This window comes from Ambystoma mexicanum, chromosome 2p (genome assembly GCF_040938575.1).
Source record: "Ambystoma mexicanum isolate Mex_15411 chromosome 2p, UKY_AmexF1_1, whole genome shotgun sequence".
NCBI classification, from domain to species: Eukaryota; Metazoa; Chordata; class Amphibia; order Caudata; family Ambystomatidae; genus Ambystoma; species Ambystoma mexicanum.
Genome location: NC_090923.1, coordinates 1040352542 through 1040640899, shown reverse-complemented (window position 1 = coordinate 1040640899; position 288358 = coordinate 1040352542). Strand labels below are relative to the sequence as shown.

At 45.0% G+C, this 288358-nt stretch overlaps 3 long non-coding RNA genes across 5 annotated transcripts; 2 read left to right on the top strand and 1 right to left on the bottom strand.

The window, feature by feature from the left end:
- The first annotated feature begins 67138 nt into the window (after positions 1 to 67138).
- On the top strand, positions 67139 to 245903 carry LOC138567069 (uncharacterized). 3 transcript variants are annotated; one of them, XR_011302094.1, is made up of 3 exons: positions 67139 to 67245; positions 122363 to 122494; positions 245510 to 245903. It is a non-coding gene; the product is annotated as an uncharacterized lncRNA (long non-coding RNA). The 3 variants fall into 3 exon arrangements; XR_011302096.1 differs by lacking the exon at positions 67139 to 67245 and adding an exon at positions 94758 to 94906; XR_011302095.1 differs by lacking the exon at positions 67139 to 67245 and adding an exon at positions 101218 to 101275.
- On the bottom strand, positions 106006 to 106930 carry LOC138565991 (uncharacterized). The gene is made up of 2 exons (XR_011301763.1): positions 106403 to 106930; positions 106006 to 106315 (listed from the first exon to the last, which is right to left on the bottom strand). It is a non-coding gene; the product is annotated as an uncharacterized lncRNA (long non-coding RNA).
- Positions 111735 to 112250, top strand: LOC138565990 (uncharacterized). The gene is made up of 3 exons (XR_011301761.1): positions 111735 to 111885; positions 111988 to 112062; positions 112150 to 112250. It is a non-coding gene; the product is annotated as an uncharacterized lncRNA (long non-coding RNA).
- Positions 245904 to 288358: the final 42455 nt, after the last annotated feature.

Below are 288358 nucleotides of genomic sequence, written 5' to 3'. Positions count from 1 at the left end.
GATGTGGAAGAGGAGGTAAGTTTGGATATTCTCAGCCTAATTTGCTCTTCGTCAGTCATCACGTTCCACTGTGTGTTATTAGTTGGCTGCTCATCTTTATTGATTACATCTGTGCTCCCAAAAACCTTAGAGTAGCGTTGCACCCAAGCCGTTTCTGAGACTCCACACAGCAACGGACTTTTGCTGGTTAAGAGTTTAATTGTTAATAATTGTCCACAAATCCCTCGTATTTGTTTTAGAGAGCACTCGTAACATTAGTTCTCCTTGCTCTTTATCTCTCATTGTTTTAAACGCAATCAGCCAATTTTTATAATGTTGTTTTTCCTTTTTAATTGATTGGTTTTTGTAGTCGGGATGTCCATTCCGTTTAATTTGTTTTATTTATAGTCTCACACATTTTTTCTTGGCCACTACTTCTATGCTATATTGGTGTTTGCGAGCCAAGAGTGGAGGTTTCAGCCCTGTCTTTTTGTGTTCATAAATCTTCAATAGCGGAGTATACGAGATATTGCTCTTATCACGAGTGTCTTGGTTGTTAAATTCGTCAAGCAGGTCTTGGATGTCACTTTTTCTCAGTTATAGGCGATTGCCTCCTTGATTGATTTCAACTTTATCTAGGAGACAATCTGCAATTTCTACTTTAAGAACTTGCCGCCATGTTAATCTCAGGATATTGTGATCACTACTTGATTTAGTATTTCAAAGTGGTCAACTTTTCCTAGATTATTTATTTGTATCCACATGCAATCAATCGTCGACTTTAGGGCACCATTAGACCACGTGTGTCTACTCAGCATATCTCCTTCCACCTGTCCATTTAACATAATCATGTTGAAGTTTGCCATCAATTGAAGCCATCCGGCTGTATCAATGTCACCCCTAATTTTTGTGTCGATGTTCAACATGCCATTTTCGTTGATACACTTTATGTTCAGATCCCCAACTATTACAACATTCAAGAGGGGATCTTGTTCCAGTTCATTCGTTATGGTCTTTGCTAACTTTTGTGTCAGGTTTGCTGTCCTTTCTTTGGAATGATTCTAATAGATATTTATTATCATTCTTCTCAAATTATCGCTTGGTTCTTAGTGAGTCTTTTCGGTTATTACCCATTGTCCAAATGCATTCATATTGCCTTTTTTAATAATCTGTGTACTCTTGCTTTGTTTTACTATCATTAGAAGACCACCATAAGGCCTTCAATGTTTCCCTTTTTGTGCTGGATTCATCAGTACCTCATGGTTTGGACAGGCCAGCAGTTCTTGTAGCCATGTCTCTTGTAGACAAATTATTGTGGCACTTTGCAAAATGTTCTTTGTTTTATTAAAGAGTTGTCTGAAGCCTCTAGTATTCCATGATAGTACAGAGTCCTTCGCGTCAGTAGATTCCTTTTTTTGCTAATCATGTTTTGAGATGGATAGTAATCTTGGTATCTTGGAAGGTGGCTTTCTGGTGTTTTTTAGGTTTTTTGTTGAATGGTGCCATTAAGCTCCACCTTGTTGTTCTCAAATGTAAGTTTTATATTCTGTCTCTGTCTGAGATCATTGTTGTTTGATGGCTTCTGTGAATTGGTACTTCTCGTTTTCTCACTCCTAGTATCTTCCTGTTGCACTGCTACAAGGTCCGAGGTGTTCTCACAACAATCCTCAATGTCATATCCAAACCTTAATAAGCTTGATTCTGCTTGTAGCAGAATATTTTTTAACTTTGTTTGAATTAAGATGGAGAATCACTACTCTTTTCTCGTCAATGTATTCAACCACAGCAATATCCTCCATGCATATACTTCTTAGCAAGTGTACCCTATGCAGGAGTTGTAGCACATTCTTCCGATTCAGATTTGTCGAGTTTTGTTCTTTCAAGCTTTCATAAATTTCACTATGGTTTAAAAGTTTGGCTTGACCTCACAATATTAGCATCTTTTTTTTCGTGTTGCAAATTTCTCACGGAATCCTGCAGGTTTTTTGGGATTCCAATTCATCGCAATAGGACCTTCTCGATCCTCTTCTCTTTCTGCCACTGTCTGTCTGTTTCTTTTTTTAGTTTTTTTCCATTTGTCTTCCATGGTTAGAAAGGGTGTCTCAGTCGATCTTAGGTTCTCAACAATATCATTGTTCAATGAGGCTGTGTCTGTAGTTGTGTTTAGACTGGTGTTGTTTGATATATCTGTTTCGTGTTCTATTTCTAATAACTCTTTACCTTCATATATCAGCTCCTGTTCATTTTCTTCAATATAAAATTATGCATCATCAATTATATCATGTGACTCTTCCAGTTTGTCTATGGAGTTGTCCTTTTCTTGTTCGTCTTCCGATGAGGTTAGTATTGTTACGCTATTCCTTTCTATAAACGTACTTGACTTTTGCGACACAGGATGGTTCATGGGTTTCGGGCGTGGTGTAGTTTGAATATTCCTTAGAAATGACCTTGACCCTGTCGCTTTCTTCTTGTGCCCTGTTTTAATATTTTTTGTTTTCATCTCCGCCAGTTGCGCACTCTCCACTGGCTTTTTATTATCTTTTTGTGGCACTTCTACTTTTTTTCTACTTTCTTTTTCGCATCCAACACACTGGACTTCTTGTGGAACACTGCATAAGTACTGTCATGTCCCCCAGGTTTATTTGATATTTCTACTTGATTTATTTGAGTCATAGCCCTCTTGGCTATTTTTTTCTTAGTTGGTAGTAGCCCTCAAGGTTGCGTCGTCAGGGTTTGCAGAGTATCTGGTCTTCTCATGTCATTTGTTTTTTCCTCGGCTTGAGTAGTTGGACACTTTAATGGATTTTTACTTTTCATAGTCTCTAACATGGGGGGACCTGTCATTTTGTCTTGTTGATTTGAGTGCCTTGCCAATACTCGGGCCTTTGTTCCTATGGGTTCCTTGCAGGAAAGCTCCTATTTATTTGCCCATTTTTTGAAGTCGATTCCACTTCTTCAATTTGATTGGCCCTCTCTGTCTGCACTCAATGTATTTGTTCAATTGCCAGCTCCGTATTTCTCAGGTAATCTCTCTCATTTCTTTCAACCAATATCCGCATCCATGTGATTGACTCTAATAGGGCGCGGGATGTTGCGCTGCTTCGTCTTGGTTGCCAATCGCTAGGTCACATCTTTGCCATGTGGCTGAGGCTTCCGCTTCATAATTTAGGCGTTCCTCTACTTTTTATGTGAAGTTTTCAAGATAAACAAGCTTTTAATGCAGAAGAACAGCCATTGTGGTATTGTCGTTCACGTTGTCATTTATTGTTTCATACAGCTTAGTATATGGTGCAAGCGAAATTGCTAATGCTGCCATTACATTGTTATGTATCTGCATTACTGCCGCTATAGACAAGTTGTTTTTCTCCACTGCCTGCTCCAGGTTATCTCTACCTTTATTATTGGTACTTCCTTGGGGCAAATTTCGTGAACCTGGTTTTGTTGCCTCCACCACGTCATCATCACCCAATATATTGTTTGATTCTAGAGTTATCTGAGCTGCCCTCCTTGGCATATTTGTTATTGATAGAGGTAGCCCTCTATCTTGCCTTTCTTCTACACCTTCAGAATCCTCCACATAAGAGACTTGTCTCTCTCTCTCTTTTGTTTGTCTTTTGGAGGTCACAGGGTTCTGTCCATCTGGCCTCGCACTTCCGACCCTGGTCTTCACTCCATTTATGTTCTTGTCTGCCCATACACTTTCTTGATCAAGTTTTTCCATAAGCCTTGCTACACCAAATTGATCATTTTTTTTGCGTTTGCGAGCCTCTGAAACCGTCTGGCTTTCGTTTTTTTTTTTAAAATGCCTGTCGCCATTCTAATTCACGTATTTCCTCCGCTATAGAAGTTTTGTGTAGACTTAGGCTAAGTTTATTAGTCTTCTTGCCTATCAGGGGAGTTGACATATGGTTTTTCTATTATGTTTATCGGAGTTGATCCCCAGTGAGAATAAATATAATTGAGGGGCGGTCGTCTTTGACTTTATCGAGGACTGATTTTTGTGAGATTGGTTTAATTGTCCTCTTTCTACAATCCACATGTCTTCCTCCTCCTCTTTTAATGCATTCTCGTCCATCTCATCCTGCATCTGTCGCTGGTCTGTGTCATTTACTTTTCGTTTCTCTTGTCTGTCGTTTGCACCATTGGTTTCTACTTGTGCATTTAAACCTAATTGATCTCCATTCACGACGTCATCATTTTTAAATGCCTTGCTGGCTGCAGCGACTTTTGGCAAGCTTGTTTGTGCTCTTTGAAAACGCTGTTCTGAGGTAATTTCCTCATTGGTAAAAAATGGGTACAATAACATTTTCTGTACCGCTTGATGAATGCAGGGACAGGCCTTCTGAGATATTTAGATCCCTTGCCCTGGCTTGGTGCTCTTGTTGTGATTCAGTTGCTTCCTCGCCCCTGTCATCCGCCGCGTCAGCCGATTTGTCCTTCATCGTTTTTCCCATGTTTGGACTGGGATTGGGGCTCTGGTTCTGTCTACAGTCCAACTTTACTTTCAATAAAATAGCTATGTCATGTGGCATGCTAGGTGCTTGATCCTGGTAATCTTGATTGCTTGTTAGCGTGTGAGCAACTTCATTCAGAGAGGGCCTTTCCAATCGTATATAATTTATGCTTGTTCCATCTGCTGTATCATTAGCCACATTTTGCATCGTATTTGTGGGGTACTTTTGCTCTGTTTTCTTCCCCAAAAGATCACAAGTCAGTTGCTTTATGTGATCTAAAAGCTCACGTGTCTCACTCATTTCACTCGCTCCCCCCAAAGCTGTTAATGTATCAGTATTAGTCAGTAATTCTTTCACGGGCGGGGTATGTTTAACATTTTCTCCTCTTCCTTGCTTGGCTTCCAACTCAAGTCCTCGCCGCGTCAGCCTCAGCCTGGAGTCAGTGATGGAGCCAATTTGAAACAACTCGGCATCCATCATATCCAGGCTGTCTTAGGTACGAGCTACGCGACGGGCATTATCCACATTTCCCACATGAGTTTCACGTCTTTCCTGTACGATCTCACTCGCCATACAGCACTCGCTTGTGTCTTTTAAAGCAGTCTGTGAATTAATTGTAGAGGTACATACCAATCGCCATAGCGTGAGTTTCTCCTTATCTCGCAGTGCAGCATGTGGCAAGGGGAGAAACAAAGCCTTCTTCCATTGCTCGCGTGGGCTTCCCTTTCTTACCTGAGCACAGGTATTTGGTCTCCAGGCACCTTTCAAGTCTGTTTCACCCGACATTATCCCAGAGTCAGACTGATGTGTGACTGGACTCCAACCCGGACTCACACGCGGCACTACGCGCCTGGGCTGAGTTTTTATAGGAGCAGTCTATTTGCTTAAAGAGGCAGTTCTCTCCAAAAACGACGACGAAACGAAGCACGGTCCAATGTTTAGCAGTCTGCTCCTGCTGCTGACTGGAGTGTGACTGGACTCCAACCCGGACTCATGCGCCATACTATACTGTAATGTCGCTCTGATCATGTCAATCCACAGCGTGCAAATTAGGGTTCTGCATATCTTTTGCTGAATAGTTCCGGAATACAAATTAGAAAATGACAGTGGCCCTCATTACGACCCAGGCGGTAAGTTACCGCCTGGGTCGTACCCTTACCACCATGGCGTTACCGCCCCATTCCAAGGTGAGTGGGGCGGTAAATCCCCATTTCCCATTTTACCCTTCCCCATTCCCATTTTCTCCCCATAGGGCATAATGGGAATGGGGAAAGGCGATAATTACGGCACCGTAAATTACGGTGCCGTAATTATCGCCAAGGTCCCTTTGCGGCATGGATTTCAACGGCTGCAAAAAGCAGCCGTTAAAAGCCATCCCGCAAAGGGAACCTTGTAATCAGGCGTTAAGGGTCGGCGCCGTTTACGGCGCCGTAAACCCCTTAACGCCTGAGTCAGAATGAGGGCTAGTGCCTTGTATGCCTAAGAGTGCCACAGTGTTGTGATTGTGTTGCTCTGTGTAGGTGTTCAAGAGCCTCAGGGAGTGGGTGGGGGGGCAAGTAGCTACCCATATTTTGTCTACTACACAGCAACATATTTCTTACTTTCATGGCATTAAATGTGCTTTTGTGTCTTCTGTGCATGCTACAGGCTGCCTTTTGCCGGCTGCTGCCACCTTAACTGAAGGTGTTAAATGTGCGCTTTGCAGCAGGTTACAGACTTGCTTTTGATAGCACCCAACATCCAGTAGTGTTACCAGCTCTTTTGCTCTGGCTTCATCTGCTTTAGTGCCTTGCTGACAGAGCAATTACTAACTTTTTTTAGTGGCAGTTTTGTGTTTGAGCTCCACTCAGGTTGCCTGCCCCTTCAGATTTATTTATTTGATTCATTCTGCATTTGTAAGGCGATCAAAGAGCGACCAAAGAGTATTCATATTTAAGGAGTCCAATGGTGCCATAGAGTGTGTCCACCCCCCTAACTGTAAGCAAGGGGGGGCATTCATATTGAAATGGGCCCCCATGAGCCATGCCAAATGTTAAGCTGGGCCCTGTGAGCGAGCACTTAAGACTGGTCTTTGTTATTCCACTTCACCTGACGGTCGGCAAGGAGGGATGAGGGCTTGTGTGTTGTAGCTGGTATAAAGAGATATTGAAGGTGTCACCAGGCCAAGGCAGGGTCAGCTCGTTTTTTGTTAGTCAAACAAGTGCTAAATCTACCTTTGGCCTGTGGCCCCTCTGTCCAGCCTGCTCAGTGCTGTACCTCTAGGATGGATTTTGCTACCAAGTTGGGAAGCCCATTGTCCATTGATTCCTCCTTGAACTTCATGGTGCAGAATCGGGCTAGGTGTTATGGTTTCGAACAAGTGTAACACTTGAACAGTTCTAGAAGAGGAGGGGTTCTGGTCTATTGCCCGCTGCTGGATCAGCGGTCCTTATCTTAGAGTCGATGCTTGGATAGATTGGGCTACGCCACCTCACAGTGGAGTTTTCCTCTCATCCCTCGTGACCCTGGTTTGGTCTCAGTGGGTTTCTTGGCTCCACTGATGGCTTCTCGGGAACACATTGTTCTCTGATGAGTGTTAATGGTTTGGATTGCCTCCTCGAGTAATGGTTAATATAATTGCCAAACCTCTCTCTGTAAGGACATGGTTTCATAGGAGACTACTCTGTTAACCCCATTCCTGTCCCGTACTGCTTCCCTCAAGGCTCCTACATCTCCCCAGCACTGTGCAACACCTACACCAAACCCCTCTTTGATAACTTTGATGCCTTGGGGATCCCATACAGAACACTTTGCAGATAACACGCATGTCCTCCTGCCGATCTCTGCAAATTACGCCCAGGAGGTCGAAGTGATCAACCAGACATATAGGGCCTCATTACAACTGAGGCGGAACGGGTTAACGGGTTCCGCTAAAGGAGGCGGACCCGTTAAACCCATTCCGCCTCATTACAAGCTTCCCTCGTGGGACCCGGTAAGGAATGCCTGGTCAAACCAGGCGTCCTTACCGGGTCCCGCGAGGGGAAGAGGGAGCAAACAATGGGCAGCTCGTAATCGGCCCGTTGTTTGCTCCCTCTCCCATTCCCATTGAGCCCTATGGGGGCTCAAATGGGAATGGGGAAGGTCCCGGCCCGGGTTCCTGGAGGGAGGAATTACCGGGCCCTCCGAACTCGGAAAGGCCCGGTAATTCCCCATTCAGGGAACCCGGACCCGATTTTGGCTGCATCCATGCCATCAATAGCGGCATGGCTACCGCCAAAGTCGTAATGAGGCCCATAGTGTATTACAGAATTGGATGGCAACCCACAACTTCTGTCTCAATGACGAGAAGACTGAGCTACTCATTGTGGGCTCCCCTCACCTTCTAAGTCCCTCGACCCATTTTACTCCTCCTTCCTCATCAATGGGACCACCATCCAGGTATCCAAGCATGTCAAGACACTGGTCGTTTACCTTAATGCAGAACTAAACATGTCCTGCCACATAAATGCGTTGGCCTCCTCCGACAGCCTACATGGCAAGCTCATATCCTTGAGCAGGAAATCCATCTCACATGCCAACTGCCTCACCCTCCCCCGGGATATCATTGGCAGCAAGTTCGACTACTTCAAAGTGTTGTTTTCTGGCACTTCCTCCAAGAACTTGGTGAAACTTCAACTCCTATAAAATATGGTACTAAAAGCAGCACTAGGCCTTAATCTCTCCGACCAGTTCACAGCAGTAAGAAGGGAAGTACACTGGATGCCCGTTAAAGCACACATTGGGCCTAATTACGAGAAATATGGTAAGGGGTTAACGGCGCCAGTAAAGGTGCCGGAGCTGTTAACCCCTTACCACCTCATTACGGGGTCCACGAGCAGACCAGGATGCTCGGGCCCGTTGTTAGCATCATCCCCATTCCCATTGAGCCCTATGGGGGCTCGAATGGTAATGTGGATGTACAGGGTCCGGGTTCCTTGAATGAGGAATTACCGGGCACTCCAAGCTCGGAATGGCCCAGTAATTCCTCATTCAAGGAACCCGACCCGGTACTCGGTATGGGGGTAGCCATGCCACTAAAAGTGACATGGATACCTCCATCCTCATAATGAGGCCTATTGACTTTAAAACACTTGTCCTTGCGCACTGATGTCTTCACCAGAACACCCCTCCTACCTCATCCCCCGCATTGTGACAAAACCAGTGATCTGATGCCTCCAGTCCTCATCCAGCCGCTCATTACTCAACCCCAGATTCAAACACAAGCAAGCAGGGGGGGGCAACTTTTGCGCGACCGCCTCCACACTCTGGAACACTCTTCCAGACCACATCAGAAACAAACATTTGCTTTTGACATTTAAAAAACTCCTAAAAACCTGGCTTTTTAATAGATATATATATAGCTAACCTAAATGATATCCACTTTTCGTATTTTCACTGTTATTTACTGGTTTTGACTTCCTGCTCTCACGTTTCCTGTACAAGTGCCATGATACCTCTTGGTCTGGGTGCTATGCAAGTGAAAACATAAATAAAATGATAAAAGATAATAATAAATAATAATCATAATACAATTAAGTACTGGGGCAGTAAGTTGCCAAACATCTCCAGGACTAGTTCCCTTCACCTCATCGAATGTTTTATTAGCCGCCCACTTGTTCAACAAGTCTCTTACTCTGTAAGACATCTGGCATGGTTTTTATCCCTGTCTCAATTGTAGATGTCTTAGACGTATGCAATAGTTTTCACGGTCTTGGCCTAGTCGTTCTATTATGCCCTGTTTCACTTCTTCACATGACATCCTCTCACCTGGGTTGAGGGCTTGGAAGGCTTGTTGGGCCATTTACCTGACCCATCTTTCCCTATGTCATCTCACAGATTCTGCCACCCTTTAAAAGTTTATGAAGAAGGCAGCCAGGTCCTCCCCACTACCCAATTACTGTAAAATGGCCGTCTCCCTTTGTTCCATTGTCGCTCTAGAAAAAATGGACACCTCTCACGATTGACGGCAAATGTATTTTGGTGGCCGAAGACCAACCGTCTCATGTACATAACGATAGAAATACAGGTTTCCGAGTTTGACCAATGGGCGGCCATTTTGATGTAACAGGGATCGCCATTTTGTTCTCTAACGATTGCTCATTGCTTTCTGTTCAAACTGCTTCGCAGCACATTTTTGCTTACTCTGCTCTACTGTTAACATTGTTGTCTGAACGTGAAATGACAAGGCCGCAAGGCCGCAAGGCTAATAAGGAGTTCGTTGAAACACAAAGTAGGGAGCTCCGGAGAGCAATGCCCAGCTCCCTCCCGAATGTAGCCTTGAAGGAGAGCTGCAGGGCATTTCATCATTTCACAGCTGCCAGCCAGTCTCGTTATATGGTAGAAAATTTTAGAATAAAGCCGCTAAAGGCTTGAATTATGCTCTTCTTACGGCCCCTCTTTCCCAAGCCCTGTAGAGCGTGTCAGCTCCCAGGACACGAATAGCACCTCAAAGATAGCAAGGTCTGGAATGTGACTTTTCCCCCGTATGTAGCTCGCTTACAAGAACAGAAGCACTGTGTTCTGTTCAACAAAGAAAAAATGTCTCTACACTTGCAAGGTTGCATTTTGTTGCTAGAATAGATATTTGAAGGTGGCATATTCATCGAAATTGTCCATCATCAAACCGAGTTCAAAGAAACACAATAAAGGGCGGTGTTAAACATGTCACAGCTGATTGTATGATATGCATTTTGTATATATGTAACTGATGTACGTAATTCGCTCTCTTGCGTCCCTCAAGGTCTAGAGATACACGTCACGGGGCGTGAGACCGAGTTGGTCAACTGAGACTATTTGCTTTGCAATAAACCCTAGCTTTTGGGAATACAACCTTGTGTCTGGCATATCTATTGTGTGTGGTGACTTGCCTTGTTTCCATAACGCGAGGGACACCTAGGGGCCCCTTTCCCCATAACGCCCCCTGTACAGTTCTCATCGTCTCCTAATGTAGGCAGCTAATGGCCAGTTGGCCTTCCACCAGTGCTCTTAGCAAGTCTTCCATGGTCTGGGTGTTGCTTCTGCTGCCTTGGGACAGATTTCTTCTCCAAATGGATAAGCTTGGACTCCTCTTCTTCCTCAGTGGATCTTGTAGGCTTCCTCCGAGACTGGAAAATAGGGCTCCTGAAAAAGTTTAATAGCCTGCTGCTTCTGAGTTGGGCTAGCTTCCACTGACTGGTTATCTTTCTCGCTTGCCTGATCAGGTCTACAGTGTTTTTGTGGTGCTTCTGTCAGGGTGCTCAGTTCTCCTGAGGGACTGATTAGATATGGATTGGTATTGGCAGCTACTGATTCTCCAGAGCCTTCAGACTACTTACATAGGGACGTTCCAGGCTTAGGAATTACAATTCTACTCTGATTTCCCAAACTGTCAAATGAGAAATTATATCGTGCCTCCTATCGCAATAAATATATGTATATTGGCCTACGCCCAGCTGCTTCTAAGTCGCTTGCGAAGAAATCCGTGTTGCAAGGTCCTGACCTTAAAATCAATGTAAGCCGCCATTTTAGGTTAATCCGCCATTTTGGGTTTGTTTTGTAATGTCACCCTCTGAGTTAAAATGGTGGACGATGTCATTCCAAAATATAACATGGCCGTCTTGACCTCTGTATGTAGCTAATATGTAACTTGCCTCCAGGCCACTATGTGAGATTGTGAACTGAGACCTTGTCCTTCGTTGACCTGTGTGTAAAGGATTACTCGTGCAATGAAACTAATCCGCGAGCTTACGTAAAGAACAATGGGCCTCATTAGGACCCAGGCGGTAAGGGGTTTACGCCGGCGTAAACCATGGTGCCCCTTACCGCCTGAGTACGAGTTCCCTTAGCGCCATGGTGATTTTAACGCCTGCTTTTAGCAGGCGTTAAAATCCATGGCGCTAAGGGACCTTGTTGTTAATTACGCCACCGTAATTTACGGTGGCGTAATTAACGGCTTCCCCACTCCCATTATGCCCTATGGGGCCAGAAATGGGAATGGGGAAGGGTAAATGGGGATTGGGGACTTACCGCCCCGCCAACCTCGGAATGGGGCGGTAAGTCCGCCAACCCCCATGGCGGAGTTGGCAGCTTAGCGCCATGGACCATGGTGCTAATAGCGCCATGGTCCTCCGCCAAGGTCCTAATGAGGGCCAATGTATTCAAATACTGAACGTAGAACACTTGTTTAACTACATTGTATTAATGTTTGAGAAGACCTGCATGGACAATCCCAGAATACACAGTTGCCGAATAGGCTTGTTGTTATATGTATTAAAAGCAAACCAGTTATATGCGGATGTGCAAGACTTGGCAGGAACCCTAGATCGGTGATGTATTAGTGGAATATTAACCCGAAGTGGGGCTGGACATCGTGCTCACAAAGATTATAAAAATCAATGGATTCTAATGTACAGCATCTCTCACTGAACACACTGAACCACGCTGGAGTTTGTTGTGTTGCACTGGGGGCCGATAGCTATCTGATTTTGCTCTGTTCTTAGTAACCGGATTCAGTATAAAATAAAGTACTTTGTATGTTCCTTTGTAACCTGTGTTCGGTGTATTTCCTTTTGGGATACTCAGCCTCGATATTTTGATTTTGTTTTCACAGTTGGCACCCGAATAGAGACCCTCAAGATTGATGCCAGATTATTGAAGGTTGACGCAGGCTATCGGACCGGGATCGGACGGTGTAACAAAAGGGGGCCCCACTGAACGAGACGCTACACCTCAGCAGCGCTGCACAACCCGAACACTGGACGATTAGCTTGTGGTCCGAGACGGCATCTTGACGAGGGTCCACTTATCGAGGCGGGCAGATTTGTCGAAATCACCATACACGAGGTAAGATTAGTTAGGTAAGATTCTTTGAAATCCGATCAGACCTCCTTAGGTTTGTTCAGGTGAGTCGTGACCCGACTCTTAATTCAACCCTGATCATTTGAATTTGGCGCATTTTGTATCTGCAGACACAATTATTGACCAGGTAACACCAATAATTTGATATGCCTGGGAATTTGTCCACCTGCATCAGGGCTTTGTTCCGCAGCGATAGACAATCTTTGGAATTTAGCCATCCCGCACCACAGGAGGGGTCGCCGGCATGTACTATGTACTGTAAGCATGGCATTGGAAGTATAGTATTTAATGACATTTGGCACAGACAAACCAGACATGCCTCCGAACTTCAGTGGCCAATCAATGGCAGTTTTGAAATGCCTCGTATTGAGTATTTAGAGTCAATTCTATTAAAGAAAAAGGCTAGACCTGCATCATTTGATGTTTTGCAGAATTGGAAAAAAAAAGCGTTGCAGCAACTTAAAAGTAGAGAAAAACATGCGCGCCGTCATAAGACGAACGCTGAAAAAGCATTATTGTATGAACAAGATAAACATTCTGAATCGACTAGGAATATGCATAGGGCTTTCTCACTTGGAATTCAAAAAATCTATCCTTCCAAAGACCTCCATGCTTCCGATAATTTATAGACAAATTGTTAAATGAACGAAGGCCTGGTGCCTCTGCGCCACCTCTGTATGTTCCTCTTCCTGCTGCTTTGCCTCTTGCTCCTGCTATTCCTGTTCTACCTGCTGTTGTTCCCGTTGTTCCTGCTCCTCCTAATGTTCCCCTTCCACCGGCTCCTCAAACCTCTTCTTATTGCACCAGTTACATTACTTCCATTGAATTTGCCTTCTCCCTCTCTTCCAAGTGGTCTTGAGCCGCTTGTAGTCGATCGAGGTGCAGGGTCGAAGATTGTCACTCGCAATACTGTACCACCAGAGAAGAAACGTGATTTGATTGCATGGGCTAAGCATTGTATGGAGAGGGATGATCAAGCAAATGTTTTTGCCACACTTTGTAAAATGGATAATTTTCCTGAGAAAAGTGTTTTTATTGAAGGTTTAGGGATTCATTTATGTGTAATGTGGGGAAAATTAAATAATACAGATCTCCCGCAAGGGTTAAGGGATCTAAATACTTTAGCGTTTTCTAGAGACACTGTGGAGAAAGTAAATGAACATGTCGAGAGGTTATTTGGGTATAGAAAGGAGTTAGAAAAGTTGCAGAATGAGGATGACGAGGGGGAAAGTATGTATGTACAGAAACGGTTCCTTCCTTGTCGTAAATCGATATCTGAGGAAGCACGAATTTGTATGAAGGACGCACTTAGATGGATTTCGGATATGTCAATAACTCCAGTTGAAGTATATGACACATATAGTCAGTATATGCCAGAAATGCAGAGGAAAGTGATACAGGTAATGATAGAGTACCTACAGGATGATTGTGTAAAAAGAAAGATTAGTTGTCCCACAGAGTTATTGAGTATTTATAAGAGAGCTTTTTCACTTGACACTTCTTCGACTGCTTTAGCGCTCGACTTGGCTCTGTTGCTTAGTAAGCGTTCGGAGTCACCTACTTCTCAGTTGCCTATGAGAGAGGTTCCTCTGACATTTGTCCCGAAGGTTGAGATTGCGGCCGATGCTGCACGGGGTATAGTCGCTGTGGACATTCCTGCACATTATATATCACAGTTCATTCACGTCCCGTTCTCAAGACAGGAAGTGAATACTATTAGGCAATCTATTCCTGATATTAGGAAAAATCCGACAGGATTCTATAAAGAAATAGAGTCCGTCTTGCAATCCTCAGTGTTCACCTTAGGCGATATCGATTTGTTATTCTCTGTACTCCTGCCCGTAGATTTGTGGAAACAAGTTAGAACTATAGACGATGTACTAGGTCTAGGAGATACATGGGTGAATATAACTAGACTCGATGGAGAAAGGCCAGCTGGTGAAAGACCACCTCATGTGATATTAACTTTGCCTGATAGAATCATTGCAAAATTGAAAACCATAATTCCAGAGAAAAGAATAATTTGGGACAAACTTACGGCCTGTGTCCAAGGAAAGTCTGAGGGTGCTACCAAGTTCTTTAATCGGTTCGAACAGGTATTCTCAGATTTCAGTGGACAAGTCCTAGGCACAGAGTCTGGTAAAAGGTTACTTGTGGACAAATTTGTGCATGGATTGCTGTCTGACATCCAGTCACAAATTATGTCTTCTGAGAGCGCTTGGTAGGCGAAATCGCAATCAGAAGTACTGCACATGGCTCAGTACTACGAGAACCGTGTCAATAATGAAAAAGATAGAGTTGAAAAACGAAAAGGTGATTTGAAGACTAAAGTGCTATTACAGCAAATTGTTAGAGGCCCCAGAGGGGATACTTCTCAGATTAGAGGTCAGTATGTCCAGCAGGGGAATGTGCCCTTGGGTCCTGTGAACATTAACCAGTGCGCCTATTGTCGTCAAGAGGGTCATTGGCGTGCACAATGCCCCGTCCTTCGACAAAGGTCGAATAACACATTTGGAAATATGGGTAGACGATCCAGAGGTCACCCGGTTGTAGGGGGCCCTGGTAGAGGTCAGTTTACACAGGACCCTCAGCAACCTTTTTCACAGGATAATCAGATTTCGAGTGTGGACACCAGGAACATATTTGATCATCCTTCCGCTGCATATTTATCTGAAGAGCTTCCTTTTGATGACATTTTGTTTCGTTAGGATTGCCCAAAGCAGGGTTTAGAACCTACACCTATTCCCGTCAATCAGAAAGGTCCCTTTGTTGAAATTGTGGTGGGAAATAGGAAACATCAGATTTTGATAGACACTGGAGCACAGAAGTGTCCCATTAATCATTCACGGGTTCCAAATATTCCACTGTCAGGGCAAACAAATGTTTTTGTAGGGTTTTCTGGCACACCAGTTGTCTGTCCGGTTTCTTTGCCGGTACCCATTTCTCTGGGTCCCTTTACGGACCACTGTCCATTTCTGTTGACTTCGAATTGTGGAGAGAACTTGCTGGGGTTGAATCTGTTAAAAGAATTAAATGCAGTGATTTATTGTTCTCCTGATGGAGTGCGCTTGACGATTTCACCACAGCAATTTTCTGTCTCGCAATTCTTGACTAGACCTTTGCCGCCAGAATTCATTAATGTCCAGAGAGCTTATGGGCTGTTGACGACAATGATGTCTGTGTTTTACAGATTGAACCTGTTAAGATAGTTTTGAAACCTGGAATTGAGCTGCCACGCATTCCCCAGTATAAGATTTCAGTTGAAGGCGAGCGGGCTTTGAAATGCATTGTTTCCGATTTTGTGCATCGCGGGGTGATTGAAGAAATTTGAGGACGTTTGTGTAATAGTCCGAATTTACCCGTGTACAAGAAAGGTGATAATGCAATTCCATTCCGTTTCATAATTGATTTACGTGCCATTAATAAAGTCGTCGCTCCACAATTTCCAATTGTGCCTGATGTGACGACTTTATCTTAACCATGATTCCAGCTACAGCTACTTACTTCAGTGTGGTGGATCTAAAGACTGCTTAGTATTCCTCTACACAAGGATAGTAGATACTTGTTCGTGTTCACCTTAGGGGGACGCTCGTTCACATTTACTTGTGCACCTCAAGGGTACACAGAGAGTCCTAGCATCTATAGTAGGGCTTTGAAAGAACAGCTTGATACCCTTGAATTGCCCTCTACTTGTACATTGCTTCAATATGTTGATGACTTGCTTTTGGCTGCTGACTCTGAGAGCGCCTGTAATGAGGGCACTGTGTTATTGCTTATCCATCTAGCTAAGCATGGTCACAAAGCTTCAGTTAAAAAATGTCAATATTGTTGCCAGGAGGTCGCCTATGTAGGCTATCTCCTGTCAAAGGAGAGAAGAAGATTGACACCTGAAAGAATAAAACACATTTCTAGCATGTCTGTCCCAAATACACAGAAGGAAGTTAGAGCCTTTATAGGTATGGCTTCTTACTGTAGGTTGCGGATCCCAAATTTCTCACTAGTGATCAAACTGTTGGCTTTGACAAAGAAGGGCATTTCTTCGCCATTGCCGTGGAATGCGGAACACCAGCAATCGTTTGACTTGCTTAAGACTGCATTATGCTCTGCACCAGTTTTGGGCACACCAAACTATGAAAAGGCCTTTGTGTTGTTTGTGCATGAATGTGATGGATGTGCTTTGGCTGTATTAACACAGGAACATGGAGGGAAGAATAGGCCGTGCAGTTACTTTTCTTCCGCCCTTGATCCTGTAGCATGCGCTTTGTCAAGATGTTTGCGAGCTGTCGCTGCTCCTCACATTCAAATTAAGAGGTGTTGTGTTCTTAATCCGGCTGAACTCCTACCTTTCCTGCAAGATACTACTTGCGGCGATGAAGAGTCACATGATTGTCTGTATACTACCGAACAAGAAGCAGAGGGTAGAATTGAATTCAAAGACACTCTTTTGGATAATCCGCAAGGAGAGCTGTTTTGTGATGGCTCCTACTTTAAACTTCCGGATGGTACATCCACAGCTGCTTATGCAATCACCACATTAAGCACGGTCATGGAAACCAAGAGAATCACGCATAATTCTGCGCAGGCCGCAGAGATTATAGCATTGACCCGAGCTTGTGAACTTTCCGAAGGGCTTGCAGTAAATATATATACTGATAGTCAGTATGCTTTTTGGGTGGTTCACAACTTTGGGAGACTTTGGTCAGAGAGAGGGTTCCTAACTTCACACGGCACTAAAATCCAACATGGCTCCCTAATAGTACAACTACTCTCAGCGCTTATGCTCCCTACTCAGTTAGCAGTTATGAAGTGTGCAGCACATCGAAAGATTACAGATGACATAGGGAAAGGGAATGCTTTTGCTGATCAGCTAGCTAGACAAACTGCTACCGATCCCCTTACGGAGATGTATGTTTCAAGGGAGACTGTAAATGCTTATGCAATGGATGAGGGTGTTGGGTCTGTACGGGATATCCAAGCTGATGCCACGTTAGAAGAATCCAAGAGGTGGGCTGAAGGCTTTGGGAAACTTGATGGTGACGGGTGTTGGGTGGACATAGTTGAAGGGAAATGGCTACTCCCTGATGCGTATATAATGATGATGGTCACCATGGCCCATGGTCCTACGCATGTATGTGCCCAGAAGATGACAAAAATGTTAGAGAAAGTTTGGGCAAATGACAAAATTTCGAAAATTGCCCAGCGCTACGTCCAGGATTGCATGATTTGCCTACAACACAATGTGGGAAAGGGGACAGTAACTCCAAAGGGAAGTTTTGGGCCACCCTCTGTCCCCTTTGAAGTTATCCACTTTGACTTTATTGAAATGGAATGATGTGACAATAAAAAATATGTGGTGGTGGTCATCTGTGCTTTTAGTAAATGGGTTGAGGCTTTCCCAGTTAAGGATGCTACAGCCATGACTACTGCAAAAACCATGTTAAGGGAATATTTCCCGCGGTTCGGGCGAGCAAGAGTTATCTGGTCGGACAATGGTCCACATTTTGTCACTGCTGTAATTCTGCAGATATGTGCGGCATTACAAATTGACAAACGGTTCCATTCGGCCAGACATGCTCAGAGTGCCGGACTAGTAGAAAGACACAACGGTATCATCAAGAACAAGCTTGCTAAGACGTGTGCCGGCACCAAACTAAAATGGCCGGACGCCTTACCGATTGTGTTATTATCTAGGCGTACAACCCCTCAAACCAAGACTGTGCTCTCTCCATTTGAGGTGGTAATGGGGAGACCTGCCAATATTTGGAACCTTCCTAAATGCAATTCATTGAGAAATGTTGAAAATGTATAACTTTCAGATTATTGCATCCAGTTGACTAAAAACCTGTATTTGATTTATCACCAGGTACGAGAAGCTTTACCTGTGCGATACGCGGGCCCGGGCCACAGTATACGGCCAGGGAGTTGGGTGCTCATCAAGGCATTTGAGCGCTCTTCCTGCCTTGAGCCTCGCTGGCGTGGGCCGTTCCAGGTCCTGTTGGTCCCCCAAACAGCGGTGCAGGTCTCTGGAAGGAAGAACTGGATCCACGCCTCCCACATCAAGAAACTTCCTCACCCAGTGCCACACATTACAGAAAAAACAGAACCCCTCGCTAATGCTGCAACCAACGATCCCAAAGCAGTAAATAGCGCTGAGAGTGTGTCGGAGAATTTCTCTGAGCCCGTGAGGCTTGGGGAAACCGCCATTTTGTCTCCACACGCTCCAAACGTTTTGCATCCGGAAACTGCTGTTCCAAATTTGGCATCTTCACTTGTCTCTGATACGTTGCTTCCAACGGGAAGTGAAGACATATTGTTTCCGGATCAATCAGTACCGGGAAAAGCAAGGTACAATCCGCGTCCAAGAAGATAGACTTACGGCACGGTTTTGCTGTGCATCTGATAGACTTACGGCACGGTTCGGCTGTGCATTCGAAGAAGAAAAGGATCATCGAGGGCTTGTTTTTGCCCAAATTTGAGAAAGGGGATTCTGTTGGCTAGGGTTGTGGAAGGACTAAGAAGTCGTGCAGCCGGGAGGTCGCCAGCAACAAACATTGGGGTATCCGTTTGAAGACTACAATGCCTGCCACCGCTTCCGCTTGTATTGGACTTGTAAATGAGGGGGTGACCAACCGGGACAATGGACAAAATGCCTGTGCCCCGAAAACGTATTGCTGTGTTTTTATAATGATATTTGGGTTTTTAATAGTCGCTGCCTTAGGGTTGTGGTACCTTGAGGAAACTCATTCTTTAGAATTTTTGTTACCTACTGAAAGTATACCAACTGTTCCTACTCCCTTTGTACATTTGCATACTCTGTCTCCTAGGGACTCTCAGCATAGACAAAGGTACCACAATAATACTCTACTACTTATCATGAATGCTACGCATGCCATTTTTAATAAGTCTAACTGTTGGGTCTGCTCACATCTACCGCAACACGGGGATAAGGGGCTAGGTTGGTATATTCATCCTTTACCTTTGACAACTGCTTGCTATGCTTCTCTTCTTTGGCCGTTGGAATGATAGCATCTCAGGGAACTGTGATGGCACCAATTTGAAAAGTTTTGAGAAACGTGTTTTGACTCCTCTGGGATGCTCGCTTTTCGCAAATAGGAGTAAACCTAACGTTGCTTCTATTAGGCCTTCTGATAGACTTTTTCATCCTTTCCAATCTTTGATTTCCTTTAAGATGTCTCCGATAGGCAATAAGGATGCCATGCCTCCTTCTTACACTGTTAATCATAGCCCGATTCAGTTTCTTTTTGAATACAGAGGAATGGAACTCAGTCAATGGGAGATTTTCTAGGTTGTGCCAACCTTGCAAATTTGACTGGGGAAAACAGACCTTTGTATGTAGGCGAACCTGTCTACTTTGTCTGCGGTAATGTAGCATTCCCATAGTTGCCCAGGGATTGGCAGGGAACCTGTTATTTAGGGATCCTGTTACCTGGTGTGTTTATAGCTAGTACAAAAGAAGTTTCAACGGCTCGTCCACGGCGGGACGAGAATGGTGACACCCCAGCACAAATCTTGGGAGATATAGCAAAATCAGTTGTGCCATTTTGGGGGCAGATAGCGAATTGTGAGGATATCAGAAGACTAGCGAGAGTACTGGAGAGAACCATTAACAGGACCACGGACATACTCTATAATATGACATTAGAACAGAAGGCGATAAGACTAGTAGCATTTCAAAACCGGATGGCATTAGATGTCATTCTGGCTGAATGTGGTGGAGTGTGTAAATTAGTGGTGTCCGCTTGCTGTGTTTTTGTACCAGATTCCTCCCCAACCATTTAAAAGGCAATACAGAATCTGCACATCCTTAGTTCAGAAGCGCAGGTTCCGGAGGGAAACTGGGATCTTATCGCTTGGTTCTGGGACTTCTTGCGATCTTGGGGTTGGAAAGTCCTTTCGGTCTTGCTGATTATTTTGGGAATCCTGTTGTTTCTTTGTTGCTGTATTCAGAGTCTACCTAGTATATGTTCGATGCTAGGGGGATGTTGCGCACAAGCGATAGGTATGATAGGACATAAAGTGTATGCCCCAGATAAAACTTCCAAAGAATATGTGTTGAAAGAAATTTTAGCGAATGACCTAATGGCAATAGATATTTCCGACAGCGATTCAGGGTGCATGGACGATGATGCATGGAGTTATTTTCAAGGAGATCCAAAGTCGTTTTAGCACTTGGCATAGGCCAAAAGGAGGGTTTGTCAAATGAGAAATTATATTGTGCCTCCTATCGCAATAAATATATGTATATTGGCCTACGCCAAGCTGCTTATAAGTCGCTTGCGAAGAAATCCGTGTTGCAAGGTCCTGACCTTAAAATCAATGTAAGCCGCCATTTTAGGTTAATCAGCCATTTTAGGTTCGCTTTGTAAAGTCACCCTGTGAGTTAAAATGGTGGACGATGTCATTCCAAAATACAACATGGCCGTCTTGACCTCTGTATGTAGCTAATATGTAACTTGCCTCCAGGCTACTTGTTGAGGTCGTCAACTGAGACCTTGTCCTTCGTTGACCTGTGTGTAAAGGATTACTCGTGCAATGAAACTAATCCATGAGCATACGTAAAGAACAATGTATTCAAATACTGAACGTAGAACACTTGTTTAACTACATTGTATGAATGTTTGAGAAGACCTGCATGGAAAATCCCAGAATACACAGTTGCCTTATAGGCTTGTTGATATATGTATTAAAAGCAAATCAGTTATATGCGGATATGCGAGACTTGCCATGAACCCTAGATCGGTGATGTATTAGTGGAATATTAACCCGAAGTGGGGCTGGACATCGTGCTCACAAAGAGTATAAAAACCAATGCATTCTAATGTACAGCGTCTCTCACTGAACACACTGAACCACGCTGGAGTTCGTTGTGTTGCACTGAGGGCCGATAGCTATCTGATTTTGCTCTGTTCTTAGTAACTGGATTCAGTATAAAATAAAGCACTTCATATGTTCCTTTGTAACCCCTGTTCGGTGTATTTCCTTTTGGGGTACTCAGCCTCGATATTTTGATTTTGTTTTCACAAAACCTCTCGGTGTAGGTGCTCAGGGCTTAAAGTTACCCAGGAGTCTCTTATCCATGATTTCTCGTCTATGGTGCTTCTTCCATGTGCAACCCCTGCACCAGGGCTTGATGGATCACATAATGTTATCACGCATCACAGATGGTCGTAATAACAAACCAACTCCCAAAGAAAGTTTAAGGGGTTTTATTAAGGTTTTTGAAAGGGTATCCAAGGCTGTTCCCCTATCTCTCTCTCTCTCTCTCTCTCTCTCTCTCTCTCTTGTGTCCCTAACCAAGTTGTCCCTACTACCCAGGTTAGTTTCTATTGATTGTTTACTCCAACTGTCTAGTTGCTGCCTTGCTATTTATGTGGGCCTAAAGGCAACCACATTATCAATCTAACCTCCCTCTGAGACTAAGTTAGTTCCAAGACGCTGTGGGGGCGGTGCCTTCCAGACACTCATGCCCCATTTTGTCTTCTTCCTTTTACACCCTGATTTTCTTCTCCCTGAGTCTCTCTATTACTTTGCCTTCTTCCCACTTCACTCCTCTCTCCAACACCACACATCTTCTCTCCTTGTGGTATCTCTCTCGCTCTCTGTACAACCTACCCGCATCCGCGATGTTGCTCGTTCCTACTTCATCCTCAGCTACTCTCCACTGCATTACTACTCTCCCCTCTCCACTCCACTACTCCCCTCCCCTCTGTACCGCACTTCTACCCCCTTGACTCACTACTACTCAACCCCTCCTTCATTCCATCCTTTCAGTCTCCCTTTTTTCATTGCTTCAGTCACTTTCCTCTCAGTCCCTACTCTCCACCACTATTCTCACACACCTTTCACACACACTCACAACACAGTACCTCATTCCCCTCACCAACGAATAACTTCTCTGAAAATGGCCTTGACACTCCTGTCCACCAGCCTTGATCCTTCTGGTCTCTTGGTGTGTCACATCCTCCTTCTCTAACCTCACCCGAACAACCCACACATTCCTGTTTCCTGTCCCCAGCTTTATCCTTCCCCTCCTTCTCTCATTGATCCTCTCCCCAGAGCCAATCTCAACCTGCCTTACCCACCCGGGAGATGTTACAGACATCAGCATACTTAAAAAGGCATTTAAGTACTGCCCCTTTTTGCTTTGCCAGTCCTCTGTGCTGGACGAACGGCGGGCCACGGTGGAAAGTTTTCCCGTTTGTGTCAGGGAGCCAAAGGAAAGTGGTAGAGTGCCTCCTGATTTGCTTTCGGGGAGTAACGCTGCAGCTAGGTTGAAAACATCTGTGTTAGGGAGCCGCGCAACGGCACCTTGATTGCAGTGTCAGCTGGTGGCACATAGCGTTCCTTGCAGCTGTGTATGGTCGGTGCTGCTCTGCATAGAGGTTTTCTCTCTCTGCCTGGTGTCTGGGAAGATCTGGTGACTGGAGGTGTCTGTCTGGTGGCTCTGGTGGGTGGTCATGTTGTGGGCAGAAAGTTATGGCTTCCAATGAAAAGAAAGAAACTCACCAGCAATGTCATGAAGACGTTTGGGGTGACAGTAGTTCTGCCCAAGCACATGTAGACACGTAGGGAGGGGAGAAGAACTGGGGCCTTACCCAAAGCCACCTTCCCCCTCTTATGTAGGAATGGCTATGCCTTCCACCCTGGTAGGTCTCTCATCATAGGCTGAGAGGGGTCCCCATCCCTTCTTTACAAAGTCAGTCTACTGATCTTGTTACAGACCTCCACATTTTCTCCCAACCCCCTTCTCGCCCCTAGGTCTCTTAGCTGTCACACCAGCCCTATGGAAGGGCATTTTTATACTTCTCTGCGATACAGATCACATACTTGAAAATCCATCCACAATACAACTTATTTGGGGAGTCTGATCATTACTATCATTAAGATTGTCACTTCTTCATGAAGCACTTTGATAATAATCACGGCCTGTTTAAATGTATCATGACACAGGTGATTTGGGACATGATGCCCGAATGTAACTTTTCGCACAAGACCATATCTGATCGGATGGCAGTTTTTTTGCTCCCTGAGTTAATTAGACGATTGGCGCGGAGACCCTGAACCATGATGGGGCGGTGAAACCTCTAGTCACTTTTGCCCTTCATATGCACTGTCCACTGTTCTAGTTCCACTCCATCCGCCTCTGCGGGAAACAAGTCAGAAAGATATTCGGGCTCATGTGGTTCCTCCCTCCAGCCTGCATGGTCCTACTCTTCTAGGACTGGCGTTACTACCTTCACATCATCAAAAGCTTTATTAGCTATTAACAGGTCGCTTACTTGGTAAGACATCTGGTGTGGTGTTTCTCCTTGTCTCAAGCTTAGATGTCTCATACCCATGCGATAGTGTTCCCAGTCTTGACCTAGTCATTGTTATCTTCCCTGTTTTAGTTCCCATTTAGGTTGAGGGCTTGGAAGGCTTGTTGGGCTTCCTCAGTGAATAATGGGGCGATGTACCTGCCCCATGGATTCCTATGTCAGCCCACAGTTTCTGCCATCCTTTCGAATTATGCAAAGACGGCAGCTGGGTCCTCCCTGTTTCCCAATTTCTGCAAGATGGCCGACGGCACAGTGGGTTGCTCCCTTCATTTAGTAATGGCCCCCTCTAGGGGGAGTAGGGTCTCCTGATGTTGGTGGCTGGTGGCCAGTTGGCCTTCCACCTGAGTCCTTAACAAGTCTTCCATGATTCTGGGCCATAGGGAGGCCCTTTTACCCTTGAAGAGCCCCCACCCCAGACTGAAAGAGATCTCTATCCCTTTTATACAAGGTCATTCTGCTTACTTAATCACAATATTCACTCAGAGGCCTGGGTTTAAAGTGTCCCTGGCACTTCTTTTTTGTCTCCAGTTTCCATTCGTTCGTTCATCTTCTACTTGTTGTCGATGTCCCAGGAAGTCTGTCCCAGAGATCTCCAGGCCCAGGTGTGTCTGCCAGATAGGCTTTATAAGAGACGGAAACAGGGTCTCAGTGAGTACTGGCAAGACCGCAGAGCTTCCAGCAGGGAGTGAGTAACCTGCTTTCTCTCCTGTTTCTTGCTCTCGTTCTCCATGTTCAAGGGGCCTAACTGCGTTCCTCGAAACCCATGACCTCATTTTTCTTCTCAACAATTCACAATGGTATTGTTCCTAATGAAGCCTCTCTCTCTGTTCTCTGCTTCACTATCTCCTCTCTCCTGTCCCTCTGGTTACATCTTCAATCTCTGAGATGTCTTTTCCCTTCCTTCCTTCCTCCATCTCCTCTGTGCTCGTCTTCATTTGTTTCCACTACCTGCCTCACAACTTCTGCCGACCCCCTCCAATTAAGTTCTGCCAACCTCCTCCTCATAGCTTCTACTAACTTCCTACTCACCCTTCTTCCCAATATTTCCTCCTGCTTCTTGCCCCTCACTCTAGCAATCCCTCTGCCGCCAGAGTCCTTCCACATCTGGTCTCCTTTAAACCACAGAGTTCTCTCCACCACATCCTTTGTGATATCCTCCTCAACTCCTAACACCACAATCAAAGCGATGTGTTGCTCTGGGCAACGCTTCACCTGAACGGGTACATCTGAGGACAGTAAGAGGCTTGGGTTGTGATTCGGTCACTAGAGTGGCTCGGTTATGTTCTCCTCAAAAAAGCATGGCGCCACTGGGTATACAGCGCAGTTCGAGTGCTTCTGGACTGCCAGACCTCATAGATCACTCCACTGCCAGACTAATGATGCGTGCGTTCTGTCCCGCGTTCTCCCAAACAGGATTCAGACTTTCCCACAGCTGCAGTGAGTTTTGCTTCCTTCAATTTCTCCTCCAGCCTATCAGAGTATGCAGTGTTAACACATCGGGTATCATAGCAGAGCTGGAAGTGTATAGCGGGGCATCCCTGAAAGGGCCAGGGTCAGCATGGGCATGCTTGATGTGACAATCCTCCGCCACAGATCTGGGTTATGGTGTGGTCGTCAAGGGCGTCCCCATTCTCCAGCGTCTGGGCAGAGCATTGTACCGTGGGTGGTGGTTCCAGGCTCCTGAGACCACACCATCCAGTACCCCAAGAGACAGGGAGAAGGCAACCCTCGACTGTTCTTGCCAGCGCCCTCCCTCTCTCTTCACCTGCCCACCTTCTCAGTACACTCCTCTGATCCATATGTACTCCTTTTGTTAGTGATGTACATATGTATGCACACTGAGAATCCTTGCTGCATCAAGTTAATGGTATCCAGTGATTTTGACGAAGTCATTTTCAGAGACGGGTGTTTTAACGAAACAATAATAACGGAAAAACACTGATTTATTTTGTTTTTTATGTATGGGGTTTGAGGTGAGGGGTTAAAACGGGTGGGGAGGGGCTTGGGGTGTGCTTAAAATCATGGGGGAACAGAGGGTTTTGGGAGGGGATGCCCCAAATAGAAATAAAAAATATTCAGTGATTCTTTTCAGTGTTCTTGTTTTCGGTGAAACATCCTTCTCTGAAATGTTTTCGATAAAATCACATAGAACCCAACATAAAACAAAATGAAAACTGTGTTCGTGGTCGCCTATGCCGTGGGGGGTGGGGGGAGGGGGGGTCAGACATGTGGGAAAAAAAAATAAAGTGGCCTGTCCGCCTCCAAAACAGCCGTTTGGTGTCATGGGTCTCTTGTTCATTGCAGGATGAGGGGGCATTTAATAACTGCCTGAAGACAACATAATGTTTATGATATATTATCACTAGTATTTGTATTTTTCCTCCATGTGTTTCTCTACATAGAATCAAATGATGGCGCATTCCACTCTTCCAACTTGCCCAGGAATCGTTCCGCATCCCACCTGTTACACCTCCCGCTTGATATCACCGCCCTTGACGGTCGGGTAAAATATTGCCTAGCCAAAATCCTGATGCGCTCCCTGCCACTTCCCACTCCCCCAAAATGTCTGTAACCCACGGTGAGAATGCCATGTTCAGAAACAGGCTCAGATATTCATTGCTGTCCCACTCTGTTCATTGGCCACTGGCGGGGGATAGAGGCTAACCGCATGTGCACGCATACGCATTATTCAATTAACGCTGCAGATTCATGAAACATGTATTCAAACACATACAGAGAGCTCCAGGGATTAGATGAAGACATTAGTTCAAATTAATTAGTAACCGAGCATGAAGGGAGATCTCCATGCTACCCCTGGCTGTCTTTTACCACAGGCAAATGAGCGGGCAGCAGTCAAAGCCACCACTAGCCGTTGTGCCTCTCAACCAAGCATGCTTTCAAGGGCTGGATGATGCGTGCACTAGCAGGCGGACAGCTTCTATTGTAATTGGTTATTTATAACACGCTTAATACTGAAGAGAGAGAGGACGCGGGATTCGAACCTGTGTTGCTCTGCATCATCTTGCTTCCAAGGCGAGCTTGTTGCCCAGGAGCTTTCCTCCAGGTCTATACAGCGAACATTGCATGGCTATAAGCCCGCTCCCCTAACCAGCCCCGCCGACCCCCAAAAAGAGATGCTTTGCCTCCAAAATGAGAACGACCTATTCCATTCAAAGGCCACACTGGTAGTGCATTTTCAACATGGCAATTCTCCTGCAGCAAACACAAGTACCTCAAACTAAAGCTTTGTGATGGCATCCATTTGCTCAGCCTCGTTCATGGGGTTATAACCCCACTACCAATACCTCTGGCAGTTCACCCAGACCATTTGAATAGGATTCAAGCCTTGGTCAGAGTGGGCGGACGGGAGCAGTGTTCCTCTACTTTTTTAAATTAAGTTTGACTGTTCCTATACTTTTATTTTAGAAAGAAACCATTTTGCAATCGTTTTGTTTTAAAATAAAAGTTCAGGAAGGAGTTGAAACTTGCACTTTCAGTGCACTGCATTGAACGGTCCCTTAAACAACAGGCGCATGTGTTTGGGGGTTTGTATTGTGTGTGGGATGGGGCCTGGCGATGGGGTTTGGTTGTTTGTTTTATTTGCTTATGTAGTGGACTGAACCCAAGGGTATCTGGGTGCTTTAGTTTGGTACATAGTTACAATAATATACAGTTACAATAATATACAGAGTCACGAAAATGATACAGGACGAAAATGCAATATAAATACACACAGAATGTACAGAAATATACAGAATAGCTTAAAATGTACAGAGAGTTGCAGGTTCAAGACATAGTTTAGGTAGCAAGATGTGATAAGTTGCGGAGACCTATAGTTGAAGCAAGTCTAGAGTATGGGTGCGGTCGGAGAGGTTGCAGGGTCATGGTCAAAATATTGTGTTGTGGTCCTAGTTCGACTGCAGGAATAACCCGGTTTTCACTTTGTTTCGGAATGGGAGGAACAAAGGTTTGGACCTTAAAGACGGGGGTATCTTGTTCCAAGTCTTAGATGCAAGCACCGGAAAGCTAGAACCCCCTACTTTGATTAGATTAAATTTCAGGATGTTGAGGCAGTGAGCATGGTTGGATCTAGTAGGTTTGGTGGGTTCCTTTCTAGAGAATCTGTTCATCAAATATTTCGGGGCTGCGTTGTTGAGGCACGTAAGGGTGATAATGAGTGTTCTGAAGGGGATCCTGTCTTGGATACGGAGCCAGTTAGTATTTCGTTGGTTTTGTGAAATGTGGCTAGAGCGGGGGATATTGAGAGAAGATCTAAGGGCGTTGTTTTGCAAGACTTGTAACTTGCAGAGGTCTTTCTGACTTGTGCCCAAGTAGAGAGTGTTACAATAATCCAGTTTGCACAATATGAGAGCTCTTGCAAGAGTGATACAGCTAACAGAGGTCAGGAAAGGCCTGAAGGCGTTTATACATTTTGATGTATAGGTTGTTGAGGAAGCAGTAGCATTAATTCGTCTTTGGAGTGTTAAAGCGGAGTCGAGATAGAATCCTAAGGTTTTCGCTTCCTTGTCAAACTTGATAAGGTTGCCGTCAATATTGAAGGAGGCATATTTAGGGCTTAGCTTGTTGAGTCTTAACTTGGATCCGATGAGAAGAAGCTCAGTTTTGTTGTCGTTAAGACAAAGGCCGTGTTTGGCCATCCAAGCTTTTGGGGAGCAGAAGTAGGCCATTAGGGAACATAGTTTCACTAGTCCTTTTCGTACACTGCCACACAGCGCCGGCTCAAGGTGCACTTAGGGGGTGAGGCTGTACAAGGGCTCCCCTCCCCAGGCGCACCAAATAAAGGCGCCTTGCCTCCAGCTTAGTGTCATGGCAATTTAACTTAAGTTTAAATGACACTGAGCAGGAGGTTACTTAAGTATCGGTCTGGCCCAGCGCCTACTAAAGAATCACACTGCACTGGGTGCGGCCTTTAAACACGCTTTACAAGAACAGCAGGTGGCTCAGTTCAGCTGAACAACACAACCGAGTCCCCTGCTGTTCTGCATTTGTGGTGGGATATGGGTTCAGCTGAGCACCACATGTATTTTCATGTGTAGCGGATAACGGGCTGCAATTTGCAGAGAAGAAGGGGTCTGCTGTTAGAGTCAGGCAAATAAATAAAGCAGTGCTCGCTGCCATCCACAGCCCGTACAGAATAGGGCACTGGCAGATTGGGGGCAGCACTGCTTCGACCACTGGATTCATGACCAGGGACTCAAAAGGACTCCAGGCCCAATCAAGGCCCTGGCTCTTAATCTGTGTTGTCAGGTGTCTGGTGCATAGTATGTATTCAGGTGTGCTACTAGGGCCTCAAAGATAGTGTGCTCCTTGACGAAATGTGTTCATTTCCCCTTACAAAATAACTATCAGGTCTGGACCATACTTGGAGATGTTCCCCAAACATGTGCTTTCCCCAGATGCTTGTACTGGGGTTCACGAGAAAGGTGCCCCCTCTTCTGAAAGGCCATCCTAGTGAACCATTAGAACATATAGATGACTTGTCTGTGAACAGCATTCCTTCAAAGTCCTTACTTGTCTCGGGGCACTGTTTTACATGCATCACTCACTCCTCACTGTTCACGCCACGGGTCATATGTAACACTAGAATGTAACAATTTCACAACGTTACTGTGCTGTAATAGTCATATGCACACTTCACAAAAAGTAATGTTGCCTCCTTAGGTTGCCGCCCAAATAGAGTCCACTCCCTGAGTGCACCAGGACCCTAGAACCTACAAAATGTCTACTGAGCTGTACATAAACATCTCACATAAACACAACACTGAACCAAGGATAGGTTTCCGCACGCCCCCGAGTGGCCAGGATAGCTGCAAAGTCTGCCTCATGCAGCAGTCTGCCAATTCCAACCCAGAGCTTGTGCAGCATGTGTGAAAGAAATCCCCGGAAGAGAGGAACGCAGAGAGTTGAGCTGGGAATCAATTCTTGTGGCAACTTCTATGGGCAGGGAACCAGTGATTTCACACAGGTGCCTAAAAGTAAAGCCAAGAAAGGGAGTGCACCTGCAGGGTTCAGCGGCACGCAATAGAATAGACATGGTGGTGTTGGAATTCCCACCCTACACAAGTGCAGTGCACAATACAGGGCTCCACCTTATACAGTGAAGCGTTCAACATGCCACAGCTCTTGCTTACCATGTTGCGTAATTATCCACAGTGGGTGTGCCTTTCCTTGGGAAGGCAGCAGGGAGCTGAGGGAACTTCTGAGAGTTGCGCGCCATATTTGGATTTTTGCAATGGCAGACCCAACAGCAGAACTCTCAGCTAACCTGGCGTGTATCTCTAGGCCGATGAGTTTAGGTGTCCGCAGTACCAGGAAAGTGGACGATACAGCAGGTGAAGTTGTCAGGGGAACAGCCATCATCAAAAACCTTTTCTTTTCTTTTTTTTAAAGGGTTAGTATGAGGAGGAGGGTTCTTGAGGGGCTTAACATTCTATTCTAGAGTTCCACTGTTTCACAGAATAACATGTTGAGTGCAGCCTTTAGTGTTGTGCTGCCTTATTCAGGGCCCATTGGCCTTTGCATCCTGGGTGGGCAGAAGTCACCCATCTACAGGGGCGGTACTTGGCATTCTGCAGCAGTTTAACACATGATTCCATATCAGTGGGGTGCCCTCCTCTGTATCACATTAACATACGGATCCAGTGGGCCAAGAGTGGAACACCCAAAGGCTCCAAAGGCAGCTCCTTAAGATGAATGCAGGCTGGAAAGACACCAGTGTATGTCATGCAAATATTGCAGTTCTTTTCGTATCTGAAATATGCCTTCTGGGACGTATTGTCCTAAATAAATCAAATGGTAGAGATTTTAAAAGATCAACACAAATAATAGAGCACATTTCAATAAAGCAGTGGCATGTTTTTAATTGTAGTAACTAAAAAAAGTGTGCTATGGTTTGTAGAGGGAAACCTTGGTATTAGTCATCAACGGGTTCCGGACAGCCATAAGGAAAGATGAATTCAATGCCAGGACGGATCACCTGATGCTCCCAAGAGCATAAACATGTCCTCTTGGCTGCCAGACAGTCAGGCTAGCTGTTTCCCTTCAATGATGGCTAAAATAATGCTCCAACTCTTGGAGAAGGTGCAAGGTTTTTCTATTGATTTCTTTGGTAAGGTGCTATTGCCGCCCCTCTCTCTCATGTCCCGAAATAGCATTTTTCACACGAATCCAGGTGTCCCTAGGCCCTGGTTTAGTGTATAGAGAATATGGAGCCCTATTGTATATTCTCTAGTTTGCTAGTTATGGGAACCTAAAGGCAATTACCCTCTCAATCTAGACTCCCCGTGAGACTTTCTAAACGAGCCATTCACTACCGATGTTGTTAGTAACTAAAAGGTTAGGGAATGTGCCTATCCAACGCGGTTTCCTTCTTCTCACGCCCTGATGTTCCTCCACCTGCCTCGGACTGTTACTCTCCCCTCTCTATTCTCCTGCGTTGAACTCCACCCACATTCTTTCCATCTTTTCCCTAGGTCTCCCCCTCTGTCCCTTCCATGTCTCCCACTCCTTCTACTACCGTCTCCACATTTTGACATTATAACTCCCTCCTCACACTGCTTCTCCCTCCTCCACCCCACTACTGCTCCACCCCACCTTCTACTCAGACAACCTTCTTTCACTCTCACATCCACGTCCCACTCATGCTCTACACTCGTTTAACACTCTCACTCTATCACCTTACATCCACACTCACCAAACAGTATCTCCTGCTCTCACCAACCCATACCTCACCTGTTCTTCAATGTGCCTAACACTCCTGGCCACCGTCCTTCCTCCTGCAGGTCTCTTTGTCTGCCACCTCCTCCTCCCCGGAACTCACCCATACAACCCACAACTTCCTGTTGCCCCTCTTCTCCTCTCCCTCCTTCTCCCATTGGACCAATGGGCCTGACAAGGGTGACCCTGTCATCCCCATCCAGGAGGTGTTACAAATACTGAAGGTTACAAATAGCGGTCTAAGCCCCACCCCGTTCTGCTGCACGAGGCTACCATGTTTCAACAATGGGGGTGTAGAGTGTACAGTCTGTGTTAGGAGGCTGCAGAGTGGTGATCACAAAAGTAAGGGGAAGTTGCCTGCGTGAACCCTGCTCTGGGTAAAGTCCTTGATGTATTATGGTTTGCGCCGCTGCTTGGTTATAGTGCGTGCCGGAGCAGGGGGGCGTAGTGCAGCATGCCAGGCTGCTGCATAGGCTCTCCTTTACTTTGGCTGCTGGTTATCTCTCTCCCTGCTTGTTCTTGTCCTCACACGATTGCAGGCAGATTTCATGGGGCAATGATGATTTGAATTCTCTCAGGTAGTCTCTCCAGGTTGCTGCTACATGCGTTTTGGTTCTAGAAAAGAAAGAGAAAACTTGCCTAGCATCTCTCTCAGGTGGCTCGGGGTGATTATAATTGCAATTGTTTATTTGTAAAGCACTTATACACTTGTGAAGTGCTTCAAAACGCTTTAAGGCGGGAACGGAACAAGGGAATACAGTCATTCTTAGCCCTTGAAGTTTCCGAATGATCTACCAAAAAAGACTAACAAACTAAGGCTGACGTCATAACTACTAGTGCCAGTGCATGACAAGAAGGGAGGCGAAAAAGGGGAGAGGAGAGGGAGAGGGGCATACAATCCTTAAACGACCGTGCTAGGCCAACGCCATTTCAGACAGTGCAAGTGCATGACAGAGAGTGAGGTGATAAGGGGGTGAAGGAGAAGAACATACAGGTGATAAGGGGGAAGGGGAAGACCTACGGAAACAAAAAACTACAGTACTAGGCCTGGCGAACTAGGCCTAATACATTCTAAGGTAATGTAAGTGCGCAGACAGGAAGTGGGAGGAAGGGGGAGGGCACAAGGGCAACCAGTCTGGCAGGCCCCTGGGTTCAGTGCAGAGAGGTTACCCTTCTCGTGGAATGAATTCCAGAAGTGCAGTATTGGTGAGCAGAGTGCAGAGGCCTGGGGCAAGTGCGAGGACCAGTGGGGGAGCCTGAGACCTCTGTGGCTCTGGAGGTGCATCAGGCGAACAGTCAGCGAACAAAGCAGTGTTAGGGAGAGAGGTAGGTGGGAAGTAGGCAAGACTAGAGAGGAGGTTAACAAGGTTGAGGAAGAGAGAAAGAGGAAGAGAAGAGGAAGGTCCTGAGGAGTTTCCGGAACTTAAGGAGATCACTTTCAAGGCAGAGGGAGGCAGGGATGTTGTTCCAGGGGGAGGCACCTGCAGAGGATAAAGATCAACCTTCAAATCTCTGTTTTGAAAATCGGCTCATCCGCAGAGAGTTGAAAGAGGATGAGCGGAGGGCTCTAAAAAGAGATTATTTAGGGAGAGAGAGTTGTAGATAGTGCGGGCCCCGGCCCCAGAAAGCCTTGTGGACTATGCAGAGGTTCTTGAACTTGATCCTTGCAGCCATGGGGAGCCAGTGGAGGAATTTCAGCGGGATGTGGTCCCTGGGCTTGAGGCCAAGGATATGTCTTGCAGTTTTGTTCTGGATGAGTTGTAGAGGTCGGAGAGTATAAGTAGGAAGATTGAGAAAGAGACTGTTGCGGTAGTCGAGTCTAGAAATCGCCAGGGCTCTGGAGACAGTGAGCCTCTGGGGGAAAGTGAGAAAAGGCAGAATACCTCTGAAGAGATGCAGATGGTAGTGGAACCTTTTAGAAATGCCTGAGATGTGAGAGCAGAAGGAGAGAGTGGAGTCGAAATTGACCCCTAGATTCTTTGCCTCACTAGTGGGTGAGGGTGCAGGGCCATGGGAGGCCGGTCAGAGTGAAAGTGGGAAAGCTGGAGCAGGGGTCCCAAAGAGGTTGATCTCTGTCTTGCTGGCATTGAGGCAGAGATCACTCACAGCACACCAGGACTGAATTGCCGACAGACAGTCAGGAATGAGCACGAAGGTGAAGGCCGAGTGTAGCCTGAAAGAGAGCTGTGTGTCATCTGCATAACACTGAAAGTTAGAGGTGAAGGCAGAGATCCTGCAGGCCAGTGGGGCTATGTAGACATTGAAGAACCAGGGGGATAGGTTAGATCCCTGGGGGACACCACAAGTAGAGAGAGTGATAGCAGAGAGAAAAGACTCAAGTTCCACCTGGGAAGGACGGTCAGAGAGAAAGGAGGCAAGCCACGCCAGGGCCTGATCTGTGATCTCCAGGGTGTCACAGAAACGGGAGATCAGGATGTTGTGGTTTACTGTGTCAAAAGCAGAAGAGAGGTCAAGAAGAATGAGGACAGAGGGAGAGTAAGAGTCAAGATTTGAGAGCAGGTCTTCACAGGTGTTCAGAAGAGCAGTTTCCATGCCTCTGGTTGCTATAAAGCCAGACTGATGGTGATGGAGACAACCAACAGATTCAGTGTGGAGGGTAAACTGAGAGATATCCAACTTCTGCAGGAGTTTCCCAGGAAGGGAGTGATAGAGATCGGGCAGTAGTTTGCCGGAATGGAAGGGTCAGCAGAGGGCTTTTTGAGCGGAGGGTGCACAAGAAAGTGCTTGAGAGAAGTGGGGAAAACTCCATGGGTGAAGGAGAGGTTACAGAGGTCTGCCAAGGCTGGAGCAAGAGTTTCAATGTTGTCCTTGATGGTTTTGAAAGGGCAGGGGCCACCTGTTTGGAAGAGATTTTCATAGACCGGACTTGTCTAGAGTCCTCCATAGGTGTGACAGGGGAGAGGGAGGAGAGGAGAGAAGGGAGGGAGAGTTAGAGGGGGGCCCAAGAGATGTTGGTGCATGAGCAGTTGGAGTGGCAAGAGAGATCAGGATATCCTATGTTTTGGTGGTGAAGGATGCAGCCAGGGCCAAGCAAAGGGCCTGTATGGGTGCAGTAGAGGATGACGCTGCAGTAGGGTTGGCCAGTTCCTTGCAGTGATACAAGTTAGTACTGCACATATATAATCAGGCATTTGCCCTGGGTACAGGAATTGGGGCCCTTTAAACTGCCATCATCCCCCTCCAGCTTCCGCCCTGGTAGGCCTCCTAATGCGTACTGAGAGGAGTTCCTAGACACTCATGACAAGGTCAGATTTTCTTTTTTTTAACTTTATTTAACAAAACCTTGACAGCTAGACTACATGACAATGATGCAGAATGGTATATGCAATACATAACATAACAAAAAGTGGCTGAGCCTGAGCCCACGGTGATAACCATCAATATTCAAAGTCCGCCCTTGTATCGAGGGGGCACAATAGCCATCCTCTCTACCCACTGTTACTGAGTGGTGTCTGAATTCCCAGTTCGAGCAAGATATAGGCGCAGCAGGCCATGATATTCTTGGGCCCACAGGTTGAAGTTATTGTGGTTATACAAGTCTCCTCCCTCTCATTGGTGTATACCAAGTCCTGCAGCCATTCGAGCCAGTTTAGATTTCCAATGACGAAGGATACATTTTTTAGCAACCATGCAAGCCAAATTGCAAAACCTTCTGGTGACTATAGACACTTTACCAATATCTCCTAGCAAGTATTTTCTGGGGGACATAGTAGGAGGAACATCCAAAATAGCATCTAACGTCTCAGCAATTGCCTGCCCATATCGGGTGATGGGGGAACATTCCCAAAACATATTTCAAGCATACATTCTCAGACCCCAGGGAGAATTTAGCAATCTTTGCAGGGGTATAGTGTAATTGATTGAGCACTTTAAACTGAATTAACTGAAACCCATCTTCATCGACACTTCCTTGGTGAGGAGGCAACACTTTCTCCACTGCACATCAGAGAATTCACAATTCAAATCAGGCTCCCGCTTCAAATGCGCTGTGTTTTTGTTGTTATGGATAGTCTGAATTACACTATACAGTTTCGACAACATCCGCCCACTATCCCCGCCATCCACTATTGTGGTGATACACTCATGCATTTCAGGCTCCAGTGGTAAGGAGGGCCATAGCTGTCGGGCGACTACCCTGATATGGTAAAACTGTAGAGTCTTTGTGAAATTGCCCCCCATTTTAGCCTTTAACTCCACTAAAGACACAAACCCACCCTCAAGATGTAAATCTCACAGCAACAACTGCACGTCACTACACATTGCCCTTTCAATTTCTGCATCTTTTGGAAAATCCTAACCACGCATTCACCGTGGTATGGACCGGGTCAAATGAGCAGGAACCGACATACTTTTCACTGACCAAGACATATTTTATGTCTATGGGGCCACTCCATATTTCTCGAGTACCAATACCCTGCAAAGTGTGCCTGTGCTTCCAAGAAGTAGTGCTCGAAGTCAGGCGCCGACAGTCCAACCAGCTCATAAGATTCTGTCAGCTGTTCCAAACTGATTTTAGCAGGCCCAGTCCCCCATAAAAAGACCACTGCCAAAGACCTCAGTTGCGACAATAACCTCTCTCCCTGGCAAGATGGGGACATTGCAGAACTAGTGCAATAGTTTGGGGAGCACAATCATTTTTAATAAGGAAACCCGCCCATAAAGTGAGATAGGGAGACCAGCCCACACCTGCAATTTAGCACTAAGCTGTTTCAAGTTGCCGGTGTACAGCGATTTCTGCGATCTTGAAAACATAGGGCCTCATTACGAGTCCGGCGGTAACCGAGGTGGTAAAACCGCCTGGTTACCGCCGGACTCGTATTACCATTCCGCCTCCGTGATTCCCGGAATTACCGGGGCATTACAACCCCGGTTTTCCGGGAATCACGGAGGCGGAATGGTGTTAATCCCCATTCCCATTGATTCCTATGGGACTCAATGGGAATGGGGATCATGGAAATACTGGCAGCATCTCGTAATGCTGGCGGTGTTTCCTCGTCTGCCTGCAGGCGGGCGGTGTTAAACCCGCCAGGTCAGACCTGGCGGGAACATCACCTCCCGCCTGCAGGAGTTGTGATAGCCTGGCATGGAAACAACAGTGGCGGCGGGTTTACCGCCACCGTTGTTTCCATACCGGGCGATTTGTAATGAGGCCCATAATATCCAGGTACCAGAAATGCAAGGGGACCCATTTGAAACCGATTATCTCAGTCAACTGAACAGTGAAACCAGTAAGCAGGAATAGTTCAGATTCAGATCGATTCAACCTATACCCAGAGTATCTGGAGAACTCATACACTGTATCTATCATTGGCCCCAAATTAATTACAGGGTCCCGCACATATAGGAGCGTATCGTCCGTGTACAGTGAAATCACCTGTGGTGGCCCCAGTATACAAATACCCCTATGCCCATGCAGCACCCGGATCTGTGCCGCAAGTGGCTCTATGGTAAGCACAAACGCAGAGTGGAGAGCGGGCACCCCTGCCACGTTCTATCTTATATTGTTATATTCTGTACTTGCACGTTCTGAATGCTCACAAGGCCTAATAGGGCCGCCTCTATCTTATATTGTTATATTGATTTTCATTCCCATGTTCCCTCCCTGTTGCCCTGTGGGCACTTTTAAACACAAGTTACTTGATGTATAACCGCCTTACACATGCACAATAAAATAAAATAAATTAATACCCAGCCTCAATGCCTGTGACACCTGAAGATTAGTACGGACACTAGCTGTGGGATGGGAGTACAGCAGCCATACACAATTAGTGAAATAGCACCCAAACTGAAACCGCCTTAAAACTTGAAACAAGTACAGCCACAAGACCGAATCAAAGGCCTTCTCGGCATCTAATGAGGCGGAAACTGCCTTGGCCTCTGGGTTAAGTTGAGAAATAATGTAGAACAATCACCTGAGATTCAGCGCTGTTAATATGCTTTGCATAAATCCTGATTGGTCCGGGTGGACCAGCTCGGCCACATATGGCAGCAGACGTGTAGCCAACACCTTGGTGAACTCCTTAGCAACAACATTTATTAAAGGCTACGGCCTATAAGAGGAGACCTCTGCAGGGGGCTTATTGGGCTTTAACAATACAGTGAAATAGCCTCTCTAAGGGAGGCTGGCAGTACCCCTAATTCCAATGACTCCTCCTATATCTGTAGCAGTCTGGGGGCAGGCATGACCCTAAACTGCTTGTATAATTCAACCCCAAGGCCGTGCGACCCTGGCGCCTTGACAAACGCCAAGCCCACTATTGCATCACACACCTCCTCCACCGATACCGGAAGATCCAGAGCATGTCTGGACTCCATGGGAAGTGCAGCAAGGGCAATGTCTGCCAAATATTCCTCCAACCTCACCTTCGACACAGATCGGCGTGCGCATATAAAGTAGCGTAGTAATCCTGAAACACTGCATTAATGCCTTCCTTAGTGACAACCACCTCACCAAAGGGTCCCAGGATACTAGTAATGGGCTGTGCGTGGCTCTCCGACCTGGCCAACCTAGCCAGCCATCTACCCGCATGTCTGTCTCCCTTTATCTCTGAGCCTGCATCAGTTTTACCATGTGCATCACCTCCCTGTCTGCAAGTTCCTGGAACTTCAACACATTCCCTTTGATCACTCCTACAAAGCTCCATCCTTCGTCCTGCCATATTTGTTTTCCAGCCCACATATCCGCACTTCCACCTCGTCCAATTCATCCCTAATAGATTTAAGAACCCTCACTAATGTCGACACGAGTACCTCCCGTATTTATTCCTTAAACGCCTTCCATGTAGTGGAATGCGAGGACACAGACCCAGTGTTAATTGTGAAAAGTCATCTATTTTGTCCTGACCGGTAGTGACCAGCTTAGGGTCAAGAAACATTGACAGTGCCATCCTCCACAAGGGGCAGAGTCATGGCAGTTGGTCCAATACAATGGACAATACACCTGGAGAATGGTAGGACAGCGTACTGTATAGGTATGCCAGAGAGGACCAAGCTTCACACTACAAGCTCACCGATCAGGGTACCCAGGGCCCAATGAACCCTCCCCCAGCATACAAACGGAGGACTCAGCCAAGGGCAAGTTAGAGCTGTCATGTATTACACAAACAGACAGAGATCATACAGGACATTGAAAATCTCCCGATATCACAGCTCCTGAGCCTGTGTCGGTCAATTTTGTTCAGTTACTGTGTCACAACATAGGGCTCTTCTCCAAAAACCTATGAGAGTACATGATTGTATAGTTGGGGTGGTAGTGCATAAAGACGGCACCTATAGATGTTACTCTATTGACCCTCGCATGTCAGGTGGCTTGCCTGACCCCTTCCTCAAAAAAGATCTATTACATTGTTGCAGGGTCGCAGGATTACCATTGGCCCTTGCCCTCTGTCATCCACTGTCATCCACCCTTGGATTTGTGTTCCCTGATTAGCTCGAGCTGATCTCCCCAGGCCTGGGACCCAGCTCTGTTCTCAGCGCTCACTGCACCTTCTCAAAGGATGAGAAAGACTATGGAGGTCATTACTACACTGGTGGTAAGGGGTTAACGGTGCCAGTAAAGGTGCCAGAGCCATCAACCCCTTACCGCCCCATTACGAGTCTGCTCGCTGGAACCTGCTAAGGGTTTACCAGGCGCCCTTAGCGGGTCCCGCAAGCAGACCAGGGTGCTAACAACGGGCCCGTTATTAACGGGCCCGTTGTTAGCACCCTCCCCATTCCCATTGAGCCCTATGGGGGCTCGAATGGGAATGAGGATGGGTTTCTTGAATGAGGAATTACCGGGCCCTCCAAGGTCGGAATGGCCCGGTAATTCCTCATTCAAGGAAACCGGACCCGGTACCCGGTAAGGGGGTAGCCATGCCGCTAATAGCGGCATGGTTACCTCCTACCTCGTAATGACCCCCTATGTGTTCCCAGTGTAGATGTTAGTATTACCACTGTGCCTTTGAGAGTGCCCACAGGGTTGCAGAGTTGTTAAAGAATCCATGTTTCATTTCATGTCTGTGTCATGGGAACTGCTAATTTTCCCACTGCGGGTGAATGACCATTGTCTGGCTCTGCCAAACCATGTGGTCCATATGGGTAGTTGCAAAAAGCTACTGCAAGCTTACTCTGCATCTCTTCCTTGCCTTGCATTACACGTTTCTGCATTTGGCTAATGAGGAAAATAATAAAAGCTTTCAACAGTATGTATATGTATCTGTCCTCTATCTACAGAACTACTGTGTAAGCATGTTCTGCGTGTGTGCATGTGTGTGTCCATGTAACTTCTTGCGTGGATACAAGTGTGCTCATGGCTAGCGTTACTATGTTGTGGTGTTTCTAATGACGTCAGCAACGCAGGATGTTTGTCATTTAGTCATTCATGTCCATCGGGGCAGTTGGATCTACAATCAGTGTTGGGGCACCTGTATCCATGATGATGTTAGCAGGATAGGGTTTGAAGGGTTGTCTGAGAGAATATCTGTTCGCATATGTATTTGTCACTTGCCCCCTGGGGGCTGTCCAAATAGGGACTCGCTTCTTGCATCTCTGACTCTTTGGGCTGTAATGCTTATGGGGACAAGAAGGGCATTCCAGGGACCCTCTCTTCAGTACGTGAAATATCTCACATCGCGGCACTACGGCTACCAACGCAGAGGAGAAGAGCCAGTAATCTATTCTAGACATAGATTGTGTTGGTGGCAGGGTGGGTGTCAACCCTCAGATTTCTGACCTTGTCACATTCTAGAAATGAATAAACAATAAACAAAAGCCCACACTTTCACACACACATACACACGCACATACAAAAACACATGCAGACAACACAAGTAACACACACATACACACATCATTTATTTTTTATTTAACTGTTGACTGCCTCCCCCACTCAGCCCAGCCTTTCTTTCCTGCCATATGTCTCCAGCTGCATATCGTATGCCCGCCATCACCAGGAAACAGGAAGCATTAAGAATTTAAGGCTCTAGAGCCCCGGGCATGCAGACATTACGCTTGTAAAACATAACACCTTCAAACTTAAAATGGACGGTGCTATGAGGCGATGACATAGGGGCACTCTCCCTCTATAGGAACCCATCTAGCATGCCCAATGGTTCATGCATGGCTGTGGGAGCACCCATCAAACATTGGGCATGGGTGGCAGCTCGGAATCCTACAGGGAGAGAGGGTGCTCCTGTGATCTTCTCTCTACCTGCTTCTCTTTTGTGGTTTTACTAACATAATAGGAGGATGGGTAGCCCCCATTTTGAACAGGTTATCCCTACAGCCAGGCCACTAGTGATCACAATCAGTTAAAGAGACAGTGAGTGACCATACATGCAGTCACATAGTCACTACCACCAAAATGCAGTTGCTCTGGGCGTTCAACGATCTTGCTGCATGCTAGGTGGGGAATAGCAGCAACGTGTTCTTAGTAATCATAAGCAATTACATGTTAGTACTTAAAAGGTAGTAGGCGCCCCTCTCTAGAAAGAACATGACATGATAACATGTTCTGTGGTTTTTGAGAGTCCGCAGCCATCGCTTTTTGCTCACTGTACTTTTAATAAAGGAGGAAATACCATTGGCATATCAGTCTTTGTCCCGCCCACAAGGGCAGTCCAGCACTAAAATGCCAGGCAAACCTCCTTTGAACAAGAGCACCAACAGCAAGCCCAGTCACTTGTTTCAGCCTTGTTGGGCCTCATCAGTGAGGTGGAGCTGTGCCTCTCTGAGCAGAGTGAGTGAGGGGTCCACGTCTGGGTTCCCCCAGGTAATTTAGGGTGACCAACTCCAAGTTCCTTGCAAAATACAAAAAAGGTAGCAGGTACCCCTCTCTAGAAAGAATATGGCATGATAACCTGTTCTATGTTTTCTTCCCCATTTTGAGAGTCAGCAGCCATCACATTTTGCTCACTGTACACTGTACTTTTCACAAAGTAGGAAATACTATTTGCATATCAGTCATTGTCCTGCCCACAAGGGCAGACCAGCACCGAAATGCCAGGCAAACCTCCTTTGAACAAGAGTACCAACAGCAACCCCAGGCACGTGTTTCAGTCTTGTTGGGCTTCATCAGTGAGGTGGAGCTGTGCCTCTCTGAGCACAGTGAGCAAGGGGTCCACGTCTGGTTTCCCCCGGGTAACTTAGGGTGACCAGCCCCAAGTTCCTTGCAAAAATACAAAAAAGGTAGAAGGTGCACCTCTCTAGAAATAACATGCCATGATAACCTGTTGTGTGTTTTTTTTACCATTTTGAGAGTCCGCAGCCATCACCTTTTTCTCACTGTAATTTTCACAAAGGAGGAAATTACATTTGCATATCAGTCTTTGTCCCGCCTGTTAGACAGAATCACATGCAGTACCCTTTGGAAACACTACACACAATTAAGACTACAGGTGTAACCACAATTTCACCTTTGGTACAAGCCTTTACTACACAGTTATGTGGTAGCAGTGGCTGAGCAGCCAGACTTATCTCAAGAAGGAAGTGAGCAGTACAAGATGTTACACAAAGGACTTGCAATTACAGTGGTTCAAACACACACTTACTCAAGGTTTCTTGGTAAAAGAATATACAATTATTTACACAGTCAGTTGACATTCCACTAGTAAGAAGCAGCTCAATATCACACATTAGTACCCGGTGCGCGCTGTACACAGGGAATACTACTTGTGGATTGGCTCTTTTCTGAGCCATACCATACGGTATTCTCGTGTACATTAGTGCGTCCCGCGTGTGCCGGGTACTCTGTTCCCGGCGAGGGGCATGGCAGCGCCTTAGCCAATGAGGAGGCTCAAAACGGGGCAATCCCCGCTCCGAGCCTCCCCATGGCTGGAGGTTGCCTTCATCCCCCGCCGGGGACTCAGCACATTTTTTTTTCCTCCACCCCGCTCCCCTGCAAACTATATCCTCCCCACCCACCCAACCCCACCCCACTTACCTTCTTTTTTCTTCTTTTCTTGGGAGCGAACGTGCTGGAAACACTTCTGTTCCCAGCACGTCCGCTCCCGATGGCCGCCATGGAAAGGGAAAACGGACTACATTTTCCCTTTCCCGGCAGCCATTTTGTTCACTTTTTTGCTTTTTTGTCTGTTTCGAAATGCGGCAGCGTTTCAAAACAGATAAAAATGCCATTTGTAGCCCGGTCTAACGGGCCAGGGTACTAATGGCTGTAAGACCCTTAGCGGCGGGCCAATACCCCCCACGGTAATGCCCCCGGGGCTTCGTTAAGGCCCTCGCTTTGCTCCGGCATGTAACTATGGCGCTGGGGGAATTACCTGGGGCGGTATTGGCCCACCGCCTCAGATCTTATTGCCACAATAATACACTACAATGCTAAACCAATAAGTTTCTAAACATGTTAGGCTCCCCTGAAGTGGGAGCAAAATGGCACTTCAGTAACTTTCAAGAGCGGTAGAAAGACAAAGGTTATAAGAATCAAAGCAAAATTACTTTCATAGGCAGGGCAAACAGTTTCAGTTCACTACAACAGGCAATTCAATTCAATAGGCCTGGGCAAAAGTCAATGGTTCAGTGTCTTGGATAGGATAGCACGGTTCTGGTAGTAAACGGTTAAGTCTTTGCTAATGTTCTTAGAAGTAGTTTGCCAGAATAAAAGTTATATGTCGGTTTAGGGGAGAACAAGTCTCCAAAGTTCGAGAAAGGATTTCTTTACCGCACTTGCACAGTACCTTAGAATGAAGAAAAGCTGTAGCTGAGGCAGTTGTTCCTGGAAGTTCCTGCAGATCCCGCTGTTCCTGAGCTTCTGTCCTGGGGACAAGAAGGAGGACGTCGGGAGGTTCCTGCACTGCCCAGGGAAGAGGCCACAAGCTTGGCAAAACATAGGTTTAGTGTGTGAGTGCCTTAAAGTCCACAAACTGGTATCCTTCTCACTGGCTATCCGGTTTTCAACAGCACTCTGAAGAAAATTCGACCAGTATAGAGACGGTGTCCAGGTGGCTTGCGAGTTGGTTGTTCCCACCAGCTCAAGGGAAGAAGTCATCCTTGAATGGCTTCGCTGTCGAGGGAGTTTCGAGCAAGTCGGACCTGCAGCAGGGCTTCACTCGTGAACCATGAGTTGCAGCAGTCGTCTTCCTTCAGCTCATCTTCGGTTCTTTTCGTTCCATTGGTCGACTCTGCTTTCCAAGACCCAGAGACCTGCCTTTAAACAGTTTTCTCCCATTCATTCCCATTCATTACAGCCTAGCTGTCACTCACCCAGCAGGGTGGCTGTCCTTGCCAGACAGTCAGCCTGGCAATCACGCCAGAGTGCATTCAGGTCTCCGAGGAGACTAAGTACAGGGAGTTTCGGCACCTCCCTCACATCCTGTCCAACCCAGACACTCAGGCACCAGAGGAGGGCTTCAGCACTGAACCCCGTCAAAGGCCAATGAACAAAGGGACCAAACCGGTTTTGGCGCGCAGAGACAAACACTAGAAGGACCTTTCCTAAAAGAAACAGCGAAAAAAGTTGACCGTAGTCTGTTTTTACAGATAGGACTTGGTCGCCATATTGGAAAACATGGCTGACCCGATTTTTAGCTACTGGTGTTCGTGGTCGGGAAAAATCATGGTAGCTCATTCTAAAACCACTGCCACCAGCCATTTCAAGAGATAAGGGTAACATTTGACTGTTACATGAGTGTTTAGGCACAGGGGTTGCATAACAGGATGAGGTAGGGGCTGTTTTATAGCAGAATGACAACGTGCCCTAGACATTCTAGACCGTGCAGATGGAGGACTCGTAACATATTATGGAATCCTAACAACCATGTATGTTTAGATCGTTTCTTGTATTGCTTACATGTCTTTACTGATGATTTGTTGGTGTTAATCATCTGGTCAGTTGCAAGTATATACGTTTCCATTATATGTACAGATTGATTTTAGCCAATAGGTGTCCGGTCAAAGGTCATGATATCATTAGCAAATACCAGTAGACCCCCTTGTAGCCACCAGATTCTGGGGGGGTGTCTGTGTGCAGTAAATTGTTCAAATAACTAGGCCAGGTATACAATAAAAAGACAGAACGGGAGGACACAACCCTTCCTTAAGCCTGCCATAGTACTAATCTCTTTAGTTATAGCACCAGCCATGTTATTGTGCATGTGGACACTGGTATCAGTGTGTAACAAAATTAGGGCACGTATCAAGCCCCCTGGAATATCCCACCTAGGCAAATGTATTCCATCACAGGGCCCTATCGATATTTGTATTTTGTGTTTTATTGAGAATTCTATAGCGCTTTCGCCAAAGTGCTGAACAATCAGATTACACAATATGGTACATAAAAGTCATAAGGATACCAAAAACAATGACTGAAATGGGTGAAGGGTTAGGACGTGAGGCAGGGAGAGGGAAGTTGAGCTTTCAGCAACAGAAACGAGAAGGGACACAAGGGGGTTTAGGGTAAGTTAGAAGATAGAGATGTTGTGACTGAAGAGAGCGGGAGGGAGCATAGGACGAAAACAAAGCAGCAGGATATGGAAGGGCTAGACCATGGTAGCACTTGAAAACAATTGAAAGAAAATGGAAGCGAAGATGGGAATCAAAGGGAAGAAGGGAGATGCTCATGAGAGATGGCGTTATATAAGAACATGATGGTGGAGAGAATAGAAGACGAATAGCAGCGTTATAGACAGAGCGGCGGGGGTGAGATGCAAGGAAGGAAGACCCATGAAAACAGTGGAACAGTAATTGAGGTATGAAAAATAGTAGATGGGAGACAAAGTTTTCAAGTTTGGAAGGATAGAAAAGGACACATACACTGAATGTTATATAGGTCAAAGCAACAAGTACGACTTGTGGCAGAAATGTGAGAAGAGAAGAAAAGTGAAGAATCAGAGCAAAATGCAGAGGTTTCGGAAGATGAGAAGGAACGCTGGGAAGGGGGAAGTAGAGTCCCGGGAAAGGAGATGGGGAAGGAGACGTACAGAACTTCAGTTTTGGAAGGGCTAAGACATAGAAAATGTGAGGGCATCAAGGATTGTATAGTGGCAGTCAGAGATTTAAAAAAAAGTGGAGTGAGTCAGAGAAGGAAAAGAAGATTTGGGTGTCATCCGCATAGAAATTTGTTGATAGGTTAAAAGACTCGCTAAGTGAGAAAAATGTGATTGTGTAAATAGAGAAAAGCAAGCGGTCAAGGGACAAACCTTGATAACACCATAGAGAAGAGAATGAGGGGAGGAAATTAGACCAGCCCAAGAAACAGAGCAGGTGCAATTGGAAAGATTGTAACAGAGTTAGTTGAAAATGGGATTAGGAAACCAAGGGAGGTGGGAGCCGGCAGAAGTGTGGGATGGTCAACAGTGTTGAAAGCAGCAGAAAGGTAGAGCAGAAAAAGTATGGATGAAAATGTGTTGTGTTGTGCTGAGAGGAGAGGAGGGAATGCGTGACATGAAAAAAGGCAGTTTCTGTGGAGTGGTGAGGTCAGAAACCGGACTGAGTTAGAGGTAATAGAGAATGGAGATTAGGAAATTAGGAAACTTGGGAGTAGACCGTTTGTTCTAAGAGTTTAACAAGTAAAGAAATAGGTTGGAGCTTTGATGATAATGAGGGATTGAGACAGTGTTTTTTATGAATAGGGATAACTGCATGTGCATGTTTAAATAAAGATGGAAAGGACGTAGTAGATAGAGTTTGGTAAGTGTGGTCAAATAAGAAATATGAGAGGGGAAAATGGAAGGGATAAGAAGAGAAGGAAGCAGGTCAAGAGGGGAAGCCATAGGGTGGGCACAAGCAACAATATAAGCTGTGTCAGAATTAGAGAGAGTAGAGAAAGATGAGTGCAGAGGCTGAGAAGGGGATGCCGAGCCGGGAGGTGATGAGGCAGAAGAGAGGTGGCGAGTAGAAGAGAAGGATGCACATAGAGGCAAGACTTTGGAGCAAATGAAATCAGCAAAGTCTGAAGAAGAAAGACTTGCAGTGACGGGGATATATGGTTTATAACCTGAAAAAGATGGCAACGGCGGTAGGAAAGAGATGACATTAGAAAGGAAAAGTAGATTTCTTTAGCAGCGAGTATAGACGTCGTAAGACGTGCGAAGAGCTGGTAGAGCAGCTAGATCAGAAGGGTTCCAAATGTTCTTCCAATGCTTTTCAGAACGGTGCAAGGAAGTGTGAATGGAGCAGACAGAAGGGACATCCATGGTTGGAGAGGGAACAAAGGGAAGGAGAAGGTAAGCCGAGTCAAGGGTAGCAGCAAGAGAATTGTGAAGACAGACAAATGCTTTACCAGAAGAAAAGGTGGAAAAGCACACATGAGAAGGATTAATAGAATAGAGAGAGGGAAGAAAGAAGACAGAGACAATTAGCAAAGATCCCAGTGGAGAAAAGGAGTAGAAGAGGGAAGGGAGCAGGGAAGGGGGGTAGAGAAAAGGAAAACAAGAGTGTAGTGTGATCAGAGGAATAAACAGAATAAGAAGAGAAAGAGGACTCTAGGGGCAAAGAGGAGAAAATCAGGTCAAGAGATGATCTGGAGATGTGAGAAGGGGGTTGGACAGAGGAGTGAGTGAAAAAGAGTTAAGCAAAGGCAGAACGGGTAAGATAAGTGAGAATAGGTGCAGTGAAGATTGAAGTCTACTGGCAGAAAGAAGGTTGATGATGATGGCAGAACGGAAGTAAGAAGAATATCAAGGTCATCATGAAAAGAAGTAGTAGAGCCCAGTAGATGGTAAGAAAGGGTAAGGGTTGAAGTTTAGAGAAAGTGGAAATATGGCACTCAAAAAGGAGAAAACAGAGAGATTTGATATGATCAAAACCCGAAGAGAGGTCTACGCAGGGCAAGTGTACGTAGTGACTGCCCTTCATAGCCACCTGTCACTGCAGAATGCTCACTAAGAGGCTATTTAAAGAACCAATCCCAGTGGATATAGTTATGTAATATTATCGTCCAGAGCCCATTCTTCCAGATCTCTAAGGACTAAGGATGCAAAAATGTTACTTGTCGAATCCAATACGCCATTTGGTTGATCATTATCTGTGTCTTCCCTTTGTCCTTTTTTAAAGATGGGAAGAATGTAGCTTTGAAGCCAAGATGGAAGTTATACAACACATGTTGATCTCTTTGAATAGATCACTTAAAATCAAGGACTACACATATGGATCAGCCTTTAGTGAGAGAATTTAAACCATCATGACCCAATGTTGCTGACCTTTTATATGTCACGATAATAGATTCAATTTCCCCAGGAACAATACACTTTTTCCAAAAAGGCAAGGTCTTTATGTCAAAGCACTCTTTCGTTATTTGAAATACCTGACAGCAGTGCAGTATGCGCCGGCACTTTTTCTGTATATTTATCGTCCGCATTCCTGGTTTCCATGGAAACACGGGACGTGTGATGACGTAGTACTGAATAGTGGTCAGGTGACCACGCACAACATACGTGGTTACCTCAGCAACCACTTAGAAGCCATTTTTCACCTTTTTTGCTTGGAAAGCGGCTCCCCGTGGACCAGCGTATTTGCAACACAGGCAGAGCGCGAGTGAAGCGTTAGACAGAAGCTCATCCAGACCTTTAAACAACACTACCGGTGAGCCTGTGCCCCACATTTAAGAAGAATTAGGTATAAAGTTTGTATACATATAGAACAATGATTACAGTATACATTACCCAAATATTTGAGATAGTACTGCACCGGCCCGAAACCCTGTTTGTAGTGGGTATAAGAGCTCTTTTTCCTCCACCCATGCTGTCAGATATTTTAATACACAACTGGCAAACAATTTGCCAGTGGTGTTCAACAAAGACAATAGACAATAGTTTTCAGGACACAGCCTGTCACCGCCTTTATATACAGGGATCAATATTGCACGGGTCCAAGTGACAGGGATCTTCCTCAGGTTACATACTTGCTAAATATGTTGAACAGAAGTCAGGCCCAATTTTCAGGATCTGCTTTTAGTACCACTAACACCAGCCCATTTGGGCCTGGCGCTTTGGAGTTTTTGGATTTGTTGATCATATTGATCAAACATCCGTAATTTAAATGTAGCAGCCACGGTCTATCATTACGCATCGGACTGTCAATTACAATTTGGCTTACCCACATTTTGGTTTCAAGAAACATCTGCCAAATTGTGCCCGAAATAGGATTTGCATCTTTAGGTTCGTGTGCCAGGGAAAGGATGTGCCAAATGGTTTTAGGATTTTGCATAATCATGACATCAAGCAGGTGTTGCCCCTTTATGTTCAGTGCATGGATTTTATATCGTTTTAGACAATAAAAATATCTATTTCTTGTTTTACAAAACGATGCCAATTTATCACCACTGCAATAACTAATTACATCATTGTTCCTGCAAGACAATCTTGCCACAATGTTTCCCTTCACTACTCTAAATCCAAATTGTAAAATGTTCTAAAATATGTTTCTCGCAGACCTGAAAGTGCTGGACAAGCCGTTACCAAGTGTTTTAGGTCTTCTTTTACTTCCTGACGTGCACAAAATCTGCATTTTACAAATTGCACCCAAATACAACCCTATCTACTCATGATTTCCACACAGTAGATTCCAGCGAAATTTCAGAAATTGCATCCTGACTTTTCGGCTAGGATATATTGTTAAATATGGAGCTTAACTCCTCGATTTGTATGGTCCAAACTCAAGTAATCTAAAGATGTATAAATACATCTAGGTCAATTGCATAAACTAATACGAATCAACTGATCTACCTCACATTGCTGTGATGAACTGATGGTAATATCATGTTGTTAAGGCCTTTTAAAAGAAGTTGGACTTAACTCATTATAGAAAATAAAACAAATTTAGGCTAACTTTTAAGGATTGGTATTTTATAAATGTTTTGTATTGAAAATTGTGCCCTATGAATTAATTTGACTTTTGTAATGAATTTAATGTTTTTAATGTACCTGAAGAGTATTTGTGCAAAAGGTGTTTCTAATAACCAAAGCACGTAAATAAAAATAAATAAAAAAAGATGCAGGTGGAGGAGGAGAAGGGCAAAATGATGTGTGTGTCATTGGCAAAGATATGATAGAAGAACCCAGAGGTGGAGACAAGCTTGCCAAGTGACAAGGTTGAGAGATAGAAGAGGACCAAAAGCAGTGATTTGGGAGACATGGACTAATAGAGGGAGGCCAGAGGATGTTCTACTGTTCAGTATCTAGAAAAGGAGCAACCAGCTACGTAGGATGCAAACCAGGCAGGAGCAAAGTCCTGAAAGCCAAGGTAAGAGAGAGTCAGGAGAGGAGATTAGTAGCTTCTTGGATCAATGGCAGCAGAGATCAAGTAGGATCAAGACAGATGGGAGGTGAGTGTGATAAGCAGAAGTGAGGAGGTTAGTGGTATTGGCGAGTGCTCTTTTAGTTGTGTGATAGCTGCAGTTTCAGGACTTAAGTGGTTCACTGAGTCCATGTGTCCAGGTAAGTTAGAGGTCTTCAAAGTGTGGGGCTGGCCATGCCAAGGAAGAAACCTGGATGTAAAGGGGGCAACGGCCATTTTGTAAAATGGAGGAGCATGACTGCTTTCACTAGGTGTAACATATGTGTATATATTTTTAATATAACACCTGCTTGGAGTAATTTGTAAGTGTCCTTGCTTTGTGTGCTCATTGCAGGCTTTCAGTCACCCTCACCCCTCTTGAGACCTAGTCTTGACCGCCGCGATCGCTACCCTGATTGGTCTGGCTTGTCCAGAGGTTACCCTGTTCCAAGAAACTAGGCTGGCCTTCTGAACCTCTGCCCCTCCAGGACAGAGTTCAGAAATCCGTCTTAACAAATTGGTGGCAGCGGTGGGATTTCAGTGAGCATTCAGAGAAACGTCCCAGGAAAGGACTTGTTAGGCAATGATCTCAGAGCTTTAGGGCTCGTAGGAGACACTGCCGACAGACCCTGCACATGGTCTCAAACACGGGCAGCATTGGCCAAGACCAATACGCCGCCCCAGCCGAAGGGGAAACCCAAGGCAAAAGGAGTAAGCAAGTCAAGACAAGGGAAAGAGAACATTCCCCCGAGCTCGCCTACCACTGCGGTGGAGGAAGTTGGTCAATCGCCCGGGCCTGACGAGGAGGTGGTGATGCCTGAAGTATTTGACCCCAACGACCATCCTGAACTAAAAGACTTGTTAGTAGAAGGTGGTCCTGACAGGGAAGAATTCAGTAAAGGCCAACGTGAGTGCCCATCTCTGGAAGGCCTAAGGAGACAGGCCTGCTCCCAGCTTGAGGGTGAACCTCCTGGGACGCATCGGATTTATTGGGAAGGTGGACTCCTGTATAGTGAGCCCACAGAGTCTACAGAAGGAGACCATAGGAGGTTGGTGGTTCCCCTTGCTGTAAGACCCTTCCTCCTGCAGTTGGCGCATGAAGTGCCCCTTGCTGGTCACCTTGGTATTAAGAGGACCAAGCAAAGGTTATCCATGCACTTCTACTGGCCCAAGAGGGGGGTGCAAGTAGAAAGTCACTGCAGGAGTTGTGCCTCCTGCCAGTTATCTGGTAAGAGTGGCTCAACAATCCAAGCTCCATTGGTACCACTCCCAGTTGTGGGAATACCATTCGAAAGGGTAGGGATCGACATCGTTGGTCCCCTTGACCCGCAGACATCCTCAGGCAATAGGTTTATCTTGGTGCTAGTCGACTATGCTACCAGATATCCTGAGGCCATCCCATTGAAAACTGTAACTGCCAAGTCAGTTGCAAAAGCGTTACTTGGCATCTTTACTAGGGTTGGCTTCCCTAAAGAAGTTGTGTCTGACAGAGGCAGCAACTTTATGTCAAAGTATATGCAGGCTATGTGGAAAGAATGTGGGGTCCCCTACAAGTTCTCTTCTGCATACCACCCCCAGACCAATGGTCTGGTGGAACGTTTCAAAAGAACATTAAAGAGCATGATTGGGGCTCTGGAAGAACCTCAGAGAAGAAAATGGGATCTTCTTTTACCATGCTTACTGTTTGCCTACCAAGAAGTACCACAGGAGGGTGTTGGCTTCAGCCCCTTCGAACTTCTGTTCGGTCATCCTGTACGGGGACCATTAGCCATAGTCAAGCAGGGATGGGAGATGCCCACTCCCCCTGTTACTACCAACGTAGTAGATTATGTGCTGGGGCTCAGAAAACGGATGGTACTTCTGATGGGCTTGGCTAGTGATAAATTGAAAGCAGGACAAGCGCTGGTGAAACATTGTACGACCAGAAAGCTTCCCTCATCAACTTTACACCTGGTCAGCAAGTCCTGATCATGAATCCCATAAGGCCTCGAGCTTTACAGTTCAAATGGTCAGGCCCTTACACAGTGGTGGAGCCCCTGGGTGAGGTTGACTATTTAGTGGACCTTGGAAGGCCTGAGCAGGCTCCAAAAGTGTTCCATGTAAATAGGCTGAAGGCCTTTGTCCCAAGAGTCGAAATCGCAGCACTGCTACTGGCTTCAGATGTTGAGGAAGAGAAGTCTGAACCTCTCCCCGACCTGTTCCAAAGCGGTCCTTCAGATAGCTCCTTTGAGGGTGTCCGAGTGGCCCCTCACCTGACTTCTAATCAGCAGGCTGAGGTGAAAAGTTTGCTTAGGCAGTTTTCCCCCCTGTTTTCACAGTCGCCTGGTTTGACACCTTGGTGCAAACATAACATAGACACAGGAGACAGTGTACCTACCAAGAGTAGGGGATACAGGATGTCAGACAAAGTACGGTCTTACATTAAGACCGAGGTCAACAAGATGTTAGACCTTGGGGTGATTGAACCCTCTAGTAGTCCTTGGTCCAGCCCGGTGGTTTTGGTTCCAAAGGCAGGCCCTTCTGAATTGAGGTTCTGCGTGGATTACAGGGCTCTGAATGCTGTCACCAAGACAGATGCACACCCCTTGCCTCGAACTGATGAGCTGGTGGATACTTTGGGTGCCTCCAAGTACCTCAGCACATTTGACCTCACTGCGGGCTATTGGCAAATAGCTTTAGCCGAACATGCCAAGGAGAAGACAGCGTTTTCTACTCCAGACGGCCTTTACCAGTTCAGGGTAATGCCGTTCGGGTTGAAAGATGCACCTGCCACTTTCCAGAGGCTTGTGAATCATGTGTTGAATGGGTTGGACGAATTCTGTCTTGCATATCTGGACGATATAGCAGTTTTCAGTGCCACCTGGGAAGACCATGTGAAACACCTCAGGATTGTGCTCCAGGCTCTTCAGAAAGCACACTTGACCATAAAGGATAGTAAATGCCAGATTGGACAAGGCTCAGTGGTTTACCTTGGACATGAAGTAGGTGGAGGGAGAATACAGCCTCTTCCCAGTAAAGTACAAGCAGTACACGACTGGCCTACCCCCACTACACAGACCCAAGTGAGAGCCTTCTTAGGACTCATGGGGTATTACCGCAACTTCATGGCAGACTATGGCACCATAGCTGCCCCTCTGACTGCCCTCACTACTCCGAAGAAACCCAAGAAGGTAAATTGGACCGACGAGTGTGAGAAGGCCTTCAACAGCTTAAAAGAATCCTTGTACCAGGCCCTTGTCCTCAGGGCCCCTGATTATCAAAGACCTTTTATTGTGCAGACGGACGCCTCTGACACTGGGATAGGAGCTGTACTAACGCAAGTAGATGAGAAGGGTAAGGAACACCCTATTGGTTTTATTAGTCGCCAGCTTAAGGACAGAGAGCTCAGATGGTCCACAGTGGAGAAAGAATGTTTCTCTGTTGTGTGGGCCCTACGGAAGCTGAGGCCCTACCTCTGTGGGACCCACTTCCCTGTGCAAACTGACCATAAGCCCTTAAAGTGGCTAATGAACATGAAGGGAGAGAATCCAAAGTTGCTTAGGTGGTCCATAAGTCTACAAGGCTTCAACTTCACTATTGAGCATAGGCCAGGTGTCCAACATAGCAATGCTGATGTGTTGTCCAGAATGTTTAACCGACCCGAACAAGAGACTTATCCAGGGGTGGATTAGTTCCCCCTGTCCATAGTCTGGGAGGTGCGAGTGTTAGGAAAGATTTCTTAATTGTGGGTAATTTTCCTTCCATGTGGCAACCCCTAAACTTTTTGCTGTTGTTTTGACCAGGATCTAGACTTTGCCAGAAAAGTGCAGCCTTCTGCCGCACTCCTCTGGGCTTTCGCTCCATTCTTACGGGGAAACTGACATGCCCTCAAGACAGTCAGTACCGGGAAACGTTGTTTTCTGTAGTTTCTTTATCATGTTGCAGCTTTCGCGCAACATGGCACAAGAGGGCACTGTAAGCTAAGTTACTGCTCTCTTTGGGTCTCTAGTCTACTACAGGCCCTAGACAGTCCCTTGGGATTGTTATCGATCGGTGGAAGTGAATCACGGACGCGACTGGTGGCAGCGATCGTTTCTTTGTGTTTTTGAGCTCCTTTTGGCATTTAAGCGCGTTTCTCGCGCTTAGCCCAAAATGGTGGCCTGGCTCTCAAAATGGCCAGACCACGAGGCTTGTTGTACTGTCCGCTGACCGTCTTGCCCCCTTCACCTTCCCCAGGTCGAGCCGACCCGGGGCCTTCCTTATTTGGGCATGTACTTTCCCGCGAAACACAGATGCTTTCGCGGGCTTCTACAGGCCTTGTGTGTGCCTCCAGGATGTGGGCTGGGATGTCTGGTCCCAATACACATCCTGGGTGCCAGAGAGTCTAGGGTGGTGTGAATGCCTGGGACCTCCGTGGTCCGTGATAGGTCCACGTATGGTGTGAGTGTTTTGTGAGCGGATCTCCCATTGGGTCCCCTCCGTTTTGGCGCGAAGGGAACCGTGGATAAGAGGGGGCTGGAAACACCACTACCATGTCGATCTCCTGAGTTCTCACGAACAAAGGAATACAGGAGCCAAGTATCCTGCAACCACGAGGCTGAATCAAGGAATCGCGCTCTGCTTCTGCCCACAGTGGAGGCTGCGCTTGAGTCGCAGAGCTCTGTTCATCTTCATTTGTTCACCGAACTAAACTGCCTGATTCCCTCGAAGAGACCCCCCTTTTTCCCTGTTGACACCAGCGTGTGCAGGTACTTTTGAGCACAAGGCTGCACTCTTCGTAGGGCTTGGACTTCCTTTTAGTTAGGTGCCTCTGAAGGCGGATTGGGTCTAATTATTATTCGCACTGCCTATTTTCCTCCCCATCTAGGTGGTCTACACATTTCGTGCGTCTAACTCGTTAGACTCGTTTGTATTTGTATATATATTATATTGGTTTGGTATGTGTTGGTTTACTTGAGTTTTATTGTGATTTCTCGCTACGGTCAATGTTACAAAGGCCTTGTAATAAATGTGTATATATTTTTAATATAACACCTGCTTGGAGTCATTTGTAAGTGTCCTTGCTTTGTGTGCTCATTGCGGGCTTTCAGTCACCCTCACCCCTCTTGAGACCTAGTCTTGACCGCCGCGATCGCTACCATGATTGGTCTGGCTTGTCCAGAGGTTACCCTGTTCCAAGAAACTAGGCTGGCCTTCTGAACCTCTGCCCCTCCAGGACAGAGTTCAGAAATTCGTCTTAACACTAGGAAATGTAGGCAGTTCTAGCATCTGGCAACCTTATTGCTATTCCAGGGGGGCGGGGTGGGGGACTCAGCATAAAATGTTTGGAAACCACTGAGATAGTTAGGGATTCATTGGGCACAATGGGCTCAGTAATTAGTAGGGTCATTGAGCTTCTCAGTAGATGTTTCTAGAGGGGGAATTATGGTGGACTTTATACACTAATATCAGGATTTTCTAAGTAATAGGTAGGTTTTTCCAAGTCTTCACTACTATTCTTGTCATGCAAGAGTTCTGGTTCAAGGTTTTCTTATAGGTTTTCTTCTTGACAAGTTTCAAAAGGTAACAATTCTGATGTTCTCTCTTTTACAGTTTGCTGGACACTTTTGTGATCTCCACCCTCTTGGTAGTTACTCCTACCTACAAAACCCACCAGGGAATTATTCCTATTCTCACTCTCATTGTAATTCACCCTGACTACAATACATAATAGGCAACTGTTCATATGCTCACTCCTGCTGCAGTTCTTCCTGACTGCAATTCCCAACAATGTCTCCCTTTGTAGCCCCACCTGTTCTTGCATCAGTGTCTCACTTGTGTCAACAATGATTCTCCTTATTGTTACCATCAGGACATTCCCACTTGCGACAGTGTATCTGTGTTGCCAACTATGTTCCATCCTATAACCCTTTGTTTTTCCCACTATTGTTCTGACGGGGTCATTTTCAATGCAGCCATATCTCTCTTTAGGCAACAATGTTTCTGCTTATGGTTATCATTGGAGTATTCCCAATTACAACAGTGTATCTCTATTGGTAACAATGTTTCTCCTTATAACCCTCTTATTTTCATAAGTGTTATCGCTATCATTGAGGCATTTTCACTTGCAACAGTATCTCTCTTTTCAGTACTCTTATCCCTCCTCTTCATTCCCCAGAATTGTGTTCTCCTGCCTCCAGCTACTTCCTTATTCAGTGTCCCCAAATCACAGGTTGTGCCCCTTCTCTGTCCCTCTGCATCCCCTTGGTTCAACAGACTCATCTGGTCCATGTGTCCTCGTCAGACTACCCCCTTCTCTTCTCACCACTCTTGATTCCGGACACAGTGTGCATGGATGCTCTGCAACACGATTCTCTTGCCCTCCTGGTCATGTGTCTCTGTTCTGATTCCAGCATTCTCCTATCTGTGTCTTCTCTTCCAGGTAGCTCTGTGTCATGCATGCAGTTAAATTTAATTCCTTGCTGTAAAGCAACCACTGGAGGGGGGGTCTGTGCTCCTGCTCTCTATATGGTTGAGGAGAGGCACAGAGGAGCCCAGCCAAGATTCTATATTGTTGGTAGCAATGGACGAGCAATCAGGGCCTAGCTTCTCAGGAGGTGATGCAGGCTGGTTCTTAAGTACAGTGTAGTCCCCAAGCCCCCACAAAGGAATGTCCACACACTGTATTAGTTAAAACACAGTCTTTATATAATTAAGGTTCACGATTATATACAGTATAATTATAACTCACTTTGTACTCGGTTAATCTATAATGGCAAATATACACAGTTCTACGTGGTACCACAATTACTATTAGATCTCATTAAAGTGCATCAACTGTACGGTTAAATGTCACAGAAATCAGTTTGTAAAGGAAACCAACAATAGATATAAGAGGCAAGCAGTTGGTTAGAACAATTGGCAGAATACTGGCCCCCTACCACTAGACACAGCTCTGTGTGGAGATCCCCCCACCTGGGCAACCTGTAAGATAAAGATATACTACAAGCCCAGTCCATATATTGTTCACAAGAGTCTTTCCAATAGTTCAGCAACCCCAAAGTACCTGGTGTTGTAGCGTTCCTCGTCGGGAAATCGACTGCCCTTCTTGAGTGCACTCCCATTAAGGCAGGAGCCACGGGTCGTCAAACGTCCTGTGATAAACAGGATGAACTACGGCGGGGAAGTGGCGGCTTTGTTCCTAGCGGTGCTCGTCGACGATGGAGCGTAGACGTCCTGCAAGGAGGAGGCGTGCGGGGCACCTCAGCAATGATAGTTCAGACCACAAAGAGTTTGCAGAACTGTGGCCCAGCAAGGGTGTCGAGTCATCCGGCGTCTCTACGGTCTTTGGATGGCGGGAAACCCACTGGTGGATGCTCCTCGGCGCGTCCAGAAATCAAATGTTCTTAGGCAACGGGAGCACTGCGGCTCCGGTCAGCGACGGCGGTCGTCAACCGAGACGAACAACAGTCCGGGCGCTTCTCCTTGGGATTCTGCGGCAGTCCCCGTCTCCGGTCGGCAGCCTTTCATAGGTCTGTCTACCAGGGAGCTTTGGCAAAGATTAGCTGGTGCATGATGGTCCCTTGTAGCTCGGGGAGAGGTCTCCTTACCAGGTCCTCTCTTGGATCAGTTCTTAGAGACCGTTTTCAGATTGGCGAAGTAGAGCAACAGCAATTCTTCTCTTCCAGCAGGGTTTCAAGGTCAAGCTTCAGTTTCAACTCCAGTTTCTCTTCAGCTTCTGAATGATTTCTAGCAGTGAGAGGCCCCCAGATATACTAGTTGATCTCCCATTCATTCTGCTGGGTCACATTCAGGCAACCAATCACTCAGAAGGGCATTCAGCAGTCAGTCAGCCAATCAGGCACACGGTGCATTCAGGCCATTCTTCTCCATCCAGACACTCACAACACAGAATGTGGATTCGGACAAGTACCACGCCATTCAACACTACACACTGCATTCATACCAGTTTCGGGCAGGGCTGTCTCAGTCATTGTGTCAAACACCAGATACCAGACATCCACAACAAGAAGTGTATATTCGTCACACACTCCATTCACCCAGGTCGCACCCACAGGTGTACCCACAACATGCGGCCGTTGGGAAGGCTCCAGCCAGTCTGTTCGGCACTTCCCCACACTACCATATATGGAACTTCCACCCAACAGCCAGTCAGGGGGAAAGGACAGTCAGGGCTTCTCGGGACTTAGGCAAAACCAAGGTAACAGGCGATGGAGGGCAAGAGGCCACAGGGGCCATCTTGTTTCCATCAGGAATCTACCAATTCCAATGACAAGGCCTGGGCATCCCAAAATGGAGGACGCTCAGGGCATCAGTCAATTCAGCACGGAGCTGTCACCAGCCCGTACCCTGCTCTGTGGGCCACACACAGGTGCCCAAAAACATACACTAGGGGCACAGGGTTGTACCCCCACCCATGGGTGCCATAAGGGTATCCCATGGGTCTGTACACCAAACCAAAAGAGAGAGCTGCACCGCCAGGAGTCCCACATGAACTCCTGCACGGAAAACACGAGAGAACACATGATAAAAAGCAGTAAAGGACAAGGATACGGAGGCCCTGTCCCTCCGATGCATTTCCAGCATCACAGTCGCCCCCCCTTAGACTGAGGTTAGGGTGCCTAATCTCCCACGAGATAGACACCCTCATCCAGACGGTCAACATACCTTCTGGAAACGCCATCTGCATTATCGTGACTCTTCCCTGGTCTATGCTCTATTGTGAAGTCTAACCCTTGCAGGCTAATGGACCACCTGAGCAGTTTCGGGTTTTCACCCTTCATCTGCATAAGCCACTTCAGGGGCTTATGGTCTGTTTGGACCTTGACGGTAGACCCGGTAAGGTAGGGTCTAAAATGCCTAAGGCTCCAAACTATACTAAAACATTCCTTTTCAACAGTAGCCCACCTAAATTCTCTACCCTTGAGTTGTCTACTGATGAATATGATCAGATGTTCCCTTCCTTTGTTATCTAACTGGGACACGATAGCTCCAATTCTGGTGTCGCAGGCATCAGTTTGAGCGATAAAGGGTTTGCTGTAATCAGGTGCACATAACACAGGTGCCCTACACAGACTTTCTTTCAAGTCATCAAAGGCCCTCTGACAGTCTTCAGTCCAATTAACCTTCCTTGGTTGTTTGGGTGAAGTTAGAGCTGTCAGAGGAGCAACTATGGTTCCATAGTCTGCCATGAAATTGCGATAATACTCAGTGAGGCCCAAAAAGGCTCTCACCTGGGTTTGAATAGTGGACGTCTCCCAGTCATGTACGTCTTGTACTTTACTGGGGAGAGGTTGGATTTGACCCCCTCCTACCTCATGACCAAGATATGTGACTTTCCCCTGAGCTATCTGGCACTTGGTGGCCTTGATAGTGAGGTTTGCCCTTTTCAAGGCCTGCAACACCTTATCCAGATGTGTCAAATGCTCTACCCAGGTGGAACTGTAGACGGCGATGTTGTCTAAGTAGGCCACACAAAAGGCCTCCAGCCCACTGAGCGCATGAATGACCAATCTCTGGAAGGTGGCAGGGGCATTCTTTAACCCAAAAGGCATGACCTTAAACTGGTAGAGTCCCTCAGGTGTTGAGAACGCTGTCTTTTCCTTGCCATGGTCCGTCAGAGCTATTTGCCAATAGCCTGAGGTAAGGTCAAAGGTGCTCACAAATTTGGCAGCACCTATGGTGTCCACAAGCTCATCAGCCCTGGACAATGGGTGCGCATCAGTTTTGGTGACGGCATTGACTCCACGGTAGTCCACGCAGAACCTCCAATCCTTGGTACTGGCCTGGGAACTTGCCTTGTGGACAAGGACCACAGGACTGGACCAGGGACTGGTTGAGGGTTCAGTAATACCCAGAACCAACATCTTGGCGACCTCAGCCTGGATGTGGTTCTTAATGGTATCTGACATACGGTAGCACCTGCTTTTGACAGGCAGACTGTCACCAGTGTCAATTTCGGCCCTACACCACGGTGTAAGAGAAAAATACTGGTAAGGGCCCACAATTTTTTGTTTTAGGGGGATGGAGCAGTATAGGGACCACCAATGTAGGGTTTGAAAAGAACAAACTGCTTGATTACCCCTTTCCTAGTCTACCTTAAAGAGTGGTCAGTGAGAAGAGACAAAAGGATAGATTATCTAGTTCATCTATCCAAACAGTTGTGCCAAACAAGTAATCATTATAAAAAACACATTTTAATCAACAAACAATTCATTACAAAATGATATGATGTATGCTTTCCCGCAACATCACAAACATTCAGAGATAATTAAAACTTCAATTTAAAGAAAAACAGTCCAACAGTTATTGCATTCTTGTGCCCAAAAATTTGGATTGTGTTAGTAAGTGACATTCATCATTTATCACCATGACATCAAAATTGTTACCACATGCTATTGTGGCAGGGGAATACTGGCAATGTACAGCAAAAGCTAAAAGTTAATTTAGGAGAAAAAGACAACGTTGCTGTGGTGTCTGTGGGATGTCTACATATGTTTCGGCTGAACAGATGTCGTCAACACCTTCCCTGGTGTTCCGCTGTTTGCTTTATAGCCCTCTTCAGGACGGTGCGTTGTTTTAATGGATTGACAAAAAATTCAAGGTAAATCCCCAAAGTGTCAGAATATAGTTGGAAACTAAAAGAGTAAAAAAGAGAAGAAATTCATAGACCTATTTTAGTCAATCATTTCTAAGGTTTTAAAAACTTTTTGGCAATTTTCATACTTTGTAGAAGTTTTTATTTTCTACAGACATGCTTTCTACTGACCTTTTTGATCTTAATATGGTTAGACTGGAGCGTCGTAGTTAAAACCAGGAAATTGCTTTCTTTATGGTGATTGCAGATAGCACTATAATTTGTGTTCTGATTTTATATTCAGATTAAATCCTACTAGGCACTTCTTCAATTGTGTGCGCGAAACCTATTGTGAAAAAGGATTTGTGTCCTGTATTAGTATATATCCTTTGCAAAAAGTTGAATATACTTTCACAGATTGAAATTAAAAATTAAAAAGGGGGGTCACGTACTGACCTGCGTGAGTTTTAACGATCTGTTAATTGTTGTTGTGCCGTTATGGAGCTAGATGGTCACCCATGCAACAGTTCAGGGTACAGACAAAATCTGTCTTGTCTGTGCTTTGCCTCTGTTTATAAGCAAATTCCAATTGTATTTTTTAGACTAAAAAACTGTGTCTGCCCGGTCCATATAGGTTTAAACATTTGAGACATTGAGGACACGCGGCGACAGCCTATGTTGTTTTCTAACCCAGTTCGTAATCAAAACATCAACAAGGGGTTTACGTTTTTCTCGCGTGTTCTCCTACGAGAGAAAACAGTCTTACGATGCCCGCGCTGGTGAAACTCTGTGGTACAATGTGAGGGTCTCAAGCGCTTGTGTGTATACGGGCGTGTAGTGATGACATGAGCACGTATTAACGCGCTCGAAAGACTCGAAAGCATGCTTGTATTGCATCCGCCATCTTGGGTGGAAACATTTTTCCTTAGTGGCCAGCAGAAAAGGCTGTGTTTGTCATTATTATCAACGTTCTTCTGTGGGTTGTTCTTACTATTTTGCATCTTTTAATTAGGCCATATTGTGAGATGATTCTAATCCATTGAGTGTGCCACTGAGTACCATAAATATGTCAAAGGCAGTTGTAATATTTCAGATGGAAGGAGATTTTTGAGATGTGGGTACTATTAGAAAAAGTTAGAAGAAAATTCCCCATTCCACAGCGGAATTTAAACCATTCTTAACTGTGTCAAGATCATAAATCCACTTGTGTTCACATTTACGTAGAGCCAAATCGCGGTCACCACCTCTTTTGGATATTTGCACTCATTGAATTATAAACCAGAACATTTCACATGGTTTATGTTTTAGACGTGTGTAATGTGCCACCAGGGGTTTGTTCGGAGTTTGATTTCTGATGTTACATCTATGCTCTCCAATTCGAATTTTGATCTGTCTTTTAGTTTTTTCAATATATAATAGTTGGCATGGACACTGGATGGCATACACCACCCATTGTGAGGCACAGTTGGTTTGGAATTGCCAAAATTTCCCCCTTAACATGATGTTTTTTAGATTTTTAGTAAGGGAACATACGGAACAGTTGCCACATTTAAAATGTTCGGTCACAGGGGGCAGATCCCACAAGGTTTGTTGTGTCTCAGTGTTTTTGATTTCTCTAGGGTACGCGTGGACTAAATTGTCTCTTAAATTATATTGTCTTTTGAAGGCAAATCTGGGTGGTATTGGGGCAAAGTCTTCCGTTTTAATGATGTGCCAGTTCTTCAAAACCAATTTCCGTAGGTTGTGGCTGATGGGACTGAAAATGGTAACACACATTATTTTTTCCGCTTTTGTTCTCTCCATTGGGTGTAGACATGTTTCTCGATTTCTATTTTTGGCCGTATTGATTTGTTTTTTCGGGACAAGAATATTTCCATTTCTTGAATTCCTTTTTCTTTTGCATAATTTTGTCACCTTAAACAATACCGACCAAGCCACAACATCAATTTGTTTTATGTAATTGGTATGGGTTTTCGGCAGACACACAACTAAATAACGGAAATTCTAAAGCCTAACTTTTTAATTTAGAATAAATAGATCTCCAAACTTGATCTACAAATGGCGGAATACTTAAAGAACCGTGAAGAAGAAACTGCAAACTTATTTACCCCCAAAGGTAATATGACTCATGCATTTTTCAACCCAGTAATCAAACAAGAGGATCTAAGAGCCTTATTCTATAAATTGGAAAGATTATCGAAAAAAGAAATAGACAAATACTGGGAAATTGTGTCCCTGGAGAACTACATCAAAAGCAACTTAATACCAAGAGGACTCCGCATTTTGATATTCCCAAACTTTAGCAATTAAATGGACAATGATCTTGCGGACCTGTGGGAAAGAAATTCACATGGTAGCTCTACAAAGATGATAGAATTATTAGTGGAACACGCCACAGGAGAACATAAAAGAACAATCGAATTAATAGAGAAGACCAAACAGGAAATTAAAGAAAAGAAATCCTTGGAAACAACAAAAGAGAAACATTATAACACAATGAATGACATTTTGAAAAACTATCAGAACAAAATAAAACTTAGAAAGTTGCAGAAACACTATAGGGATGAAAGAGACTACACTGAAGATCGAGTATATACTTTTCAAACCAAATACAACCAGTACTCGAAATCGTGTTCTAAAACAAGCACACCAAATACATCTTCAGCTAGTTTTGATGCTGACTCCGAATGTGAGACAACACCTACCGGTAACGGAAGCAACAAGGAAGTGGTAAAAGAAACTAACTATTCGGGATATATGAACCAAATAAAAAGATACAAAAAAGGTAATAGGAATATACCTCCCAAGCAGCTCCGCTTTCAGATACCTACGGACATGACACCCACCAATACTACACAAGGAGGAGAGGAAGGAGGGGGGGTTCAAGACCCCACAAATCAAAAACCACAAGAAAACACCAACAGAAGATTCACCAGAGCCAGTACGAAAGAATTCAACAGAAAGAAGTAGATAAGGACCTCGTTATCAACCTGTCTAAGAAAATATTGACACAAACTGAAACTGATCTATTAAATAAGGGATTCTCGTTCGCACCAACCACTGGATTCAACGATATAGATATACATGTGGATCTGTTCAAATTTGTACGCAAAGTAAAACTGAAATAATTCTTTGCAACTAGAGCACCAGGGCAGTACCAGCAGGCCATAAGGGTTGAACAAAGCGAACTGACGATCAAAGAAATTGAAGAAATACATCTACTAAGATCAATTGAAGAGCCACAAGACTTTGAGATATCACAAGTACTATAAGAATTGGATATCTCTACTGACACTTTGCCCATTACAGAATTAAAACCTGTGTCAAAATTTGTACCACAACTACCACCAGACAATGTGATTGACACATTCTACAAAGCTGTCACGGAATATTTTTATAAACTTAAAAAGAGGAGCAAACAAAGAAAAATGACATACAACCTCTCTGTAGATGAATACAAGGCCCTAGAAGATTTATCATTAAATCTATCCATTGTAATCAAGGAGGCAGACAAAGGGGGGAACATTGTCATCATGGACAGACCAGATTACTTGGAAATGGCAAGAGGGCACTTAGAAACCCCTGAGTGTTATGAACAGCTACCCACCAATCCGAAAAAAAACCATTGTGAACAAACTGGAACAAGCAATCCTCAATTGGCGCAAAAAAGGACAAATAACAGATGATGAAAGAAGCTTTTTGCTAATAAATGAGCCAAGAATACCAACCATGCACTTTCTTCTGAAAGTACATAAGGAATATGATAAGATACCTGAAGGCCGACCCATCATGAGTGGTATAGGGTGGGCAACGGAGAATATTGCTCAATACAGTGCATTAAAATCATACCTAAGAGATACAGCAGATGTCATTTGGAAGCTAAAAACAATCAAATGGGAAGACAACTATAGACTGGGAAGCCTTGATGTTAAAGCACTCTATACATCAATAAAACACCATTGGGCAATTAAAACGATTGATCATGTGTTTAAAGATGACACATCATCAGTGTAACACCAAGTGCAAATGATAAAGGAGATGTTGGAATTAACATTCGAATGCAATATCTTTACCTTTGACAACTGTTACTACCAGCAAACCAAAGGCGTGGCAATGGGCACTAAATACGCCCCAGCCCTTGCCAATGTCTTTATGGGTTTCTTGGAAGATGAGGTCATCTATCAAGATAAGGCATATCAAAAGGAACTGATACGATGGATGAGATTCATTGACGATGTGCTGATTATCTGGGCTGGAACAGAAATTGAATTTCAGGAATTCACTAATCGGATCAATCAGAACCCATTTGAAATCGAATTTACAGGAAGCAGCAATGAACGGACAATTAACTTTCTTGATCTTACCATATATATAGAAAACAAGGAAATCAAAACACATACGTTCAGGAAACCAACCGAAGCAAACTCAACTTTACATGCCAGCAGTTGCCACCGCAGATCCATGATTAACAATATACCCTCCGGTGAGTTTATTCGAGCAAGAAGAAACTGCTTAACAGAGGAATTATTCAAAAAGGAATGTACATTCCTAGAGAATCGATTCTTAGCAAGGGGATATACGGAAGAATCCGTGAAACGAGCAGGAAATAAAAGTAAACTACTAACACAAGAACAGACATTGATAAAAAAAAAAAAAACACAAGAACAGCCCACAGTAGGGTTCATCACAAAGTACTGCAGCAATCATAAAGTTCTCAATAGGATACTCTCAAAACACTGGTATCTACTGAAATTGGACGAAAATATTAAGAACTATGCAGACTCCAAACCGAAAGTAATCTACAGAAGAGCGGGAACAATCAGGAATAAACTAAGCCCTTCACTCCTGCCAGATGTGGCAACGATGAAACACACCATCTGGTTACATCCGACCAGTGATGGTTTCAGGAAATGTGGACGCTGCACAATGTGCAAGTATGGACACGAAAAAACAAATTTATTTAGGGACTCTTACAATAATGAGATCAAAATACACCAATCAATCAACTGCAAAACTAAATTTGTTGTGTACGGTATCATATGTATATGCAAATTGGTATACATTGGTAGCACGATTAGGGAGTTAAGAACCAGAATTAGGGAGCATCTGGCGAAAATTGGAAGCCAGGACCCAAGGCTCCCACTCTCCTGTCATTGGCAGAAATATCATCAAATGGCTAACAAATCAGAAATTAAATTCATTGGACTACATAAAATAATATTGGGTAAAAGAGAAGGGAACAAGGAAAAAGCACTGAGACAAGCCGAGGCAAAGACTATCTGCAAACTTAACTCGACTGTCCTCGGACTGAATTCCGACAATAAAATGGTGTCATTTCTATAAATTGTACGTGTTGCGTGTTAAATATATGTTCATGTTTCACTTCAATTCATTATCATGAAAATCACTCACTGTCATTAGATTAGGTCACAACTACTGATCGGCAATATTTAAATTGCCCGCATTCTGTGGGAAATACCGGCGCACCTAATCTGACTAATCACTAATAGACAAGGAGTCACATACTTGGACTCACGCCTCCATATTATTAATTAAGATACGTATAGTTTATTAGAACCGAGCTAAAAAGTAACAAAAATAAAGAAAGGACATGTACACAGATTAGTCCACTGAACAACCCATAATAAGGTCAGGCACACATGAGTTTACACACATCATGGCGCACCTCTAGTGTAATAATAGTAGACACTAACAAAAGACTCTGGTGAGTTGCCAACTGTGACGCCACACGGAAACAAATTATTTAATTGATTCAATGGCGTCCAGCGTTTCTAGGAAACAACAGGACGCAATTGAACGCATTTACCACAAACCGAAGGTAAGGGATCATCAACAAACTATAGAAAACTTGCTGTTTTAAGCTCTCGCATATTAGCGAATCGGACACACTTCGCGTTGACATGAATGTAATTAGGACTGAGCAAAAGCATTACTCATGTAGTAAACAAGTGGAAATTAAGATTACCAGTCATTGGTCCCATTAGCGCCAAAATGAAAACATACGTACCCGCTAAGTATACAATTTGTTGTACACTAACTATAATTTAATACAACATCAAGTACGGAAGTATTAATCTAATGAGCAATACACTTTTGGGCAGTATTACAACTACAAACGACTTTGTTGTCGGGATTATTAATAAACAGATGCAGTAGATTATGGATTCAGGATGTGCTGAAACAGTGAACTATTTGTGAGATACTAAAAAGAATATAATTTAATTCTAAAGGGATCGAACCCATCGACTGCTTGAAACTTACCTGATTCTCCATATAGGGAACAAAAATCTATTAAGGTAACCATATTTGATTGATACGATTTGAGAATAGTGAATTAATGGGATGATACAGAACAATTCCATATATCATGACCATTCAACTAACTCTGTCTATATCTTTTTGACCCTTTATTATTTTGCTTCTTCCACACTTATATTCTTTGTTTTTTTTTCTATCTACCTTTTGCGCATCTCAAAAAACTGTGTTAACTCATATGTGGTGCACAATTGTTCACGTTTACTGCTATGTTGTCAATGAATGTAATTGAAATATTTTTGTTTTTACGAAACCCTTGAATCCACCCCCTTCCCCCACCCCTCTCTCTCTGTGACATGATATTTATAATTTACCTCTGCCTTGTGAAAATGTGAAATCTTAACAATGCATTTGTAATTATGGTTATGTACTGTAATAACAAAATAGTGACAATAATGCCCTGATTTGAAAAAGGCTGGTTCTTAAGCTGAAACACGTGTCATAAGCACGGGCAATTGTTTAAATAAAACCAACAACTGGTTTTTCAATACTAATTTGGCGCGGTCTTGTTTCTGAGTATCCTTCATACTAGAAAACAACATAGGCTGTCGCCGCGTGTCCTCAATGTCTCAAATGTTTAAACCTATATGGACCGGGCAGACACAATTTTTTAGTCTAAAAAATACAATTGGAATTTTGTTTCTAAACAGAGGCAAAGCACAAACAAGACGGATTTTGTCTGAACCCTGAACTGTTGCATGGGGTGACCATCTAGCTCCATAACGGCACGACAACAATTAACAGATCGTTAAGACTCACGCAGGTCAGTACGTGACCCCCCTTTTTAATTTTTAATTTCAATCTGTGAAAGTATATTCAACTTTTTGCAAAAGATATATAGTAATACATGACACGAATCCTTTTTCACAATAGGTTTCGCGCACACAATTTAAGAAGTGCCTAGTAAGATTTAATCTGAATATAAAATCAGAACATGAATTATAGTGCTATCTGCAATCACCATAAAGGAAGCAATTTCCTGGTTTTAACTACGACGCTCCAGTTTAACCGTATTAAGATCAAAAAGGTCAGTAGAAAGCATGTCTGTAGAAAATAAAAACTTCTACAAAGTATGAAAATTGCCAAAAAGTTTTTAAAACCTTAGAAATGATTGACTAAAATAGGTCTATGAATTTCTTCTCTTTTTTACTCTTTTAGTTTCCAACTATATTCTGACACTTTGGGGATTTACCTTGAATTTTTTGTCAATCCATTAAAACAACGCACCGTCCTGAAGAGGGCTATAAAGCAAACAGCGGAACACCAGGGAAGGTGTTGACGACATCTGTTCAGCCGAAACATATGTAGACATCCCACAGACACCACAGCAACATTGTCTTTTTCTCCTAAATTAACTTTTAGCTTTTGCTGTACATTGCCAGTATTCCCCTGCCACAATAGCATGTGATAACAATTTTGATGTCATGGTGATAAATGATGAATGTCACTTACTAACACAATCCAAATTTTTGGGCACAAGAATGCAATAGCTGTTGGACTGTTTTTCTTTAAATTGAAGTTTTAATTATCTCTGAATGTTTGTGATGTTGCGGGGAAGCATACATCATATCATTTTGTAATGAATTGTTTGTTGATTAAAATGTGTTTTTTATAATGATTACTTGTTTGGCACAACTGTTTGGATAGATGAACTAGATAATTGTAACGCTCACCTGATTCCCGTAGAGGCGCCGGTCTTGACTGGGCGTATACCGTATCTTCAAAGGTGATGTGTAACACACGGCTGGCTCTTTGGGCTGGACCTCTGTGCACTGTATGTCTGACTTGAAGGGTAAGATGTCTTAGGTAAGTGAACGCCGTGCTCTCCATCTGCCTCCGGGCAGGGTGCTGTAACCAGTTTCTTCACTGGATAAGGGGAGCAGGCCTCTTGACTTCAGAGGACTGCTGTCCGTCGTTTACTGCACGATCGGTAAGTTTCGAGTAATTCTAATGTCTTTAAAGTCTTTAGTAATGATGTTTTCTTGTTTTGCAGGGTTCCGGCGATGGCGGATGACGGGCTGAAGTGAGTTGAAGATGGAGCCCGTGTGATGAATAGAAGCGCCTGGAAGCACGTAAGTAAGCGCTTGTTGCCTGCTTCACGATGCGCTCTAACTGTCTTTTTATTTTGCAGGTACAAGTTCGGAGAGGCTGCAGGGTGCCGGAATACCCACTGGGTTAGATGTGGAAAGGAGTAATGGCACGTGAGTATTAAAGTTCCCCAATGTCTTTAAACGCACATTGTTTTGTCTTTCAGATGCGGGATGCAGCGCCGGAGGCCTCCGGAGCGTGCGAAGAGTTGGTAAGCTTTTGTCTTTCAGATGCCGGAATGCAGCGCGAGGCGTTGGTGACAGCCGATGGACCAGGTAAGTGAAGAGCTGTCACTGAAGCCCGTAATGCTAACCTGTTCTTTCTTGTCTTTATAGGTGTTGCTGAAGACTGGATTCAGGATGGTAAGCCTTTTTCCTTAGGCCCAGGATCAGATGCAGAAGACACGATGAGCGTTCTGCTGCAGAGGATGCAGAATAACACAAAGCAAGATTCATCCATCGGGTGTGGTTTAAATAGCCTCCTGTAGCGCTTAGGTGTATCCTTCCACAGCCACGCCTAAGAAAAGAGTTCCTGTTTTCCAGAAGAGTTCCAGTGTTCTGAATCTAGGGAGTGGCTCCTGCCCCACCCAACAGGAAAAGTAGTTCCAAACAGAAGAGGATCAGAGGCTCAACTGGCAGGCAAGTAAGCAGCATGGTCTGCTGCAGGTAAGTCCACCCAAGCATTATGAGCCCAGCGCTTCCAGCGCTGGGACTGGGCATATTTATGAGCCTGGTGCCACTGGCGCCAGGACTGGGTCCAAAAGGTCCCAATTGGGACTGGTAGGCACTCGGAACCTGGGTTATGGATCTGCTTCCAAGGGAGTTGGGAAAACCCTGACCTTTTGGAAGCAGAGATCATGACAATAATCTATCCTTTTGTCTCTTCCCACTGACCACTTTTTAAGGCAGACTAGGAAAGGGGTAATCAAGCAGTTTGTTCTTTTCATACACCACGGTGTAAGGCCTGGTGTCAGTGAGAACAGAGAGGCATACTGCCGGAGCAAAGCCCTGCAGGCCCTCTGCTGCTCTGTTGTCAGATGTGGTGAGAGATGTGCTCCGTCCACTGAGCCATCCTGAGGGTTGCTATGTAGCAAATCCGGAAGGTGCTGACTCTCATCCTCTTCTTGCTCTGAAGCTAGCAAGAGACATGAGCCCTCTGCTCGCCTGTGTAAAGGCTTGAGCCTGTTGACATGGAATACTTGAGGGGCTACCCCAGAGACTCCCATGTCAACCAGATAGTTTATTTCGCCCATCTTGGAGATTATCCTGAAGGGTCCAGTCCATTTGTCTGCCAAATCTCGAGGCTTGGTAGGTTCCATCACAAGGATCTCCTGTCCTGGAGTCCAATCCACTTGCGAGGCTTTAAGATCATGCCAGTACTTATTTAATTCCTGGCTGCCCTTGAGATTTGCTGTCTCCTGGCCCATCATCTGTGTCATCCTCCGTCTGAGGCCTAACACATAGTCCCCCACTTGCTTGGCACGACCTGGAGGGGTGGCTTCCAAACCTTCTCTGATCAAGGCAAAGGGCCCCCTCATGGTAATTCCAAAGAGTAACTCAAAGGGGCTGAAACCAACACCCTCTTGAGGTACTTCCCTGTAAGCGAACAGCAGGCATGGCAGGAGGAGATCCCATTTCCTCCTTAGGGGCTCTTCCAAAGCGCCTAGCATGCCCTTGAGAGTTTTATTAAATCTCTCAACCGGACCATTGGTCTGGGGATGGTAAGAAGTGGAGAACTTGTAGGTTACCCGCACTCTTTCCACATGGTTTTCATGTAACTAGACATGAAGTTGGATCCTCTGTCAGAGACAACCTCCTTAGGGAATCCAGCATGGGTGAAAATGCCCAGGAGACCCCTGGCAACCACCTTGACAGTAACAGTCTGAAGGGGTATAGCCTCAGGGTACCTGGTGGCATGATCAACCAAGACCAGGATGTCCACCTGAAGTGGGTGGGTCAAGGGGACTGACAATGTCGATGCCCACCCTCTCAAATGGTGTGCCAACCACTGGCAACAGTTGCAATGGGGCAATGACACTGCCTCCAGTCTTGCCAGACAACTGACAAGTTGGGCAGGTCCTGCAGTGGGACTCTACTTCTACTCCCATCCGTGGCCAGTAGAAATGGGCAGAGAGCCTCTGCTTAGTCTTCTTGGTACCAGGATGACCATCTAAGGGCTCCTCAAGCTAACAAACATTGAAGGTCAGGGTGGTCCTCCGGGTTGAGTACCTCTCCCACAGGAAAGTCTTCTGGCTCTTCACCCACAGGAGTTGAGACTGGGTTCACCACTGGACTCAGCCCGTCCGGAGCATGAGTCCCAGCGGATGCTGCAGCCACAGCAGGAAGAGAAGGATTCCCATCCACAGAGGTGGCCTTCTTACCCTTCCATTTCCTTCGTGCCTTGGGTTTCCCCATCGGCAAGGGTACCGGGCTCGCAGCCGGACCTTGTGTGACCTGCGATCGGGTGACCGCCACAGCAGCCACGGGTAGACCATCCGTGATCATCCCTAACTCGACCAAATCATTGCCTAACAAAATGTTCGCAGGCACGTTGTCCTGAATCAGGACCGGAAGCTTCGCTGTCTTGTCTAAAATCGTGATGTGGACTAAGGCTACAGATCATTTGGGAGGCCCACCAGCTAACCTGGTAGTTCTCAGAGGAGTACCACATAGTCCTCTGGCTTGAGCAGGGTCCTGTCCACCACTGTCATGCTTGCCCCAGTGTCTCTCAAACCAGTAGAAGTCTGGCCATTCAAGAGGACACTTCTCAAAAACCTATGGGTGTTCTGTGGGATAGTTGCCAGTACTTCTGCGTACTGGTCCCAGGCCCCAAGGGACACTAGGGAAATCTCCATGGGGGCACCGAATGTGACCCCTTTAGAGGAGGGGAGGACAGTGCCTCCACCTCAGGTACGGAGTAGAGGTAGGTCAGGCTGACAGCCTGGACTCCAAGTGCCTTACCCTTCCACTTGGGGTCACCCCTTCTGTGATCCAGAGCCCCACAATCCCAACAAGTGCCGGGAGTGCAGGGTAAGGTACTGGAACCACTGGGACCCTACTTTGCAGCAGGCGGACCACTACTCTTACTCCCACCCACAACAGACTTATCCCCACTAGGTTTTTGGGTTTTAGGAGAGGAAGGTTTTGGTTTACCCGACTGTGATTGCTTCCGGGACTCCTCAGCTTTCTGAGAGGTCCCCTTTTCTTTGTCCTTGTCCTTCCCACTGGAGTCCTTAGGGGACACACGGTGGGAGACCCACCTGTCAGCCAACCTAGCCAGCATAAAGGGGTCCAAAATGTTCTGGTCAGCAACATTCTGACGCAGCTCTGATGAACAGGCTTCCGAAAAATGCTCATAAAACAAAAGGTGGGACAATTCAACAAAAGGTTTCACCTTGTATCCATCAATCCATCCCATCATGTTCATATGCGCAGCACTCACCCAGTCACCCCAAGACACATTCTCTCTTTTCTTAAAATCCCTAAACCTTAAAGGTATGGGGTAGGTGTCTTGCCAAACTTGGCAATTAAAGCAGACTTCATGCACTCATACTGACCCCTTTCTTCCACACTCAGTTTCAGAATACAGTCATATCCAGTCTGTGGCACACTGCTTAACAAACACTTAGCCCAATCTCTCGTATCAACATCATGAATTGCACAAGCCATTTCAAACGCTTCAATCCATTGGAGGATATCAGAACCCTCTACAAACACACCAACCAAATCTTTCATAAACTTGGTGGCTGGGGACCTAACACTCTCAACTGGTTTCGCTGAAGTCTCCACTCTAGCTCTCTCCAGTTGAATCTTCTGGTGCTCAGTGTCCCTATCTTTGAGTATTACTAGCTGTGCCAACTCCTCTTTCTTTAACTCAGCTTCAGTTTGCAACTTTTTGTATTGAAAGGCTAACTGTTCCCGTTGTAGATCCAATTTCAAAAGTTTAATCTCCAGGGCTTCCCCCGAAGAGCAGTGCTGGGGTTCGGAACAAAGGCAGCAGGAATGGTGGCATTCCCAGAATCAGATTCAGCAACAACCCCAGGGGCAGAGTCCTCATTGGTTGCATACCCCCCTTCAGGAGTTTCACCATTAGTCTGGTAGTCCACCAGGGCAGCTATCAGCTTGGCCCTAGACTTAGCCACAAAGTCTAATTCCCTGGTTTCCCACGCATTCTGGAGAGCCTCTAAGCTCATCCGAGTCAATTTACCATTCGCAAAGAAAATTCCATTGTTTGTAATGCAGTTATCTTGTACACAACTAAACCTCAATTTAACAAAGTGCAGATATTTTGTAAGTGGCACGGTTATACACTGATTCTTAAAACCATAAGCATCCCACGGCTGCTGCCAGTGTAAATTAACCACTGGAGGGGGGGTCTGTGTTCCTGCTCTCTATATGGTAGAGGAGAGGCAAAGAGGAACCCGGCCAAGATTCTCTATTGTTGGTAGCAATGGATGAGCAATCAGGGCCTAGCTTCTCAGGAGTTGATGTGGGCTGGTTCTTAAGTACAGTGTAGTCCCCAAGCACCCACAAAGGAATGCCCACACACTGTATTAGTTAAAACAAAGTCTTTATATAATTAAGGTTCACGATTATATACAGTATCACGATAACTCACTTTGTACTTGGTTAATCTATAATGGCAAATGTACACAGTTCTACGTGGTACCAGAATTACTATTACATCTCATTAAAGTGCATCAACTGTACGGTTAAATGTAACACAAATCAGTTTGTAAAGGAAACCAACAATAGATATAAGACGAAAGCAGTTGGTTAGAACAATTGGCAGAATACTGGCCCCTACCGCTAGACACAGCTCTGTGTGGAGATCCCCCCACCTGGGCAATCTGTAAGATAAATATATACTACAAGCCTAGTCCTTATATTGTTCACAAGAGACTTTCCAATAGTTCAGCAACCCCAAAGTACCTGGTGTTGTAGCGTTCCTCGTCGGTAAATCGACGGCCCTTCTTGAGTGCACTCCCTTTAAGGCAGGACCCACGGGTCGTTGAACGTCTGGCGATGAACAGGGTGAACTACGGCGGGGAAGTGGCAGCTTCGCTCCTAGCGGTGATCGTCGACGATGGAGCGTAGACGTCCTGCAAGGAGGCAGCGTGCTGGGCACCTCTGCGACGATAGTTCAGGACCGCAAAGAGTTTGAAGAACTGTGGCCCAGCAAGGGCGTCAAGTCGTCTGGCATCTTTACGGTCTTTGGGGTGCGGGAATCCCACCGGTGGATGCTCCTCGGCGTGTCGACGGCCTGGCCTTCTCTGGTGAGATAAGGCGGTCGGTGGTGAGGACGAGCGCGTCCGAAATCAAATGTTCTTAGGCAACGGGAGCACTGTGGCTCCGGCCGGCAACAGCAGTCGTCGATGGTGACGGTCAACAGCCTGGGCGTTTCTTCTTGGGATTCCGCGGCCGTCCCCGTGTCCGGTCGGCAGCCTTTCGTAGGTCTGTCTACCAGGGAGCTTTGGCAAAGATCAGCTGGTGCACGATGGTCCCTCGTAGCTCGGGGAGAGGTCTCCTTACCAGGTCCTCTCTTGGATCAGTTCTTGGAGACACAACCGCTTTCAGATCAGCAAAGTAGAGCAGCAGCAATTCTTCTCTTCCAGCAGGGCTTCAAGGTCAAGCTTCAGTTTCAATTCCAGCTTCTCTTCAGTTTCTGAATGATTTCTAGCAGTGAGAGGTCCCCAGATATACTAGCTGATCTCCCATTAATTCTGCTGGGTCACACTCAGGCAACCAATTACTCATAAGTGTATTCAGCAGTCAGTCAGCCAATCAGGCACACGGTGCATTCAGGGCATTCTTCTCCATCCAGACACTCACAACACAGAATGTGGATTCGGACAAGTACCACGCCATTCAACACTACACACTGCCTTCATACCAGTTTCGAGCAGGGCTGTCTCGGTCATTGTGTCAAACACCAGATACCAGACATCCACAACAAGAAGTATATATTCGTCACACACTCCATTCACCCAGGTCCCACCCACAGGTTTACCCACAACATACGGTCGTTGGGAAGGCTCCAGCCAGTCTGGTCGGCACTTCCCCACACTACCAAATATGGAACTTCCACCCAACAGCCAGTCAGGGGGAAGGGACAGAGTCAGGGCTTCCCGGGACTTCGGGAAAACCAACGTAACAGGCGATGGAGGGCAAGAGGCCAAAGGGGCCATCTTGTTTCCAACAGGAATCTACTGATTCCAATGACAGGTCCTGGGCATCCCAAAATGGAGGACGCTCAGGGCACCAGTCAATTCAGCACTGAGGTGCCACCAGCCCGTACACTGCTCTGTGGGCCACACACAGGTGCCCAAAAACATACACTAGGGGCACAGGGTTGTACCCCCACCCATGGCTGCCATAAGGGTATCCCATGGGTCTGAACACCAAACCAAATGAAAGAGCTGCACTGCCAGGAGTCCCACATGAACTCCTGCACGGAAAACAAGACAGAACACATGATAAAAAGCAGCAAAGGACAAAGATACTCAGGCCCTATCCCTCCGATGCATTTCCAGCATCACACTCGCCTACAATATCGGTTTGTAGTGGCCAGACCTTTGTCGCAGGCTCACAGCACACAGTTTGTTCATCCTCAATGCTTTCTACCAGCTCTGTGTCAGACATCACTTGGCTGGCCATGCATGGTGTTCCAAACATCTGAGTGACAGCATCCTAATATCTGGATATCTGCAGCACTAGTTTGCAAACTCTGCCTCCTTCCACCCACTTCCGCCCTTTGAAGAGGCGGAGTATATGGGTGCAGGCAAGTGGTGCCTTATCATTAAGGGTCTGGTGTGCAAAGAGGGCTGCAGGAATAATAATAATGCAAAGTGGTCTTATATAGCACCGGTCTGCCATGTTTTGTTGACCTCTCTGTGTTTGGCCCTGTAAGAAAAAGTGGGAGTGATGTTGTTAACGAAATGCTGCAGAGGCAGATGCGAAACCTGTGTTATTGGCGAGGGCAGTTCTGAAGTAATTGAGACCTGAGTGCTGTTCTGCTTCTATGAGATTGGCAGATACACTTGGGAAAATGTTATTCAGTGGGGAGAGACCAAGATCTGATAAACTACAGTGCTTTTGGCATAATTAGCCGCCTATAAGGGTTGTGAACAAGGCTAGATAGGAGAGTTAGTCATAGCTCCATTAACGCTCTTGTGGTAACGGCTAAGCCTTCGGTGGCCAAGAATGAGGGACATGCAAATGTGAGGTTGTAGGAGATTATAGCTGTGAGTCAGTAAATTGGTAAGAAGAGAGTAGGAGACAAACAAGAGGTACAAGTGCCGGTGTAAAGAAGCGTGCAATGCCATTAGGGAACATTTTTGGATGGGTGCAGACAATCCAGAAATCACAAAAAGCAAGTCATAACATAGCATATCAAGGCATGAAAAAAGTATAAAGGTCGTTACAAAGCATTAGAAGCCTATAGCAACACATAGTTGAAGATGAATATAGATATATTAGGGCAGTTGACTTCTCACATGACTGCAGCTGTGGCTTCAGAGGACAGAGAATCCAGTTGGAAGTATATGACATTGAAAAAGAGCCTGAGAGTGCCAGGAAGCCAAGCAATGAGAAATATGGAGAGAAGAGTTCGAGTGAGGAAACCAAAGTGTTTGAAAAAAGAGAGTTCGAAGTTGTAGGAAGTGTTGGATGAGGTGTCATTATTGATCAAGAGACTCAACCCACACCTTGCTTGGATAATCATGGTCGGTAGGAAATGTTAATGGCATCAGTGTGAAAGACTGCTAGTGTGGCCGTGTGTTGGGGGCCATTTTAGTTTAGATGATGGCTATCATTGCAAGGCGTAGGACCTGAGAGTCAAAGCGGTCAGTTAGAAAGGAATTCTTATTACAAGGGATTGGGTGTGCAGAGTTCTAAAGTGAGTTCAGCTGGATGGCTCTAGAGGGTGGTTTGAGGAATGAGGGGCATCTCTGGAAGGGCAGCGAGAGAGGTAGACAAAGCTAGAGTAGGGATAAGCAGAGTTACTTGAGGGTCATTTAGGAGAGGGGTCTGTATTGGAATAGGTTGGGATTCTAGAGAGGGGGGAGACTTGTGGAAGTCACAAAGGAGGGTGCCTAGAGTCCCCTGGGAAAGGGTAATGATAGAATGAGGAGGATGAGGATGAGTTGGAGCATATTGGTGGTGGGTAATGTTAAATATCAGGAGGCAGGGCCAAGCGTACAATAAGCCACTAGCCACCACAATTCACATACATAGGTCATTGGAACCAGAGTTCAGTTACACAGACCACTGGCAACCAAAATGCAGTTACAGATGTGCACTGGCCAAAATGCAGTTACTCAGGCAGTGGAGGATGGTGACATGTTTTAAGTAATGGGTGGACACTGTTCATTTTACATTACTAATTTCAGGGGAATTTAGTAGAAAATCATTTAGAAACAGTTCTGAAAGGTAACACATGACATGATATGATAGGTTATTTATAACACGCTTAATACCCAGAGGTTTGTAAGTACAGACCCGGGGATCGAACCTGTGTTGCTTCATGAGGTCTTGCTTCCAAGGCGAGCATGTTGCCGCTGAGCTATCCTTCCAGGACACGAACCAGATTCCATGGATACCAGTTTGCCAACAGTACAGAGAAGCATTTCATAACACATTTTCATGGTGCCTCTACCCACAATACATGGCAGCATTGCCACTGTAAAATACAATTCATGAAGTAAGCACCCATAAAATATGCCAGTATTGCCACTGCAAAACACATTTTTCTAAGTGCTGGCAAACAATATGGTAGGTGCTGATCCTTTACAGAGTGCCAAATCTCCAATGTTTTGGTCTTGAAGTGCCAACGCTCGTCTGAAAATTGGCATATTGTGCAGCTGCCCTGAATATTTTGGCCATGGTCTGCGAATGAAAGGAAAAGGTCAGGGGTGAAGCAGTGCCAAAAAAGAACTTTCAGATATAAGAAATGGAGTGTTCATATGGAAACGGGGAAGGGTTTAGTAGGAAGGATAGTGCTTGTGATAGCTCGGGTGAATATTGATCCAACCAAAATATATCTTAGATCAAACTTGCTTGAATTAGGAGAAACATTTCTAAGGTGTCTGAAGAAGAAGCTAGTACTTTTGAGGGCAGTTTCAGTGAGATACATTAGCAGAGTATAGTAAATGTAGTATTAGAATTAGTGTGTGATGGTGTGCTGGACTTGAGATGTGCTCAGGTGGACCCATTATATGTGTTTGCATTACCCTGGAGTATGTTTCATGTCATCAGCAAGACAATCTCCAGAATAATAATTCTGTGACTGCCAAGCCTTTAGGACAAGAGTGTCCAAGTCAAGAATAGACTGTGTGTAAAACAACGGGGGCAGAGATAAACCATTTAAGTGTAGAGACTTGAGAGTGATGAGCTAAATGTCTTTCCTTTCGTATTGTTGGGATTACATTTTGCATTCAAATGAAACAAGGCCTGAACGAATGAGAAAGATATTTCCCTAAAGTAAACTGAATACATGGGGGTTGCTTCGGTATACAGTGAGGGCGCTATTGCTCAAAAGAGTTTGTTTTTTTCAGATTTCCACCTCTTAATCACTACCATTATAAAAAAAGAGAGTGCACCTGAGTGATACAAATAATCAACTGTCCACCAAAGAGACATATTTCAACAAAGTAAAAGAGTATACCAAAAACTGTAGCCATTTCTAAGGCCCAAGTATCTGGAGTGTGATTACCATATGTGCACATGTAAGCCGCCTGTAGTGCAAATAGGTCACATTTTGTTAAGATAGCTCTTCCTTCAATGCTTGTAAATGGCCTATACCCCCTGGTATTTCATGATAGCAATGTCATGTGACCATTTGTGTCAGTATTTCGTTCAACATACTGCCACAAGCTCTCTGATGTCCAATTTTCCAAATTCTTATTTTTAGCGCTAGGCTCCACAATAGAGTGAGCATTTAACACGCTGAGCCTTTCACTTTGGAAGCCATACTCTGTTCTCTGATTTACATTTGTTGACCTCTGCTTTATAGGTCTATTTTCTTCACCAACACATTTCTTACTTGCAATAATATTGCAGCCTATATTCAGTAGTGATGCGGCCAAGAGAGCACAGAATAATTCAGGAATTATTGGGGACACAAATTCTACTATGGCCCAGTTGTCATGGTCATATGACTCTGGTATTTCCACGGACACAATGTCATAGGTAATAATCCCCGTCAACCGAGGAACATAGTGTAGTTAATTTCATAACTCTTTGCATGTTTAGAAAGGGACTTTCACTTATTGGGTATATTTCTGTAATTTGTAAAGTTTTCACCAGGTGAAAGCTTTTGATCATTTTCCAAACTTCTTCTTGGTAGTAGATCTCTTGCTTTTGAGCGTTCTGTATTAGCTGTGTATTTGATGCTCAATGTTCAGTCTCTATCAAGTGTAGTCCTCGTTCCTGATTAGATTCCACAATTTCACCACTCCTCTTTTGATCAAAGCTTGATGTCTGTGTATTTATGTGATACTCGCTTTCTTCAATGTCAGTGGCTCTCATTGTTAATCTTTGGGTACCTTTATTAGCGTTAGTTTGCCAATTTTTGGTTACCCAGTCATTTCTCCGTAGCTCTCCATTCTTATCCCAGGATATTGTTTTTCCTTCATCAGCCACGTCTTCCTCATCTTGTCCTATAGATAGGATTTCCACACTGTTTTGATGATTTTTTTGTCTTAGTTGTTTTCATCCATTGATCCAGGGGCCCTTGATTATCGGTGGCAATGTTGGATACTCTGTTTTTGTTACTTTGTTCAATCAGTTTCAGACAACATTTTGATTTGACGCTGATACAAGTTATATCACTGGTTTTTAATGTTGCCAGGCAACTCCCATTTCTTTTTGCCATTTTCTTAGGTCCCCCTTTCTGCGATTTGGTCTTATTTAGCAATTTCCTATTGTTTCGTCTTCTATGGGATCTTTTTAGTTTCCCATAGTTCTACGTATCTTCGCTGTCATTCATGGCTATTGAAGTCCCAGAAAATACACTTTGATTTACACCATTATTTACAGGTGTGCTGATTCCATTTGCCACCTGTTCCACTTCTAGTTTGTCTGTAGAATCATGTTCATCTGTTTCTGCTCTTTTGGGTGCACTAGTACTGGGCTCATCGTTCGATAGTATTGTGTCCACTATTTTACCACTGTAATATTAAGATCCCTATGTTCTTTCATTAGGGATGAACATAACCCAAATACCGCTTCCAAATGGCTGATAGTGCATCACGCCTGGCATCATGTGACAGAAAGGATGAGCTTGACAGAGTAGCATTTTCGACGGTGGAAATTGAAGAACCAGCTACTTCGGCAGCAATCCGTCCGAGGTCTGGTGATGCAGATCAATGTATTCCAATCAAATTCTCACAGCGCTCCTGGGTAATAGTCTTCCGTTTGAGCAAAGATGATGGTATACCCATGGAGTCACGCCTAAAGTCATAACACAAGTTTAGTAGCAAATGATTTTCCACCGCCATACTGTCGTTCTTAATCTGTGTTACGATTCCATTGCTTCTTCTTTGGCACATGCTCTCATTATTAGCATCTAATCTTGCCGCAAAGAACCCTGTGATGTTTGTCAGTTCACTTCCCTCCTTGTGTACACTTTCCCAGGCCTTCTGGTCTGTTATTTTTATCTTGTACTATTGTGGTGGGGGAGTCTGATGTTAGGTTGTTGCGTTTCTTGCTTTTTTGCATAGGAACACAGTTTGGGCGGTATGATTACACTATACATCGAAGTAATGTTTACTTGCATTAAGACAGTAAGCTCTTTCTCTGGTAATAACTTATTTTGACTATAGTTGTCACAATTTATAATGAACAGGTACCCTCAGGTACAGTGCTAATATTTGCCCTCTATACAATTACGTTCTAGTACAATAGTATCAGAGTAGCTCTTTCAGCTACTGGTTCTCTGGGTCCGCTGGGATTTATGACAAAGGCACACTCCGTCTGACTCTTGTATACCCCTATTCACGCCCTGTGCACAGATACAGCACTGACAAACCCCCTCATCTAGGGCTTATGCCAATAACCCGTTTACTCCAGGGTGTAGTTTGCACCCACTGCTAGTTATGGGTCGTCACAAATAAAGGGGGAAGTGCAGGGTTACTGCTGCTGGTGAGTTGTGTGCACTACTGCAGACTGATAACGTTGTCGCCGGTATCCAGTCAAAGGATCTAAAACAAAAGGATCAAATACAATAGGGTCGAGTCAAAAGGACTGAAAAAAAAGGTTGAATGCCTCTTTTTAAACAGCTCCCCAGTTTTTTCAGCCATCATTCAGATTTAGCAAAGCACTGCAACCTCTTGGGCGGCCAAAATTAATCTCAGCCCCCAAACTCACCAAAGGATTACTGGGTCACTGAAGTCTATCCCCAACGCCGAGGCCAGCACCCGGCACCGGCACGGAACACAGGGTACTAAATACAGAGTACGGTGCCATAGTATTGAAGTTTCAGTGCTTTGATCTTGCGGTCTTACGGAGCTCCAGGTCTGCGCGGCAAGGGTCAGCAGGTTAGAGGAAAGATCTAAGCAATGTGGATCCGAGTGTAAAGCCGCACCGCTCACCGCACTACTCGCTGCTCAGTACACGATCAGTGCGTTAGGCGGCCGCTTCAGACACACGTCACCCTGCCTCTATCTTCTACCATCACATAATGTGTGGCCTGTGTGGCTATCATACACCACTGGATGGTGCTACACTGCCAGATGCAAAGCTCCTTCAAAACTAAAGTGCTCTACCTCCCAACTTCTAATGCCTCACTCATCCTCACCTCTCCTGTCCCCCAACGCCTTCATCCCATCCCCATGGCTTGCAACCCTACTGCAATTTGGGACTTCAGTAGTTTATGACTTGCTCGGCATCAGATGCCAGGATAAACCTCCTGAACATCTTTAACATGTGCCCCTATCTCACCTTTCACTCCAATGGGACACTCATCACCACCCTTGTCATCTGCAAACTTGGCTACTGCTCTAGCCTCTGCATGGGACTCCTTCTCTATTACTTTACTCTTGAAAAGACACTTAACTTTGCTTCCAGCATGCACTTCAACCTCCCACAATCCTCACACACCTCTGCGCACCCCCACGTGGGGTGGCTGCCCATGGACAATCACTCCCACTATGAATTCCTCCTTCTTGACTACAGATTCTGCCATGAGCTCTCCTTGAACACCCACCTGGCTAGCTCCATCTTTTGCTACTCACTGCTTTGCACATTAAGATCTCCTCTCCTCAAACTCTCTGTTGCCTGTCCTCCCAGTGCTACCTCTCACATTCAGTCATTCACCCCTGGAATCAAGCCCATTCCCCCTCTAAAAAGCTTCAAGACTGCCTTCAAGAAGCATTTCCTTCCTGATTGATTGGTGGTTATCACTCCACCCCCCCCCGCCCCAACCCTATGAACCCCCCACCCTGCACTTTCCCCTGTACATAGATGTAAACACCCCAAAATATCTTGTACATACTGTTTGCAAAAACTCAAAATGTTTATCATGCCATATGTGTATTTGTAATCATTGTCTCCCTACCTCACCTGGTTAATCCATCTGTCTTTGCATCGCATTTACTGATGTAAGCGTACAATCTTGGAATTGCCCAGTCATGTATAGCAGCTAAATGCCAAACACTCTTTCTCGATTAAAATTAAAATTCATGTATATTTATTTTTTGCATTTTTAAAGCGCTCCACAGCCCACGGGCATCGAGGTGCTGTTACAGGAATTGTTTGTTTTTTAGTTGCATAATTGTTTTTTTTGTTGCGTATTTATAGCGGTCTTAAATACCCAGCGGTTTCTAAGCGCAGACCCGGGGATCGAACCTGTGTTGCTTCGTGTGGTCTTGCTTCCAAGGCGAGCACGTTGCTGCTGAGCTATCCTCGCTATTATGAGCATAAGATGGCAACACCTACATATATGAGGCTGCACTTGGCAAATGATGGCAGCACCTTCACATGTGAAGCTTCATATGGCGTATGGTGACTAAACCTGTTAAGACACACAGGGGCTGGGTGCACCAGAATACCAGTGTCCAGGCCAGGGGTGTTATGTTAAGTTATTTTATGTTAGTTATTAGAAATTGTACTGTGTACAGCCATTCGCATGGTCTCCATGCACTCTTGAGGATCTGAAAGAAAGTGGAAAAGCAAGATTGTGTTGTTTTGTGTTGATGGTGCAGATCAGAAGTAGCCTGAGCTGTGCGTGCATGACAGCTTTGGTGATTGGGTGATTGGGTCCGAAAAAGGAATGCAAGGCTGAGTGGAAAAGGGGTTCCCCATTTATCTCCCGTGAAGTTAATCAACTGTATTTTGGGGACTGTAGAAATCTTGGTTGGTGGAGCCAAATGTAGTCACAGGCAATTAGCGAAATGTCTTGAGGCACAGTGAAAGGGAACAAGCAAAGGTTTGTGGCAGGAGATGGACCGCTGGTGGAAGAACCATCTGGATTTACACAGGGCAATGCTGAAGACGGAATGAACTCCCACGAGAATAAGCCACAACAGCAAGAATTGAGCAGAGAAAGTCATGACATAATAGGTTCCCAAGAAGATTTGGAATGGAGTTGTATCAGAGGCCCAATCTAATGGCCTAAAGTCAAGTGGCAAGGATCAAGAGCAGGCATTGAGAATGGGGGCATTGAGAATGGGACAAGGAGAATTAAATGACCTGTTCTCAACAAGTGAAGAAGATATGTGCAGGGCTTTGCATCGCCTGCGCCAGGCCCCACAAAATGTAAAGACTTTCTTTTAGGTTGGTTTGCATAGAGGGAAGGAGTGGCGCTGGAAGTTAAACCACTGCTGGGATGCCGCGCATCTCCCTGCGCGGTACCAGTGCTTGTTATGACATATGCGTGCTGGCGGTTGTGCATTGGAGGGAGTTGAGTGGCAGTTGAGTGCTGTGTAGCAGTGGGGCGGGGGGGGGCTCTTTTTCCAGGAACCTAATTAAAGCAGATGCTTACCTTCACTCGTGGCTCCTGTATTTTCATCCTTAACAGGTATCCTTACCAGTCCTCCTTGCCATCTTCAGACTAGCTTCAATCGGAATAATAAGCAAGCAGCATTTGTAGGGTACCATTTTCAGTCCAGGGCGAGGGTAGGTGTGTTCAAGCATATGTACAGGAAACATTTTAGCAATAGCAGCCACAAGAAAGATGTAGTTCAAATGCAGGGCACAGTCAAGTAGCCATATGAAAAAGGCACACATACCCCAGCATAGAGAGAAGACTCAGATTATCAGTATCATTAAAAGTGAAAGTGCTCGACCATGTAGACAGATTGCGTAGATTGTAGATATAAGTTAGAAGCTATATTTTTCAAGTGTTATGTTCAGAAAGCTTGTAAAGCACACGGTCACCCAAAGGTATCATGGCGCTGAGAGGGAGGAAAAAAACAATCAGGCAATACCATCTAAAACAAGTGGGTCTTCTGTGTCTTTCTGAGCCAAAAATGATTGGACACATCTTTTAATGGAAGCAGAAGTTCATTCCACAATTGAGCCGCAGCAGCGAAAAAGCCTGGCCTCCAGTTCAAGAGCAGTGGGAGGATGGCACACATCGCAGGCCAGCTGAAGCTGATTGTAGTGTCCGATTAGGAGAGTAATTGGTCAATTTAGCCTGCAAATATTCAGTGCCTAGATCATGCATGGCCCGATGGACCAAACAAAGTACCTTAAATTCAATTTGCTTGGCCACAGGCAGCCAATGCAGAGAGCGCAAACTGGCGAAATATGAGCCCCGTATGGAGATCCAGTTGCCACTCATGCAGCCAAATTTTGCAGGCGCTGAAGCCGCTGCATAATACCCTTTGGCTGGGCTTGATAGAGTGTGTTGCAGTAGTCTAAGTGACTCACGACCAAAGCCGCCACCACAGGTGACCTAAGATTCCGGGGTAAAAGGGGAAGCACCTTTGTCAATATCTTCAAATGAAAATGGCCAGCTTAACCCACGGCCGACACCTGCGCATCCATAGAAAGAGTGGAAGAGATGACCACTCCTAAATTCTTCCCTGTAGCAACCGGGACATGGAGAGGACCAAGATAAGAAGGCCAGAAGGAGGACACCCAAAGTTCAGGATCAAGGGGAGAGCCCACCACCAATACCTCTGTCTTGTCTCCAGGTGGTTTTGCTAATGACCAATACATAAATAAATAAATAAATAAATAAATAAATAAATACATACATTAGTCAGCAAAGAAACAAATGACATTTCGGTGTGCAATATATCAATAGTCACAATTATTATATACAATTCAACACTGTAGCCAGTAAAAGCATGAGTGAGACTTTTTTTTTAACAGCATACCCTTAGAACTAAATGACTTAGAGACTGAGGGCTCGATTCTCGGCTAAGGTTAAATTGTCAAAAATGTCAGATTAATGTTTATCGACATGTTTGGTAATTAACACCTATTCTGATGGTCTGGGATTTGACTAAGGGAGCACACAATGCGCCAATTCAGGAGCCTGTGCGCCCATTGCCAGCATTGGCTGAAAACCAACCTGGCAACCACTAGTTCCGTAAACAGGTTGTTTGCAGGTGGATTCTGGTGTCACTTCTCCACATTAGTGACAGTGTAAGAATGTCCGACACATACAGTACCTCCTTTGGTGGTGGTCTGCGCATTGCACTTTTGCCATTGTGGAGGAGTGTGACCAGAGAACAGAGGTAAGGTTGCCCACCTCCCTCCCAGTCACAACTTACCTTACACATCTAACTAGACATGTGCCTTTGCACTGAGAGAACATGTCAGATTAAGTGTTTCTTAAATAAAAAAAAAAAGAAATCTTACAAGTATGCCTGATCCTAATTGTGTTGGTTTAAGTAGATATATTGCGCATAATTGAAAATCACTCTGCAATGTTCCTGTAATGACCAGATTTTTGTCTTCTGTGGTGTTAGAGGGAGGGCTTGGTGAGGATTGTTTCACAGCGCTGCGGAAAGCTTAAAAATAAATGGAATGGGGGGCGTGGCCTGGAGCGCGGACTATGCAGTCGCCTCCTTGATGGCCTCCGTGGGACGCCCGCTGCATCTCAGCTTTCGAAGGCTCCCAGGCAGCGTTTTCGGACCCGACTCGGTGAGGGGACGTGCGAAGGTCTGGAGCCCCGCCGCTGAGCTGCTAGGACCCAGATTTGCCGACATGAAGATAATCGGACCGCTTTTACCTCGCGGCCCCTCCGCCACGTAATCCAAGATGACGGACGGGACCCGGGAACTCGGAGCTCCTCCTATGAACTCCTGAGCTGTTCTGGACCCAGAAACCTCCCGCCCCACATGACCGGAGGGACCCAGACCGCACTCCGGCGATCCAGCTGATATTCCGGGCGGCGGAGGGCGAGGTAAGTGCCTCGGGCCCCGGGCCTTCTCTGCTTTCGCCCCTGTCCCGGACGACCCCAGGAAGAGAGGTCCCTGCATCCGCCCCAAACGCACCGGGGGCGCGCCTCAACACGCAGCGGCGGTCCCCCCCGTTCTCGCCCTCCGCTACACCCCCTCGCCTCCACTCCAGAGGAGGGGGCTGAGACCGGAGAGTCCTCGAGGGGGCAGCACGGATCAACTCTCCCTCCAACTGTGGGGTGACTGCGACACTACATCGCCTCCAGTCTCTGCACCCCCTGCGAAAGCGGACCTCCTGGCTCATGGTTCCGGTCAGCGGCGCCACGTTCTGCTGCACTCTTAACTGAGAAATAAACCCCTTTACTGCCACCACTATCACCAGGAATCTTGCTGGCACCCCTGGCGATCTGGATCCGCGCCCTCCACTCCGAGAGCCCACCTTGGACTGGCGTGCTCCGGCACCTAAACTGCTCCCGCTCGTTCCCCTGTTGCTTCCTGGGGCGCCCCGGCCCACGTTCGCCATCCCCTCTACCCAACTTGGTACCAGAGAGTCCGGGACAACACTGCCACTCTCAAGCCATCGCCACTATTACGCCTGAATCGCCAGTGGCCCTTGACCCACTCTTGCTGGGCCACACTATGTCCAGGCAACCGAAATCCACCAAATCCTCAGACATAGCAACAATGCTAATGTCTTCCGACAAAGCAAAGAAACTGGACTCTCTTCCCTCCGCCTCACGAGAATCCCTGGACAACAAGGGACCGTTAGCAACTAAGGAGGACATCCGTGAGTTCATGGCTGACATTAAAACCGAATTTCGATCATGTATGTCTGAGCTTACCGCCAAGTTGGAGAATACTGATAAAAGGGTCTCAGAGATGGAACAGAGAGTGGGAGAGATTGAGGATCGAGCCCAGGACCACGCCTCCTCCCTGACTGAGATCCAGTGCGCCGTGGGGCTTTTGCAGGACAAATGCGAAATCCTGGAGTATAAGCAGGAAAACTTGGAGAACAGAGCCCGGCGCAACAACCTCCGCATCAGGGGGGTTCCTATGTCAGTCCCAGACCAAGAGCTTGCCGGATACGTGGGCCTCTTCTTTCAATCTCTCCTCCCAGATATGGAGGACTCACTACTGCTACTGGATCGCACTCACAGACTGAACCCCCGCCGTGGAGTGGAGTCAGACGGCCCTCCTGATGTGATCACCAGGGTGCATTTCTTTACAACGAAGGAAGCCATATCAGCAATAAGTCGCTCCGAGAACAAAATCACCTTCCAAGGGATTCCTCTTCAGATCTATCAAGACCTATCTCCGCTGACCCTCCAGAAAAGGCGAGCCCTTCGCCCACTAACCACCTTCCTTCAAGCCCAAAAAATTCGCTACAAATGGCTTTTTCCTACAGCCTTGCAATTCTCCTATAAGGGTACCATACGCAGGATCAATCATCTAGACGATGCTGGAAGTATACTGCACCCGGTCCCGGCTAACTCCTCGCCCCCACAGGCCACCGAAGCGGCGACTGACTCGGACCTCATAGCCTCCCCTAGGTCCAAACAAAACACATGGTCGAGGGTTCCGAGATTTAGGAAGAGAAGATAACCTGGAACGACCCCACAAGGGACTCTCCCGACCCCTATGACCCAGCTCGGCGGAGCCGACCACCACTCTTGAAAACGCGGATAAATTCCATCCCCGATGCAGCGGGCCCCCCCCCACGGCCCATGCCCAGCTTCAAGGTACATTCCATCTATGAGTCCTTGGAGCATCTCACTCATACTTTCAGCCATGTTGGCTATTCTCCGTTACACGGCCCCGTTGGCCAGGGGAGGGCCCAACCCCTTAATGGGTCCCCCATCCCCAGTTAAATCTCGGACTTCCCGTTGGCGGTCCGAGCGAAAACCCCAGAAGCAGGATAACAGATGGTCACATCTCCCACGACATAATGGCTGATTCCTCAGTAGCTCCCCCCCTCCCACAAGCCTCAGCTGCGACCCCAGGTCCCGCTCCGGAACAGCAAACCTGGAAGTTTGTCTCTCTAAACGTCAAGGGACTGAACTCACCTGCTAAACGCAAATCAATTCTACAAAAACTCCAGAATGATACCGCCGCTGTGGCCATGCTACAGGAAACTCACCTCCTACCGGCAGACTTCAGCCGCCTACACTCTCGCGACTTTCCAAAGCAACTCTTCGCATCCGGCAACTCCAAGCGAGGTGGCACAGCAATCCTGTTCCGGAGGGGGCTGAGTCCCCAGATTCTGGACACCATAAGCTGCCCGGAAGGACGTTACATTGCAGTGAAATGCCTGCTAGCGGGACAGCTATTCTCCCTGGTCTCCGTATACGCGCCGAACTCGGGCCAAGCGCCCTTCTATGATTCACTAACCACTACTCTTTCTCCCTTTCTGGAGGGCCGGATAGTGATCGGTGGGGACTTTAATGGGGTCCCGGACCCCGTAAAGGACAAATCGCACCCACCCTCCGCCGGAGACTACACCACGGCCTTAGCTCTCCTGCGATTATTCAGGACTCTAGAGGTGGTGGACTCATGGAGGGCGCTCCATCCATCTGAAAAAGACTTCTCCTTCTATTCTTATGTTCACCGGACATTCTCCAGGATAGATCTTCTTTTAATATCCCCGCAAATCTTCGCCTTCACTGAGGAGGTGACCATAGGCTCCAGAATCCTATCCGACCACGCCCCGGTAACCTTGGAAATCCGAGTCCAGGGACCTCCTGATCCCCAGCGGCGCAGATGGACCCTATATGACCCCATCCTTAACGAGATGCCACTCAGAGACGCAATCGCAACCACGATCGACAACTTTTTTAAGGAAAACCCTAGCGGAGATACCTCCCTAGCCAACACCTGGGATGCAATGAAGGCAGTGGTGCGGGGAGAACTGATTGCCAAAGGGACAGCCTATCATAGACACAAACAACAAATTCGTCAGGGCCTCGAAGAAGAACTGGAGAAGGCAGAAAAGACCCATAAGGAGAAGGGCTGGACCCCTAAAACGCAGCGGGCTCTTCGAATAGCAAGAAAGAAAATTGAAGCCCACTATGCTGAATACACCGCCCATCAAATGACGAAAGCCAAACAGTTCTATTATGCCAAAAATAATAAAGCAAACAAACTACTGGTGGCTAAACTTGCCAAGATAAGAAGAAATAACACAATCGTGGGCCTACGTGATCAGCAGGGCAAGACCCAATATTCAGATCACGACAAGCTTCAAATCGCATCGACCCACCTGACCCAGGTAATGACCGCCCCGCCTCGGAACGTCAAAGAACAAAGGGAATACTTGCAAAGGGCGGCGCTCCCCCGACTGGAGAACGCAGCCCGGGACTCACTGGAAGCCCCAATCACCGGCGAAGAAGTCGATGAGGCAATAAAATCCCTTAAGTCTCGAGCCCCTGGCCCGGATGGCTACACGGCAAAGTTCTATAAAGTCTTCAAACCCCAACTCCTCCCACCCCTGGTACAGCTCTTCAACTCATTCAGAACCACAGGCACTATAACCCCGTCAATGCAAGAATCAATCACAGTCTTGCTGCCCAAACCTGGCGGCGACCCGAAAAATCCGGCGTCCTACAGACCGATTGCTCTGCTCAATATAGATGCCAACATATACTCCAAAATTCTAGCAACCCGCCTGTCCCGGATCCTGCCAGAGATAATTGACGCCGACCAGAGTGGCTTCATCACACACCGCTCTACCACGGATAATATTCGTAGAGCTTTGAACCTGGTGGAACTTGCCTCCCGAGACTCCCGAGAGCTGGTGCTTCTGGCCCTGGATGCAATTAAGGCCTTTGACAAAGTGGACTGGAACTTCATGAGGCTTACTCTCGAGGCCTTTGGCTTTGGCCCGGAGTTTTGCGCCATGACTTTGGCTAACTATTCTGCGCCCAAGACTTTTCTCAGAGTCAATGGCATTCTCTCTCCCCCCATTGACCTGACCTGCGGAACCAGACAGGGCTGCCCGCTATCGCCACTGCTCTTTGCATTAATCATGGAACCATTCGCCCAACGGATCAGGCGAAACCCGGAGATCAAGGGCTTCCAATCAAACACAACACACCATAAACTAGCCCTATATGCAGACGACGGTTCATAGTGATTTTATTTTACCCCTTTTTTTTACTTACCTGACCCCAAAAACATATATAAATAAATAAATAAAAAATTCGATATTTTTTTTTTCGATATTTTTTTTTTCGGTCTTTTTGTATTCGATATTTTGGTTTCGAGATTTTGACTGACTACCGCAGACGACGTCTTACTAACCATCACAGAACCTCGCACCTCCCTCCCTCAGGCCCTAGCTGAGATAGAGAGCTATGGAAAGGTCACCGGCTTTGCCATCAACTTCCGGAAGTCAGCTGCCATGGGGGTGGCCCTTCCCCGAGAGGTCCGGGAGGCTTTGGCCCCACTATGTCCGATACAATGGACAACTAAGAGCATCAGTTATCTGGGTGTCCAGATTCCAGCTGACCCGGGAGAAGTCTATCGGGCAAACTTTCTCCCACTGTTCACGGACCTCGAGACGGACTTAAAACGGTGGGCGGCGCAAGAAATCTCACTGATGGGTCGTATCACGGCCTGTAAAATGAACTTGCTACCAAGGTTCCTGTATGCCTGCTCTTCGCTTCCAGTACCAATCCCGGCACCGGCCCTTCAAAATCTACAAAAGAAAATGTCACGATTTATTTGGAAAGGGAGGAAACCCAGAATCCCTAAGACCACGATGCTGGGCAATGCTAGACTAGGGGGCCTCGGAGTTCCAGACCTACAAAAGTATCAGATGGCGGCCCAACTCGCCTGCATCAGAACATGGCAGACACTTACCAACCGCCCGAGATGGGTGGACCTCGAACAGGCACAACTGCAGCTCCCGCTACGTTTTCTCCCACATATCAATCCCTCCGAGCGCCGCCAATGGCAGAACCTCCTGAGGTCCACCAAACATACTATTGCTACCTGGGATAAAGCGCTGAAACAAAAGAAAACCCCAGTGGGTCTCACCCCCTCCTCACCGGTGTTCCTGAACCCGGCCTTTTCACCTGGCTGGTCCACTAGGAACTTCAGATCCTGGATAGCGGGAGGCCTGGAGACCCTGGGACAACTTTTCGAAGGGGGGCAGCCCTGCACCTTTAGACGATGTAAAGAACTCTTCCAACTGCAGGAAGAGGACAGATTCACGTACATTCAGCTGCGCCACTGGTGCTCCCATCCACAGACCCGCCAAGCCGCCACCCGCCCCCCCACGGCCATTGAACTGACCCTAAATGACCTCCCAACCAGAGGGAGCATCTCCACCCTATACAAACGCCTCCAAAATGACTTCTTAATCTCCAAAACCCGGTACATGGCCCTATGGGAGGCAGACCTAGGCCGCCCAATCGAAGACCAGCTATGGGTTGACATTTGGTCGCGGGCTCACACTTCTTCATCTTGCATTACGAACAGAGAAGGCGCCTACAAAATCCTCCTTCGATGGTATTATTCTCCCCTAAGACTACACCATATGAACCCCACACTCAACCCGAACTGTTGGAGGCAATGCGGCCAAGTAGGGACTTTCTTTCATATGTGGTGGTCCTGCCCGGGGGCCCAAACCTTTTGGAAACAATGCCTAGCAACAATCACAGACATCACTCAGGTACGACTTCCCCTGGAACCCGAACCCATCCTCCTGGGAGCCCCAGTCCCCGGGATCTACCCTAGATCTGGCCCCATGGCCAAACTACCATCCCAATGCCTACAGGCGGGCAGAAACGTAATAGCTCGCACTTGGAAAACCGCAGAGGGACCGCTAATGCCTTTTTGGTGGGCAAAAATCTGGGACATTTTAATCGCAGAGAAGGTGACGGCTGCCGGGGCAGGCCACCTACATCGCTTTGAGAACATTTGGGGCCCAATCCTAGACTTTGATCAGAAGTATCCAGCCCTAACATACAAGCCCCAACTAGCCAGGAGAACTTTACGGAACGATAACTCCCAGCGGGGACAGGAAGAAGAATACTAGGACCCGGGGGAGGGGAGGGAAGAGCAACCTTCTGTAGCTCCTTTATGCCATTTGTCGTGATTGATCATACTTTGTAATGCTTTATCCTGCCTGTTGAAAATAAAATATTTAAAAAAAATAAATAAATAAATGGAATGCAAAAAGGAGTGTCTTGGACAGCACTTTTGTTAAATTCCAAATGTTGTGCAATTATACGAAACTGCTGCCGGAAATCTGCAATCCGCCCATTAATTAGAAAAACAGGCGAAATGCAGGCAGTTTGTGAGACAGCAGTATCGCCCTCTGTGCCGACGGCCAGGACCGCCTGAGAACGAGGATGGTACCTGGGCATAAAGAAAAGGTTCAATGAAGCATGGTGTTTACCAGGCTCACTGTGCCTTGAACAGGATCGGACCCTGAGAATTTTCAAACGTTTACAGACTGGAAATGTGGACAAGTTAGGCAAAACAAGATTAAATGAGTTGTTCATGATCACACATGTTGGTTAAGAGGTGAAGCTGAGATTTGAGCCCAATCTGCAATTTCTGCCTTTGACCATATTGTTTACCAGTTCTTATCATAGAGCAAGGTCCAACTATTTGTGAGTGCATCGCTTTCATGAACTAAAATAATGCCTTATTGTTTAAAGAACTGACTTTGAAAGTACACAATTCACATAATAAACCAATATGACAACATATAAAAGCAAATTATTATAGAACTATTTTATGCAAAAGGACAATGATTCTAGCTTCATTTTCAGTGCCACCAAGGCAGGTATACTAGCATCACAATATTAAATTATGTGAGCTTTAATGGCTTCCTATGGGATTTTCAAATTGCATTTTAAAGCTTTACACACACCCTAAAGACAGAATTGAAGATTGTTACTTAGTATGTGCAGAAGTGTGAAAAGAGGAAAATAATGTGAGGCCGGGGAACCCAAAGGAAACACACCAAACACTGGTTACAAAGGAACATACAAAGTACTTTATTTTAAGGTCAAGCAATGACAAAGTCAAATGACAGTCAGATAGCTATCGGCCCTCAGTGCAACACAACAAACTTCAACGGGGTTCGATGTATTCAGTGAGAGACTGTACATTGGGACATTCAGGCTTTTATACATTTCTACAGCCTGTTGTTCAACCCCTTCACGGGTTAACCATTCCATGAATGTATAACAGGTCTAGGGTATCTGCCAGGTCAACTCTAATTTATTCATTAGTATGTGCATAGATCAGTTCCGTTGATACAGGTAATCCATTTACATGCAGGTCAACAGAAGGACAAGGTCTCAGTTCACGACCCTAACAAGTGGCCTGCAGGCACGTTATACATTAGCTGTACGGAGGTCATGACGACCAGGTTCTGTTCGGAATGGCATCGTCCACCATTTTGATGTTCAGGGTGACTTTTACACAGCAAGAGAACCTAAAATGGCGGTTCGATTCAAGATGGCGGCTTACATCAATTTCTAAGGTCAAGACCTTGCCGTAAAGAGTTATTCGCGTACAGTTTTATGCGACTTGGCGTAGGCCAATATACATATAATCGTTTACAATAGGAGGCATAATTTAATATCCAGTTTGACAGAAGTACCTTTCAAATTGTATAATAAAGCAGACTGATTTTTGACAAATGAGCAGACTGGAAAATATATTTGCCAGAGGTCTGTGACATTTGGTTGGCTCTGTTCTATCTACCATCCCTTCCCCTCAAATGGCCTACATGAATAACAATATCAAACACTAGGCTAAACAACTCCATCCGTAAGTGAGAAGGCAAAGCTTTTTACAGGAGACAGCACAGTACAGTTCAGTGGCATAAAATGATTTGTCCTGGATCACTGCTGGAAACGCCGGAATATGCGCCTCAACACTTTGGTTCCAGTGTCTCGAATTTGACAACCTAATTACCTCGCCCTACTAAAAATGTACGCTCCTCATTGGGAGTGGTTGTCAGTTTTAACAACCCTCATTTGGAAGAACAAAGCTCAAGACCTACACCAGGTACATCACTTTCTATAGCTAGCGCTAACTGGCGCAATTAGATTGCTGTGCAGCACACATTAAGTGTTACTATCACAAAAGTATATGCAAGTTTATCGACAACAGACATAGGAAATGCCGAGTCGGCCTTTCTGGAATTTAGCACTGTGCTTTGGCATATGAACAGATATCTTTTTAACCAATACCTAATAAACTGAGCTATCTTCTGAGCAATCATGGCAAATTCATCTATATACATTTCAACTTTCGGTATGGCACATGATCTATGTATAGCACACAGATGGATGAGAATACTACAGGAGTTGTGCTATCATGACTGGACAAACTGTGTGTACCACAGTGAACACAAAAAGCATTATAGGATGAATTGATCCAAGCAAAATGTACTGGTCATCAACAGCATGGCTGCAGTTTTGGCACCTCAGCAGTGCACCAAAAAAACATGGTATGTGTTCTTTTCGTTTTGTAAAATAAAAATGGCACTGGCTGATTTCAATCAGGCAGCCATGTTGGGGCCCCCTCCAGGGTGGCGGCCCGGGACACGTGCCCCTTTTGCCCTCCCATAAAGACGCCTCTGCATCCAAGCAAATCAATTCTTCAGAGTGACTCTTTCCCAGCCCTGCTGACCTATGAGAGGTAAGAAACTGTAGTTAAGCGTCCCCCTTTCTCCCTGAGTCCACTCTGCCTCTGGCAGGGAATGACTCGAGGGGCAACAGGTGACAGCCAGAGAGGGGCAATGGGGTTTGTGAAAATGGGGAGCCGAGGCCATGTTGAGCCCTCATAACTGCATTATCTCGGAGAGTAGGCAGGTGGTCGAGGGCCGGTCACCCAGGGACACTGCAGAGATGTTTACCTCGGCTGGGGGTGGAGCGGCGAGCAAGATCTCACCACTGACCTGTTGCTTCGCAGGGCACCGAGGAACGGCGGGAAGAGAGGCGACGGTCGCTCTTCTGGGCAGGTACATCTTTAGTAAACATGATTTTTTTCTTTCTGACATTTTTTCTTTTCGTTTCTATAAACTGTTTTGAAAGGAAAAAGCGAAGAGACTTGGTGGGGGAGGGGTTGCAGGAGAAGGGGAGGACGCAGCTAGCTTTATCTTTGGAGAAAGGACATCATGTTGCCACGGCAACCCGCCCACCACTTCACCTAAAATCAGAGAGAGGTTCGCAATGCAGCGGTCTCTTCTCTCTCTGCCACCCCTCCCATCCCTCTCTATTTCACCCCTCCAGATCAGTATACCGGGCCTCTCTTTTCTTCCTTCGTCGATCTATTCTCCCTGTTTTCCCTTGTCCATCCCTCTCCCTGCCTTCTCCTCCCTGCTCCCCTCTCCCTCCCTTTCTTTTTACCTCGCTTCTCTTTCCTTCCCCTATTTTCTCCCGTTCTTTCCTCTGCCCCATCTTCCTCTGCTCTTTTTAGATTTCTCCCCTATTCCTTCTCTCTCCCTATTCTCCCTTTACTTTATTATTTCTCCCTCTCAATCCTGATCTGGTCTTCTTTAATCTCCTCTATTTCTTTATTCTATTATCTTCCTTTCTTATCTCCTTTCCATCTCACCTCTCCTTTCTTTATCACTCTTTGTTTATCCCGCTCGTTCCCTCTCTTCCTCCCTCTCCTGCCCCCAATAGTTCACCCTTTTCCTCTGGTTCTACTCCCCTTTTCGTTCCCTCCTCATTGCTCCCTACCAGTCGTCTTTCTCTTTCTCCTCTTCTTGCCCATTTCCACTCTTCCCTCCAGCTTGTCACTTTTTCCCTTTTTCTTTACCTTGACACACTCTCGCGTTTTCTCTTTACCCCTCATCTATCTTCTTTACCGCTCTACTCTGTTCCAGAACACTCTCTTCCTTCCCCTGCCCCTGTTCTTCCCCTCTCACCCTACTTAATGACCAGTCTCTTCTCTCTTCCTTTCCCTGCCCCCTTCCTTCATGCTCTCCCCTCTTCCTTCGTGTTGTGTCTTGAGCCGGAGATTATTCGATGCATCTGTGTCCAGGCTCCTTCCTGAGTGGTTACTGCCACACCTGGGACGCAGATGCACCACTTCTACCTTGTCCATCTCTTCTATCTCTTTCTCTCTCTCCTTGACCCCTTATATTCCGTCCCCTCATACCGTCATTCCCCCATTCCAGTACCTGGGCACCCTTTACCTTTTCCTTCTCTCTCTTCACTGTTTTCTGATATCTCTCATCCCTCTTGCACCCCCGGCCCCTATACTACTCCATCCTTCCATCTATCATCTTTTCCTGACTCCTCTCCTCCTCCCCCTCCTTTCCTTTCTCCCCTAGCCCTGCACCCTCTCTTCCTTCACCTTCCTCCATGCTTCCCGCCTTCCTGCGCACTTTCCTCTTCCTTTACCCTTCCACTATCTCTCTCTTGTCCTATCTATTACTGACCCTTCTCCTCTCTTCCTCCGCTTCCATCATACATTCCCACTTCATCTTACTTCCCCCTCTTTCCCATTTCTCCCCATCCCCCCTCGCCCATCTCTACCACTTCCTTGGTTCTAGGAAATTGCAATTTCAATTCCTGGCCAAACCATACCATTTGAATTCGTGTGTACGGAATTGGAGGGTTGTGATTGTGGACTACAGGTGAGGATTTGGACTCAATTCAGTTTTCGCCAAGTGACAAGTGCTGTTGCTTCGGCACAGAGGAAATCCACTCCCAGATAAAGGCCCCGGCAGCCTGTCAGGCCGTAGAAATGTGTAACAGCTAGACGCTGGTGGTGCCCAAGTCCTTGCTTGCTCTAAGGAACGGTTCAGATAGGCACATGTGTCATGATACAGACTATCACCACGTTCCTCGCTCGCTCTGATGGTTGCCAAGATAATGGCAGCCATTTTAGCTTGTGTGTTGCAGGTGAGCCTTTTTTAGGCCCTTATCTACGCTCCGACCCCAACTGAGTCCCTTTTGTTGTTTGTAGTGCGTTGTTGTCCAATTCCAGCACTCCAAGCACTTTGCCCGTCCCTTCCCGTCTGCTTCCTTGACCAGCGGCTAGTTCCGCTCACCCACCCCCCCTCATCCCCATGACCCGATTGGCTGCTCCTAACTCGCTACTGCGAGCCATGAAGGTATTTTCCCATTTCTTCCTTCCCACGCTACTGGGCACACTCTGACCCCCTCTCTACTACTGTTGCTGCATCCATCCTGCCCCCCAAGCACTGGGATCGGGCCTTCAGCCCTATTTATTTCCAATGCCTAGGACAGCCCTCTTCCCTGGCAGCCTTCTCGGCTAAGGACCCACAGGCAAAGGACAGCTCCAAAAGAAGCAGCTCCAGATGGCGTCTGCCAGTGTAAACCGGGGAAGCAGGAAGCAGGCAGCCGTCAATCAGCAGCGACAGACATATTAAGTGGGGTGTGGACAGGGTGGCACAGCAATCACTGTGCCCTACTAAACTGGCCCACTTCTCCCATATACTATGTAATCCACCACCCAGTAGCTTGTGGCCTGCATGTCCCCAATTGAATTTGGTAACTCTCCCCACCTAATACACCCACTGAGTTGCGTACTGTTTTGCAAGCCATGTATCGAACTAGGAGAGCTGTTGGTTGGCGACACCTCACATCTATGTGGATGGCACTCTAACTGCACTGGCTACTCCGGCCTAATTTGTGGTTATTAGCCTGCATCACATGGAAAGTGAAATATGAATATTAGCTTGCGTCACATCTAGACAGAATTGTAGTTATTAGCCTGCATCACATTTAGACAGAATTGTAGCTATTAGTCTGCATCACATCCAGACAGATTTGTAGTTATTAGCTTGCATCACATCTAGATAGAATTGTAGTTATTAGCCTGCATCACATTTCGACAGAATTGTAGTTATTAGTCTGCATCACCTCTAGACAGAATTGTAGTTATTAGCCTGCATCATATCTAGACAGAAATGTGAATGTTACCTTGTGGCACATCTAGACAGAATTGTAATTATTAGCTTGCACCACATCTAGACAGAAATGTGAACATTACCTTGCGTCACATCTAGACAGAAGTGTAATTAGTAGCATGCATCACATCTAGACAGAAATGTGAATATTACCTTGCGTCACATCTAGACAAAATTGTAGTTATTAGCTTGCATCACATATAGACAGAATTGTAATTAGCTTGCGTCACACCTAGATAGGTTTGTAATTATTAGCTTGCGTCACATCCAGACTGAAATGTGAATATTACCATGCGTCACATCTAGACAGATTTCAAATTATTAGCCTGCATCACATCGGGACCAAAATGTGAATATTAACTTGCGTCGCATCCAGACAGATTTTTTGTTATTAGCCTGCGTCACATCTAGACAGAATTGTAGTTATTAGCCTGCATCACATCTAGACAGAAATGTGAATATTACCTTGCGTCACATCAAGACAGAATAGTAATTATTAGCCTGTGTCACATCTAGACAGAATTTTTGTCCTGCATCACATCTGGACGGGATTGTGACTATTGGCCTGTGTGACATCGGGACAGGAATATGAATGTTAGCTTGCATCACATCTAGATAGAAATGTGAACATCTAGCTTGCAGCACACTTAGACAGTAATGTCTGCAACCAACCCCAATAATGAAAAACTCATCCCTCTGCATACACCTCTCAAACTCTAAACTAACCACAACCATATCTTCAAACCACAACCAACCGCATTCACATCACTACACTGCAACAACGAAACATACCACACATAGACCTGCAGAACAGCACACGAAGGCTACCAACTGAAAATACACCTAAACTCAGTGAACGGTGAAAACCAAACTGAAGCTGCCAACAGCACATCACAGCTATCTTGTGGCGTTAAGCCCCCATTCCAAGGGTTGGAACGGGGGTAAACTGTCCGGCAGCCCAAGTTATCGGCCCGAGCCAAGCGAGGGCGGATAATGAGGGCCCGGGTCGTTAAACCCTGTTCCAGCCCTTGGAACAGGAGCTTCACGCAATTAGCACCCAGGGTTACCGCTAAAGAAATATGATCATTCATTGAACGGGACGCCTCGTGAGCCCTGTTCAATGAATGAGAATCCTTTACCAAGATGGCCACCATGGAAAGAGAAGGCTGGGCTCCGTACGGAGCCCCTCTTCCCTTTCCATGGCAGCCTTCCAGACTAAAGGGAAAGGAGTAGATGCGGCAGCAGCACTTGCTGTCGCCCAAATAAGTTAAGTAGGGGGGAAAACAAAAAAATGGGGTCTGTGGGTGGGGGGGGGAAATGGCAGGATAAGCCGGCCGTCAGGCGGCTTGGAACGCGGGCTTGTACCAGCGGTTCAAGTCCATGTTCCTAGCCATCTGATTGACACTCTACCCCAACCCGGGTGCTAATGCTCTTTCTCCTGCTATGTCTTACTAACTTACCCTATCACCTTGCCTTTCAGAGCTGCCAGAGCACCAGGGGACCACTCTGGTGGTGATAGTGCATAGTATAAATAAGAGAAAAAAAATGTCATGGTACTTTTAGGTAATGGAGACATGATTTTGAAAGGGCCTCACTTTGAGAAGCATGAGTCAACACTCTCTGGGTGGTAATTACCACGTTGTTCATCTCTAAGGCATATAGATGTCCATATTTCATCGGGTCCCTCTTCTTCCATTATTTCGGCCTTTCCATCATTCAGCTTGAGCCAATTCCCACAAATGCACCCTGTGGCTGCTCTTAAGCAAGATCTAAGTAGGTCAGCCATAGTGTTGCGATCATAAAATACACAAATCAAAACCATGTCATAAGTGCAGCCAATGGAACAACATGGATGTTAACAAATACTGGCGAATGTGAGGCTCCCTTGTGGAACCAAGGCGGAAACAAATGATGGCAGTTGAGCCACTTTTGTGCAATTGGATAAAAAGGAATTAAGTTGAGCGTGTAGCAAGCCTTCAAAGGTGCATGGAGTCAACCGGTCAATTAGACTAACACAATGAATGGGGCCTCATTAGGAGTAAGCAGGCCTGGGGAAAAATGCTGGTAAAACGTCTGGTACTACCGGCTCTGGCATTTGTCCCGGGCCAACATACTCCGAGTCTGCCGGTAGGGGAAGTGAACTACTGGCAGGCCTGACCTGCTGGTAGTTCAGGCCCCTACCGGGAGAGTATTCACTGAATCACCGGCACCATTAGCAACAGTGCCGGTGATTCAGTGCTTCCCATTCCATGGACTCCTATGGGACTCCATGGAATGGGAATTTACCGCTGTTGCTGACACCCGCAATATCCCGGTAACACCGGGATATCAGGTGTGGGTAGTGGTAAGGCGAGTATGCCAGTAGCCCGTCGGTAGCACCCACGGGTTACCGGCAGACTAATGATGAGGCCAATGGTGTGGAATACAGTCAAGATATCCTACCCAATCAACCCACTGACACTGCCTTTATCCAACTCTGTGCACAGATCATCCATGATGGAGACCAAACCAGACTGAGGAAGTCTACACAGCTGGCCCAGAGCCGGCTGGGAAAGGATCCAGCAAGTTATGATCTCCAATATCACATCGGAGATGGACCATCCCAGGCAGGATAAGAGCATTGCCATGAAGAGGCCGGGTCTAGAGGAATCAGTGAGATTTTCTTAAAGAGTACTGTGACTGAAGCTGCTGAGGTATCAGGCAATATTTAAACGAGGAGTTATGGCAAGCCTGCAAAGCTAGACTGCCAGTCGCAGCAAGGGCCCTGAGAGTGTGGGCTCACGCGGAAACCACAGTAGTACAGACGTGATGTCTACTACGGGCAGGTGTGAGCAAGTTCTGGATGTGAGATCTGGGCTAAGCTCCTGTGGAGGCTGATATAGCCTCAGGAATGCTGAGAAACCCTCCCATTCCTATCTTCCCACATAACCATCCTCTCTTTCTCTTCCAAGGCGGCGGCCATAGGGAATATTAGATAATTCTAGACGCCCCCTCTGCCATTGCTCCGCCACCACCCACTCTATGTATGAATGGGATTCATAAAGTGCAGACATGGCTGAGAGGCAACAGAGTGCTGTGCGCCCACCCACTATGCCCCCCGCAATAAATGGTCTATTCCTTGTGCAGTAGACGATGCATAATTTCTGGTGCGTGCATTCAGGAAATATTAGCACGCTCCTGCAGTGCATGACCTCTCTCTGCTGGGAGAGTGTTTGGTGCTAATGGAGACCTCTGTTTTCATGCTCATTAAATCCATTTTGATTGTATGCACGACCAAGTTATTGCTGTTAATGTATAACGAGTGCCCAATGGGAAGGAGACGCATGCGCAGTGGGTCTGGTTTCTCGCTTGTAACTTCGACGCAGTCCCCTTGTTCTGCGGCAGTCGGCAAGTGCGGGCCTACTGGGAAACCAAGACCTCGGAGACGACCGGAACAGAGCCAAGGTACCCGAGCGTTCTTCTGGTGGCTAGATTCCCCGACTGCTCATGATCTTTCAGCATCAGGTGATAGGGTAGAGACAGCGGTCAGGTGATACGTGCCTGCCAATCACAGAGGCTCTTTCTACAGGGCCTAGTCTCATTTCCAAGCCGACACTAGTCTGAACTCAACCTATGCAACAGGGTAGAAGCTCTCGTTGGTGCGTCTCCACTGGGTGATGCTGTTGCTTGGACTTCCTGTTCCACCTGCTTCCTGTCCGGGCAAGCCTTCTTTCCCTTCCAGTCCCGCTTTCTGTCAGACATCTTATCCATCTTTATAGAAGCTGGCAGCTAGCAATTGGGTTAGCACCATGAGGGTAGCACAAAGGTCTTCGTTGCTTATTCTGACGAAAATGCCCTGGCGTTCAATATTGATGGCAGCATAGTCGGATGTAAACGGAGCAAAAAAAAGGATGTCCAGTGAGACCTATGAGAAAAATGTAGTGGTGGAAGCCTGTGGTCAAGCTTTTCAGGCTGGCCTGTGTTTGGGACATCATGGGGTTATGCGTTTATTTTCATATAGTGCTTTGCAGATGCCCTCCTCTTCTAAGCACTGTAATAGTGCAATTTAATGGAAACAAATGTATCGGATGAAGGGCTGAGTCTGGCTTTTTTGGTGGCTAGGGTGGCTGATAAGAGACCGACTTTCCACAGTCAGGCTTGCCTTTGCACCAAGCTGATGTCAGATGCCCAGGCGGGTAGTTCAACTGGGCACCACAGAAAAGGGTTATGTTCTATTCAGTCTGTTATTAGGTTTTACGCTGTGCTGCCGCTGCCATTTGCATGGTCTCTTGGGGATCTGAAAAAGATGGCGGCGGGTTTGGTTAGGGGCGAGAGATGGACCAAATGATGGCCGCTTTGCTGTGGTGCTCACGTGCGCATTGTGGAAGTATGCAGGTACTCTATGCAGGTTTGTTCCCAGGTGGTTTGTGTCGGGGGCACTTGGACTATGTGTGAGCTGGTGGTGCTTGGCTTTGTCTGCGGCATAGCAGTTGGCTGGGGGGTAGGGCCTTTGGATGCCTGGTGTCTGTATCCAATGGGCAGTTCCTCGTGGGGTGCAGGTGCCTTCTTGATCCAGTCCTCTGGAGTGGATGAAGACACAGGCAACGAACAGGGCGAAGGGTGGCGGAGCAGTGCCTCGGGCACCAGCGTGGCACACATTAGTTGGGGTGGGGTCAGTTTACTTTCTTGGGGCCACCAAAGACCAGATGCCCTCTCCTAAACTGCCCTACTCTTTCGGACACTGCTGCCTGATTCCGCCTCAGTCATTCAAGAAGGGTGGAAGGGGAGGGATCCCACCAGCTTGCTGCCCCCCCTGTGCTTCAGAGATGCAGTGTTGCCCCGATGGGTGTCACGCTTCATAGTTTTAGCCTGCAAGACTACAGTTCCCAAGGAACATTGCGGGTCATAGTATTAGGCATGGGATGGGAGGAACAGTCGGTAATGGCCAAATAACAGCTGTCCCGCAAACCCGGTGAGTTCACAAGTCCCGTCTGACCATCAGAAAAGCGAATGAGTGCCAGGCCCAGACCTGCGGCGCGGAAGCAGGGATGCTGTCCTTGTCAGATCTGAGCAGAGGGGCAGTGGGGGAGCAATGCAGACCCCATCTCCACATCAGTGAGGATTCCAAGGCGGCGATGTTGCAGGCTGCAAACCCCTCTAAACTCCAGTAGGCCTGAGCTAATGGCCCAAAAGCTAATCAAACAATTAGCCAATACTAAACGCCTATCAGAAGTCTGTAATGAGGGATGATAAAACCAAGTCCAAGAATAACCAATCAGAGAATTTGAATGACATGAAGTGCATATGTTCAATTCTGTTAAAAAACAACACAACAAGTAGTAAATGGCATTGAGCACAATTCTCACAAATACTGTGTGCCGCTGCTATAAATCTAGGGGCAGTGCAAATATTTTAAACCTACACACACAGGCTAGTATATAAAAGAACAATTATTATCCAATGGTCACTGTGTGCTGCGCTGCTCCCTACCCGCATGGGACGTGGAAGGACAAAGCCAGAGGCCACCCACCAGCGACCAGGAGGCAATAGAGGGAGAACCTAAACCCAGGGCAGAAGTGTGAATCAATAGCGGCTGCCTAACAAGGCCTCCGATGAGGGCAGGAGAGATACCCGTTGCTGCTTGAATGCTGACAGGAAGGCAAGGCCCAGGAAGGACCTGTTTGAACCCTGAAAGAATGCCAATGGACAGGAGGGACCTTTTTGAATCTTGAAAGCAAGCCAAGGTCTGGGAGGTACTTGACAGAATGTCAAGGTCCAGGAGAGTCCAGCTGTGAATTTGGAGAGAGATTTGTCGTGTTCCAGCCCCCAAGACAGAAGAAGGAAGCAGAGTAGTAGTAGCAGTGACTATTCGCTTTATTCTTTTTCAATTAGAGATTAACAGGCTCCCCAGTGGAGCGGTCGAGTCGCCTCGTTCAATTCAACCTCTCCTCTGTCTCCAACCATCACATGCACGCCCCATGATTCCCCACGCACGGCCAGCCTGATGCCATGCAGAAAGCGCTTACCTTCTGCATGGCACCCAACCTGCAACCCAGTGCAAGAGCACGCAACGTGTGGCCGGTTACTGAGGCGGCCTTGAACAGATTTTATCATGGTCAAGGTGAGACCTGTCGAGAGTCTTTAAAAATCCAAGGCAAGAAGTAACCGATATTGAATTAGTTCATGAATCTTGTATTACATGCTTAATACTAGACACCAGTCTCTAAGCATGGGACCAGGATTTGAAAGTGTGTTGCTCTGCAATGTCTTGCTTCCAAGACAAATGTGTTGCCCCTGAACTACTCTCCCAAATCATTGAAGATTCCTCAAAGCAAATTTATGTTTGCTGCTGTAGAATAGGGATGGATATTTAAGGATAGGTTTTGAACTTTTGCTTTGGCCAATCCTTGGAACTATTATATTGTTAGTGTAGGGTAGTCAGGAGGCTACAGGTCTTAGCAAGTTTAGGAGTTGGAACCTTAATTTGGCTATCTACTCAGGAACTTTCTGTTGTAGATTTGGATGTCTTGGAGGGGGACACGGATTAATAGGTTTAGGGGTTGAACTATAATTTGGAGAGTGCATTGAGGAGGTGCTAGGCTCCTGGGAGGAGTCCCACCTTTGTGTTAAGATTCCTTGTGCACCATTTTGTTTTAGAGTTTAGGATAATCCCTTTTTTGACTGCAGCATTTCCTCTAGATCCTACAGTGCTTAATCCAACCTGTAGTTTTAAAAATCGCAACAATAACACGTATAATCAAAACCCCCAGGCCAGTCACGTGTGTCATTGTTTGGTCTTATCACAAGCAATTTTAGAGCTGGTGTAAAATGTATCCTCATGTTGGGTCTGAGCGGCACTCTTGCTGCTGTGCTTTGGATGTGTTGGAAGTTTCTTGGTAAGGAAGTCTGGCATGCTAAAATATATGCATTTGGCACAGCCTATCCTTGATAAAGCCAGAGATATGATGGCATGGGTACTGTGTGGGAAGCTGAGGAAGGACATGATCCACCTCACTAAGAATTGGTGGTAAAAGTATGTCTTTACTACTGCATTAATTGGTTGTCCTAAGGTCATTCCATAGTCCACCAAATCCCCTAAGTTCCTTACCACTATCACTGCTTCTGGGCATGGTGCTCATGTCTCTAGGCTGTGGTGTGGCGTTGGGTGAGGAGCGCATGATTGTTGTCTTGCCTGTGTAGTTTTAGGTCCCTATTCATCATCCATGAGTTCGCTTTGGTGAGGGAGCTGGTGAGGGCCACATTTATTTCCTTGCTGGTAGTCAATTTGAAAAGTTGTAACTGGTGAGGCCATGCTTTGTGATGAGTCTCATGAGTGTGGCCTTGTATATATTGAAGAGTATTGTCGGCAGGCTTGATCCTGGCCGTACTCCACAGGCTATGCTGCTTGATGTTGATATATAGCATGTTGTTGTGTCTTACTGTCTCTGAGCAATTATTTCATCCATTGTAGAGCTAAGTCTTGTTCTTCCAGTTTGTTAGTGATGCGTGGTTGACGGCGCAGAATGCCGCTTAGGTGGCGAGGAGTATCAAGGCTGAGGTGATGTTGATTTTAAGGTAATCCCGAATGGTTACATTTTGTCTGAATCCTGCTTCTCCTTTGTCTAGACTGTTGTTGGACTCAACATGTTTTTGAGGATGTGTGTGTACATCCTTTTCAGGATTTTAGCTGTGAATGGTATGTTGGAAATATGTTGGTAGCTTGTGGGGTCTTGTTGGTTTCCAGTAGTGTTCTTGAGGAGTGGCTTAACGTATGCCGTCTTGAAGTATCCTGGTGCAATTGCATTTGCCAGTGACAAGTTCATGAGCCTGTGGTAGAAAGCGACCCACGTTTCCTTGGTATGATGTCTCTGTGGATATCCAAGGACAATGGTCGATAGGCGAGCCTGCCTTACTGCTCCCCTTCAATATTTGTGTTGCCTAGCGCACACCTAGGTTTAAGGTTTTTTTACAGGATTTGTTGAAAATTTACGGGGTGCCGGGGAGAATAACAACCTTGACACTGGGTTGTTTTAACCTATGTAAATCCAACAGATTGTCCACAAGATTGTGGAACTCTCCCGTCCCCTGCACACCCTTTATACTGTAGAAACAGTCAATATTTCTATACAATGGTAATATTCAGTTTCTTTCAGAAAAAAGAAGAAATTAATGAGAGAAGCTAATTCATGACACTATTATAATAAAACAGAATGATGGGGACCATCGGTTTTAATTGAATTTTAAATTAATTGTTATAGATATGAATTTCAATTCATTCATCATCCAGTCTTTGTAAACATAATAACATAAATGTGTTCATTTTGAGGTTACATTCAATATTATAATACAAGGGCATACAAGGTACTCATCACACTTTCTATACAATAGGCTTTTCACATGGTATATCCAAAGAAAGTAATGATGAATATTTTCTCGACGCGTTTCGGGGTGTCCCCTTCTTCAGGAATTGATAGCCCTCTTCATTGCCGTTAATCTTTGTTTCGTCTATAATGTATGATACAATGATCAGATTTTAGATTCTCACTGATAACTGTCATTTAACTCTTGGGAGAAATTTTTAATAATAATCACCTGGATGTTCAATGTGGAATATCCTAACTGGATTTATTATCAATAGCAATATCAGCCCAATAATGGTTATTCAACCTGTAGATGTGATAAAAAGACAATAGGGAAAGCTCAATTAAAAACGGGATCTTAATTCATGAAGGAAAATCTAGTCATGTAATATCTAAGAAAAAATATTACCTTTCGGTATTTCTGTAAAAAGCTACTACATCCATGGAATGGGTCGCTGTGGTATGTAGAGAGTCCTCAGGTACGGAGGTAGTGCAGTAATGGGCGATTCCTCCACTCGTGTCTGTAAAAACACGTATATATACTATATTAGATACACGAAAACAATGGGGTGGGATCATTCTGTGGAGAGTATTCTGTGAAGGCCTCTAGGCTCATGATATGCAATTGGGGAGCTGTTTACAAAGGATTCTCTTACCTCCTTCCTGAGAAGATGGCCGGTGCTGTAGCTCGAACCGTTCTACACGGTTTTCGCTAAAGATGGCCACTATTTACATTATGACGTCATCACGTCGAAGCGTGACGACGTCACTATGTTTAGAACGTCAACGTGTGACGGGAAAACAGACGTCATACGGACATATTTTAGAAAACAATGTGTAATTAACCAATAGTATATAGGTGTATATCTATACTGGTGCAGGGAGTTTGAGTCAAATGAAATAAAGGTGAAAAGAGTCGAAAGATAAATGTGAGGAGTGTCTCATGTAACTTCTGGGAAATCTATTGTTTACCACGGACAAAAGTTAATCGAATATTGGACATCCGTGTGTTTACTATTTCAAGAGAAGCATGCTCACATTCTATGGTCTGTAACTTAATACATCCTATGTCAGTAAAAAATCATCCTAAGTGAACTGAACAAATTCAAAAATGTATTTAACAGCAATTGATATTGTATCCACACTGGGTTTCTGATTGGGTCAGGGGAAACAGTATTTAGTTACAAAAATGAGGCTAAACTGTAATCTTCGTTCATCCCATTGGGAGCTAGACTGTTTAGTCTCTCTATCCAGAAGATTTCCCTCTGGTTCATACGTCTGGCATGATTGCCACCTCTTGGGGCTCTGTTCACAATTTCCAAAATCACAACCTTTAGTTGAGAAATATTATGTTTCTTTATGGAAAAATGTCTTGCTACAGGTGAGTTAACACTGTTGGTACGTATGTTACTTTTGTGTTCATTGCAGCGCTCCTTGGCTTTCCTTTGTGTCTGTCCAACATAGTAAATGCCGCATGGGCAGCTTAAACCATAAATGATTGATTTCGTGTCACAAGTGGCAAAATCCTTTAGTGGGATTTTTTGGCCATTTGATGGGTGTCTTACATAGCTTCCCTTCATTATGTTGTTACAATTGCCACAACTGAGACAAGCAAACGTACCTATTTTCCTCTTGGTGAGGGTTCTTTGATTGTCCACTCTCGGTCTTTCTGCTTTAACTAGGCTATCCCTGAAGTTCCGACCCCTCTTGTAGGCGATTATGGGTGGTTCAGGAAATAGTCTCTTTAGTTGTGGATCCAATTTGATTATACCCCAGTTCTTCTTGATCATCCTTGTTATGTGATGACTCTGTGCTGAATATCTTAAAGCGTAGAGAAATGGGATCTCCTTAGATCTATTTCTTGATATACGGAGGTCTTTCCTCTCCAATGTGAGTGTTTTTTCTTCTGCTTTCTTGATGATAGACTCTGGATAACCTCTTTCCTTGTATCTTTGTGTCATCAATAGGTTTTCATTCCTCAGGGTGTCAGTTGTTGAGATAATTCTCTTTAGTCTAAGGAATTGACTGTAGGGCAAATTATTCTTTAAATGCGTCGGATGATGGCTCCTGAAGTGTAACGTGTTGTTAACATCGGTGGGTTTGTGATAAATATTGGTGATTATCCCATCTTCCCCAATCTCTAGTTCAACGTCCAAAAAATGTAGTTTAGGGGTTCCAATTTCCATCGTGAATTTGATTCTGTCGTGGCCTGAATTGATGTATTTTAGGAATTCCTCTAGTTCGTGATGTTGTCCTCTCCAGATGACGAAAAAATCGTCAATGTATCTTTTCCAGGTGATGATTTTTTTGCTAAATTTTGTTGGTATCAAAATCCATTTCATCTCCAAATGGTACATGAATAGATTAGCATAGGCTGGGGCCATTGCTGACCCCATTGAAGTTCCTGATGCTTGTAAATAGTACTGCGTCCTGTATCTGAAATAGTTGTTAATGAGTATAATTTTGCTTGATTTCATTAGGAAGGTTTTGTTTGCTTCACATTCATTTCTTAGTAGACACCATTCGAGTGCTTCCAAACCGTCTTGATGTGGGATGCATGTATATAGACTCTGTACATCAAACGAAACCAGTAGATCATTTCTGTTAATATCTGTTAAGGTGTCTAGGTGATTGAGAAAATCTGTGGTATCTTTAAGATATGTTGTGGTTGTTTGGACTATGGGTTGTAATGCCTTGTCCACATAAACTGCTAGTGGGTTGAAGATACTATCAGTTCCCGCAACAATCGGTCTGAGGGGGGGTTTTGTCAAGTTCTTATGTATTTTTGGCAGTCCATAGAAGATTGGAGTAATAGGATGTTCATTAATCAAAAACAATTTAGTCTTGTTGGAAATCCATCCTTGGTCCTCAGCTTCCTCAAGCGTAGTTTCAATAATGCTTGATATTTCTCTGACCGGATCTTGTTCAATTTTTATGTACGTGTTCTCATCTGTTAGGAGCTCTAAAATCTTCTCCTCATAGTATGTAGTGTCCATAATAACTATGGCCCTTTCACCAGAACAAGGAACTACAATACCAGGAGAAGGCAGAATGAAATCATCAAGAACCTTGCGGATGACAGAAGCCTGACCCTAAAACCGGCAGACAAAGGAGGGGCCATAGTTATTATGGACACTACATACTATGAGGAGAAGATTTTAGAGCTCCTAACAGATGAGAACACGTACATAAAAATTGAACAAGATCCGGTCAGAGAAATATCAAGCATTATTGAAACTACGCTTGAGGAAGCTGAGGACCAAGGATGGATTTCCAACAAGACTAAATTGTTTTTGATTAATGAACATCCTATTACTCCAATCTTCTATGGACTGCCAAAAATACATAAGAACTTGACAAAACCCCCCCTCAGACCGATTGTTGCGGGAACTGATAGTATCTTCAACCCACTAGCAGTTTATGTGGACAAGGCATTACAACCCATAGTCCAAACAACCACAACATATCTTAAAGATACCACAGATTTTCTCAATCACCTAGACACCTTAACAGATATTAACAGAAATGATCTACTGGTTTCGTTTGATGTACAGAGTCTATATACATGCATCCCACATCAAGACGGTTTGGAAGCACTCGAATGGTGTCTACTAAGAAATGAATGTGAAGCAAACAAAACCTTCCTAATGAAATTAAGCAAAATTATACTCATTAACAACTATTTCAGATACAGGACGCAGTACTATTTACAAGCATCAGGAACTTCAATGGGGTCAGCAATGGCCCCAGCCTATGCTAATCTATTCATGTACCATTTGGAGATGAAATGGATTTTGATACCAACAAAATTTAGCAAAAAAATCATCACCTGGAAAAGATACATTGACGATTTTTTCGTCATCTGGAGAGGACAACATCACGAACTAGAGGAATTCCTAAAATACATCAATTCAGGCCACGACAGAATCAAATTCACGATGGAAATTGGAACCCCTAAACTACATTTTTTGGACGTTGAACTAGAGATTGGGGAAGATGGGATAATCACCAATATTTATCACAAACCCACCGATGTTAACAACACGTTACACTTCAGGAGCCGTCATCCGACGCATTTAAAGAATAATTTGCCCTACAGTCAATTCCTTAGACTAAAGAGAATTATCTCAACAACTGACACCCTGAGGAATGAAAACCTATTGATGACACAAAGATACAAGGAAAGAGGTTATCCAGAGTCTATCATCAAGAAAGCAGAAGAAAAAACACTCACATTGGAGAGGAAAGACCTCCGTATATCAAGAAATAGATCTAAGGAGATCCCATTTCTCTACGCTTTAAGATATTCAGCACAGAGTCATCACATAACAAGGATGATCAAGAAGAACTGGGGTATAATCAAATTGGATCCACAACTAAAGAGACTATTTCCTGAACCACCCATAATCGCCTACAAGAGGGGTCGGAACTTCAGGGATAGCCTAGTTAAAGCAGAAAGACCGAGAGTGGACAATCAAAGAACCCTCACCAAGAGGAAAATAGGTACGTTTGCTTGTCTCAGTTGTGGCAATTGTAACAACATAATGAAGGGAAGCTATGTAAGACACCCATCAAATGGCCAAAAAATCCCACTAAAGGATTTTGCCACTTGTGACACGAAATCAATCATTTATGGTTTAAGCTGCCCATGCGGCATTTACTATGTTGGACAGACACAAAGGAAAGCCAAGGAGCGCTGGAATGAACACAAAAGTAACATACGTACCAACAGTGTTAACTCACCTGTAGCAAGACATTTTTCCATAAAGAAACATAATATTTCTCAACTAAAGGTTGTGATTTTGGAAATTGTGAACAGAGCCCCAAGAGGTGGCAATCATGCCAGACGTATGAACCAGAGGGAAATCTTCTGGATAGAGAGACTAAACAGTCTAGCTCCCAATGGGATGAACGAAGATTACAGTTTAGCCTCATTTTTGTAACTAAATACTGTTTCCCCTGACCCAATCAGAAACCCAGTGTGGATACAATATCAATTGCTGTTAAATACATTTTTGAATTTGTTCAGTTCACTTAGGATGATTTTTTACTGACATAGGATGTATTAAGTTACAGACCATAGAATGTGAGCATGCTTCTCTTGAAATAGTAAACACACGGATGTCCAATATTCGATTAACTTTTGTCCGTGGTAAACAATAGATTTCCCAGAAGTTACATGAGACACTCCTCACATTTATCTTTCGACTCTTTTCACCTTTATTTCATTTGACTCAAACTCCCTGCACCAGTATAGATATACACCTATATACTATTGGTTAATTACACATTGTTTTCTAAAATATGTCCGTATGACGTCTGTTTTCCCGTCACACGTTGACGTTCTAAACATAGTGACGTCGTCACGCTTCGACGTGATGACGTCTTAATGTAAATAGTGGCCATCTTTAGCGAAAACCGTGTAGAACGGTTCGAGCTACAGCACCGGCCATCTTCTCAGGAAGGAGGTAAGAGAATCCTTTGTAAACAGCTCCCCAATTGCATATCATGAGCCTAGAGGCCTTCACAGAATACTCTCCACAGAATGATCAGACCCCATTGTTTTCGTGTATCTAATATAGTATATATACGTGTTTTTACAGACACGAGTGGAGGAATCGCCCATTACTGCACTACCTCCGTACCTGAGGACTCTCTACATACCACAGCGACCCATTCCATGGATGTAGTAGCTTTTTACAGAAATACCGAAAGGTAATATTTTTTCTTAGATATTACATGACTAGATTTTCCTTCATGAATTAAGATCCCGTTTTTAATTGAGCTTTCCCTGTTGTCTTTTTATCACATCTACAGGTTGAATAACCATTATTGGGCTGATATTGCTATTGATAATAAATCCAGTTAGGATATTCCACATTGAACATCCAGGTGATTATTATTAAAAATTTCTCCCAAGAGTTAAATGACAGTTATCAGTGAGAATCTAAAATCTGATCATTGTATCATACATTATAGACGAAACAAAGATTAACGGCAATGAAGAGGGCTATCAATTCCTGAAGAAGGGGACACCCCGAAACGCGTCGAGAAAATATTCATCATTACTTTCTTTGGATATACCATGTGAAAAGCCTATTGTATAGAAAGTGTGATGAGTACCTTGTATGCCCTTGTATTATAATATTGAATGTAACCTCAAAATGAATACATTTATGTTATTATGTTTACAAAGACTGGATGATGAATGAATTGAAATTCATATCTATAACAATTAATTTAAAATTCAATTAAAACCGATGGTCCCCATCATTCTGTTTTATTATAATAGTGTCATGAATTAGCTTCTCTCATTAATTTCTTCTTTTTTCTGAAAGAAACTGAATATTACCATTGTATAGAAATATTGACTGTTTCTACAGTATAAAGGGTGTGCAGGGGACGGGAGAGTTCCACAATCTTGTGGACAATCTGTTGGATTTACTGCTCCCCTTCACCAGCTTGGAGAAATCCCTATGAGTGACAGGTTTAAATCGGGCAAGTGCGCGGGGTGTCATCTTTGCTATCGATCCGTGCTGCGTCCATGGCTTGATGGAGTTATTTACTTTGTTTTGCATGTGGTTTACAATGTAATCGCATAGTTTATGGGTGGGTGTAGGTACTTTGGAGTGCAAGTTCCGATATCTGTCTCTTCAGTGATTTTGGCAATCTCCTTCTGAAGGCAGCTTGCTGTTCTGATGCATTCTGCACAGTGCAGGTTCTTTGCCTGTAGGATTGATGCTTTGCAGTTTTGATATTTTACTGTCTTGTTGATTTTGGTGTTTCCTCCATTCATGCTCCAGTTTCTGTTGTTTGTTTCTTCAGGGTTCGCGTTGAGGGTGTGAACCACCTATCTGCATGTTTTTTCTCTGTTGGGGTGATATGTTTCAGAGGTTTAAGGAGGCCCCCATCTTCCGTAGTCCAGGCGTAAAGCATCTCTGCTCATTCCTCTGTGAGCCGGAGCTTTAGTACTGACATGCTTAGCTTGGTGTCTTCCAATATTTTCCCAAATAACTGTAGGTCAAGGCTTTTCCAGATACTCCTGGCTATGGATGCTTGTTCCTTATGAGTGGGGCGTGTGTGTCTTTGTGGTCATCAGGGTTTCTGTCTGAAGATTCTGTCCAGTGTTGCCTGCCTGACTGTGTTGCACCCTTAACTGTTTGCTTAAGGGGGAAGTTGGTCATGTAGCCTAGGGGCTCAGTGACTTGGTTGAAGTTGAATTTTCTTCTTCAAAAGCTGTATAGACGTAAGAACAAAACGCTATTTTTGTGGCTGAGGATTAGGTGGATGAGGAGCAGTTTGCAATAAGGGATGTCCGTGGGTGGTTCTGATAAACCACTGAGACTTCCCTTTGAAGAGCATGACGTTAATTGGGATGAATTTGTCTGATAGCCAGGTTTCCGTCATGAATATGCCAAGGAGCTCATGGATCTCTGTTCTGTGCTTGGACATGGAGCGAGCATTGATCAGGCTGCAGTTCACTTTATTCTCCAATGGTGAGTGCATTTCTGATCTGGCTAATTCCCTGCTCTTATTTTTTACGAAACCCAGGCGTTTGGGTATCTTAATCTCTTCTCTAGTGTCTCAGGTATCTTGTTGAATTGTTTTAGGAAACGATGTATTGGGTTGACCTACACTTCTAGAATGTGATGGACCCGAGGGATCCTGTATTGTTGACATGTGAGCATGGATTGTTGCAGATTAAAGGCTCTCCCATTCCCACTGTGATAATCCATACATTGCAGGTGTTGCGCTTGCATGCGCAAGCCAGTATGCAGAGTGTGCATAGGCCTTGCAGTGCCTCATGTTATTTCCTAGTGTGCTGCCATGTCCAGGTCTGGTCTCCCTGGGTCCTTGATGCATTGCGTGTGGAGTGTGTCGGTAAATTCATAGGTTGCACAACAAGTAGCGAGTTCTCTGCCTCAGGAATACTGAGGTCTGCTATCCCAGTTGATTCTGTGGGTGGTGTTGTTAGGATGTTTGTAAATGAGAAGGTTCGACTTTGTTTCTAATAATGATGTACTTTGCGTTTGATATGTCCCTTCTTGTCAAGCTGTCTTACCTTGACCGGGCCATTCAGATGCACATTGCATGCCATAAAGTAGACTGGTCTGGTATGTCCATGGGCTCGTGGTCTTGTCCTTGTAACAGGAGAGTGTGCACCACTCCTTGCGAAGGATGGTTGTTGTGTAATTCCAGTATCCCAAGTTAAAAACGAACCAAGGTAGCGGAGTGACAATATATTTCAATTTCCAGTAACACAGCGGTGGCAGGGTCACATTAGAGTATTACATTACAGTGGAACCACCGGAGACCCGGCACAGTAATGCACTAAGATATGGTGGGGCACGTGGGCCAGAGTTACTGTTGTAGACTGGGGTGTGAACACTCAAATCACTGTAGGGCACTGATTACAATAGGACTGCTAGACAGAATACTGGGCCACATTCCGAATTTGATGGTATTTTGACAGTAAATCCACCGAAATACCACCAAAGTCAGTTATTATTGCTGCAATTTAGATCTGTGGGTTTACCACAGAATTACAATTGGTGGTAGGGCCGTATTATTCTCCATTTGTGGAGTCCCCAGGACTACATTGGTAATTTTTGGAGACTTTGCCACCAGCGTTTTTACTGAGTGGTAATTCTGCCGATTATTTGTGGGAAAGTATCCTTCACTTTCCCTCCAGAAATTGGGGGAATTACCACACAGTAATTCTGCCAGTGGTAATTCCACCAAAACTTGAAATTTGGCAGTGCAGAAAAAATGTCAGTAACGTAATTACAGCCACTTTGTCCTGCGCGGAATGAGGCACACTGTAAATCAGTGTGTAATTACAGCGGGACCCTGGGGTTAATCACAGCATAGCAGAGTTTGGCTGATGCTGTACTGAGTGCGGGAGACCAAAATGCTTAATGTAAAAATACCGAAGGTGGAAACACAGAATGGCAGAGGCCAGTTCATGCTGAAATTAAAGTCTGATAGTAGGGAGCCGGATCAAAGACACCAGGGAGCAAAGTCACAGTGGGGCAGCAGGTATAGTGGGACATCAAGGAACAAGTCACAGTGGGGTGATAAATAATGCAGGACACCGGGTTCAAAATCACGGTGAGGTAACAAATAAACATGGCACACCAAAGTGAAAAAAAAGGGGGGGCAACAAATGAATGAGGTGCACCCCTGGAATACAATCCCAATGGGGCAACACGTTGATGTGGAGCACCAAAGAGCAGAACAAAGTAGGGTAGTATTTAATGTGGGACACTAACATTGCGGTGGTGCAGTAAATAAAAGTGCAAGAGCAGGGTACAAAATCATTAGTACATTAAATTAATGACAGGCGCCAATGAGCAAACACACAGCAGTTCACGTGGAATAACACATAGAATAATGGGGGGCGGGCACCTGGCTTGAGGTAATAGGAGCAGAACACAAGGGGGCAACAATTAACGTGGGACACCAAGAAAGAATTTACTTTTTTAAAATCTGTTTAAACTCGTCTAACTCCCTGCATCTCTGGCAAGTACCCTTAATAAATCCCTGCCAGAAATAGTTAAGGGTCCCTGGGGGCGCTCCCACCACAAAGCACTTTGAGGCCATACAAATGGTAACAGGCCCGATATAAATGATGACTGTAATACAATACCATAGGACCATTCATCTGTTCAAGGAGCAGCAATAGTGGCTGAAGAAAGCTAATGTGGGGAATATATAAGGTTATTGAATACTCCGAACAATATGGAGCTCATTTTGCTCCTTTGCGTACATTTCCCTGAGGGGATAGGCTTACGTTTCCAGTTAAGTGCAAACCAGTGCCATGCGCGTCATTTTTGTCACTTGCACAGCAGAATGAGGATGAGAAATGTAAAGAGACGGCGTCTTTACACTTCTCTTTTGCACTCCGCTCTGCAAATAATTGCACTCAATCAGAAAGCACCCAATCGAGAAAAAACTGTAAAACTCAGCCTTAACCATCAAAAATAGTTTTCGCCTGAACTCATCTCTCTCAAGAAAGAAAAAAAGCGTAGTGAAGTTGAATGGCAAAAAAACCAAACAGAGGACCACAAAACAAGCTGGAAGTCACTAGAAAAATCCTACAAAACTAAGATCAACGAGGCGAAAAATAACTATTTCAATAGTCAAATTGAAGCGTCATCCAATTCAGCCAGTAAGCTATTTAACATTCTTAAATCCTTAGAAAAACTTAAGGCGTTGGACCCTGAATTTATTCCCTCACAAACCAAATGCGAAAACACTCAGGCTGCATTTGCAAATAAAATATCCAAAGCCAGAGAACGAATTACATTATCACAGGCCAATAAACCGCAACGCAGCTTACCTGCAGAACAACTAACCGTAATGAACAAGGAGAAGTTTCAATTTCAATCCATCTCTTCAGAAACTATGTTAAAAACGTTAGCAACCATGAAACCATCCTCCTGCGCTGAAAACCTACTCCCTCCCAAGATCATCCTACAACACCCCGAAATTTTTGCGCCACTCTCTACTAGAATTGTCAACACCTCATTTCGGGACCAAGTAGTACCCAACAATATAAATAAGGTTACTGTCACACCCTTGGTTAAAAAACCTACCCTTGATCCTCACAACCCTAACAACCTAAGACCCATCACTAATTGTAATTTTACACTTAAAGTACTAGTCAAAATAGCCACAGCCCAACTCCAAGAATATGTAGAAAGGCATGAGATCTTACACCCTCAACAATCTGGCTTCAGAGCTGCGCACAGCACTGAAAACGCCATGCTGGATTTACAGTCCAAAATGCTGGAAATTATGGATCAGGGAAAGGCTGGTTTACTAATATTGTTAGATCTGAGTGCCGCCTTCGACCTGTTTGACCGCCAGCTCTTGCAACAAGCACTGGAGAAGGCCACAAATTGTTCCAAGGAATCCATAATCCATTAGTAGCCACAGTGATGCAAAGCAGCTGGCCACACAGTGAATGTGTGAAAAGCAACGGAAGTGAACTTTGACCCGCAGGTGATAAAAATACTAAAGTGAAAAGGTTCCGCTGTTTTAAATCAAAGTTGGGTTGTGGTATATCTTTCGAATATTGCCAATTAATCATGACGTATCTGTAAGCTAATTGAATTGGAGTACTAAACACTGTTGTTTTGAGAAGTACTTTTGCCGGCCATAACTCAATGAAAGCCATTCAGATACGTAACTGTGCAGAGAACAAAAGCTTTTATTTTTTCAGCCGCCTTGGAGAATTCTTCATGCCACAGATGACTAAGTAACATAGGAAGACTCAGGGCCTCATTACGAGTTCGGCGGTAACCACGGCGGTAAAACCACCTGGTTACCGCCAGACTTGTATTACCATTCCGCCTCCGTGATTCCCGGAATTACCGGGGCATTACAACCCCGGTTTTCCGGGAATCACGGAGGCGGAATGGTGTAAATCCCCATTCCCATTGAGTCCTATGGGACTCAATGGGAATCGGGATCATGGAAACACCGGCAGCATCTCGTAATGCTGCCGGTGTTTCCTCATCCGCCTGCATGCTCAAGTCAGAATGTGTGGGATGAGGTTTTGCTAGAGACAATAGACTGCATTCTGAGCATTCTTATTGGCTGACTGGTGGTCTATAATGCAATCCATATACCAATTAGGCTTTACAGGCCCAGTCCAAAGGCCATACTCAGTGTTCTAGGCCCTGTAGACCGAGTTCGATTCCTAAGCACAGTAAGGGTATTTAACAACGCTTAAGGGCCCGCTGATAACGCCCTGTGTGGCCTGAGGGCGGAGTCTACAAAGCTAATAGAGCTTGGCTCCCTCTTTAATGAGATGCACGTACTGCCTTTATATGCCTACATAGGAGGGGTTGTTATGCGGCCTAGCAAGGGAGTTAGACATTCTTTGCACACTCTGCTTTTGTATATACATTAACATGGATATGCAGGGGCCTGTTCATAGTATATAAATCGCCTGGGCAGTCATGATTTCGTGGGGATAGCTATGCACAGACCAACACAATGCATGGGTGGTTACAAGGAATAAGCCGGTCAGGTGGCACAGCGAATACAGCGCTCGCTTTGACATCCGTGCAGAGCTTGCCAACGCAGGTTCGAATCCCGGCGGGGCCAAATTCAGCCTTTCATCCTTCTGAGCTCGATAAATGAGCACCACACACCGTGGGTAATAATATGCAGCGCTCAGATACCCGAGGGTTCATAGCACTATATAAGTGCCAATATTATTATTATTAATGCAGGTGCCTTGGCGCTTCCGGTAGCCTTGAAATGGTGTCGTTCTGAGCCACCTGCGGGCTATACACGCAATCTGCGAGCTGTACTGGTTCACATGCCCAATGAGAGCGCAGAATCATCAATATTCTAAGGGTTATAACGCACAATATTCTTGCAGAATGCAATGATATCCAATTTATCAACCGCAGAAGGTGGAAAGGGTGAGTTGGAAAGGAGAGGATTCGAAATTGTGACTGCAGATGTCAGATGTGAGCGCCTAACTCACAGAGCTATCGTCTTGTCTTAAATAATAAAATCGCACCTGACCTAACCTTAAATTCCTAGGCCCATTCCGTCTCTTTCTCAGTCGCGGTTATTTTCAAAACTGACCAATTGATCTCGGCCCCACCAAACACGATCAGAGCTTCAACCCAACCAATTGTGAATCGTTACCGCTTGTTGGGTCCAGTCCTCAGTATGGGAAATACTCGGACTGGATTCACGTTCTTTCTGGAATGAGCTCTGAGTCACCTGCTTACAAGAAGAACCTGGGCTGGATTTCTGCCCCTCGAAGAACGGAGAATGCGGTGCCTAAGTCTAGAAATCATAAGGGCAACTCTGGAGACCAGGTGAGCTAGCTGCTGTGACAGCTGTTTTTCAGGTGCTACATAGAATCTGCCACTGGCAGGTGTGCCCTCTGGAACAGACCGGTTTGAGCCGCCCAACTCCTTTTCTGAAATGGCCAGCAGGAGCACACTATTTTGAGACGCAGTGGGCATGAACACGTTTATGCTGTTGTCGTTCTGTTTCGCTTTTGTTTCCTTTCCTTACATCTCGGTTTTAAATAGCAGCTCTTTGCCACCTGCCTGAAGGTTGCCGCAGCTGACAGACAAGGACTTGCGCAGCCATCAAAGAGCTCGTGGGCTGCAAGCTGCGCTTTTACATCTCTTTATATGCAATTAAAAAGGGTTTATTTTTCACAAAACTTCACCGTGCGCGCGATCTGACGCAAAAGGCACGTCGGCCCGTAGATCATGAAAAATATACACCTTTTTTTAATCCCACATCAGAAATAACTCTAGGTCAGACATTTTTTGAAGGCTGACAATCTCGCATTATCCTCACTGACGCAGTAGGAGGAACACTATAATTGCCGACTATATTGGTTGATGTTTTCAAAGGACGGGCTCTCTTGGTGCACGGGGAGGGTGGGGGGAAGGAGCAAATACATCTTAGTATGGGTTGCAGGGCTTTAAGTGGGCCTAGGCTTGCCCGGACTCAGTCCCAGCATGGTCACTGTAGCACATGTTTGGAATCACACACGTTTAGTGCATTTGAAAATAGTTTATCTGAAAGGAAAGTATAATGCAGAGTATACATTGTTTTATTTCGGCAACATGCTATATTGAAGTCTTGTCATTACAATGATTTAATACAAATAATGAGTGCCTAAGAATCAAGGATGCCCTTAAAAAGATCTGAGGGCTTGGAAGATGCAGTGAGCTACGTTGATTTGATTCCGGTTTTATATTTAAATATTTTTTATTTAATTTGATGTTTGTCTGCTGGTTATATTATATGTAGCACACTTTTCAAAAACGGATTGTATTCCCTTAAAAGCATGTACAAAAAACGCGACCATGCCAGTTAAGCCATGTCTTTAGTTACATAGGCTACAGGCTTTTTAACGTTGCTTAGCTAATCTCAATTCTTAGGCTGCACCAGACACTTTGCAGACCCTCCAACCTCAAATATTGTTTCATCCCGCTTTAGAATACACCCTCAATGTCCTATCCCGTGAAAGCATTTGATTTTACTCTGCGCTTTACGAGGGCATAAAAAGGATGGGGGCCCAAAAAAAAATTAAAAAGCATATACCCTATGATATCAGAGGCATAGCCTAATCAACATTATTTAAGCTTTTGTTAAGTGTTGTGATACCAGCATCTCCAACCTGACAAGCAGTTCTGAGTGTGGAACACCTCTCCCTGCACAGTCTGTATGTCTGACCCTACACATTGGGAGACCTCAGCATAGCTCCACCCTGTAAGCTACTGCTTCCAGGTAGAACAGAATGGCACCAGGTTTAGTTGTCATATATCTCTCATGTCTTATAGGGGTGATTGTTTTAGGATCTTTTTTAGGAGGAATGTCCACGTGCACAGAGATACAAGGTGATTTACCCAGGATCGCCTAATGGGTTAGTGCTGGCGGGAACACATGTTTGGTGATTTGGCAGATTTTCGAGTGTTATTTTCCCACAAGCATTTTTAACTGTTCGAGGTCAAGAAGTGATACAAATGAATTGTGGGTCTGCAAGGGAGGGACGTTTCCTGCGATCCCCAAGGGAGCCTTATAATATGGCCCCACTGCCCTACCCGGGGCCTGTCAGGGCAGTGGCATGTTACACTTCTTTGTTTCTATTGTTGTGCTCTTGCATTAAAAATAGAAATTGTTGCATTGGTCGTTGAGTGTGGGCGAGGGGGACGCAGGTGAAGGGAAGCAGTCGGGGGAGGGGGCAGACGGTGGCAAGGAGGTGCTTTTTGGAGGTGCAAGGAAGCTGGTTTTGAATCCCAAACCTGTCCAGGGCAAATGTTTGTACCTTAACTTTGGCATTCCCATTGTTTTGTTTTTTTTAATCCGGCATTCAATTGTTATTTATTTTTTATTTTTATTTTTTAATCCAGCATTCCCATTGTTTTCGTTTCTTTCAAAAGATTATAATTGTGTTTGGCAAATGGCCTTTTTTTATTCCTGAATGTGTGTGTGTTTTTAGCTGGTTGCATGGAAACCCTACACAATGAAAATGTGTTCATTTATTGGATAATCAGAAATGTCCGTTCCTGTCTCTGTGGTGTGTTTTGTGCATCGGGAGTGCGGCATAGCATCACAATCCTTTCTAGGAGCAGTGTACACATGTAAAAGACGCCTTGGTGACTTCCGTTTTGTGTGGCATATGCGGAAACTATGTCGCACGTTGATTATGGATGTTTTGTTTATTGATTTAGTCCCCTCCCCCCGCCCCTGTTAGGAGGGTGTGACATATCAATTTACCCTTTCCCTCAACATTTGAGGAGTGCATGATATGCCTTTTATAAGCCAACAATCCCCACGTGAATGCAGCATGTTTAGCGCGTGTTTGGGCCACGCCCTCATCATAAGCCCAGATGGTGAACGCCGCTGAAGGCCCCATCTAAGGCGTCAGACAACATCAGCAAACTTTGCTGATTAAGAGATGTCTTCTTTTAAATACTTGCCCCGTTAGCCTATTGAGTTTTCTACCCGATATATGAAATGCCATGATAGTCAAGTTTCTGTGCGCTGGTGGATGGGGAGTATGTGAACTGGAGAGGAGTAAATGTGTGCGTCTAATATTCAGGTATAATAAGCTGTCTTGGGAAAATAGTATCCTTCCCCTGAAAAGAAGACAAAAGGAAAATGAAAAAGGAAATTCATTCTTTCTGTTAAGGCACGGGTGGCCTTAAAGACTCAACTGTGCCTCTCAGTGAAGTCTGGTCGTATGGAGAGGCTCGAGGAAATGCTTGCTAGTTTGTGGAAGGTGCTTATGACACCCTTTGGTTTATTTATAGGCCATTGTGGCGGGTTTGCAGTACCAGCCATCCCTTTAAGCCATTCGAACAACACTTGAGTGTTGTGATAGGTAAGGAATGTTTTTTTTTCCCCTACACATTCAGAGTTGGGTCCAACCATTATATCACCAAGGAGGTGAGCTCTACTAAGGAAGGTATTTTCATTGCAGGCATTCACCATAGTGAATCGCTAAAGCGGGACTAAGCAACATTCAGAGTTGCTTCCTTGGTCTGATGATACAACCAAGCAGACCTTTTCGGGTATACTATTAGCAGCATACTTGATTATCCTTGTGGTATTAAGGATTGAGGCTAGGTTAAAGGAAAGACCGATTAAGCTCATAAATTGATATATATTTTTAATTGTGTACCCACTTATACAGGATTCGGTGGAATAACACAAGGCACAACTAGAGGAAATGTTTCTTTGCCACCTACAAGCAACACATGTTCTACACATTTCTCGCCCCTGAGGAATGTCCCTCTAATACCAGCTATTCTGGACAGAAACTTATGTAAGTCAGGCTGATATAGACATAGTGGAAAACTAGTTGTAGCCAAACCATCACTGTGTAGGATCGAGTTATTGATACTTGATTTTGTATTTGTTTTTGTAGATTGTTGTATTGTATTACAATGATTTGCTTTACGTTTTTAATGTTTTTATATGAACCAGCAGGTGGTTAAACTTGCGCTTTAATGTAATACTAAAATGATTTCAACAAGAAACATCTTTTTTGACCACAATGTTATCTTCCAATATTTGTTTAGAGGTTGATAACTAGAGTACCTGTTTGTTTGTGAGTAAGGGTACATACGTTTTTACAAATAGATAGTGACCTTCCTTTTCTTTATTTTTTGGTCAATTGTATTCGAAGCGTGCTGTGTGTGCGTATTGTGCTTACACATATTCCAAATGTACTGTATTACTTAACTTGTGCAGCAGTCTTAGAATATGTCTTTATAGAGCTTATTCTCATTCCATGCATATTGTTGATTACCTGAATTCCATGCGTATTTTGTATTTCTATAATACTCTGAACATATACTCTGTATGTGCACATTGCCTTCACTTACAAGCCATGCTCACTGTACATCCGTAGAGTGCTTTCTCCCATTCCAAGAGTATGGTACATCCGTGACTAGCGTAGTGACTTGTGCTCAGTGATCCTTTGCTCTGTGTAGTGTGTGTACCTGAATCCTGAGCTGAATGCCTGTTTATTTGATTATTCCCAGTGAATGTGTAGTTGTGTGTGCATCCTTTTTGTACAAATACATGATCTGAGTGATTCTTGTCTGTGTAGGTCGCTTAGGGGGAGTTGCCAGGAGGGTGTGGGCAAAGTGGGCACTCGGCATAGCCGCTGGCTGGCTTGAGGCGCAAAGACCATGCCCAGTGTGAGAAAATCCAGCAAAAGAACTTTGGTTGAAGGGATGTTATGCTTAGGATTATCTTGAAAAAACGTTCAAATTCAGTGGAAAACCTGTGCTGAAGGGGACATGTTGGTTATGTATGCTGTTTATCGAGCAACTAGTCACCATAACACTCAATAACTCTTGCGCACATCTCAAGTCCATCGCGCAGCCACCACAAGACGTCATGTGATATCACCACCACCCTAGTAACGGCCTCCATGAATTTTCCGCTGGCCATTAAGGGACGATCTTGTCTTTTTCTTTTGAAATTTGCTTCTGGTCCAAATATATGCATTCATCCCAACAATCCCTATCACTCACCCTCATATTTTAATTTTCCTACATGCTGTGCATTTTTGTCTCTCCTGACTTTTCCCACTCTTCCACTTTCCAACTCCTCCCCTTGATCCAATTTCCTTTTCGATGCACAGACCATGGTGTGGCTGCCACCCTGGGCTGGGGTCAGAATTCACTACTACACATGCAAGGCTTAGCACTTTAAGACCACTACAGTGGTGATGTGTACAATAGAGAAGGCACATAAAATAACGTAACACAACACTGATTTCCATACAGACCATAGATATGTATTGTTGGTATGGAAAGTAAAGAAGCGATGGACAATAAAGTGTGAACTATAAAGGAAAACGTTACTACATGCACTTTGATAGTAGTCGAGCCACCATTAAATTAAATGAACATTTTGTATTACCCAATTCCCTTTCTAGAGTGAATTCGCACAAAGGATTCGGTGGAATTTGTGAACACTGATAAAAGAGAATACTCATCGCATGACAGAATAGTGAAGCTCTGAGAGTCTTTATCAGTCTATATCGGTCCTGATGAAGGCATTACGCGAAACCTCCTATACGTCGACCAGAGAGTGTACAGACTAATTAAATAGATGTAACTAAAGACTAATTAGATTGATCTGCATGTTTGTGTATACTCTGTGCAAAAGTTTCTTAATTTTCTTTATAATCTGTGGAAAGGTTTTCTTATGCTTAATGGATTAATTGTATGCGGTTTCTAATTCATTTCATATTTATTTTTTGTTTTACAATTTCTCTTCTTTTCCTTCTTTGTGTTGGTTATATTTGAATAAAGGCGAACGCTTGTGTGTAGAAATATATATATTTATTTATTTGATTTCTAAAGCGCACTAAGCTCGGAGGTATAAAGGCGTTGTTGCAAAACCAGTTGCACATACATAGATAGTTAAAGATTCAGGGCATAGTTTTAGCATGCTGCCATGTGCAGTTATGCAAATAGCCACGTTTTCAGAGATCTCCTAAAAACCCAATAAGAGTTTTCAGCTCTCAAGGCTGGGAGGAGCAAGTTCCACTGCTTTGCAGCAAAGGTTGGAAAACGTGCGCCGCCAACTCTGGATCGTTTGTAATTCGGTTTCATCAGTTTCTTGGTGTAGGCTGCTCTGTGGGGTCTGTTGTATTGGTCTCTGATCATTTACTGGGTCAAGTAGGGGGCGCAGAGTTGTACAAACACCTATGTGTGATGGAGGGTGTCTTGAAGATAATTTTTTCTCTGATCGGGAGCCAGTGAAAATTTTTCCTGGCGGCCGAGATGTGCTCCCGTCTTAGGATATTGAGAGCCGCTCGGATAGCATTGTTCTGGATCACGTGTAGCTTTTCGATGTTATGGCAGGAAAGGAAGTGCCAGCGAATAGGGCGTTACAATAGTCAAACCTTGATCCTACGGTTGCCTGCGCAATTGTAAGGCAACTAACTGTCCCTGGCTAGGAAGGTTCTGGCGGCGTTGATCAATTCAGTAGTATGTGCTTAGGAGAAGCCAATCACATTCACTTATTGCATGAATGAAAGGGCAGCGTCTAAGTAGATGCCAAGTGTTTTCACTGATGAAGCGACAGGTATTTGGATGCCATCAATCTTGAAGGGAGAGTATTGGGCATTAAGATTCTTGATTACAGCTGGCGGCCCCACTGGGAGGAGCTCTGTCTTTTCGTCATTCAGACAGAGACGATGGGTGGCCATGCAGGCCTGTATTGTAACATAGACATTGTTTAGTGAGCGAGTGTCTTGCTGGAGGGGGGGATGAGTATTTGTGTGTCATCAGCATAGTTGGTGTAGGATATGCCAATGGAGTCAAATCGATCAAAGAGGGGTCTGGCGAATATGTTGTAAAGGGTGGGGGACACACAAGATCCTCGAGGGACCCCTCCGTGGATATGGGCAGGCGGGGCACAGTTGTTCTCAGCAAAGACTCTCATGGATCTGCCCTCAAGGAAGGATGCCACCCATGTAGTGGCTTCAGGTGGGAAGTGTGCTGTGACGGTGAGGTGTTGGCAGAGGATCTGATCATCGACCAGGTCGAAGGCAGCCTTTGAGGTTGTGTAGGAGGAGTAGGGCAGGATTCCCCTGTCGCTGATCTCATCAAGCTGGTTATTAAGGTTACGGAGGGCAGATTATGTGCCATGGCCAGGCCGGAAGCCAGATTGACGTACGCCCAGTATGTGATGGGCCTGCAGGAATGTTTGTATTTGAATGTATGCTGCTCTGTCCAGAATATTTAATAGGAATGGGACAGTGGTAATGGGTCGTTTGGAAGTACAGGGCCGATTTAAGGTTTTTTTAATCAGTGGGAGCACCCATGCTTCCTTGAGGTTGGAGGGAACTTGGCCTGAGGAGAAGGAGGCATTGGTGAATTTTGTGATGAATGGTATTAGTCCCTCTGAGCACTGTTTGATCATGGATGCAGGGCAGATGTCCCCTTTACACCTGGAGGGTTCGTACTCTTTAGAATGGAGGGAACTTCCATCTCAGAGACAGTGTCAAAGTGAACCATGGGGTGTTGGCTGGAAGTGTCATGTGCAGTCACTGGAAGGTGGGTGGACAAGGGTACCAGGGATGCCTTGAGCAAGAATAGCTTGTGTAGGATGTTTTGTGTCCACGGAGTCGATTTTGTCCAGCTTTGCTTTTTGGATGTTCGAGCATCAGGCCTCGTCTTCAGTGATGATCGTGGGAGGTTGGGGGGTGGGTGTCTGGGGCATCTAATTCCCTCAGGATTGTAAAAATATCTCTTGTATTGGATTTGACATTTGCGATTCTTGCATTGTAGGAGGTGGATTCTGCCACTATGATAGCATGTCTTTAGCGTTTCGCAGCCATAGCAAATTGCAGTTTGATGGAGTCTGCAGGTGTGTTTTTCCAATTGGCTTTCGCCAGGCGTTTAGTTTTCTGAAGCTCTGTGAGTTCAGGGGTGAACCAAGAATTGGCATGTTTACCTATTTTGGATTTTCTGGGCTCTAGTGGTGCGACCGTGTCCACGGCTGTAGTGAGAGTACTAGAGTAAATGTCAGGTATTGGGCTCAGATCGCTGCAGTGCAGGTGTTGTGGCTGGAGTGCCTGTAGAAGCAGTGCAATACTATCCTTTTTAAGTTTACAGGAGCTGGGTGCCCAGGCCGGTGGCAGGGCAGGACGGGCGTGAGTGGTGTGTTTAGGGGGCGAAATGGTGAAGGACACGATGTGGTGGTCAGACCATGGGCACAGCGAGTTGGGAAGGATGGCTACCTGGTAGTTGAGATCTGCTATCCAGTCTAGTGTGCAACACTTGATGTGTGTGGGGTTAAGGACACAGTTTAGGAAGCCAAAGGTACTGAGTAAGTTGGCCAGGGTGGACGCATTGAGGTCAGGCAGGTCATCGAGGCCAAGGTTCAGGTCCCCCAGAAGAATTTATCTGGACGTGGGCTTAATGTTGTTGCCCTGTGTGTGCAGGAGATCCTCTTCAAATGTCAGGGTTGGGCTGGGGGGTCGATAGTCAATGAAGATGGCGATGGTGTCTGTGTGTGAGAGGGATAATTTGGCTGATCATAGGTCGCAATCCCCAGTCATAGATACTGTAGAGTGTCTAATAGGCAGGTATTCTTTGGCAATCAGTGCTACCTCACCTCCTCTTGTAGTCGTGTCTGTCAGATCGGTAGATGACATAGCCGGAGTCCTACTTGTTGGGTAGGTGTGGTGGTGTAGTCAGGCTAGGGTTATGGGGAGCCGGTGTAGTGGCGTCCTTGGCGAGTAAATGAGCTAGCAGCAGGGTCTTGGCTATTAGGCTGTACAGAAGGAGAGGCCTGGAGAAGCTTTAGAGAAGTCCAAGCCCTGTGGCTAATTAGTGGGGTATTATGTGTAGCAGGGGATATCGGATAGAGGATGTAGAGGTTAGATTTCTGCCGCGAGTTGGGGTGTGAGCATTCTCCAAGACGTTGGTTTCTTTTGACTCTGGGTTGAGGGCTTGATGAGGTGGGTAGGGGGCGGCTTCTTGAGCCAGCGCGCTATTCCTGTGAGGACGGATGAGGGGAGGGACTGGGCTGCTGGGCCATTTGGCTGGAGGTGCTCAGAGCGCTCCCTAAGTTTTCAGGTCTGGGCATTGAGACCGGGGGAAATCGCTGTTAGTGGGCTGCGTGCCAGTAGCCCAGCAAAGGTGCGTTTGGGCTGGCTGGGTAGGGCAGAGCACACCTGTGGGGGGGAGTCTGCTGCTATCTGGGGGGTCATGCTTTTCAGTTCCTTCACTGTGTAATGAAGCCTGAGGTACAGGCAATGCGAGGCAATCGGCATGGATGAGGAGCGGGCAGTGATTGCTGTGGACTTTGTGGCCCTGACAGTTCGCATGTTTGGAGGAGCTTCAAGGCAAGGGTCTGTGGAAGATGGATATGGGGGCAATGGTAGACATGTTGCTTCTCACAGGACTCTGCATGCCTTTCCAGCCAGAGGCTGTATGCATTAATGAGGTGCAGGCAGCAATTCCGGCGAATCAACTGCGACCAGAGTGCGAGGCAAGAGGGGCTGGTGGCTGGGAGCCTCAGCAGAATGGTTTACAGGAGCAGTGACAATGGAGTCGCTCGCAGTTAGCACCGACTCACTCGGGCTCCCTTAATGGTCTCTGGCAGAGTGCGCGAGTGTGCAGCGGGCAGGCCGATGCTGCCTCCCGACATGAAGCAGTGGCGGGGCAGAGGCCATTTCCAAGGGGGTGAGGTGCGTTTTCACCCAGCGGGCATTACAGAGGAAGGGGCTGAGAGGTGGGCAAGGAATATCGGCGGTGCAATATAGACATGCAGAAGGGCCCGCATCTGGAGCGGGAGGGCCTGCTCTATTGCTAAGACAAGCGGACTTGCCTCCTTGTCCGAAGGCATTGATTTTGTCAATACATGCACAGTTGGGCACAGGTGGCTCTCGGGAGAGCCCAGCAGGATTAGTTATATACATTTCAGACTGGGCACGGTTGGGCACAGCCAGCTCTCTAGATTGCGAGGCAGGATTAGCAACAAACAGATCAATTGAAATAACAGCGTTACTGCTCATAGAGACAAGCAGTTCAATATGAGAGCAGGCAGGTTCGGATGGCTCATGGGTGCCAATATCAGTGTTGGCAGCCTTTGCTGGGGTAATGACCTGAGGAGCATAGCTAGGCACAAACGAATAACAGGTGGGCATTGGGGCGTGCAAGCGACTTGTGGGTAGCAACAAGGAGGGGCAGTACCCAGAGATGAGGCATAGGGAGTGTGTGTAGGTGGCAAGGAGAGAGGGTACTAGTAAGGGCTGCCCTCCGGATCATAGACCAAGGTGGTGTTGGAGCCTGGACCGTGGGCGGGGGTTAAGCAAAGACAGGGGGTGGACTTAGCTATGACAGGGTCCAGTGTAAGGCCACCGCATAGTGGATAAAGACTCGTAGTAAGCACTACAATCTCAGTGCAGGGAGCATAAATCCGTGGCCAGGCCTCCAGGCCCAGGAAGGCTCCGACAGGAGTTGGCCTTACTTCTGGTCCTTCCTGCATCGGGCCTGCCAGCAGGGCCTGCCATCTCTGGATTCCGGGTGGCAATAGGGTGTCTTCCAGACAATTAGATGGGGGCTGAGGCGGGACTTTCAACAGGGCTCTGTAGGAGGGAGCGGCCAACTTTTCAGTACTTGCCGACTCCATTACTTTGCTATCAATATTAGTGAAAGTGGCTTCGTTTTCAACAATATGGCAGTCATTTTTGGCAATATTGATTTCCATCATGCAGTCGTAGATGCTGCTGGCTTCTGTCAACTTAGGTGATTTTTCTGTGATTTTTGAATAAATTCGGCATCATCACTGGATGAATTGTAAATGCATGATGCTTCTTCGGGAAGGAGAGATCGATTCACCGGGTTCCTGCTGCGTGGTATGTTAGATTGAATGATAACTTTTAAATTCCTTTTTGAACACTAAAAATTACAATAATATGCTTATTTACTTTTTGAGATTACCAGAAGAACATTTAAATATGAGGGGAAAGTGAACCCATTATACATACATTGGCCCTCATTACACACTTTCCGGACCGCCAGACTACGAGGTCTGACCTGCCGGCAGCACCGGCCCCTGCAGGCATGGTTTTCACAGAAGCACTGACACCGTTAGCAACCGTCCCGGTGCTTCTGTGTCCCCTGGAATGGGGACTTATGGTTTCCGCCGCCTGACATCCCGGGCCGCCGGGATCTGTAATGACCCGGTGCCACCAGGATCTCAGATGGCGGAACAGTGTTACAAGGTCCCCTGACCTTATTTAAGTTGAATATATTAGAATTGGAAGTTGGCAGGAGCTTTGTTTTGTGTGTTTTGTTAAATGTAATCTCAGGTCAAAAAGCTGCCATGATTTAACCACGTGGATGCAGCACACGTCGGGCCAATAACACAGCCAAACACCATGTGTTATTAACTGTTTAACATAGATACATAGACAATCCATTTGATGCTGAACATACCATCCTTTCTACATGCACCCAAGCTCTCACAAAACATTAATTTTCCCCTTCTACATCACTCCATCCTTATGTTTGTGGCATTTCACCCACTTTCTCATCCTCTTCTCTTGTCCCTACTCCTTGTCCTCGGCACACTATGGTCTGGATCCCTGGGCAGGGACACGTTATGCTAACCTCCCGACAAGCCAGGCACTCCGAGACCACTACCGCGCTGATTTGGCACAGTATAAAAGTGTTGTAACATAACATAAGGTGTGTTTGAACGTTTGTCTCGCTTACCCCTTCTTTGCTGCTTTTCTCTCTGCTCTCATAGGCCATGGTCTGGATCCTCCAGGAGACATTACAGCATTCCACTCTATAGGCAAGCCTCAGTGCCGTTAGCTTACTACGGTGGGTACTTGCACAGAAAATATATAAATACAAAATATGTAACAAAAACATCTCGTAATATAAAATAACATATGGAACACCTCTGACACGAACATTTTCGGCTCTCCTATTTCTTCTTCCAGGCTCCTTCAGTGCTTTGAGACAGCTTAAGAGCCTTTAGGGGACATGCACTTAAGCAACATACCAGTATGTACTTCCTTTCACTAATTCTGTGAATGCCTTTACACGCCTCCCCTCCGCATGTTGAACTGGCAAGTCTAAAGGCATTTTGACAAATAGACATAATCACCTTAGCAGTGAAAATTGACTTAAGGAAATTACATAGCACCTTGAAATGAAAAGTTAGTATAATAGGCTTCACCAGCCAGTTTCTTCAATTTTCCAAGTGTTACAGGCTGTGGGCTACGAGGTCCCCCACAAACATCATTCCCTTCAGGCACCCTGCTACAACTTCTCTCACCAAAACCTCTGTCAGGGACAAACACTCCAAAGCATTCCAATTGGAATGTGCCTTTTGTACTGTTTTGAACAATTAGCAATGAATATTACACGCAGCATATAACACACCTCTCTTCCCTCAAATAAGGCCCCTCACAGAGTGTTCCCTTTCTTGTCCTTAGTCAAAGTTTGTCTTGGCCAACTTCCCTTTGTTCCACACTCATCCGTCTTCCAGGACCACAGCATCCCCACACACTCCCACCACTCATTGTGGGTCCCAGTATCTGCTCCTCTGTTTTGGGATCATCCCTCCTTTTACCAGCTTCACACGTTCCCCTTCTTGGAAAGCCTTTCTTTGAACGCTTTTGTGCTAATCATACCTACTTTTCATATTTTACGCCATCGCCTGAACAATTTCCTGCAGCTTCTGCTTATCCCATTTCACAAATGAGCTCTGACCAACCATGGCGGGCATGCTGCTGTATATGGTTTCCTCCTTTTCAATACTTCAAAAGGAATCAAACCTGTGGTGGCATGTGGCGCTACCTGAAGGCACACACACTGCATTCCCCTGCCTACACACAGTTTTTCCCATATCCAATGCCATCCTGACATTCAATGCATGAATGTACGGTTGAAACGTTCCACCACCCCATTCATCTCAGGGCGGTACAACAATGTTTTGTGATGTGACACTCCCACACCTTCCAGAAAGGATTCCACCACACGCGAGGTCAACTGGACCCCATTATCTGTTAGGAACATCCTCGGGAACCTTCCCTCTGAAATACTTTATGCAACAACAAAAAAACACAACTGTCCTTAAATCTGCTTCATGGACAACCTACACCCCTACCCACCCTAAATATAAATCCATCAGTACTAACAAATACCTCTTCCACTCTCTCTCCCCATCAAGCGGCCCCAGTACATCAAGAGCCACAAACTACCAAGGCAAATTGGTCAACTCCAATGTCCTCAGAGGTTGAGTTTGGTTTCTTAGCATTTTGTACTCTTCAGGCCACATGATACACCCTCTCACCATATCCTTTATATCGGCATGCATCCCTGGCCACCAGAATGTGCCTTGAACAGTTTTCTGAACATGGACTATAAAACACAGCATATTGACATTTAGCCTCTGTTGCTGGATTGGAGGCAAATGTTGCATTTGGGGGTTTGTGTGTGTGTAGTGGGAGTGTTTAAACCTCTGTCTGCTTTCTTCTTCCTCTAAGCAGACAGAGGTTGCTTGCTCACTCTGGCTGGCTTTGCAAACCAGCTGAAGGAAAGATGGTATTTGGATTTTTTCAATTGTGTTTATAGTTTTATTTTTACTTTAACACACTTTCAATCATGAAATCCATCACCACCTCCAAATTTATTAACAAATAGCAATAACCATAAATTACTTCTAAAATACTTACCTTAACCATAATACATTCTAAAACAGTCATTACTGGCATTAATTCACACAATACAATACACCCACCATAGCTTCCAAACCATTGCTTTTTATTTGTTCACGTTTCCGGACCATTGCTTCCTACCTCTCTTCTTTGCAGTATACTAATCTAGATAAACATTTTCACCCAACATTTTACATCTATATAAAAATATTCACTAAAGCGATGGTCATTGACGCAGATTACCTGTGCAGGAGCTTAGTCCACATGGCTTCACTTTTCAAGTCCTCTTCCTTCCTTGAAAACTTTCCCAACCACGCTTTCCTAAACCCTCATGTTTCACTGCAGCCTACCAACCAATTAACATTTCTAATTCCCCCGGCATATTGTAGGGTGGGCAATTTCTATCCGGCCTAGAGATCCCGTTTATAGATCTTTACCTTTGTAGGGTGCCTAGTAGAATAAGACAAAATCTCATACAGATATAGCAGTATTTCAAACCAGGAAATCTTACCACGCATGGTAGTATCTCTTTATATCTCTTCAGGTGTATGGTTAGCTCACTTTGTCGTTTATATAATGACGTCCTCTGGATGTCCTTACCCGATTGTACGACTTTCATTTTATTGAACATCTTAACCGAGCTTTCCATCTGTGCAAGTTTATCTGAGTCCATTTCAGCAAGCATTATATAACAACTCTCTCTAAAATTGCTCAATGCTTTATAAGATGTATTCCTTAAAGATAAACTCAGATCTTCAAATAGAGAGCCTGATGGTGAAGCCAGTATTTTATAATAGAGTCTTAGTTTAGCCATCTCCACATATATTTTCCAGGCTGTTAATCATAACTCGTATTGCCACCATGGGGGTTGCTATGGGCAAACCAAGTAACTTTTCTTCCGAATTTCACCTGAAACTTTTCTATCTCTGTCCAATCAATTCCAAATATGTCTATCCCATTTACAGCTTTTGGCAACACTTTGCCGACATAGTATTTAGGGGCTGATTCATGGAATTTGTGTGCAGAAAAATGGGTATTTGTGCACCATTCTGCCCACAAACCCCTGTTTAACAAATGGGGATTTGCAGGCAGAATGGCGCACAAATCTCTGTTTTTTGGCGAACAAATTCCATGAATCAGCCCCGTAAAAATCTGATTCAGATTAGTGTTTATTAAAGCATTTTTAAAGGGAATAAAAAAATTACATTTTATTTTATCATGCCACTCAAATATGGGAAATGGTAAGGTTACAGTTTACGTAAATTAATTCGAGAAGAAAGTAAATGTATTGGCTAAAACATAGATCCTCAAACAACTGTGCCTTCTCTGGTGACTTCTGAGAACTCCAAGCCGATGCAAATAAGATTGGCCCATGCTCGTCTTTCCGATGGGCACAGAATACTATGGAGGACCTGACGGCCACTGAGTCAGAGAATGTCATCTAGAATGTCATTTTCCTCAAGAAAACAGGGAAATGGCAGCTCCCATTCCTTTCCTTGCTACTGCGGGCTTATCTGAAGTTGATTTGATTATTATGTAAATCACTGTGATGTGGGATTCCGGGACGCCCCTCAAAGTGGGAGTTCAATGCAGGTGGTTTCAGAACCCAGGTCCTGCCAGACCTGTTGGTGTCCTCCAGCACCATCAGCCATGCTATCCTTCTTGTTCAACTCGCTGGCTTGGGCATAAAAGTTTAGTCCCTGACATAGATGCTTCTTCATGATTAGGAGCCTTATGAATCATCCATAGTACTTAAATGTGAGGTTCCACAGAGATCTGTGCCAACCCTTCTCTTCACTGTGTACATTACTCCGCTGATTGACAGGACCAAGTCCTATAATGTTAAGGTTCTGAACTAGGTGGATGGCACCCAGCTTATTTTTAATTTAAACCACCCCACCGGGGGATAAAAATTCACTTTGCAGGATGACTGTTATTGATAACCCACCGGATGAGAGAAAATAAACTTTAAATAATCTTAAAAGGAACCCCACACACACGTAGATCCTGTTAGTGGGTGCTCCTACCGATGCAAAGCCAACCACTGAATGTCCTAAATAGGGGTGGGCGAAATTGTTAGATTCTGCTCCGCCAGCCTTGAAAACAAAATCTGTCAGATGTCGTTATACTTCGCCCACCTCTACCATTCTGCCATACCCAAGGATTCAACTGAGATTTCCGCTCCCTGCGTGCCCTGCTACATTTCGCTGCAGGGCTGAGTGAGAATGAAAAACATACGTTGAGGCACCAGCACGTGTTAGTGGCATGAGGTCTCTCACTGTATGCGGTCAACAGCAACAGCAGCAGCACACCACCACAGGAGGAGCAGGACCTGTTTCCTGCTCATGGTGGCAGCAGGAGGTGATTCCCCACTGTATGCAGTCAGCAGCAGCACACCACCACAGGAGGAGCAGGACCTGCTTCCTGCTCATGATGCGGCAGGAGGCGATTCCCCACTGTATGCAGTCAGCAGCAGCACACCAACACAAGAGGAGCAGGACCTGTTTCCTGCTCATGTTGGTGGCAGGAGGTGATTCCCCACTGTATGCAGTCAGCAGCAGCACACCACCACCGGAGGAGCAGGACCTGCAGCAGGTCCTGCTCTTCCTGTGGTGGTGTGCTGCTGAAGCTGATGACTGCATACAGTGGTGAATCACCTCCAGCATAAACCAGGAGGAGCAGCTTCAGCAGGCACCAACTAATGGTGGCGGCAGGAGGCGATTCCCCCTGTATGAAGCCAGCAGCGGCAGCAGCACATCACCACAGGAGCAGTTTTCTGAAAGCACAGCAGCGTAACAGAGGAAAACCTTTGCCCACCTTCTGTCTGAAGTGGGCTTCAGTGAGTGCATGTTTGGCAGTCCAGCATCGCTGCCTGCTTTCCGCTCTACCACGACTCCTAGGAGGAGGCCACCATCATCGAACAGCAAGATGAATCAGAGGAGAAGGAGGAGGCGCAGGCATACCAGGGCGTCATTCCTTCAACCTCCTCCTTCGCAGTGCTGGAACTTCTGTAGCCAGTAAAGGGGCCTGAGGAGGACCCACAGCAACCACTACCAGTACAGAAGCAAAATAGGGAAGCCATTAGTGCATGAGCAACCATTGCTGCCACCATCACTGTACCATCAGACAACACCACCAGTACCACTGGACCAGTAGCCACCACCACTGCACCAGCTGATGACACCAGCACCTACTTAGACTCTGAGGATCCACCATCATCACGCTGGTGGATGATGAGGAGGAGCAGACGTGCGTCACAGGGCTTGACCGTCCTTCACCAGTCAAGGGACCTGCAAGCATGGTCTACTTCACTGACAGCGAGGAGGAAGAGGGCCCAGTGTCACCACCAGCACAGAAGCAAAGAGGAGCAGCAACCACCACCACCACTAGTTCAGAAGATGGCACCAACAATATTTGCCAACCCAGCACCCACCCCCTGCACCACAGGACCAGCAGTCACCAAACCATCAGCTACCACCACCACTGCCAAACTATCATCTCCCACCACCACTGCCAGTCGATCAGTTCCCAGAGCCTCTGCCAGACTATCAGCACCCACCACCACCACTGTGGGACCATCAGTCACTGCCAGCACGTCGGACCAGCAGTCCCCGGCACCGTGGCTGGAGGCGAGTTATGTGCCTGGAACCACTTCAACCTACCACCTGGAGTTGAGTTGATTAAGGCTGCTGCAACTGTCATCTGACTCCACTGGAGCCAAGAAGTTTGAAAAGGAGTCGTTTCCGGGAAATCTTCGCTTGGCATATCAACCATGTCCCTACACCTGCAGAGACGTCACAAGATCTCCAGAGATTCCGAGGGCCCAGCAGCATCACTGGTGACAACAACCTCAGGCAGTGCATCTACCACTACTGCAAGAACAATGACCTCCACCACACCGACTGGCACAGCAGCAATGAGGAACAGCGCTTCGCAAAGTGCCTCAGCAAGGAGCCTACAACCTCTGGTTATGACCACAAGCGCTCGTCAGGTTCCTGATGTTCTGGCTCTTTTGGGTTGTGGAATCCTAGTAGTACCAACACATGGCTACGATCCATTCCTTGTTGGCTTGGTTTAATCATGCCAGTTCTGTGGGTTGAGTCTGGAGTGTGGAGAGATGCTGTTTTAAAATGTATTGACTATTGCCCGTGAACACATCAAGAAGCATCACCCTGAAGTGTACCGGGCTATGAGGAATGAGGAGCAAAGCATTAAACAGACGAGTGCCCCACTTCCGGCTGACACTCAGCAGAGAAAAGAAGAAGGACAAGACCACTCACTACAAGCCGGAGGATGCCTAGGAACATATGTATACATTAACACACACACTTTCCAAACTAACCAACAACTTGCCTTTTGTTTTCTCCCCAGGACCGTTGTGAGGGAGCAGTGGAGTTGGAGGAGTAAGGGGTGGTGATGGGGTCCCGCCAGAAGACAAGGAAGCTGGCAGACCACCATTCCAGGAAAGGATAGGCACCTATTTTTACTTGACTGTTTTTTTTTTACCTCTTTCTCTCTCTCTTTAACACACAGACACTCTTTCCCAACTAATCATCACTTTGTCTTTTGTTTTCTCCCCAGGACGGTTGTGATGGAGCGGTGGAATTGACGGGGCACCAGTGACCTGATAATCATGAATCTCACAGGATCCCAGAACCATCCTCCCAATCCTCTCCAGAACCTCTCCACCCCACTTCACTGCCCTGCGGTCCCCCCTGCTTGATGACCCAACATACTACCCTTGAGATCCGCCTGTACTAACACTGAGCCCGAGGTTCTCCTCCTTGGCACTCCTTGGCACTTCCCTCCCGGGCCCTCCTAGAGCACTTGACCACCCCTCTACTACTCCTTCCATCCCCTTGACCAGCACTTCCTCCACAATGCACTCGCACAGGCAATGCCACAAGGCCTAGTAGGACAACACTAGTATATTGCTGTTTTGTCATTTTTATTATTTCCCATGTTCTGTTCCCATTCAGCATTGTGGCATTTTGAAACACAATTCTGTGTGTAAAGCCACTTAGATATGCTTAATAAAATAAAATAAAAATAGATAAATACACCACATAGAGTTTACGGATGGCCGAAATGGTCATTTCAAGTGCGCCAAAAGGCACAATAGATATGAATATACAGGGCCTCATCACAAATTGCCCGGTATGGAATCAACGGTGGCGGTAAACCCGCCGCCACTGTTGTTTCCATGCCGGGTGATCACAACTCCTGCAGGCGGGAGGTGATGTTCCCGCCAGGTCTGACCTGGCGGGTTTAACACCGCCCGCCTGCAGGCGGACGAGGAAACACCGGCAGCATTACGAGATGCTACCGGTGTTTCCATGATCCCCATTCCCATTGAGTCCGATAGGACTCAATGGGGATTAACACCATTCCGCCTCCGTGATTCCCGGAAAACCGGGGTTGTAATGCCCCGGTAATTCCGGGAATCACGGAGGCGGAATGGTAATACGAGTCCGGCGGTAACCAGGCGGTTTTACCGCCGCGGTTACCGCCGGACTCGTAATGAGGCCCACAGTGTTTTAAAGCCTCACCTCGTGGTGCGTGTGGCTACTTTACATGAGAATAAACACACAGGAGACAAATGTTGTTTGAGCACAAAATCTCACCCAGTATCGCCCGATGGTACACAGGACTGCTTCAGGTGCGCAAGTGAGCATGACCGGACATGCAGGAATTATAGTAAGAGGTGTACAATATATGCCATAAATGTAGGTAGCGAACAGACGATTCAAGAGAACAGGGACTTAGTAATGAAGGTCGGTGGGTTAATAGGAGACTAAGCGCAGGGGTATGTTTTGGGCCATGAAAGAGTGCAGGACAAGTGAGAAGGGGGTATGGATCTCCTTTTATTACAGCGCAGAGATAGCCCCAGAGGTAACAGCAACAAATAATTGTTCTGGTGTGTTATCGCTCTCCTGTTAAGGCACATATTGTAAATCGCTATTTTTAGCTGTCCTTAGTTTTCTAAACCACGTGTCAGAAGCAAGGTCTTATGCTTTCTATCTTTTTTTGTGGCATTCTTTTATTTAATAAGTAACCTACCCTTCTCTGGCTTAGATCAGTGAATACAGGTTGGCATTGGCATTTGTCCTTAAATGAAACACACTAACAGTTCAAAGGACACAATGTGTTGAATAGCCACAAAGAATTGATAGCATTGACTATATTGAAAGTGAAAATATGAAATTTCTGTTTCTATTTCTGGGATCTGTTGTTCAGAGAGGTTGTTCAGCTTGACATTGAGAGAATGGAACACCCTGAAATACGTAAGTGTAACTTTCATATAATGTTTGCGAGATTGAAAACTACATCTGTACTGTGGGCTTGATGACTATGTGATGAAACAAATGTACTTTTTGATGAAAAGAATGCAAATCGTACATTATGTTATGTTTATTTGTACTGTGCGCTATAACCGCCCGAGTGTTGCACTTGCAGTTGTTGCGCCTTTCACAATCATATATTCTGTGCAGAGTTGTGGGTTGTTAGGTGGCCTATATTGTGGTGATGACTCCTCCAACACCTGCACCCACAGACTGTGTTCAGGCTAATGATGTCTGCAATGGTTTGTCCTGTGGCATATCCCGATGTGCAGCCACCATTGCATCCCTGCTCACTGTTAACACAGTGGGAAGAAACTTTTCTCTGTGCCCTTGGGCACCCTGGAACCTGGGGTTATCTGTTCGCTTGCTACTCTTTCACCGTTAATTATAATACCCCATGTCTGTGGTTCAACATAAGACGTTCATATTTCTGTCCATAGTTTCAGGTGGGGGCCGCTATGGGAAATGGGTGCAGTTGGGTCTCCCTCTCATTCGGTGGTCTGACCACTTCTGTGCACATCATGGTGTGACCTACTCCCTCTCTTAACATTTCTGTGTTCATTCTGTGTGTTGTGGGTGTTGCTCAATTGTTTTCGTCCGGTACTGAATTATAACATAATTTGTTAGCTAACATATTTTAATGTGAATATTCCATTATAAAACATCTACTTAAATGTATTCTTTTATTCTGTCACTTCCATAGCTATATTATACCCTTCTGCTGCGCATGCCATAGTTTCCAGCTCCTGGATGATGGATTCTTCAATCAACATTGGACAATAATAATCAACAGCCCTTCTGTGATTACCATTATGTGGGACAATCACAAAGGCCGAAATCTGTCAGTGTTTATGATGTGAAAACGAGCTGATGTGAAGGCGTTGCATTTGAAAGTGAAACAACTCCTTATCTTCTAACTAATAGAACACAGGGATTAATTGATCGCTGAACGCAATCAGCGTTTTATGAGGAATTTATATAAATCATTTGGAAGCATGTGATATTCATTAGCTAAAACTTCTATTGGCTAAAGATATACATTTATTTATGGACATAATCTTCTATTTTGAGTGTTTTGTAATAAAGGTACTTGAAACATTGCGGACTAGTGTTGTTTTCTTCAAAATAAATGTTTTCTTCTCCTATTTTTTAAAAGAACGAAAGGTTTCTGCGCTGTCAGAAGATGTTTGTTTATCTTCCTGGTTCTGTGTTACGTAACGTTATGGTGTGGGCAGAGGCATTGCTAGGAGGGGGCTTAGGGGGCTATAGCCCTGGGTCTTTTGGTTGTAGCCCCGCATAGAATTTCAGGGACTAGAACCAAAAGGCAAGCTAGCCCCGACTCCCGACAGTCCCGACATTAGCGTAGCCCCAGATCTTTTCCAGACCTAGCAACACCCCTGGGTGTGGGTGATGACAGAGTGCGTTTGGCTACGCTGACCACGAACGTCATATAAATAGGTGGAGCATATCATTTGGACAAGTGATGTCAGTTTGTGGGGTGGGCGTTCTATATTCTGCTGCGAGGGCACTTGAATTTAGGGCAATGTATCAACGGATAAGATTAGCACAAGATGGCGGCGCCCAACCCTTTGTTTTTGGATGTGTAAATGTGAGGAAAACTAAGGTAAAATGCTTAGGATTTTTTGTTAAAGATAGATTACAGTATGCTTAAAAATACATGCCTGATCGATTGGAACAATAACATTTCTGACCGAATTTCCCCTTTAACATTCTCCAGACAGCATAATTTGGGCATACATTTAAAAAAAACTAAAAGATGAGTTTTGATCAAACACCGAACCACCAACTGGGCAACTGCTTGATCAAGTTATCAAATTTAAATACCTAGGCGGAGAAAATGTCCTAGAAAACACATTGTTATACTTAGTTTAGTAAAGCTACGTGAGTTGTGAACGCATTGAGGGACTTTCATACTAAGTATGGTGACTACGCTTTGTGAGTCCCTAGAGAAAAGTATAAATGAAAAGTATGTTCACAGCATTTATATGGGGCTGAGGTATGGGCTCTGGGCCAAAGGCCTGGCTCAAAATGTTTGAAGGTGAAGGCCGGCTTTCTATGCTGGAATTTACAAAAAGTGTCCTTATGGAATGTATATGGCTTGAACTCGGTCTTACAACTTTAATCACTCCATCACATATAAAGGCGCTATTGGAAGAAAAAGGTAATGCGATGGCCCCAAAATACGATAACCTCTGTGGGCTACACTTGAACATATTTTCTCCAAGGCTGTGTTGTTATGCACTTTAAGAATTACAAACATCCATCATAACTAAAGAAGATAACCTGAAAAATCTTGTCAGGCTAGACACCAAAACAAATATAGCAAGATGACTTCCAAACGTTTGCCCTGGTGAAAAAATTGTTGTTTTGCAATAGCACCAAGTAACGTAATGCGGCTAACTTCCTTACAAATGTGACTTAATTTACAAGAAACAAACGGGGTATCGGATTATCGAATCAACCACTGAACGTAAGTGGCAGTTTTGTATAAGGCCTGATGTACTTGAAACTATAAAATTGTGTATATTCATTGTGAGGGTCTAGAAGATATAGGGCAAAACATATTTGGGACATTTTGTGAGTAAGGATGAAAGAACTGACATTGCTCAATGTTGGTTGTTCTACTGGAAGGGAAAGATTATTAGGTTGATTGTAGCAGCTGTCATTTTTTGCAACAACTGGCAAATAGGTATAATTACTTATATAAACTGTAAATACTGTGTGTGTGATGATTATAATGATTGTGATGATTTTTGTTCGTTTTTGTATCGAAGGTTTGTTTTGTGAATCAAATAGAAAAAAACTTTTAAATTGATAGCAATCGTGTAGAAAGCTGACTGTTCTGCAGGGTAATCCACCCCCTTCATTATGTCCATACACACGCACAACGAATCCCTACATTTGCACACACACCTGGACAGCCTCCCAACTCACATAAGCAGAGAGATACACCAAGGTATACACACTCTGTCCTGCCACGCATACTCATAATATGCCTGTCTCCCTCTCCACATACCGACAATGGTCGGTGTGGCCAGTAGCCGGATGGCAAGATGGCATCAGGGGGGAAGCATTGTGGAGCCTTTATAACCCTGCCTCTGAGAGAGAAATGCAGCATTAGCGGTAAGAGAGAGGGAAAGCATCTCCCTAGCAGTGTTGGTGGAGTGTGCATGGTTGTCCGCGCTTCCCTTGTGGCCATTTTGCTTGCTGGATGCCCTAGGCATCATCCTGCTTGGGCCCTCTGAACACAGGTTCCATTTTGCTTCTTGCTGTGGATGTGCCAGAGCGGAATTTGTTCTCTCCCCAGCTGTGTTCCTAGGCCAATCTAGCACCAAGAGTCTGCCAACATGGCAGACATTTCACTCTATAAGACCAGTTTACATTGCATTACATCTTATACGATCAGTCAGCCCACTTTTTGCGAGGCACTTTAGGGGCTCCTGATCCTCCAATTTCCCCTTGTCTCTTTGGATGGGGAGCGTGGATGCACACCAGCTGTGGGATGCTAGAGAGGAGCAGCTATGCTGATGAATGATCAAAACTGAAATATGGACACTCAGTGCTTTAACTGGCCTGCCAAATCGTGCCGGGGCTCTAAGGAGGGCGTGGCCGAAAGGGAGCATTGCCTGGCAGCACTTGCCTCACCCAAATGCCTTCTGTTAGGCCACACCCCCGTAAGAGTCCCAGCTCGATTTTGCAAAAGGATGCTCTCAGTTATACGTGAGAGCTTCAGGCTTTAGAAAAAAAGCCTTGGCTTCTAGTGGGCTGGAGTTAGCATTGGACATTAGGGAGCCCAGGCATGCCCCATCTCGGACACAATGGTCGGAGCCTGCTGTGGCTCCGCCCTAGCTAGTCCCGGCCCACTTAAAGCCCTATGGACTGTATTCAGTAGGACAACGATTGGATAGCCTACAGTATCCTGATGTGGCGCAGCCTGGGTGTCTGCCACCCCAGCTGCTCAGGGCCATCTTAATAGTTTCTGGAGCCCGGGGCACAGACTGCCCATTCCCCCCCTTGAAATGAATGCCCTCCGACCCACCCCCCTGAAACCCATGTCACCCCCCTGTCCCCTGAAACCTATGCCCCCTCCCAATCTGCAAAATAAAGGGATTACATACCTTGAGTCAAATTCAACAGAAACCTGTCTATGATTTACATGGATTATCTAGTTTTAATAAAATATATACATTACACATCTCTGTAACAGGTTTGCCCAAGAGGGTGCTATATTGAAGACACTTTCACTTTGTTTTTCGAATAATTATTTTAAAGCAAGTATTTATTTAATATAATGATGACTTAACAGTTCAACCTGACCATTTTATTTGGTATGAATGTGTCCAAAGTACATGCTCTTGGAAAAACATTAAATGACTAGGCAGCAGAGAAAACAAAAAGGTATGTAACAAACGTCAAAATTCCCTTAATATTTCAGTTCATGCCCACACAGCAGACAAATTCAAGTAATCATAGAAGGAATTAAATGAGAAGCACACAGTCAATATATGCTTTCTACTTCCCAAGGCTGATGTTCCTGAAACAGTGCCAAGATTTAACTATGTATTTCCATCTAGATTTGCATATTGCAAAATCATTAATTATGTCAGAACATTCTATTTCTTCAACCATTCCAGACACAATGCTTAGCAGAGCCAAAGAATTCCATCAGGCTTCAATCCTAAAGATAAAACAGGGATAGTTAAGAGATGTACCTCCTTTGCTTTTTGTGATAACGTGAGCCGAGGGAAGGCATGCTGTTTAGAGGGGTATGAAGGTGAACCAGAAGTGACCCAACAAACACAGGATCTGAGTCCAAAAAAAAGGTAACGCCCAATCAAGGTTCTATAAAGATATATATACTTTAATTAAACAAACCACCTGTAAAAGAGCGAATAGAAAATACTTTAGAAAAACCCACCCCGAACGAAGAACAGGAAAGATGTACGAAGAAATTAGCACTCTGAACATGGTTCCAGATGTGGGGCAAGAATGACTAGCCACAAAAAGGATATGTCCAGGTGCGATCATGACCTAACCAGTCTCTAGGGCCCAAGTGGACTGAGGGGACAGTTCAGGGTCAACAGTAACTGGATTCAGTTCTTGGTGGGTGCCGAGGATGAGCAAATATGGTTGCGCTGTGCAGCAGAAGGGGTACTCTCAATGACACATGTCAGTGCAGTCCCAGGATTGCTACGCAGTTGAGCCAGGCTGAGCCAGGCTTTAACTGCTGGGAGGGGTCGATGAGTGATATTCCAGCAGTTCGAGTCAGCAGGCAACCTTCGAAAGTTGGTAACTTTGGGGGGCATCAATGTGCAGATCAATGAGGTGGCCGTTCCAGGGCTAGCTGGGCTGAGCTGCAGTTGTAACCCCTGTTCAGAGTGGTTGTGTGACTCACCAGTAAGTCAGATTGGATGCCGGCATCCAGCAGTCAATTTGGGTTTGGCATTCGACGGGTTTAGATAGGGCAGGAGGCAGCGTCAAGCTGGTTCGTAGTACAACCAATGGTTTGACTTGGTGGAGAACCGCAAAAGCCTGTGCCGGCACCTTCCCTTTAGTTCACGATGCATTAAACACAGAGTGACCGGTTCGGTAGAACAGAGTTTCGGCTAGTCTGACCCTCTAGCTGCTGAGGAGGACTAAAGGACAGGATGGTTCCATTCAGGGTCTGCTCTCCCAGCTTCAGGATATTCTGGCGCAGAGTGGTAAGTCCTTGTCCACCGCAATGGACACTCCCGGTGTGCCCTGGGATTGGGTAGGGGGAAAACCTTCCTTTTGCCTTGGATGGCTCCTTCTTCACCTCAGGCTGAGGGCTTTGGAAAGCACTACTTTCCCAAAGGAAGTCCAGTGAGTTCTTCTCAGGTGAATCTTCATGCCTTGAGAGGATCTGAGAGAATCTAAAGAAGGGGTGGCAAAAGCCCCCAGTTGATTTGACTGAATCTAGCCTGATTTACTGGTCCAATCCCTGTCCAAAGTGCTTTGCTCCAGAGGAAGTGGAGGGGACAGGAAAGAGAAATAAACAGAGAGAAACAAGATGGTGGGAGTCTCGTTCCATTGTCCAGGGCCTTGCGCCAAATCTAATCCCGGCCTTTTCCTTCCTACTAAGAACAAAGGCCCTTAGAGATGCACACACTGGTCTGAGGCCATTCCTTTTGAATGCGTGGGCTCCTTGGATGCCTGGGTCCAGGACAACTGCCTCTGGCGGAGGGTGTTACCTGCCCTCACAAAGAGCTCAAAGAAGAGACCCGGTCCTCCAGGTTTCTGTCCTGCCATTTGGAAGTCTTTACCTGGCAGGCCAGAATACACATCACCTCCCACAGCAGAGGTGACTCACAGGAGCTAACACATGTGCAATATCTATTGGAATGTGGTGGCCATGATCATAAGTACCATTATTTAGAGTTTACCCTGCCACCAGCATGGGTTACTCATGATCACCCTAGTGTTAGTACAGGTGTATATCTTAAATGCTGCCCCAGTGTGGCAGAAACTTGGTTGTCACTGTGGCTGTCGAGTGGGCATCTTGCGACCTTTGAATCTGCTCTACGCAATAAGCAGAGCAGGTGCTATTAGCGTTACCGCAACTAAGTCCTGTGCAATTTACGCCAGATCCCAAGTTGCGGTGCGGAGGTAAATCCCCATGCCCATTGGAGCCAATGGGGGTTTCTTGACGCTATTAGCACCGGTGTAATTAGCACCACACTAAAAAGCAGTGAAAACAGGCAGGAAGGGGAGATTTTTACCTCCAGCAAAAAGCTGGAGGTAAACCTCCCACTTTCCGCCCAACTCGAGATTGGATGGCACGGTAAATGTGACTGTAATAGCATTGAGGCCCTATGATTTGGCATGGAGTTGACAAAAAGGAGAATCTGGTTGGCAGAGTAGCCTTTTGGAGATTGAATTACTTGAATGATTTCATGAATAAAAAAGAAATCAAACAAGCTAGGGCTTTGCACCCAGCCAGATGGCAATTCTTCACACTGTGCACATTTTAAAATGTGGCATACATCATGCTTAGGAATTGATTAAAAAAACAGTACGTTAATCAAAGGGGACCCATAATATGAAAGATATGTCTTATAGAAAACACAAATGAAAGTAAAGCGAAGAAGAGATGAAGGGGCAATTATAAGGTGGCTTTGAGAAACGCTAACATCACTTTTCATTGCACAATGGGCAGAAACCAGCAGATGGGGTGATACTGAGAAATGTAGCAGCTACCATTTATCTTGCTACCGTTTCACATCACATTCCACATAATTGCACTTTTAGACACAGGGAGATGGAGATATTGATCCAGAATAACACTGCGCTGATCAGGTGCTGAAGCTAGGATTTAAATAAAAGTTTCTGTGTGTTAAATTCAGTGGGCCACATATCCCAATTTGTCTTCACTGGGACTTGGCCGCAGATGCCAAAAATGCTATGCAAATAATAACCTACAACAAAACACATGAGGAACCCTTCCCATCGAGGCCACCCTGCCATGCAAGGTCCGGGACAGTTTGACTGACACTCCCCTTGTGACGGACCTGCATGGATGATGAATATACATACCTTCCCCAATGTGATGACCATTTGTTTACCTTGCATCGCGGAGGAGCGACTAGAGGAAGAGCTCCTCTCCTCAGGTTCCTGGATGGCTGTCCTTCTGTGGCAGGTAGGCTGAAGGCAGCAAAGTGAAAATGCTGATTGTGGGGGTCAGGTAAACAATAACAGTGGCGAACTAGTACACCGAAGGCCGAGGCAGGGCAGAGGCAGAGCAGCCACCTCATGCAAGCTGCTGCTTTGTGCCACCCACGCAGGAGGAGGGGAAGCATCCAATCCAAGGTAGGCAGGAATCAGAATTGAAGCCAGGGCTTGATGCCTCTCAAAGTGTGGGCTCGGAGGCTCGCACAGGTGCGCTCACTCGCTTTCACACCCATGGCCACACCCAGCAGTCAGGGAAAGTAGAGAGAACGGTGACAAATGATTGGCTCACTGCGAGGAGGGGGGAGCCATCAGACAACACGAGCAACTCCATGTCATTCATCATTACTGTTTTCTATTTTGGGCTATTAGGTGACCCTTTAGCACCACCTGTAATCCAAAACTATTGCATTAAAGCACAGATAGGGAGAAATGCCACATGAGGAGGGACACGAAGCTTGTAGGTGTTGTTTGGTTATTTGCCCACGCTACGGCTGTAATACAAATTTCATAACCAGGTCTGCCTTCAGCCACTCTATTTGAAAGCACTATGCATGTCCTTCACTGAAGGCCTGCTATTAACAAACCTTGGTAGCGCCAACAGTTTTGTCTTGGGTATAAGTATTCAGCATTTGCAGGCACTGCTGTTAGACACGCCATTTTGCACGTGCTACCATCAATAGTCAGTTAATACCACTGCCGCAGTGTCTCTGCCAATGTTTGTTTTTAAATCTTCCTAGTTCCTGGCTGTCATCCCCGCTCTGGTGCCAGCAGGCACGTGCCCAATCAGCAAACTGATTGGTTGTCATGTGGTGGGGGCTGTGCGGTCTGGGGGGAGCAATGAGTAATCTCGGTAGTTTGGGCTATTAAGTGGCAGAGCCAGCTTTAAGCCAAAAATATTGCATTAGAGTACAGATAGGGAATAATGGCATCTGAGGAGGCACACACAGCTTGGAGGTGTTGTTTGGTTATTTGCCCATCAATTGACTGCCCTAGGCCATGCTAAGCCCTATGGCCATTCCCACCCAATTCCTGCCCCTCCCCGCCCAAAACACATCCTCATGGGAACTCGTTTAGCTCACTTTAATCAAGACTTACCATCAAACTTAGCATATGAAGCACCTACCAGTCATTTCTCAAAACAGTCTCTTCTGAGATTTAATAACTTAATTGGAGTAATAAACACACTACTGGTGTAATAAAAATGCCATAGCCAGGTCTGCTTTCAGCCACTCAATTTGTAAGCACTATGCATGTCCTTCACTGAAGGCCTTTCAAAAACGAGCATTGGCAGCACCAACAGTTTTGTCTTGGGTATAAGTAATAGGCATGTGCGGGCACTGCCATTAGACGCACCTGCTACCATCAATAGCCAGTTAATACCACTGCGGTAGTGCCTCTGCCAATGCTTGTTTTTATGCCTAGTTCCTGTCTGAAATCCCCGTTCTGGTGCCAGCAGTGAGCATCACATACCCAATCAGCAAACGATTGGTTGTCATGTGGTGGGGGCTGTGCGGTCCGGGGTTAGTAATGAGTCATCTCATTAGTTTGGGCTATTCGGTGGCAGAGCCCCCTTTAAGCCAAAACTATTGCATTACAATACAGATAGGGCGTAATGCTAGCTGAGGAGGGACACAAAGCTTGAAGGTGTTGTTTGGCTATTTGACCACCCATTGACTGCCCATGGCTATGCTAATCCTTATGGCCATTCCCTTCCAGTTCCTGCTCCTCCCCACCCAAAACACCTCCATATGGGAACTCTTTCAGCGCGTTTTAATCAAGCCTTGCCATCAAACTTGGCTCCCAAAGTGCCTGCAGGCGCTGCTATTAGATGGCCAGGTACTTGCACCATTTTCCACCTGCTGCCATCAATGGCCAGCTATTAGCACTAGGCAGTGCCTAGCAAGTGCCTTTCTCATACCTACACAAAAACCCAAACTGTTGGCATTGCCAATACTTGTTTGTGTGTGTCAAATGTGCAAAGCATGTGTTCTTTTCAGTGTCTAAATTATGATGTAAATAGGAGAAAGAAATAAAGAAGCCCTACCCCACCCAGGGGTCGGAGCCTGGGGCATGTGTCTCGTTTGCCAACCCATAAAAACGTCTCTGCAGCTGCTTCTCCCAAGTGGCTGCATCACATCCCACCCCTATGGCTGGAAGATCCTGTGCCACATATTATAGCTTCCCGCCTTATCTTAAATGTTGCCCTCAGTGACATGTGCAATGATTTGCTGCATGCTAGCAAGGTTTGGGCTATATACAAAACCAAATACAAATAGCCTGTTAAATTGGGACCTTCATTTTCCTTCCTGCAGGCCACATGAGATGTTTTCTTTTGAGTGATTCCTTGCTCCCCCTTTACCTTCTGATTATAGTGCACGTGGGACCCTTGGGCCTCCATTCTTATTAGGATTTACGAGTCCATGCTGGTCGCCCCGCTCACTGTTGCCATGGATTTCCACTGCTGCGATTTTTTTGGTTTAATTTTACTTTCCTGTATTCTTCAGGCTCATCATAACATTCTTGTTCACATTCTTTGAATGACAAACTAATGCCCTCGAGCGAACGTCAGGGGTGTTACATCCGCCTCCCGTCCCGCATGCTTGGTGATGTGAGGCGCTGAATAAAGTACCAGCGCTGCCGGAAGGCTGGCAGTTCGGGACGCGATAAGCAACTGGTGTGTCGTGTCTTTTCCATGCTGCTGGCACTGCATATTAGAAGGCCACATGCATGGCCTAGCACAAACTCAGTCCCCACTGGCTACCCCAGCAGGGAATCCAACACTCGCGACAAGGACTTGTATTAGAACGCATGCGCACAGCTGATAACTCGATCTATCTGTGCCAAATGATTAATACGCAGACAAATTTTGTAAGCATGGAGGGGACACACTCCTCCACACGTGGATGAGGGACAGCTAATGTTTCCTCAACCCACACCCCACAGGAAGCACAGCATCACAACAGTATCCTACAGGTGAGGAAGGGCAAACACAAATTGCTGACCAACACACCGGTGCCATTTTTCACACAGTGCCCCAACATGGCTACTGGACTTTCCACACCAAGGCCCAGGATGCCAGTGAGAATGGCGGCATCACTAACACCACCTGCACCATCACGCGGACACCAAAGGGGTGCCACAGCAGCGCTCTGGCCTTTTGACCTAAACACAGACCCATCATCAGTGGACCATCTAGCTTCAAAACTGTGAGACTGCAAGGATGCGACAACCCCAAGAAAACTAAGATCACACTTTCTACTCAATTCATTGGCCACGGACAATGGCACAGACGTATATCAACTGGCAAAAGATGCCCTAACGGCACACTTCATGCCACAACTAAATCCTGATTTCAAAACCTTCAACTTCTGCACCATGGTGCAAACAGAAGAAGAATCGCTCGATGCCTCCCACACAAGGCTCAGATGATTAACACTATCCTGCGAATTAAACAACGTCGAAAAGGAGATAAGGCACCAAATATTCAATGGAATGGGCTCGGAAAAGGTATGTAGAACAGTATTGAGCGAGAAAGGAATCACCCTAGCGAAAATACTAGAATGTGGTTGCCAAAGGAAGCTATCACACACAAGAGCAGTGAAAATGGGCACCACCCTGCAGAAGTTAAAACTGGCACCAATGACAGCCACTTTAGCACAGATCACAAACCTCCAATCCCCAAGAGATGAAGGCAGCGAAGCGTACAACTCTCCACGGTGGCAACCAAGAATCCCAAGGCCGACAGACTGCGGATGTTGTGGATGAGCGCGACATGGGAAAATAAATTGCCCACCACAAGGAACCATGCGCTGAACACGTGGCAGAAAGGACCACTACGCATGCAGGTGATAGTGGCTATCACTTGAAGCCATGGCTCCTCACCCCTGTCCGAAACCCGCAGAGCAGACACGAGAAGGACTACAATTGTTCCCATACCCGTACCCATGTGGTCATCGAGCAGACCTTTGGCCTGTTGAAGGCACATTTCCGCTGCCTTAGCCCGTCCGGTGGGGCACTCCTCTACAGGCATGACAAGGTGGCCAAGATCATCATGGCATGTATCATGCTGCACATCATGTGTATCCGACGGAACGTGCCCCTGCCCCCTGACATTGAACTGCAATCACCAGGTGATGAAGAAGGGGATGAAGAAGATGTGGGCGCACATCCTTGCGGTGCCGATGCACAGGAGGGACGTGCTGTGCGCCACTCTGCGATTGGACAATATTTCTAACACATGGGTGCAGAGGCTGTCATGAAAGTGGGACAGAGGGCACTGGGTGTGGGAGTACATGTACACTATGCACTGTAGAACAATAAATGACACATATGCAATGAGGAATGTCCACTCCAGTATTTTCTGTATACACAACGGGTGTATTAAACTGTTAAATAGTACAAAGTGCTCAAACCCTCCACCTCAAACACATTCTCTCCCCCTCCCCCACAACTCCCTCACACTCCCTCTCCCCCTCCCCCCACAACTCCCCCACACTCCCTCTCACCCTCCCCCTCCCCCCACAACTCCCCCACACTCACTCTCCCCTTCCCCCCACAACTACCCCACACACCCTCTCCCCCCTCCCCCACACCTACCCCACACATGGTGTCCAAGCAAATGCTGCAGGTTACTCCGTGAATTGCCTTCATCAGGCTGCCCCATCTACTTCTGTCCACTTCCTGCATCAGATGGCGGCATATCCGATCGCCGCAAGGTGCGCGCAGACCTGCAAAGGGGGCTGGTCTGAGTGGAGCTAGATGATGATGCTGTGCCCGCTTGCTCCAGTCTCGGGGCAGGACGCTCTGCCTCCATGGAATCCGCTATGCGGCAAAGGACCTGCCTCAGAGCAGCCACCTCCTTGCAGATACGCGTGGTACTGGCCTCAATTGCCTATCTCAGGAACGCAGTGTTGTCCCGCCCCTCCTGCCTTGCCTAGCACCATCGGAAACAAACTGCCTGACTAGGGCTATGAGCTCCTCCTGGCGCTGCACAGTATGTTCTATTTACTGCACCCCACCCCGGACACCAGTGGAGGTGGATGCTGCATGTGTCAAATTTGCAAATTGGTTTGGCACCTCTGTGGGGCTCATGCACCCTTGACCTGGCTCCCCTCCAGACTGCTCCTGTGTGCTGTCATTGGTGGAGTACAATGGTGTGACCTGGGGTGACGGTGGGGGACTGGGTGGGCAGGTATGTCTGATGAGTCATCTTCCACAGGGACACACACCTGGCCTTGACTCTGTACATCCTCATCCGTCTGGGGTGCCGTGGCTGCCGCCTCCCCAACTGAGCTGTTAGCAGCTGAAAGGGCCCCATCGGCCACTGTCTCCTGTGCAGGTGACACAGATGTTGTGGGGACTGTAGCTGTAGTAGTGGCCCTTACCTGCATCAGTGATGTGGCATCCTCTGGTGCCTTCCCCTTCTGTGCCAGTCGTGGCTTGCCTGGCCCTTTTGATGTTGAAGGCCTTTTGCCTTCCTCCCTGCCTCTGGCCCTCTTCCGGGGGGTTGTTGCCTGTGCCGCTGAGTCCCGGGCCTCGTTGTCAGGATCAGAGCCTGTGGGGGACCGAGAGAGGGACGGTATCAGTGATGGTTCTACAAGCATCATGCATACATTGGTATTATTGCTGTTCTACACATTAGAGAGGAATGGGTATTGGAGTTTTCACAATCAGGTTGCTTGCTATATGGGTGGAGCATGCAGGCATCCATCAGGGTCACACATGTATGAGGTGGTGTATGCTGTGTGACATGCATTTCTGTTGTGGACTGCGTGCAGTGTGACTAATGCTGTTTCCATGTTTGTGGGGTGTGTGTCAGGTATGGCATTGGCATGCTGCATGCATGTGGATGTGTCAGTGCTGAGGACGGCATCAAGGCAGGGATGTGTCCATGTGTCTGTAATGGCCCATGCATTGCCTCATGGCACGGTCAAATTGGTGGACTATCATCATACTTTGCATTAGAGTGTTTTCTTAGCGCACTCACCTCCATCTGCCGATGAGGTCACGCCACGTTCCATCTCCCCCACACCTTCAATTGCCTCAATACCAATGGTGCTGGCGCAGATGTCCTCCCACCGGCTTAGTTTGATAGGGGAGCTAGGGCCACCACCAGTAACCAGTCACTGGCTTCGGTTGGCCGACATTATGTTTCGGACTCTGAGGCGCAGGTCGCCCATCTCTTGCGCACGTCCTTCACTGTGCGGGGGGTGTACCTGACTGCACTCACTTTTTGGGCAACAAGTTGCCAGATTTCTTTTTTTGGATCTGAGCTCCTCTCTTGAGGTTGTTGGCAAAGACAACCTCAGCATTATCTACCAGTGTCTCTGCGAGCATTGTGAGCTCGTCCTCTGTGAAGCGCTCTTTACTCTGCCGGGCTGCGCTTTTTTGACTGCCTTTGGCATGATGCTGGTGGCGATGTTGTATTTCTGCTGTTGCAATGAGGCTCCAGGTCCTGTGTGGTGAGGATGGCAATGGATTGTGTTTTTCAAGATGGTCGCCCCGTTCCGGCGCGATGACGCTACTTCCGGTTCCGCTTATTAGTGGCCACTGCTATTAGCGGTCACCGCTAATAGCGGTGCCCGCTAATGCCATATCCATTGATGCTGGCCACGCTATTTGGGGGTGGACGGCGGCGGTAGTGCTGTCTGCGCTTTCCATGATGCCACTAAGGGGCATTTTTGGGACTTTTGCGGCATGCCGGTACTGTCGATACTGGCATGCCACTACGCTCGTGCACGCAAACTCTTAATAGCCCACTGTTAGCAGCCTCTTTCCTACACGGACACGGTATTTGCTCCATGCCGGTAAAAATTGTTTTTTAACTCCAACCTCGTAATGACCCCCTATGAGTGGTGAAAGGCCAGAGGACTGTCGAGTTTTCCATGTGAAAGAGGAAGCAGGAACATGTGCCAGACTAGATAACACAGGGAACCAATGTACTGTGGTATAAATGTTTGTATTAAGATTTTTTGTGAATTGGGATAAAGGAGGAATGTTACATCCGCCTCACGTCCCGCATGTGCAGTGACATGAGGTGCAGAATAAAGTACCTACACTACTGGAAGGCACGCAGTTCGGGACGTGATAAGCAACTGGTGTGTCACACATTTTCCATGCTGCTGGTGCTGCATATTAGAAGGCCACATGCATGGCCTAGCCCGAGCTCAGTCCCTGCTGGCTAACCCCGCAGGGAATCTAACAGGGAGCTCAACTAATTGAAGCTTCAACTTTGGGGGAGAAGGGTAATGCTGGTGGGGGAGGGGCTTACTTCAGGAACTTTGTGTGGGCGGCACATTTTCTTGCCTGGGACCCCCTTCCCGTTCTCCCCTAAGAAATGTTTGTGGGAATGTCAAATTAGCAGCAAATACACCATATTGAGTCAGTGCACACAGTTTGATTGAATGTAATGACTTTGCGCCAGATTCTCAGAACCTTTTTTCCACAAGTGAGAAGCTGTGCTAGCGCAACTCCTCACTTGCGCTAAAATGAGTAGCCCAATTTTCAAAGGGCATATGAATGATGCGCTCATTCATATGCCCTTTTTCTCACCTTTGCCCATTTGTGCAAATAACGATACATTTCTGTGCATTCTGATTTCACAAACAGGATGCTCTTATAATGCGCAGTAATTAGGGTCTTCAGAGCAAAATAAAATCATGGCAGGACCATCTCTGATCCTGTCATAACTTGTTTTTCAGTAGTGTCCTGATTGGTGGACACTCCCGTCCCCATAACACCAAAGTCACTGAGATACACTCAGTCAAACTTTAAACATATTTCAACGTTAAATGCACAACAACATTTTTTGGTTTGATTCTGGCAAGTGTCAGAATGTAATTAGTAATGTAAAGAAGAACAATAGTAATAGTAAACATGAATGTATTAAAGAGCGCTGCGCGATTCGGGATCGGAATCCCTTCATCACGAGTAAACATATTGACAATAGATGTTTTCTTCATACTTCAAGCTTTGTTTGTCTCTAACGAGTAAATACAAGCTGGGTCATCACGAGTTTGGTGGTATCCCTTAAATGCTGAGGTAACGCTATTACTCCCGCATATAAGGGGCTGCCAAATCAGGGTTTTGGCAGGATTTACTCCCAGCTCTGAGCTGGGGGCAAATCCACTGCGATTTTACAGATTTTCGGTGCTATGACTGCCATGCTAATACCGCCGGCGGTAGTAGTGCCGAAAATTCCCCATTGGACCAAATGGGGAATTCCTGAATGGGCCCAATGGGGGATGGGGACTTACCGTTCCGCCAAACCCGTGATCGGCGCTAATAGCGTTACCGCCAAACCCCCCAGAGCTATTAGCGCCGGATCACAGATTTGGCAGAACGGTAAGTCCCCATTGGGCCCATTTGGGAATTCCCCATTCCCCATTGGGCCCAATGGTGAATTTTCGGTGCTACTACCACCGGCGGTATTAGCATGGCGGTAATAGCACCAGAAATCGGCAACATCGCGGCAGATTTGCAAAGAGCTGGGGGTAATTCCTGCCAAAACCCTGATTTAGCGGACCTTTAAATGTAGCAGTAATAGTGTAACCGCCACATTTAAGGGTTACTGCCAAACTCTGGATGACCCAGTAAAGATCTATAGGTAGGTCATTTCAATTATGTATTCTTTCTAGTGCAATAAAACATCACCTTCATCATTGGGCGAGTATCAAGTAAGTGATAGCTTTTTCATATGGAGTTGTTTTCTGATAGGGTCTGCATAAGTTCTGAGTTCTCACTTCACCTATCATGGATACATAAGGACATTAGCTATTTGTGTTTAGCATGTTGATAGATAGTGATTAAATGGTTAATACTGTGGAATACGGTGCCTACCTTATAACTGAGGTCACTTGCTCATGAAGTAGAAAAATGCTATTGTGTCACAAGGGCATTTCAATCTTCAATGGAATAATGCATATGGGATCTGTAGATAAATATGTAAATCATTGTAAGATGATGCTATGTGACTGATAGTACATCAGAATGTGCTGTGCAGCATATAGAGAAAGAGTGCATACTCACATAGTGGTTGTGCATCCCTTGAGAGCACTGGATTCACTTTCAGCCATCGAATTATGGGGTGAAGGATACTAACTGATATGCAGCGAATGGTAGCCTGTAAGGATGGAGCGAGGTTCAGTATGGACCCAGAATATTTAGAACACTTAAAGGAGGTCAAAGTGACATCATAGCTTACCAGCATGGACACGGGCACAACGAAATGCAGGCTGCCACGTTTCAAAATGGCTGCTTTAATAGTGTGACGTGTAGACGTCATTACGCACATGATGTTGTCACACCGGAGACGTTTGTTAGTAAACAAGCGTAATGAGCCGTTCGTGAGCGGATATGTGGATCTGAATTTTCAGATCATCTATGTCACAAGGCAAACAGCCTCAAAGCAGTGTAAAAAGATGTCTGTACTGGGGAAAAGATTTTAAAAAGTCAATGGTAACGTGGAAAGTATGTCTGGACTGTAGGGATGAATCCACTGTATAGAAGGATACAATTTCTCTAGGTTCACAGAGATTTTTTCCAAAAGAGGAACCTCACATATAAAAATAAAGCAAAATCAACTCGTAATGTCTTAATGCAAGAAGGTCATGCTGAACCTGGGTTGTGAAATATTATAATTCTGCAGGCATATACATAATTTAATGCTCCACGGTTGATGCCATGGTACCTTGCGCAATCAAAATGCGTTATTTTCGAAATATGTCAAATCAAATAGAGAGTGGACCTCATTAGGAGTGTGCCGGTAAGCTACTGGCACGGCTGTTACCGGACCGGCATACTCCGAGTTCTGCAAGCGGGTGCCTCGGCACCCGCTTGCAGACCTTGATGTATGCACCGGCACTGTTGCACACAGTGCCGGTGCATCCAACCTCCCCATTCCCATTGAGTCCAGTAGGACTCACTGGGAATGGGGAATTTCCTTTGCCGGCACCTGGCCGTGGGGACCGCCAGGGCTGTAATGCCCTGGTGATTCCACATTACCAGGTGACAGAAAAAAAACATGACTCCGGCGGTAGCCTGCTGTTTTACTGGCATGGCTATCACCGGAGTCATAATGATGCCCAGTATGTACCCAATTTTACATATAGGCCCTCATTACAGGTTTGCCGGTCCGGAAACAACGGTAGTACCGGCACGTTTACAGCCAGACTCTTAATGAGCCCCATAGTCTACCAAAACATTAAAATGTGTGAGTAGGGTATGACATATGCATCGTTAACAGATCTCTATGCAGTAGTTGCATCAATTACACTTTTTTCAGATGTATATCATGTTACAACAGAGATTTGCTCATTCGGTTACAACAGAGGTTTGTTCAATGTATACATATTTGTAGAAGGCAGTTTCAGTGGGTTATTCAACATTTGTTGTGATTTGCATATACAATATTTGCATATATATATATATATATATATATATATATTCCATGAAAAAACTTTGTTAAAAGGACATTATGGTTAAGTTGCACTAATAAAAACCTATGAAATTCAGTAAAAAAACATTGTTAAAAGGACGTTATGGTTACAAGTAAAATCGAAAAACCCCTGAAATTCGCCAGTTATGGTAAGCTAAGCAACCATAACTTGCGCCACCACCATGCACTGCTAAGACTAACACGCAGGACATCAAAGATGACATCACAAATATCATTGATGACATCACTGATGACATCACATGTCTAGCCCTTTCTTTTTTGTTCACTGTCATATCTAGGCCAGGTGGTTTTATTTACTGACAGTCAGAAACTTAAATTTCAAAAGGCATTACATTTATAGATATTGCTATTTTCACATGTTCTTACACTACTTTCCTTAGAATGAAATCACATCTTATGATGTACATATTTAGAGGAAGAAGCAGGCCTGAAACACAGCAATCATTTTTGTGCATGAATACAATCATGAAGATTATACACAGTTGCTAATGATACTGGGCCTCATTACACGGATGGCGGTAAGGGTTTACCGGTACTGGTATTTTACCGGTACCGGTAAATCCTTACCGCCTTACTACTAGGTCCCTTTGCGGATTGGGGAATGTAACGCCTGCTTTTTGCAGGTGTTAAAAACCAACCCGCAAAGGGACCAGTGGAGCTAATTACGGTACCGCAATTTGCGGTAGAGCCCTATGGGGCAAAAATGGGAATGGGGAAGGGCAATGGTGGAAGGGGGAATTACCGCCCCGCCAACCTTGGAATAGGGCAGTAATTCCCCTTTCCACCAAGGCGGTGCCGGTATTTTACCGGCATGAACCATGGCGCTAATAGCGCCATGGTTCACCGCCATCCGTGTAATGAGGCCCACTGCCTCTTGTTTGCTTACTTTACTCTCAATATATAAGCCCCATATTTGTATGCATTGTAGTCTATTTATGTTTTGTGTGTAATAGGAGAAATATGTAGAAAGTGATGCATTATTAGCTACTTAGTACATGTTTCACAGTACGGAAAAGTCTGATACAGAAGCATTCACCGTTTTAGTATATAACTTTGGAAAATTACAAATATAGCACCTCTGTGGTGTATGCTGCAGCCAATACCTACATTTTTGTATGAGTAGGTTCCTGTACTAGAAAACACACTGCAATGTAATGTTCTTTAGAACACTACATTGCATAATGAAGTATGTAGTTTATTAAACATTTCCTAATAATCCCTGATACTTTTTTGCCAACATTACATTCACAACCCCTTGTATGAAAAGTAAATGTGCATGTGATGTCATCACTGATATTTGTGATGTCATCTTTGATGTCCTGGGTTTTATTCTTAGCAGTGCATGGTGCTGGCGCGAGTTATGGTTGCTTAGCTTACCATAACTGGCGAATTTCAGGGGTTTTTCGATTTTACTTGTAACCATAACTTCCTTTTCACAACTTTTTTTACTGAATTTCATAGGTTTTTATTAGTGCAACTTAACCATAACGTACCTATAACAAAGTTTTTTCATTGAATTTCATAGGTTTTTATTAGTCCAACTTAACCATAACGTCCCCTTAACAAAGTTTTTTCTTTGAATTTCATAGGTTTCTATTAGTGCAACTTAACCATAACGTCCCTTTAACAACTTTTTTTCAGTGAATTTCATGGGTTTTTACCAGTGCATGCAATTTTCCTTCAACTTACTAATATCATACATACCAAATATAACAATATTTGTGTCCAATTTACAAAGTGTCACCTTAAAACTCTGCCATTTCCCACCTTCTAGAATCATATTTAACACTTCTATACACTTTTTGCAACTATTTAAACCAGTTGTGCATCCGTAGACGTCTACGAACATCTGACTTCATTGCGGACCTTCCGGCAGTGCCACATGACCATATGCTGGTGCGCGGCATGATGACGTGTCCGAGAACCCGTCCGCACTTCACGATAAGATCCATCCTTCGCTGACAGTTCGGAACTACATTTTCTACTGATCTGGGAACTTTCAACTTCAAAATCTCCCTTGCACACCTCCTACACCTTTTCATACTCCTTTTCCATTACCAATCTAGTACACAGTACATACTTGCAAGAATTTTATTTAAACTGCTATTTATCTTAAAAATGGCATCAGTTATTGCCATCCCTCCTCCCCAAGAGCCACCACCACCATCAGCTGGAGGACCTTCACAACAAAACATTGCAGTACTTTCAAAGACAATGAAGAAAACCAAGAAGATGAGGTAGAGGAAGTGCCTACTTCTAGCACCAAGATCGAATCATAGGTGTGCCAGTTATTTGCTATTGTTGGAAGTGTACCAAAGGCTAAAGCTACCAAAGTGAAATGCACTGAGTGCAATTTTGTACTCAGTCGCAGACTACCTGGACAGTACACCTACGGGACCACCTCCATGCGCCGCCACACCAAATCCAATGACTGCAATGCTCTCAGAAAGGTTGTTCCTTTCTCAGCGAGTAGTAAGCTGTCTTCCTCCACCTCATCTTCCTCAACAAATACCGTAACCACACAGCCTGATGTTTGCGGGCATTAGTGTGTTATAAATAAATAAATAAATAAATAGATAAATAAATAAATAAGGAGGGCTACGGACCATTATCGTCCATTTGCAGCCCCTGAAATGGGGGATAAAGGCCATTAACACCCCTGGTTCCCAAAGCGGGAACCCAGGGTGCTAAAACATAGATTTGTCTTTCTACAGCGGGACGTCTGCAGCATCCTGCTGTAAGAAGGAAGGAATATCCTTTACTAATACAGCCAACATGGAAAGAGATGGCGGGGCCCATACACAACCCCTCTTCCCTTGCCATGGCAACCTGCAAAACCCTATGAACATATTACCACAAGCACTTTTTTTCCCTTTCAACCCTATCCTACCATCGAAAAAACTTTACCACATAGCCAGTCCCAGGTAGACATAGCCACTTTAACACCATTTTTCATCCCTAGCGGTCATTGCCAGTAGCCAGATTGTCCGTGTCATGACCTTATGCCATGACCCAGACAATCTGGCTACTGCCCACGGCCACAGGCTATACGTCAGTCACCAAATGTATATGACTATTTTTTGTACCTACATTATTACACTTGTCAAAAAATAAAACACGGGCATATTTGCAAAACTATGCTTTAATGTCCTTGCCAATGCTCCTCACGAGTTTGCTCGAAATTCGCCCATGTTTTATTTTTTTTTAAAGTGTCAAAATGTATGTACATACAATAGTCATATAACTTAGCTCCCACTTGACAAAATCCATTCGGTCGTTGCACAAACATTGAAGGTTGGGTCTATAATCTTTCTCAAAACCTTTGTCCACATTCGTCAAATAGCAACAAAGTTATAAGCCATCTAGAAATGTTAAGACCCGCCTCTAATTTCGCCCCCTCTTGAGAAAATCCCACCAAACTTTAGAAAACCATTTATATCTAGATCCAAAATCGTTTTGCCAAATGTCTTGTAGATTTGTCAAATGACACCACCTTTATATGCCTGTACAATATTTTGGGATCCCCGTCTAATTGTGTCCCCTCTTGACAGAATCCCACAACACTTTGCAAAACTATTTAGGATTAGTTCTAGAATGACATTGCAAAATGACATGCAATTTCATTAAGTGGCGTAAAAGTTATAAGCCATCCAAAAACTGCTTTTCCCCCAACCATGTAATGCAGAAATAGGTACAGATGTCCTAGAACATCTGAAGTGTCCGCGAACACCACAGGACTGCACCAGGACATCTGGAGTGTTCGCAGACTTTCGGGGGGGATGAAACAACCCGTTTTTTGGCTTCTTATGGCCATATCCAATACAATCCTCATCCCCCCACATCCCCAGAGATTGTTTGTTGAGTTTGACAAGTGAAATGCTGTTTTTTTTAATGTTTTCACCGCGCTGTCCGCGGACCCCAAAAAATACAGCGAATCCAAGATGGCGGGTGCTTCACGAAAACTGCTGCATTTCACGTTTCTCACCAGCCAATCAGCGGCCGTGTCCCGATTTGTCTGCGGACCACGAAAAAGTCGGCGAATTTTCAGGCCAATCGGAGGTCAGTACGCAGACAGAAAAGCCAATCAGAGGCCAGTCCGTGGACCGAACAGGGAAGTGAGCCCACGGAGCGGACATAAATATCACTAATTATTTTGCCTCACGTTTTGGTCATTTAAAATAAAAACTACTGGACGGATTTACACCAAATTAACAAAAGCACGCTTTCAGGACCAATCCGCCAGTCTTGCCGCAAATTTGGTGAAAATCCATTTAGTGGTTTGGGCTGTAGGCATGAGAAACGTTTTTTCCCATTAAGTCTATGGCAAAAAAAATTATTTTGGGACTCCCCCTATAACTTTGCCCCCTTCGACCAAATGTCACCAAACCTTGCACAAAAATTCAGAGTGGGCCATATACTTTTTTTGCAAAGTTTGGTGGAGATTCGTCCAGGGGGAGCGAAGGTATAAGCCACCCAAAAAGTGCTCTTCCTATGGGTTTAGCAACTTAACCATAACTACATGGCCGCTACCGCAGGCCATGTAATATACATATATTGACACAGATGTAACTTTAACAGATGTCATTGGCAATATAAGTCAATATTTGATGTCTAGAGTTTCTAAAAGGACTTCTGAATTCTGGATAAACACATAACAATGTTTAACCATGGTTAAAGTACCAAATGGTGATGCTATATAATGCTGTACCTTAAGAGACAACGTCCTAGAATATTTTTCATGGGTATTCACCTTAAATGTGTGTGATCACATAATAAGATGCTTAGATGGCATTGAGGGATAGATATGGCATCCATCTTAAAGACATGGATAAAACAGAGGATGTCACTTTGTATTAGATTATAGGAATGCTAGTGAGTCTGGTTTATGAATCCTGCACATTTCTATTTGCATCAGTAGTGCATTGTGATTTCCTCCACTTTGGGGCATTTTAACTACTTGAAGGATACATATTTTAGTCAGGCTATTGAATGTCTACTTGCTGTAAAGTGTCTTGCCACTGGAGATTTCACATTGTTTGTTCTGATGTTGGATTTATGTTCATTAAGTCTTTCATTTTTCTTGTGGTTTGGCCCATATAAAATCGTCCACATGGACACACAAGACCGTAAAGTTCATATTTAGAGTCACATGTAGCATAATGTTTGAGACTGATTTTCTGTCCTGTGCATGGCTAATGTTGGGAAGGCGAGAGGGTCTTCCCACCCCCTAGGCAATACCGAACAAGAACTAGATGCTAACAGAGCACATCCAGGGGGGAGAGGGGTGCACATATAGTGTGCCGCACAATCCCATTAGTGCATGCATTATAAGCAATATGGTAGATGAGGGTGTGAACACCATCTTGGCAAGCAGCAGCCATCTTAGAAGTTTGGCCCAAGTGCAGCAAGCAGTATTTTGTGTGTTAGGATTAGGACCCTTGCATGAGTGCGAACACCAGCCCCATCCTGACCAGGTCTGAGAATTCCTCAACCTCCTCCATTGCTCAGAAAGTTACAGGCCCTCGCGCCATGGGAATAATGCGCCCTGCAAGGTCATGAGAAGAAAGCCAAGCGCCTCTTGGCAGTACCATCCCACGGAACAGATAGCAAGGCCCTCCTACCCCCAACGATCCCCACACGAGAAATACAGCTTTCATGCCATGACTCCTGCATGCCATGGCGCCGTCCAAACCCAGACCACTGACCATAAAACTTTAACACCCCTCAATCAATCACTTAGATCAGAAGGCATGGCTTTCACGCCTTAAGAAATGAGATGTGTGATTTGGTGATTTGTGCAGCGAGGTGCAGGTTGGCATCAGCATTATAGCCTAAAACTAAGGTGGAGGACCTTGTGAGTTGCTGATCTGTCTGGAAGTGAGTGAAGTGTGTATGAGTTAGTGTGACCTGTGCTCTCCCCCGAGGCCATCTCTGCATAGGTGCATTACTGCAATCAGAAGAATAACATTGTGTGTTAGAGTAGCTAATTCATTGTGAGGTCAGCTCACCACGGATGACGAGCCTAGCAGCACCTATGTAGGGCTGTACCGAATAGCATATTTAGTATTCGGCCGAATACCGAATAGTTTGTCAACTATTCGGCCGAAGCCGAATATGAAGCCGAATAGTTGCTTTATTTAATAAATCGTGTTCCAAACTTCAAAAAACACGCTTATTAAAAAACAAATAAAGCACCATTTTAAATGCATTTTAAACTTTATTTCTCTTCATTGTAATTAATGTAGCATCTTTATTTAAAGCATAAAAGCCAGAAATAAAGCAGATTTAACCATAATGAAGGGACCAAATGTACAGAAGATTGTTGCATATTCAATGCCAGTTAAAGTAGGAGGCTTCACAACTGCCTTTGTGAATCAGATGCATTGCATTCTCTATCCAGTTGCAAAGTCGATGCGGTTGAGTTTCGAAACTTCTTTGCAGCTCACATAGAAATTTATAAAATGGTTCCTGTCGGCTCATGCAGGACACAAGTCGAGAGGAAATCTGAAATGCGTAAACTCCATCTCACAACTATTCACCCTACTCAAAAAAATGCTAATCACTTTTCACTTATCTTAGTCACTCCTTCTCGCCAATACACAAACATATGCAACTTATCATTCCTGATAAAATATCAGATAATGTTAAACTCAGGACTCAGGTCCTTAAAAAAAGAATAGCGGGGACAATGATGTAAGCAATAGGAAGTGACATGACAGGAACTGAAAGTATCTATGCAGGTTTCTTTCAGTTTGTCTTTCCCAACTGAAAAAAGTGCACATTGCATATAAACATTCGTTAAGAGAAAAGCTTTTCCTGTATTGTTGCAGGCTAAGTATAACACATGAGCACCTTTTATGTCTAAGAATCTGTAACAAAACATGCCCTAAAGAGCAGATTACAATATAAAATGTGTGATAACAATTTGTCTGGTCTAATTCAATTCCGTTTTGAAAACTGACGTCTATATTTGCCTTTCTGAGGTCATGTTGCATTGTACTCAAATGAGAATGTCAAAGTATTCGGCAAGAGCCGAATAGCAAGAAACTATTCGGCCAGAGCCAAATAGAATTTTTTCAGCCGGAATTCGGCCGAATACTTACTAGAAGCCGAAGTTCGGTACACCCCTACACCTATGTGAACAAAGATGGACAGATGAAGATGGACCAATGGCCTGGCATCCCATATGGAGCAGGCCCTCCACCAATCCGCATTGTAAAATTTTACTATTTACGATGATGTCACTAGTGATGCTGTGTGTGCTTGTAATATATCGCCCAAGCCAACGAACCTCAGAACGTTCCGCGGCAGCAGAGTTAATTACTGATGCACTCCTATTTTTCTACAAATAAATACATTATCCTTGCAAGAATATCTTGGGTCTTTTTCCCTATTGGGCTGTATTCTTTCTGGTGTGAGCATACAGGAGCATGCCTTCATTGTCTAATGCGATCACCCTTCTGCACAGTTACAATGACTGCAATTTAAACATGGAAAGTTGACATGTTGGGGTGTATTGCTTTAATGGTTCCGTTCTTTCTGCCTTCACTAGGTTGTCTCTAAGGTTCCTTGTTCTCGTAGAGGCTACCATGGATAGGCTCGGAAAAAGTTTAGATAGTTGTGTGTCAAGACTGGAGATTTTCCAGTTTTTCTTAATTTGGGCACTTTGCCAGGATTGCTTTTCTTGCCTTTCATTTGGGAAGTCTTAGTTTTAGCCTGTGTTAAGACTGCGTCAGGATAGCCTCTAGTTTTGAATCTTTCTGTCAGGTTGATAGCTTTGTCAGTGTATTCATTGTCATTGGAGGTGATCCTTCTCACTCTCAGGAACTGGCTAAATGGTAAGCTATTCTTCAGATGATGGGGTGGAAACTTGTATATTGTAATGTATTATTAACATCGGTGGGTTTACGGTAAATTGATGTTGCAATTTCTTTGATCCTGGAGTCACTTTAACATCAAGTAAGTGTACACCTGGACTACCCACTTGAAGCATGAACTTTATTCTGGGATGACATTCATTCAGATATCTGAGAAAGGTTTCTAATTCATCTCTGGGGCCTTTCCAGATCCCAAAGATGTCATCTATGTACCTCTTACATAGGTCTAGCTTGTTAGCCCAGGTTTCCTGTTCAAGGATATACTGTGTTTCGAAGGCAAACATAGAGATATTTGCATAGGCTGGGCCATAGCCAAGCCCATCTATGTGCCAGATATCTAGAGATAAAGGGCCTCATTACGACCTTGGGGGTAAGGCAACAACGACGCCGGTACTGCTACCGGTGCAGTTGTGGCCTCACCGCCTCATTACGAGTTCTGCTCGTGGGGCCGCCCTCTATTCCTGGTCAGACCAGACGTGTAGAGCGGCACCCGCTAGCAGAACAGGATGCCAACAACGGTCCCGTCATTAACGGGACCGTTGTTGGCATCCTCCCCATTCCCATTGAGCCCTACGGGGGCTCAAATGGGAATGGGGATGTACCAGGTCCGGGTCCCACGAATGGGAATTACCGGGCCCGCAAAAGGTGGGAATGGCCCGGTAATTCCCATTTTTTGGGACCCGGACCCGAGTTTGGGGGTAGCCATGCCGCTAAAAATGGCATGGCTACCTCCAAACTCGTAATGAGGCCCAATATCTTTTGTCAAACCTAAAATAATTATTGTAGAGGATCATTTTGGCCAACTCGAGACCTTATCTGATTGAAAGAAATCTTCTTGAAGTAATACCCATTCCACGGCATCAAGTCCTTTGCTGTGTGGAATAGAGATATACAGACTCTGTAAGTCTAAGGTGAGTAAAGTCCAAGTGGGCTCAAATAATGGAAGATCTTCTAAAGTAGTCAGGTAATGGGTGGTATCCCTCAGATAGGTGGAGGTTTTCTGGATGATTGGTTGAAATAGTATATTTGACCCCATTGCCAAGTTTCTAGACAGTCTGTTGCTGCTACTATTGCACTGAAAGGCAGTTGTGTCACATTTTCATGGATTTTGGGGAGACCATAAAATACTGGCATCATTGGAAATTTGTTTGTAAGGTAGTCTCTGGTCTTCTCGGTAATCCACTCTACTGTGAGGCATTGGTGAGTACTTTTTCTATAATGAACTTTATAGAATATGTTGGATCATGTTCAAGTGTCCTGTAGGTGTCTGAATCTTTAATAAGTGTAAGCCAGCGTGTGATTTAAAAGTTGATGTCCATTATGACTATAATGCCTTCCTTGTCAGCTGGTTTTATTTGGATGGAGTGGTCTTCAGAAATCTGTTTGAGAAGCTTCAATTGGTGCCTACGCATGTTATATTCCTGAATATCAAAATATGTATTGGTTTTCAGATCTTTGATCATTTTGATCTGAAATAAATCTAGAGCTGAGTTCCGTAATGCGGGGTTGAACGTGCTCTTGGATCTCATCTCTAAGTAGTCAAATGTGGGAGATTCTTTTTCCACGGGAGGAACGGTGTCAAAAAATACTTTTAACCTCATTTTTCCGACAAGTCTGACTATGTTAATCTCTTCCTCAAACAGGTTGGTGTTGTACTTGGGTACGAAAGAGATCCCTAGGCTAAGTAAGTCAATCTGTTGTTGAGAGACCATCTTGCTTGAGTTGTTAACCACCGAATTCCGGTCTTTTTCTTGCCTCTTAGTTTTCTGGTTTCCTTGCTGAATCTTCCTATCTCTAAAAAAGGCCATGTGTTGGCAGTGGAGGATTCTGCCTGTGTGGATCCAGACAGGGTCTGTGTGGATGGTGTCGGGCATTAAGGTTTACGATGGTTTGTTCTGTGCCACTGCTTGACGTGTCACTGGTTGCGTCAGTGCTTCTATTGTTGTTTCTAGGTTGTCTGTCTTGTCTATTGGGTTTGGACTGCTCATTTTGTTGGTAACATTCTTGCCAAGAATACAGTATATCTCTGGAATAGTCCAATGTGACTCGTCTGCATTTTCTAATTTTACGTTGTTCAATTTCACATTGATATGTGCCAGGTTTCCTATTGGTAACTTCTAGTATCTTATTGAGTTTGTCTTGAGACAGAAGGGAACCTAATTGTTCCTTCAGCTCTAGGATATCAGAGTCCATTTTTGAGAGGGACCTAGCCAGTTCTGCAATAGTTGGTAATATGAGGTCCAGCGAACATTTATTTAGAATCTGTTCCCATTTTTTTACAAATTCACAGTTTTCTTTACATTGTGTGGGTCTCAGGTAAACTCTTATCCTTGAGGAATTATTTGGGCTCTGTAATATAGCACTAGTGTTGAAGCATGGAGCTTCTGGGCAAGGCCTCTTCTAATGAGCCTTTCTAAGTTGTTCACTAGTTTGTCAGGTCTTCAGTAGTTGTGGTTGTTCTTTCTGTGTCTTTACTTAGACTTAAAATACAAGATGCTTCTTCTTCACTACATGCAAGGGTAGTGGCATGTTTTGTGGTTAGAAGATTTATTGGTGAAAAGGACATATTTCAGAAAGATATCTTTAAATGTGGTGAGTGTGATACACACTGTAGTGCCACTCCAAATAATTTGGGAATCTACAAACTGTCAAGAAGTAAAGTTAAGCACACCAAGGGGTGTAGTACTTGCTAGAAAAGGCTACATTATGGGGGTAGGAAAGAAAATGCAACTCTGGCACAAAAAGCTTGTACTGTGAATCAAGTTAAAAAAGTAGTGCCCTGATTGGTGGACACTCCCGTCCATGGCACACCAAATTCACTGAGATACACTCAGTCAAAGTTTATACATATTTGAACTTTAATGTATACACAACAACATGTCTTGGTTTCATTCTGGCAAGTGTCCGAATTTAATTAGTAATGTAAAGAAGAACAATAGTAATAGTAAACATAAATGTATTAAAGAGCCTCTGTGCATTTCGGGATCGCTTTGTTTGTCTCTAATGAGTAAATACAAAAATAAAATGTGTCTGAAGAGCTATATAAGTGTGATAGCCGTGATTTAAACCGCACCTGTTACACGAACAGTTAAATCAACCAAACCAGGATGGAAATGCTTTTTTATTTTCTTGAGCCTCTCACAGAGATGAGCCCTTTAGCCAAAGGCTGCTCATCATTAATGGGCGAGGGGGTATCAACCTAGCAAAATACTCACCCATTGTGGAAGGACGCAGGTTAACATGGCTTCCCTTTGACAGTTTATGTTCCTGAGCGTGCATGTCCAAAGGACTATGCAAGACTCTGGGTGTTTTGCTTCCCCATCCTTGCATGGCCCATTAGGAATGCCACCTGGGGACCTGCATTTTATATTATGTTATGTTAAGTTGACTTATGCCATGCACCGTTACCATTAGCATGGTCTTGGTCCTGTAAAGAAAATGGGTTTGGTAGGTTAGTGAGGGAAGAGGGAATAGGATAGAGGTTGTGCATTTTTGTTGGTGCTTGTAGAACCAGGAGAAACTGGTGTCTGTGCGAATTGGCTTTCTAGGTGTGTTTGTATGGTGCCCACTTGGGGTTATTGTATCCGGAAGGGCTATGTCCAGTGACTGGGATTCTTGTTTGCAGCAGTTTTTATGGTGGATGTGTGGGTTCATTGTTTGCATGAGGTGAGACTGGCCCATTAGATCGTGTGAGGTATGAGTGAATTTTGCTGTAGAGGAGCAAGGAGCAGGGATGGTTAGTAGTTGGTATTTTGTGTTTGTTTTATTGTTGGTTCCAGAATCCGTACTGTCATTGGATTATCTCGGGTCCCTGGTGATATTACTTGCAACACCCATTTTATGCTAATCACTGAGTTGGTTATCAGTCATTTTCTGAAGGTGAGGTGGCCTTCTGTTGTTTTTATCTTCTTCCGATTGTGTTCCGTAGATTGGCAATTAGACGTGAGAATGAGTTCCCCTGAATTTCCTTTTTCCGTAATGTTTCATTTCGATTTGGAGGTTGTCGCTTGATCTCAGGTTTCTTACTTGTTGGTAGTGGTTGATCTTGGCATGGAGGAATTCAGGGCCTTGTCCATGTAGTGATTTGTGGGCTATGCAGAGGGCTTTGAAGTTAATGTTTTTTTTTTACTGAGAGACAGTGCATGCTTCTCAGGGCTATTGGGATGTAGTCTCTTTTGTTTAGTATCAGGAGTATTCTTGCTGCTGTGTTTTGAATGCTTTGGAGTTTGTTTGTGAGCCATTCTGGCATTCCAAGGTAGAGGCTGTTCGCTTTGTCGATTCTTGATAATACTAGGGAGATGACTGAGAGGGTTCTGTGGGGAAGGAGAGGTAGGAGAGGAACCCTCTAAGTAGTCACAGGAGGTAGAAGCATTACTTTGCGAAAGCGTTGACTTGCGGTTCTAGTGAGAGTCTGTTATCCATGAGTATTGCCTGATTTTCTATCACAACTGATTGCCAGGTGGCCAGTTCAGTTGTGTGTCTATTGGGTTATCCTCTGGGGTGAGATCATTTTTTTCTGTTTTTGTCTGGTTTAGCTTGAGGTTGATGTTTGTCATCCAGTTGTATATGTCGGTGAGGCAATTGTTGAGGGTGTTGTTTGGGTCTTGGGTTGCGGTTATCTTGACGATGAGTTGGGAATCATCTGCATAGTTGTAGGCGATCAGTCCGTGGTTTCGAATGATTTTCAATAAGGGAGACATGTAGATGTTGAAAAGGAGTGAGGAGAGGCTAGAGCCTTGTGGTGCTCCACAGGAGACATTTCTGGTGTTGGAGGTAAATGGCGGTAGGTAAGTGCTTCAGTTTGGATAGTGAGGAAAGATTTTAGCCATTGTAAAGCGGGGTCTTTTACACCGCATTCCTCCAATCTCCCAATTAGTGCTGTGTGTCTGATTGTGTAGAATGCAGCTGATATGTCTAGTAGTATGAGGGCAGATTGTGTGCTCTTGTCTGCGTTTATTTTTCAGTTGGCCCATATGGATAGAAGAGATGATTCTGTTCCTCTAATGGGTCTGAGTGCTCTAGTTGTTAACTCTATTAATTTTAAATACTGAATGCCCCAGTAAATAATCAACAATTGTGATATAAGGAAGGTCTCACCTTGGCAGACTGAAGACTACTCAATGGAAAGCCGATGCTGAATGGAAAAGCCCCCCCGACTGACACGTCACTCTCTGCCCGGAAAGTAAAATCCCGAGAGAGAGTAGGCGACCATCAGGGAAACCCTCTGGGGTAGAAAACCCTGGTAGGAAGCGGAATCCAGTGTCTCAAGAAAGTCGTGCAGATAGGGTCATCGATGGCGAATTGGTGCTCGATGCGGGAAGGCTTCTTCTGATGGCAGAGAAACAACAGGGTTAAAAATAGACTTCGTGAGAACATGATGGATTGAACACAATTGGACAGTAAAACTGGAAGTAATCCCTAACCTCTTATCCTGAAACTTCTCAGATAACTGCAGCGATTCCTTGGAAACGGGAACCGGAGTGATATAGGAGACGAGATGTCTGCAGAAAACAGAGAGGTAAGTGCGAGCACTCGGAGGTGAGTATTTATCAAAGTCAATGGAAGGAAAGAATATTTTAGTTTTGAGTGAACTAATTACCCAGAAGAATGTTAAGAGACGGGCCGGGGAAGGGGGCTCCCGATGATGGGAGGGAAGCGGCCACAGAGTTTGGGCAAGCAGGAAAGGCTGTGAAGAGGATCTGAAATAAGCGGGAAGACAGGATTAGAGAGGAAAGGTTAGGTAGAGTTTCAAACAGGAAATGCTTGTAATAGGGCACCTAGTAGCAAACTCACGCAGCATCTGCCAAAACAGTAGCGACACGAAGAGCAGTCAGTCTTTGTGCAGTATAAGGGATCACGTGAGCGTTCCTCGGCGTCTCTGGCGGACGTGCAGAGACTGTAATGCTGCTCTCCGTCCAGACCGTACTACGGTCCGCCATCTTGGAAGTACCAACCCTAATCGAACCGCATAGATGGTTTCGGGACCATAGGGATGTATTGTGTGTGTAACAATATGCCCCCTTCTCCTGGGGGGCGACCCCGGCTTCCCCGGATGTAACCGGAAAAAACGTTGCACCAGTTGGGGTGCTTGAACCCCAGAGGCTGGTTTCCAAGTTCTCTCCGTGGGAGAGTACCCCTTCCAATCCACTAGAAATTGCAATCTACCCCTGCAATAACAGGAGTCACAGATGCTGGCAACTTCAAACTCAGGACCGGTATCTGTAGAGACCGGAGGTGGTGGAGTACTACTCAACCGATGAAAACGGTCTTGCACGGCCAATTTGATCTGAGATAAATGAAACACAGGATGAATCCGAGACCATGAAGGAGGTAGAGCTAGCTTGACTGCCGCCGAACCCACCAAGGATATTACTTTGAAAGGTCCAAAGAATCTCAGAGAAAGTTTAGATGGAACCAAGTGACGTGGTAGGAATCGAGATGCCAACCAAACTGAATCACCCAAGGTCAGTTTAGTGGAGTCTCGGCGATGTCGATCTGCATTACTCTTGGCACGGTCTTGAGCAGCTTGCAGTGATATCTTGGCGAGTCTATGCCCTTCATGAATATCTGATATAAGGCTATCCACTCCAGGACAACAAGTTACGGTTCGGTAACCGAAGGAACAAAGGAGGGGTGATATCCGTAGGTACAATGAAAGGGACTAGTGTGAAGGGCGGAATGTCTGGCATTATTGTAGGCAAATTCTGCAAAGGGTAGTAATTCCACCCAATTATCCTGGGCTGCAGATACAAAGCATCGTAAGTAGCCCTGCAGGGTTTGATTTAGGTGTTCGGTCTGTCCGTTAGTCTGGGGATGATATCCCGATCTGAGGGCACGTTCAATTCCTAGGGTCTGACAGACCCTTTGCCAAAAAGCCAAAGTATATTGAGGACCTCGGTCTGATACCACAGGATCTGGTAGGCCGTGTCTGTAAAATATTTCCGAAAGAAAGATCTTGGCCATTCCTTCTGCTCCAGGTAATTTGACCCAAGGTGTAAAGTGAGCCAATTTAGTAAAGTATTCTATGGTGACCATTATGGTGGTCTTGTTACCCGAAGGAGAAAGATCCACTATAAAGTCTGTAAAGATTATTTGCCAGGGTTTATCTGGGATAGGCATCCTAGTCAATAATCCCATCAGTGACACGTGTGGAATCTTGGACTGAGAGCACACAGTACATGCAGCCACATAATCTTGAACATCGGTACGAACTCCTGGCCACCAAAAGTGACGCTGAAATAAGTCCAATGTGCCTTGAAAGCCTCGATGACCCCCTGCCCGGGAGTCGTGGCACATCTGTAAGACTTCTTGTTGAAGCACCGGTGTCGGAACCAAGACTTGGGATTTGTGAAAATAGTAGTGGTTTTCATTGGTGAGATGATATGTAGAAGCAATTTTTTTGCAAAGTGACTGATTTACTGTGGAAGCGGATCTTAGCTCCTGCAGGAAATCAGTAATAACAGCGACAAACCTTGCTTTGGGAAACAATTGTTCTGGACAGAATCGGGAAGTGGGTGAATCTTTGCGGGAAAGGGCATCCGCCCTTAAATAGTTTTTTCCGGGAAGGAAGGTGAATTCTATCCGAAACGTGAGAAAAAAGTAGGCCCAGCGTGCTTGTCGACTGTTAGTCGTATGAGCATTTTGTAATACTTTGAGATTCTGATGGTCAGTGCAGACCTCCACTGGGAACAGTGAACCCAACAATAAGTGTCGCCATTCTTCAAAGGCCTTTTTGGTAGCCAGTAATTCTTTCTCAAGAACCGAATAATTTAGCTCTGAGGCATTGAAAGTTTTCGAAAGATATGCTACCAGTCTTTCATCCCCTTGTTCCGAGCATTGTAGCAAAACTGCGCCCAAAGCCTGATGAGATGCATCTGTCTCTACAATAAATTGCCTGTTCTGGTCGGGAGTAACCAAAATAGACGCAGATGTGAACATTGTCTTTAGGGTTTGAAATGCTTGATTTGTTGACTCATCCCAGGAGTACGGAACCTCTTTTTTCAGGAGACAGGTTATCAGTAAGATGATTTCCGAAATGCAAGGAATACATTTCCTATAAAAGTTAGCGAACCCTAAGAACCGTTGGATTTCCTTAATATTAGATGGAATAGGCCATTCTAATACGGCTGAAACTTTCTTAGGATCCATGGATATGCCTTGGGGTGACAAAACAAACCCTAAATAGGTCACTTGGTTCTGATGAAATTCACACTTCGGTACTTTGCAGTAGAGATGATTGGACTGTAGGCGTTCTAGCACAGTGTTCACATGTTTGATGTGATCTTCTCTGTTAGATGAATATACTAGGATATCGTCTAAGTATATGATTATGAAATGGAACAGAATATCCGCAAAAAGGTGGTCCATAAAACGTTGGAACACGGCAGGTGCATTTACCAAACCAAATGGCATTACCTGGTATTCATAATGTCCAAAGGGTGTCCGGAGGGCTGTTTTCCACTCATCTACAGGGGCAATGCAAATTAGATGATACACCCCACGGAGGTCTAGTTTAGTATGGAAAGAAGCCCCCCAAACTGCTTCCAGGATGTCAGTAATCAACGGCATTGGGTATTTGTCAGCCACAGTGATTTTATTAAGTCCTCGAAAGTCGATGCATGGTCTGAGTTCGTTGGAGTCTTTCTTAGGAATAAAGAAAAAAGAAGCACCCGCTGGGGATACCAATTCAGTAATGAGCCCATTTCGTAGGTTGGACTGGAGATATTCCTTAAGAACAGTCTTTTCACGCTGGGAGAGTACATACATCCTCCCAAAAGGAATGGGATGATCTGGAAGTAAGTCAATGTGACAGTCGTCTCTTCTGTGAGGAGGCAAGGTAGGGAATTCCGGGTTGGAGAAAACGGATTGATACATCATATGGCATTCTGGAATAACCTCTAACTCATTAATGATGGGCACCGTAGGAGAGTTCGATACTTCTGTCGAAATATGTATGCCCACTGACTCGTTGGACAGACAATGATGAACACAATATTCCGAGCTGAGGAAAAGGGTTCCAGCTGTCCGGTTTATAAAAGGGTTATGCACCCTTAACCAAGGAAGACCCAGTATAATTGGAAAGTGGGCAGCTTTGATGAGATCAAACACCACGGTTGCTTTGTGCGCGGCAATCTGGCAAGAGACGGGTTCGGTCTGTTCTCGGATTGGACCGGAACTTAAAGGGCTACCATCAACCCCTTGGATGGGAGTGATCATTGTCTTGGGTATACGGGCTATACCGTGCTCCGTGGCCCATTGGTCGTCCAGGAAATTTCCTGCGGCTCCGCAATCTGTTAATGCAGGTATGCCTTGTAAGATTTGGTCAGGTAAAACTATGGACACAGAAATGATAACCATGTTCTGGGTGGTTGAAACAGTCTCAAGGTTTAAACTAATCCTCTTTGGGGAATCAGATTTATGTACCCCTATCGCTGTTCCCCCTGCGGAAGGGTTTTGGAGTTTCCCGAACCCGAAACCTGAGTACGGCGGGGAGGAACAAGAAGGCAATCCCGTAAGATGTGAGACGAAGATCCACAGTACATACACAATCCCAGGGATTTTCTCCTCTCTTTCTCATTAGCTGATAGAGGCCCTCTCACTGCCCCAATCTGCATAGGTTCCTCAGAAGGGCCTTGTTTACTGACAACTGGATGATATTCGACATGAGGTCGAATCCCTTTATTCTTTTGCTTTTCATGAGAGCGTTCTTGTAAGCGGTATTCTATTTGCATGGTAAGGGTGATCATGTCTGCTAAATTAGCAGGACGAGGTACCTTAGCTACCTCGTCTTTTAGTTCATCTGATAGTCCTCGTCTAAACAACGTGAGAAGACCATCTTCTAGCCAACCCGTCTCGGATGATAACTGTTTGAATTGAGTGATATACGTCAAAAGATCCTTACTGCCTTGCTTAAGATCCAGCAGCCTCTCTTGTGTGGCTACTGAAATTTCTTGTCTGCTAAACATAGATTTTAGGCTATTCGTAAAGGCTGAGTAAGAATCTAAGATCACATTGTTGGATGGTATCAATGGGGTAGCCCAGGCTAACGCGGGACCGGCAAGATGGGAAATCACAAAGCCCACTTTATCCTTTTCAGTAGGAAAGAAGTGAGATTTGAATGTGAATTGAACAGTGCAACTGTCAAGAAACTCTTTAAGTTTATGTGGGGCACCATCAAACTTGCCTGTATTTAAAGTAGATGGGGGTGAATCAGAAAATGCCCGGGCAACTTGTTGCTGCAGCTGGACGTTATCCTGTTTGAGAGATTGCATTTCTAATGACATCGCTTGCGTGGCAGCCATAAACTGTTGCACTTGCTGGTCCATTGAATATTAGTCTGCCAAGCCCCATATATCTTTATTTTTTGGCGTCGCTATCTGTTAACTCTATTAATTTTAAATACTGAATGCCCCAGTAAATAATCAACAATTGTGATATAAGGAAGGTCTCACCTTGGCAGACTGAAGACTACTCAATGGAAAGCCAATGCTGAATGGAAAAGCCCCCCCGACTGACGCGTCACTCTCTGCCCGGAAAGTAAAACCCTGAGAGAGAGTACGCAACCGTCAGGGAAACCCTCTGGGGTAGAAAACCCTCGTAGGAAGCGGAATCCAGTGTCTCAAGATAGTCGTGCAGACAGGGGCATTGATGGCAAATTGGTGCTCGATGCGGGAAGGCTTCTTCTGATGTCAGAGAAACAACAGGGTTGAAAATAGATTTTGTGAGAACACGATGGATTGAACAGAATTGGACAGTAAAACAGGAAGTAATCCCTAACCTCTTATCCTGAAACTTCTCAGATAACTGCAGCGATTGCTTGGAAACGGGAACCGGAGTGATATAGGAGATGAGATGTCTGCAGAAAACAGAGAGGTAAGTGTGAGCACTCGGAGGTGAGCATTTATCAAAGTCAATGGAAGGAAAGAATATTTTAGTTTTGAGTGAACTAATTACCCGGAAGAATGTTAAGAGACGGGCCGGGGAAGGAGGCTCCCGATGATAGGAGGGAAGCGGCCACAGAGATTGGGCGCGCAGTAAAGGCTGTGAAGAGGATCTGAAATAAGCGGGAAGACAGGATTAGAGAGGAAAGGTTAGGAAGGGTTTCAAACAGGAAATGCTTGTAATAGGGCACCTAGTAGCGAACTCATTGAGCGTCTGCCAAAACAGTAGCGACGCGAAGAGCAGTCAGTCTTCGTGCAGTATAAGGGATCACGTGAGCGTTCCTCAGCGTCTCCGGCGGTCGTGCAGATACTGTAACGCTGCTCTCCATCCAGACCGTACTACGTTCCGCCATCTTGGAAGTACCGACCCTAATCAAAACGCATAGACGGTTTCGGGACCATAGGGACCAATGTCTTGTGTGTGTAACACTAGTATTCCATATGTTTCTATGTGGTTGAGTAGGATTTTGTATACGTGATTCTCCTGTAGCTTCACCAGGTAGGGTAAATTCGATGTAGATCTGTAGTTGGTGGGCTCTTCCGTGCTTCCTGTTTCATTCTTTTAGGAGTAGCTTGATGTAGGCTTATTTACAACATTTCGGTACTCTTCCTGTATTTAGGGATAGGTTAATCAGTATCCAGAATTAAGATGCTAGGGTGCTGTGGTTGAGGATTTCTTTGTAGATGCCTGGGCGACATGGGTCGCTGGGGGATCTGGTGGCGCTGGTGTCATTTATTAGTGTGGGGAAAACATCTTCATCTATGGGTTCGAATCGGTCGAGTATTGCTGCGGTTGGTGGTGCATAGGATGTTGGAGGTTCTGTAATTGTACTTTATTGTTGCATGGCTTGCTTTAATGGTCTGTTGGATTGTTGGTCTGTTGGATTGTTTCAATTGTTTTCTTAGGTAGTTGGTGATGTTGCCACATGGTGGTTGTGATGGTATGATGCCTTTGTTGCAGGATATAGGGTTGTTGATTTCTTTGATGATTTTTAAGAGTTATTTTTGTTAGTTGCGGATTGGAATTTTGAAGCTTAGTATGTTTTCTTTTGCTTTAAGGACTGCTGATTTGTATATTCTGGTATTTTATTTTTTCAGATTGATTGTAATGGTTTCTCCATGGTTTTCACAGGTCACAGTTTATTTTTCTGAGTTCCCTCAGTTCTTCTGTGAACCAAATTGCTGCTATTTTATTTTGCAGTGGCTTTGAAAGGTTTTGCTGGTTCTAATTGGTCTAGGGCCTCTGTGATCCAGGCTTCATATTTTTTTTACCACTGAGTCAGGGGTCATTTTGTTTTGCTCACAGATGTTTGGTTTAGTTGATTCCAGCAGTTATGTTAAGAATCCGGGGTCGAGACTCTTCCAATGCTTTTGTTGGTAGTGTCCAGTATTGTGTTTCTGGGCAGTATACGGGTAGAGAGTTTGACAGTGAATGGAATCAGGTGTTGATCACTCCATATCATTGGTATTGTGTGGCTGTGGAAGAGAGTCTGTCTCTGTAGAAGATTGCGTCCAAGGTGTGTCGAGCATTGTGGGTGAATATGTTCACTATTTGCTTAGTGAAGTGTTTCCAGATGGGCTCTGAGTGAATTTGATGTGGTTTCGATCTCTCTTTCGAACCAAATGTTGAAATCCCCTATGAAGATTAAGTTATCATGATAGGTGTAAAGGTTGGCTTTGGAATCAGAGAGCTTCATTGCAAAGTTCAGGTTGCAAGGATGGCGGTCTGTAGATCAGAAGGAACAGTACGTTGGCTTGGTTGTTGAGCTTGATTTTGATGAGAAGGGATTTGCAGTCGTCTATGTCCATTGAAGGGAGTGGTATGGTGCAGATGTGGTCTTTGTGCGCCATTGCGATTCCGCCTCCTCTTCACTTTTCTCTGTTAGCGTGTAAAAGTATGAAATTGTATGGTTTTGTGGGCGATTGTCTTGTAGTTGTCTGATAGCCATGGATCTGTCTCTACTTAACACCTGAAACATCCATGTGGAAGTTGCATAGAGTCAGAGTGACAGGTAGCGTGCCTTGTGGGGGTGGGGATTTGAGGCAGCCCATGGTTGTGTTGGAAGTCGCCACAAACTGCATTAGGATGTGATGACTTAAGCCCCAGTGGCATGGATGTCTGGAAGCAAGATATTGGAGTGGAGGGATAAAGGATTATTAGGACTCTGGAAGCTGGCTGGGTTTGACAGGGATTTTTTATTGGGTGGTTGTTCACAAAAGAGAGGATGCATGTAGCTGGTGGTGGTAGGGACCAAGTGGCCACCTGTCTGCCCTCTGAGCCCCCCGGTTGCAACTACTGTACGAGAGCAAAATAGCATGACACTCATGACAGGATGAAAAAAGATGCTCACCCATAAACAATCTAAAATGGGCAACTATGCACTACCTTAACAACAGGGTCAATACCGAAGTAGATGCAACCCTTGCAGGCCAAAAGCCAGACTCAAAACCCTCACAGAAGATCATGCAGGGTATGCGATTCCCATCGACCACTGAAAAGTAAATGGGTGAGGTAGGATTCAAGGCAGCTCATCGCTACCAGACTGAGCCTACCTGCAAATCCAGACTCCATGGGACACTGCAAAAGTGGCACTGCGCCTCCTGTCTGCATGTGCAGGAACCAGGAGGCACTCCGGAGCGCTTACTGGTTCCAGTTCTTGTGTGCAAGAGCCAGAGGGTACTTGTCACAGGAGGCGGCGTCAGAGAGGAGCAAGATCCTGTTTGAAACTAATGTTGTTTGAATGAGCAAGTTAATTATGTTTAAAATGAATGCTGTGTGAATGAACGAGCGAACGAACGTGAATGTGTTTGAATGAGTACGTGAATGCTGTATGAATGCTTTTTGAAATGAACGCTGTGTTGGAATGCTGCATGACTGTGTGCTTCAAAATGTGTGTACTTGTATTGGGTTTGTAGAGGTCCGAGGCTGATTTGGGAGGGCAATGGGAGAAAGAGAGATTTTTTACTGCCCACGTATGATGGTTTGTCATAGATGCCAAGTAATAAAATGTCAGAGCACAGTAAGAAATTAAGACTGCCTACATCAAAATGCCAGTCTAGCCACGTAATAAAAGTTATCATGCTTGCAGAAAGCATAGTAAGTAGTACTACGTGGCCAGACTAGCATTTTGATGTAGACAGTCTTGTCACTTCTTACTGTGACATGACATTTTTTACTGGCATCTATGATACAGCATGCATGATAAGAATTAGTACACCCTCCACGGAATCCTGATTCCAGCTTGCACCGCTGCATTCTTTTGGGTGCGCCCTTTATCAAACCTCGAGACTAGTCACCACCCTCCACTTACCTGCCAGCTTTGGCTGAGTTTCCATGTAAATAACTCCATACATATAACTAAATTGAATTGCCCCTGATGAAGAGTGTGCAACATTCGAAACGCGTTGGGCCCCCTTCGACTACAACATCATCATGAATAAAAATGAAGCGGTGTATTTTGCACACGCCTGGAGTTCCGCCGGAGTAAAGGAGCGTTTGTTTTGTATTTGAACTTGCCTGCATCAGCACTGCGACCCAACCAGGCTCTTGCCGATCACGCTTCCTGGAGGAGGCAGGTCAAGCCACGAGCACGTGAGAGGTCACGTGACTTCCAGCACCTACTTCAAGGTGATACAGCCATCCTTGCGGCGTTAAGCCCGTTGGAGACAAGCCCACTGGCTGTTGTGCGGCTGTTTGGCGCTGGAGGTGCTCACATACAATTTTGTAAGGAAGTACATCTAATACGACTGAACTCCGGTAAGACACTTGCAGTTAACTGTCCGCCACTAAAGCTGCCTATGTATTACACGCTCACAACAAACATCAGTGTTAAACGACCAGTAGTGTACAGCAACTCATTACACACACCACGCGTTTGTTTCTGTGCCAGTACGTAACCGAGGCAGGCTGCTTTATGAGCAATTTCGAACGATCTCATAACAAAGAAACGTTCTCATTACTGTGCTGTTCGGTCGGATCGTCCAAGTCCAGCCATTGTTACTGACGTGGAGACTGCAGGTTTATCCTTTGATCCACCCAGACACTGCACCGGCACTGCGGATTACTATATTGAATTACGGTTTTATGAACAATCAATAGAATCAAGTTAAACCGTTAACATCTGTGTGGAGACTGCGGGTTTATACCTTTGATCCTCACAGATATCTATACGGTGACTGCGGGCTACATAATTGATACACGGGCCGCTCTTTTCTGCTTAATAGCGGATATCTGAATACTCCGCAGAAAACAGCCTTACCTTTCCCAAGGTGCCGTCTCTGGCACCTGGTTGAAGACTACAGGCTTGTTTCTTCGAATCACTTTGACATCTGAGTGCGAATTGCGTGCGAATCCGGCAAGCCACAGAACTCTCTAGTTCTGTATAACCGTGGGTCTAAGTGTGCTCCAACAATGGAAACAACACAACATTCTCCACTGATGGGCCCACAAACGAGGTATCGGATGCAATTACAATCACTAATGGAGACAACTGTCCAAGCCGATACTAAAGACAATCTTCAAACTGCGATTACATCACCAATGACAACTACAGATTGTTCAGATAAAACTCAACAGCCAAGAACTACTTGTAATGAGCAGATTGCGGCAGCACATACCCCATTAATTCACATAGCAGCTGAAGGTGCAGGGCAAGAATCCGCGCAGAAAGAGCGGGCAAAGGCTGCTAAACTAAAATGGAAAGCTCTCCATGATCGACCTCACAATCCAGAAACACAACATGAATTTTCCCAACTAGTCTCGGATAAACGTCGCCAGAGACTTTCACTTGATCTCACAGAAATTGAAGCACTAATGGAATTGCAAGAGGCAAAAAAGAAAAAACTATCAAGAAATCCGACAGAACCTAGACTAAAACAGCAAGCCCCTCACATCCACAATACGAACAAACATCAAGAGTATCTAACAACAAGTACACCTATTACCGACAGTTTCTACTATAATATCCCACCCAATTCTAACACAGAAAATAGAAATCCTCTCCATAATGCAGACAAATCAAACCCGCAAGAATCGGTTGCTACAACAATGGTTGACCTGCAGAACATGCTTATTGCTGTATGTACGCAAGCACTTATTCCCTACATGAAGATTCAAGAAACACAAATGGAAGTTGCTAAAGATCAAACTACAATCCTTACCTCTATATTTTCAAAACTAGAGATACAAGAAGTATTAATGCTAAACTTCGAGACAAGACTGAAAGTAGAAGCCGAAGCAACCCTGATGTGGCAACAATGCTTTGCAGACATAACTCGGAAGGACAGGTCTGAAAAAATGCATCTCACAGATGCCCTAATCGACCTCATGCGGGTAAACATTGTTATTGTTATTTTGCATTTATATAGCGCCTTATATACCATTGGTATGGTCTGAAGGCGCTGGTAGGTTGAACGCCCTTGGGAACCGAAGTTCATGTCAGTATAGAGAGTAGAGGGAGTCCAAAAGTGCGTGTGCGCACTAGGTATGTGTGCAGCTGGTGTAGAAATCGAGTGGTAGCTGCTTTTTAGTTGTACGTGTGGTGGTTGAGAGGTCAGGAGTATGTGTTTGCTCTGGTCGGTTTTACCCAGAACGAGTGTGGCTGCGTTAGGCCTGAGGAGAACGCCTGGCTGGGGGGTGTGAATCCAGCAATGATTACTTAGAGTGATGTGGAGTAAGAGGGAGATGTGGATATGAGAACAGTTATACCGAATGGTGTCATAGTATCTCTGTGTTCTAGATGAGTGGTGGTGTAAGAGGGAGAGTAAGCGTGGGGTGTGGTATGATGTATGTTTTCAAGTGTTTCCTTCATTCCAAAGCATATTAAGCATCGTCTGTTGTACAAATTCGTCCGTTCCTCATATTCGTCCGCTCCACACATTCGTTCAGTCATTATCATCGTCTAGTTCACACCCTCGTACACTTCTAAACGCTGCTGGGAACAGTTCTGAATTCAACTTTCACAGAGAGGCTATTGGGTGCAACTTTCAAGTGTAACTGGGTACACTTCTAAAATGCTATTGGGTACACTTCTAAATTAAGGTGGGAACCGTTTTACAATCAGCTATCAGATAGGCTATTGGGTGCAGCTTCTAAATGCAATTGGGTATATTTCTAAAATGCTGTTGGATACACTTCTAATTGCTAGAGGGTACAATTCTAATTCAACTTTCTCTGAGGAGGTGCGGGGTACAGTTCTAGTTGCGAGTGGGAACAGTTCTTTATTCAACTTTCACAGAGAGGCTATTGGGTGCAAACTTTCAGGTGCAACTGGGTACACTTCTAAATGCAAGTGGGAACAGTTCTAAATTTCAGCTTTCACAGAGAGGCTATTGGGTGCAGCTTCTGAATGCAATTGGGTACACTTCTAAATGCCGTTGGGTACATTTCTACATGTAAGAGAGAACAGTTCTAAATCAACTTTCTCATAGAGGCTAACCGGCGCAACTTCCAACTCTAATTGGATACACTTCCAGGAGCAGGTGGGAGCAGTTCTAATGCGGGTGGTAACGGATTTAAATTCAACTTTCGCAGAAAGGCTATTGGGCGCAGCTTCTAAATGCAATTGGGTACAATTCTAATGCAGGTGAGGACATTTCTAAATTCGACTTTCTCAGAGAGGCTATTGGGTGCAGCTTCTAAATGCAATTGGGTACACTTCTAAATGCTGTTGGGTACACTTCTACATGCAAGAGGGAACAATTCTAATTCAACTTTCTCAGAGAGGCTATCCGGCGCAACTTCAACTGCAATTGGGTACACTTCTAGATGGAGGTGGGAGCAGTTCTAATGCGGGTGGTGACAGATCTAAATTCAACTTTCACAGAGAGGCTATCGGGCGCAGCCTCTGAATGCAACTGAGTACACTTCTAAATGCAGGTGGGAACAATTTTAAATTCAACTTTCACAGAGAGGCTAATTGGGGACAGCTTCTAAATGCATATTCTAGTGTATCTATCTCAGAGGGCTATCCGGCGTACTTCTAAATGCTAACATTCACAATTCCATCTAAGAGTGGACATGCTAACATTCACAATTCCATCTAAGAGTGGACATGCTAACATTCACAATTCCATCTAAGAACATGCTAACATTCACAATTCCATCAAGGAGTGGACATGCTAACATTCACAATTCCATCAAGGAGTGGACATGCTAACATTCACAATTCCATCTAAGAGTGGACATGCTAACATTCACAATTCCATCTAAGAGTGGACATGCTAACATTCACAATTCCATCTAAGAACATGCTAACATTCACAATTCCATCAAGGAGTGGACATGCTAACATTCACAATTCCATCAAGGAGTGGACATGCTAACATTCACAATTCCATCTAAGAGTGGACATGCTAACATTCACAATTCCATCTAAGAGTGGACATGCTAACATTCATAATTCCATCTAAGAGTGGACATGCTAACACTCACAATTCCAGTGTTTTCACCTTCAAAACGCTTAGAACGCTCCCACAACGTCGAAGAAAGGTTTCCGTCGCCATCTGAAAAGCCCTCCGGTAGTTCCGAAGTGCCCTTAGATGAAAGGGGCAGTTCCTGGCTACTCTTATGCTTTTTCGGCGTTTCTATAGCTTTTTGTGCGGTATTCGACGTTTGTTTCGTCGTCCGCTTACGTGTGTCTTCGGAAACAATTCTCGCCAGGCTCTCAACAACGAGTTTGTCAGTAGAGGACTCTGGTGTCGACGTTGCCTGCGTTACGCGTTGTTCCTCGACGGCCGCTCTATGGAGCGTTACGTCGGATGATTTTGGGGTAGCGCCCGTGTTTGATGAAAGCCCAATCGCTGGTCGCGGCTGCGTTTGCGGGTGGGGCTTGAGACCCTTACGGTCTGAGGTAGACGCCGGAGTGCCCTGCGTCCCCTTCGGCGCTGATGGATCCTTCGTCTTCGACGAAGAAGAGCCGTGGGTTGTGTGCTTAGGCCTATGGGGTCTGTGTGCGTCCTTGTCACCGGGGTGTTCATCCCCATGAGCAGGGCGTGAGCCGAGCCCGTCGGGGCAGTGGACTGACGTCGAGGAGCGCAAGCGCTCCTTCTGGGGGTTAATGACTTCCGTAACGGACGTCGAGTTATCACCCTCCTCGTCACTTTCTGTAACAGCGGCGGCGGGTGAGGAAACTGACTTCGACATAGCGTAGTCCGCCCATCTCTTAACTTTGCGTTCTTTAAGAGTTCTTGGTTTCAAGAGCTTACAGGCCGCGTAGCTGTCCTTATGATCGAGGGGCAAGCAACGATTACAGAGCTTGTGTTTGTCCTTCCAAGTGTATTTGCCCCTACAGCGTGGCAAAACTTAAAAGGTGTCCTCTCCATAGCTGAGGCAATAATAACTGGTGATAACAACCCCAAGGGAAAGATAGGGGAGAAAGAAAGACATTCTCAAAGAGAAGATAAAAGTTCGAACCCCCACTCTCCCTACTGTATGTTGGCCGGCGAGGCCAGGCCACGTGTTCGGCAGCGCCGAAGGATCTCCTCCGTCTCTTCCCCTCCGTCGAAAACTTGCTCGGCGGAGAAACAGCTTCACAGCTAACGTCGAGGGGAGGGATCTTTAACAATATAATAAGTATAATTAAGGACCGAGGTCCGTAGTAAGTATTTGCAATGTCTCTCTAGGAGCTCCGCGTAATGCGACCAGAAGCTGGGCGGAAAAAAACAATCTGAGGGACCTCGACGCGTGAGGGATTGTGGGTACAACGCACGTCACTATAGGGATAGTGTTACAGACACGCCTTGTCGACGTCCCCTTTTCGACTACGAAAAACAAAATGCAATACTCCGCAGTGACCACTGGATGTCGGACCTATGCACAGCATGTGATTCTAAGCAGATTAACAAACATCAGAAACAATGTATCCCCTTTCTTACTTACCTGGTAACATTTTGTAACAATTGCAAGTGTTACATGATTTGGCTAGTGGCAGTGGTTTTACCTTTATGACTGATTGGACAGCCAGACCGCCCACCCCCACCCCCACCCCCCCCCCAGTTGCTGTACAATGCAGGGACAGAATGCACATGTTGTGCTAGTTCCTGTTAAATACTCCAAACACAGAAGCTGCTGGCAAGTCGACCACTGGAGCTAAAACCAAAGAGGAAGAATACTGAGGGTGTCCACCAGCCTCGCCCACAGCAATATATGTAAACGCAACCCACTGATCCATCAGTTGTAATACCGGCACTTCGGAAAGCAATCAACCACAACAAACAGAATCTGCCAATACTAATCACAGTAGATGAGTCCAAAATGCCTACTATTGATTCCATTGGTGAGAGTTGTCCGCCCCACAGAGACCCTGTCATAATCAATTGCTCCTCGAATGGAAAAACCGTGGATCAAACACATTTGGGCCAGAATAAACAGAGAGAAGGGGCAAAAGACACATAAAGTATATTTGACCCCAATCGCCCACCACCTAACCCACCAAACCGAAGACAAAAAAACAAAAAACAACAAAGAGGCTCGAGAGCTTTTCTCCGAAATCTCACGCTTCCTCCAGCCAAACAGATCATACCACCTAACAAACCAGCTATAAAGATCCCCTGCCCAATAACAACTCAGAGATCACAGAGATTTCTCATGATGCTGAAACAGATGCTACAACATTGGAACTGCTAATAAACCTCTCAACATATTCAAATCAAGAGCAAAATATAAGTAACCCCAACGGACTGCAACTGAATGAATCTTCACAACTAGTAATAGACTGTTATGACCAAACATGCTCTGAAATCCACCATTCATCTTCTTTGATGGAGCTAACCTCCAAAAATGTTGGTCAAGATCACCACTCATGCGAGGTGACACATCTAGATGGTTCACTGATCTCAGAGACCTCCCTAATAGAGCAATCACTATTACCAAGAGAACTGACCCTACCAAAATTACCGGAATTCATAGATCCAAGGAAACCTGCCTCTCGAAACATACTAAAGCTGGAAAGATCCTACGGAAATGATGAAACACTGGTTCTTAACCGAACAAATGTTCTTCGTCTTCTACATGCCATCCCTGGTCTCGCTGTTGTACCAACAAAAGATATCGACCAGATTGAATTCATCAGCCCAGGCAAGCTAGACTCCATATGGTTACATTGCAGTAATAACAAGATTCTGCGCATAATCTCATCTGAAATAGATGCTCTGTAAACCCTGGGATTTCGGTTGAGAACAATTGAAACAAACCAAGTAGCGCCAAGCATCGAATACAACTCGCATGATGATCGTTCAGTGTATTCACAAATCACGATAACAACTGATTCATCATCGAAGAACGGCACCTCAAGAATCTCCGACACATCGCTATCTGATTAGGAGGATACTAGATGATTCATACTCTTATGCAGAAACCACTTTTCAGCGTCGGCATTAGCAATGAAGCTGCAACGCCAACACCTTATTAACTGTATGTTCATGGAATACGAGAGGCCATCACCATCTATTTGGCCAAACCAGGCAGGAATTTAAAACAGCAGATGTGATATGTCTACAAGAGACATGGCTCGCCCAAAACTGGTATGCGATGGATTCAATATCTATATGAACCCAGCTATCTCCAATCACAAAGCACGACATTCATCCGGTTTACTGATACTAATTAGTATGGACTCACATTTTAAGGAAATTACACATGAAATTATTAACGCCTGGATACACATTATAATTCTCCAATGTATCCATAAAACGGAAACCATCAATAATCTGAATGTCTAAATATCCAAAACCAACATATATGTGTACTTAATACATACTGGAACCCTCAAAGTATCACAGATGATGTATACATAGATATATTCTTTACTGCAATGGATGAAGCTTCACTGAACTATCCTGGCATTGAATTTATAGTCTGTGGTGATCTGAATTTGCACCTCTTTTCTAAACTGGGTCAAGAACTTGATACCCTCAGTCTCGACCACCGTGCCAGAAGATGGACCAAAGAGATGACACATAGAAGCATGACACGACTAGATGCAATCGACCGACAAACAAATCTCTCGGCTGCTACATGGACGAGAGCCCAGAGTCGTGGAATTATTGATTACATACATCGATCCAACTCAATACAGTCCCCCATTCAATGCGCGGAAACATCTATTGTGAAGCAAGTGATCACTATATACTAATAAGAACATGGCCGGCTTCAAGACCCAATTCAACCTACTTAGATCTACCAGACTTAGAAATAAACAATGCCAATAACCAACTAAGATTGACCAAAAAGCAAATTAACCAACTTCCGGATATCTTCAGAAGTACTCAAATGAAAGACTTAAAGAAATTGAATTATGAATGGATCCTACATACTTTCCACCAAAAACCGAACAAAAAGAAAATGATGCCTTCTAAGGACCATAAACACGCCTATTACCCCTTAATAGCGGCTAAGAAAAAGAACTTAAAAAATTGATAAGACAAATCAAAAAAGGACCAAATTCAACACAGAACCAATAAATTAAAAAGGCTAAGCAAAAATTAAAAAATTGGTCCAAAAACAACAAGATGGTCATTGAACAAAACGATGCAGAAAACATGCAGCGATTACTAGGTCCGGGCAATACCCGTGACTTATGGAAGCTTTTAAACAGCTCAAAACAACAGGGGAATAAGTTAATCTCCGATGTTTCAGAGGCAAACTGGAAGTCACATTTCGAACAACTATACCAACAACGTTCTAATGGAAAGTCATTAGAACTAATTCCTCAAAACTTTAATTGGACACTGGACTGTGCTCCTATCGACATCAGTGAAGCTATCATCAAACTGAATGTATCAAGAGCACCAGGGCCAGATGGCCTGTCAAATTACATCATCAAAAAAGATCCAGAGATATGGGCTGCAATGTTTGCTCAAATCTTGGCCTTAATCAACAACACAAAAACTGTACCTTGTTCATGGCAAAAAGCAGTACTCGTCCCCATTTATAAACAAGGCCCGTTTAATGATCCTATAAACTGCAGACCTATTGCCCTGTTAGACCCTTTGAGAAAGATCTGCGCAAATATACTTCAACAACAATTTACCAGATGGGCAAAAGAGACACAACGATTAGCAACAAGACAGAAGGGCTTTACTAAATATCTTGGCACGACGACTAACTTATTCCTTCTCAATTTGTTCAAACACAAATCATACAGAGCAAAAACCCAGACGTATGCTGCATTTACTGATCTACATTTAGCATTCAATAAAATTAACCGAGATTTGCTATGGTCAAAGCTAACAAAATGGGACCGCCCATCGAACATCTTCGAACCAATAAAACTTTTGTACTCGAAAACTGAAATACAGATTAGACTTTCCAAAGGCGGCCTGGTAACACAACCCATTAAAACCTGGCATGGGCTGAAACAAGGCTGTCCTTTGGAGGCAGCACTCTACAACCTTTTCACTTCAGATCTCGAAGACTCTATAGCCTCTCCCCTAACAAATCCACCAAAGTTGAACTCAGTAGTCCTTCCCATAATGTCATATGCAGAGGACATTGTGCTACTCTCTAAGACTCCTAAAGGACTACAACAAGCATTGAAGAACATCGACACCTATATGACAGCCAATGAACTTGAAATCAACATTAAAAAAAACAAAAGTTATGGCACTTACAGCTGGAATAACCCCGACGATCAAGAGACCGACTTTCCATTTGAAGAATGAAAAACTCATCCAAGTGAAATCCTTCAAGTATCTAGGGATGTGGATTAATCAGTCGACAAATGAAGAACCTTGGGCAACTCATCTCATAACCAAAGCAAAATCAATGGCACGTCAAGCACTAATCATTCATAGAAAATTTTGAACATTTTCAATTAAACCGATTATTCTATATTACAAACAGAAAGCCGTGCCAATTCTGACTTATGGTGGAGAGACCATGATTAATTTACACAAACACACATGGAACAAAATAGAACAAATCTTTTGGGCAAAGGTTCTCTCATTACCCAATGCTGTCCCTGCGGCACGTATAAGATTTGAACTAGGTCTGCAGTCTTTAAACTCTATCATAAAATGGAAGCAACTTGACTTACTAAGGAAAATCCTGAACACTGATTGCATTCCAGCATGGGACATAGTACATGATAATTCCATAAACATCAACGCTGCAGCTCTGAACAAGTGGAAAAACTTTGTCCAAGCACAAAGGATCGCCAACAACATATCGCTGGACATGCTACTAAACCGACCACAAAAAGCAAAACTGCAGGTAGCAAGACTAGACTGGATGAAGACACAAGAAATCAAAAACCAGTATAAATTAACCCTGAATTGCACAAATGACATGAGAGCGCTTAATGAACTCCCGCCCTACCTCAAAATGTTCCCTGATCGGGGCGTTAGAGACTTATACCTTCGACTAAGATTGAACATTTTACCCACACAGGAAATCAACGGGCTTCGAAATCGAACTATCGCCCGCGACCAGACGTGTAGATTCTGCAAGAAAACAGACTCTATAGAATCGATAAACCACCTCCTTATGATATGTACTGTGCTCGCACCAAAACCTACTACAATAGCTCGATTATACCTAAAATCCACAAGGATATTAGACCCCAAAGAACGTTGGTCGTTGATATTAGCAGGAAATAACAGAAGGATGATTACAGCTGTTATACAATTTTGGCAAGACATACAATCATTGATTTAATTTGATATCTTTTTCTTGAATGCTTGATGACCAATTGTTGCTTGTACTTTTTTCTGTTGAAACATAAATGTAAGGTTTAATTATATAAACCAATGACATTTTCAAATAAAAAAAAACAAAAAAAAAGTACATTGCTAGACTGGCATTTTGCTTTAGCCAGTCTCAGTCTTTCTTGCTTTGGTATGCCATTTCTACTGGGATAGCTATGTTTCATAGCATCTCATACAAATGATACTTTGTTTAATTTTGGTATTCATCCTTCAACACCCTTGTTCCGTTGTTGGTTTAATCTCTAGCTTTGTTTAGTGCTGACATTTCTATTGGGAATCTATAATACAGCAAGCAGGATAAGTGTTATTACGTTGGTCGACTGGCATTTTGGTGTAGCCAGTTTAACCATTTCTTACTGTGGCATGATATGTTTTACTTGGCATCTATGATGCTGTATCATAGATGCCCAGTAGAAAATTCCAAGCCACAGTAAACAATGGCTAGACTGATATAATGTCATGATGCCTGCCCCCGGAAGACCAGACCAGGCCCAGCAGCCCCGGAAGCAGGCATCATGCCACTTGGAGCATGCCCAAAAGCCCCAGTTAGGGGCTGTTTGGGTGCAGTCCTGGCGCCTATGGCACCAGGCTCATAAAGATAAAGTCAGTCCTGGCGCCATGGGCGCCAGGCTCATTATTGATAACTTACCTGAAGCAGACCATGCTGCATACTCACCTGAGGCAGACCATGCTGCATGAAGACTCAAGCCAAATGAGGCTTAGGAGGGACTATTTTACTGAAGGGACTATTTTGTTACTTAGGTGGGGCTGTGGAAGAATACTTACCTGGATCTTCTTCCAAGGCTATTTAAACCACGCCCGGACAGCCACACGTGCTTTGCGTTATTCTGCTTGCTGCAGCGTAACGCTCACCGTGTTTTCAGCAGCTCCAGTCTTCAGCCACGCCCGCTTCAGTCCTGGGACTCCTGAAACAAGAAGAAAAGAAGGATAAAGGTTAGAACAGGAGTTTTAACTTTAATCCTTACCTGAATCCTTATCCATTTCGCCACGGAGCTGAAAGACAGAAGTCTTTGAAGCATCGCTTGGCATTCCTACGGCGCCGCGCTGAACTCACCTGCTTGGCGGTACTTCAGCATTCCATCACGCTCTCTCCATCTCGCGGCCGCCCTCCAACACCTAAGGAGACAAAGACAGCAAGGTGAGCAAGTGGACTTTCTAAGGCTATACAAGCTACCCCCAAGGACTTACCTGATTTACCACGGGGGGTACTCACCTCATCTCGGGTCGGTGCAGTCAACTCTGCTTCATCGCCGTACCCCGGCCCCTAAGGGAAAAACCACAATAGACTTACCTGAATCTTACCAATTGCCATTTGGAAATCTTCGAGTGAATTAATCGGCAACCTGCAAGGAATCGGACAGAGTGAAGATCAGACATTTGAACTCTTATGAACAATTGGACTTTAGAGTCAATACTGGAACTCACCAATTCCTCTACGCCAGTGAAGTAACTGGTCATCAACGCGCCCCTGCGGTCGACGCAGGATGGAGAGCTCATCCTTCCAAACCATCAGGTGAGACTAAGGAGGGGACATCAAGAGTGATCTGTGGGAAGACAACGGGAGTGGGGAAGGTGGGTTGACACTCAATTCCAGGGGTGGTTAATTCCTCTTCTCCTTTGCAGAAGAATATTCCTGCGAGCCAGACAAACTAGGCTGAGCGGGCCAGTCCAGTCAGTCATCTCGGCGCTACACGTCATGCTGGTGGAAACAACAGCGGCCCAGTTCCGGTCGACGCCCCCGTGGGAAGCAGGTGAGCGTAACATATAATAACACTTATCATGCTTGCTGTATCATTGTTACAGCAAGCATGATGCATGTTATTACATGGCAAGACTGGCGACTGATGTAGCCAATCTCGCCCATTTCTTACTGTGGCTTAACATTTTTTACTAGGGATCTATGATACAGCAAGCATAATAAGTGTAATTACGTGGCTAGGCTGGCATTCAGATGTAGCCAAACCCACCATTTCTTACTTTGCCATGACATTGTCTTCTGCCCATAAATGATAAAGTAAGCACAATAAGTGTTATTACATGGCTAGACTGGCATTTTTGTGCAGTGAGTCTAGCCATTTCTTACTGTGGCATGACATTGTTTATTGGTATCTATCTATGATGAAGTAAGAATAAGTGTTTTAAGTGGCTAGACTGACATTTTGGTGTAACCAGTTTAGCTATAATATCTTACTGTGGCATGACATGTTTAACTGGGCATCTATGATGAAGCAAACATGATAAGTGTTATTACCTGTGGGGACTGGTCCGCATTGGAGCAGCCAATTTGAAAATGTTTTCTTATTGTGGCATGGCATTTTTAATGGCAAAGCCAATAGGTGTAGGTTTTTACGTGTGGGTACTGGCATATATTGGCAGAGCTAGCTTGGACATGTTTTCTTATGGTATCATAAGTGGCATTATGCGTAAAGCAAACATGAGTATGTTCCTTTATGGGAATACTGGCATATATGGTCACAGCATTTAACGAGCTGTCTCAGTGCAATGCGCTCCCCAACAACCATGCCTGTCGTACATTAGTGTTGGTAGCGTACTCCTTACATTAATGTATGCAAGGGGGCTGAACAGTGCATCTTTGCTCAGGTCACCTTTAAGAATAATGTGACCTGAGCATTTCAGCAATGAGTGCAAATTTAATGGGCGCATCCTCGGTCCCCCTTTTATTTATGCTCTTATATGAGAATGTGCCCCAAAATGCATATTTGTATTGGTACCTGTCAGCATGGTAGTTCTGTGTTGTGATGGGGTGTATGGTTGGCTTTGTCAGTTGCTAGTTCATGGTGCATATCGAGCTGCTTTTGACCAAACTCCCATGTAAACCTGATTGGCGCTACAGTTAGACTATCTTTGAGGTGTTCATGGTCCGTTAGAAGTGAGTCACTGGGCAATTAACTACAATTAGTGCCCTGGCCGGGGGGAACCAGCCAATCTGGAGGCTAGGATTGCAGGCTTGAACTTCCGGCGAAAACCTGCATTCCTTCCGACGTGACGGGCGGGTCCCCCTGCCGCCATCTTCCCCCCGCTCTCCGTCCCTTTTTTATTTTTTATTTTTACCCCTTCCCACCCACCACTTACCTGTTTATTGTAGCAGTGCAGGCCGCCACCGCAGTTGCTTCCCCGTTTCTCTGGCTGCCATGGAAAGGGAAGGCAGGGCTCAGAATCCCGCCTTCCCTTTCCATAGCAGCCATCTTGGAAAAAGGTGTCATTCATTGAATGGGATGCCTTGCGCATCCCGTCAAATGAATGAAAACCTTTTTTTTTTGTTCATGATTTTTTTTTTTAGCACCCCGGGTTACTGCTTTGGTAACCTGAGATGCTAAAGGCCTTAGCACCCTCTCTAGCATAACGGATCGGGTGTTGACGCCACAATAGTGGTCCATGACTTTGTGCCTTGAAAGCATAACGTTAAATACCCAGAGTTAGGCCACTCTCTCAGAAAATGACATAACAAGGCATAAAGGCTGGAGAAAGAATGTTTTGAATGGATATTAAAAATAAATGTAACCTCTTTGATGTTTCCAACTTGCAAAACGCTGTACACAGTTATTAGTGGGTGGTATGCTGGGAAATCATGGCAACAATACCCACCTCTAAATCATCCTACCTCCCTCCCCAACTGATAGAACATCCTGAGACACAACTCCAATGCCAAAACAACAGTTTAACACAATGGAAAGTGCACCGCTCCAAATCACGTGTGTACATTACATTTCCTTAAACAACACCACTGTAAGCCACCACAGTTACACCACCACAACTCTCCACTCTCAACCCCACTCTGACTGGCACCAGAGGCGGCCACACAAGCAATTTACATTAGCAACCTGGACTGGTAGGTTGTTAAATATATCGGATTTGTACACACTGTCTGTGGAGCTTTCTGTTCCCCTATCCTTGGAGCCCGAGATCTCACCAATGCCAATAACTGGCATGGCCCTCTTCTCCAACAGTCGTGTGCAACGCCTCCTCTTCCCGTGAGTAATCTCTCTCTACTGAGCTCGGCCTCAAGAGAGTGAGCCCGGCACTTGAGGTTGTTCTGCCATTTCTTGGCTTCTTCAATGATGCAGGGGATGGCTGGAGCTGGGCACTAAGTTGTCTTTGGTCGACTCCCACAGAGACGGATTGCCCATAAAGCACTGTCCTTTGCCTCCTCTTACCAGCACTTTCTGCAGCTCTCATAGGGAAAGTTGCACTTTGCTGTGACACCAATTGCCTCCCTGCTCGACCAGCACCTGCTCCATCCCTCCAGATTACTAATGGGCACTCTTTATGCCTGGATGTCTCCGGAAATGGGTGATATCACTTGATGGCCTTTTTCAAAATGGCTGCCAACCTCTTTAGTATGCATGCAGAAACATGGCTGTGTTTTTTATATAGCGTAATTGCGATTTTTAAATTATATGTGTTATAAACTAATGTGTTAACGTTTTTTGTATAAGGTATAAATACAAATAAAAAAAGAAGCATGCTTATTTGAAAAGTCTGAATGCGGGGACTCTCTTTTTTGAAAAGGCTGCATGTGTTAATCTCACATCCCATTGACCACATGTAAGCATAAGGAATTCTTTGGAAGCATAGATTTCGTTACTACTGCAACCTCGGATTTATCTATGAAGCAGATTTGCTTGTAAATCCGCATGCAAGCATTGTAATTACTGCCTTCTGACGTATATCGACGGCCTGTCCATAAGTCCCAGAATGCCCTGACTCCCCATCTTCCTACTCTCATTTCACCCATCTCTCTCTTCATTCTAACCCCCTTCCCTGTCTGGACCTCTACGCTTCTATTCCCTCTCCTTAGCCAATCCCCCACCTTCCCAGCTGCTGCACAACCACCTCCCAGTTCTATGATTCTTCTGTTCCTTGCTTCTCCCTTCGACTACTCCACTCTCTCTCCGCCTCTCTCTTCCTGCCCCTGACTTCAATTCTTTCCCTATCGTTCTGGTCCTCTCTCTCTTTCTCTTACCCTTCTCGCTGCCCCCCCCTTGCCTTCAGCTTCCCACTTCACGTCTCTCCCGTTCCCCTTCCCCCGCTGCTCCCTGTCTTGCCAACCCCGCCCCAGAGAAGGGGTACTTATTTGGCTTGCAGTGCCTGCCTTCACGAGCCTCTGGACTTTGAGTGTTTCTGGGAATGTAATTGCAGGTTCCTTGAATCAATTCGAAAATTACACTCGAGTGTTATCAGGGGCCATGCCAAGAAAATGTCTGACTGCCCAGCTATTCTGAGTAATGTTGGAAGCTGTGGTGATGGTGGTGCATAAGGGGGACCCTACAGAGCTCTGCCAATGCACCTCAGTCCTGCCCTGCAAGACGCTCCTCGTGTTCCAGTACTTAAACTATACACACAGGTTATCTCAATGTACCTAAATAAAATAATGACCACCACCTATTTCAAAACCGAGACCAGCTCATGGCTCTTCCAAAGAACATGAGTCCTGTTTTTCAGCACCATGCAGCTAGTTTAAAACTTTACCAATGCACCTCAATTCTGATCTGACCCGCAGGCCCCCGAATGCTCACGGCTCTTCCAATGCACTGCTTTCCTATTCTGCAGCACCCTCAGAAGGTTTACTACAGGAAACTATATATGAGCCTATTAATGCACCTCAAATCTGACCTGCAGAACCCCCATTTTTTAAAACTGAGATCAGGTCATGGCTCTTACAATTTATACATTTATTTATTTATTGTTTGTTTGGTAGGTACTTATACAATGTGAAAATACTGTTTCAAAGCACCCACGGGGCAGGGAGGGAGCAAGGGTGGGAAACACATGAAAAACACAATATTTAATAGCAGAGGGGGAAAAAAGGTAGAGGTTACGAACCTACGATGCCTTGTGAGTATTCAGAAGGTGCAATGGACATAATTCCTCTTCTGCAACTCAACAACATGGTTCATTAATAAGAGAAGCAAGTGACTCTGCCAATGCACCTTAATGCTGACATGCAGAATTGCACTATTCCAGTTCTGGATCAGGGTTCACAGATCATGGGCAGTGAAATGCCCCTTGGCTGGCCTGCTTGGAGACTGGCGTCCCATGTCATCATGGAGAGGCCACCTGCTACCCGAGGATGTGCGAGATTCACAATTTGATTTGAATCTCTTAATTGTCTTCAGATTGGAGATTTTCACCAGAATCACGTGTCCATCAGTTTTGTGATTTTCACCAGAGTGGCGATTTTCTTGGTTTGCACTAGATATGCTCTGGAGTCATGTTGTGCACCAGGGGCCAGATTACAGAAACTTTGCACCAGTGACAGTACAGTTTTGAATGGTATTAGCACTAGGGCAAAGTTAGCCCTACTTTTAAAAACATTTGGGTCATATTAGCATATACATATTTAAAACAAGGTCGACTAGGGCCCGGCCTAGGGCGGCAGATTGCCAGAGCAGCAGCATATTATTGCAGTTTATTTTCAATTTGCTGGTTGTCATTTTAAAATAGTATAAAGTCAATGTTGTTTCTCCGATAATAGGTGATCCACAACATTGTGAGTCATTTTGAGCTGTTTGCAGTCATTCCACTCTGACATCTAAAGTCTTTGATGGCCAAACCTGCATATATGCTTGATATTTGCAAAAGGTTTATTTTTAGGATGACTTTTGTTTATATATATTCACTAACAAAAAACATTGTTAAAGGAACTTAATGGTTAAGTTGCACTAATACAAACCTATCCCCTTTACTGAAAAAACTGTGCTAAAAGCAGGGTCTGGTTACAGTGGCCTCCTAAAAACTTATCAAATTCAGTGAAAAAACATTGGTGGAGCGACGTTATGCTTCAGTTGCCCTAAGAGCAACCTAACAACTTTAGTACAAACACTTTGGTTACAGGAACGTTACAGCTACTGCACTAACAACAACCTATCCATACTATGATTACAAGTAAAACCGAAAACCCCCAGAAACCACCAGTTATGGTAAGCTAAGTAACCATAACTCGCGCCACCACTGTGCACTGCTAAGACTAACACCCATGACATCAAAGATGAAATCACAAATGTCATTGATGACATCACATGTGCATTTACCTTTCGTGAAAAGCCTCCACAAGGAATTGTCAATATAATGTTCGGAGGGAAATATCCAAGGTCATTGAGAGAACTATCATGAGATACATAGTGTTTTCTGTACAGATGATAGGTGTTTGAACCATAACGTCCCGTTAACAACAGTTTGTCACTGATTCCTTGGCTGTCCTTATGATGAACTTGTGGAAAGGCCAAATTCTCTGGTGAATGTATCCATTTGTGCCACCCTTTCCTTTTCCTAATAGTGTTGATGTATCTTAGCAATTGCAGATGTACATGGTAAGTGTTTAAGTGATTTCTCTTTTTGTGTTAACATTGCATGGGGAGTCTGTGCCGCACAGTACTGTCCGAGATGACTGCAGGTGAGCAATATGGACATTTCCTAGGGAGACTGCACCTGGCCGGTGTATGTGCAATCACACTGCAGGCATCCATAGGACTCCATTAGTGGCCACATGAGCGCATCTTCAAATACACTTTTAATTAGTTGTGGGAGCACATGTGTATCCGTTGTACAGCTATACCCATGCGTAGGGCATCCTGTGTGTGCTGGTAACACCGCTCCTGTCACCAGTCCTCCTGATTCATACAGTAGGCTACTGCATTTCAAGTACTCCTGCCGACTACGTGGGTAGCTGTGCAAACCTACCAATGTATGGCTGCAGCATGCCTGGCTGTATGAGGCCCACTGGTAAACAAGGAACAGCAACCACCTCCAGTGTTACATGGGCATGTTATATGTCACAATAATGTGATTGATGTGCTGCTTGCCTCTCTATGACCCATGAAACAGAAACACAGTCTCTGCACTGAGCACTGTGACGAAAAGTGTCAAGGGGTCGCCTGCGGGTCGTACAGTTGAAGAAAACATGTAACTGCAGGTGTGACAGTTTGTAGTGAGTCTGCAAAATGGCAAAGCTGGTGCAGCTTGTCACGCACATAGTGGTGCATGTAAAGGCAAGTAAGCAAACAGCAGAATCTTCAGAGCTCAAACAATGTCAGTGGCGGTTAGACAAGTACTGTAGCCGTGCTGAATAATTATCTTCCTGTTCCACATAATGAAGCTGTGTTTCGCGTTGTAAACAATCGTGTATTTCAGAATGTATGCATCTCCATGAATGCTAGTCCTACGGCTAATGGCGTAGCATTAAGTGTTTGTACTGCCTGTGATGACAACTGAAATGGAAGCACAAGGGACCAGTGGGCAGGCTACTGCCCTTCCAACAATGCAGTAGGGTAATTTCATGTAGAGCATTTTCCACATCTGCTGCGGACAACAACAGGGGCACTCCTGTAGGGCAGCGGAGCTCTAAAACATCCTTGCAGACCATATGCCGTGCTACAGACACTTACCCAGCAAAGGGCATTGTATTGTGCATGTACTGCAACGCGCTACTCTACAGAGGGAAGGTACTTGGAAGTGCGTGGGAAGGGTCCATCGGGAGCATGACAATGACTGGCGCCTATGCATGTGAGGGCCACCCAATATTTCCCTCTCTGCACGTCCCCTATGTTATCCATGCAGGTGCCGCCCCTTCCGTATCGGGCCTTCCTTCTGTGGCTTGTGTTAGAAGACCAAAATAAATAGAAATTAACTGGGAAAGGAAAAAGGGAAATAAAGAAATCTCCTTTCAGAGTTGAACAATGGAATTGCCAATGAACGGATGGAGGGTGGGGTGCACCGAATACGCTCCACACAAGTGCGCAAAATAAAGGGAGGCGTGGCACTGTGCATAACACTGTAGTGGAATCGGGTAGAAAGGGGTTCACTGTAGAAAGAGGTTTCTTTACGTGTTGCAGAGCGCTTTGATGAGTTTAAGTGCGCAACACTTACTTCAAAAATTCTTCCACTACTTTCAAGAAGGGCAGCAAGGCAATTTGGATAGGGTGTGCAGAAATTGGGATGGCAGGAATGGTACGATGAACGTTATTGGTGGGGAAAACTGTTTGTGCTGTGAAACATCATATTCCCATGTGTGAAGTGCACCATTGGCACATGTCGTAGAAAGGCACAAATAGACTTCTTCACAATGTACTGCACTTTCTCAATTTGCAGAACAAATGAAAAATAACGCAGCCACATCGGTTTCTCCGTAATGCGATAAAAATGTATGCAGTAGATAGGAAACAGACGCATGGCCTGGGCAAGTGCCTCCTTCATCACAAACAGCACTGAAAATCATGTAACATGCTGTGCAATTTTCCCTCCACAATGAACAATAATAATGTCGGCATGAGCGGGCATCACCAAAGTGTCACACAGACAAACCAAATTCAGTCACTTCATTGTAGGTACTCCATAGCAGTACATATCCACATGTTAGAATCCAAAATGAGCAGCCACTGCACAGTGTTTTCCATTCACTTTCAATCAATGTATTTAGAACTCCCCCAAAACCCGTACGCTGTGGCTCGTGAAACACACAGCCATAACCGCATCCTCTGCATTTCTTTCGACAAATACACTGTGTAGCACAGTCTGTGTGTACAAATCACACGCAGAAACCTTATTGACCAATCCCGTAGGCTCTACAGGCCCATTTCTATGTTTGTCATCTGCAAAAGGGGCGTATGTAACACGTGCAACCCTGCAACCATTGCGATGTCTGCTGACTTTTCATGCTGTGAGTGCGCAGTAGTGGGGGAATGCATTTCAACCAGGGTACGGAACGTCGTGAGTTGTGGCGGCTCTGAAAAGAGCCTTTTTAAAATTATTTTTTTAAAGGTTCTTCCATAGAAACACTTTTTTTGCGGTTTTTATAAGTATTTTTGTGTTTTGTACACCAGCTTACATTCTTACAATAGGGTCTTCAGTGCAGCCTGTAGATTGTGAAACAAAATATCATTGCCACTGGTCGACAAAGACATGACATTTGCTTTGAAATGGTGTATATATCAAGAACCAATGTTCTCATTCTCACCGGAGAACACCACACCAGCACTCAAGAAGTCACACATGCTTCTGTTGATGAGACCCCTTCCAACCTCTGGCTGGTGACAGGAATCATTGGAATTGTCCCATACTATTCTCGGTGGTATACATGAGAAAAGCACCTTGGCAGTGGGAAAGATGTGCTTCACTGCCGGTGGTATACATGAGAAAAGCACCTTGGCAGTGGGAAAAATGCACTTCACTGCTTTCATCACCTTCTTCAGTTGACGGCACACACGGGAACAAGCCATAGAACCCAATTGGAACGCTCCATAGTGCATGACCACACCATGTACACTAGCTAAAGTGGGCACTCGTTGACATACCGCAAGCACAGCACCGAAACGGCACACATTGCCACAGCACCACAAAGCCTCCACTCTCTCCAAATCAAAATTGGCATGAAAGCTTTTTTCAACGGCATACTGGAACAGATCTTCCACAAACACATCAATGACTATTAAGACAGTGCATCTCGCCATCTCTGTCTGCCACCCTCATTACACAGAGTAATGAAAAAATATAGCCACCTACACACCTGATTGGACAATCCCCACAGTCCGATTTTTATTGGCCAGCATGGTGAGAAGCTTAGAATGTGACACGTGCACTTCACCAAGTACCGTGAGGGCCGCACCCCAGTAAAGCAGGAGGAGTCCTTCTTCCTATTGCCACCCTTTCGTGTGACGCATACCCTGAGCACCTGATCGGACAATCCCCACAGTCCTATTTCCACTGGCCAGCATGGTGAGAAGCGCAAAATATTGCACGTGCGCTTCTCCAAGTACCGTGAGGGCCGTGCTCCAGTAAAGCAGGAGGAGTCCTACTTCCTATTGCCGCCCTTTTCTGTGACACACAACCTAAGCACCTGATTGGACAATCCCCACAGTCCCCTTTCCATGGCCACCATCCTCAAAATCCCCGGATGTGGCTTTCGTGCTGCGTGCGGGCATGGGGGAATAACTTGCAACCAAGGTAGGGGGAGTTCATTGTAAGGGGCGGCTCTGAAAAGAGCCTTTATTTTGTATTTTTTAGATGCTTGTAGAGAAACATCTTTTTTCGGTTTTTATTTGATTTTGTGTTTTCTTGTGCTCACACTGTTGCAGTAAACTCTTGCAGCAATGGATTACAATAGCACAAGATGGACGCGCCCTGCTGCCAAATTTCGTATGTTTCTAAAAGAGGAAAAATGAGGAAAGGTGAACTGGAAATGTTTGCGATAGATCAACGTATGTACATAAATACATGGTCGAACCCTCGGGACAATAATATTTTCTGAGCTTTGCACTTGTGAAGCTTATGAAATAATGTTTGGGGAGGTGAGGGGTGATGATGATGGGTGGAATATTTCTGACGTGATTTCGAATGAGTTTACAAAGTTTGTTGGGATTTTGTGCACAGCTTATATGACAAATCATTTGTGCATTCATTTGACAGTTTTGAAAAAATAAAACGTGGGTGGATTTCCAGCAAATTTGCCTAAGGCTCATTGGCAAGGATCGAAAAGCATGGTTTTGCAAATGTGGCAGTGTTTTCTAAAAACAATAGCGGTATAGCTTTAGTGACTGAGGGGTAGGCTGTAACGATGGGCAGTGGCCAGAATGTCGGGGTCATGGTATAAGGTCATGGTCCGGACAATGTGGTTACTGGCCATGACCAGAAGGGACAAAACATAGGATTAAAGTTGTCATGTCCACCTGGGACTGGCTTTGTGGTAAAGTTATTCGAAATTAGGATAGATTTGAAAGGGAAGAAAGATGTGCTTGTGGTAATATGGTCACAGGGATTTCTATTTGCTTTTTGCAGGCTGCCATGGAAAGCGAAGAGGGGCCCTGTATAGAACTGCTGTTTTCCATTTCCATGGTGGCTATCTTGGAAAAAGATTTTCCTTACTAAACCGGGACGTCCCGGTATAGGCCGAAAAATCCTCTTTTTTAGTAGCACGGGTTACCGCTTTGGAAACCTACGCTGCTAATGGCCTACATCCCACATTTCAGGGGCTGGAATGGGGGCTAATGGTCCAGAGACCTCGTTATCCACCTCGCTTCGCTTGGGCTGATAACTTGGGCTGCTGGGCCGTTATCCATCATTCCAGTCCCTGGAACGGCGCATGAATGCCACAATATTCCCATTAGTATAACACAAAATGCAAATGGAAATGTTGGAAAATCTTATTGCGTCTATGTAGTTTACTGAGAAATACAAAGTAGATGGAGTCTATGCGTTTTTTTTATATCTATTTTTTAACTGTGAAAGGTGGTCCCTAAAGGAACATTTATTTTGTTTTTGGATGGATTTTTTTGGCAGGAGAGCTAAGAACGAAAGGTGGGGAGGGAAATGAGGGAAGAGGCACCAAACACTAATATGGAGGGGCAGGTGGAAAGGGGAAAATGTTGCGCGTGTGTAATTTCTTAGGTAGTGGGCAGTGTTTCTCATGCTCCTTGATTACAGCAGTGGTGGTGTCTCTTGGGGAGGAGGGATGGCCTTAGCTGATGTAATTTTAAGATAAATAGCAGTTTTGCTAAAAGTATGTACTGTGTACTACATTGTTAATGGCTGACTACGAATAGGTGTTGGAGCTGTGCAAGGGAAATGTTGAAGGTGGAAGTTCCTACATCAGTAAAAAATGTATTTCCACACTGTCCATGAGGCATAGATCTTATTGTTAAGTGTGTATGGATTCTCGGACACGTCACCATGCTGTGCACCAGCATATGGTCATGTGGCATTCTCCGCAAGGTGTGCAATGAAGTCAGATGTTAGTTTACATTATGGTTACGCGCTACTACTAGAAACCGATGCACTTTAGTGAAAAAACTTTGTTAAAGGGATGTTATGGTTAAGTTGCGCCAGTAAAAACCTATCAAATTCAGTAAAAAAAACTTTATTAAAGGGACGTTATGCATAAGTTGCGCTACTAAAAACCTATGAAATTCAATTAAAAAAAACGTTGTTAATGGGACGTTATGGTTCCAAGTAAAACCGAAAAACCCCTGAAATTCACCAGTTATGGTAAGCTAAGCAACCATAACTCGCGCCACCACCGTGCACTGCTAAGACTAACATTTGTGATGTCATCTTTGATGTCCTGGGTGTTAGTCTTAGCAGTGCACGGTGGTGCGCGAGTTATGGTTGCTTAGCTTACCATAACTGGCAAATTTCAGGGATTTTTTGGTTTTACTTGGAACCATAACGTCCCGTTAACAAAGTTTTTTTAGTGAATTTCATAGGTTTTTAGTAGTGCAACTTAACCATAACCTCCCTTTAATAAAGTTTTTTTTTTACTGAATATATATATATATATATAATTTCAAAAATATATATATATTTTTTTTTTTAAGGAATTGTGTATCAAACCCAGCATGCGTTAGGTAATTAGTCATTCAGTCATACAATTCTCTCAGACATATATGACAGATATAAAGCTTTTTGGGCATTCTCATCTTCCCAAAATGCTCTTTAATATTCAAAACAGCAAAAACCTCATTGGTTTCATTGGTGCCACTTCACATTATCTTTGGAGTTCTTTCTAATCAATACACACATACACTGTGTTAAACAATCACTTTTATATTAAAAAACACAACATACATTTTTAAAACATTGCACAAAGGGGTTTCCTTTCAGAACAGTAAAGGTTAAAAATGATGCATATTTTGCAATATTAAAAGCATGCCCATGCTTAAATCAAGCACATAGTTCCCACAGGTGAAACTAAAAGGATGCTCAGAAGCCAGCACTAATATCCCTCCCCGCACCCACATTTCAGAGGTCTGTGGCCGCCCAAAAGAAACAAGCATGACATAGATCATCGAGAAGTTAAAACAGCGAAGAGTAAATGTGAATGTGCAAGTGCATCAAGAAACCTGTGAAAGGATACCCACAACCATAGAAGGGTGAGAACAAAAGCTGTGTGCCGAAGGTACACAGTGTTTCACAGCTGTAAAGGTGTCCCGTAAAGATATCAATTCAGACATCTTTACAGAAGATGCTCAATGCTAAGCAAGGAAATGGCATCCCTGCTGGGTTTATCATGTGTCTTCGATGAAATTCTGCTGCACGCTCAGTACTACCAGGAGAACCAACTGCAAAGTCACACAATGCACTGTGCATAACTGTGATGCTTATAAGTAACCTTTGCATTCATTATATCTTAAATACAAGGAAGTACTTTTACTGTGAAACAGTATGTCAAACGACAGCAGAACACATACATATATATATATATATATATGTATATATATATATATATATACCCACACATCTTAAAATGTTCCTATGCATTGTACAGTCCTACCAACTCTACAGAGTTAAAATGTTTAAATTACCTTAAACGCAAGCTGGCAAGAACCGTAGCCTAAACCAAACGCACAAAGGTAATATTGTGCTGGAATGTTACTCCACCGTGAGAAGGCACAGCCAAAGATTCCAAGAACCTTTTTCAACTGTCTTTACTCTACTAAGGTGTTTATGCTGTGAGGAATCCTGTGGAGTCATCACTGATTCCTAGACAAAGATCTCCTCCTATGTGGCCAGGGGATGGCAGCCACTACCTGATCCTGACCCTGGGGGTGGTACTATGAGGGAGGATTACATGGGAGGAGACAGCTGTCGGGGGAAAGTGGTGACCCCATCAAGAGAGACGCGTTATTCTCCACTTTCCAGAGAGGAAGTTCTTAATGGCTTGTCACCGCATAAATCCCTCTCAGAGAAAAACCCAGAAACTCCTTTCTGCAAATCATTCTAGTCAAGATAACATTCATATCTCACACACATATGACACAAACCTAGCATCTCCTGTTTCTAATGTTTTCTTAAGTAAAAACTCTGAACAATATCACTATAGGAATCTTAGAAATGATGTGAACCCCAACTCCCATAAAGCCGCAAGTACTGAGATGAGAAAGAGGAGTGAAGAGTTGATGCAGATAATAGAAAGCCCCAATCTGAAAGTGCGGACTAGTTGTTTTGAAAGATCATGAGTGAGGGGGACATTTAAAATGCTGTTCGCCCCCTCGAACTGCAGAGAGAGCAGGAGAAGGAAGCAGTATGAAAAAGGGACGTACCAGAGGAGACCGAGACAGCTGGCAATTCCTGAAGGCAGTTCTCAATAACCAGAGACCGGCGTGGCACGAGGCCGGGAGAGACACTGCAGGTACAGCTGGAGGACCATCAGAACATCGGCAGAAGCAGCAGAGCTGAAAGGCAGCTGTCTTTGGTCCCAGATGCGGAGAGAAGCCAGTGGATGAGCTGGAAGCCATGGGGAGAGCTGGAGGAAGGTCTGCAGAGCTGTAGAGGCTATCCCAGAGAGGAAGCTTTAATGCGACGATGTGCCACAGGTCGGGAATAGTACAAAACACTGGTAAGTTTGTCCAAAGCCATAGGGGACCCTGGGGCGTGCTGACAGGCATGTCAGTCAGCAAAACATATAAGAATATTTGAATGCCAAGCAAATTAAGTGCAAAAGCATAACTTGAAGAAGTCTCCATATATGGGATATCAATGTGGGGAAAGTTGGAACAAGTCATACTCCAAGCAAATAGAAACACAGTAAAGTGAAATAGTTGTGTAATGTTAAAAGACATTGAATGTGAGAAGACTTCCTGGTGAAAGGAACATACCAGGCAGTGACCATAAGGGGCGGAGATACATGACAGAGAAGTATATCTGGGGATCTACATAACCCAAAGAGGGTATTCGTGGCAGGAGAGTATACCAGGTAATCCACTCAAAGTTTGTAGTAAGATACCTGGCAGGGGATATACAAGGTGGTCCATCAAAGTTGTACAAAAACAAATACTTATTTTACAAAGCACATGGTAAAAGAGGATTGCTGGCAGGGGAGCATACCAGGAGGTCCATCAAAGTTGTATAAGGAAATGTTCTTATTTTACAAGGCACATGGTAAATAAGTATACCAAAGACACTTTTGCCCCCTGAAAGGACCTATTGTTTAAAAGAGACACTTTTGTCATACTCAAGAAACTGTTATTTGAAAGATACGTTTGCCATCCTGAAGAAATTGTTAATTGAAAGAGACACTTTGCCAATCCTACCTAAATACCCAAGGGCAGGTAACCTCTGGATCCAAGCATTTCTACTGCGAGAAAACTGCTTCTATTGGATTTATTTTTTTATTTGTTTTGATTATGAACACTTTTTGCCAAGCATACTACGTTAAAGATGTTTCTTTGCACCCCTAGTTGATCATTTTAGTGTGAGGGTCAGATTAGTATGTTTTGGACACAGAGACAGTTTATACGTTTTGACGACTTAACACAGACTGATCTTTAGGTTTTGTTCCTAGTTTGGGAAACTCTTGTTAAGATAGAGAAAGAGAGGCCTTCATCCAACCTTTTTTTGTTGACAAAGTCTGACATTGAGACTATTACAACTTTGTGTCTGCCTCTCATTTCTGGCCCCTCACAATGCCCATTCCGTATTTACTAATTTCACTTGTGATTTTGCTATATTTTAATGGCGTTCCAGCCCAAGGGATTGGAGGCACATCGGCTGCAGCAGGTAACTTGCTTTATTTCTATTTTGCCCCCTGCTAACACAGAGCTGTAACCATGAGAAGGGGGCTGAGTTCTTTTTATTCAACATTTTATAAAATGTGCCTGTACCACCTGCATATATTTCATATGTAAACTTTACCATTTGACAAGACCGGATGTAGAAATGTAGTTATGTTGCATTCATATTAGAGACCAGTCTAGGTGCTTCTCATAGAGTGACAGCAGGCAGTTTGTGAGAGAAGCCAGATATTGGCATTGAAATAAAAAATTCCTCACTCCAACCTTCTCTCACTTGTGTCGAGTTGGCAGACAGGTTAAATTCCTATCACTTTCTCTAAAAGATTGTTTTCGTACTTAAGTGAAAGTAGACACTCAGCCATAACAATTAACTCTAGTGCACTCAACTATAGAACACACTGCCTTCTCCAAATCTTGGGCAGCAGAGATCTGAAAACACTCTTTCAACTGACATAACACAGAAGATGGCAGGCTTGAATTAATAGAGAGGAAGCAATAACGTTCTAATCCCTGCAGCCTTAAATACGTCCTTATAAAGTTATGGAGCCAAAACGTGGGACAAAATGGGGGCGAAGGGGCGTAGTTTTGGTTACCGCAGACAGAGTTTGCTGAAGTGGCTGAATCCAGTGTAGGTGCAGGGTCTGCCAGAGGTGGGGTAGAGTTGGGGGGCGGGGCGCATGTTTTTTTTTTGGGCCTAGGGCAGCATGAAGCCTAAATACGCCACTGCATATTAGAAAACCTTTGCACCAGCAATAGCATTTACACCATAATTAATTACAGAAGAAAAGATTCTACATTATTTACATAAAACATTATTTACATAATAACAATAATAAAAAAAACAAGAAAACAAGCCTTATCGAAAGCACATTTGTGAAACAAACAAACAAACAGAACTAAGTTACAGAAAATAAACATTCTACGTTTAGTTACATAATTCATCTTGAGTTATAAAGAAATAATTGAGACAATATCGCCAACATCCACTCTATACAAGGCTAGTAAAGATTTAAATGTGTTTTTCTAGAATTAACCCTTGAATAGGAGATGTTCGACTGATATGCATCAAGTCTCTTCTTGAAAAAGACATTTGTAAAAAGAAATCTGGCATCTATGGCATTCTGGTATAATTCATTAGCAGTTTTTGCATGCCCCATTAATCATTCAAATGAAGAGCATTAAGGAAATTCACTGATGCGATATTTTTGCTCATATTAGCAGAGTTAAGTAGAAAATCCCATCTCAGGTACAGCTGCACATTCGCAACTGCATTCATGTGCTTCTCGTATAATTTATTTCTCACAGGAATCAATGCTACACACTCTATAATTATATGTTCCAATGTTTCTTTTTGTGTTAAATCATTGCAAAATCTACAAAGTTCTCTGACATACAAATTTTTCTACGTTGGTCCAAGATATCACGAGTGGGCCATAAATTGAGTCGCATTCTTACAATTGCCATACGAACTTGTGGAGATGGAGATTTTGACAAATAGGCTTCTACAATCCCCATTTTCTTGTCAACATAGCATTTGCTGTTAATGTGCTTATATTGTAAACATAGTGAATGAGTCCCAATCCAATCATGAAGAAAGATTTTCTTTTTTGCTCTAACAGGATTCATTATGAGTGTTTCAAGAGTGACATCAGCCACAACCATAGTTTGGAAAACATATTTGGTCCATTTCTGGATAAACAAATGATTCGATGTAAACAAATATGAAGATAATGTAGCAAGAATTGACTCTTCATTAGTATTGACAAGACATTTGTGAAGTAAAGCACATAATTGCCAGTGATATTTTGCACTTAGGGAAGTAAGACCTAGCTCATACCTCAAACATGGAACAGGAGTGGATTGTGGTACATTTAAAATTTGTCTCCAGAATTTGGCTTCTAATTTATTCAAATAGTTAGTGGTGGTGATTGCTCTTGCCTCCAACCCATACAATAGCACCAGTGTTACTTTTTGTTGCCAAAAGTGTAGCGCTGGGTTGATAGTAAATTTGCCATATTTATGGAGAATTCATTTAGTTTGAGATATGGCTGAAGTCAATTTATTTTGCAATGTCTGTAGATGTAGTATGGCCGAAGAATTACCTTCAAATTGTGAGCCCAGATATTGATAATTGGGTACTATATCTAATGTAAGATCCTTAACCCTCCAAATAAATTTGTTTCTATGATTTGGTTTAGGTGTGTATGCTACTATCTGCGATTTGTTTACATTCATCGACAACTCATTCTCATCAAAGTAAATAACGAGTGCATATATTCGTTTTTGTAAACCTGTTGGGGTTTTTGAGACAAGAACAAGATCATCAGCATACCATAATGCTTGTATAGCAATTGCATTCATTTTAGGTGAATCTGATGCTATGGTCAAGAATATATCTCTAACATCATGGATGAAGAAATTAAAGAGGGCTGAAGCTAGGATACAGCCCTGCTTCAGCCCTCTTGATGTTCCTATTACAGCAGACAGCATACCCATAATAGTCAGACGGACCTGTATAGAAGTTGAAGAGTGTAGGGCGAAAATAATATCAATCAGATTTTGAAGGCATTGTGCTTTAATGAGTTTTTCAATAAGTTTCACTCTGGACACTGAGTCAAACGCTGCATTTAAATCAATAAATGCAAAGAACAGGGATGTTTTTGTATTTTGCGCTTGTTCTTTTAAAGCGTTGAGAATCATTAAATTGACTGCAGTCCCAAGGCCAGCAACAAAGCCTGTCTGATTTTGATCACGACAGTTACTTGACTGCGTCCATCTATTAAGTCCCTTAGGACTAGGTGATTAAAGATTGTACCTGGGCAGTCCAATAAAGCTATCGGGCGATAGTTCGACGGTGTTCCACGATCACCATTTTTAAAAATCGGAACTATTAGAGAAGTGCGCCATGAGTCCGGGATTTTCTGAGCTCTAAGAATGCGCTGGAAAATGTTATTTAAAATGATGGCCCAGTGTTTAGAATGCTGTTTTAGCATATAGTTGGTAATGCCATCCGTTCCAACAGCTTGTGATGATGATGATGACTTCAATATTAGTTCTTCTACTATGGCCTCTGAACATTCCAGGGTCCAAGATGTTATGGATTGGCTTTTATATTTGAATGATTCAAAGCACTTGTCAGCATAAAACGCTGTGAAGTGTGTTATCCATTGGCTTTCAGAGACTCCATTTAATTGAGACTGAAATTGTTTATCGTTTGCGTTTGCATTTAGTAATTGCCAGATTTGCGAGGCATTTTTATTCGATGTAGCTACCAAGAATGCTTCACCATCTTGCTGATACAATTTGTCTTTATGGGATATGGCCCAATTTCTGTAGCGTGATTTTATCGCTTTGTGGGCTTCGATCCTCTCACTCCAGGGGAGGTTCTCGGTTATTCTCAGAAATGTTCGATATTCTTTTTTTGCCTGTTGCATATGAGGGTCAAATGCATGATTGTGAGTTCTTCTTGTAGGAAGGTACATATTTTTATAAAGTGACAAAACATCCACATAAGAGTGTGTTTGATTTAAATTATCTTGCACCTTCAGTGCCTCATTTAACAAAGTGAGGTTCTTCGGCGTCCACTTGAAGCGAGATTTGGCATTATTAATGCTAAGGGCTTGAGACATCCATTGTCATTCTCACTGATCGTCATGATTATTCCTGGGCCAGATTAGCATTAACATATGATGATCACTCATCGATTGTGTTATTATCTTAAAACTTGTTGACAGCATGGATTGTGCCTCTGATAGATATTTATAGTCAATGGTACTCGACGAGGCTCCTCGCTGCCATGTCACATGCGATGGGAAAACACCAGGAAGTGATCCATTAGCCATTCTCATTCCCATGTGCATCATAAAGCTGTTCCATTTATTAATCTCTTGTTTTTTTTCCCCATTGGTGGTTTTAATGAAATCGAGATTAAGATCTCCAGCTAGTATAATTTATGTTATTCCTTTCGTTTTTGCGATCAGTTCGAATAACTCTGATAGATCTTTATAGAAGAGGCCATCGGATATTGCTGCTGGGTTTCTATATAAATTGATTAATGCCAGATCCTGAAAGTCAACTGTAATTTTGACAAGTTGAGTATAATTATTCAGGCATGCCCAAGGGTGTAATTTTAATCCTGAACTGGATTTTACCATTACTAAGAGGCCTGCCGTAGGACTGCCCTTTTGCGCTGATAATGCTGGGATAATAGAAATCTCATGATTGTCCCATGTCGGCAGGATAGATATCCAGGTTTCCTGAAGGGTAACTATATCGGCCACGATGAGATTGTTATTCTGTTCCGATAGTAAATGGCTGTGTCCCCTCGTATTCCAGCTTACTAGTGCAAGAGAACTTGGTTTTTCTTTGGGCACATTTTGCTGCAATGATGGTTATGCTTGAGCTATGCAAGGGTGTCCTGTCGAAGTTTGTTGTTCAAGGGTGCAATATGCACACTGGCACTCCTTAATGCAGGGTTTTGTGCTTACTTGTATTTCACTCAAAGTTTCACACTTCTTCCTTTCAGGATCTTGGGCCAGCAAAAAGCCCATTCTGAAGAATTCCATCCTTGCTTGCCATAATGTATTTAACACTAGACCAGATTTCATCCATAACCGCACTATGGATAGGTTCATATCACAGATAAATTCTACTTGATCAATATCCGCTGACGTTAGGTCTTCTAATTCATGAACGTCATTAAAGATGTTAAGAACACTTGATCTTCATAAGTCATATTGTTGGTGGGGGGGCCGCACAACATTTCAATATCAATGTGTGGTACTTGGCGAGAGCATTTTTATTAGGGTCCCTCTTCTGCTGTTTGGTTGAAGGATCTTCTGTTATGGATTGGTTTTTATATGAAGGGTTTTTCACCAAATTGATTGTCTTTTGTCGTGCTACAGAATCTCTGAAAGGAACACTGTCATTGGAGAATGTAACTCTTTGTTGTATTTCTTTTGGCTGAGCAGGGGGATTCAACGCCTGAAAATGTTGTGCGAAGTAAGTTTCAATCGCAGCCTTGATTGTATCATTCTGTTCATTGATCATGTGGACAGGGAAAATTTCTCTTAATGACATTGGAACAGACTTCATGGAGTTAAATTGACTTGCATGTTCTCTGTATCCCTGCTGATTCAATTGAAGCTGAACATCGCTGGCATTTGATGCTTCAGAATTTAATATCAAGGCGTGGGGTTCTTTTTCTTTTGTCAAAACTATCGCCTTATGTTCATTCGAACGTTGAAGAAGATATGCGTCCACAGCAGTTTTAATTTCATTAATCTGGTTGTGATTGTTTTTTATGGTAGCTGCTTGCTGTGATACAGCCAGCGATGGAGCAGAGGTCAGTATTTGTATAGATTCCTCACAAGAACTTTGTGGATTTGGTCTGATATGATGATCCGGAATGTCTTTCTCCAATGCAGTAATAAGTTGATTTAAAGGAGAGTGACTCGTTGGTAATTGACGCTGAATTTGCATTTGATTTGGGAGAACTTGTTTTTCAAACAGTTGTGTGACTCTGCCCGATTGTTCTACAGGACTCTTCGTAGGCTTTGTTAAGTCAACCATAGGAGCACAAGATGGAGGATTGGTAACTCTAATTACTCTCTTACTTGGTTGGAAGGGTTTAGTAATAAGATGTCTTACTTTACCTTTAAGATGCGAACGTTTAGTGAAAACGTCGTAAGTTGCTTTGTTAGATCGTTGATTAGTTTTTGTGGAATTGTTGTCAACACTTATCCATGAGGAGTTCAGGTGTACTGATGTTGGGGCATCCGATGCAATCGGACAGATGATGTGTTCAAAGGCAGGAAGACTTGTTCAGAGAGCTTCAGCGTATGTAACATGGTATTATCATATACCGGAAGCTTCTCGCAAATTTGGGGTTCCTCATCATTCTTCATTTGAGTCTCGGGAGGTTCAGGCTGTGGCGACGAATGACTGGGCTCCTGTATCTTGAGTTTTGGTGACATTTGTTTTTCTTCATGACTCTGTGGAATATTCTCAAAAGAACCATTTGGAGCTGGAGAAAGAGACATGACTGTTTCATTCAGAAGACCATTCTGTAGCATTGGAATGGCAGTGTCTTGTGGCGTGTTCTTCAAGGAAGGGCAAAATTGTCTAATATCATTACTCACAGTCAGAGTTTTTAAGCGAGATTTAGCTTGCGGCGTTAGTGTAATTGAGGTGCCTGATGATACTCTTTTTAAATTACTTTTGGATTTACTTAAGTCTGCACGCAAAGGCGAGCCTATTTGTGTTACTGAGTTCAGCATATTAGATTTAAGAGTGTATGTATGGTAACTTACTCATGTCAAACGTGTGACTAGTGACGCTAATGCCACTAATAGAGCTGGTTTACTACAGAGGTAGTATCGCTACGTCAAACAATAACAATAATGTTAACAAGATGTCATGATATAGAAAACAATAAATAAAATCAAAATAAAATTTTTAAAAAAGTTCCAAATACCTTGGCCACAACGCCGCAACTCTGTGGCTAAGCAGCAAAGCGGGACTTGAGGGGACTTGCTTGGGTGCACGCGCGCTGTGCGCGCGCACAGCAGATTTTATAGTCCCGCCTCTGTAGGCAGCTAAGCCTAAAAAATAAAGAAACACACAGCGTTTTAGGAAGTCCTTTTAGCACTGTAAGTGCTAATGTGAAAGTCAATATGAATTGCTAGAAGGTTCACCTTCTGGTAGATGAAGTTCTTTTCAATGTATACGTCCAAAGGCTCCTGAAAACGTGACCAAACACAGCAAAACAGCAGCAAAGGTTTCCCGCGGCAAAGCAGGACTTGAGGAGACTTGATGCGGTGCGCGCGTACAGCAGATTTTATAGTCCCGCCTCTGTAGGCAGCCAAGCCTTCTGGTAGATGGAGTTCTTTTCAATGTATACGTCCAAAGTGCCTGAAAATGCGACCAAACACAGCAAAACAGCAGCAAAGGTCTCCCGCGGCAAATCGGGACTTGAGGGGACTTGCTTCTCAATCTTCCTTCTCACTTAAACTCTGCTGAATTCCAGAAAAACAACATTTATATCAAAAACTCATCATCATTGACGTGTTATCTTAAAAACCTAACATGCAACTTGATTGGTTATAGGAAGGAAACTTTAAGATAGGTGCTATATCTATATGGTAACGGGGAGAAGGGATTGGAGAATAATGTCAGGTGGGGCAACTAGGCCCTTCCTTCAAACTAGCCACTGTAAACGTCACAAAAAGTATGACGTCCCATTGGCTCACATTGGCCCACATGGTCCACTATGATTGGGTTGACATTGAGCCCACACATATTTTTCCACTTGCGCTTAGCAGCATGCAGAATAATGAGCCAGGTGCAGGGAGTAAGTCTGCACCCCAGCTTCCCTCCAATTTATGTTACAACCATTCATCACCGCAGTGGCAATGTGTCAATTAGTGCCTTGTAGATTGGCCTTGAGTCTGCTTCTTGGTCTGAGAAAGTTTAAGGATGATGGGTACGATAAGGCTCCATGCGTAGGTGTGAAACTCTCATCCCTTTCTGCCTGCCTTGCCACGTGACTAGGACACCCTGAAATCGACCTCTTCTTCATGCAATTTCGTGTATTTGATTTACTTCTTTCAGTCGTTTACCATCTGCTGCTTATCTCGATCTTGCTGAACAGGAGACTCTTGTTATTTTTCACTTAAATCGTAGGCATTACTAGTCTATATCTGTTTGACATGACTTTGGATTCTTTGCATGGTTAGCTTCAGCAGGATTTCTCTCCGTCTTTAATTCTTGAATTGTTAGCTGAGGCCCTCTCCTCTTGAGACCTTTAGTAACCTTGATTCGATTCTGCTCATGTGCGTAGTGGATTTTTACTCATCTATAAAGTGCTTTTGAGGTAGATATGTATAGTTGGCGCTTTCCGCAATCTATTTTACTATTAAGCATAAGCAAGCTTTCATGATTTCTTTGCTTCTTGCGGTTCCCTGCGTATGTACATGTTTAAACTGGCTTAGTGTCTTCATCGTGCATATGATATATGTTTCTTCATCTTGAAATCACCTGTTTCACCTTAGGCCCAGGATGTCACTTATCCATGGAATTTTGTCTCTTTATCAGCATTCTTGGGACATTATATACTCTATCTGTGTGTCAGTCCGATCTCTCGTGACATCACCAGTCATCTTCTTTTAGTATCTTCTTGGCTTCTTCAGGTATTAGATTCTGATAAACGTCCTTTTGTCGTGTCTGTAGATATGGATTTCTCAGTGGATACCTTACTGTCCAGGTTTGCTTAGGTGTCGGTACTCCAATAAGTGCTGTTCTTCCGATAGGCACTGGGCAGAGCCCAACTGCGGCTCTCTGCTGGTTTATCTGTTCTTCATACGTCACATATTTTGGCGTGAACATTCCTGGCACTTCAAAGGGGGTGGCTGGGGTGCGGATGATGTCTGGCACTTCCTCTTCAGCACTACCATGTCAAACACTGCAGACATGTCTATTAAAGCCATGCAAATTGGACCAAGTTCTTTAGTTTTGGTCCCTCCTAACAGGTGGGCCATAATTGTAGCATTTAGCATAGTGCTCATAGACCTTCTGAAGACTGTTTGATATTTCAAGTGTTCGCATAAAATGAGAATTGAAAATACTTTAGCCGTGGCATCAGTTAGTGAAATTGGCCTATAATTTTCAGGCTTTGTTGGATCGCCCTTTTTGTAAATCGGGATTAGAATAGACATTACCCAGGACTCAGGTAGTGTTAACGACATAAAAATTTGATCGTATTTAATTTTCAAGATTTTGGCCCAAAAGGCTGAGTCAGCCTTATAGAGACAAGAGGGAATGCAGTCGGGACCAGCTGCTCATGAATTGGATAGCTTGTTAATTGCCCATTCGATGTCCAGGGTAGACCACTTGAAAGAATTCACCGGTAGTCTTGGTGATATGTCAAAATTATTGTTAACAAATCGAGCTGGGAGTTGATACTTTTCACTAATAAATGCCTTCCAAGTTTGAGCTTGAATAATGTTTTTAGTATCTTCGCCGCTTCTGGAATCGCAATTCTTAATTGCAGACCAGATGGCCCTAGTATTGTGCTGACAGATAGATCTAATTATTGCACAATTCCCTTGGTTGTGTGCCTCAAAATGTGGATGCCTTTTACCCTACTTGTATATGTTTGTAATATTCTTTTTTATGGTGGGAGAATTGTAGAGTGTTTATCTGTTCCCTATGGAGCATTCGCAAATCTCAATTTTTTTTACGTTTTAGCAATTTTAGATCGTAATCAAACGGGTGCATAGTATGCACCTGGTGGATGTCTGCTTGGCCAAGAAGTAGTGTGCTGCAAACTCTCATCTCAGAACAGGTTATCATGCCATGTTCTTTCTGGAGAGGAGCGCCTGCTACCTTTTTTAAAATATTGGCCAAGAAGTAGGACAACGCATTGGCAACTGAAGAGGAAATGATCGAGTCCAAGTACTGCGGGCAATAGAGATCAGGAGTAAGAAATTCATATTTGGTAGTCAAGTCTGATAAGACCCTAGCTGCTAAATGCCGGCATAATGCAAGGTTCCACCTAAGTGAAATATGTGAGCGATTCATTTTTAGTGCCTGCAGGAGTTCATTAGTGTTAAGAACATCATATGGAATTGTTATGTAAAAATTAATTGAATTTGTGCGTGGTCACTATACTTAATTTCATGTATACTAACCGGTTCAATTATCGGTACTAATGAAGCTGACACACAAAAGAAATCAATCATGGAATGTGTCGTCCCACGTTTCCATGTATATGCCAGTGATAATGCCTTACAACAAATAAATGACATTTCCCATTCGTTAAAATACGACCTCCATCTTTCTCTCCTAGATCCTGCCCTCATATTCCCATCCTTTTGACATTTGTTCATCTCATCAAGCCTCTCAATGCACAGAGAATTGAAATCGTCTCCTATGATAGTTTTGAAATTGGAAATACGAATAAAAGTGTTTTCTAGACAAAAATCAATGTCATACTTCAAAGGATTCCAATAGAGACTAATAAGTAGAAGTGGTTTGGCTACACCTTCTTTTAATATCACAGAAACAGCCAATAGGTGAGCGGGTGAATACAAAAGCGTAGCCTGACATTCGAGCATATTGTTAACAGAGATGGCAAGGCCACTGGAAGGGCGACCTTCCCGTCCATTGATGGCATGTGAACAATAAGTACAGAAGCCTGGAAGAACCAAGGCATCGAGTTTCATTGTTTCTTGTAAGAAGATACAAGCAGGAAATGTAGCAGGAGAAAGAGAAGAGAATCACCTTCATATATTTAAATGGCCACATGAATTCCACGAGATTGCAACAAGCTTCGTGCTCCTCAGAAGCTAAGTCATACTCTTTCCTGGCTTGGCAGCAAAGATTGATTTCAATAGGGGCTCCATCCATGACAACTCATTGTTGTTTCGAGTGATAGATAATAACTGTGAAATACATAGCTGTGAAATTGCAAAGATTCAACAGCAACATTCACATCGTTGAACGTGTGAAGTGTAAAACCTAAGTCCAGCAGTTCTCTTCTATGAGACCAAATGAACTTTAGAACATGGTCAGAGAGTAGATGGCAGGTCATTCTGCAGTTATTATATAGGGGCAATGAGATCCTCTCAAAGTCCTTATAGGTCAAAATTCTTAATGATGGGATAGAATAGAGTAGGTCAAGGAGATAACTGTGATTAATTCGAGCCTTACCCAAAATGTCTGGACGACCTTCTGGCCCTATCATATTGATCCCACTATTTTGGAAAGGCTCTACGGGTCCATCCAAACATTTGTGGCTATTGAATTCTGCTGAGTCTCTCCAACTGTTTGGGAACCAATAGTAGGATGGTTCCCCACAACTAACGAGCTAGCAGTTGCAGTTAATGGTCCATGTTGACCAGGGTCTACCTTATTACATGGAACAAAGATATTCACTATATTTTGAGTATCAGGAGGAGAAGTGCCTTTGATTGTGGGATTAAGTAACTTAATTACAGTTTCTAATGTTAACGATCCATCTTTCAATGCTTTTTCCAGATCTTCAAAGTTGTGTACCTGAATGATCTCCTTATTGAACATAGGTAACGAGGGAGACCCATTACCCCTCAACAACATGGCTATGCTTTTTTCATCTTGTTCACCATTCGCACAACGATTCAAGTTAGGGATCGCAACATTATAAGACATTGAAGTGAGTATCGTGGTTGTGTCTTGACTTGTACTCTGTACAGGATTAGTAACTACCTGCGATACCCTTAGTTCCCTGCATTTGCCAGAGCCTGTGATTACTACTGGAGAGATCAACATTGATTGGTCCCTCCCTATGCATTCAGTTTTAGGGTTACGGCAAATGTCCGAACACAGGCAATTTGGATCATTCCTATCACCCCTAGTTTCATTTTGATGGGGAATCACATTAGTACCAATGTCATTAGGCCAACCTTCTACATTAGAATGAGCACTATTGTAAGTACATTTCCTGCCTTCGCTTGGGAAGTGGTTGGAAAGCATTTTTTGAGTTCTCCCTGCTTCCGCCAGAGACTACGTGTGCAATCTCTTCTTCATTGCACCGTTTAAATAGGAGAAACCCAGGGACGCTAACTGAGCATCCCAATTTAATGGTGCTTCAACCAATTTTTCATTCCTTAAGTCCAGAACATTGGGGTCAGGACAACACAGTTGCTCCTTTTCCCCTTTGCTACGGAGATGTGATTGGCTTTCTTTGGTAAATTGGTCAAGATCAATTAAGTCATCCTCCACATCAAAGTTAGGGGAGTCATTTGTAGAGGAGACCCCAGATGTGACCTGCACCCCTGCCCCTCGCTTCGAGGTGTCAGTAAAGTACTCGCCAAGGTATGCGACGTACGAGGAGCAGCTGAACCAACAAAGGGCTGCAATGGGCCTCTGCCCTGTGTACATTAGAAGATCAATACCTGTTAAAATGCCCATAACAAGGCAGCCCTGGGCAGCACAGTACCCAATCAGACAACCATACCAGCCATTGATACGGAACGAGGAGGAATGCCTACACACGGTCCATGAAGAGACTCCAAAAGCCATAATGGAAGGCCAGTGGAGATGAAACAAGGACCAGAGCAGATCCAAGAACGAACTGAAGGAGTACTGAAAACATGCATGCCAGTACTGACAACTGCGAGGATAATTGTAAAGGACAAAGGGGAGAGACACTGTGAAAAACGTATGAGAATGGTGCCATGAGACAAGATGGAAGCAACCGCCTTATTGAACGTGTGTAAATAAGCTTGAAACGCAAGATGCTAAGTAATCGATTCTGCTTGCAATGCTTAGTAGAAGTTAGAGCGGCAAGCGCTGACTGTATACATCTACCTCAATACAGCACAATGAACACGTGCAACTCCATTTTGTATAAACAGAAGTACTCCCAGGCGGCCAAGGCCTGACTGGCCAAGTTTCATATCCAGGCCCAAGCTGAGGAAAGGAGCGGGATCGAAACTTAACGAAGGATGGCTCATGCCGGGGAAATCAAGGTCAACCAGAAAAGGAGAGGTGAGCATGAGCTCACAAGGCTCCAACTTCAGAGCATGCCAGCCCGCCAGTGAATGTCAAGATAAGAGAGGCCCATGCAGGTGGCTAAGCGCATACAGAATTAAATGCACAAAAGGTTGGAAACTGAAGCAGATTCACGGTGGACCAACACGTAACCAGACAGGCGCGAAGATGTACCACCGCCTGATGTCATCCAGAACCAAAGGGCGCCATAACTTTTCCTGATAAGAGACTACAGATCCGAGGCCATGCCCAGCCAACTAATTGACACATAGCCCTAAACCACTGATTGATGGAAGGGAGGCAGGGTGAATCTTGGGACACTAGGCACCTGGGTGTCTATTCTGCATGCTGCTAATTAAAATGGAGATTTATGTTTAGGGGTGTAACTTGCCCAATCACAAGGGACCATGTAATCTAGGGTCCTATAGATATTGTAACCAATGAGACGCCGTACCTGTAGTGACGTCAATCACGTGTGGTGTAGAGGGAAGGGCGTAGACACCCATCCGATAAGAGTTATCCAATCCACTTGCATTATTTCCATATACAGTTATAGCACCTATACTTAAGTTACCTTTCGCAACCTATTGTATTGCATGATGATTTTTTGTAGAATTAGACATCAATGATGACGGATTTTGCCCATAAAAGAGGCTGTTGGACTAATGTTCAATGAAGCCGGGGTGAGGCAGGTGTTCGTGATGCTGCTGATTTCCATAAGATGATGTATGTATCATTAAACAGACTCCCCTTTGCCAATTTACTGAGTCCTGATTATTGATCCTGCACTCTGTCCTCGCATGGTGCAGCTATCTTGTATTACTAGTTTTCGAGGGTGAGTGCTGACCAATGGGCCCGTCAGCAATTACCTCTCCTCGTCGACACTTGGTAGCGTGAGGATGGTTACGGCCATCGATTATTGATAATCGATTAATATAGTTATAAAACACCTTTAAACCGACGGCACGAATTAACTCTGGCCCTCAGGTTACATCACGAGTCCTTTCGCCATTCCGGCTGAGTAGGCTGAGAAGCTCCTCGTGGACAATGATAGTGTAATCATTCCCAAAAAATCTGCAGTGGGTCTGAAGGAACCCACCTTTCCAAGCATAACCCTTCTCATTCCCACGGGCAGCGGATCAGACGAAAAACCTTTAAAGCAGGAAAAGGAAGGGGCGGTGAGCCTAAAGTTCCAGAGAGGAAAAGAGTCGATTGGTGAGTGAAACAACCAAACTCGCTATCCTGGCGGAGAAAAAAATAATACAGCTAGAAGCAGAAAAGACTGTATATATAGGGGGTAAAAGACCCGGTCACCTGAAGGAACTGGGGTAAGGAATACCGGGGGGGGCACTTGAGATTAAAAACTGTAAGGAATACCGGGGGGTTCACCCGAGATTAAAAACGGTAAGGAATATCGGGGGGGCACCCGAGATTAAAAACTGTAAGGAATACCGGGGGGCACCCAAGAGAAAACTGTAAATTCGCCTTGTTCCTGCGCTTTAAAGAGTGGTCAGAAGGAACTTGAACCCAGAGCCCACAGAGGGGGGACTTTAGGCTATGATGACGTTTAAAGACGTCATAAAGGGGTTAGTTCAAATCCCATGACGGGGTGATAATTAGAAGGCAGGTATACGTTGACCAGCTGTTGTCCGTCTAGTCTGTCAAGTGTCTGTCCTACATTTTCTGTGTATGCTGAATGTGGAATTATTGTGATATTAAATGATGGCAATGCATTTTGGTTTTCGCGATTCTGTAAATGAGAGGGACTCGCCACTGAATTGATGTGTTTCGAATAAAACTGTTGGTGTAAAACGTTTGCGGATAAGTTGGATTGGAGCTTGCGTATGTGGTGCTCGATCATAATATTGTAAAGTTGAAACACTGTTTGATCATTGTTGGTGACAAAATTAAGAATGGAAGAAGTTACCCCACTTGCACACTTGTGCAAGCAATTGCCAAAACATGCAGCAAAGCTGAAGAAATACAGCCAGGAGTGGGTTAAGGACACCGCAAATAAAATGTTTATGCCATGGCCCCAGAATGGGTCATTGTCTAAGGCTGTCTTACAGCACATGACCACGTTCCTACATGCCACATATTGTGGGAAGAAGCTTGAGAAATGCCTTGCCATTCTCAAGCTTTGTAAAATGTTTGAACAAGTAAAGGAAGAAGAACCTCCCGCAGACTGGATATTAAATGTATGTACGGAGGGGGGTGAGACGCCTACCGCGCCACCTGCCCCGCCGGAACCGTTTGTTGAGGGAAGTAAGTCGGAAGGCCTTTACCCACTACGAGAACTTAAGACAGCCACAGGTTATAGCAACCCTGCATACGAGTCACCTGCATGAAGCAGTGACGAGACGAAAGAAGGAACAGGAAATTAACTCGGCCTCCACGATCCCGTGGGACAAAGAGAGGCGAGATGAAGAAAGAAAAGGCCAGGCACAAACAAGTGCACCTCTCGATAGAGAGAGAGAGGGAAAGAAGCAGAAAGGAACCGATGAGGTAACATTTGCAAAGGACGAATGGATGGGAGGGCAGATACTATTGAAATTAGATGGAAAAGGAAGTGATGACGCAAGGCCGAGTGAACGGTCTGTTGAGGCGCAAAGTAAGGAAAAGAAGAAAGAAATGGCTATGAGAGACGAGAGGGCAAGAAAAAAGGATAGGTTGAGGCAAGACCAACTATATCGCGAAGAGCAGGGTATACCGCTCAGTCGCACGCAATATGCAGCCTATGAAAGGTGCAGGCAGAACATGCTAAAGTTGGAGGAAGAAAGGAGGGTGCACGAAAGAAAAGAGAAGAAGAGAGAAGATGAGGAAAGTAGAAGGGCAAAAGAACGTAGAAACAAACGGATGAGGGAAGTAGATAAGGCTAGAGAGGAGGCGAAGAAGCGAAGAGAAATGGATGAGAAAGCAGAGCGTAAGCACAGGCAAAGGGTGCGAGATTTTGAATATTTGCAGCGGGAAGTGAAAAAACCCAATCCTGTTTGTAGACTGGGAAGACATAGAAGAGTTCTTTCCAGCAAATGATGCAGTACCAGGTACAAGCGGAACAATTATTGATGATGACTTCAACACCAGAAGCATCAGGGAAGCGATTGATAAAATATATGATGAGATGGGACTGGAACGAATCTCCCAAGAAGGAAGGGAAGATGGGCGATTAGAGAGCACTCAGTTATATGATACTGAGGATGTCACCCGAAGTAGTGAGAGTAGGGGACATTCCCTAGATAGACTAGAAGTTGGGCAGAATGAAGATAATGCAAGAAGCTGTGCGAACTGGGAGTATTCAGAGTCTGATTCAGATGGGGAATCGGAGGAAGTGATGTATGACAAAGGGAGACAATCCGAAAAGCGGCTCCCAGGGAACCGAGAGGTACAATGGTTAGATGCGAGCGGATCCATAAATAGTACACTGAAGTCCGCTGGACAGTCCAGCCGACATGAAGAAACACCCCACAGTCAGAGGGGGGCGTCGGCACCTGCCTACACAGATAGGTTAAGGGCACTGCCAGGTAGAAAGCAAGGCAGGAACGCCACCCCAGCAAGAGACAGAGGAGGTAAAGAAAAGGAAAAGGAGGATTGCGCATTCCAATTCCCACTGCTAGAAAAAGGGGGACAAAGACTGCAATATATTCCATGGCCACACATGGACCGAGAGAATCTCAAAAATAAGCTTCCAATGTTGACTTCGGGAGCCGGGAAGTGGATACATGAGCTAGAAAAAATGACGGGGGAGTCACCCTAGCCATAGGGGACATCAAGGGTCTCCTAATTGCTATACTCAGAGAAAGAGCAAACGTTGTGTGCAAAAGGGCAGGCTACCCTAGGGTAACCATAACTAATACCTCTCATGACGGAGCACCGTTTAATAACTGTAGAGCAGCAGTATGGAAAGCGCTATGTACGCTATATCCAGACAAATCTGATATGGGAGCTATAATGACTCAAAAAATGAAGGAGTCGGAGGATCCGTTGCTTTATATCCAGAATTTTCAAGACTTGTGGGTGCTTGAAACGCATGAGTCTTGGACGAAATCTTTCCCTGTATTCTATCATATACTGTGCCAAGGGTTACCAGAACCGGTGCAAAAACAACTCAAATAATTGGTAGGAATAGAAGCTAAACCGTGGGCCGAAATCCAGTTGACAATTGCCCATTATTGTAGGCTGTTGCAAGAAAAGAATCGAAAGAAAGAGGCAACGCGTAAGGGAGAAGAGGCGAAGCTAGTGCAAAGGAAGCTCTCGAAGTATGCGCTTGAGGGAGCCATGCTAACAAGCCCAACCGATTCGAGTGCGCAATGTGCCACTAACCCACCGCAAAACAATCAGGGTAATGTGGGATATTATCCGAGAGGAAGGGGATTTGGAGGAAGAGGATGGCAGGGTAATCAGGGAGGCTTTAGAGGTAACCAAGGAGGTTTTCAAAATGTTCACGGTGGTATCCAGAGCGCACCAATGGGCAGTTCAGTTATGCCAGATGGACAGATGGCCCGACCACCGCCAGTGTGTTGGCTATGTGGAGTGACAGGACATGTGTCACGCATGTGCAGAAGCCAAGGCATGAGGCAGAACAATCAAGGGATGGGGGCAGGCATGGTGAATCAACCTGCTACCCTACAACAGGGCAATGCCCAAAACAATACCGTGCAGCAGCAGGCAGCTGGCTTGCAGCAAGGTGAGCAGCAAGTGGTCCAAGCACTGAACATGGGGAATGTACCACAGGGACAACCCCAGCAGACACTGTCACAAGTGGCTCAGAGCACTAACACTAGTGGGGGAAACCCACAGGTATACAGTGGACCAAACCTATACATGAAATAGGATGGCTCACAGGGATCTCTGATATGTTCTATCCTATCAGTGACACCAGACCCTAACAGGGAACCTAGGGTAAATGTCACCATAGGGGGGAAAGAATATTCCTTCTTAATTGACACGGGGGCAACGCGCTCATGCATACGAGAAGGCAAGTCTCCTTGTCCGGCGAGGCAATAGACACCCAGAGTTTTAGTGGAGCTCATAGCAGAGTTCCCTTTACTGATGCACTCCCAGTCTCAGTGGGAGAGTGCAACATGAATGTACCTTTATTATATTTGCGTCAGTCCCCGGTGAATATCATGGGTCGGGATTTGATGACGAAGTTGAATATGACCATCTCGTTCACTGAGGATGGTATAGTGTGCTCCACCCCAGGAATGCATTATTCAAACGTATGCGAAATGATCAGAGCATACTCTGGACGTGCAGCCATGAGAGCTGTACCGTTGGAACCAGAAGTTGTTCATATGGAGTACGAGTGCTCATGGCAGGATTGCCAGGCCTCGCAGACAAGACTATGAGAACCCTGATGAGTTTCTATTCAGGCCAAGAATATCCATGCACGAAGAGGAGGGGCAGGGGTTTCCCTTAATGATACAATCCGCCACGGTGCGAGGAAAGGTAGTATTGGTCGAAGGATGTGACGACGAGGGTAGACCTTGGTGTGCGATTGTCACCATCGAAGAAGGGTATCGAGTGAATGACGTCACCGATGATGATATGTTCGAAGAACATCCTGACCTAGAAGAGACACAGGTGCAAGTGAGTCTCATATTTTGGGTCAAAATGATCAGGCGAGAGGTACCACAGAGGATGATGTTAGCGTTAGTACGCCCAGAGTACTTTGATAACGACATGGCCCTAGTGCCGGGCAAAGTATGGACTACAGGGCCCTATGACGTAGGTCTCCTGAAGGGAGCCGGCGAAGTAAAAATTTAATTGAAATCAGGAGCAATTCTGCCACGGGCATGACAATATCCCATGTCCAGAGAAGCGGATGAAGGGATTGCAAAGACGATCTCCGCCATGATGGAGCAGGGCATTCTAGTGACATCGGAATCACCCTGCAACACAGTGATTTATCCTGTCAAGAAATCAAAGGGAGGGTCCTGGCATTTAATCCAGGATTTACGAGCCCTAAACGACATAGTCGAAGCCGAGTTCCCTTTATTCCCGAATCCATCCACAATTTTGTGCAACATACCCACTGAGGCAAAATGCTTCATGGTGATCGATTTGAAAAATGCATTCTTCTCGATTCCATTGCACCGTGACTCACAAGACCTGACGTCATTTACTTTCAGACAAATGCGCCTGAAAAGTACCAGGCTGCCACAGGGGTATTGCGAGTCTCCATCTATTTTCAACAGAGTCCTGCAAATGGACCTAAGCAATATTGCGGTGGACAGTGTTGTTTTGCAGTATGTAGATGACATTCTAATCTGCAGCATCACTGAAGAGCAATGCCGACATGACTCAGTCCAGCTATTAACTATACTGGCTGAGAAGGAATACAAAGTGGACAAGGACAAGTTGCAGTACTGCCAACGGGAGGTGTTGTACATAGGGCAACTGATCTCACATGAGGGGAAAAAGGTAACCCCAGAAAGGGCCGAGGCTATCATGAACACAGCCAAGCCACGCACAATAAAACAAATGCAAAGCTTCTTAGGCCTGTGCAACTATGTCAGAGCATGGGTCTTCAGCTTCAGCTCATATACCAAGCCCTTGTTGCAGGCCTTAAAAAGGCTCAGGCGACGAGGGAAGAAATTGAATGGATTGAAGATATGGAGAAGGGGTTTACCAAACTCAAGGGGGCAATTTGTAGGGCCCCAGTTCTCAGGATTCCTAATTATGCTGAGGAATTCTATTTGTTTTCTCATACTGATGGCAACTTTATGACGGCAGTGCTCGCGCAGCGAACCTCATTGGGATATAAGCCCCTAGCATATTACAGCAGGAGTTTGGACCCGGTAATGAAGGGCCATTTCCCATGCGAACAAAACCTAGCTGCTGCCGCGTTCGCCATTGAGAAGGCGTCATCCATTGTGATGGGGTGCTCCATGACATTATATGTTGAGCACTCGCTATTTGCCATACTGGAAAAGCCAAATGGCATGCTGACATCTCAGAGAGCATCAGCCTACGAGGTGATTATCTCTAATCCATCGATCAAAATAGTGCGATGCAAAACTGTGAACCCTGCCATGTTTATAGCTGAGCCAGTCACAGAGGGAGAACCTGTGCATGACTGTGCGAACTATGAGGAATTTTATGATGAAATCCCCAGGGTAAAGGAAAATGCCCTGGCAGGTGGGGAGATCGTCTTTATTGACAGGTCTTCTAGAATCGACCGAGAAGACGGACAAAGATATACAGGCGTGGCCGTGATCAAACACATAGCGCGTGGAGAGTGGAGAGTACTTGTCAGTGCACGAATACCATCTCACTATTCGGCACAGGCTGCAGAGCTAGTGGCGCTGATACTCGCCATTGAGAATCATGCAGACCAGGACATAACAGTATACAGGACTCCGCCTATGTGACGTCAACAGTGCACGCAGGATTAGGGCACTGGAAAAGGAGGGGCTACCTCTGAGCAGACGGCACGCCAGTGCAATACGCAGCCTTATTGGACAGGCTGATAAAAGCACTACAGCTCCCAGTGGACATGGCGGTCGTGAAATGCGCCGCTCATACAAAAGGGACAGATTTCGTGTCACGTGGAAATCATGAAGCGGACACAGAAGCCAAGCGCATGGCATCCAAAACTGAAACAATCATGGACGTGGATGTGGCAATTACCCATGAGCGTATGTTGGTAGTGCAAGCCACACCAGAAGCCTACAGCAATATGGGTTATGGGGCAGTCTCAATTAATGGATCTCCAGGGGGAGGCACCTCAGGAGGAGAAAAATCTATGGAAGCGTCGAGGGTGTTCCTTAAACCCCTCAGACGGAGTATGGAGGCAAGACAGCACTGGTAAACCAGTAATGCCTGTCGCCCTCCTAAAAATAGCTCTAGAATAGCTCCATTACCCAATGCATATGACTAAGGAAAATCTTGCCGCAACACTTGCCGAAGACTGGTTTACACCGAATTTAGCAGAGCATGTTGCATTCTTTATGGTAAACTGTATTATCTGCCAGCAATTCACTTCTGGGCACACATTGAAAGTAATGAGAGGAGTCATCCCCAGACCAAATGGACCTTTCCAGCACCTACATATTGATTATGTAGATAAGATCCAGGTGTGTAATGGGTACAGGTATTTACTTGTGGTGGTGTGCCCCTTCTCCAGGTGGATAGAAGCAGGTCCCTATACATACCCCGATGCCGCCTGTGCTGCCAAATTCTTGGTGAGGGAGGTCTTCTCTAGATGGGGGTGTGTGAGGTTATGGGATCAGACAATGGGCCTCATTTCGTGAACGCAGTGTTCGAACAGATTAGCTTGTTGCTGGGTGTAAAGCATAGGTTTTCATCGACGTATCACCCAGAGGGAAATGGGATATGTGAACAAATCAACGGCTTGCTTAAGGAAAGGATAGCCAAGTTGAAACTCACATTACGAAAGGGATGGATGCACTGCCTACCACAACAGACAATGCTGATGCAGGCGCAGTTCTCAGCCTTGGCACACCCCTTGTCGTCCCTGGAGACAGAGTTCTTGTGAAGAACTTTACAAGAAAGAAATGGGACGAACCGAGGTTTAACGGCCCCTTCATCATAGAGGACTGCACCCCGTCCGCTGTCAAGCTCGTGGGCCGAAGAGCCTGGATTTTCATGAACGACATCAAGCTATTCATAGGAGAGGGTACTCCTGCTGCACCCAGCGACGAAGAACCTACAGACAAGGAGGGAGAACCTCAGCACGTGCAGACAAGATCTATGGCGAGGAAGAAGGACGCATGAGCAGACAAGTAACGAGAACATTAGGAAAGTGAGACTCGTAAAACAAGACATTTCCTCGAGCCAAGTGAAACGTGTCAAAAGAACAATTACACGAACAAGTCAGTATAGCCAACAAAAGAACTATTGTGAAAATTGCACCTGCGACTGAACTTTTTCGTATACACTAAAAGAGACAATAGTAAGCAAGCAAACACTCTGTGCAGCCAAAGGTGCAGGGTAAAGGAAGAAAATCACATGCTCATATCAGCAAAAGCATTAATCTCATGAACATTGAAAGCCACACAAAGCATTTAAAACCTAAGACTCTGATAAGAAGTAAAAGTAAGATCAAGACTTTGTTCATGGACATATAGTTCATCCCAGCAGAAGCCTCACGTGGGATGTGCTAACCTACTTCCAACTGGTGGCACTGTCCTACCCTTCACTTATAAGCAGAGAAGCCAGCGTTACTGAATTCATTCAAGACCCTGCAAACAAGAAGGTAATCTGGAAACTATTGACTGTCATCGCAGAGGTCTTCGCCGAGTTGCCCGAGCACAGTGACTCAAAGACCAATGCTCCTGCCTCAAGTAATCATTGACGAGATCACATATACATTGTTCTTCCGCATCATCGAAGAATGTCCAGGACTTATCGGAAGAACTACAGATACATTGACATTCATTAGAGATCCAAAAAACAATTACTTCCTCAACCAAGTGTGGTACAAGCTGAACCATGCAACTCACGCAGCAGGAAAGTGCAAAACTTGTTTGCATCAAAAGAAGGGACTGTGAGTAGGACCCAGCAAATGAGGCAAATGTCCCTATCACCTGAGGATACACGGCTGGCACACAACGTTTTATTTCGATTAGTCACAGACTATCCAGAAATGGTGGGGAGACCTGCAGATGTTGACGTCATCACCTTTCTTAGGAATCCGGCCAATGCCCCACACATGGACGCACTCCTCCAAGGCATCATGCTCCAGGTGGAGCTGTCCAATTTCCAGAAAGAATTCCTGAGGAGATTTCAGTGAGACTAGCCGACGAGGGACAGGTCGAAGAGAGAAAAAAAAAACAACTGAAAGCACACTGCGAGAGAAGGCCTGTGACTTTAGAGCCAAAAACCAGACAAATGTCATTAACACCGGAAGACAGTCGGTATGCATTTCGCGTTTTCCTTCATCTCATTGAAAACTTTCCAGAACTAGTGGGCAGACCCCGCAACATTGATGTGCCCACTTTTCTTAATGATCCAGCAAATAATGCCCAACTGAACAGGATCCTAAAAGCTATTGCATCACAATTAAGAAGCAATTATGGACATCCACTACTGAGGTGAGCCTTAGAGATCCAAGATAAATCCCTTCAGAATCCCCAGCCGGGGGCAGAGCAAGGAAACAAAGACAGAGTTCTTCATGCTTCCAACGTAGAACAAATCGAAAGGGGATAACTACATCTTGAAATTCTTTTCCTATTTTTCTTCTTTTTCCCTATTTTGTGCATTATCATTCCGCAGTGGAGTAAATGGGGAAGAGAAAGAGTGTTCCTCAACTCGACCTCGAATGACCAAGTGAAAGGAACAGCGACATGAACTTCACTGCCGTATTTACCTTTTCAACCTTTTTCTTATTTCTTCCTACCTCCTCATATGTTCACTTTTATTTTTATTTTTGTTTTTATTTTTTCAATGGTTTATCTATGCATGATGTGTAGCGAAGCCATCATTTCATGGTGTCACTACGAACAGATTCCTGCCTGTCCTCAGGGTCAAGGCGAGTTGGAAGAGTGCCCTGGGACTACGTTTATCATAGAAATGCAAAATGAATTGTGATGTGTTGGAAACAACAGTCTAACCTTTTTCCATAGTCTAGTAAAGGAACTGTACTCCATACTCAGAGACTATCATCATCATCACTCGTAAGAGGGGGTACATTGAACTGCACTTGTCACTTTAGTGTTTATTGAACTTTGAACGACGAAAACAGAATAAGAAGAGAAATAAACTATTGACCGTGGGCGTATTTGAGATGGGGGCCTAAAACAGTAATTTAGTTGTGCCACCAGCAGAAGAGCGCCCACGGTTCCCTGGAAGGAGATGCTGCAAGCTGTCTTTCAAGGCTGTCATATGTATATGCATTGTGATTATTGTAGTATTTTTATTGTTAACTATTAGAACTGCATTTTTTATTGGTGCACGAAGCGTCCCAATGTCTGTGCATCCACCAGAGCCCACAAAAGCATTGAGACCTTATATTGTCATCCCTGTTCCAAGAAAAACTGATGATAAAGCAAACGATTTACAGTTGAATGCAATTAGCAGTAACACGTATACACTTGAAGTAATGAATGGTGAGAAAGGCTGGAGACAGGGTCAGCACGGAATGTATGATAACATAGCACTGTCCACGGCACGCACCCATACACTGAGTGCACATGAACAAGGGCAAGTGTCAATGGCTACGAACCTGCAGGCTAAAACAACTGAAAGAGAAAAATAACCTGTGGAACGAGCAGCTCCAGAAGGCAGGGAGCAATGCGAGAAACCAAACCGAAGTGAAGTAGCAAAATCACTCGATAGAACAAAGGAAGCAACAAAAGAACTCACTGAGAAAACACATGCGATAGCTGAGTATGTGTTACCACTCATACATAGAGCAAAGAGGCTACATGAGGAGCTGAGCAAGACAACTACCACAACTATGATAGCGAGCACACCAGCTCCAATGTTAGAAGCAACTACTGAGCCTACGACACTGCCGCGTGTTGGAAGAATGATAAGCCAGATGTGGTGGGAGGAAATCTACAAAAGAATGCACGAGGGAAGGAAAAGAAACACAAAACCTCCCCCTGTTACTGCAGGACAGGAAATGAAACCTGCCCCTCCAAGGATAATGCCCGAGAAGCTACCGGAACGAAAGAGCAGTACAGACACGTTCGGAGACATAGTGATGGCCAACTACAGAAAAACGTTAAGAATCAAGAGAAGCCCATATGAAACGGACAATGAACTAAACGACTACTTGGACAGCACAGCCCATCTTGGAAACAACATATGGTACCAGCACATGAAGGAAGTTGGACGAAGACATTCAGAAGGAGAATGTTTCGTCTGTGCACTCCTGCAATACAGCATGGGAAAGTCCAAGATCTTTGTGGCTGTAGAAGTAGATGTCCCCACAGCACACTGTATGTCACACATAGCTATGTGCAACACCAGAGGACAATTCATGGGAAGAGATGCCTCATTGATATGGGCCAACGAAAAGGACTACCCTGATGAAGACAGGTTCGTCCAGGACATTAAAACAAGAAATAGGGCACACACCAAGAATTATGTGATTAGATATGAAAATCCTGACGTCAAAGGGTTAGGAATAAGGTGGGAAATAAACTCAAGACTGAACGTCCAAGGGAAAATGGTAGAAGAAGCTCAAATTTGGAAAAACCGAGGCCAAATGCAGACCTGGGGATCAGTAGTGTCCCCTGACGGTTGGGAAGAAGGAGTCGTAATCTGCCGAGCTTGGAAGGTTCTTGGAGCCTGCCAAGAAGCGATAGAAAATTCGCAAAGACTTTGTAACCACTTTGGCCAAAATTGGTAAAGCTGTTAACGTGGGTCGAAGACAGAGGAGGCCCCCTGCAAATAGTACCGCTGGAAAATTCAAAACTGTGCTTTAGAAGTAATGGCACAAGGAAAATGGGGGAGAATCAAAACTGTGGACGAACATATGAAGCCCCAGGAATGGCACAAGGAACCGTAGTCCTAATGGACCATCATTGGGCATGTGGATCCAAGGCCTACATAAGACTACCAAAGAACTGTAGAGGCATATGCACACTGGTGAACATCCACGTTCGTGCACTAGTGATCCCAAAAAGTGAACTGAATTTGGACAGCTTTCCAAAAGCAGATGCTCACCTGAGGAAAAGGAGGTCTGTGGAACTAAAGTCAAGAATGAAGAGGGAGAATTATTTCTCCGCCAAATCAGAGGACGCATTCTATGCCATTCCCTATGAACACAAGCTGTTTAGCCTAACCTCATCAGTATTCACAACAATACTCTTGCCGCATATCCAAGTTGCTGCCAAGACCAAGTGGTTGCAGATAATGAGATGGGAGTTACTGCAGACTATCAACACCACAATAAAAGGGTTCAATGCAATCAAAGAAGAGCTGAGAGCAGTCAGACTGATGACCCTCCAGAACAGATATGTGCTTGACATGATCACCGCAATGGATGGTGGTGTTTGCGCAAAAATTGGAGAATCATGCTGCACTTTTATACCATCACATGACAAAGAAAATGGAACCCTCACAGAGGCCATAAGCATGTTAACAACCCTGAAAGACCAGATGACCGAGGAAACAGATGAAGTAGATGATTACAGCTGGTTTGGGAACCTATTCTCGCGGGTCCCACAATGGATGGCCGTTATATTCAAGTTTCTGGGAGCCTTGCTAGCAATTGTCCTGCCAGGATTCTGTGTTATCAAGATAATCATCACACAGTGCCAGAAAACTGCAAAGAAGGCCATCGGGATGAAAATAATGATCGATGTCGAACCAGACTGGAAGCCCAGAGACCTGACAGATGAGGAGATAAAGGACTTCGTGAAGGCCAGTGAATTTGCACCAGAGGGAACAAAATTCACTTATCCCAAGAAATGAAGAAGGTTTGAAGGCAAATGGATTTACTGCAGTCCAAATGGACAATGCCAATTGATGACCTGGAACAAAGATGAGCATGTGAGAACAGCAGGAAGTTTGAAAGGAGTGATAAAGATATGGACACCCAAATTGCATACATTCACGCCATTTTGTGTAAACCCAGGAGACGATGAGCAAGAAGCTGAGGAATCAAAGAAACTGAATATAAAGGAGGAAGCAGGAGTGGTCGATGAACCGACCAGAGGGAGGAGTGTAGAGGAGACCCCAGACGTGACCTGCACCCCTGCCCCTCGCTTCGAGGTGCCAGTAAAGTACTCGACAAGGTATGTGACATACGAGGAGCAGCTGAACCAACAAAGGGCTGCAATGGGCCTCTGCAATGTGTACATTAGAAGATCAATACCTGTTGAAATGCCCTTAACCAGGCAGCCCTGGGCCGCAAGGTACCCAATCAGACAACCATACCAGCCGTTGATATGGAACGAGGAGGAATGCCTACACACGGTCCATGAAGAGACTCCAAAAGCCATAATGGAAGGCCAGTGGAGATATAACAAGGACCAGAGCAGCTCCAAGAACGAACTGAAGGAGTACTGAAAACATGCATGCCAGTACTGACAACTGAGAGGATAATTGTAAAGGACAAAGGGGAGAGACACTGTGAAAAACATATGAGAATGGTTCCATGAGACAAGATGGAAGCAACCGCCTTATTGAACATGTGTAAATAAGCTTGAAACGCAAGATGCTAAGTAATCGATTCTGCTTGCAATGCTTAGTAGAAGTTAGAGCGGCAAGCGCAGAATATATACATCTACCTCAATACAGCACAATGAACGCGTGCAACTCCATTTTGTATAAACAGAAGTACTCCCAGGCGGCCAAGGCCTGACTGGCCAAGTTTCATATCCAGGCCCAAGCTGAGGAAAGGAGCGGGATCGAAGCTTAACAAAGGATGGTTCATCCCGGGGAAATCGAGGTCAACCAGAGAAGGGGAGGTGAGCATGAGCTCACAAGGCTCCAACTTCAGAGCATGCCAGCCCGCCTGTGAAGGTCAAGATAAGAGAGGCCCATGCAGGTGGCTAAGCGCATACAGAATTAAATGCACAAAAGGTTGGAAACTGAAGCAGATTCACGGTGGACCAACACGTGACCAGACAGGCGCGAAGATGTACCACCACCTGATGTCATCCAGAACCAGAGGGTGCCATAACTTTTCCTGATAAGAGACTACAGATCCGAGGCCATACCCAGCCAACTAATTGACACATAGCCCTAAACCACTGATTGATGGAAGGGAGGCAGGGTGAATCTTGGGACACTAGACACCTGGGTGTCTATTCTCCATGCTGCTAATTAAAATGGAGATTTATGTTTAGGGGTGTAACTTGCCCAATCACAAGGGACCATGTAATCTAGGGTCTTATAGATATTGTAACCAATGAGACGTCGTACTTGTAGTGACGTCAATCACGTGTGGTGTAGAGGGAAGGGCATAGACGCCCATCCGATAAGAGTTATCCAATCCACTTGCATTATTTCCATATACAGTTATAGTACCTATACTTAAGTTACCTTTCCCAACCAATTGTATTGCATGATGATTTTTTGTAGAATTAGACATCAATGATGACGGATTTTGCCCATAAAAGAGGCTGTTGGACTAATGTTCAATGATGTCGGGGTGAGGCAGGTGTTTGTGATGCTGCTGATTTCCATAAGCTGATGTATGTATCATTAAACGGACTTCCCTTTGCCAATTTACTGAGTCCTGATTATTGATCCTTGCCGGAGTATGTGAATCCTGCACTCTGTCCTCGCATGGTGCAGCTATCTTGTATTACCAGTTTTCGAGGGTGAGTGCTGACCAATGGGCCGTCAGTAATAACCTCTCCTCGTCGACACATTGGTGGTTGATTTCACAGTTTTACCATTTACTACATTGGAATTTCTATTTTTTTAAAAATGTTTTTCATTTGGAGATCTTCATTTTTTTCAGCCCATTTAACTGCACGCAGCTATTGTTTTCAACAACACCGCAACAGAAAGCCAGGCATTTCCATATTTGGCTCGACTGCAATCTCCTCATTTGTTTTGGTGTTCTATAATATTAGTAAGCACTGTGGGGCTGTCCAACAGCTCCTCCCTCTGCGGTACTGGATGAATGGTTAAATTTACATTGGCTTGCCCTAAATTGGTTCTTAAATCAAAAATGGCAAGATTCATTGACTTGATTTCATTCACCAAGTCAGCCAGTACATCATTTGCAATCAATGTATGGTGCTGTTTGAGTTCACCATGGCCATCGGCATACGGACCTTCTCTTGAGTCCATTAAGGAAGCCTCAGTCCTTGTGAACCCTGAACATGGGTAATTTTGAGCTTTGCAATTCCAGGTTTACAGCATGACTCTCTTGCAATAACAAAGCCTTCCAGATGATTCAACTTTGAAGAAATGTCACTAATGGAATGCTGGATATCACCCAATTCCAAGTGCGTGACTTCATGACCTTTATCCAGCAGGTCTAGGATGCTGATAATCACTTGGAATGTATCCGGACTCTGAGGTCTCTGGGAGTCTGGGATGGATGAAAGATTCAAATTTGTAGCACTAGCATATGAGATATTATTGATAACCTCATCGTCGGCAATCTGGGAGTTCGCCGATTCCAACGGTGCTTGTGTCGAAGCTACACTACCAATGGCTTCCATTACCCCCGGGGCATTTTTGCAGTCATTTATTGGAGTGATATTCTTATAACTTTGACTAAATATAATATTTCCACAAGGGCGTGGGGTCAATGGTGTTAGAAGGCCAATTGACAGGCGAACACGCTGGTCCAATTCCACCATAGGATTAGATCCAAACTCTGTGGTTTTGATTGAAGACTCATAGTTAGCAACGGGAGTGGTGGGCAAGCTTGAAGTATCTAATCGACCAGATGGATCCTCCGGTGTAATCCATCAATTCTAAGTCAGTTATTGCCTGAGCAGTAAGAACGGACGTGGCAACATTAGTAGGATCATTGGCCAATTGAATCTCATGAACAGTATAAGGGGGATACGTTCCCATACCCACTATAACCCCCATTTCTGTCATGCTTCATGATCTTTCCAACATTAGAGGGAAGAAGTAATTTCCCCTCTGCAACGTTAGTATCTATGTTGTCCGGGTCAATGGAACCACTTTCATGTTGCATGGTGGGGCTAATGACTGCATTGGGATTGACGCTCTGGGGAATTAGCAAATCAGTACATCTCCCACTCCTCAACCCACTGGCCATTTTCCCCCCAGCTGGTCAAGTAATCAAGATTAAGCACACAAAAACCCTGTGTAGCGCTATTACCACGTTGGTAACGGAGTTTGAATTCGCCAAACGGCATTGACCAAGCTCACCCATGTTTTTTGGCTGAAAAAACGAATTGAAAAATATGGGGCTATAGGGTAAGGGGAAATAAGGGGTGGGGTGTGTGGGGAATAGGGTCTAGATAATAGGGACATTTCAATACGTTTTTTCAGCTGAAAAAAGTCGCCTAAAAAACTCGGTGAAAATAAAACTGGCGATCTAAGAACATAGAATCCTCTCTATAGACTTACCTTTTCGAACTGATGTTATTCTTTTCTCCTTTCTTAACTACTCCTACTCAGTTTACGACTTGTTATTAACACTTGCGTCCAGATGTAGTTAATTCTTCCCAGCTTAGCACACTACAAATACAAATAGGCGCTGCTACAGGTCTATGTGGTTTGGTACATTGGCCCTCATTACAACCCAGGCGTTAAGGGTTTAACGGCGCCATGGGCGCCGTTAACCCTTAACGCCTGATTCCCATTTTAACGCCTGCTTTTAGCACCGTAATTTACGGTGCCATAATTAGCGCCTTCCCCACTCCCATTATGCCCTATGGGGCAAAAATGGGAATGGGGAAGGGGCCATGGTGAATGGGGATTTACCGCCCCGCCAAGCTAAATACACAGTGTGCTGTGCAATCGGCTGCAGGCGGCTGCAAGCAGCTCTGCCAAGGTTTTGGTGAATGGGCTGGTGCTAGGGCCTCATTACGACCCAGGCAGAAAACCATGGTGCTAATAGCACCATGGTCCATGCCGGTAACTTACCGTATCCGCCATGGAGAAAGGGGGAATTACCACCCCATTACAAGGTTGGCGGGCGGTAATTCCCCCTTCCTCCATGGCCCTTCCCCATTCCCATTTTTGCCCCATAGGGCTCAATGGGAATGGGGAAGGCGCTAAGTACAGTACCGCATATTGCGGTACCGTACTTAGCACCAAGGTCCCTTTGCGGGTCCCTACTTTAACGGCTGGTGTAGACCAGCCGTTAAGGTCGGGTCCCGCAAAGGGACCTCGTAATCAGGCGCTAATGGGTTAACGGCACCGCAGCCTTTTACGGCGCTGTTAACCCATTAGGGCCAGGGTCGTAAAGAGGCCTACTGTTGTGTATATTGTAGATTGTGGGTGTAGAGTAAGGGTACTAGCAGGCTGAGAGTTGAGTCGGTTCTTTGTGGAAAGGGGAATCTTTTGGGGCTCAGGAGTCTATTTATTGGCATTTTAGGGGTAAAAAGAAGCAGTAGAGTTCAAGACATGTTGTTCTCCATCAAGATGAGGTGTTGTTACTGTTCTGGGTTCCATTTTACGATGATTGTGGGGTGTAATCAGTATCTCATGTCTGTTCAGGAAAACATGTTGGGGGGACTAACCTGAGTGGACCCAATATTCAAGGTGTCCTTGATTTAAGAATTGTGCGCAGGCATACTGCATGCCAGTGAGGCTGACCTGATTATGTCCCATCCCTCTTTCATCCTGGTTTTCGACGGCTCTGGGTCCTTGAAGTTGGTGGCTACTATGTTGATAAAATCCGAGTGGTGTGTCCCTCGGGAGCTACTTGACTGTGCTGGGCGGATCTGGTGGGTCCCAGATTCCCAGCCTGGGGGGTGGAGGGGGCTAGATGTGAACGTTTCCAGGTGATCATTGTCTTCAGCTGATGTTCTGTTTGTATGTGGCAGCCTAGCAAACTGTGCTGCCTTCCACTTAGGAGAGGGGGGCGCGAGGCAGTTTGCCCCCCCCCGCACCCCTCTCGTGACGGCCCTGAGCAAACAGCCAGGTTTTGAGCAATTGTCCGAAGACTAAGTGACCGTCCACTGTGCAGAGTCACCTGGACATTGAGTTCTAAAGCTTGGTTTATGGGACAGAGCAGGAAGATCCTAGAGGTCCTACTCACTTTAATAACCTCAGATGGACGAACGGCTGAGCGGGTCCTGCCAGAATGCAGATGTGTGATTGCAGGTTGCAGACAGATGTCAGATGTCAGAGACAAGCACTTAGTTATTCAGAATCAAAGAGCCAGATGTATCCTAGCTTTGTGAAAAGTCTGATGACTCGACTTCTGCTCTCCAGTCTCTATACCAGATCCAGGTGCAGTGAAGGATCATCTTTCCCCCTTTCATCTTGACTAATTAACAGGGAATACTGCGCTCAGGACCCTAAATACCTATTGAAACATGGAATCTGAGATCCAACTTGGAAGGAAAAGTCACTCCGGAATCACGTAAGCATAAACGTTTGGGGGGCAAAGATGTAGGAGCAGTTGGCGTAACTGCTTGGAAAGACCTTTCCCCAACATTGAAATTGCAGGTGAGTGAGGTCAGTGTGGATAAGGAAACAAGGGGAGATGGAGAAAGTGGGAGGGGGAAGGTGTGGGTGTGGATTGCAATTTCTGCACCTGTTCCATGTGAATGAAGCGTGCCCTTCTGCTGCCCCTGAACTCAGGTTGCCTGTGCTGCTGCAGGCCTAACTTTGACTATTGGGGAGAAGGGGAGATGCTTGCAATACACTTGCCTGTTCATCATTGTCTCTTAGCCGTCCCCTCAAAAAATAATACTCCCCTTAAATGGTTTTAGCTTGCTTTTGAATGTGCACTCGCAATATTACACATTGATTGTGAAAACCTATTTGGAATTATGTGTCAGTGAGGGTGGGTGGGGTCGACTAGAGTGTCCAACTGACTACGCGCTACTAAGACACCTTTTTTTCAGTCCCTTTTTTTAGCTCTGTAAACCTACCAACAGCCTGGAAGAATGGGCATGGGCGACCAAGGACTAATCCACTTTTACTTATTTACACGGTGAATAATAATACTGAGAAACACATGCTTGAGTCGCTGTCTGTAAAGGCTGAGTTGTTAAAGTCCTTGCTTTTAGCACACTTCATTTGGTATTCTTGTTCAGTATTTCTAGTTTAATTTGTCGATTATAAAGCCAGGATCACAAGTACCAGAATGCAATGTGACGATCAGGACTAGTTTAGCATCTGAGACCCGGCAAAGGCTCATTTGCAATGTCTATTAATATTTCCTCTGGGTTATATTTGTGTGCTAGTCACCTGCTCTTAGTCATTGTTTGATGCAGGCATGCAGCTTTCTGCTATGCGTGATGTGCGTACAAGCAAGAGAGCCATCACACTCTGTCCTTTCTTTTTAACTCAAAAGAGTAGATTTTTCGATCTTTCAGACTGCACTCACTGCAATTCAACTACCTAACAATATGCACTCAGCAAGAGACAGTGTAGCTTTCACTAAAACAGACATCCTTCACAGATGAACTAAATGCACAATAAAATAAATAAATAAATACTCAAATTAAGGGCCATAAAAAGGTAGAGTACTTGGGGAACATTCTCACAGAAAATACTAAACCGAGTAAAGGAAAGCAGCGGGTGGCTTTAAGTTTAAGACACGTGTTTTACTTGGTGTGCAGTCATTTTTTCGAAAACATAATGTCGAAAGACAATAATGTCCAAAAAAAAATATAGAAAAAAAAGTCTAATTCTTTTTTTTTAATTATATATTTATTTTGGGGTCTGGGAATAAAATAAAGGGGTAAAATAAAAAAAATAGAAAAAGGGCGTTTGGGGGGGAACCCCCCATTTAAAAAAAAACGTATTGAAAAAGAAATTCGACTTTTTTTTCCCCCTTTTTTTTCGAAAAAATTACTTTAGAGATTTTTGTTTTCGAAAAAATGACTATGAACCGTTTTACTTTGCACTTTTCTTTTTTGTTTTTCATGTTAAGCTCTAATTAGTGCATTTAGCAAACACCAGTGTGCCCTGCAGGAATTGCCCTCACCTAGATGGTAATCAAGGCCCCTCTATTCACCACGGAGTTTGCTACTGGCGTAAAGTCTACAAAAAAGTTGGAGCACCTTTTATGACGGGTGCAAAGTCTTCTACCTAGCAAGACAGGGGGATCAATTTTGCACACCTCCTAGACCCCTTGCCCCCGCACAGGTGACTATAGCTGGGTTGGGTAGTATACAGCTTGCGTGGAGTTGAGTGCTGCAGCAAATAGGTCTGGGCACAATAAAGTGGCCTACATGTGTACATCACAATGTTTGACTTTTTCCAACAAACCTTTTGAATAGTAGCTGAGGGAACATTTTGGGGAAATGTATTTGAAACCACGTCGAGCCAGTAACACTGGTCAACACTGTCCGCCGCAGAATGTGGTCGGTTTTACTGCCCCTCCCCCCACCCCCACCCCGACACTCAAAACAGGCCGGCACTGACCAGCCAGGCCTGCCCTTCAGGCTTTGCCCTATTGACCTTTGCGCCAGTCACCTTCTCCCAGGTGACACTGAGCCCAGGCCAAGAACTGCCCAGTTCTGATGCCTCCCCTACCTCAGTAGGCCTACCTCCAATACAATAACATCAGTTCACCGCAGAACGCCCTGGCCCTTGGCTCTGCTACCACACTTGTTGAAGTGTACGAAAAGAAGTAGTGCAACTATGTTCCCTGCTGGCCCGCCCCTGCTCTCCACAAACCCCATCGCTGCGCCCCCTCCGACACACAATCCAAACCCCCAAACAAATAGAACCTGCTATTTAAGGGAATGTGCAAGCTTCAGCTTCTTCCTACTTTTTTTTTTTAAAGCTATCCCATTCCAGAACTTTTTTTTAAAAAAAAATAAAAGTATAGGAACATTGAAACTTAAAAATAAAAAGTATAGGAGCACCGCTCCCGCCCACTTCGACCTCTGTGATACCACACTGGGATGATGTCTCTGTTAGCAAGTCTGACCTGCATGATTGAGGTCAGGCCCAATATTAAATAAACACAAAGAGTGTTCATTTCCCAGGCCACATGATAAAACGCAGAAGAGTCAGGCCAGGATCCAAAATTTGAAAAATAAAAGCATTTTACATCAAATAAAGTGTCTAGCGCAGTGGAATAACATGGGTGGGGTTCAAGCAGCACCTATGTATTCAGATTTTTAACTTTTCGAAATGTATTTATTTATTTATTTATTTATATATTTCGACCGGGGCCATAGCCCACAGGCATCAGGACGCAAAACAGACAACTTAAAATGAAAATGGCTGAAATGGGGCTAGTTTATTCGAACAGGGTTCTTTTCAAGTTTTTCTAGAAGGTAGTGCAGTTTTCCTCTGATCGCATAGGATCCAAAGACATTGGCCTCATTCCGAGTACGGCGCTAACCAATGGCGCTATTAACGCCTTGGTTGACGCCGTACCCGGACCGGCAGCGCCTTGGTGGATGGCGGAATCACCGCCCCATTCCAAGGTTGGCGGGGCGGTAATTCCCCACTCACCAAGGCTCTTCCCCATTCCCAAATGAGCCCCCATAGGGCTCAATGGGAATGGGGAAGATGCAAATAACGGTGACCGTTCATTACGGTCACCGTTATTGGCTTGCAGGCCCCTTTGCGCCCTCGACTTTAACACCTGCTCAAAGCAGGCGTTAAGGGCGAGGGTGCAGAGGGAACTCGGAGTATGGCGGTAAGGGATTACCGCCACCGGTCTCGTTACCGGTGGCCGCTATCCCTTACCGCCATACTCGGAATGAGGCCCATTGTGAAACAACATTCCAAAATGATCCACATAAATATTGTGCAAAATAAGCAGAGTTTTGTGCAAAATAATCCCTGTGCTAGATTGATAATAAGTAGATACCCAATGCATTATTTTAAGTGTATTTATACGTTAACACAATACAACTATAGCCTTCTTAAATATACAAACCGATTTTTATAGAAATAAATATATATTTTTCTGTGAGCAAAAACATAAGGTACCAGGTGGCAAATACATGTCAATTATTTTAAGTTAATCGTCTTGTCTAGTGGCAATATTAATAAATGTGGTCTAATTCATTACCACCGAGAGGCCGACATATGTTTCAAATGACACCAGATGCATTAAGCCTACCCCGGGACACTGACCTAAACACGCAGTTTGAAAAAGTTAATTATTACAATGGGATTGAAAGGCCATGGAAATTTAAAAAATGTATTGGTGATGGCTGTCTATGATGAGAGCCGATCTAATCAATTTGAGGCTTTTTAGCATTTTATTTGATTGTTTTTTCATAATGAGCCGAATACTGGTACTTAAGTTCGGATCCGAGAAACGAACCTCTGTTGCTCTATGTGGTTTTGCTTGCCAGACCTGCGCATTGCCCCTGTACTAGCCTCCGGCCGGTGCTAGGCTCACAGTTGTATTTTTTATTAAGCCAGTACGTGTCAGTGCTACTAAAACGTATAGTGCCGCTGATTGGTCCTATCACCTTGAGAGGCGCAACCACAGCTGCCAGTAGGGTGTCAGCATCACTCAAACCACGTGGGCAAAGAAAGAAGCAGCCCCGAGACTGGCAAGATGGAGAGAAGGCCAGAGCCAGCAGCGGCAGCCCCCCAGCTCCGTCACAGGGAAGTACTGTACCCCTGCACTGGCACGCTATGGCGGCACACGGGTCAGTCATGTCTCAGATGGGTTTGCTTATGTGTACATTTTATCGTGGCATATGCCCACCTCTAACAGGCCAGGGCGCACTCCTGGAACTGGATGGGCCTGCGAGAAAAGCAGCCTGATTATGAAATTGGGGGAGGGGGGAGAAGCAATGGCACCGAAAAGCCACGAATAGATGGTTAGCGCCAGGCAGAGGGGAAGCCTTTCAATACCCCTTGGATTCAACAGTCGAGCGCCCGTTCTGAATGTTTTCCCCACAACATTGTGCCCAACACTTGGTGGAATCAAACATTGGTAACACCTGATGTGGGCCTGCCTCTAGCCTTTTTTAGGTTCATATTCACTTTATTTTATGCCAGATTATAACAGAAATGTATAACAATAATTCCCAATTATTTCTATCAGTTTCTACGTATAGCAGTGGATCCTCCTGGCAGAGGGGTCTTCAGATTACACTCCCCTTGCATATTCTGGAGGTGTGTATTCTGTCTAGTGCTGGTGAACATGGTCTCAGTTTGAAGAGCAACAGCAACACGGGACACCCCTGTTTTCTTCTGCATTGTATAGCTATCACATTTGAGGGTGCAGAATAAGTCTGATCCTGGCCCCAAAAGCGAATTGGATGCGGAAACCCGCGTCCCTTCACAAATGAGACCACATCCAGTTGTCAATCATAGGGAAAGGTAAGGTTTCACTTTTGACTTTTGGCTTTAGGTAAACTTATGGGGGAATACCTCGGGGAAATACTCTTAATGACCCCCACCTAGACATGAAATCAACTCCACTTTTACATTTAAGAGAGTCATTATTGATGGTTACTGCATTTAATCTATGCATTCCGCAAACTGCATAGGTCATTCTGTATCTGAAGAGCGGGCAAGCCCTGGAAAAAAACCCTATGCGCCTCATTCCGAGTTCCGAGGTAACCACGCCCCCATACGGCTCAATGGGAAGGGGGAAGGCGGCAATAATGGTACCATAAATTGCGGTACTGTTATTGACCACGGTGTCCCTTTGCAGGTCCCGTCCTTAACGCCTGCTAAAAGCAGGCGTTAAGGAAGGACCCGCAAAGAGAACTCGTAGTAGGGCGGTAAGGATTTAACGGCACCAGTCTTGTTACCGGTGACCATTAACCCTTACCGCCCTACTCGGCATGAGGCCCTTGTGGACTGTTTTATGGACTCTAGCGGCCTCATTAAAAGAATGCAGCATGATACGGTCTGTTCTAGCGCCAGTTTCCACACACAATGTGATTGTGCGTGGAGGTGATACTTCCACTTACAATACCGGTAATGGACCTGCATGCATTAATTCTGCCTCTGTCAATGGAGTCCTAGAGGACTGGGACTCCATAACAGGGAATAGCCACCCTGAATAGTGTGGCAAATTACCGGTAGCGCATGCTGTAACAGTAATTCAATTTGGCGGTATTGGAGAAGCTAAATAATGAGGGCGTAGGAGCTTCAATACCTGAGGGAGATGGTCCTACCTGAAGTGCGCCACTTTGGCGCACTTTTTAGGTGTAAAAAAAACATTATCTGTAGGTAAGAATTTAAATCAGGTATTTTATGGCTATCCAGACCTCTAAAGCCAGAGCTAATAATTGAGGAATCAGTAACGTTTAAAATATCTTTCAGAAGTCATACGTCAAAGCAAATGCCGGAAGTCTGCTTCGGAAGTGCACTTTTTTCGTGTTCGCTAGTTCAGCTAATGACATCTCTAGGCAAAACTATCTGCACAGAATCTGTTCAACTGGGCAAGACTATTTCAGGAGTGGCAATGCAAGCACTATATACCTAAGTGTTCTCTCAAAAAACCCTTCACGGAGCCCCACCCTCGGGGATCCAAGATCAAACACTTTCCCCAAATGTTCTAGTCCTGGAGTTGGAATAGGAAATAACCCCTTCCTGCAATATTGAGGGTGAAAGGGATTACATATCTCCAGCATTATTCATTGACTCTTTGCACTTCCCCTTTACAAAAACTTTAAAATGAGGTTATGATATGCCCCAGAGGTACTATTTGTAGTTTTAGTCCTTTCTCTGTTTTGTTTTCATAATTATTTTTAGATTGCCATGATAAGAGGTGACCTTCTCACAGATAAGCACTCCACACCCCACAATCCTGATGAATTTGAAATACTTTAAATCGATCCCTCAAAGGAAAGTCTCACGCACCTAGGTAAAGTTATTTTTTTAATGTGGGGTAGGTACCCTTCCCTTTTTGAGGTCTACTGGAGCAGCTGGTGATAAAGTGATCTGAGGTAAGTCACCCTCTCGCAGGCAGCGGGTGTTTCCTCTGCAGGTAACCATGGCATACTTTGCAGTATGGAGGGGTCGAAGAGTAATTGGCCCAGCCAATGCAGGTTTTTTTTTTACGGAAGTGTGTCACAGAAAGAAAGACGGACTACATAAGGCCCATGGTGTTGTCACAGTAGTCCTGCTGTTCCTCCTCAGGGTTCATAGGGTAGGTGAACTGAAGAGACTAAACATGCAAGAGCATCTGACGATTTCAATTCCTGTGCGATTTTGCTCCGAGTTGCTGGTATTTTGAGCAGCGGTGACAAAGGTTATGGCAGATAATCAACACCATCTATGAACTACTAACCTTTCTGTGAAACTCCATTCAACACCACACCATGTAGGGTACAAGTTTAATTGCTCTCGTATAGAATAACGCTATCCTGGAATTTTAGGGTGGTTGGACATTGCTTTGTTGGTATTATGTACGGATGTGAGATAAGATCTTGAAAGTGAAGGTGTGCGATATACACGCACAGATGACACTGTTTGTCATTGACCCATTTTTTGCCTCATAAAGATAGCATCATGTATAAATACGGTTGAACCCCTGTGGATTCCCGACATGGGCCACCAAGTTTATAGACGCCTGTGGTGACCTAACAAGGTTAAAGCAGCAATTGGACATTTGCAGCCAATCCACACTAGCCTGGGTAGGAAGTTAAAACATCTTGCCCGAATAGTACACCCAAGATGGCGGCGCGATTAAGCCAGCCGTCCACTGCCGTTCACGTTATAGTGGCCCACTATTAACGTGAGCAGCTAACGAACTGTCGCACGTTGGCGTTTCGGAAGCTCTGCTGAACACGGATACTATGCATGTTCACACCACGGCTTTTACTTACTAAGTAAGTTTTCTAATATACAGCATTCACTGCCGCCGCTTGAACCAACAAAATTAGTAAGTGACACTGAGTGTAAATCTAAAACCTGGACTAGTTTTGTTATCCCGTTCTGCTAGATTGCCATGGAATGAATTGAGCTACTTCTCTCGAATACACCCTGTACTTCTAATTTTGCACACTTTGGAGACTAAAATAAGAACACCAAGACAACCACGAGCAATTGGCACAAGGTAATCACTCAGAAATTAACGTAGTGTGCCTGTGTTTTTGTTTTGTGTTTTTATATATAAAACAGAAGACTTTTTCAGACGAGCCAGTCGGGCTAGACTACATGGCAAGTGCAAATACATCTGCCTAGGCAAAGCCCAGGGAGAATGCAGACACTCTGTTTTGGTGTCGAAATTGTGTGAATTTTCAATTTGATAAATTCAAACAGAGTAGATTTAGTAAGATGGAATAATATAAAAGAAATTAGGAGCAACAGTAAACATTTATTTTCTAAACTGTTTCCTTTTTATAGCCAGATTGAAGTTGGTACTAAACACCAACAAATTAATCAACATCGTCATCCCCACTCTAAATGACGCCTCCCACGTGGTCAAAGAAATTGAAAGGTCACTGATGATAGCCACAAAAGCCATATATAGATACAGAATGTTTCATCGTTTTTTTTAAAAAAAAGTGTATACTGTTACTAATCGATTTCGTTTTGGTTTTTTAGATTGTCAAGATTAGAAGATCTTCATACAATGTGCCATTTGTAATTTATCTGTGTTACTAAACAGTGTCCTGAAGACGGGTAACATCAGACGTTGCAAACCAGATTGAGTCGGCTGTACACAGTAGCAGTTCCGGGACCTAGAAACACATTTTTTTAGTGTCGACCAAGTCAAGGAAAATTATATATTTAAAAAAAGAGGGCTGATCAACTGATTCTGATGCTCCCCTCACCTCCCTACTAACCTCACAATGTTGTGATGATTATAATTCACTTGGTTAATTATGGGTGCTATCACCCTACTCCAATAAGGCCATTGTTAATGCTAAATTATGGTTTTTAACGTGATTCAACTTTTATGATTGAATGTTTTGTATATACTGATTAAAATATGTGAATTTAAAACATCTCTGTCTAAAATACATATTGGCATTGATTTAGCGCTCCTTGTAAACTATCTGACCCAACATGTGGGAAGGTGGGAAGCTGATTTGTGGATTCTTGTGCTTACTAGTGTTATTCGTCCTCCTCCACACACCCCCGAAAAAAGAGGACTTTTGTACTCTGTACCATATATTATAGATAATCCTGCAAGCAAACAAGGGAAAGGGTGAACAGGTGAACTCCCCTGTTCCCTGATTGGGGGTTATGTGAATAAACATTTTTTCTGAAACATTTTTAATGTATTATATAAATGCAAACAGAAATGATTGATACTGTGCATCATTTAATCAATTGTGATTAATGTGCATAAAGTACAGATGTATATTTATTTGAGCATTAATGAAGAAGTGTGATACCTAGATTGAGTGACCTTGTTTTCATCAGTGCTTCTGATGAGTTCAATTGGTATAATGTTAGCTCTTTTAGTAGCAAGAGTTTAACCTGGAGCACCAAAACAATTTAGTAACAATTGAATTGATCTATTAACTTCAGAAGAGTAGTAATTTACCAGTAGTGCACCCAAATCTGAAATCTGAACAACGAAAATCTGGGGGTTCCAGAAGACAAGCAGAAGAGGAGACTTTCTGAACATCACGAGAAGCGCAGATGGCCTTCTGTCTCATGCCAAGGGCTGGCTTCCAGAATCATCATAGTTTCAAGCTTTAGGCCACCAATGAAAGGACGAACTTGATGGCGTAGGTGATGTCTGTCCTGTGACTATCATCGGCCAAGACCAGCAGCCCCCTCAGCAATATTGACTGTGCCTCAAGACCTGTCAGCCAACTGTTATGTTAACGAAGTGTGAGCCCCCTGCAGCTCCTTGGTGTCTGAACAAGAACTTTCATTGCTGGGTCTGAGCATCACAAAGCCAGTGGGATGCATGGGGTTCCGGCAAACCACTCCGTGCTCAAGTGTTGTGACCTCCTTGTTGAAAGAAGGAAGTTGTAAGGTTGTAATGTATCCCTGATCCTGAGCCCAGAGCAGTGGCAACCTGGAGTTCTATTTCATCTTGTTTTTGGCACGGAAGGTGTCAAGAGGTTGAAAGTTTGGACTCAAGATGGGTCAATCTGTTTATAAAGTATTTGAGGTATTATATTCAAAGTCACGTGGGTCTTTGAATATTATATCTCAAATGCAAGTGTGGTGTGGCGCAAGTGGTCATTGCAAAACGATTAGCTAACTTTGGTGACCTTGGGCAGTGGTCACTTCACTCTGATCAGTGCTAGCCTACCCTCAACCTTCCATTAGGCAGGTCTGAAACTGAAGGTTATAACAATGTTTTAACAATTTGGTAGATAGCTCAATGGGGTTCTAGCCCATAAAGGACATCACTTTTAAAAATTCGGTCTACATTGTCAATAAGGCAGTTGCTCTCCCAAGGCGATATCATATCAGCTGTTCATCTGTGAAATGCATATTTCCATATTCACATCACACAGTGCCTCGGAAGCTTCTGGGATGTGCAGTGACCCAGGGGCAATACCAGCCTCAGGTTTTGCAGTTGGTGTGAATTCACCTTCTCATGTGTTCACAAAGGTGTTAGAAAGTTATGTACCTTCATGACTGACCAGTTCCCGCTGCATCTCATTGGCTGTTTGAGAAGTAAACAGGAAATTGTATAAACAATTGAGGCTCACAGGTTGGGTTCTCAGCAGTCATACCTGGAATCTACCTGGCCGCTTGAGCTCATGGATGTCTGTGTTAGTGAAGTCCAAGGCACAATAAGGTTAGGAGTTTCAGGATTGGCCTACAAGACTGATGAAATAAACTTCTTTGCTGTCTCGACGGGGGGTTTTATTGCGGGGAGAAGTGTATTCATGTAGGTTTGCCAGATTACTCTTAAAGCCACTAGTGAGGCGTGTGCTCATCCAATGGTCTCCTCCTGATTGACACCCGCTCTACATTATTGGTGAGATAGGGCAAATCTTTTCTCGGGTAAAAACCTGGCTCCACCGGAACATCGGGTGGTTAAAATGGATGAGAGCAGAAAGTGCTAGAAGCCATCCTTGTTTCTGCCTGCTTGGACATCATGCGGAGGTGTAGCTTGGATCTCTAGTGATTTCAAACCTGTGACCCATGTTTGGATTTAACCCTGCTGCTTTGGGGTGGCTTGTTTAGTTTGTCTGAGGTTGCTTGTGCTCTCGTGCAGGAATAAAATGACCTAGCAGTTTAACAACCCCTTTTTGAGCTGAAGTCTTATTTGCGTATGTTTCCCATTCCGCAATGGCTTTGCAGACTGCAAATGATGGAATAGTAGGCAATCCAGGTCACAAGGTAGTGCATATGATCCATTTTAAGCTTTTCCATAAAACTGAAAAGGTGATTGTATATAGTCACAATTGTATTTTGCTTGTATTTTAGGCAGTTCACCAGAGAAATTAATCAAGCAGGGATCCAAAGCGCCTTTATTCTATTTGGGCCCCCTAAAACCAGCAGCAAAGAACTCACCTATGTTTTTCACATCAACCCCAGTAGGTGAGGCCTTCAATTCATTGATTTCAATGTGTAGATTTTGAACTTCCAGAGTAAGACCATGAGCCATTACCAAAACCTCCGGCAGCTGGTCCACCTATCCAACATAGAACTGATGACATCACGTGCTGTCAGAGTCTGGACTCACTGGCTTAGCCGCTTCTCAAGATTGCTGTGGAAAACAATGGCCCATCTCTGAGATCCATACAATTGATTGGACGGCTGTGGTAAGCATGCAGGGTTGCCCTGAGTATCCTCAAGATAAGTAAAAGTAGGGGGAGGACCTCCTGATCTAAAAAGCCTCTGGGAGTGCCTGGCGTTCACGTGGCCCGTTATCGGGGAGTCTGAGAATGATCATGCAGAGCCATGGAGTTGCGAAAAAGACTGACAAGTTTCAATGCATCTACTTCCCATCACTAAGCACCAGCCAAAGAAAGGAGCATGACTATGCCCAACGACGGCCATATTGGGCCAGGAGGAGAATTCAATAACCAAGACCCAAATCACCATTCTGATTTGGGATCAAAAACAATCAAGTATCGTGTAATGGAAAAGTCCTTCTAAACTCTGCTACTGTGCAACCTGAAACAAGGCTATAGCTGCCATTGGAGACAAGACAGAGCACTTCCGCATCACTTCTCCCACCGACCCAATGTAACCTTTCTGTCGCCAACGTCCCCAGATGGAAATAGGGGAATTCCATACCCTAGGGGCCACATTGTCCCTGAGACCCCCGCAGCAGAGCTGAACCCAGTGCCCAGAGACATAAGACTGACCCAGAACACCTCTGCTGCTACCTAGTGCCAGGCCGTGACATTGAGGCGAAGAATTTACATAATTGCCGGTTCAGGCAAACATACTTAGTGACACAGACACTCTACTGATATATAGGTAATGTCTGGTCTGTATGGGAGTAGTGCCCAGTTGATGTCTTGCCTTGAAACATAAAACCAACCTTCAGCTGAGCTGCGCACGCTCAGCTTGGCAGAGCTCTGTTGGAATTTCATCGCTGTTGCTCTCCATGGATGAATGGTTTACCCAGGAAGATTGGCAATTGGAAAACATGTGCTAATAGCTGCCTTTTTACCCAGGGCCATCATAAAGGCCTAATTAGCTGAAGGGTCTAGGGCAGGTTTCTTCAACCATTGGCTCCCCGGATGTTTTTACTACAACTACCAGCAGCCTTAGCCAGCATAGTCAATAGTGAGGGATCATGGGAGTCATAGTTCAAACCGTCTGGAGAGCCACGGGTTGCAGACCCCTGGTCTAGGGTGAGATCCTGGATCAGCTCAGGGGGCCAGGTGGTTAGGGCCCTTAGAATTTGGCAAGGTTTCAAGGGCAGGTTGACAGCTATGCTATGCGGGAGCCAGGTGGGGTGCGTGCATCGTTCCCACAGTAGGTACGATGGAGAAGGCACCATTTAAGCTGTCCTCCCTTCAGTATGTCATGGGATGAGGGAAGTATGATGGATGTAAACTCACAGACTGCTGGGTCGAAGAGACCACCAGATGGGAAGCCAGGGGGGAGAGTGCCCTGGATAAACGGGCATCAACCGGGTCACTTGGCTTGTGTAGGGAAAGGTAACATTGGCCCCAATATCCATGAGTCTTCTTCAGCCTAGGCCCCACATGGGTAAGTGGTGTGCATGTTTGCGGCCTTGCTGTGGGAACACTTTGTCATCCACTTGTTGTTACGTCACATAAGCGTCCTTCAGGCCTAACGCAGCCAAACCCGTTGTTACGTCACATAAGCGTCCTTCAGGCCTAACGCAGCCAAACCCAGTCTGGATGTCCACCTTCCTGACTGCACACATTCCAACTGATATCTTCAACACCACACCTAACGCTCGGATGCAGCTACCATCCAGCTATTACATCAGCTGCACACATATCTGATGCACCCACGCACCCTATGACACCATCTCTCTCTAATGACCTGAACTGCGGTTCCCAAGGGAGTTCAACCTACCAGCGCTTTGAGGTCATACCAATGATATATAGAGCACTATATGAATGCCAAATAACATAACATAACATAACAACGACTAGAGAGGGAGTTGGGTGGTCGCAGAACTGTCGGGTAGTGCGCGTCGTCCCAGTTGCCACGCTTTGGACGTGCATGGATGTGCATGCTGTAGTTGCCTGTGGTCCCTTTGTATTATGTGTATTTGTTAATGAATGCCATTTGGTAATGACCTTTGTTTGGAGTAGTGATCTGGGGTTTTTGACTATTTAGTCTAGTGGGACAATATCCCAAAGTGGAGGCATGTGCTTTGCGAGCCTATGGTCCCGGTGGTATCTTGAGAGGATACTCACAGTACATCTTTCTACGCCGAAGGGACGCACATTGCTCAATGGGGCATAGATCGTCCATTTCGCATGCAAAGGGCCAGGTCGGTCCACTTCTATGTGTGTCCCAGAACAATTAAGCGCCCACAATCCCAAGAACAGAGCGGAAACACTATGCGGTTTCAGGAGGCCAACAGGGAAGGGCTAAAACTGTATCCTCTATGTGGATGTGTAAGGGAACAATGGTGCGAGGCAGACTGAGCCATCCCGCCCCACAGCTCTGTATCCCCACACGGCAAAGGGCAGGCTTGTAACCTCCCTGTGGGGCTGCTCCTGGACACTCACAGCTGTGGGGGAGGGGAAGAACTCCCAGACCATTGTAGCCACTTGAGCCATTGTGTACCAAATCAGTGCCCGCAATTGTACTGAGACGCAACTGGGCCCCAGAAAGGCCGTTGAATAGAATTGAATTCTTGTTAAAACTGGGTGTATACTACATAAGCCAGCTTTAAAAAAAAAAACTTTTTTGCGAGCCCATTGAGAGCCCTATTTTGGGCTGTCGGAAAGCTCCACCAATGTGCACGGTTCTCTGGAAGCCCTCTCAAAGCAAAGCCCCTTTCTTTTGTCGTGAATCTAAGAACGGGTTTTCGCCCCTCCCTCGAGAGGAGAAGGGGGCTAAAAATGCCCATCAGATCTGCTGCTCCAGGGAAGCCCACCCCTGCATGTGCATTATATCGTCATTTATCGTGAAGAGGAAACACTGAGAGTGGAGCACTCCGCAAGAAGCCTCCAAGCCACCATTTTGAATGATCCGAAAAGTGGCTGTCAGAGTTAAAGTACCACCAAGCTACTCTCTCAATATCGCCTGGCCCCCACTCTGTCGCAAAAGAGTAGCCACTAATGCTAAACGCATGGAGGTGGGGGGAACCAGAGCCGGCTCCAGTGTAGTTAGATACTAATGCCTGGCTCTGGCTCGTTGCCTTTGTGAAAGAAGTACCCACCTGGAGCTGAGCCAAGCATCAACTCATCCTCTGTTACCTATACAGCGTACATTAAAGTGACACTGCCACCTACTGACAGTTAAAAGAGTTACATGTAATCATCTGCTTAAACAGAGTACTGTGTTTATCTCTTTCCGCGAATCGCATATTTGTGCAAAACTGAAGATGCAATGGGAGCAGCATGTGTGTGGTCTGAAAGCTGCACAATTGCAAACTGTGCAACCATAAAACCAGGCGTCCATGATTGACCAATCTATGCAATCCTGGACAAATGACCCTACTTAACTAGGGAATATGTCCTTTGGCTGCCACACTTGGGATCACCTAGAGGCGATTCTGTTAAATGTGCAATTTTATTTATTTATTGAATATTTATAAGGTGCCTATACAGCAAATGGTGTTTCCAGGCGTAAATGGGTGCAAAGGGGGTGCACTTATATAGTGTATTCAGCTGCAATGTTTGAGCCACAGATAATGCAAATACTGATCTATTATAATGGACACACCATTTTGTAAAATATCCCTTTTGTTCATTGATTTATCACTTATAAGCCATGTTTCTCTCCTAACAGATGAGTGAACCAGGTGATGTATTACACTGTTTCGAAGGACATTTCACACAGTTTTGTTATGTGCCTGAGTCTTGCAACTCAAATGGGATTGTTTAGGTAGACTTTATTTACCATTCATGTGCATGTAATATTTGGTGAAAATGAAGCTCAAATCTTTTTGCTTCACATAAAGTTTTATATGTTTGGCTGGTTGGTTTATATTGTTATTTGTGAACTTTTAAGTCATCTTTATGAAACAGAACATTATTTTAGCCCCTTAAAACTGTACATTAACATGCATTTGTGACAAGAGATGAGAGAATATGTGGTCAAGTGTCTAAAGTGCAGACTGGGATCATTTGATTTCACTGTGTCATATCTTCTGAAATTGGGATGCCAAGTTTTTATTTACTTTTATGGGGTCAGGGAGGCAGGACATCATGTACAGGTTTGGGTTGTGGGGTTATGGCAGGAGGATGTTTTTGTTGTAGGCGTTGAGGAGGCAGGATGGCATGTATGGGTATTGTGTTTGAGGGTAGGGAGGCAGACAGCAAGGTATGCATCGTTTGCCTGCTCGGCTCGCATTTGATTCTTAGAGCCAAGCCAGGCCCCATAGCCAGCCGCTGGCTTGGCTCCAGATGTTGATCCTTTGACTCCTCCACCATTATGAAGGCATATGCGCATGGCTAATGGAGTGGTCTAGAGAATGCACCAATTTTACAGCCAGAATCCTGTGCAAAGCCAAGCAGAAGAGCCACAACCTTCGGAAACATGCAAAGGGTAGGTGTGCTCAAAGGATCTTCCAGGGAGAAGCGTCTTGCCTATGGAGGCTTTGCCGGGCTAACATCTTTTCCCTGGCACTGGGAAAGTCAGTGACCAGTCTTTCTTCCAGAGACCGACGCACATGGAAACTCTGCGCAGCAGAGCAACCCATTCTATGCCTGGTCACTGGGGGGATAGAAAAAAGGGAAGATGGAGATGGGCCTTGCGAGGGGTCTCGGGATGCTACCAGCCGAACCATTTCTTGCTGACTTATTGAGACACTGTGGGGCCATGTCAGTACCACCTACATGTTGGTCATAAGAAGGCTTTGACCTCAGGTGAACTGTAAAGAACTCCCAGGTGTCTGCGGTATCTGTGATCGACATTCTCCGATCTGCCTTATTATAACACGGGTGACAAGACCGTTCATGAATCCAACCGCATCCCACCAATGCGCTCAACTGTCTGCATTGAGCACTTCAGGGTCTGACCCAACAACGGGCCAATCAGAGATCTGGAGACCCTTCCACAGTGACCCGTAGCTTCTATGTCACAAAATCACTGCTATGTGCGTCTGGTCATCCAGGATTCCAACTTTGCATTCCGAGCACCCAGTCGCTCCTCTGATATCTAGACCACAACATCACAACAACATCCGGCACCTATCTCCCCAGTGGGATCACGCTTCCTATGGCCATAGAAGCCACCCCGGGCAGTGCCGGTATCCTGCATATTTGGGGCTGCACCCGAGAATATCTTCCGAAAGACTCCAGTGTCACAAATGGCTTCAAGAACACACCATCACTCAAAGATAGTTGACGGTTTCCCTAAGGGCCATCCTCTTCACCCTCATCTCCCCTGGGCAGTTCCCTCCATAGCCCAGGCATCCCTAAACCCTATTAAGGTTCCTTCTGACTGACTGGTTTTGATGGTCAAAGAGTAAACACCCTGTCTCTCTCCCTCTGGCAACAGACTAGATTAATCCTCTCCGGGAACTCACATTAGGAATGTTGTTGAAAAGAGGTGCCTATCACTCACCTAAATTCACTTAATCATAGCCATTCCTTGTCCTAATGGTCTATCTTTCCTCTCCCTTCCTTCTACTCTCTTCGCTTCCCTTCTTCCCACACTCCATGGTCTCTGCCTCTCTCGCTCTTTCATTCTGTTCCTCCAATGTTCTCTTCCTTACTCTTACTCCCCTCCACTCCCTACTACTAGCTCCTCTCCACACTGTTATTCTCCCTTCTCATCACTACTACTCTGCCCCTCTCCACAGTACTATTCCCCCTCCACACTATGATTCTACCCTATCCACACTACACATCTCTTGCGCACCACACTACTACTCGGGATTGCACTCCATCCACACCTTCTCTCTAAGTCACCCTGCTTTCACTCCACTCTCTCAGTCGCCTTACCAGTCACTCTCATTCACCCCTACCCTCATGCTATTAGCCTCACTCACACCTCGCACACACTCATGCCCAAGTGCCACTTTTTCCCACCAACCAATACCTCACCTTGAACATGTGTTTAGCAATCCTCCTCCACGCACCTCTGCACCGTCCTCCCCCGCTTGGTCTTTTGGGCCTTCTTCGTCTCCCCTGACCTTACCCGACCAGCCCACACCTGCCTGTTTCATGTGCCCCCTTTCATCCTTACCCTTCCCTCTCCGTTGGTTCTTTGGGGTTGCTTGCTTTCGCTTCTACCACCAGGCCATCTGGTTTATAGTGACATTTTCGAATGTAATCGAATGCCTTAATGTCAAATGAAAAATGTCCCAAAAAAAAGTTGAATTATTTATTTTTTTTTTTTTAATGGGGGTTTCCCCCACCCCACCCCGCGTTTTTTTTTTACCTTTTTTTACTAACTAAACCCAAAAAAACCTATAAAATAAAAAAAAGATATGGCGTAAAAAAAAATTCGCCATTTTTTTTCTCGAGATAAATGCATTCGAAATTGTGCATTCGAAATTTTAACTGGATACCAGGCCATCTAGGTGATGTAGTCCCATGGGACAAGTAAACAGAAACTGCCAACATTGTGCATAACATTTATCCGGTTCAGTCATGCAGGCCCGGGTAGAAGGGACAGCGACCCTTCTAACTCCCAACCCCGCATCTGGGGGGAGGGATTGACTATGGTAAAGTTAGGAGTCATCATGTTATGCCACTAATTATTCTCTTACTTGACTTTCCAGCTCATCTCTCACACCTTTACAACAGTTTCTCTGTGGCTTCACAGTACATTTCATTACATAGCTGCTAAACAATCGTTTTAAATAGCAGGTAGCAAATAGCAAGCCAGCAAATACCAGAACCGTTTTTTTGTTTTTTTTAAAGTAATTGAAATATTGATTGGACAGCATACCTGCATGGTTTATGTTATAGGTTTAACCACTTATGTTTGCAAAAGAGAGTGTGGTTGTTAGGGTTCTATGCAGCAACGGTCCCTGAAGATAAAGACATCTCCCTGTTACTCATACTTTTCTGACAAGCCTGCACTCAATGCGATTGGTTTCATTCAGCCAACTCCCAGAGCCGCCTGAAGTGCCGAGTCTTGCATGTTTTAATATTTACAAACGTGTGCTCGCTGGATACACATAGGACCGTTTTGAAATATTCCCACCATGAACACACAGGTTCATGAAGGATGGAATTGTATTTAATCATTATCATTTGTGTTTAACAATGGAACAGTTTTCAACTTTCCTACATAATAGAATTACGGAAATGTTGGCTGCACTGCCTTATTGCCTGGGTGTTGGGGATGTGGAGGAGAAACAGGTTCGCTCCAAATACATGGATGATTCACCACAGACAGAATCACGATTGTGAAATAAATAGTCATACTACTGGTGCCCAAAGCAAATTGTGCAGTCGGTCTCAACCATATATGCCCCATCTGCTCTTATCCCCTTTCAGGCTGTTAGTGCCCAAAGCAAAACAAATGAACTTGTCTGTCTCTACAACATATGCAAATTAACAAGGGGGTCCTGCGAGTCCCTCTGCCAGACATTAGTCCTGGTTACGAGAGACTTACCCAGAGTGTTTAGCTCACTATCTTTCACAGAGAAGAAATATCCCAAACATATCAGTCTTTGTCCAGCCCTGGGGCAGTCCAGCACCGAAAACTCTGGGTAAGTCTCTCGTAACCAGGACTAATGTCTGGCAGAGGGACTCCCAGGACCCCCTTGTTAATTTACATATTTAAGTAACTTTGGGTCTCACCCTAATTTACTAGGGGAATCCAGACGTGGACCCCTTGCTCACTATTCTTAGAGAGGCACAGCTCCACCCTACTGATGAGGTCAACCAGACCGAAACACGTGTCTTAGGTTGCTGTTGGTACTCTTGTCCAGAGGAGAATTGCCTAGCATTTTGGGGCTGGAATGACCCAGAGCAGGACAAAGACGGGTATGTTTGGGATGTTTCTTCTCTGTGAAAGATAGTGAGCTAAAGACTCTGGGTAAGTCTCTCGTAACCAGGACTAATGTCTGGCAGAGGGACTCCCAGAACCCCCTTGTTAATTTACATATTTAAGTAACTTTGGGTCTCACTCTAACTTACTAGGGGAATCCAGACGTGGACCCCTTGCTCACTATTCTTAGAGAGGCACAGCTCCACCCTACTGATGAGGTCCAACCAGACCGAAAAAAGTGTCTTTGGTTGCTGTTGGTACTCTTGTTCAGAGGAGAATTGCCTAGCATTTTGATGCTGGACTGACCCAGGGCAGGACAAAGACTGATATGTTTGGGATATTTCTTCTCTGTGAAAGATAGTGAGCTAAAGACTCTGGGTTAGTCTCTCGTAACCAGGACTAATGTCTGGCAGAGGGACTCCCAGGACCCCCTTGTTAATTTACATATTTAAGTAACTTTGGGTCTCACCCTAACTTACTAGGGGAATCCAGACGTGGACCGCTTCCTCACTATTCTTAGAGAGGCACAGCTCCACCCTACTGATGAGGTCCAACCAGACCGAAACACGTGTCTTAGGTTGCTGTTGGTACTCTTGTTCAGAGGAGAATTACCTAGCATTTCGGTGCTGGACCTACCCAGGGCAGGACAAAGACTGGTATGTTTGGGATATTTCTTCTCTGTGAAAGATAGTGAGCTAAACACTCTGGGTAAGTCTCTCGTAACCAGGACTAATGTCTGGCAGAGGGACTCCCAGGACCCTCTTGTTAATTGACATACTTAAGTAACTTTGGGTATCACCCTAACTTACTAGGGGAGTCCAGACGTGGACCCGTTGCTCACTATTTTTAGAGAGGCACAGATCCACCCTACTGATGAGGTCCAACCAGACTGAAACACGTGTCTGAGGTTGCTGTTGGTACTCTTTTTCAGAGGAGAATTGCCTAGCATTTCGGTGCTGGACCTACCCAGGGCAGGACAACGACCAATATGTTTGGGATATTTCTTCTCTGTGAAAGATAGTGAGCTAAAGACTCTGGGTAAGTCTCTCGTAACCAGGACTAATGTCTGGCAGAGGGACTCCCAGGACCCCCTTGTTAATTTACATAATTAAGTAACTGTGGGTCTCACCCTAAGTTATTAGGGGAATCCAGACGTGGACCCCTTGCTCACTATTTTTAGAGAGGCACAGCTCCACCCTACTGATGAGGTCCAACCAGACCAAAGCATGTGTCTGAGGTTGCTGTTGGTGCTCTTGTTCAGAGGAGAATTGCCTAGCATTTCAGTGCTGGACTGACCCAGGGAAGGAAAAGACTGATATGCTTGGGATATTTCTTCTCTGTGAAAGATAGTGAGCTAAAGACTCTGGGTAAGTCTCGCGTAACCAGGACTAATGTCTGGCAGAGGGACTCCCAGGACCCCCTTGTTAATTTACATAATTAAGTAACTTTGGGTCTCACCCTAAGTTATTAGTGGAATCCAGACGTGGACCCCTTGCTCACTATTTTTAGAGAGGCACAGCTCCACCCTACTGATGAGGTCCAACCAGACCAAAACACGTGTCTGAGGTTGCTGTTGGTGCTCTTGTTCAGAGGAGAATTGCCTAGCATTTCGGTGCTGGACCTACCCAGGGCAGGACAAAGACTGATATGTTTGGGATATTTCTTCTCTGTGAAAGATAGTGAGCTAAAGACTCTGGGTAAGTCTCTCGTAACCAGGACTAATGTCTGGCAGAGGGACTCCCAGGACCCCCTTGTTAATTTACATAATTAAGTAACTTTGGGTCTCACCCTAAATTATTAGGGGAATCCAGACGTGGACCCCTTGCTCACTATTTTTAGAGAGGCACAGCTCCACCCTACTGATGAGGTCCAACCAGACCAAAACACGTGTCTGAGGTTGCTGTTGGTGCTCTTGTTCAGAGGAGAATTGCCTAGCATTTCAGTGCTGGACTGACCCAGGGAAGGAAAAAGACTGATATGCTTGGGATATTTCTTCTCTGTGAAAGATAGTGAGCTAAAGACTCTGGGTAAGTCTCTCGTAACCAGGACTAATGTTTGGCAGAGGGACTCCCAGGACCCCCTTGTTAATTTACATAATTAAGTAACTTTGGGTCTCACCCTAAGTTATTAGGGGAATCCAGACGTGGACCCCTTGCTCACTATTTTTAGAGAGGCACAGCTCCACCCTACTGATGAGGTCCAACCAGACCAAAACACGTGTCTGAGGTTGCTGTTGGTGCTCTTGTTCAGAGGAGAATTGCCTAGCATTTCGGTGCTGGACCTACCCAGGGCAGGACAAAGACTAATATGTTTGGGATATTTCTTCTCTGTGAAAGATAGTGAGCTAAAGACTCTGGGTAAGTCTCTCGTAACCAGGACTAATGTCTGGCAGAGGGACTTCCAGGACCCCCTTGTTAATTTACATATTTAAGTAACTTTGGGTCTCACCCTAACTTACTAGGGGAATCCAGACGTGGACCCCTTGCTCACTATTCTTAGAGAGGCACAGCTCCACCCTACTGATGAGGTCAACCAGACCGAAATACGTGTCTTAGGTTGCTGTTGGTACTCTTGTTCAGAGGAGAATTGCCTAGCATTTCGGGGCTGGAATGACCCAGAGCAGGACAAAGACGGGTATGTTTGGGATATTTCTTCTCTGTGAAAGATAGTGAGCTAAAGACTCTGGGCAAGTCTCTCGTAACCAGGACTAATGTCTGGCAGAGGGACTCCCAGGACCCCCTTGTTAATTTACATATTTAAGTAACTTTGGGTCTCACCCTAAGTTACTAGGGGAATCCAGACGTGGACCCCTTGCTCACTATTCTTAGAAGGCACAGCTCCACCCTACTGATGAGGTCCAACCAGACCGAAAAACGTGTCTGGGGTTGCTGTTGGTACTCTTGTTCAGAGGAGAATTGCCTAGCATTTCGGTGCTGGACCTACCCAGGGCAGGACAAAGACTGATATGTTTGGGATATTTCTTCTCTGTGAAAGATAGTGAGCTAAAGACTCTGGGTAAGTCTCTTGTAACCAGGACTAATGTCTGGCAGAGGGACTCCCAGGACCCCCTTGTTAATCTACAACACATGCCCCATCTGCTCTGATCCCCTTTCATGTTGCTAGTGCCCAGAGCAAATCACAGTCTGTTTCAGCAATGATCAGGGATCGAAATTGGTGGCCTAAGTATACGTTTGAACTACCACTTGATGCCTAATAGAACCTGGTTATCTTCACACAAATGGCTACCAGGAGCTACTTTTGACTCCCCGGACTAAACAGTGCTACACGTTAACTCTGTGTTTGGAAATGTGTGCACAGAAGCATTAGACAACCGTAAACATCATGTGAGGATATCAAACCTTCTCTGTGTCTTTGTCTCTTTCTAGTCCCAAGATTTACAGATCATGTCGACTTCACTCGGCACAACGCTAAGCAATATGTCTTTCTATCCAGGGTAATGCAATGGCGGAGAAACAAACAAATTGTTACATTTTCATAAACATCACCGCCTTCAAGTACAGAGCGCACAACAGAGCTCCTCCCCCATACTTAGAAATGTAAAAAATCTACATCTTTTATTTAAAATAGATACATTTTTATATCACAAAAAAGACTTCACAGGTGAAGAACTATATATATATATATATTTAAATCACATCAACTTCATGTTACTGTTCATAGTGAGGTTAGTACATCAGTGCTGTACAATATTAAAGCAACATGACATTATATTGACTTTTACTATTAGTATCGGTCTATATCAAGAACAGGATAAACATTTCTTCTAACATTTTCATTTTTTGTATTTTATTTTGCATTTTGAAAGCGCTCACACAGCCCGCGGGCATCGAGGCGATGTTACAGGAATAGATTTTATTTTTTTCAGTTGCGCAATTTTTTTGTTGTTGTCTTAGTTGCGTATTTATAACGTGCTTAAATACCCAGAGGTTTCTAAGCGGAGACCCAGGGATCAAACCTGTGTTGCTTCGTGTCGTCTTGCTTCCAAGGCGAGCGCGTTGTCGCTGAGCTATCCATCCGTCTTACAGCCTTTTGCCAATTCTCTATCCCGGACTATCCAGGACTTACCATGGTCAGTGGCAGGAATCTAGCAGGTTCACCGGGAAACTCATGCTCACCCAACCTCTACAAAGCAATAACTAAGCAGCCACCATCAGACCCAACCTTTGGAGTCATGCAGAGCTCTGCAATCAAGCAGTGGAACATCCCCCACATCTTCAAAAACACTTTCGTCAAACTTTTACTCCAAAACCCAACCACTGACCTAAACGACCATGCAAGCTACCAGTCAACATCAAACACAACTTTGACTGTCAATTTTTTTGAGCAATTAATCTACTAAGAACTTTGATAATACGTTGAAAACAGATACACTACTACATGAGTCACAACACGGATTCAGGACACCAGTAGGACCAAATCCACTCTTTGCTCAATCTTGAACATTCTAAAAAAAAATCACTCACACCAAATCACCCAGTGCACTCATCCTGTTGGATATTACTGCCCCCTGTAACACATTCAGCCATGAGAACCTACCCTAGAAACTAGAGGACTTTGGAGAAAAATATATCGCTCTGTGCTGGATTACATAATTCCTGATTGGAGGGACTAAACATCTGATATGGACCCTTTCGGTCACATCCCTGCAGGTTGACATGTGGCGTACCCCAAGGATCGAGTCTCTCCCCTCCCTTCCTTAACATCTACATGACTCTGCTTCCAGAACTTATCAGCAATGCAGTCCTCATCTGCTCCAGCTATGCAGATGACACGCAAATCATATGCAAACTCACATCAACTCTAAAAGGAACATACTGGACCTTCAGGTATGCCTTGTGTACATGAACTCTTGGATGACCATAAACAGACTCAAAATTAACCCAAGTAAAACAGAACCTTTGATCTAAGGCACAACTCCAACAAAGCCCACACTGGTCCACTGGCCAAATGAAATCGGAATCTGCCAGGATCTTATGAACATTGTCAGAAACCTCAGAATTAGGATGGACAGCGACCTTTCTCTCGGACCAGTCAGGCACATCATGCCCTACCTGACCTTCACACACAGGTCCCTTGCAGCTATCACACTTGCACTGTTAAGACGAGACTTCCTCTCAAACAAACTCTGGAATTTGCTGCCCAAACACCAGCACAAAGAAGAAAAGCACCTGGCCTTCAGGAAGCAACTCAAAACCTGGTTGTTCAACTAACAGCAGTGAGACCAAGGTCGAAATCTCAACCAACTTACATCGTTAAGCAAAAAGATGATCCCAAAGAAATTCCTCCTCCAAAAATATTTGCACAAGCCTCAAATCCACAAGCCAACTAGAACTCTTGGAGAATTAACTAATTTGGGTCATATTCCACGACCTAAACAAAATCTGAAAAATGCCTTCTTAATATCCAACCACCCTAAACCTCTCCCAAGATGTTGAAGAACTACTTCACCCATGGATGGGGCCCATTGCTCTTTGCTCCCAGACTAAATGTACCATTGTACGTCCACACAGCCATCTCCCTAACTAACACCTCTCCTCTAAAATATCCCACACCCCTACACTACTTACACAACCCCCAACACAGCAACTTTAGGCCTAGTAGCTTCCACATCTTCATTAATTGAGGTACTATGTACTTCCGGCCTGCTCCCATCATGTTTTGAATTTGCCTCTCCCTCTGTCTCACTAATGCCCCTCACCACACTTTTCTTACAGGGCCACACTGTCAAGGACTATGCCTTGCTTGTACTGGGTACATAAAGTCCTCTTTATTTTTTGCGGAACCTGTGGAGTTGCCATGGCGAAGATGCAGGTATGTGTGACACAGGAACCACCCCCAAGGAAAACGCTGAGAATTTCTCTACTCTCAAGGGTCACTGGGAGATTTCCCTATGCCACCTGGTGGCATCCCCTGTTTTTCTTGGCACTGGGACCGTGCGGGGCACTGGCAGAAGAGCCAACAAGGTGGCTACATTGATGTTCCAGTAGGTGCGGCAGTCAAGATGGCAATACTCCACAGCAGAGGGAGGGCAGGAGCAGACCAGACACAGCAGAATGCACCACAGGAGAAGTGAGAGGTGAGAAGGAGGAAGCAAGGCAGAAGAAGGCCAGGAAAGGGAGAAAGGGACACAAAACAAGGGACTGGTCAGAGGGGACCTCAGGGGAAGCAGGGTGAGGCCAAGTGCAGGAAGAACACACAGATGGCCAGGAAATAGGGAAAGAATGCTAGGAGACCAGTCCAACAGGGAGCCTTAAGACGCACCGGCCTCTGGTTGCTGAAGGGCTTTCATAGCCCACAGATGGTCTCCCTGCGTCTTGGCCCGGGGCAACGTCGCCATGGCAATGGGGATGCCATGCCACACTCCTCATAACTGATGGGCGGGGCCTGTGCTGCGTCGCACCTGTGCAGTCGGGCCGGTCCACCATGGATCGCGGGGTCGCTGCATTCTCCTGTGTCTCCCTGAAGTGGCCGCCAGCACAGGTCCACGTACCAGGACGTACCAGGACCCACCAGGTAAGTTAGGTAGCTCCACGTGATGGTAACACAAGCAGCTTGAGGACATAATAATGGCAGTGGGGCACTATACAAGACCACTTTACATGACATTTCTTTACATTGTATCATCAATTAGTAGTCTAGTGTTATCTTCACTGATCCATCCATTGTGGTACATCAGTCTGAATGCAGTTCTATAGCATAAAGCATGTCGACACTGTGTTTTGACCTAGTCTGTGCCCGCTTTGTAGGTGATGCCTTTCACCCAGGAGATTTTTTAGCCCCACTCATCATATCTTTGTTTTGGTCCATGCAGTATATGTGAATGCTTCCTGCACCTTTATGTTGCTTGTGCCCAGACCAAATCATGTATTCTCCCTCAACAATATCTCCCTGGGCTTCCCCCTGCTCCTCCCATGTCCCATTGAGTGAGTGCCCACAAACTGCTTCAGACTAGGCCTTTTCCTTCCTCAGACACAAAAATGCCTACACGTGTGAACATACACACCCACGCACACACACACACACTTTCACAAATGAACATTATTTTTAAATGCTTTTGTAGGTTAAAAAGAAAAAGATTCTACCATGTCACTCGCCTCTGCTCCTCCATAGCTTCCACAGATCCACTCCAGCCTGGAATGAAGCCTGAAAGTCGCATAGAAGGTTGTGAGGGTGCAGCTTTGGTGCCCAAGCGTGTTTTCTTCTGCACTTCACATGGTCATGGCCTCCTTTAGGCCAGGGGTCCTAAGCAACACATATTGTCCGCAGGGAGAGAGTCCTCTGTTGGTCCCCATGGGGGCAGCCCCCGCTTCCCACATAGTTGCTTGCAAGAGGGGCTTGGACTCGGAAATGAACTGAAGACACACATTCACTGAGCTCCCACACCAGGCCTCTCCAATCTGATATTGATCCTATCTGGAATTTCCCGGGTTTGGTAATCTGGCATACCGTTTGCCAGTTTAAGCAGATGTTAATAAATCAGGCTAAATGCCAACATACAAAATAGAAGAGCATGCAACACTCAAGATTTTTTGATTTTTGGAGTTGAGAGTATTCAACCTAAACACAACAGTGAAAGTGATTTGTTTGAGAAACCCGAGGTTGTCTCACTTGCTAGTCCCCGGGGATCTTTCATCCAGGTGACCATGAAATGGCCATCGCAATTGGATCATGTTCCAGGGGGTGGACCAGTGGGGGAGTATCACCTGGCCGAGGGCTCTTCAGGGAGTGGAGGTGGTATACAGAGGGTTGAGACATCCCCTTCCCTGTAATACATTTTCCCCATCCTACCCTGTAGGATATTTAGAACCCCCTCTTTCCCCCCTTCCCGCACAAACACTTTCTTACACTGTAATAGACAATGGACTAACACCAGAGTTGTTCACCTGACATGTCCCAATACAAAGGTCGGGCAGGTCGGGCAGAGTCGGGCAGAGTCAGGCAATTGACAATAATTGCGCACACCTGACGGTCCTTTACCTTCCCCACAGAGATAAAAGGCGGAGCACGAAAGCACACTGCGAGCAAGGCCAAACGCACGACAGCTACACCAAACCGGCAGTACAAAGAAAGAAGAAAAGCTGTGACAAGTGGAATGACGACAAAGGGGGAATAGCCCTTGCCCTTTTCAACTCAGATCCACAAAGCCTCCAGAAGGGAAATTGTAAGACCGGGAGTTGCGGCTGGCGTGCGGAGCAACAGAGGTCAATGGTACACAGGGGCCTCCTCCTTTGATAACGCAGGCGGAGAGGCAAGCTGGCTAGAGTGGTACTATCCTTGACTCAAGAGGACAAAGAAGCCAACGGGTTCAGCACAGCCGGTGAGTCGGAGGAAGCTGATATCAAAACGAGCTGTGTTAAACCCAAGATTGAGAGAAGCAACATTTTGAATGCAAGAAAAAAGCACCTGTGTATATGTTTGAACTTTAAGGAAAGCCCAGTTGAGAACAGGTACAGAGAGGTCCAGTGCCAAGTGGGCGCTCATTTGAAAGGCTCTGACCGGGACTTGTTTTTGAAACTACAATAACCAGAAGGCCCTAGGAAAGGGTCGCGTGAGGCGTCAGTGGTTCTATAAGGGTCACGCGAAATCCCTTATACAATCGGAAGTCTCTGACCTGTTGCCAGAGGAAAGCTAGGGGAAGGGAACCCCACTTTCCACTACGATTGTGAACTGTGATAATTGGCAAGTGTTAACCTGACAGAGGGATGCCGAAAGAAAGTTAAAGAGAAAGAAACCCTGCTTTCTGATAAAACTGAGCAAAACATGAACTCTATTAGGAATACATGAACTGAATTGAGGAAAGGCCGTAGTGAACACAATTGAGGGAGGCCCGTTTTTGGTAAGAAAGATCTGAGCCCGGCAGAGGGAGATCCCAGGAGCAAAGAGCAATCGCCCAAAGAACTTTTTGTTGTTTATTTGTTTCCCATTCTATGGAAAAGGGGTGAAGAATAATACACCCGAAAACAGTGTATCAACGAAAGTTCCCCTTGTTGTTTGTCTAACTGGACATTAATTATGAGCTGTATCTGAGAGGCCCTAGTGAACCCGCTGGGGTGAGGCCCATTTTTGCAAGGAGGATCCGATCCCAGCAGAGGGAGATCCTAGGGGCGAAAGGCAATTGCCCAAGGTGTAAAGTCACTAGAGAACCTTTGTTTGTTTGTCATTGTTAAATCCGAGCAAAGAACAATTGCCCAGGGTGTACAATCACCGAGAGAACATTTTGTTTGTTACTTCGAATCGGTAAACCTTCTAAGGCAAGAGACTTTAAGAAGAAAGAGACATAGGGCTTCATTACAAGTGAAGCGGTAAGGGGTTAACAGCGCCGGCACCTTTATTGTGTACCACCTCATTACGAGGTCCCCTCGTGGGACCCGCTCTGGACGTCTGGTCAGACCAGACGTCCTTGTGGTTCCTGCGAGGGGACCAGCATGCTAACAACAGGCCCGTCATTAACGGGCCTGTTGTCAGCATGCTCCCCATTCCCATTGAGCCCTATGTAGGCTCAAATGGGAATGGGGATGGTCCGGGTCCCGGTTCACTGAATGGGGAAATACTGAGCCCTCCAAAATCGGAATGGCCCGGTATTTCCCCATTCAGGGACCACAAACCCGGACCAGAGTTTGGAGGCAGCCATGCCCTTGCTAAGGGCATGGCTACCTGCAAACTCATAATGAGGCCCATAGCCTCTGAAGTGGTTTTGATATGAAATGAACTGAGCTGTGAGCCTCATGCTGACAAGGCCAAGGAGTGTGCTGTGCTCAAGAGTGCCTTCTCGTCCTGTGCTTCAAACGTGGGGTCGGGAGAGCCAGCCTTACCATCCAGACTTATCATTTTTGTAATACTTTGTTCTTTTCTGGTGAACATTATCCCACACTCTTTTTGTAATTTAGTAGCAAGGATTGGCAATATTTATTTTTTAGTATAGGCCCTTTTTATTTGACAAGACACCACTAGGACTGCCTTATTATTATTTGATGGACATCACTTGCTCCCATCTTAAATTTAGGTTTAGATCAGGCGTTTATCTCACCCATTATAATGTTCAATAAACACCCTTGAACTGTGATCACTTGTGTATGTCTTTACTGTTGCCACTATGCCTTCCTTACATTAGAAATGTGTTTACACAAAAATCATCGGAGTCCAATTCAACAAACAGATTCAGTAGGTGATATGGTGGTCAAATACATATTGCAAATGTTAAAGCAAAGCAGAGACAAGTATATGCCTATTTTGCTCGTGATTAAACTAAGTTGCCCTGTGTCCCCTTTAGTGAGAAAGACATGTTGGCCTTGTTCTCAAGTAGCATTAGTAAAGGAATTCAGTTACGATGACTATTATGGACACATGTATGTAACTTGACTATTATATGCGAGGTTACCATACACACAACAATCAGCAAATACTCATTTGAAATATCATTTTGGGATCTGGATAATCCCATGGACATGTGCTTCAGTTAGATAATTGTTCATTGTAATTTATCATTTACCGTTAAGTGAAATAAGTATATTAATGGTATTATTGCATTGGCTCATCTCAGAATTATGGGTTATCCCCTAAAAAGTAGTCACAATCAAAACAACACTTCACTTGGCTGAGAAATTCACCATTTTCAGAGGTCAGCACACCATGACAAGCCGCGTGACCAGGATGGAAACAAAGAACAGCAAGAAGGGAAAAACAGGAAACAGACATGTTCCTGCTATGTTCCCTGCCTCTGGAACACGTTACCAATGCAGACAAGACTGGCCCCCTCCATCCTACATTTTGGGAAGGACCTAAAGACCCTACTCTTCAAGGAACATATCACCAATCACAAATTGCTCCACTCAACCCTATTTCACCTCCCTTAGGCTCACCTTCCCTGTTGCCCTACCCATCCCAGCTTCTGGGCTACCCCTGAACCTAAGGTGCAACCCTGGAGTGGGTGCATCTCCTTTGTGCAGCGGTCCATTGATTTCCAGTTAGGTTTGTGTTTTCTAACTGTCATGCATACATGCATACATGCATACACATATAAATGCATACATTCATACATGACTATGCCAGCTATGCCCATAGACAACATGCACAAGGAGATAAAGCTGGCAGATTACTTGGTTGGCAGATTAAAAGGGAAAACCTTCATACAAGTATGACTAATGTAATCAATGACACATGAAATCTTCAATACACCCAACGTTCTGTGAACAATGCATTCACTATATAGAATTAAAACAATACACAAAGGAGAATCCGGCCTTGTTCCTGCATGTGGTAGATACCCTGCAAAACATCAAGGTGCTGGCCCTGGTGACTGAACGCGTGCTGGAGTTAGAAGCCCCAATCAATGAACAATGTGTAGAGCAGCTCTACCCACACACAATAGTCCTGATGGCTTTCCATCGCAGCTTGACATGGTGTATTCTGAATCTATTATTTGGGAATGGTTATCAGTCTATTTGAGTTGATAGGAGGACGATGTACATGCTTTGAGCATGAGGGAGACCTTCAATGTACCAATTATAAAACATTACCATGTTCTTGTCAGACGTAGGTCCTATTAACTCTTTTAAAGACTCAACACAGACATGAAGATAGTTAGAACGATTCTGCCATGAAGACTCCAAAAGGCACTTGTGAAACGCATCCACCCGGATCAAAGTGGGTTGATACCTCGTAGAAACACCTCACAAAATCTGCGTCGCCTGCATCGTGTTACCGCGGAGACCAGAAACACTGCAGATAAGTGTGCCACTGCATCTCTTGATGCAATTAAAGCATTTGGTGCAAGCCAGACTTGTGGTGCGAGAACACTTTATGAAATAGATATGATTGCTATATACTCTACCATTTCCAAAGACACTTAGAATCCTTGTGACTACATACCTACCTGTACCTTGCTCTGCCCTCCTGCCACTACCCTCGTCTAACAACCCAACCCCTTCCTGTCTGCATACCACACATCCCTCCTTCACAAGACAACCAAAGGCATGGGACTGTAAACATGGTAACTCAATGCACTTTTATGTAGACGTCAGCCTAATATATGATGTAATTAATGTAGCTAACGTCTGTAACCTATGTAAGCAATGCCTGTAACCTATGGGAGCTATGTCTGTAACCTATTACCCATGGAAGCAAATAATGTGATGTCTGTAACCTATTAGCTTTGCAAGCAACTACTGTAACCACCACTCTTAAGCATAAAGCACCTAGATGCCTCCAGTTTATGTGCACTATTCAAATGACAAATAAATACAAACTGGAAACGTAGTAGCAGAGTCATGGCAAATGAAAAGTCAGAGATGGGGATATTTGCTATCCTTTGGATTTTTTATTGAGGGATGGCTTTGAAGATGCTGCTGTATCGACTGATGGCACAAAACGCTATCCATCTATGTGGATGATATTCTCTGCATAAAAGATCCTGAAACAAATTTACCATTCATATTCATATTCAACGTCTTTGAAAATGTTGCTGCAATTTCGCTCTATACAAATTGTCATACACCCTAGCCTATCTGGCAGCAATGCCAGAGCAGGACCTACCCGTATTGCCACACAAGTGGTCCAATATCTCTTTCAGGTACTTAGGCACAAACATTTAATGTGATTTTCAGGATAAGCATTGTCCCATCACTGCAAAAGCTATTGCTGTTATTAAAGGATTGCTCCAGTTCTGGGCCAACCTGCCCATATCCTTAATAGGCAGGGTGGCTTCATCAAATATGGTAAGAGTCTCTAGATTAATGTATTATTTTGCTAATAGCCCCTTTAATATACCTAAAGCCTGCTTCCTCTCATTGAACATTATAAGAAGATACCTACTATGGCCCAGGGATTGACTGAGACTTGCTTTAAAAACTATATGCAGGCCATATGATAAAGGAGGTCTAAAATTTCCTGACTATGAATTGTGCTACTTAGCTGCTGGGTTGCAATTTATAGCACAATGACTTTCGGACAATGACAGCCCAGAGTTACGGCTTTTTATTCCTGCTATTCTGCCCTACCCATTAGAGAAGGCACTCGGGGTGCACACGCCTAGGAATGCAGGTGCCCCAATGCTGGTCCAACAAGTACAAATAGATTGAAAGTACACCACTTAGACGCTTGGCAGGAGCTCCCTATTCTCCTAACATTACTTTATGGTTGGGTAACATTCCAGTACTGGGAATCACAACAAAATGGGTACCCAGAGGGCTGCGCGTTTGCAGATATCAATTCTGCAATAATGCGCTAACACCTTTTCTAGACCTTTAGAAGCAAGTTGATCTTCCAACCGGACAATTCCATGTATATGCTGGTATGACTAGCCAGGCGATGGGTGAATGGCTGTCCATACCACACAGAGCTTGGTTCAAGTACGTTACTCTCCACTTTATAAGACATTAGTCTCGCTAGGATAGCACAGGGGCATCGTGCTCGCCTTGGGAACAAGGCAACACGGAGCAACAGAGGTCCAAACCCCGAGTCCGTGCTTAGAAACCTCTGGGTATTAAGCGCGTTATAAATAGCCTATCATATCATATCATAGGAGAAGGCAATACAGTCATATCAATCATACATGGGGTCATCAGCCTCGCTTACGATTTCCTTCAACCTATTTAAACAAATCGGCCCTTATTTGAGTGAAGATCCTCTGGGACCACAGTAAATTTCTGTAATGACATCAAGATGGGTCTCCCAAAATCGTGTGTCGGAAACTACAGACGTTGAACAATAATGCAGTCAGCATTGTCATGAATGCCCCTTTCAGAGAGCAAACCACACCTATCGTGCACGATGTACACTGGTTCCCTGTGTCGGTCAGCATTAAGCTTAAAAGGGGTACTTTGGTTCATAAATGCATTTAACAGGAACACTCCTGGTAATTTAGCAAGGAGACTGGAAACGTATGACCCAATGCGTCTTCTTCACGCCACTAAGCGTTAATAGTCTGACGGTAGTGGTAACACATCCGGCACTTTTAAAAAGTCTGTAATTCAAAAGAGGTGGGGGGGGGGTAGTAATCCAAACTCTTACTAATGAAAGGAGAGTACATTTCAAGATGGAGAATCGGGGCCCCAAAATCAAAATCCTCCTTTTTTACGCAAGCGAGGACGAGGGAGTGTGAGAGCGAGATGGCGAAACAACTCCCCCAGGATAACCCGCAGCAGGGGACGGGGTTGGTTTCCCCCACAGAATCTTTAGTTCTGAATTTATCTGGAATGGTACTTGACAAGCAACAATTGACAGTACTACAAAAGGGTCTTTCATGTGTGCCCACAGCACAGTATGACTCCTTTCAAACAAGAATCGAGATTACACAGCTAAGAAAAGTCTGCCTAAAACAACATTTTGTCGCGAACACCACAGAGGGAACACAAGATGTGGCCAGCCTCCATAATCAGTCTAAATTCTATCCACCCACATCCTGGATCAGTGCTGAATTCAACACTTTTGAGAAAACCATCTTTAAAAAACGTGACGAGCTAGAAGCATTGCAACAACAAGCGTTCTGTAACTTCAGCAAAAGGGACAGGGAAGCTTTGCAGTCACTGTAAAATAATAAAGAAATAACTATAAAACCAGCATATTAAGGGGAGCAAATGCAGTGATGGACACCAATGAATATCAAACCATGGTGAGATCTCTACTTAAAGATCACTTGAGTATTAGGCGTTTAGTGGGTGATCCCACACAACGTATTAAGGAATTTATTGACCCCATAATTGAAGAAGCCCTTAATGATGGATACATCAGTCTGAAAGAATTTGATTTCTTACGCCAAACCACCCTCGATGTCCAGACTTCTATGCACTTCCAAAGTGTACAAGGGGATTAGCCCCGCACCTGGACGCCCAATTGTCTCGGGAATAGGGTCTATTTTGTATGTATTTATTTGTATACTGCGCCGAAAGCCCACAGGCATCTGGGTGCAACAATTACATGTCAGGTGCAAACAAAGAAGGACAGGACAGTCAGATCTGGTGGAGGAAGTTCAGGCAGGGTTTTAGCTCATTTCTTAAAGAGGTGGGTTTTGAGATTCTTGAGAAAAGACATTCAGCTTGCCTCGAGTCTAAGGGGAGAAGGTAATAAGTTCCACAGGTCAGCCGCTTTTAACAGATAGGATCTTCCTAGGCCAGTAGCTCATTTGAAAGCTGGGCAGGACACCTGCATCTGATTGGAAGAGCGTAATGTTCTGGCGGGGCTGTACCCAGGTGTCCAGGCTTTGAGATACGATGGGACTGTCCCAAAGGTGCATCAGTAAGTCAGAGTGCATGCTTTGAAATGTATGCATTCTTTCACTGGAAGCCAATGAAAATCCCTCCTATGCTCTGAAATATCAATCCTTCCTGGAATCTTTTTACCAACGCGTACAGCGTCATTCTGGAGAACTTGCCATTTTTTTAAACTGGATTCAGAGGCTCCGATCAGAAGTGAGTTACAATAGTTGAGCCTTGATAATACAGTTGCTCGGGCAATAGTGACAGAGTTCTTTTCTGTGATGTATGGATGAATATTTTTAAGCAGGCAAAGATGATATTTGCAATTTTGAGTTATCTGGATGATATATGGGTCTGCGTTAAGTGATGCCTCAAACTGAACGCCTAGGGTTTTTACTCTATTTTGTACTTGGATGTTGCTATTTCCAATGTTGACATTTTTATACTTCATGCTCAGTTTGACCAGTGCCTGCTGGGATCAAAAGGTAAGCAGCTAATTTTACTACCGTTCAAGCAAAGCCACTTTTTGGACATTCATGATTCAATCTGTTCATATACATTAGTTAGGATATGATTTCCAGAATCAGCTGGGTGTCGTTGGCGTAGTTTGTAAATAACACCCCAGGTTCTCCAAAAGTGAGCACAGTGACCTGATATACAGAATGAACATAACGGCCGTCAGGCATGCTCCCTGCGGGACCCCACATGGAATTAGAGCCGGTTGTGAAGAGGCAGAGCTCCACTGAATTCTCGACTCACGATTTGAAAGAAAGGGATGGAACCACTTGACGGCCTCTTTCGAACAATGTCTAACATGGGATAAGGAATGTAATAGGGGTTCGTGGTCCACCAAATTGAAAGCTGCAGATGCAGCAAGACCAGCAATCCGACTTTCCCCTCAACCATGCTTTTCAGCATGTTAGACTGTAAATCGGTGAGAGCTGACTCAGTACTATAAGATGGTCTAAATCCTGATTGTTTGTTATGAATAATACCATTTAATTCAACATAATTTTGAAACTGGGAGGAAGCAAGTTTGTCTAAGATTTTGAGAAAGAAGTTACAATTCGTAATCAGTCAAAACTGTTTGGTTCTTTTGGATCAAGGTTTGACTTTTTAAGGAGAGGCGTGACAGTGAATATCTTAATGGAGTCTGGCACCAAATTGTCTCTAAAAGAAGCGTTCACAAATCTGGTAAAAAATGGGGAGAATAAATTGCCATGTTCAAGTATTAGCTATGTTGGGAGGAAGGGAGGATCTCCCACCAGAGACTGCACATATTTGCAATACTGGTGCCTCTTGGTCTCTGTTCAACCTTCTTACCTGAACGGAAGACCATCTGGATCCCCCCTACACACCTACCCTGCCTCAATCCTCAAAGAAATATTCTCATCCACCTGCGCAGGAGAGTATGCAAGAACCATCATAAATGACTCCCTTTCCTCTGGAATCTTCCCCCCTCGCCTTCAAAACTGCTCATGTCAAGCATCTTCTAAAAAAAGGTCCATCAACCCTCTTGACCCCAAAAACTACCGCCCCATCTCAAACACCAGGTTCCTTGCTAAACTCATCGATCGAACCGCATACTCCCAACTAAATGCCTTTGTCGAATCCAACAATCTCCTAGACCCTGCACAATCAGGCTTCAGACCTTGACACAGAACCGAATCCACTCTGACCTCAATCTGGGATGATCTTAAGAACACCGCAGACTCTGCAGGATGCGCTGCACTAATCCTTCTAGACCGCTCTGCCACCTTTGACACAATCAACTACTCTATCCTCCTCGACCGCCTCCACTCCGTAGGAATCTGTGGAAACGCTCTCAAGTGGATAGCATCGTTCCTCAACAATAGGAAACAAATAACCCTCCTCTCCTCCTTTGCTTCACCGCCCGACCAGTCAATACCGGAGTTCCACAAGGAGCATGCCTATCAGCCCTACGGTCAACCTCTACATGTCCACCCTCCCAGGAATAATCTGCACGCACGATATCCTGTGCTGTAACTACACTGATAACACCCAAATAATCCTAAAACTCCTCAACTCATGCCCCAACTGTCAACCCGACCTCGCAGCCTGCCTCATTGACATTGATTGCTGGATGACCACAAACCACCTCCTCTTAAACCCCACTAAAACCGAAATCATGGTATGTGGCGACACCAAGATTCTCCCACATCCTCTACCATGGCCAGCATTCATGGGCAAACCACCCACCATCTCGACCACAATAAAAAACCTTGGATGCACTCTCGTCTTTGACCAAACCCTCTCTCACCAAATGAACTACATCTCTAAATCCTGCCATTACCACCTCGAAATTCTTAGACGCATTTTTCCATGCCTTTCCTTTTCCAACAGACTTGCTGCTGTCGAATCGATTGTAATGTTGAGACTGAACTATGCAAACTCCTTCTACCTCGGAGCCCAAGCATACCACCTCATTAAACTACAAAGAGCTCAAAACGCGGCAGCCAAATTACTTTTAGCACTTGGCCCAAGAGACCACACCTCTCCTGCTCTCAGAACTCTACACTGGCTCCCGGTTTGACAAAGAGTGACCTTCAAAACCTTATGCATCTCCCACCAAGCAGTGAATAAAACCGACCCTCTATACCTACAGGACAAGCTAAAACCCTACCACCCACCGTGCACCCTAAGATCAAGCTCCACCCTCCTTTTAGTGATACCAAACACCAACTCAGTCAGGTTAGGAGGATCATCATTCTCAGCCTTGGCCCCGACTCAATGGAACTCCCTTCCACCCCACATTCGACACACCGAAGACTACCTGTCTTTCCGCAAATTACAGATAGAAAGACTAAAACAGATAGTGTAACTAAAACGGACTGACTGAGTGAAACAGATAGAGTAAGCGAAACAGATGGAATAGATAGAACAGATGGAATAGATAGAACAGATGGAATAGATAGGACAGATAGAGTAGATTGGAACGGATAGAGTAGATTTGAACTGATAGAGTAGAGTGTAACGGATAGAGTAGATTGGAATGGATAGAGTAGATTGGAATGGATGGAGTGGATGGAACGGATAGAGCAAATGAGGGCTCGAACGGATGAGAGGATAGAACCAATGAAGTGAACGGAACGGATGGAATAGATGGAATAGATGAAGAGTACAGAACGGATGAAGTGGATGAATCGGAAGAAATGGATGGAAAGGATAGAGTAGATGGAACAGATAGAATGGACGTAACGGATGAAATGGGTAGAGCAGATGAAGTGGACGGAACAGATTAATTGGATGGAACGGATGGAGAGGATGGAACGGATGGAGTGGATGGAACGGATGAAGTGGATGGAACGGATGGAACGGATGAAGTGGATGGAACGGATGGAGGGGATGGAACGGATGGAGGGGATGGAACGGATGGGGAGGATGGAGGGGATGGAACGGATGGAGGGGATGGAGAGGATGGAGAGGATGGAGGGGATGGAACGGATGGAGGGGATGGAGCGGATGGAGGGGATGGAGGGGATGTACGGGACAAAGAGGACGGAAGGGACGAAGGGGACAGAAGGGACGGAAGTGACAGAAGGGACGGAAGGGACGAAGTGGACGGAAAGGATGTAACGGACGGTCGCAGGCGCTTTACTGATAACCACCATATCACACTACTATGCTTACCCTCCTCCTATACACCATCACTCAACTAGAACACAGCTATACTATGACACATTCGGCTTAGCTGTTCTCATACTAACATGACCCCACGAACACCTCACCATCCTATTAAAACACAGCTAGCTGAGCACATTCTGGCTAGCTTGGGCGTCTCCTCTGGCCTAACGTAGCCAGAACTCAGTCTGGGTGTCCACCCTCCAGACTAAACACATCCAACTGATTTCCTCAGCACCACACCTACCGCTAAGAAGCAACTATCATGCAACAACCACACCAGCTGCACACATATCCGGCGCGCCCACGCACCATACAACACTCTCTCTCTCTCTACTAACTTGAACTGCGGTTCCCGAGGGTGTTCAACCTACCAGTGCTTTGTGATCATACCAATCATTATATACATAAGGCGCTATATAAATGCCAGGTAACATAACATAACACCGAACGTTGTCTATTGGATCAGTGTCCATGTGGACTGAGGTACATTGGCAAGGCAACTCGCCCTGTTAAGAACACAATCTGTGAACCTATGTCATGTATCCTAATGAAGAAACTAAGGGCAACTTTGTTTGAACACTTAGTTAACCTCCAACACTCACATAATGTGTTTGTCTGGCACAAGAGGTAGCAACATCGCTTGTGTCTTATTGAACAGAGAACAGTTGTGGATCTTTAGACTTAAGACTGACAGCACAAGTCCTTGCCACACTGTGAATAATATGAGTAGATTTCACTTCAGTGTGTGTCTTTTTTTGGTTTGAAACTATGCATGTTCAGTCATTTTTCGGATAGAATACTCTGACTGTCTCCTTGGTTAATGGGCTGCCTCTATAGATGTCTGGATTTGAAACAGTAAGAGAACACACTACCTCCCTGTTGCATCTCTGGTAAAAATTCTCCTCTCCTACTCATTGCTAAACAACCCGTAGGATATTCTGATCCATTTTTTAGGCAATTGATCGCTCTACTAGATATCGATGTTGTAAATGTCCCACATTCCTGTACTCTGCATGGCGAATGCACAAATATACTGCATTCGAAATAAATGTTAAGGCAATACAATCATACATCACATATAGAACAATTGCAATAGAAGAATGATGGCACCCATAGTGCAACAAGTTCTTTAAACAACTCTCTTTTAATACCTACACGTGAACAGGAACAATGACACACTTAGTCCTGGCGCTGGATTACTGAGTGAATTTTCCGGTATCCTGCAGAATAAGGCTGTGATGCACGCTAAGAACGGAAGCGCCTTGTTGCATGATTACATGGTAGCTTACAAGAGACCCACTCCGAGCTCCGAGATGCAAACACTCCGAACTAAGACATGCAGAGCTGCGTGCTTCGAAAGCACGAGGCATAGAACAGGTAACATCCCTGCGGGATTATTCGGGCAGAGAGGGGACGATTAACATGGTAAATAAGTGATCCCAGGAAATTACTATATGTGTATGTTTTTTTTTTCTTCAGTTGAATTAGAAACCCCCTGCACAAGCATCATCGCTCGAAGTGAGATGGAATGAGAAATCCATTAGGAGAGTAAAATTAATCCCTCCTTTAATAACGCTTCACATTTACTGGGTGATTTCAATGGGTCACTAGAATATAAAATATATATATTATGTTTCCCCATGCAGAAAAATAGGTGGCAGCTCACAAAATGGAGAACAAATAACTCACGAGACAATCCAAAGAGATTAAATTGGGAGACCGTGGAGCAACAAATAGTGTTACAAAAAATTACCAGTGATAGTATTTGGGTCCTGAAGAAAGCACCAAGAAAAGAAATTGACCAGACCGCTGAAACCGGTTGGCCATTTCTATACGAGGATATCTAGTAGGAATTTGGATACCCCAGTGAACATTTTTGCATTCTTTTTTTAAAAACAGACCCATTCGGATGAGCCCCTTTTATTGGGCTGATGGGAAGGAGTGAGACAAATGTGATAGAACCCCCCACCCTCCTCATTTCCAGCCCTAGACCTACTGTCAAGGTTGTTTTAACATTTTGCATTTTGTGCATTCGAGGTGTGTTTCTGAAAAAACCTGAATGGATTAGGGTGTATGTTGCACAGTATTGTGTCTTAGGCTAGATTGAGAACTCAGGGTCCGCCTTCTTGTCTATCCCCTTGCACTAAATAGACAACCCACCACTGCCCTCTCGGGAAAGATATCTTGCAAGGAAATCTTGCCTTTTCGTGAGGGTAATATAGCCAGTAGAAGGTTTAAAGTGAGGACACACTTGTAAGCGTTTGAAGTACTATCCCCACTTTTGTGTTACAGACATTGAGCAATGGATGAAATCTGATAGCTCTCTATTGGCCTCCTTTGAGGATAGACTTTTAAAAATCTGCAAAATTTTGAATTTCATTATTGAAACTCTTTTTCTACCTGCTTTTGTAATGTTATATAATGTAATATGGCATTTGTATAGAGCCTTTTCCCATTGGTATGGCCTCAAAGCTCCGTAGGTGAACGCCCTTGGAGGACTGAAGCCCGAGGTATGAGAGATTGGGCAGGAAAATTTAGAATGCATGTGTGCATTTGGCCAATACTAAGATGGGTAGTGGTGGCCAAGTCGCTGCTAGCGGCCCATGTTGAGCTGGGTTATGGATAGTTGCTGTGAGGTTGTCAGGAGAGTATGCAAGTCCAGGAGACTGGATATTTGTCCAGATAGATCCATGGGACTCAGCTGCATTCTGATGGCAGATTTGTTGTGCGATGTGTCTTCAAGTAGCGTATGATTGCAGGTGTGTGCGGCTGGGTGGCAGTGTTTGCAGCTATTTTCCATCGACATGGCATGTGATACATACCCGTGCATATGGGTTGGTTTTTCTTATTTTGTTGACGTGATGCAGATCCTGTTCTGCGACATGCTGGGGTCCTTTCCCTGCATCGCTGAGTACATTCTTTGAGAGACTCATTGATGCCCCAGCCTCAACCTAACTGGCAGCGGGTTAAAAATAACCCAGGTGCGGGATGGGTTTGTCAGGACGCAGGGCATAGCCAGGCCTTGAGGGTCTTTGGGAAGGCACAGTGATCCTCTAAGCAGCAGCTGCTAAGGGGAATCACCCGGTGGTGGCACTTAACTGCTGTGTGGTTTGCTCCTCATCCCCAAAAATGAGGAAAAGGGTGTTTTCTTGATGTGTAAACACAGAGGTCTGCCTCCTTGAAATTCTAACAAAAGGTTGTTTCGTTTTGTTGCATAATTCAGGTTGGCAGTAACAAGGGCTTTGAAGTAACAAAGCCAAGCTATGTTAAACACCATAACTGGGCTTCACAGGAAGCCCAGGTCATTCCCCAGGTTTGTTTCTTTGATGTCTTATCTGTTATTTTTGGGCTGGGACAGACAAGTGTGAATTGGAGAGGGCTAATGGCCCCTTTCCCTGACATGTCACAGCTCACTTGGAAGGGACCATAAGCTTTCCAAAGCCCCTCATTCTGCCTTTTCTCCACAGTAAATGGCTGCGCCACATAAGCCAGAAAAAGTGTCATGCATGAACACTTGCACATTTCATTCAGAAAGTGCTAGTGTGAAACAATTCTATGATGTGAAGACAAGTAGGGCAACACACAGATATCTGGTTGTCTTGTGCAGGTAAGACATTTTCAAGCATCAGCATGTTGTAAATGTTTGCAGACTCCTTGATTTCAAGAATAAGGGGTGTTTCAAATCAATGTTGAAAACAAGGAAAAGGGGTGTTTTAAAACAATTGAGATGACCCTGGTACAACTTTAAATTGAGAGTGCCACCACCGGGGGAATCACAATGCATATTGAGAGTGCTTGGATGGAAAAGGAGCGACCCCCTATTCTGGACAAGCTGCTGGAAGGGACGACACAGAGGAGTGTGATGTCTGGTCTCAAGTTTCTATTGGGGTTGTAAGGGGTTAGCTTGTGCTATAAGTATTCGGGGCCCGTCTTGTGCAGAGCACTGTGGGTGTTGCACATGGCTTTGAAGGTGGACCGTCCCCGAGAGGTATGTATTCAGGCGGCAACTATATTGATATTGATATTGATATTTTATTTGTATCGCGCTCGTACACAAGTTTTTCAGAGAGCGACAATGCAAGGGAGGGGATCAGGGGAGAACAAAAAAACGATCTTACTAGGCCCAGTGACATTGAGAACGCACAGGTGCATGGGAGCGGGGGAGGGGAAAGGTGCATGGAAGGGTGGAGAAGTGGAAAGTGCGAAGCAGAGGAAAAACAGATAAATAACAATAAATAAATAATAAAGGCAACAAACATTGGTAGTGCAGCCAGCAATTTGCAAGTGCTAGGTTTAAGGCAGCAGACAGGGTAGGTCTAATAAGTGCAGGAAGAAAAGGGCGGGGGCTGTATGGGTACAGATACAGACCCCAGTGTAAGGGGTGGCCCGGAGGCAGTGCAGGAGGGTGGCAGTGTGAGCAGGTACCTGGGCCCGGAGGACAGAGGGTGGCCAGGTGCACTGTGGCAAGAGAGAAAAGATCAGCAGGGGAGAGGGGGAACAAAGGCAGAAGCAAAGAGGAAGGTCTTGAGGTGCTTCCGGAACTGGAGATGGTTCTCCTCAAGTTTTAGAGTGGCAGGGAGGCTGTTCCAGAGGGAGGCCCAAACCGAAGACAGAGATCTACCCCCAGCTTGTTTCTTTGAAAAGCGACAGACCCCGAGGGAGTTTTAGGTAGAGGAGTGAAGAGCTTGAGAGGGGAGGTATTTGCGGAAGGATAGCTCAAGGTATTTTGGACCCAGGCCCCAGAAAGCCTTGTGGACAATGCAGAGAGTTTTGCATTTAATCCTTGCATCCACTGGGAGCCCATATATGAAATAAGGACTACCAGTACAATACATTCCCAAACCCTCCTCTGGATAGATTTCTCATCCCTGTTACACTTTAAAGATAGGAGCGATGATACACTAATTAGATGCAAACAGTAAGTAAAGCTGGTCAACATTGAATAAGTGCATCCCACAACAAAAGGCATGATGTGTAACTGGTTTGATAGAGGACTTCCAAGAACAAGTCCCTGAAAACCCATGAACATGGCCTTACAGCAAAATACACCATTTCCAGAGGGACTGGAATTGCACTGGATTTCAGGATACATGAAACTATGCAGTAGCTTTGGATGGCAACTTCCATGTATGGCAGAATTGTGGACCTTGGCTAGTGAAAGCCAGCGGTGTGGCTTGCACATCCTTAGTCTAGCTAAAGAGCCAGAGCCATGTACATTAATGTTGTCGGTGATCTTGTTGTATTCGTAGATTGGAAAAAGTACATAACTACAGAGTTTTGCTGCGACAAAGCATTGTTCTATTCAATGTGTTGACCACCATACTGTGGCCAATGCCAAAAAGCTGCAAAGCCTATGTATTTCGGAACCAGTGGTCCATCGTCATTGGCATATAGCTGTGCATGTAATTAAGAAGGCAATCGGGATCCCAAACAATCAGTGGAGCAAGGGCAACCCCATGCCGATAACAGAAAGATACATCAATAGTGAACCGTGTGGAAACGCCGCAAAAAACGTTTAGTTGTTACATCCCGCTACCGCAATTACATATTCGATATGTCAAATAGCCTGGTTAAAACATTGCAAAAATATCCGCGATCACATGGCCCAATAAGACAATATCGTTGTGTAGTGGGCATCAATAAATCAAAGCAGCAAGAACAATGGAGAAGTAAAAGAGAAGAGAGAAAAAATAAACAGTCGGGAATTAGGCAATGCACCCTACCAATCTCGGTACTGTAGATGTCTGGAAAGTAAATGCACGACAACTGTAGCTAATATTTCTCAATAACTCATATATTTCAAAATTCCATCTACCTGGCACATAGAAAGCGTGTGATGGTTAGGGTACCTCCACGTGTCACAATCATCAGCTTCCCCTCTGGCTGCGCACCCCATTGGCGTGTGCTTGCCAATGACAGCAAAAAGTAAATCAAAGCGTGTGTCGCGACCAACAGCTTCTACTGCTTTAGGTAAGGTAACAAAATACCACAATCTTATCACTACAGTGCAACCTGCACTCAAAACGAATCACCCATGTATGGACGCCACTGTGTGTGTTTACTCATTTCAATGTGATAAAGGTGAAGCAGTTGAAACTTTGGTGTTGTTCAGCCGTGTGCAATGGTTTGTTTTTAGTTACACAGAAATAGGGGTTAGTAAGAGCAGGACCCGTAAGTTATTGCTTGGCCCTCTGCGTTGACGCCAATGAAGACCCCTTTACACCAAAAAATAAAGGACAAGTTCAGATGTATTTTCCTGTTTTCCCAGCAGCCTCATACTGGCATATAGGGCAATGCCACAAGTGCAGTGCCAACAGGAGGGTGATGACCAGTGTGTGGAGTTATTTCAATGGGCAGCTAGTAGTCTGATCAGTATTACTGCTCAAATTATTTAAAATACATCTTTGCTTACTAAAAGTACCCTCCCTTCTTCGGTGCTACCCCAAACAGTGTCACAAAAGGAAAGACCTGCCATTTGCGACTGGGAATCTAATTTGTGCCAGAGTCAATTTTATGCCCAAGACCGACCCAGGGACCCCAATCATCTCCAAAACGACACTACTCTGGAAATTTAAGTGACTTATTGTACACTTCTTTTTAACATTAATATGAGCATCGCACCCAAACTATTCCTAGTTCACCCACAGAATATTCCAATTTTCTTTCTTTCTTCTTTTTAAAGAAATATCTGAAAAACCTTTTTTAGCTGTCATTTTGGCCATCCAACAACCAGGGCTAGGCCTGTACGTTCAATGCAGTTTTCTAACATTCACTGCCATTCACTTGTGGCTAAAGTGAGTTCTAGAAATAGCAGCCTATAGCAAGTGTCAACCTGCCTGTGTAATTAGTGAATGAACTGAAACCCTATCGGTTTTCAGGTTACGCATGGATTCGCATTAAAGGATACAGATGACCTGCCCAGCTTCAATTGCTTGTTCATGGGTAACAGTGCCTATGGCACTTTTCCGTCTTTGTCCTCTAAAATGTCAGCTCGAACTGCGATCCCAGCCATACCAAAGACTTCCTCCAACTTCTTCCAGCCAACACTGTAATGGAGATTTGCTGCACACACATTTCGGGAAACCCTGGCTGGGTATGGATTCCTCTTGCTTCTCAGAGTGAAAGCAAATGGCTGAAGCCGTGTGTGAAAGCTTGAGAGGGTGACACGGGCCAAGAGCTTCCCGAGATCCTTACCTTAAGATGGAAACAGGTGACGCTACCTATGTACGATCAGACCAGGCTGTAGGACTTTGTGACTGACCAGTGCCAAAAAGAAATGGAAAGGGTCGCCGCAAAGTGTATCCTACTTACGTCGAGTTGAAACTGGTGTTGGCAGCATTGGCCATCAAGATGAAAGATAATATTGACCAGCAATAGCTGTCTGAGGAGCCCAGGTGAGAACAAGATGGCTGCTAGGGAATCAGAGGATGTAGGGGTAGCAGCCAAGGAGGTGACAAAGATGTCAAGCAGCAACAGAGGGACATTTCTAATACAGTGTCTGGGTATATATATATCCACACAAAAGCAGTTCCACTCGTGGTATTTACCATATGCGGTAATGACCACTAGTAGTAAATACCGAACACCATGGAGTCTTATGGGACTCCAAAACTGGGACTAAAAGAAGTATCTGTATGACTTCTGTATGACTTGGAATCATGCAGACCTTTCTGGGCAACCAGCATTTACTGCATGTGTTACTAATATAATTTTCTGCTAATGCAGCCCAACTCTTAAGCAGGCCCTTACTCTTTACTTCTGGTTCCTCCCAGACTAAAGCTGACTTCTGCTGGGTCTGGAACAAGCTCTGTCAAGCTCTCAGATCTGAACCACCTCTGTGTCATTTTAAAAAAGGCCTTAAAAAACAGGTTTCATTTATATTTTGTAAAGAAATTAATTCTCAGTCGTAATTCTCTGCAGTCGCCCCTCCCTGGAAATACACTGTTTGTGCAAGGGGTACATTTGTTTAATCCTTGATTCTTACAGATGAAAATGTAAATCTCTCAACTTTGTACCGCATACATCATGGCTTTTAAATATGGCAACAGATTACACAATCATTGTATGTTAATATGAACCTTATATTTCAATAGGCTACATTGACCATTTTTCTTAAAGGTCAAACATCACTTGATTTCCATTGAACATAACACTTCCTGAAACACCTGATTTCCTATGCTAATTAGCATAGCTTGCTTTTTTCCACATTTTTGGAATCATTGGACATATGTTGCAACCTTAAAACTAGACAGAGCAAGTTCTAGAAATGACCCAGGTCTTCAGACTTCTTAGCACACTGTGTTCAAGACATAAATAAATTGCCTGGTTTTCTATTGGCTAATTTCCCTACCTTGGGCTTCATCACAAGTTGGCTGGTATCCCCACTGTGATACCGCCCAACTTTATTAGCATTAGTGCCCACCCGTCTGGCGGTATTATTGCCAGATCATGGGTTGGGCGCTAACCATTACTCCACATTCCCCATTGGGTCCATTGCGAATTTTTGGTGCAATTACTGTCTGGTAATGCCACCAGTGGTAATTGTGCCAAAAATTGCCATTTTTCTGGCATGTTTACCCTGAGCTCTGCGCTGGGGGTAAACATGCCAGACTGAAGATTGGGCTGAGCAGTAAATGCGGCAGTAACACCCTTAGCGCCACATTTAAGGGCTACTGCCCAACTTGTGATGAGGCTCCTTATCTTTTTCTGGCTGTGTTCCAGTTTTGGTTTATGAGTCACACCATTGAAAATCACATATTCTGCTATTAAACTTGGCTGGGGCTATTTGTCTGGGGTTTTCTCAACTCTGTGTTTATGTGTTTCTGTGTTTCTGTGCTTGCATCAGACTTAAGGCCTTTATTCATTTGCAAGCCAAACTGTGGAGTCCATTTTAAGATCATGGACGTCTGCTGCGGTCACATTTCCTTTGTCAGGGACTATTTTTCTGCATTGTATTTGAGCGCTACCAGTTGTCTGATGTCTAATGTCTATTGAGTAAAGTAACATCCTCCATATCTAAACATAGTGTGGCCTAATGTCGTGTGTTATTCTATAATAAATACATGTTTACCTCTCATGAACCTATATGATGTCATAGGTGAAATGATATCACTTCTGTCATCCTTGGTCTACACCATGTTTATCCTCACTTTTTCTGTTTAGGGGATGGATAATACAGTGGTCTGCGTGCACAATTCTTCTCATATTTGCACTACTGAACCAGGTGGCGGGACACAGCCCCTAAAAGGCATAGTCACCTTTCCGTCACCAGCGTGAGAGGGAGGATCTACTCCTCTACAATCTTGATCACTAATTTTCTGTAATTGTATGGTTGTGTTTTTCCTTTATTGTGCGAGTTCTCGATTGGCTGTGATTCTGAGAGCGACAGAAAAATAGCGTAACATAATATAACACAACACTAAATTGAACACTCCAGTTCCTTTGATTTTAAGATTAGGACAGTTTGGGAAAAGGACTTGTGTGCCACGTTTACAGACACACAATGGATGCAAATACTGCTACATACATAAAAGGTTTCACGTAACGCTCACTTTAAATTAATACAATATAATTTATTACATAGAATATACTAAACACCAGAAAGATTGCATAACATATTTCCTATGACTTCTTCAAGCTGTAATTGTTGTTGACACCATGATGCTGATTCAATTCATATGTTCTGATATTGCCCTGCAGAATGTGTGGGTCAAGGTGCTTAAAAAGTCAGAGAAACTGGGAACTGGTTGTGTCGATCACTCCCCAGGGTTGTGTTTGCTCGGTGTGTCCTCCAGGAAAAGATCAAGGCAGCATGTCACTAAACCTCCAACAACCAGACAGATAAATAACAATCCTCTAAAGAAAAAGGCTCAGTGCACCCTTTTGTAGAAGAATAAGAACTTTATTTGTACACACAAAAGAAATGGCAGCAGTGTATTGTAGGTCCTCTGCAGGGAGCTCTCACTCTCCTTCAAAGCAAACAGCACCTTATAACTGTGAAAATCATCATCTGTGATGCAATCGATATACAGTGTTCATCGCCCACCCTCATTGGCTATTACCTATGTACATACTACAGATTACATATGAACCCCCATTTAATTTGCCACATCCTCTTCGACTCCAACTTCTTCACATGTGGGTGTTGAGCTCTTCTCCTTGGGTTGCTGTTGGGTGATTGGTTAAGTTACTGAAATCCCTGCCTGGCCCTGAGGCCTAATCATGTGATGTGCACCTGGCCATTAACATAAGCTTAGTGGATAACTTTGAGGTCAGTCTGGTCCTTGCGAATAAAGCAACTCTTTTCTCATCCCAGACACACAGGCGCCCCTACAATACCTCCCCATCGCAATTTTGTATGCATTGCCATCACCCTTTGCTCTCCCTGGTACACATCATGGGACCAGTTGTCCTCTGCTACCCCCCTATCAGCTACTTCTGCCGAGGGGCAGGCCTGCCTCTCCTGCAGGTCCCACTAATCAGTCTAATTTGTGGAGGATTTAGGTGGTTTGCTCACAGACATCTGGTAGTTCAAATGAGATGGCCATTATCCTGGGGGCACTGGTGTCCTAAATCTTAACTTGTGTCATGCAGCTCGAGACCTCTACCCTGACTCCCATGGGTTTGTCCTTCATGACCAGCCCCAGCCCTACTTGCATTAGGCCGTACACATACCTTTGTAATTTCGCAAAGCTCTAACAAAGGGGTGTTTGTGTGTGGGTGTGTGTGTGTGTATGTGTGTGTGTGTGGAGGAGGTAGACTATTGAAACACGAAATGTTGTTCTGTATTCTCAACACGGCCTGCAAGGGCCCAGGCCTAACTTCGGATATGGTGACACTTCTATGCTTCTCATCATTGGGCGGGGACTTCTGCCCTGTCTGGTGTGCGAGCACAGCATGTCTAACTAACACTTTATGGGGCTATTTTTAGTTTGCCCTAGCCCTGTCTAAATTTCTACTATCAGTGCACCCTGCACTACTCACCTATACCCACAGGGCTCCCCCCATTCCCCAGTACCTGCTTGTGTTTGTTTCCCGTATATTTTTTGCAATTTTGCAATCTAAATCGTTTGGGAGGGGCTGGAGTCTGAACGTGCATCCCAACATTTGGAAAGACAAAAACAGTTCCAAGTCAGAATCCTGGACAATGGATCTGAAAAGATTGGTGTTGGCAGAGACAAATGTCCTGTTTATATTTAAACATAGACTGGGAGAAGGCTTGGCTGATATTTTGATGGCATGAAACTCTCTGACATGGGTTTTGTTCTTCCCCTTCAATGACAAATCATACTGAATTCTTCAACATCCAATTTCTTTTTATTATAAAGGCTATAGAATGCATGCTCCTTATTACATATATCCGCTCAAGAAATTTAGATTGACTAATTGAATCAAATTCCCAATATATTGCATTAGCAGGGAATGGATGTCATTGGAAATGTTGTTACTATTGTCACCTTTGTTTAAATTAATAACCATTGGATCATCGACTTAGACAAGATACCGTCAGCAAGCATGACAATTGATCTTTTGTATATGTTTGCAAAAACATAATGCACGATTTGACAACAGTAGTTACCTGCAGGGGCATCTGTGCCGGCAGACACAAGCTAGCATGTCAACTAGTGCACTCCCCTTGCGGACTTACTGACAGGGAACGTGCTGCATGGCGCTGTGGCAGCCTGTGCCTACTGGGTGGGTGCTACTCATTATGCACAGGATGCCACTTGTCTAGAGGCTACCTGGTGCAAAGGATACACTTCATTGCAACAGAGTCAGTGCCACTAGCTTCACTGCTTTGTAAATAGGTGATGAGTGGGAGTGAGTGGGAAAATGGGTATCACGCATAACCAAACAGAGTGAGCTGAATATGGGTGCAGAGCGTAATATTCAACACAGACCGCACAGACAACTGTCAGATGCTACTACTACCCCACTCGGATGAGCAGACTTCGGGCCTGATTCATGGACGTGGTTTATAATGGCACAATCCCATAGGAAAACGTTCCATGAACCAGGCCCTTCATTGGCACGGGTCAATATTTTCACTCTAATCAGACATGCAGCATAACTGTTCAATACAAGAATTCTAAAGGCCACCAAAGCTCGTAAAGCAAACAAGCCAATGCCCTCTTTCCTCGCATAACACCACCTCCCTATTCCTACTATTTTTCTTAAAAAACAGAGCTCTAAAGTTAGGTTCTGTAAATCCTGGTGTTGTTTGCTACTTTCCCTCCATTGTTTTCAATGTAAGCCCCAGCATATCTGTCCATATTTTGGCTTCCTAGCTGATTTTTGGGTGAGTGAGGCCTTTTTATCCTCACTCACCTGCTAAACTCGCATCTTTTGGGGGCACTGGTCAGTCCCTAAGGCTGAGTTTTGTTCCCATTTGTTTTTCCTGTTTTCGTTTAGTAACACAAGTGGAGTGTTACAGTGGAATGTTGCAAGGACACTGGGCCTCATTACAAGTGTGGCGGTCTGGAAACAAGAGTGCCGTAAGCTCACTGGCACCCTTGTTTCCGGATCACCACACTATGAGTTTGCCTGCCGGGACAACTGCGCCAGGCAGGTGTGACCCTGCCGGGCACATCGGCCCCGGTAGGCAGAGTCATCACAGAAGCACCAGAACCGTTAGCAACGTTGCCAGTGCTTCCGTCTCCCCACTCCCATGGAGTTCTACTCCATGGGAATGGGAATGAACAAAATCCAACGCCTGAATTCCCGCACCGCTGGGACTTGTAATGTCCCGGTGGCACGGGGAAGTCAGGCGCCGGATTGAGTGTTACAGGGTTACCGGCAACCTCGTAATGAGGTCCAGTCTTTTTTTTGTCTGGCAACAATTGTAATGTATTTTTGTTGTGCCGAGGTCAGGCTACTGGCAGTGGAGCGTGTTTTATAACGTTTTAATGGTACATAGCCATGAATCGTCATTTTTACAATAATAATATCATTTTCAGTACCACACACTCAAAATGGCTGCTTCTTGTGTTTTCAGACCTGTATTTTGGCCAGATTTTTGTAAGCCATCTTTTATAAACATAGAAATATGTTACATATT